The sequence below is a fragment of the Thunnus thynnus genome, chromosome 16 (genome assembly GCF_963924715.1).
Source record: "Thunnus thynnus chromosome 16, fThuThy2.1, whole genome shotgun sequence".
In the NCBI taxonomy this organism is placed as follows: Eukaryota; Metazoa; Chordata; class Actinopteri; order Scombriformes; family Scombridae; genus Thunnus; species Thunnus thynnus.
The window spans coordinates 1,291,196-1,579,553 of NC_089532.1; the positions used below are offsets into that span (position 1 = coordinate 1,291,196).

The following is a 288,358-nucleotide window of genomic DNA, read 5'->3' on the forward strand; positions in this document are numbered from 1 at the left end:
GCTCTCGGAGAGACAGACAGGTGGACGGTCAGATGGACAAACGGACCAGCAGACAGACAGACAGATGAAGTCTTGCAGGTCGACAGTTGATTTGTTGAAGTTGTAGTGTTTTTTCTCTGACGACGGATGACGGCGTGTTTCCTCTTTCTCTTTTCTTTATTCCCCATTTCAGTTGTTTCCTTAACTCACATCCATGGAAACACAGGACTCTCCTGCATAATATAACTATCATATAGGTTTATGAGTTCTGCACATCTGTTTCAATTATTTCAACTTTGTTTCACAGAAATCAGGTTTTTGTCATTTTGTCAAACGGCTCTAAATACTGAAACAGCTCTCGTCATGTGTAACTACACAGAGAGGTAGAAATACAGCCCCGGATCAGAACCGTCCTCAACAGTCCTGCAGCTCACGTCATATGTTTAGATAAGGACCATCTAATATCACTGTTTATTCCATATTTATGTCTTTTAGCGAACACCATTTCCCAGAAGCCCCAGACATTCACAGGCTAAATGTCACGGTTGTCGGGGGGGGGGGGCGGGGGGGTCACGGCGAGCTCAGAGACGTCTGTAATAACAGCAGGACAGATAAATACCGTAGAGAGAGTGTTGGTCAGTTTTATGAACCAAACCAAGTTACACTGGTGGGTTTGTAGTTTTTATTTTTTTCATCTTTGTTAAACTTAAAATCATAAATGTTTAAATGTCTGACAGCAGCTGCTGTAGCGGAGCATGAACTCCAGGAACAGGCTTCATTTTTTCACAGAGAGCGATGAAAGAAACGCTGAACGAGAGACTGAGTCGACTGAAGCAGCTAGACAGGAAGTGATGTCACGGTAGTGAAGTGCTTCATCGTAGCGGTTGAGAATAAAACGTGGCGCCATAGTTGATGAATTCTTCCACAAATGACCCGAAAGTTAAAAGTCAATTTGCAGATTGTGTTTTGTGATCTTTAGCAGCAAAACTGACCTCTGACCTCTGAGCTCTGTGATTGGATGTTTCTTGCTGAAATGCATCTTGGGAGTTGTAGTTTACTTTCTGCCTTTGACTTTTTATCAAAGAACCAGATATTTTCTAACACAGTTAATCATCTCGTGTATGCTGGTGACCTAACATGGTCTATGCTGTTTAGCCAATCAGAAGCCTCCGTCTCACATGGTTCAGTTATCAGAGTTATTGATCTGTTGATCATTTTTTGACCAACCGATAATGTGTAAAATGTCAGAAATAATGTCAAAAACACCAAATATATTGAGATTATCTGTGTTCCCACATCTTATGTCATCAGGATAAATTTGGCTTTTTTGCTGCAGAGTTTAAAAAGTTCAGTAAGTTTGAAAACAGACACCACAGAAGAAGAAGAAGCTCTGAATCCTCACACTGACGGATTTTAAATCCTAATTTGCAGTTGAATGAGTTTTTTTCTTCCCGGCCGGATTATTAAACCACTGAAATATCTTCAAAGGGGAGAAGTGATGCTGAACTCTGCTGCTGCTGCTTCTACACAGTCCTGCTCGAACAGGAGAAACAGGCCAATCACAGCCCAGCAAGCTGCACTTTCATATCCAATCAGGTTCATGCTGACGCCTGAGTGGAGGAGAGCGCCGTCAATCATCTGCTGTGCTGATAGGAAGGATGTGTGTCACTAACAAACACCTGCTGAGTCTGAACAGACCACACAGACGACATGAAACAGTTTCCTGATGGAAACAACACTTCATTAAACCACATTAAGTTGCTGCGTTCAGGCTCAGTCGGGCTGTTCAGTGCCAGCAGTTACATCTAATGTCACATCTGGGACTGTTTTATGACATTACTGGTTCACAGCAGGGCCGCCCTCTACCTCCTGCTGAGTCCATGCTGCAGTCGATGAGGCTGTGAGTTTGGTTTTTTTTAAAGCCACATCATTACACACACAGTAACACAGCGTGACAACATGACAGTCTATAAAGTTTTACACAGTCGTGTCTCTAAATGACGTAACTGTGATGGAAACGTTCTCAGCTCCATGTTGAAGTGTGACGGACTCTTCATCAGTAGAGACGCTCTGTGGTGTTAATAAGATTTTATAACTGAACTAAAACCAGGACTGGACTGTTGAGATGTGACACTTTCACACCAGAGATGATGAAGAACAGCAGGTGAAACATGAGACTCTTGTTGGCTGTTATGGGAGCTCAGACTGGGGAGCTGATTATACTGTAACTGGGAGAAGACGTGAATCATATTTCTCATAATCATACTGTAGTTCAGGTGTACTGATTAAAGAAACATCAGTTATAATGTTGAGTATAAGAACAAAAATATGTAAAGATAAGAAGCCATGCTGCATTAGCTCCAAGCACTTCCTGTTTGTACTATAACCATGGAAACTACTTCTGACTGGATTCTAAGCAGATGTATGGATGTTTGCCTGCAGTGGACAGACACTGTGTTTGGTTTGGAAGGTTTCTGACTGAGACTGTGTGATTGATGACAGATATTACATCAGTGGGGGTGAAAGGGTTAACGGATGTTTGATCTCACCTGGAGGATGACATCATGAATGAATCACCTGTCTGTTTGTGTGTCTCCAGGCGAGGATAGCGTTCCTGCAGGGCGAGAGGAAAGGTCAGGAGAACCTGAAGAACGACCTGGTCAGAAGAATAAAGATGTTAGAATACGCGTTAAAGCAGGAAAGGTGAGAAATGACTCTTATAAACATAAACATCAACATAAACATCAACATAAACACATCACTCATCACAACAAGATTACACCTTCATCACTGCTGCTTTCAGCTCATCTCTGCAGACTTGATGGATATAATAACTGGTTTAATAACTCATAATAACTGGTATAATAACTCATAATAACTGGTATAATAACTCATAATAACTGGTATAATAACTGGTATAATAACTCATAATAACTGGTATAATAACTGGTATAATAACTCATAATAACTGGTATAATAACTGGTATAATAACTCATAATAACTGGTATAATAACTGGTATAATAACTGGTATAATAACTCATAATAACTGGTATAATAACTGGTATAATAACTGGTATAATAACTCATAATAACTGGTATAATAACTGGTATAATAACTCATAATAACTGGTATAATAACTGGTATAATAACTGGTATAATAACTGGTATAATAACTCATAATAACTGGTATAATAACTGGTATAATAACTCATAATAACTGGTATAATAACTGGTATAATAACTCAATAACTGGTATAATAACTGGTATAATAACTCATAATAACTGGTATAATAACTGGTATAATAACTCATAATAACTGGTATAATAACTGGTATAATAACTGGTATAATAACTCAAAATAACTGGTATAATAACTGGTATAATAACTGGTATAATAACTGGTATAATAACTGGTATAATAACTCATAATAACTGGTATAATAACTGGTATAATAACTCAATAACTGGTATAATAACTGGTATAATAACTCATAATAACTGGTATAATAACTGGTATAATAACTCATAATAACTGGTATAATAACTGGTATAATAACTGGTATAATAACTCAAAATAACTGGTATAATAACTGGTATAATAACTGGTATAATAACTGGTACGACTGGTTATTAGAGATGTGCAGCAGTGATGCGTTTGTGTTCTGATGGGAAACGTGAACATTAAAATGATAATAACAACATTCCCATGGAAGGTTAAGCCCAGTTTGATCTCCAAGTGTCTGTTAACTGCAGCTAGCAGTGATTGGTTCATTCATTGATTAGTTATTCCCAGTTCTCTAAACTCAGTGACTTCATATGAAGATGTAACCAGCTAATCTGTGATCGATTTAAGAAGCCCAACCTTAAGGTCCATTTAGTAGCTGTTCTGGAGCTTTCTATCACATCACACAGTCTTCCTCCTGACCATGTTCAGGATGCAGTGATTTAAAGTCTTGTTTAAGCTGTTTGTTGTATTTTTCTGGTAATAGAAGTTAAAATGTATTTTCTGTTTCCTCCACAGAGCAAAATATCACAAGTTAAAATACGGAACAGAGTTAAACCAAGGAGAGATGAAGATGCCAAGCTTTGAATCAGGTCGGTGACGTGTGTCGGTCGGGACGTTTACACGCTGATCCGTCCTGGTAGAGTTCTTCCTCTCTGCAGGACCATGTGTTGAAGACGTTTCTTACTGCTCACATCTGAAACTCTGCAGAGTTTTACATCCACATCACACTCTGCTCCTCCTCCTCTTTAATCTCTTCTAATACTCAGCTTTATATCCTGCTTTTCTCTCCTCCTCCTCTTCCTCGCCTCACTTTTCCTCCTCTTCCGCGTGAATATAGTGTGAACATACTGTATGTGGATCAGTATATTGTGTGTATGAATGGATAGAAGAGTGTCAGTGCTGCAGGAATATAAGAGAAAAACATCTAATGTCATAAAAAGGTTAAACAGACACAGTTAGCTGTAGACTAGCTGGTGAACATAGTGGAGCATTTAGCAGCTGAAGAGCCTGATATTTCCCTCAGGAGCTGGTGGAGAGCAGAAACATTCACCAGGTGGACACAAACACGACTCCACATGAACGATAACGTCGCTGCGTAACTGCTGGATGTGGAAATAAGTTCAACATATCAACTTAAAGCTGATAATATGTCAGAGTTCATGTTCACATCATGTTTCTGATGAGTGGAAGTGCAGGTTTAATGTGATTTCCTGACCTGTTTAATGAGGTCAGTCTGGGGTCAGTATTGATCAGTGTATCAGATCAGTATTGATCTACAAGCGTCCAGCAGGATTTCTTTATTTTTATTTTTATTTTATAAGGACGATGCCATTCAACATATTTCCAATACAGAGCATGAAGCTGATGTGCTGCACAGAGTTTATAGCTGTCACTAATGTTCAGCTCCTGTCCCTGGTTATACAGTGTAATTAAAATATACAACTTTCATCATCATAGAAGCACAGCAGGCTACAGATATGGAAGTATTTATCAGTATTTCATTGTTGTCTATTTTTCGTGTGTTTGTCCTTTAGACACCAAAGACTCCGAGGTCTCTGCTGTTCCCGCCAACAGTCAGCTCACCTGGAAACAAGGAAGACAACTACTCAGACAGTAAGAATCAATCAATCAAACTTTATTATTCCCATAATAAAACCAAACAAGTTAACACTCAAACACTCTGAGATTAATGCACGCGAGAAATAAAAAATATCAAAACAAAAGGAAAAGAAGAAGAAATGGAAATACAAAAAACAACGACAAATAACATCAACTTAATAATAACAGATAAAATGTAATTTTACAACATGAATACAATAAGTGAATAAAATAAAGTAATCAAAAACTAGACTAGAGAGTTTTAAAGGGGATCTACGATGCTTTCCCTTATTTTCAGTCATGTATATATCATGTTATAATGTCAGATGTTCATATTAAATGTGGCTAAAGTGTTAAATAATGAGATGAACGTGTGTAGAATTATTCCCTGTCAGTAAAAAGCTCTGAACAGTTTCTAATGTTTTTACTGTTTCTACTTTCAGCTCAGTAGAAACATTTCTAGCTGCTAAAAACACCAGCGTGTTGGATCAGGATGTTATTCTGTTATCTGCTGCTAGTGCTGCTGGGACTCTAGGTATTGATCCGTGTGTGTGTGTGCGCGCGTGTGCGTGTGTTCAGGTACCTGCAGGAAGTAGGATACACAGACACCATCCTGGACGTTCGTACTCAGAGGGTTCGCTCTCTGCTCGGCCTGTCGGGCTCCGAGCAGAACGGATCTGTGGAGAACAAGAACCTGCAGCACCTGATCAACGGGACGGAGCGCCGCAAGGACAGCAAGAGGTCAACGCACGCACACACATACACACATACATACACACACACACACATACACTCACACACATACACACACAGGTGCTGAGGTCAGAGGTCACACAGAGGTCACGTATGACTGTGTGTGTTTTTATGGATTCAGGAATCCAGGTGACGTTCTGGAGACGTTCAACTTCCTGGAGAACGCAGAGGACAGCGACGAAGACGAGGATGAGGAGGGAGACCTGATGGATGACATCAGCACCGACAAACACCACCGAGCCAAGAAACACAAGACCAAGGTACACACACTCACACTCACACACACTCTCACACACACTCACACACACACACTCTCTCACACTCACACACACACACACACACACACACACACACACTCTCTCACACACACACTCACACACACTCACACACACACTCACTCTCACACACACACACACACTCTCACACACTCTCACACACTCTCACACACTCTCACACACTCACACACACACACACACTCTCACACACACACTCACACACACACTCACTCACTCTCACACACTCACACATACACACTCACACACACACTCTCACACACTCTCACACACACACTCTCACACACACTCAGTAACTATTTATACACTAGTCACAGCTGGGTTTAAATAAATACTTCCCTCCTGTTCTTCTCTAATCCATCTCTCCCTCCGTCATGTCTTTACTTCCTCACTCTTCATCCCTTTTCCTTGCTGGGTTTTCCCTCCTTTCCCTCTTCCTCTTTCATCTCCTCACCTTCTCCTCTACTCCTCATTCTTTCTCCTCTTCCTCCTCCTCACCACCTTCTCCTCTCTCGTCGTCCTCTCTCCTACTTTGTCTCCTCCTTCTCATTCTGTCTCTTCTACTGTTTTAACTCCTCCTCTGCCGTCTCCTCACCTGTTTTGTCTTCTTCTCCTCCTCCTCTGTTTCTACTCTTCCTCCTCTCCTCTGTCTCTACTCTTCCTCCTCCTCCTCCTCCTCTGTTTCTACTCTTCCTCCTCTCCTCTGTTTCTACTCCTCCTCCTCCTCCTCCAGGTGGGGAACGAGGGCTTGGCGTCGGAGGACGACGCTGACACAGAGGAAGCGTTGAAGGAGTTTGACTTCCTGGTGACGGCCGAGGATGGCGAGGGCGCAGGCGAGGCCCGGAGCTCCGGAGACGGGACGGAGTGGGGTGAGATATGTACGCCACATATCCCAGTTAGAGCTCCTCCCAGCCAATCACATGCTGGGCTTTAGATGGAGGACAGTCATCAGCCAATCAGATACAACCAGTATCAAGCTATAAAGTGTCAGAAACCGTTAATCAATAATCAACTAATTGATGAAACGGTTTCCTCTGGTGCTCTGCAGCGGAGCCTCTACCGTTTCCTACCGGCGGGGGGAAGTCCTTCCTGTTGGGGGGGTCTGACGACGTCCTGGAGAGCGTGCTGGGATTGGGCGACCTCGCTGACCTCACTGTCACCAACGACGAATCAGACTACAGCTACGATGTGAGTCTCACACACACACACACACACACACGGTGAGACTTTAAGACGTCTGATGATGAATCTTGATCAAATTTATCGTCCCGCCCCCCTCAGCTGCCGTCCAATAAGGAGTCTTCATTCAGGAAGACGTGGAATCCTAAGTACACGCTGCGGAGCCACTTTGACGGCGTGCGAGCGCTGGCCTTCCACCCCGTCGAGCCCTGCCTGGTCACTGTGTCCGAGGACCACACCCTCAAACTGTGGAACCTCACCAAGACCGTCCCCGCCAAAAAGTACGCCACGCCGCCATCACGACACGATAAACACACATCAACACTAACAGCAACACATCTGATGGGTTGTTTTAAATAAAAGTTTTACTGATCAATCAGCCTGATCATGACGTTCCTCATGTTCATACTGGCTGTTAAGATGCTTTTTAATTGATTATCTGAAGGTGATGTGAGGCTGCAGCCGTCTGAGTCGACAAATCAGTTATTGATTAGTGGATTGAAAGAACATTAATCAGACACTGTTTCCTTTTTCAAGCACAAATATTAAATATTTGATGCTTCCAGGTTCTCAAGTGTAGATATTTGCTGTTTTTTCTTGTCTTACGTCGTTATAACTGGAATATTTTTGAAGTTTTGACATTTCATGACGTCACATTAGACTCCAGGAAGTTGTGATGGACATTTTTCAGTTTTCTGATGTCACAGCGACTGAAGAATGAATCAATCGGAGGACTTTTATTGTGAAGCTGCTGCAGGAAACTGTTCAATTAAAACTATATTCTTACAGTATTTGATGCTTCTTCTCTTCAGGATCAAAACAAAAACAAAATGTTGAATGCAGAATATAATTATATGTCACATGACCTGAGGAAAGTCGATCAGGTTATTTCCTGCAGTTCCTGGAGTCTCTCTCCTTCAGAGGAAAATCCCTCCTCACACTGACACATCTCAAGTATTTGCATCTCATTTTCTCTCCCGCAGCATTTTCTGACTCTGCAAACAGACGCATCAGTGTCCCGCTCGCTCATAATCCCTGTAAAGAATCCCCCCCCCCCCCCCCCCCCTTCAGGATTTACTGCTGCAGCACATCATCACAGCTCAGCTTTGGCTTTTTAAACTTTAAACTACAGATAGTAGCAGATGATGGAGAGAAGGTGGTTTAATGATGCACATGATGTGTTCAATAACTCTTAAACTTGCCGTTTTTTTGACTTTGTGTTTTCCAGAAGTGCCTCTTTTGATGTGGAACCCATCTACACATTCAGAGCTCATGTGTACGTATCCACACACACACACACACACACACACACACACACACACACACACACACACACACACACACACACTCTCATAATAATAATAGCGAGTAGATTCTTATGTATTCAGGATGTTTTTAAAGGTGTCTCTGTCTCCCTCCAGTGGTCCGGTGCTGTCGTTGGCGATGACCTCCAGTGGTGAACAGTGTTTCAGTGGAGGCCTCGACTCCACCATCCAGTGGTGGAACATCCCCAGCTCTAACGTCGACCCCTACGACACCTACGGTACACACACACACACACACACACACACACACACACTCATATACCTGTCAGTAAAGGTGTGTATGATAATGTGTCTAGATTGATTCTGATTAAAATATATATATATACATGTACAGATGCATTTGTGACAGTATGATGCACTACGGCCCTGATCACACCTGGTATCAACATCGTCTCAGGTGATCTGATCACTAGTGAACAGCTGTAAATACAGGTGTAAACACACCCAAGAATCCGATCACTCAGACCACATTGGGAGGTGGTCTGGGCCGCATGTGACCACATTCATTCAGCAGTGTAAACGCAATGCATCCTGGGCCACGTTGAAGGACCGCCTACTCAGCTGACGTCCTCTATTTTCCTGCAGACCAGACACACGACCCTCCGTCCGAAGCTGCTCCACTGGTTTGATAACAGGATGAACTAATTATTTAGTTTTTCATGTGAATTAAAAACGTGTTTTCCTGTTTTTCTCCTGCTTTCCTTCTTCAAACCCACAGTTAGAATAGAAATTAAATCATTAATATTTCAGAAGCTGAACGTAGCTGGATAGTTTCCTCTGTCCTGTCAAATCACGACAGCTTTTAGTTTTGCTGCTGGACATGATGAGCTCAGGATTGATCATGACGGCTGCTTTACTCCAAACAGTTTGACTGTATGAACCTGGACTGTGTGTAACAGCTGATCTGTTGGATGTGAAGAAGAACACAGAACATTAACTAACATTAGATCTCTCTCTCTCTCTCTCTCTCTCTCTCTCTCTCTCTCTCTCTCTCTTATATTTTGAATATTTATCCTGTTATCAGACGAGTTGAGCAGCTTTGGACGAATACTGAATGAATTTGGTCTTGAGAAGGGAAATGGCGTGGGTGTTTATGTAGAGCGGGGAAGTGAGATCGATCACATCGCCAGCTGTAAACGGGGCCAACAACTCACAGATTTTATTACATTCAGCTGTGATTTAAATTGATTGAGTTTAGTTTCAGTTGTTCATAAATTGATCATCTTTAAGTTCTGATTAAGTAAAGAAAGTTAGAGACAGAGTCTGTCTGCTGTCACACCAACACTAGTTAACGAGGTGTGAGATCAGCTCCATCTGAATTTACTGTTTTCAGCTATTTTAAGGTGTTTCATACATTGTTCATGATAATACCAGTATACATCTGAATGTAGTAAAAAATGTTCACATCACAATATTGATGTTATTATGAGGTGTTGATGTTAGAACTGAGCAGAATCAGTTTGTTTGGGTTCATGTTGTCCAGTCAGTTGAAGGAGTGAGAAGCAGGTCATCATAGCAGCCTCTCTCTCTCTCTCTCGCTCTCTCTCTCTTAGAGGGCAGACATAGTGCTGCAAGCGGTTGTTCACGTGAAAAGTGAGAAATTTGTGTCAAGAATGAAAAGAGAAGCTGAGAGAAAAGTTTAAACTCTGGTGAAAGTCAGAACATCTGTTTAGAAAGTTACAGACGGAGTGAAATATAAACCACACAAAAACCAACACCTGAAACCCAACGTACACACACACACACACACACACACACACACACACACACACACACACACACACACACACACACACACACTGAGGGAGAAGTTCCTCTGTGAACATGTTCTGGTGTGAGGACGAAGGGATGAAACCACCTGACTGGTGTCATTAAACGCACCAGTGAGTGTGTTTTTTCACTCTGCCGCCATGTCTGACACAAAACATCATAACTGTACACATCTTCTACATGTTGTTGTTTCTGACAACTCATCAAATACAGGATACAGGACTCCAACAGTTCCTCATAAAAACATTCATGTAAGATTAATAGCCCTGCCCCTCTTTCCTCTTGTCCAATCAGATCCCAGCGTCCTGGCTGGGTCGTGGGCGGAGCATACAGACGCCGTGTGGGGATTGGCTTACAGCGGCATCAAGAACCGCCTGCTGTCCTGCTCGGCTGACGGAACGGTCAAACTGTGGAACCCGCAGGAGAAGAACCCCTGCATCAGCACTTTCAACTCAAACAAGGGTGAGGAGGCGCCGCCGCCGCTCGCAGGACGACGCCACGGTTACACATGAACACTGAGTCCAGCTTCTAACCACGTGTGTGTGTGTTTGTGTCTGCAGAGCACGGCGTCCCCACAGCGGTGGACTTCAACGGTTGTGACCCCGCCCACATGGTGGCGTCCTTTAACAGCGGCGACGTGGTGGTGTACGACCTGGAGACTTCCCAGCAGGCACTGGTGCTGAAGGGGCAGGGAGAAGGCAGTAAGAACACACACACACCATCAACAAGACGTCACCTGTCTAACATGTAGAAAAATCATTTATATTCCTCTTTTTTCTCTTTCATTTCTCATCTCTTCTCTCCTTCTTCTCCTCTTTTCTTCTTCTTCTCTTCATCTTCTCAACCTCTTTCCTCTTCTGTTTTCTTCTCCTCTTCCTCCTCTTCTTCTCCTCTTCTTTTCTTCTTCTCCTCTTCTTTTCTTCTTCTTCTCTTTTCTCTTTCTCTTCTTCTCTTCTGTTTTCTTCTCTTCTCTTCCTCCTCTTCTTCTCCTCTTCTTTTCTTCTTCTTCTCTTTTCTCTTTCTCTTCTTCTCTTCTGTTTTCTTCTCTTCCTCTTCTCTCTCCTCTTCTTTTCTCCTTTTCTGTTTTCTTCTCTCTTCTCTTCTTCTTCTCTCTTCCTCTTCTTTCCTCTTCTTCTTCTCTTCTTCTCCTCTTCTCTTCTTCTTCTCTCAGCCCTGCCGGGGTCCAATCATATCAATAAGGTGGTCAGTCATCCCACGCTGCCGGTCACCATCACCGCTCACGAAGACCGACACATCAAATTCTACGATAACAAGTCAGGTGGGTGTGTTCTCCCGTCTCCGTCTGTCAGACACATGAACCAGGTGAAGACCTGGTTCTGCTGTTCTACACCTGTCTGACCTCTCGTCTCTCTGTGTGTGTGTGTGTGTGTGTGTGCGTGTGTGTGCAGGTAAAGTGATCCATGCTATGGTGGCTCACCTGGACGCAGTGACCAGTCTGGCTGTGGATCCTAACGGGATCTACCTGATGTCCGGCAGTAAGTCTCCTTATATTTATATTTCCTGTTCTCCTTCATTTACAACAAAGACACAGTGAACATGTAGAGAATCATCATCTGAACACCGTCACCGTGTCCTCGTCCTCAGGTCACGACTGCTCGCTGCGTCTGTGGAACCTGGACAGTAAGACGTGCGTCCAGGAGATCACAGCTCACCGTAAGAAGAGCGAGGAGGCCATCTACGACGTGGCCTTCCACCCCTCCAAGGCTTTCATCGCCTCCGCCGGAGCCGACGCCCTCGCCAGGGTCTATGTGTAGACCAGGAGGAGCAGGAGGAGGAGGAGGAGGAGGAGGAGCAGCAAGATGGCCGCGGGGCGAGAGACACAGACAGACAAAGAGAGAGAGCGAGAGAGAGAGAGAGAGAGAGGCTGGTCTGTAAACACAAACAAACAGGATTCAGGTCTGTTCAGGTCTCTGAACAAAGAATATATATTAATGAAAGACTGGAGGTGAGCAGGACCTCCGCTGGACGACTACACACACACACACACACACACACACACACACACACTGTACGTGAAGAGGTGTGTCCTCCTCTCCCTGCCACTGACTGAAGACACTGAGAGACGTTCAGCAGCAGAAACACGGTAACGTTGTGGAAACGTTGTTTAAACCCTGCAGGTAGATCTGCATCACACAGAGCAGCTCACCTGTCCTGTGATGTCATCTCCCCCCGTCTGCAGAGTCCTGAACGACGTAGCTCTGATGACACTACATACCCCCCCCTCACCCCCCCACCCCCCCATCGTGTTAACACTAGCAGAGCAGACGACACACTTAAAGGAAAAATCCCCCAAATCAGCTCAGTGACGTTCTTGTTTCTGTCAGTGTTTCTTCTTCTTCTTGTGAAAAGCAGCAGTGACATCACAGCAGCTGTTTGATCCTGACTGTAAACATCAGGTTTGGGTTTCAGAGTCAGAATCAGCAAACAAACAGGAAGAAACAACAAACCCCACAGTATTGGATTTATGCTTCTTTTCTTTTTTTATTTCAGCTCTTAAACTGCAGCAGTTTAGTAAACTGACAGTAAATTAGTGTGTTGACAGAAGTAACGCTCAGTTTCACTGATAATTTAGGTGTTTTTTTTGCCGTTAAAGGAGAGTTTACAGTGTAGATACAGACAGAAACGATGAGCAGAAAGAGAAGAACCACCTGCGACTCAACAACTGGATCTGCACCGCGAGGCTGCAGGACACCCTGACGAATAAAATGTTCAATAACTGATGAAGCTTTAAAGTTATTCATCAAGCAAAGAAACTCTGCAACGTCTCAGATTTCACTGTAAACTGAATATTTTTTATTTTTGGACTGTTGGTCAAACAAAACAAGACGATTTCTCACATTTTTTTTAGTTTATAAACTACATGGTTGATCAGATAATTAAAACAATATCAGCAGATCAATTGACAATCATTAATATTCAGTAGAAGGCTGGAAAACCTCTCATTTAAATAATCAGAGTCGTCACGCAGCTCTGATGATGGTACGCTGTGACATCACAGCAGGGAGGTTTAACTCGACACCGGCCAATCAGAAGTGAACGCGCCACAGATTCTGCTGTAACGTGTTGAGACGTGTTTGGAAAAGTGTCGGTGAATGAATCTGTTTTTAATATCCGGAACAAACCTGAGCTGAGTGTCAGAGGACGAACGTCTGACGGGGATTTTTCCTTCAAAGCGTCGACTTCCAGCCGCAGCGGAGTCGAATAGAAACGAGAATCCGGCCGAAACCCGCAGCAGAACGGAAACCTGTCGATGATTTTAATCCACTGTGGTCTTTTAAGTTTTTAATCAAATCTGAACCAAAGCTTCAAGAAAACAGATTTGTTGGGTTTTAACCTTTTTACAGTTTTTAAAGATCGTGAATGAAGAAGCTGAAACATGTTGGAGAGAAAAACCGCGTCCGTCTGAAAATCAGATTTTCTGTTTCTGCTGCCGGTTTGAGCTGATTGGACGTCTGTCCTAACGGGAGCAGATGATTGGTTCGTACTAACCCCCCACCTCCCTCCACCTCAGCCCCTGGTGGGCCAATCAGGGCCCTGCATTTCAGCCACCGATGTAACGAGCGAAGGATCCGGACGCTTGGCGTTAAGTTACATGTGGAAGTTTTCTTTGTTTGTGTAAAATAAATCTAGTTTTTATAATCCTTTTTATATTCGTGGAAACGTCTCGTTAACGGCACCCGATGAGGATTCTGGTCCCTCATTTCCCGTCCAATCCTGCCATCATGACTCTCACAGACCCCGCCCACCCGCCTCCGCCTTCCTGTCACATGAGGATCGACCAACCTCCGTCTGATAACGTGGAGACGTCCGCTTTCTGGATCTCACTTAGATTCGATGAAACGTAGAAAGTAAAGGAGGCGAAGGAGCCGCTGAGGAGAGACGAGACCCGGCCCAGGAGGAAGAGGAGGAGGAGGAGGAAGAGGAGGGTGTTCATGTCGGTCGATTGATTGATTAGTTGATCAACAGAAAACTAATCATGAATTATTTTTATAACGGTTTTAGTCTCTAGTTTTCATCCTCTGATAATAAACTGAATCTTTAATTTACTGACATTTTACAAACCACACAAACAATCAATTAATCAATAAGAACATAATTAACTGCAGCCGTCAATACGTTTTTAGACAAATATTAAATATGAAGCTGACAGAATCATCAGTTATTATCATCCAGTTATAAAGAAAACCAGTTGATCTCTTCCAGTGGACAAACTGGTGCCACAATTATTCATAATTACTGTCATTATGGATTAATCTGTCCGTTATTTTCTCGATTAATCAATGAGCCGTTTGATTTATAAAATGGTAAAAAATATTTCCCAAAGTCCGAGATGAACATGAAATGTTTTATTCAGTTTATTGTCATAGAGACTAAATAAATATTCATATTTAATAAGCTGTACTCAGAGAATTTGGACTAATTGATTATCAAAATAGTTGGCGATTAATTGAGTTGGCAACTAATCAATTAATCGATTAACGGTTGCGTCTCCAGCACACAGACTGACTGCAGATGTTTAATGAATCTTATTTTTCACTGCAGGAACTTTTCTCTCTTCTTCATGTGAGTTTTTAAGAAGCTCCCGATTCTTCTTCTTCTGTTTCTATTTTACAACTCGAGATACAGAAAGAGTCACATGACGTGAACAGAAGCTACATGGAGACGTTCAGCTGCTGTTTGTTTGTTTGTTTGTTTCTCCTAGAAAAGAAAACTAGTCAACAGGAAGAAGAAACGTCATATTTTCAGAGTAAAGTGCAGGAAAGACGAGGATTCATCCAGAGGCGTCAGAACAGTCTCGTCTGTCTTGTTTTTGTCTTTTTTCTGGCAGAAATGTTCTTCTGTCGTCACGAAGTTTCCACTCAGAACTCAGTTCAACACTTTTATCAGTTTAAAAACGTTTAAAAAAGTTTAAACCACCTCCTTCAGTCGTCTTCGTCTCTTTTAGCACATGAAGGTTCCTGGAGTATCTGAGTCATGTGATCACACCTGAGCAGGTGTTCATACGGTTGAAAGCTCCACAGAAAGCTTGTAAGTGAACCTTGAGTTTAGAACGTTTGACTGTCAGAGAGCACCTGAACGCACCGTTAGTCTCACCTGGATCCTGACCCACCTGGTTCTCAGCCGAGGCCTCGCCGCTCCCAGCTCCTCCTCCTCCTCCTCCTCCTCCTCCTCTTCATCTTCATCATCGTCTTCATATCACTGTGTGATTTTTCTCCTCACTTTCATGACATATTTATATCACACGACGGTTTTTTTTAAGTCTCGTTTTGAACTCCAGGAGAAACCGTCCAATCGGAGGCCTCCTGGAGCAAAGATTGGAAAGCGAAAGCTGCCAGCTGATTGGCTGAACGTCCCGGCCTGCTCGGACTCACGGAGCGTTTTATCGTTGTGGTTTGTTTTTATTCCACAGATTCAGTTTTAATTTTATTTTTTTAACTTAATGGATTTGTAACGCGAGCGGCTCCCGATCGATCACGACTCCAAACAAAATCTTTTTTTTTTTTGTTTGTTTTTATTTTCACCCACGCTACAACTTACTGTGTAACTAAAGAGTTTTTTTGTTTGTGTAATGCATGATTAATACAATAAAAGTATTTTTTCTAGTCTTCCAAAAAATGGAAAAAAAAAAGTTCTGATCAGTTTGCGAGTTTTGATGAGTTTTGTAAGGTTTTTTTGATTTACAAACTATGAAACAGCAGATTTTAAAGATTGTACCACATAGCAGAATACAACTGTTGAAATGTATATAAAATGTCTATAATAACTATTAAATGGTGTACCTGTACAGAGGCTGCTGCTCTGCTCATCATTCTGTGTGAAAACTGTTAATGAAACTTCAACACACACCCAGACTGCTTTTATATGTTTGGCCAAAAGTATGTGGACGCTGCACACATTTAATCTGAAAACGTTGCTGCTTCCTTCCAGGCTCCCGTCCTGACTGTCAGATAAACGTGAGGGAATCTAAAACGTTCTCTGCTACACAAAACTCTTTTTTTTCTTTAATTTTTGTGAAATATGTGAGTTTGTGGCTGTAAGAATTATTCAAATTAAATGATCTGAATGCAGACAATCAATCAAAAGTAGCTTTGCTTTGTTTTAAAGCAACAGTTCATCATTATGGAAACGTGTTAGAAGTTCAGATTGACTCCTCATGTCTGAATGGTAAATATGAAGCTAAAGCTAGCTTAGCTTAGCATAAAGACTGGCTCTGTCTAAAGCTATAATATCCACCTACAAACACCTCTAAAGCTCAATAATTAACACGTGTTTTTCTCTTTCCATGATCACACATTTCAGTCATTAAAACAAACTCCAAACATGTGACCCAGAGCTCTGCAGGACCAACAAAGTTATCTGCAGTTTGTGAGTAACAATCTGCTGGAAAGAAACCCTGAAAAGCGTCCACATACTTTTGGCCACATCATGTGCATTTAAACTCAGTGTTTTCAGACTCAGCTGACCTTTGTTGAGTTTTTGATGAACTGACATTAAAAAATGGAATTTGAAGGACTTTTAAAACATTTTAGGGACACCTGAGCTTCACTGAAGAAGGCCATGGGAAACTGTCAAAAGCCCCAGGAAAAGGTAAGTAAGAGAAAACTTTGAGTTGAAATTATTTCACAGCAAAATCAGAGTTTATTTTAAACATTTCTTTCAAGAGAAAACAACTGTTAGAACAAAAAGACGCAGTAATTTCACCGCCGCGTCACACTGAGTGTTTGACAGCATGAACCGCCTCGATGACGGCGTAGCGTCTGTCGGTGTCCGCGGGCGCCGCGGAGCGAGGCGCGAGGCGCACGGTGAGCAGAGCGTGGCGTCCGTCCAGGGTGTCGTCGCTGACCGTCATGGCGTCCAGGTGCTGACGCAGCAGAAGCTTCAGCCGCTGGTTCTCTCGGCTCAGATCCTCTCGGTGTCTCCTCAGAGCGTGACGCTGCAGCAGAGCGGCGTTGCAGCGCCGCGTCACCGGCTGCAGCTCCGGAAACGCGGACGTCTCCTGCGGAATCACACGGATTCAGTTTAAACATGTAGGTTAAAGAATGTCATTCAACCACATTGTTTTACATTTCACGCAATATTGCAGCATCTTGCACATATTACACACATGTTGCTATGGTCACCACTGTATGACGTAATCTCTACTTTAACTCCTGTTAACTTCATCATCCTCCAGACAATTTATACTATTTATACAAGTTAAATTAACTATGAGTTCAGGGGGGGGGGGGGGGGGGGGGGGTGTTCCTGTTTATTGCAACTCTTGGGCTCTAGATTGAAATAATGTTATTTTATAGAGTCTCTTTGGGGTAAATCTTATTTAATTTATGTGTGATCTCTGATTGCAAAGGTTTAAATTTGTTCTTCTTCTTCTATCTTTCCTAGTAAATTAATACCTCAAATATTCTCTAGGTTTAAAGGTTCTTTTAAAGGTTTTCTCAACCTCTTCCTAAAAGGAGAATGTTTAATATTGGACATGAAGAGAATGTGTGTGTGTAATATTTACATACTTATAAGGTGAAATAAAATATCTTCTGCTGATATGTTCATCTCTTATTCTTTTTCTACAACGGTGAGCTTTTTGTAATATTTAACAGATATTTGAAAGATTTTTTTTTTTAGCTTCATTTCTATTTTGAATCAGGTATTAAATTATTTTTCCTATTCTAAATGTTTCATGAGATAATTTCTCACCTGTAAATACTGAAATGTTTTTTGGTCTGACTCATATTTGACGGTTATCATCTCATATGAATTTATTGTGTGTTTTTGTTCCCAACATGAGGAGGAAATCTTTATTTCTGTAATGTCACAGTGTTGGGAAATGTACTGTGCTAATATGAAGCTTCAGCGTCCAAAATGAGTCAAATCAAGTAGATATCTTTCAACGTTACAGTCTTTTTAGTGCCAAAGTTCCTCTTTTTGTTACTATACTTCCACCTGCAGCTCAACAGGGAAACACAAAGAGGGAATTTGATGCTAAAAAGACTGAATTTACCTCAACAGAAATTGAAGATTAAGGACTTGTTGTTTTCTATCTACCTTCGCTACTTCATCCCTCTCAGCCGCAGTCTTCTCCTGTCTGAGTTCATCTGTAGTTGATGATGATGATGATGTGAGGACGTTTTTCTGCTCGTTCTCCAGCTTGTTGCACATTTCAGCGACACGTAGAAGCCTCTCGCCCTGGAGAGAGAGAACACAAGAGTGAAAAGATGAATCAGAGCGATCACAGACAGCAGACAGACATCATGTGAGATGTCTCACCTTGGCGATCACTGCTTGCAGTTTCTTGACGGGGACGTCGCTGAGGACGGTGAGGTCGGTGAGCTGCTTCCTCGCCGCTGCCTGAGCTTGAGTCAGCTGGTCCCGGAGCTTGTGAGTCTTTCGGTTCATCTCGTTTTTGGTGACTGTCAGATCTTGTATCACAGACTTGTTTTCTGCCTTACTGGAGACCAGCAGCACCCGTTGGACACCGATTAAGTCCTGAAAGAGGAAGAAGACAATGAAGGCTTGGATTCAATCATCTCAATCAATCTCTGTTGTCCTTCATTGATCTTTGTGTACAGAGCTGTAGAGCTGTCAGACAGCAAGGAACAGAAGACTAATTGTCTAATTTCAAACTTTCTAAAAACAGATGTAGACAGACTTTTTCTCTGTGAGATTTGTTCCAACAAACTCTCTCTCTGTCCCCGACCTCCATGCGACACTGAAGAGATGTGCTCGCCATGACAGCCCAATAATGTCCAGAGCCTTCAGTACCTCAGGGCAAATCTCATCCATACCTGGCGCCTTACGACTGAGGAGCTTTTTGACTACCTCAGAGACGTCTGCCAGGCATATGAGAGAGGCTTCCCCCGAGTGGTCCAACTCCCTTTTGGCCTTTGGGTACCGATCAGCTGCTTCTGGAGACGCCTGGGCCAGCCAGACATGAAAGACCTCCTTCTTCAGTTTGACAGCCTCCTTCACTGCTGGTGTCCACCAACAGGTTCTTGGGTTGCCGCCCCGACAGGAACCGATGTCCTTCTGGCCACAATTCTGAGCAGCCGCCTCCACAACCTCCCACTCGGAGTCCATGTCTCCAACCTCCACAAGGATGTAGGAGAAAGTCCTTCAGAGGTGGGAGTTGAAGACCTAATGGACAGGGGCTTCTGCCAGTCATTCCCAGTCCACCCCCACTACTTGTTTGGGTCTGCCAGGCCTCCCTCACCACCTGATCCAACTCACCACCAGGTGGTGATCAGTTGACAGCTCTGCTCCTTTCTTGTCCAAGACATACAGCCACAGATCTGATGACACAACTACAAAGTGGATCGTTGATCTTTGGTTGAAGGTGTTCTGGTACCAGGTAACTTATGAACAACCTTATGCTGGAACGTGGTGTTTGTTATGGCCAGTCCACGGCTAGCACAGATTTCCAGTAACAATGCACCACTCAGGTTCAGATCAGGCAGGCTGTTCCTCCCAACCACCCCCTTCCAGGTCTCTCCGTCATGTCCACGTGAGCATTGAAGTCCCCCAGCAGAACTATAGACTCAATGGGCCTCGCCCCCTCCAAGGCCCCACCCAGAGACTCCAAGAAGGCCGGATACTCCAAACTGCTGTTTGGCACATACGTACACAGTCAAAGCCTTCCTCCCAGCAACACGTAGTCACAAGGAAGCGTTTTGCGGGGAGAACTCCAACACTGCAGCACTCAGCCAGGGACTCATGAGTATCTCTACAACCGCTCGGCGCCTCTCACCCTGGGCAACTCCGGGGAAGAGAGTCCAGCCCCTCTCCAGTAGTTTGGTTCCAGAGCCAGTAGTGTGATCAGCACGTCCAGGTCCCCGTCCATGCCTGCTGCTCATTTGGCAACGTACCTGACCCCCAGTCCCTGCAGCTTCAGGCTGTGCCTGACCGGGTCCCGTGGGTCAAGGCCCAGACGCTCACCAGTGAGCTCTCCTCCCAAGCCTGGCTCCAGCAGGGTGCCCTGGTGTCCCTCTTCTGGGCGAGATTCCCACACACCTGAAATGCCTCTTCACTGAGGACCCTCACCTGGGACCAATTTATCTTGGGAGACCCTACCAGGTGCTGTTGCCCGCAACAACACGGCTTCCAGGGTCACAGGGACACTCAAACGCCTCCACCACGATAAGGTGAAGATTCTCGGAGGAATTAACAAACTAACGTGACCAAACTGAACAACAACGGAGGTCTACGGCACAGAGGAATAAGATATATCAGGCTTTGGATACACACACAATACTTGTCAGTAGATCAGTTCAACGTTGGTTTGGTTCCAAACATGAGATTTGTTGACAATAAGAAAAATATAGAAAATCCAAAACCAAATCCTTTAAGAACAAATCTGTTCATACAAGTGCTTCTTGCATGAGGCTCACTGTTAGATTTGATGAAGATTTAATCATCGTTTGTTTGTCTGCACTGACCTTCATCCGCTTGATGTTCTTCTTGTCTGTCTCCAGCCATCGGACGGTGCATTGGTTTTTGCTCGTCAGTTTCTCCAGTTTCCGGATTTCAGTTTTGTAGCTCTGCAGAGCCTCCTGGTTCTGACGGGCCTTCTCGATCAGCTGTCTCTGGTTATTCATGAGCAGATTAGACGTCTGTCCAGAGAGAGAAAGAAGGAGACGGAAGACAAACCTCAGAGAGTCAAATATCTGACAGAGGAAAGTTGAAACAGAATCTGAGTGACTGAAGTGAGTCGTGGTTCTCTGATACCCTCTCCTCGTAGGCGTTCTCGTACAACGCCATGCTTTGATCGTACAGATTGTGGATTTCTGTCAGCGTGTCTTCGTGCTTCTCCTCCAAAGTGAAGGCTGCGTCCTCCAGCACAGCTTGCTGCTGCTGAGTTTGTGTCAACAGCTGTTTCCTGAAAAACAGACGCCGTTAAAACCATCATCATGGGGGATTAAATATCCTCGGTCACAGCAACTGCCGTAATTATTTCAAGGTGAGTTTCAGATTAAAATGTGTGAAATGTGATCATCTAAGATCTTAACATTTACAAATGTTTACATATATTCTGGTAGCCTCTCCACTGAACTGACATTCTTATGTGCATGCTTTCTTTTGTGATTATTATTACTTTTACATCTACTACCAAGAACAGCAAATCCAGGTTCAAGGAGATACTTTACCTTCTGTTGCATTAAAGCACTTTTTTTGTCAGATGGACACGACAAGCGTGCTGTTTTATGGGTCTGTGATCACCCGAATTAATATCATGGCTCAACACATTTGAGCACATTATTGTTGTGAAAAATCTGTGTCTAACTTTCTTGATGACGGTGTTCTAATGCGCTACTGGTCTCCCAGCTCTGGTTTTACGCATGAGTCTGTGTGCCAAATGGTTTTGCATCAGTTTGAGTGGGAACGTGTTGGTCACGTTGGGTCTGTAGTGAACACTGTTACCTGCAGGAGGTGCTGTGGCTCCTCACACTCACCTCTCAGAGCTGTAGGTGGAGCAGAGGTCCTGCAGGCAGCTCTCCCACTGCTGCTGCAGAAACATCATCCGTTTGTCCTGCTGAGTCCACAGACGCTCCATATGCTGCAGGTGGACGCGCCGCACCCGAGCCGACTGACGCTCCGCCTCCAGCAGGTCGCGCTCCAACGTCTGCGGTGCAAACAAACAGGAAGTGTTAAACTGAGAGTCAACAAGGTTGGCGAGCAGTCTGAACCCTGCAGGTGTTGGTTCACCTTGACGATGCTCTGCAGGCCGTCCAGCTGCCTCTCAAACGTCTGGCTGAGCACCGTGATGTCTTTACGCAGCTCAGCGGCTCGAGTCTGACGAAGAATCGCTCGCCAGCCTTCGTTGAGCTTCAGCAGGTTCACTGCGGTGTTCCTCTCCTCCTTCTGCAGCTTGTCCTGATGTCAAAGACAGAAAAATCAGAGGATGATGGAGAAGAAGTTGCACTGATTGGCTGTGAAATAAATAATAACTACGTAAAATAATCGGCTTTGTGCACATAGTCATGCTGAGATTCCTGACATCTTGATCTGTAAACATTTGAAATGTCTCAAACGACTTAAAATTAGAACTTTTTCAGATTTTGAAACATGACGACGCAAACAGGGTTGAGATCATTTAAACTGTGCAATCATGAGAGATTGAAGGAAAGTTACAGTTGAAGCTGAATCACTTCAGGCGATGAAGTGTCAGTTCAGGCCCTGAAAGAGTTTGAGAATCAGTGGAGCGTTGTGAAAGGAGTTCAAGTGTCAGCTGTTGGTAAATATCTTCAATTAGCTCAAGTTTCAGTTTTTGAGGTGTAACAGAAAGTTACAGAGAAGAGACGAAAGACTGTCGGTCGACGTGTTACTGTGTGAAAGCAGCTGAAGTGTCGGTTATTTATCACAACGGATAAAAGCAGATGAAGCGTGAGCTCTGAAAGTCAGTTGACGAGTAAAAGATAAGTAGACAGAAATAGTTGAAATGTATTTGTAATTGTTATGTAATGAGTGAAAACAGTCGAACTGTTAGTTGATGAATAAGAGATGAAAGCAGTTGAAGTTTAAATAAAGATACTTCACAATAATTTAGATAAAAAAACTGCACAAAATGTATTTTAGATCATAAAGTTCTCTTCATTATTTTGCTTTTTCAAAACTAATAAAAACAAACCACAACATTTTAGAAAACTGTAATTGTCTATAGCCTCATATGTTGGTGATATCACTATATTATAAAGAAAATATTCTCTTGTATTTCCAAAATTGATCCACATTACAAAAAATGAGTAAAGAAAACAGTCAATACTCAATAGATTCAATATTACATCTGTAAAACACTCATCTCATCCTAAAGTCAAACATTTAGCTCAGAGTTCATCACAGGGATAAATATAAAGAAATATAAAAATATAAAATATAAAGAATAAAGAGTCACCTTCAGAAACAGAGTGAGGATCTCCTCTTTCTTCCTCGCCATCTCCTCCTCTGCCTGAGCTCTCTGCTGCATGTACAACAGTCGCTCCTCCTCCGTCTTTCCTCCACCTTTACCTCCTCCGCCTTTCTTCGCTTTCTTCGGCATCTTCGGCCTCCTCCTCCTCCTCTTCTTCGTCACTCTGCTGCTGCTGATCTATTTAATACACAGAACACCTGACGGACGCAGAGAGGGATTCAAAACCAGGATTTACATGTTCCAGTTTCATTTTAACTCAATAAAAGTTGAACTTTTAAAGAGCTTGTAAGTCAGACATTCAGATTAGATATTTAAGATATTCAGTAGAGACTAAAAAAAACAGAAAATATTCACATTTAACAAGCTGGAATCAGAGAATTTGCACCTTTTTTTCCTTAAAAAATTACTCAAAACAATTAATCGTTAATCAAAATAGTTGGAGATTAATTAAATAGTCGGCAACTAATCGATTAATCGTTGCAGTTCTGTTTGAAATGTTTATACATCCAACTGTCAGATATGACGAAGAAAAACAGAAACTCGTCACATTTGAGAAACTGGATATTTACTGAAAAATGACTCAGAACGAGTAATCGATTATCAAAATAGTTGCTGATTAATTTTCTGGTGACCAACTAATCAACTAATCAACTAATCATTGCAGCTCTAATTTAAGCGAATACTTAGAAATATCTAACGTACAGATTTAAGCTAAATGTAAACATTGATTTATTTATTTTTTCTTCAAATAATCTGAATCTAATTTCTCAAATATTTTATTTAGAAATTATAGAAATGATAGATTACAATCAAATTAATTTTTTTTGGTTAAAAAGTGAGGTATTTATTTTTTAATCAATTATAGTGACAATGATTTTAAAAAAAGTTTTTACTGTCTTGTTTAAACACAGTAGAGTCAGTGGTGGAAAGTAACTAAGTACATTTACTCAAGTACTGAAGCCCAGTTTTGAGGTACTTGTACTTTCCTTGAGTATTTCCATGTGATGCTACTTTCTACATTTCAGAGGGAAATATTGTACTTTCTACTCCACTACATTTATTTGACAGCTTTAGTTACTTTTCAGATGAAGATTTGACACAATGGATAATATAACAAGCTTTTAAAATACAACACATTGTTAAAGATGAAACCAGTGGTTTCCAACCTTTTTGGCTTTTGACGTCTTACAAAAAGCAGTGTGTAGTCGGGGTCACATTTCACATGTCTATGAGTTGTTAACAGCTCCACCAAATAGTGATTTTTCCCTCTAAACTTCTCACATGCTTTCATTTCAATAAATGTTCAAATGATCCAATATTTCAGCAAAAATCAAAGATTAGAGAAAAAGAACTTTGTTTTTTCTTCTTTCCTCTCCCATTAATCATCTCACGACCCCTCAGATTTATCTGCTGACCCTTTGGAGGGGCCCGACCCCTAGGTTGGGAACCACTGGACTAAACTAGCTAACTGTATATAAAGTAGTGTAAACTAGCTCCACTTCCAGCACATTTTTTAGTGTTGTATTGGTACTTTTACTGCAGTAAAGTATATTTAAGAGTATTTGTTCCGCCGCTGTTTGATTTGTGCAGTGACGTCATCATTACTTCAAGGAGTTAATTTAATTAATGAGCTCAAACTGACGTCTGTTTGTAGTTAATGAGTTTGTTAATCAGCTGCTGTGTGAATGTTTCTGACTCACCTGTGAGGATCAAACAGCTGAAATGTGTCGGACTCGTTCAGGTGAACAGTCGGCGGTGTGTTTGTGTTCCGTCACCATGGCGACGGCTTTAATGACCGTCCGCCATGTTGGTCCAAACCAAATGACAAGCAGAGGAGGGGTCAACGGTCAATATTATATGGAAAACAATATGAGACCAAATTAAAGTAAATGACGACATTATTAGAAAAATAATCGTAAATAAATAAATATACTGTACATATACAGAAGGCTTCATAAAGCTTCCTGTGGGATCATCGATCAAAAAATAAATGTCAGAATTAGGCCTAATTAATGTTAATTATCTTCATAGGAGCATTTTACTATTTTTAATCTTTGGAGATAGAAACTGTGTAACCTTCAGTGTTACTGTAGTTATTATTAATTATATTCATTTTTGTCTATCAAACAGGCCTTTTCCAGGTAAATCCATCTATCTAAACTAATCTAATCCATATTTATTGATTTCCAAGCTGCTATTTTAATAATGATGAGTCATTTTTCACATTAAAACGCCAAACATTTGCTGGTTGTAGCTTTTCAAGTGTGATAAATTTGCTGTTTTTCTTTGTCATATATGATAGTAAATTAAATATATTTGGATTTTTAGATTGAAGAGCGATAATACAAACTGTCCAATGAGAGGAAATGAATATTTAAAGATGCATTAATTGATGATGGGAGATAAACTCTTCAACAAACCAAAAAGCACTAAAATCTTCAAAATGGTGAGTAAAATATGTAATTGTGTTATTTTTTTTGCTGTCTTTCCAGTGTCTGGAGTGTCTGTGTTAACATTTCCTTTATTTATATTAACACCACACTCTGTCTGTATGATGCATTTGTATGTTAAACTTTATTTCCACGTCTCTTTCAGCATGAATCAAACATCTCCTGTCATCTGCAGTTTGGACACCAGAGGGCCTCATATGTCTGTCTGATGGTTTAACTTCATGAACAAATGTCAGAGGACAAGATGTAAAAATAACTATTCTTTATTGAGAAACACAAGAAAAACAGGTAATAAATACAGAAAAAAGGACAGAAGCAACATTTGACATCCAAATCTCATCAGAGGTTTCATTTATAGACACAGAAAATTGATATTTTAATATTTTTTTTAATAATTTCTTATAGTCTGGACATCTTGTTGGCAACCACAACAGAACCAGATTTCCCTAAAGCAGAATCAAAGAACCATACAGGCAGCCTTTTAACTACAAATCCTGTATTCTGTCATTCCTGCTGATCATTTTCTGAATCATCCATCAGGTTTTAGATTGATTTCCTTCCAGGCTGAAATTGGTTTCAACTCATTTCTATGAAAACTTGCAACTTGCAGAGACAAGAAACATTTGAAAGATAGTAATTTAAGTTGTTTTCCAAAATTAAAAACACTTTTGAAGCCTGAAATCTGTGGAGCTCGGCATGTGTCATGGAGGAAAAACCTAATTAATGTGCATGAATTAATAAAACATGCTCTGGAATTAACAGAATTTTTGCAGGATTTGATAAACAGAATATAAAGTACAGTTTAAGGCAAATGTACATCAGGATAATTACAACATTAACAAGGATGGAGCTTCAAAATTTAAAACAAAATTTTCCTGTTAATAAGTTGTTTTGATATTACAAATAAAAAGAAAAAAATGAAATGCAAATAGGCAATTTGAGAATTGTCAGTGTATTTTTGTTCATTTTCTAGAATTTCTTCTTGTAGACGACAAATAAGTTCAAGAGTTTAAATTTTTTCTGAGCTTTCAAATGTATCTCACAGATACGACCACCTATCATCACATGACCTAAGTGCCTTACTTAAGTCATGTGATAACTGAGCAAGAAGGCCATGCACGGTCAAAAGCTCTGGAAAAAGCTAGTAAGTGAACCTTGAATTTAGAGTATTTTGTGTTGTCAAGAATGAACCTCTGTGCACCAGTTTTATTTTTCTTGTTTGTCTGAAGAGGATTCAGGAAATAAACTGAAAAACACTAAAATAAAAGTGATTTTCATCTCAGTCTGTCAGGTGGAGACAAAAAAAAAGAAAAGAAAAAGATTTTAAAAGAAACATGTAACATTTAAGGAAATCTCCTTGTTCTCTCTCCTCCAGAATCAGATGGAAGAAGATCAGAAGATGGATTTCCTAAAACATGAGGAGACGACTTTGCAGGTAAAACCTCCGTCTTTGTTTTAACAGACATGTTAAGCGTTTGAAGATAAACATTATGGCATCACTGTGAGTCTGAAATCAGTCACTCGTTCACTAATCACTCTTGCAGTGCGCTGATGTCAACAAAACCTTTTGTTTTCTAAACACTAAAATGGATGAAATGGAGTTGGATCATAAGAATAAAAGACACAAACTTGGATTTAAGAAATGAAGTCTTTTTTAAATTTCACTTATATTTTAACTCAGATAACTTTGCATTCAAAAAGAAAAAACAACTGAAGACATTTGCTCGTAGTTACAACTAGTAACTTATAATTATGACATGTATATCTCTTCAGTACGAACTTATGTCTCATAATTATGAGATAAAAATCTTGTATTTGTATAACACAAGATCACAAAGACACTCTGGATCTCATGATTGCAAGATGCAGATCAATTCTTGCAATTATGAAATAGTTTTCTCGCAATTATGAGCTGCATGTTTTAATTACAAGATACAAGATCTTGTAATTATTAGTCAAGAATTAAGCACCATAATCATAACACAGAAATCTGATAATAGGGAGAAAACTATTTTGTAATTACCAAATTTTAATTCTATAATTATGACATGATGTGATTATGACATACATATCTTGTAATTACAAGATATGTATCTTATAATTATGAAATTGTTTTCTTGTAATCGTGATGTAGGGACCATAAAATTCTGAGAAAACTATCAGTAATTTATTTTTTATTTTACAAGTCTGTTAATTTTATACTAATTTCTAGGAGATTTGCAGGTATTTAACGGTTAATATTTAGGACATTTTACATAGAAGTTGGTTTAATTTGGTACAAATTATTTAAAAAAGACTTTGGTTTAGTTGGTAAGTGTCAGTTCATTGTAATTGGATTCATAATTTGCAAAGCTTCTTAATAAATCAGATTCTTAACAATTCTTTAACTGACAGAAATTACTTCATTGTGTAGTTTTGTGTCAAACTACATATTAGTATATTAGGTTGTTTCCTAAAAACTCTATAATGAGCACATTTCCTGTATTCTACCAAATTACATAACCCTTTCAGAGAAATGTCCAAAGAATTAACAATTACACAGCAGCTACTTTTAGGAAACTATTGAAAAAAAACCTAATATGCTAATATATCATTTGATTAATGAAATTACACACTGAAAAGCATTTTTGCAAGTGAACAAGTACATATGAACCCAAATACAATGAGTGGGCACGCACCAAACTAAACTGCACCACTTTCTCTGTAAAATGTCCTAAATATTTACCATTAAATACCTGCAAATTACTCAGGAAAGTCAAATAAAATGAAGGGACCTGTAAAATAAAGCCTTACCAAACTAACTTATAATTTCAATACAATTATAATATCTTTATTTCATATTTATGAGATGCAAGATGTCTAATTATGAGATAAGGATAGAATTCTGAGAAAATTAATGATTTTGTAATTACAATATCTCTCAAATCATTTCATATTTACAAGATATGGCTTGCGTAATTGTGATGAAGTCAAGAATCTCATAAATGTTATTAACAATTATAAAATTGTTTTCTTATAATTATGATAGAGTGGTTGCATAAATACAAGAAAACTATCTTATAATTACAGTATCTTTATTTCATAATTACAAGAAAATGTCTCCAGGTTTTTTTGTTTGTTTGGTGAATGAAATGTGCTTCTGTACTTGACTCCGATTAATAGAAATTTAACACTCATTTAGAGCAGAGTTTTTTTTCCATAATTATTAAGCATCTATTTCATATAAATTAGCTTCTCTGCTTCAGCCAATTACATGAAAGCTGATTGTGATCCCCTTAATTAAAAAAAAAGAGCGTGCTGTTATGCAAGATAATGTGATCCAAGATTAACAAAACAATCCAAGGTAGCAGAGTTAGCATTAGTAAAAATCTATTTTGCTGGCTAACGTGATGTTAGCAATGTTTTTACAAGCTGTAACCTAGTTTTTGCACTTTAGGTATCTAGTACGTCATACTGTAATGATATAAGCTGTAATAAATCTGATAACAGAATCAGACACACTGTCAGTGGACTGCACAGTGAAGAGTGAGCGATTTTATTTTTACTGTTCTATGCTGATGATGATTGGTTGTATGGTGATTTCCCAACATCTCCCTCATTAAATAGAAAAATGGTTTGTGGTGTATATGTGTGACTTTCTATGTTGTTTGACTTTTATGTACATGTGTTTTCATGTGTATGTATCGGTGGGTACATGTGTACAGTATATATACAGAGTGTGTTCTCTTCCACTACTATGTGAGGACCTGTTGTTTTACCTGCAAACTGAGGACTTTTTGGAAAGTGAGGACATTTTGTCTGGTCCTAACATTTTCATAAGGTTGTTTAAGGGTTAAGACTTGGTTTGTATTATGTCAGTGAGGCTTCTCACATGTATATCTGTACAAACTCATACTTCTGTTACTGTGAGGACCTGTTTCTCTACCTTCAAAGTCAGGATAATTAGTCCAGTCCTCACATCTTCTGAGTGTTTGAGGGCTCAGACTTTGTTTTATAGGGAGGTTAAAGTTAGAGGCCAGGTAATGTCAACAAGGGTCCTCACAAGTGTAGAAGTACAAACTTGTGTGTGTTTGTGTTCTCAGTTGTTCTCGGTGAAATCTCGGCAGATGCCTCGGACCAGCTGCGGGATTAACTCGGCGAGGCCAGTGAACTCTCTGGTGAAGAAGGTGTGGTTGTCCTTCGGCTCCGATGACATAGATCTGAGGTCATCCATCGGTGCCCAGGCCACGCCCACCGAGTAGATGGTGATGCCTGGTGATTGGTGGCACAGGAGAAATGCGGGAGGGGTTAGAGGTCAGGTACACATACTGAACACCGACTGCTTGTATTCCATCTCTGTTTCAACACACACACACCTTGTTTCTGTGCAGCCATCGCCGGGCCTCTGACATCATCATATGATTGGCCGTCTGTCACCACGACGAGGAAGTTGCGGCCCGGTCCTGTCCGCCTAGAAAAACAAAAACATTTTATTTACTATTAATGTTGGTGAATAAATGCTTGTTTCCATCCACTGCTGTTGTGTAAATATTAGCAGATAAACAGCAGGTGGTGCTAATTCTCCAGTCGGTGCCATTAAACCGTTGCAGAAGAAGAAGACACGATGAGATGACGTCATTAAAAGAGCAACAGTCAAAGCTCAAATGATGGAAAACATGATGGAAATATGACATTTCTGTTAGTGTCATGTATTGATTTGAGGAAGGTTACAGTCTCCTCATCATCACTCTGCACAGATCTGATGTTTTCAGTGACGTTTAAGTCACATGATCCATGTATGTTATCATTTATTCACAAAGTCTGTTTGCATTTGATTTTTATCCACACAACTACTTTACACCTGAGACGAGGAAAATGCACTTATTTTATCATTAATTAATTTTAGGGGTTGGGAGATGACTAACATGATATTGTGTTCTTTGTTTCTTTTAAACAGACTTTTATCTTTGCTTTTTTTCTTGTAAAACATTGCAGAATTTGACCTCAAGCTTTTAAGAAATAATTTAGATAAATTACTCTGAGAAGGAAACTTTGCTCTTTGGGTAACTGGTCACAAATAGTAGACATACAAAACCTGTGACGAGCACCAGCAAGTTGACATTGCTAGCTTGTGTATCAATACTGTATGTACTATCAATAAATCCCATGAAAAGACCAAACAATGTGTTATTCTATCTCTTAATACTTCATTTACTTCCCTACTCTGTCTGTGGCTCTCTGCTCCAAGCCCATTGGTTCCTATTGAAGACTTTAAAAACAGCTCACATATATATTGTTTCATTTTTGATTTGAGATTGTAAATGTTAAGGAGCTAAAATAATGTGTACAATATTGTGGCTTAAGATAGATTGGGAATAATGCATTTTTGGAGACGTTAATCTTATAGCCTGATACTACTCCGAATCTTTGCAGGGTCCACATTATAACTGACATTGATTTTGTAGGGTCCGAAATGTACAATAATACATCGTCTGCGTATAACAACACCTTATGTTCGGTTAATTCCTGTGCACTCTTTTACGGCTTGATAGCGAGTGCGAATAGCAGAGGCGACAGAGGGCAGACCTGTCTAACGGAACAGCTAAGGTGGAAGTAACTAGAACTGATGTTGTCTGTATTGAGGCCTGAGGTTGAGCAATAACAATAACCTAACAAAGGAAGTAAATTTAGGACCAAATCCAAACTTTGACATTGTTGAAAAGAGATCATTCTATTTCACCCTGTCAAAGGCTTTCTGTCCTAAGACAGCTGATCACTGTAGTTTTTATTGCATTCGTTTGGGACTATTTTCAAATGAATTGATTCAACATTTAGTGCTCTAGTGAGTATTTCTGGCAACAGGACGGTGAATTTGGGATCACTTAATTTTCTGTTTGGGTTAAGAAAAACACAGAACATCCCCAGCCTTACCCTGTAACTATTAAAGACTAGTTGGGTGTTTTGTGAAGGAAATAACTGAGTAAAATACAACACTCCTCTATCAGCTGACTGCGTAGGCGTGGTCTTACCTGAACAGGTTCTGGGTGGTGTAGCTGATGGCGCCTCCGGTGGCTGTTCCTCCACTCATGTAGGGGATCCTCTTCAAAGCAGTGACGACATCCTCTTTGTTGGAGTATTCGGACAGACCGAACTCCAGCCTCTGGTCGTAGGTGAACTGCACCGCACCTGCAACACCAACGCACACAGTCTGTCAGCCAATTAGCTCATCAATCAATCAGGTAATCAATCAATGAATCATTTGTATCCAGAGAAGCTGACCAATGTGAGATCCCACATCTGAGATGTCGAAGCCTCTGGCGATTCCTGCCAGGAACTCCAGAACCAGCTGGAAGTTTCCCTCGCCGACGCTGGACGAACCGTCGATAAGGAACCCGATGTTGACTGAGTTATAGCAGGTTTTACCTAAAAACACACACATACACAAACACACACGTTTACCTTACACTTAAATATATCAGTGGGTCCAAGTTAAGCTCTGTGGGCTGTACTTTAAAACCAAAGTAAAAGTTTACTGAAATCTACTCAGCTCTGCAACGACTGATTTTACATTTAATTCTGTGGTCTTCTAATGAACACAGATATTCTTTTAATTGGAAAGTATTCATTAGTCATTCTAGCTGACATTGTGGTTATGGGTGATGTGCTATTGTGTGTAACTTCATGTTATCTATCCTGTAATTTTTTGTATCGTTTGTACTATATTTATTCTGTATTATTCTTTATCCTTTGTATTATGTTTTTTTTTGACTGGTACTGTTTGTCATTGTGCTGTAATATGTCAACTCTGGTACAATGCATCAAATGGCAACATTTATGTTTAAAACTGTACATGGTCCCTTTCAAATAAAATAAAGAAAAAAAATCATTATGGAATCTTTAATCTACAATCTCCCTTTTTTTTCCCCCACTGACATTTCAAAGACGCAATAACATATACGAACACACGCTAGCAACACAGACTGACTAAACATGGCGGACCTCCTTAAACGTTCCAAAGCGTGGATCCACTTCACCAAAGTCAATGAAACATCTGGAAAATTAGATATTTGCTTCTCAAGATACTCATGATGAAGAGGGGAACAACAAGTCCCTTTCTCAAACATTTATCTACCATCTATCATGTTAAGGTAAGAACTTGTGGTGTTTCTAATATCTTCAGAAAGATGTCATGTGCACTGTGTGGTCCAGTAACCTGGTAAAAGTGTCATAGCTGTTTTGTTGCTGCACATGACTTTTTAAAACTTACCTTACCAAACAAACTACCTAAAAAGATTTAAAAAGGAACATCTAGTCTGTGAAAACTGAACTGTTTCTCCAAAACATCAACTTTTCATGAGTTAATAAAAACAGGTTTTATGCTTTGTGACTTCGTGAACACATTTCCCAGATAATACGATGAGTTTTTAAATGGTTTATTTTTTAGTTGTTGAATTATGAGAATTTTCTGGATCCATATCTTTATGTAATCTTTCATTTTATCTTTATAAATTCAAAATAATCAAATTTGGAGTTACATAGTCAGGGTCATTCAAAATAATATTATATTATGTCTCTTATATGTATGTACAGTACACCTGCATGCTTCTAGATAATCTAATATCAGCTTTATTGATTGCATTACTCCTTCAGCCCCTGAAAGTCTGTGGAGTTTCATTTGTGTAAAAGTTTACAGTTAAAATATATTTTTAGTCTTTAGGTCATATTGAGATTTATGTCCTGTTGTGGACTGTTTGTATAGTAATTAAGTGACATAATGAGCTGAACTGAGTGTAGAGGATGACAGACAGACAGGTGTAGATGTGTCTTACTGCACAGCAGACTGTCCAGCGAGCAGAGTCTCTGACTGAGAGGTTTGACATGTTTGGTGGTGCTGAACCAGCTGGGGATCATATAACTGAAGAAACCGTTATCTTTACACACGGCCTGCAGGAGGAGAGACGACATGGTTTCATCTCAAAAACACTTCATAACTAAACCAGCAGCTGAGGTTCATCTTTACACATCCAGATATATGTAAAGAAAGTGGTCACCTTCTTCATGAAGTCTTTGTCTCGCACCATGGTGAGCTCCTCGGGCGCCGGCTTGGCCACAGACACCAGGAACACGTTGATGCCGGACTCTCTGGCCAACATGGCCGCCTGCTCCAGGTCGTCAGACGGCCAGCCGTCAATCAGCACCATCATCACCCGGGGGTGACCCCGCCTCCCCCCGTTCTCCTGGGTGAAGAAGGTCTCCGCCGTGTGCATGATGGCCTTACCTGAAGAGGCAGGGCGAGTTTATTTAAACAGCACACGTCAAACACTTAAAGGATCATTCTGACACTTTTCTATATTTTTCTTCTTGTAAACAATAAACTGATCTACTAACAAGTGTTGTGTGTTAAACATATAGATAAATAAATCCAGTGTTTTAAGAACCTGTGTGAGAGGTAATGAGAAACACACATTGTCTTATTAATCCCAATGCTGATTTAAACTTATGTTAACCAAGTATGTTTTATATGCCTTGTTCAATTGATAAGTGATATCGAAAGGTCATGTCCTTTGCTTGCCACTGTCGCTGTTAACAGGACGAGTTATGCAATAATAGGTAGAAGTAAAAGTTCACTGTTTTCTGAGTATTGTGTCTGCAGATGCATGAGCAAGGAGTAGAAGGCAAAAAGTTCAAAGCGCGCATAAGCGTGTCTGCAGGTGCATAAGCGCACCTGCCAAGGATGTGGTTAGATAGGTGGATTAAGAGCATATAGAAAACCAGATTGAACCAGACTACGGGAGACAAAAATAACTTTAAGCGTGGGGGGTGAATTGGGGTAAAAAGTGAAGAAGGAAGAAAGCTCCTTTTCTAAGAAATGATAGACAAAGAGCCAATTGGGGTCCAAACAATAGATACACTCAGAAAAGGGGGTGAAAACGAGGTATAAAATGCTCTGGCACGTAGACAAAAGCTCAGAACACAGGGCGCTTTGCCAAATGCAGGTTTTTCTGTAAAGTGTTCTCCGAAGATCTTCGATAAATAAATTCTGCTGCTACAAAGACATTACTCGACTGTGGTTTCGTTCTTCTCGCATCAACCAACTCGGGGAGGGTGCCTGAAAGGTTCCCTCAACACCTGCAACAAGACTGTTTATATTACATGTCATATTAACAGTTTTAACATTAAAAATCCTACATATCCCATGAGTCTTAGCCTGCTGTACTATCTTTGTGAGGACATTTTCTCTGGTCTTCACTTCTTTAACAGGCTGTTTGAAGGTTTTAGGGTTGAGGTTTGAAGCTCTGCTGTGCATTGTGAGAGTAAACAAGTACAATATAAAGTACAAACATGTGTGATTGTGTATATATATATATAATACCTGTGTTGGTGTTTCCTCCCAGGAACGCCAGCTCCTTGATGGCAAACAGCAGCTCTTTAGGCTGCGTGTAGTTGGTCAGTAAGAACTCTGTTCTGGGAGAATCACTGCAAACACAAAGTCATGTTTCAATCACTTCAAAGCACATAAATCTGACAAACATTGATTAATATTGACATTCATTGACATTAAACCTAAACCCAGTAATGGAAGAAGTATTAAGATACTTTACTGCAGTAAAAGTACCAATACAGCAAAGTAAAAATACTCCATTACAAGTAAAAGTCCTGCATGAAAAATCCTCCTACAGTAAAAGTACATAAGTATTATGAGCTTGATGTAGTTAAAGTATTGCAGTAAAAGTACATAAGTATTATGAGCTTGATGTAGTTAAAGTATTGCAGTAAAAGTACATAAGTATTATGAGCTTGATGTAGTTAAAGTGTTGCAGTAAAAGTACATAAGTATTATGAGCTTGATGTAGTTAAAGTATTGCAGTAAAAGTACATAAGTATTATGAGCTTGATGTAGTTAAAGTATTGCAGTAAAATCTTTGTGGTGACACTACAAAACAAAGAAATCCCACAGATACTTCACTTTTTAATTTTTTCTTCTCCTTTGTGAAAAACAAAAATACGTTTCAGAATTAAAGTCTAATTTCTTTCTTTTATGTTAAAGAATAAAAACAAGCCACATTTTTACTTTTGATACTTCAATAAAGCTCAAACAAAAAAACTTTTAAAGACTTTTACAAGCATTTCCCTTTACTTGAAACATTTTCCAACATGTTCTGTTTATTTTGACCTCATTAGCGATATTAAATAGTTAGTTAATTATTCATTAATTGTAAAGAAGCCATAGTGTGTGTGTGTGTGTGTGTGTGTGTGTGTGTGTGTGTGCGTGTGTGTGTGTCTGACCTGGACTGCACCAGGCCTATATGCGGTCCTGTTGGTCCGACTCTCAACATTGCCGTCAGTTTGGCAACAAAGTTCTTCTGCAGGTTGAAGCGTCGCTGCCCGATGTTGTTACTGCTGTCGATCACCATGGCGATGTCCATCTGACAGTCTGCACGCACACACACACACACACACACACACACACACACACACACACACACACACACACACACACACACACACACACACAGAGATGAACACATGATGAACTACTTTTTATATGAACTTATTTCTTTTAATCTGCACTTTCATCTGTTTGATGCTTCAGTGCTGTTTCATACACAATAGAAATAAAAGTATTATTATTATTATTATTGTTGTGTTGGGGGAGATAAAAAGGGAAGAAGAGAGAAAAAAAAGACAATAAATAATTATTTACTCCTGATTTTATTCAAGCATGAAAACAGTAAACGGTAATCAAAAACACACACAGAGCACCTTTATTTCCTCCTGTCAGAGCTTTCTTCACTGACGGCTTCTTCAGTGGTTTCTTTGCTGCAATAAAACACACACACACACACACACACACACACACACACACATGCACACACGCACACACACACGCACGCAGAGGTCAGCTGAGGTAACAGTCGTCACGCTCCGGTCGTGTCGGGAAGTTTGAAGTTTCAGGACAAACGCACATTAACATCCTGACAGCAACAGGAAGAGTCTGTTTACTTTCACCTTATTTACATTTTGAGCTAAAAATATGATTATTATTATTACAGTAACAGAACAACAGAACGACTGTATATCGTAGTTTCAGGTCATTCTGCAGGTCATCAGTCTCAGTCTGGTACAATAAACTGTGGAATGAATTGTTTCTCTTTTTTAAATTATCTTTAGTTTATAAATGTTTATGAGTGTTAAGTGTTAATCTGCTGTTTATTCTCTCAGTTGATTAATTGTTTAGTCTATGAAATGTTTAAAAATTGTGAGAAAATTGCATTCATAAATTCTCAGAAGTCTTCAGTTTGTTTTGTGTGACTGAGACGTTAAATTTACTGTCATATGTGACAAAGAGAAACAGCAAACATTCACTGGAACTGTACATTTTTGGCATTTTTGCTTGAAAAATGACTGAAACAATTTTTTGATTATGAAAATAGTTGCCAATTAATTTTCTGTCAATCAACTAATCGATGAATAGTTTCAGCGCTAATTATTATTATGTTTATTACCAGAGATGCACTGATACTGATATCAGTGACAACATTAGTTTAATAAATAGCAGCTCAGTAAATTTATATCTATGTTTCTGTTTGTTAGGAAATCAATGTTTGAGTCAATCCTGATGTTGTTATACAAAGACAGATGTTAAAATTAAATCAATAAATGACACATTATTCCCAGATGAGCAGAGAAAGCTGCAGATTTATGAGCAAAGATCCTCACAAGGTCTCATTAGTCTGGGAAATATAAAAACATTATGTTTCTTTTGTGACTTTTCTCTAATTTCAGCTTTATTTCATTGCAATTCTGTAAAGTTTTGCCTCCTCAGGCTGTTAAAAGACAGATATGACCTGGAAATATTTATTATAATATCACATTTGTGTCGGTAATAATGTGACTGCAGGTCTTCAGCAGGAAAGAGACGATATTTAACACCTCTGGACAGGAAGTTTAACACTTTTTAATTGCTTCAAAGAACTTTTTTTTTTTATAATTGAGGTGTGCAGTTACCTGGTTGTGCAGCTGCAGGCAGAGCTGTGGTGCTGATCTCACCAGTCAACTCCAGTGGAACATTAACTGGTTCTGGAAACACAAATACACACAGAGAGTCCAGTAATTAGTGACGAGACAGAATTTAAAAGTGTTTCAGCAGAATAATCCAGTGTGATAAATATTACAAAATGATCATACTGTCAGTCTTCTCTAGTATGTTTCTTTATTAGACGATATAAATATAATTTACACATTTCTGAAGATACAAATATACAAATATATACTTGATATAAGTTTGATGTCACTTGTTGATTTAAATTAAGATGTCTATCTTCATCTTCAACAATCTTTATGTTGTGTTACTGTGTGATGTTCTTTACAACTGTGTTATTATGAGTAACTACCTTTTTAAAACGTTGCCAGATTGTCTCTTTAATTAATTATATTATTTTTATATATAATTAAGATCATACAGTAAGAAAAGAAAATCATTTAAATGTAAAGCTGCATTAAGTGATGTTTGGCATCCAGGAACATATACAGAATATAACAGGTTCAGACTCCCACCACTATTTACTGCAAAACAACTGAGTAAGTGGACATTGAGTTGAGATTATTTTGTTTCTTCTTATTTTCTTCTTCTTCTTCTTTTAAGAAAACACTGACGACAAGAGTCTTAAAATCTGCTCAGAAAAAACAAAGTTTTAACGCCTGCAGAACCACGACGACTCAGCAAACTCCATCCACTGATGAAGACCATGTGATACTGATGAAAGCTCCGGGACAAGCTTACGTGGACATGGGTTGAATTTCTTTGTCAAAGAAACACATGTTGTTTCCTTTAGAACAACGTCTGTAACTTCTGAGATTAATCAGAGGTTGTGATTCGTTATTTTCATTTGTGGTTAATATCTTGATTTATTATTTTATCTATAAAACATCAGAAAATATTGAATTTTGTTCCACCAACAGTCCAGATAGAGAGAAAAAAAGGCAAATCCTCACATTAGAGAAGCAGAAACTAGAGAACTATCCATATTTTTGCTCATTAAATTACTTAAACGACTAATCAGTTTATTGACTAATTGTTCCAACACTTGATGAATCATTGAGATATTATAATGAACGGACTGGAACTGATCCACAGTCCTTCCTGTAATTTCACTGTCTGACAATAAAGAAAATAAATGAATCATCAAACCAGTCAGTAAATGCACCTACTGGTGAGGCTGAAGGAGGCGGTCCAGTGGGACAAGGCCTGTGATTGGATGCCGTTGGCGTAGGAGCTCATGTAGTTGTGTCGTCCCTGCAGCCTGTTGACCCTGACGGAGCCGCCGGAAGGTCCAACAAGCCCCCTGAAGAGACGAGACACTAAATTATTAAACTTTTCTTTAAAATTCAAGCAGGTTTAGCTACAATCGCAGATCTTCTTAGTTGCTCAACTCTGCAGCGAAGGAATGACTTTAACTCAGTTTAGCAACAAAAAAAATAGATTCTTGTTTGAACAAGAATCTTAATGTGCTGATTTGAATTAAAAACAGTTCTTAGATTTATGGCTGAATGTTTTAAGTTTTGGCCAAGTCTTGTAAAGAAATAATGTAGAGAGAAACGTCCTGGTTGAATAAAGGTCAAATAAAACTTAAAAAACAGTCAGTCGGTGGTCCAAAATGGGTGAAGAAGAGTTAATACTGTTATAAATATGATCAATACTTCAGTTATTCAGTATACAGTTGCAGGAAGATTACAGCTATACAGTATTTAATGGAAGTAAGGCAACAGTTCTGCCTTCAAGCTGTTAAAACTTTCAGGATTAAATTACAACTGAGTGTCATCAGCGTAAAGTTTCATACGTACAAATATCAGTGCACACTGTCAATCTCTCCTGGAAAACATTCATGATATTACAGTTGGTTGTTCAAATGAAAAGTAACATAAGTAGGTGCAATTGTGCAGTTGAAAAGGTGGTTTAAGATGCTGTTGGATCATCAGGAAAGCCGAATAAAAGTGGGCCAAATATTGAGCCTTGTGGGACACCACGCGTCATTATAGTCGAGATTTTCTCATCTGTTCTAAAGGTACAGCGGAAAGAAAACCACTTTAAAGCTGTAGTTTGTAGTAAAATGATATGATCAATTATAATAATATGAGAATATTGAGATTTCAAAGTCTGCAATCATTCAGATATAATTTGTTATTCAAAGCCGTTTCTGTTCTGTAGTCCTTTCAAAAGCCTGATTGAAAATGATTAAATATATTTCACCCTGACAACCACTTTATAACGAGTTAAATGTGAGAGTCAGACATCAGAGAAAAGTGTTTCAAACATAAACAGACTCAAGACAGACAGGAAGATGAGACAGAAAAAGGACTGAAGGAAGGATCCCGAGGGAGCCGAGTCGATGTCGTTCAGAGTTTTTCCTCTCGGGGCCCCGGAGGCCCTCTGCAGAGGGAGGACGAGGTCATTCAGGGTTGAGAGCTTAATCCTTCGGTCCTCCACATTCCTTCATGGTGTTGGTGTTTTGTTGAGGTTCAGCACACAGCAGGACTCATGCTGCTCATTATTAGGTCACATCTGCAGCTGCAGGCGGCAGCAGAACAGAGTGTTTGATTCCGACATGTCTCCAAATCTGCTGTTCACCAAACTCCACCCAACCTGCTCCAAACCTGCGTAACTCCGGACTGTGTATTATACTCCCAGTATTGTAGTATTGTAGTAGTACTGTATTACTGCACAGTGTGAGTAGTTGGCAGGTGGTCATGTAGGGAGCTGAGATGTCAATCAATAATCTATGTTAATCAATGACCTGATATCATGTGACCGAGGTTCCATACTTGATGACAGCTGATCCATCTACAGCTGAAACCGTGGAACGAAGCTGCTAACTGGAGATTATTGTGTCAGACTATTATCTCCAAAAATCTAATTTCACACTCAGCTGTTTATGTTTTAACTAACATGATGTCAAAGAACATTAAACTGAACTGAAATGCATCGTTTCTTTTTGCTTTTTTCATCTTACGTGTCTTATTTACATTATATTATTATATTTATATTATTCATATTATTTATATTACACATACATAACAGTATATACTTCATCATATTATTATTATGTATATTATACTTATTATTCATACCTGCACTAATGGACTTCCTTTGCATAATTCCCTTGTATAGCCAAAGGTGATGTAATGTATATATTGTATATAGATTTTTAATGTCACTGCTCTAATTTCTTTAATCTCTTATTTCTTATTAATTTCATTCTAGTTGGTTATCTGTATTTTTCTTTCTGTCTCTGTGCTGCTGCAAGTCAATTTATTTTGTTTTGTTCTGTCATAAAACAACCTCACAGGACTCACGGAGGTTAATCGAGGGCAACCGGACCTGTCTGTAGAAACCTGAAGACTTCAGTTCTAAGTTATTCTAACCAGAACTCAGATGACTGAGAATCTGCACATATTCACCAAGAAAACAAAGAAAAGAAGACAAATAATTCAAACCATTAATATAAAAAACGAACGTGCAGAAACACCAAAAACCCACTAAATAAAACAAACTTTAAATAGAATGTAACCCAAACAAAGTGTTCTGCATAAAACTGAAGAATGACAGGATAAAAACATTAAAAGTTCAAATAAATGATTTTCTTGGATTTCCACCTGCAGGATTAATAAAGTCTTATATCACATCTTATCTTGCGGGATACTGGCTGCTGACAGACAGGAAGGAAGCAAAGAAAATAAACAAAAAAAACATTTGGGAGGCGATGGCTTCAGTTTGGTGAAAACGTAGAGAGAAAAGTAAGGAATTGTTTGAATATACAAACAAAAGTCGTACCTGTGCAAAGCGGCTCCACAGACGGAGGAGACGGAGGCGTAGACACCCGTCCCGAACACCGACACCCTCCACTGGGTGCAGTCCGGAGGACATAACACCACCACGCCGTCCTCCATCAGGTCGGCTCCACGGGTCCCGCAGGTCACCGGGTAGGGCACTGATCAACGAGCACAACAGCGTTAATCTCTCTCTTCCTTCTTCTTTGACATTAGTTTTTAGTTTATTTGTGATTTTTCAGAGCTCATGATGTGGTTTTTGTTTTTCATTTATATGTTACAGCAAAATATTAAAGAGTTCGTACAACAAAATAATTCTATCAACTTTATAAGCTGCAGTGTTGCTTCATGTGACATAATTTCTGGTGATTTCTGCTGCCTCGATTTTATCACAAAAAAAACCCAATAAAAATATTCTTCTCAATATTTTGGGCTTTTGGGCAAAACTCTAATTAGCTGAATTAACTTAGACTGAAATGTCACAACAACTATTAGATGAGTTGTTGTGAAATTTGGTTCATAATGACTTTTCATCTAATGTCATCTATCCAATACTTTGGTTAATGCACAAAAGCCCACAGAGCGAGATCAATACTGTCCAATAGTCCACTGCGATCCACAAAAGTCAACCTGAAAGTCAGAGGATCACCAGAGTCAGTCGGAACATGAATGTGGGAACCAGATTTCACAACAATCCATCCAATAGTTACTGAGATATTTCAGTCTGGAGTTAAGTGTCGGACTCAGCACTCGACACCTCTGGAGCTAAACCGCTAACGTGGATAAAAAGCTAATGAATATGACGTGAAACTGAAATGAAGGTTTGTTATTGCCAACGTATCGCCATGGTGATAATGCTCTCAGATGGTCTTTAGCGCTGTTCATCTGTCATTGATATAATAAAATAACACACAGAGCACCTTTAAAGGATAAAAATGACTCAAAGAAACTGGGAGGAATCAACGAGATTGACGACAGGGAATAAAAAGGTTTTCTGTTACATAACTCTATTCATGAGAGAGCCGGTAATTTATTGAAATACAGTCAGAATAACAGATCTGCTCTTTGAAAAGAGTGACAGAGGATAAAAGGAGCTTTTCATCTGTTCCCTCTATTAGAGAAAGAGCAGCTGCTGCGTGCTTAGTTTAAAATTTCAGACATTTTTATGATTCAGGCTCAATATAAACACGGGGGGGGGGAGTTCTAAGGATCAACAACAAGTCAAACAGGGAGGTTTCCAGTTACCTCCACCGGTCCAGAGACACCGAGTGACGGCCTTTGAAAACCTCAGAAATAATTCATCAAAGAGAAGAAGAAGAAGAAGAAGAAGGAGCACACACAAAGCTCTTCACTGGCAGATTAGGTCACATTCACAGGGAGCTCAGCAGATACATCATTATTATTATTATTATTATCCTCATTTGTATCACAGTAACATATCAGTCATCAACACCGGCTAGTTTACCAGGAAATCACTGATTCTGACGCCCAAAGTGGAAAAATGATCCTATTATTATCTTATATTGTGTTGCAGAAATGCAGAAATGTTTTCTGATTTCATTTTTTCTCAGTTTGACAGACGGACGGGTGACATTCAGGACTCACCGCTGGATTCTGAGCCGAACGTTGAGGAGAGCAGAAAGAAAAGGCCTGCAGAGAGAAAGAGAGGGATCACATTAATCTGTCATCAAATATACAAGACTGACTGAAAGAAGGAAAGAAAGAAAGAAAAACAGAGAGAAATGAAAGTATTGGTTGACAAAGTCAGTAGACTGTCAGCAAACTGTAAAGCAGGTGATTCACACTGTCCTCCTAATAGAATAGAATAGAATAGAATAGAATAGAATAGAATAAAGCAGTGTACCTGTCACAGGCAGCAGGACGGACAGCTGAAACATTTCTGCACCTGAAAAACACAAACTGACCTCAGTTTACTGTGAAAAACACTAAATATTTAACATAAAGACGATCATACATGGACGTTATTTTTTATTCAGTTTATAATAAACTCAAGTGATTCATGACTGGATCTTTATCAATGTGAAAAAACAAAACAAAACACAGATATTGTGACAGAACTGAGTTTAAGATCAGAATAGTCTGGACGTGGACACATGAAGCTTCGTCTTTAACACTTTCTGTCTTGTTTCTGCCACCGCGAGTCTCCAGTGGTACACAGGAAGTCTCCAGTCACAGTCTGTTACAGTTTGGGGAAACATCACTATGAAAGCGATTAATCCTCTCAGTTGTATAATAATTTCTGTGAAGTTATTGTATTGAATTTTCTATTTCATAAACCTTTGGGTTTTTTTATAAATACAAAAGTAGGTCAGACTGATGTTTTCTGTCTTCCAGTGAAATCTAAGATCTGTCTCAGGTTGCTGTAAATCTTGTTTTTTACCATCAGAGGATCACAAGTTATTGAAATATGATTTGCAGCAACTGTTTTTGTGAGCAACAACTCTAATTTAGATCATTTTGTCCTCTCTACAGATCTTCCAAACTGTGATCAGATGAAATGTTGCAACTGTAAATATTTATAAGAGCGTGAGGGGAAAAGGTCTTAGTTTGACTGACTTGTGGTTGTTGTTGTTTGTGTAGTTTGTCATATTTTTAATATTAATGCAGTTCTGAACATTAGAAAGTTCTTTCAGATTTGGGGGATTCACGTCCTTCAAACCAGTAAAATAAAGTTTTCCATCTCAATTAGCAAATACATACTTAAAGTTTTTGCAGAGGAGGTGCAGTGTTTGGTTTATATAGATTATGAAGTTAATATCTGTTATAATACCAAAGTGTTTCATTTTAAACTCACTTATGAAACGGCAAATAGATTGAAGTATATCTAGTATTTATTTTCTTAAGATGTCAAAATTACCAGTGAGCTCTGTTAGGTGTTTTAAGTGAAGACTCTGGCTTGGTTAAATATAGATAAATATAAGTATATCATCAGCATATAGATATATATACATGCAACATGTTTTGTGTTGTTTTATCTGTAACTATTCCAGATGTTACTGTCTGATGTTATTGATGTTATTTTTGTGCAAGTAAAACTGACAAATGAAAGGAGACGAGGAGCATCTCTGCCTTGTTTCATGTCTAATGGGGAAAGTCACTAAACTGGTCAATAAATCTGTTTTTATACATTATACTGTGAATTCAGACAGTGAACCAGATAGTAAACTATTCATCAGCAAACAGGCAGTAAACCAGTAAATCCAGTCAATCAGCCAGAAAGCCAAATCATATCCATGAGACATGATCATAATATGAACCAGTCAGTACACATGATACAGGAATAATGGTACAAAACCAGTTTGTTAAGCAGACATGCAATGGGCGTCAACAGTTACTGTAATTCAGTAGACCAGTCAGCCACAAACTGCTAATCACTTAAATGGCCAGTCAATATGTAAACCAGTCAGTTAACAGGTTAACAGACACAGTAAACAATATAAACCAGTCAGTAAACAGGTTAACGGACAAAATAAACAATATAAACCAGTCGGTAAACAGGTTAACGAACGAAGTAAACAATATAAACCAGTCAATTAATTATTGGACAGCCAGTAAACAAATCAGCCAATTAGTGAACCAATAACAAAGCAGTCAGTAAATTAGTTCATACACATGATATAGGAATAATCTGTACGAAAACAGTCAGCAAGGTAGTAAACCTCTTATCCAGTTAGACAATTGCTCAAACAATGGGTAAACCAGGCAGTAAACAATTAAACTGGTCCTCCAACTCAACCATGAACTGCTGTTTGTCTGTTAAACCAGTAAACAGACAAACAGCCAGTCAGTAAACAATATGTAAACAAGTAATTGGACAGTCAGTAAACCAATCAGCCAGTTAGTGAATGCGTTATCATAATTCAACCAGTCAGTAAACAGTTAAACGAGACCAGGCGGCTAGTAAAGAGTCAACGCAGTAAACTGGTATAGTCACTGAAACAGTCAGTCAGCAGGTAAACCAGCTAACAGACAAGTAAATACACATAATACGGGAAGAAACTGTATGAGACCAGTTAGTTAACAAGCCAGCAAACCGTGCAAGGAATGGGTAAACCAGTCAGTAAACGGTTAAACGAGACCAGGCAGCTAGTAAAGAGTCAACGCAGTAAACTGGTATAGTCACTGAAGCAGTCAGTCAGCAGGTAACCCAGCTAACGGCCAATTAAATACGCATAATACGGGAACAAACTGTATGAGACCAGTAAACAAGCCTGCAAACCATGCAAGGAATGGGTAAACCAGTCAGTAAACCAGGCAGGAAATAGTCAACTAATAAAGAATGAGTCGAGTCATGAAGTCAACAGTTAACTCAGCAAACCAGTCAGTCATAAACTATCTGGGACTAAATCCGCCAGTCAACAGACAGAAAAAGTCAGTCAGTAAAAAATATGTAAACCAGTAATTGGACAGTCAGTAAACCAATCAACCAGTCTGTAAACACATTAATACACACGATACATGAATAAACCAGGCAGTAAACCAGGCAGGAAATAGTCAACTAATAAAGAATGAGTCGAGTCATGAGGTCAACAGTTAACTCATCAAACCAGTCAGTCATAAACTATCTGGAACTAAATCTGCCAGTCAACAGACAGACAGACTGACAAAGTCAGTCAGTAAACAGTCAACCAATCAATCCAATCAGCCAGTTAGTGAACAATCACAATCAGTGAAACAGCCCATCAGTAAACGAGTTGGCAGCAGGAGGACAGAAAACAACCATGAACAGCAGCTCCCTCTGCTCGAGTGTAATCAGTCAGTCAGTTAACCGTCTGTGATGAGAACATTCATTCAACCAGTCAACCAGTCAGTCAACCAGTCAGTCAGTGAACCGGTCAGTCAGTAAGCAGCTCTGTGCAAAGAAAGCAGTAAACTCAGTCTTACTGACTGTTTCTCTTCAGCAGACGTCTCTCTGGAAAACTGTTGAGAGTTTATTCCCTGGAAGCAGCAGGCGGTAAGCTGGTGATGCTGAGCTGGTGTCGATCGCCCAGCGAGAGAGAGTCAGCCCTTTAAATAAGCTCACGCTCGCACACACACACACACACACACACATACACACACACACCTTACAGCTCTGACATCAGAGGAAGAGGTGGGAGGGGCCTCAGTCACAGGTCAACCTGAGAGAGAGAGAGAGAGAGAGAGAGAGAGAGACAGAGAGAGAGAGACAGAGACAGAGACAGAGAGAGAGAGAGAGAGAGAGAGAGACAGAGAGACAGAGACAGAGAGAGAGACAGAGAGAGAGACAGAGAGAGAGAGAGACAGAGAGAGAGAGACAGAAAGAGAGAGACAGAGAGAGAGCAAGAGAGAGAGAGAGAGAGAGAGAGAGACAGAGAGAGAGAGAGAGACAGACAGAGAGAGAGAGAGAGAGAGAGAGAGAGAGAGAGAGAGAGAGAGAGAGAGAGAGAGACAGAGAGAGAGAGAGGAGAAGGGAACGAACACCAGAAGAAAAACTGATCACATCCACTGATTGTAACGATTGTACAATAGTCATTTTTTTATCATTTTTATTGTTTGTTAATAGTTAAGTCAGCATAATGAACACATGTGTTCATTTATTCCACTATAACTAAACATTCACAGTGTCACAACATTACAACTAAGCCAATAAAATACGTTTTATAGTACAACTGACAGTAAAACATAATAAAAATAATAATAAATCTAACTTTATTTGCACATCTATACTGCAAAGAAAGATCAATAATACTTCTTAATAATTATGGAGATATGAAGTATGTTAGACTAGTTCATTGAGAAAGATACGAGGTAGATAATCTATCCTCACCTGCCTTTGTCTGATAACTGTGGAAGTGAATAGAATAGAAAAGTCAATTTTGCTTATAAAGCACATTTAAAAATAACCCACGTCAGCCAAACTGCTGCGCAGACCAGAGCAGGAAGCTAAAATCACAAATACAAGAAGCACTGACACAAACAAGCAGGCTCACAGCTGGTGGCACAAACACACAACACATGGAAATCACAGAGACGAATAACAGCCACGTCACGACGATTCACACGCTAGTGAACAAAAGTCAGTTTTCAGCCTGGACTCAAAAGAGTGGATGGAGGAGGTAGATCTGATCTGATAGGGTCAGCTGATCTGAGGGACCTGGCTGCAGCGTTCTGGACCAGTTGCAGGCGGGACAGGGACGACTGACTAATCCCAGTATCCCAGTACGCAGGGAGCTGCAGTAGTCCAAGCAGGAGGACGTAAAGGTGTGGATCACCTTCTCGAGATCTTTGACAGAGATTAACGGATGAACTTTGTCAACAGCATTAACTTGATTCTTAAACTTAAAGGCAAATCAAATATCACACCGAGGTTTTTGACAAGCGTGGACAGAATAGAACAGAATAGAAATTAAAAGAGCGAAGTGAAAACACTTGTAATTTGTATCACAGCAGCAGTAACATGGTTGTGAATAAGGAGGGAGACCTGGATGATCTGTTATTTTCTATAAATATATTTGTAGTTGTGTATCTATTTTATATTATTCCCATTCTTGAGGATGGAAGGATGATTCTGTTTATTCAAAAATGAACAAAAAGCCAATAAACATACTTTTCGGGGAAAAAAAGGGCAAAGTGGAACAGAAATGAATATAAAACAGAAAATAAATGTTGATAAAACATTAGAATAAAATACAATATTTCGATATTGTATAGAATATGAAGGGGTCCTACTCATGTTCCATGTGGGTTCCCATCATCTTCACACTGAACAACCACTAAATCAAAGTCTGTTGCTCTTTAAAATCAGATTTGAATTGACAGTTTGAACAGTTTGAACAGTCGACAGTGTTGTACGAGTCCAACATTATGGACTTTGAGTTGTGGATATTAAAGTTAAAGTTGGAAACGTTCAAGAATTAATCAGAGAGCTGCTCACAGTTGGCAACGCTTGTTTCAGTCATTAATATTCGATTCGGATAAACAATATTTAAGTTAATTCATGTCGGGTGTGACAGTGGTCTCAGAGTTCAGACATGTAATATAGAAGCTTCAAGTCTCGCTCTACATTTCCTGTCTATCTCTCAACTGTAAAAAATTAATTTAAGTCAAATATGCTAAAAAATGTTAACTTTCGAGTCCGAGTCATCAGATAAACCTGTTACAGAGAAGCAGCTTTGCAGGTCGTGTTGCAGGATGTTTGAGCTCATTAACTTTTCATTCAGTTTATATTTATATTTATAAAAACATGATCAGATTTTATTGGATTATTGACTGATTACCTCTCAGAGAACATACAGACTTGAAGCTTCGATGTAAACGGGGTCGCACGTCGCCGTGAGGTGATGTTTTCATGGCTGTTTGTTCGGACAGCTCTGTAAACGAGACTCTACTCAACTGAAGGGAGAAAAATGAGAAAACAACAATGACACAAAAGGATGTGGAGGATCTGAGATGAGTTGACATATAAGTCACGTATATCATCTGCCGTCACTGAATCCTCCGGTCGTTTTGTTTCCTGATGATGATGTCATGGCGTCACGATGAAGCCTGAGGGTCGATCTGGAGGTCAAAACAGCGAATCTCCCATTTTATGTTTCTCCTACTGGGTCAGAGGTCACACTGACTAAATTTCTCCCTGATGAAGGCTCAAATGTGTCGAAATCCACACAACAACATTTACAAGTGAGATTTAATCTGACAGATATCTTCTCTATTGATCATTGAGTCTATAAAATGTCAGAAAACAGTGAAAAAGTCCCAGAGTTAAAGTTTACGTGTTTAAATGTCTTATTTTGTCTGGCAGTCAAAAACCCAAAGATATTCACTTTAAGTATGTTGAAGAAAAGTGTTAAATTATCACGTTTGAAAAGTTCTGGCTTTTTAAAATTTTTATAAAAACATGACTAAAATGATTCTTCAATTATGAAAATACTTGCTGATTAATTTTCTGTCGATCAACTAACTGATTAATTGACTAAATGTTGCAGCTCTTCTCTGATCTGAACTAGCTTATTCCTGAATGTAGCGTAACCAGCGGCTAACGTTAGCAAGCCAGCTAAGAACATGTAAATAAGAGAAGTTTGTAGTTATCTGGAGTCATTTGGGATTAAATTTGTGTCATAATTATTTCATAAACTTTCCCAAGAATCAAACAAAACATTTTTTATTGAAAGTGAATTAAAAAACAATTGAAACAAACAAAAAATCCACATCTCCAGCCCCGACACCAAGCTAGCATGTAGCGGACCAGTCTGTTTACACCTGGTTTTAAAATGTGTCGGCTGATCAGGTCACAAGTGAACATCACTAAACACAACTGTAAACGACCACCAAGACGCATTGTGATCCGATCACTCAAACCACTTGTCGAGGTGGTCTGGGAGGCGTTTGACCACGTATCTTTTGTAGTTTAAACGCTAATGCGTCATGACGCGTCCCCGCCAAGGACGTAAAATACATCATCGCTGCAGGATGTGGTGATTGTTTTAACGCCAACGCCAAATGACTTTGTCTTGCCAACCTCAACAGTTGGAATAGTCTGTACATGTAGATTAGCTCTTGAGACGTTTTTGTTTTATTAGCTCTGGCGTAACAAATCTGGCGACACACTGATGTAATAACGCTGGACTCTTTGACCTTCTAGCAGAAGTAACGAATCTGAACACAAGTGGTCAGCTGGACAGACACAGGTGTGAACAGCATCTCAGAGACCAAACTACAAGGCGGCTAACAAGTTGACCCCCGAACTGTCCAAGTAACAGAGTGTTACTGGGATTATAACTCTAATCTCAAACTGTAATCCCTTACATGAATCAGGATGCCTTCTTGACGCTTCTCTCTGAAGGTATTTTGGGTAAATCCAGATCTGGAGGCAGACCCAGAACACAGGAGGGAAAAGACTTGAGAACACATCAGGATCACCTGATAGAGTTGGAGGACGTCTGGGCTTCTTCACCACAGTCCAGACCCTGATAATTAAACTGCATTTTTACTGATTGTGTAGAAGCACGTGAGGTTGACAGACTTCAAAAAACAATTGGATTTTTGTTGGGTGCAGCCTTCAAAAACAGAAAAAAAAAAACAAGGAAATGGTTCAAAACCTTCAATCCACATCTTGGAAAACAAATATTCGATCTGGTTTGAGGTTTCGGTCACGTGTCGCCGTCTCAGCCTGCAGCCGCAGGACTCTTCACGTCAGCCTCCTTCTGTCACCTGCAAGGCTTCTGGTCATTGTGGCGGCCGGGCGGAGCTCAGGGTCGGCTCGGTAATGTTACCGCTGAGAGGAGCGTACCTGTGTGCAGGTACACAGGCCGACCGGGCGGCAGCCGCCAGGAATTCAAAGCTTGGCCGGCTCCCAGCATGCAGCTGGTAAAATAAGAAGGGTGAAGAAAATGTCTCGGGGAGGAATGTAACCGGAGCGAAGGAGAACATTTAGAGCAGGTTTTACATGTAGATACACAGATAAATAGATAGAAGGATAGATATGAAATATAAATGTAAACTGGACTCTAAGCTAAAGATAAATTGTGTCAGATGGAAAATCAACTCATTTTTTGGATTAACTGAAATAATCTCAGTTCTTGTTTTTTTTTTCTTGACTTGTGTCTCAGCTTCCATGTGATAATTATATTATATATATTATATATTTGACTGAAAGCTCTGTAGCTTTCCTGATCTGATTTGATGATTATTATTATTTCTGTCATTACAGGCTTTCATCTCTCAGAGGAAGAGAACACGTCATTTTTATTAAAAGCAGTAGTTGTTCTACTGTTGGAGTTTTCAGTAGACGTGAGGACAGAATTCAGAATCATGTTTATTGTAGGTTTGCACATACAAGGAATTTGCCTTGTTGTTGTCGTGCAGAACAGACAAATAAACACAAAATACTATAATCATAAATAATATAAAAAGAAAGAAATTTACAATATAAAATATTCTAATATATATTGTAAGTGAGAAGAGTTACTGCAGGTTTAAATATTAAATTGAAGCGAAACAAATGAAATGTACAAAATATTGATCAGGAATATGCAAATGTAAGTATATGCAGTGTGTAATTAATAATAATGTAAAAGCAATGTAAATACTTTAACATCCAACTTTCCTCCAAAAATACAGTTTTATATCCATCATGAATCTTCATACAAACAAAACTTCGAGTTGAAGTGACATTTATTTATGTTGTATTATCACAGAATTATACCAACTATCTAACTTTCCAAATGTAATGTTCATCAGTTGCTACTGAAATGTGTCCATTATGAATTTTTAAATAACAAAATAACATCATCAGAATGACAGTCAGTGAGTCTGAACACTGTTATTGTGATCAGCTGGCACTAAACTGTTCTCTGTAATTAGCACTAAACACAAAGTACAGCTGATGGGATGATATTAGTTTTGCAGGTATTTGCTCATAAATCAAAGTATTGGACACATTTTTCCAGATGTTGGCGCTCGATGAAAGATCAGGGAAACACTAAAGATAAAACAATTCATCCTCTGAGGAGCATGAATGTCTGAACAAAGTTTAATGAGATGAAATAGTTGTGGAGATATCTGGACTATCTCTGGACGGAGCAGCAGACATCTCCGTCCTTACAGGGATCAACTTACAACCATCACAACATCTTGAGCACAACAACACATTTTTGTGCTTGTTTGTGGGGTTTAAGTCTCCTTGGTTTGACTTTCTGTCAACACATCTCGCTCCTCTCAGCAGCCAGCTCATGAATTTTTGGGAGTCGGTGTCCTTGAGAGCGACGGAGAGCGTGTTCAGCTGCTCCATCACCAGAAGATAATGCAGCTTTGTCAAAAGAAAACAGACTTCATGTTGTGATGAAGTATCACAGAAAAGAACTGAAACCAATGTTTGCCTGAAGGGAAGAAAGTCAATCTAAAACCTGATTGAGTCCAGCAGTTTCTCAGCGTGAGACCTCGTGCACCCATATCATCTTCCACCTGGATTAGTGTAAATGCTCCAAATAACTTTCCCCTGGTATATATAAAAAAAAAAAACAACAAAAAAAACATGCTATCACCTGAGAAGCAGGTTTCAGATGGAGCTCAGCAGAGTAAAAGGCTGCAGACACCTGATCTATGTGTGTCAGCGAGTCCTCTCAGAACAAACAGGCCTTTGTGTGAAGCAGCAGAGCAGCAGCACCACGCTGTCTCTGCACAGACTCACATCCTAACGCTGCACGCCTGCATGCACACGACACCCAGGTTACCGACAACCAGATTAGGACGACAGATTCAAGTGTTTACACGGTGGAAGAAAACATCTGATGGTCAGCTGAGGTCACAGCAAGACAGGAACCAATCAGATCCTTTAAATATAACAGTGGAGCTGATCCAGGATGATATCAGCAGCTCACTCAGAGTGAAAATAATAAAATGTTTTGCACCTTAAAAACAGGTCAAAATGAGTCTGAAAGCAGCTTGTGGAAGAAAGTGCATCATGGGAAATGATGTGTTTCAAAATGTACAAACACCAAACCGCAGGAAGCTCAGCTGCTGCTCCAATTAAAAGTCCACATCTAACCAAGTTCAGTCCACATGACAGGAAGTTATATCGAGGAGACTGGGAGATGACTTGGATCTGTAGCCAAGTATCCCAGAATGCATTTCATGCCAACTGGAGGTGATGGAGGAGATTTAAAGCTGTTCATTTCATCCTAAAACTGCTGTTATGTCACTTTGTTAAACCTGCATTAACTGATGTTTAGTATCCATCAGAAACAAGTAGTGAACACGACTCTGACACATCATCAGCCTTAAGTTGATATGTTGAACCTGCTAACAAACAGTTGCTTATTTCAATGTCTATTTCCAAGCTAATATGAAGCTTCAGCGTCCAAATGAGTCAAATCAAGTAGATATCTTTCAACATTACAGTCTTTTTAGTGCCAAAGTTCCTCTTTTTGTTACTATACTTTCACCGCAGCTCAACAGGGAAACACTGTCCGAGGAAACACAAAGAGGGAATTTGATGCTAAAAAGACTATAAATGTGTCAGATATCCACTTAATGTGACTAACTCAGACTGCTGAAGCTGAATAGAAGCTTCACAGAGACTTTAAATGACTGTGTGGACACACTGTGGATTTTGGCCTCCATCACTTCCATTGAAAGCACATTTGATTCTTTATTGTAGATCTAATAAGTCTCAGTGTGTTTTCCTCCCTGTGTAGTTTAGTCTGGTTGAACTGGACTCCTTCGTATCGATTCATTTAGGAAAATGTGCAAAAGTTCACTTTAGATGTTTAGGTTCTTCTCCATAATGCAGCAGCATCAGGAGTAGGGATGTGCAGAGAGCCCAGTATTTGTATTTGTATCTGTATTTGTTGAGGCAGCAAAATTATTTGTATTCGAATAAAAGTGGAAAGAGTCTTAAAAATCCTGTTTTTGTTTTTATTACTCTTTTAATTTTCCAAAATTAAAGTGTTATAATAAGTGGTCATGAATAAACTATCTTATGAAGGAGGTCCCCACACCAGGTCTCGAACTGGAGTCTCCCAGATCAAAGACGACTGCGCTGATTACTGAGCTAAAACTTTACTCATCGCCTCATGTGTAACGTGTAGGGAAGAACTTCAAAGGTGATTATTGCCTATTTTTTACAACTTAACTTTGAGGAAAGGAGAAGAGGAACAACAGGTTATGGAGTGTGTCAGTACCTGAGCTGCTCACTGATGTCCATATTAGGAAATGTGCGTCATGTAGCAGGTGGATGTGACTCCCCTCGTTAATACCTGCTGATAGACGTCACAGCGAAGCAGAGGCGAGACACTGAGATAGAGATGTAACTGACCTGCATGCTGGTAATTGACATTGTTTATTTTTCTTCCTGAAAACAAATAATTTTAAAAAAATTTGTATGAAACAAATATTCGTAAAAAACCCACTATTTATGCTTTGCCGAATAACGTATTTGTATTCGGGCACACCTCTAGAGTGTCATTGTGCATTTTGGCCTCCATAACTTCCACATTTGAAGGATCTTTTATTATCCAGTATGAACAGGAGGAATGATTACAGCGAGGAAAACCTCTTTCACTGTTACTATGGACACCTGACTGCTGGTTTAACACACTGGAAACACTGGGAACTGGTCCTTTAAGATAAATCTGATATTCTCAGAATGGTTATCTTTGTATTTACATTCCCACATTTCCACTTCAGTCGCTTCTCTTATCAAAAGTGACTCGTAATACCAACATTAGAGTTCAATTACTGCTTTTACAACAAGCAGCGGTACAGAAGTTAGATTTATATCTCAGTCATGAGCTCAAAGAAGGTCGAGTGCAGCAGCAGAATCAGCCTCTCAGCTCACGTTACACCACATAATGAAGCAGAAACGCCATGAAAATATTCAGAGAGGTTATTAAATTTGTGACAGAGAAAGAGATGTTTGTTCTGTGTGAAGCCTCAACTCACAAAGAAAATAAAGGTTCATTTCACACTAAAAACAAGCTTCAATGACTGAAAACCAGGAATCAGGATGTGAATGTTTTGTCTACAGTAGAAGAAGAAAAACCAGGTATGTCAAAAGAATCTGTTTCCATCAGCTTTCATCACATCTTTCTTTAATCTTTTTTTTATATAACATTATCCTTATTACTGTTAGATGTTAATTCAATCGGAGCATGATAGTATTAAACGGTATTAAACAGTATTTGATGTTGTTCTCTGGCTTCATTAGCAGGTTTAACAGGCTGGAATAAGAACATTACACTCCGAGTGTTTCTGGATGTTTCCTCATCCAGCAGATAAAAAGTGAACTCCCACGTTAAGCAGCAGGGTGCTGACAGTCACGAGGAGATAACCTGCAATAATGTGTGTGTGTGTGTGTGTGTGTGTGTGTGTGTGTGTGTGTGTGTGTGTAAAACTGCTCATGTAAGCGTGGACGTACACGTGCAGCTATAAGTGTGTGTGTGTGTGTCAAGTGCTGAATGACCACACGTCCATGTGTTTCTCACTTTGTGTTATATGGACACAGAAGGTCCAGGACGTGGTTAGCGTAGCTTAGCACAAAGACTGGAAGCAGCGGGAAACTGCTAGCCTGGTTCCAAATGAAAATATAGTTGTGTTAGTGGCTAGCTTAGCGGCTATCTGTGTAGTTAAAGGTCAAAAAACAAACATCAAAAGCTTCAGTCTATAATCTTCTTTTTAATCCCACAAACTGGCAGCGGTATGTTCACCATCGCAGGTGCTCTTCCCTCTTTCCTGGCATCACCCGCAATACTTCAGAGGTAGAGAGAGATCAGATCAAGGCTCATAAATACTTCCTGTTAACCCAGCAGTCATTACCGAGCTCTGCTGCAGATTAAATCATTATTATATGATCGTGACATCGTTGGACAAAATGAACTAAACTCCAGGTTAATGACAGCAGCTGTACTCACATTTCAAATGATCAATCAGAGGGATGTCGCGTTCAGGTGCAGCCACACAGCTTATAAACAAGCTGAATATGTGGATTCAACATGCTGTAAAACAAGAAAAGACATTTAAACACGGACGTAATAATAACAACCAATGTTTTTATATGAAGACTGAATCTAATGACTGTCAACAACTCTGCAGCTCTACTACTTTTAGCCTCTTTTGGCTCCTACTTTTGGTTTTGTGGCACGTTTCCTGTCAGACCAGACTGGCTGGTGAAGAAAGTGGAACATCGAGCAGATAAAGAGACACATATGTTCCTCAGGAGCTGGTGGAGAACAAAACAGAGATAAAAAGAGAGAATATTGGACTTTTATTCATCAGCTGGACTCTCTAAATGAATGTTAATACTACTCTGTATTATAATACGTTATTCTGCAAATTATCATTTTTTACGAATATTTGTTTCATGCAAATATTTTTTTAAATAAAAAAACAAAACATGTCAAATACCAGTGAGCAGGTCAGTTATAGTCTCTCCTCTGCTCCGCTGTGACGTCTATCACATAGACTGTATAAAAACATGGACGTAGTTACCGTGACGTCACTCGTTGGTTTCTGAAGAGCGGTTTTGAAGCTCAAAGCGAGCCGCTCCGGCCGTCGCCATCTTGGCAGTGCATGACGCTGCCTAACTCCCAGCCAATCACAAATGGGCAAAGAGGCGGGGCCGAGCGGCTGAAACAAGCCACCTAGCGGCTGGTGGACCTGTCACTCAAAGCAGCCATGTCCTTCATTATGCAGAACTTTACGGCTTAATAAAATTTAAACGGGTGAGTTATAAAAAAATTCATCCCCCGTACAGTTGTCATGAAAGAGGAAATTAGCTACAGAGACCAAAACTGTTGTTTATACCAGGCTGTAAACATGTTTATTTCTGCTGTAAAGTTGGACATTTTAACATGGGGGTCTATGGGGGTCAAGTGGCCGTTCAAGGAACTGCAGTTTTTGGTTTCATTTTACAGCCCCGGAGGTTGCTGCTTGGTCTATCAGCAGGTCTCAACGAGGGGAGTCACATCCACCTGCTACATGACGCATATTTCTTAATTTGGACATCACTTTAACTTTCATCTTTAATTTACTAAAATCATAAGCGTAATAAAAACAAAAACAGGATTTTTAAGCCTCTTTCCACTTTTATTTGAAAACAAATAATTTTGCTGCCTCAACAAATACAGATACAAATACTGGGCCCTCTGCACATCCCTACTCTGTATGAGATCAACTTTATAAGCTGATAATATGTCAACATAAAGTTTGTTGCATTATAGCCAAGTAGCCAAAAATCAATTAGTGCAAGTTTAAAACGTCGGTTATCAGTTTCTCTGGACTCGAGCCGTCCTGCTGGACCTGCGCTGCACTCAGACCAGAGAGACTCTTTCTAGTAACTCAGCAGGAGGAAATTCTCCACTATTGTGATGATGAGAGAGCAGGAATCTCTTTCTTTCTTCTCTCACGCTCACATCCACCGGACACACAAACTGTTGTGAGCAGGACTGAAAGAGCACTGAAATGTCAAACTCAAGTTCATGTGATATGAGGTTACATGCCAGACAGTAAGGTCAAGACTCCAGGAAGTCAAGAATCATCTAGGACTGCAGCTGCAACAATGGTTTTCATTCATCAATGAATCTGTTGATTGTTTTCAGGATCAATTATTGGTCCATAAAATGTCAGAAAAAGGTGAAAAATGTTGATCACTGTTTCCTCAAATGTCTTGTTTTGTCCAGAACACAAAGTTTACTTCATAGAGGACTGAAGAAACCAGAAAATATTCACTTTTAAGAAGCTGGAATCATTTCTTAAAGAATGACTCAAAATGATTAATTGATTATCGACATAGTTGGCGATTCATTTAATAGCAGCTATAAAATAGTCCAGCACATATTTTATTTGTTTGCACATTAAAACAATATAAAAACTAAAGATTTGGTTTGTCTGTGAAGATTCAGTCATCAGGTCGTGGTTTTCCAAGGAGAGTTGAATTGAGGGAAACTGGATTTGTTTTGTAGATACTTGAAGACGTTTTCCCGTCTCATCCAACAGACGTCTTCAGTCTCAGCTATTGAACCTCTGTGGGGTCATTATCGAGGTAATTGATTCCACTCGGTTCATTAGCGCTCCTGGCTGTTGTAATGACATCGTTAGAGTCGTTGGGAATCACCTGAGGCCTCCTGAGAACTGATGAAAAGAACGTCTACGTATATAAAGACTCTTTTACCTGCATGAACTCAGCTATTCATGAGCTTAAAGTAAACAAACGCTCACGCAGGAGAGACAGGAAGCTGATAATTATTACAATAAATAAGAAGAAAGAGGGATGGAAATGCTGCTACAATATCAAAGAAAAAAACATAAAACCTGTAAAACTACAACTTTCTGTTTTTATACTTTTGTACAGATTAAACAAACAAGAAAGGCTTAACTGGTGAATTTTAAAAGGTGTTTTCAGAGGTGGATTTTTATATCTTTGGACAGAACCAGGCTAACTGTTTCCACCTGTTTCCAGTCTTAATGCTAAGCTAAGCTAACCGGCTTCATATTTAGTGAACATGTTTCTCTCTGCAATAAGCTTATTTCCCAAAATGTTTAACTTTTCCTTTAAATTTCAGCTTCTGTTAAAAATATCATTTTATGTAATTTGTTCTTTAAAAATAATAATAAAACTTCTAGAGCGACGGTAGGCAAATAGAGACCCGTGGGCCAAATCTGGCCCTCCAACGAAAACATTTGGACCCGTTTTTCCTTTTATAGACGACATCGAATCTTTTTCACGACTATTCATGAATCTACAGCAGATCACGATCTGAGCAGCTTCAGCACTCTGAAGTAGTGAAGCGGCTCACTTCCTGTGTGGATAAGTTAGCAGTTATTTATATTCTCGTAGTGAAACATAGAAGATATGTTGATGTTTATGAGTGATGAATATTAACAGCTGCTGTTGCCCTCAGATACAACCAACAAACTGGTTTATAAACTAATTATATTCTTGAATGAATTCAAAGAAAGAAACAAAACCTATTAACAACATATCAGGACGTGTTTTCACCTTTTCACTGCGTCTGTACAACATCTGCTGCCTGCTGGTCCAGACGCTGCAGCCACAATACGGACAATATGATGATTTATATATTTTCTCAACAGCAGTGGAGCTAAAAATGTAAAGTTTGTCCTGATGGTGGCGCTGGAGGAAAGGTCACGGGGTCATGAAAGTCTAAAAAAGGTTTCATGAGATCTGGTTTTCTGACTGCACCGTCCCTCTTTGTCTCTTTCCCACAGTGCCGTCTTTTCTCACCTCCTCCTTTCCTTCTTCATCTTCTCCTTTCTCATCTCACATACACTCAGTTTTCTTCCTCTTCCTCCTCACGATTGTCCTCATCTCTCAGCTCTCTCTATTCCTCTCATCCTCGCTTCCAGACATGTGCACACAGACTCCTTCCGCTTCCTTTTTTGGCCTCTGACTGCCCTTGTAGTTTTTAAAAGTTAACACACGTCTCCCTGACCTTCCTTCACTGGTGACAGACAGGTAACGACAGTCCTGATTACTATTAAAACATCTCAGTACAGCAGTCAGCCTAATTCACACCATTAAGCTAAACAACAAGCTAATCTGGCGTAAAATAGCGCCGTCAATGAAAACAAGTGAACTCCGGTAGGCGACTTACTTCCTTTGTCAACTGAAACAAATAAAAATGCTTTATGTGGTTGATAGTCTCTGCAGTCATATTTGGATGTCTCTCCTGTCCTCCTGTGTCAGACTCTAAGGGGTTTTGGGGGGAGACAGGCTTTAAGATGTCACACATCTCCCACCCTCTCCTCCCCCTTCATGTCCTGCACTTAAATCACACTCTGTCAGCCATCTTTAAGGCGGTATGACTCCCTCCTCTCCGTCTGCAGTTTCCTCTCCGGTCCGGCTGAAGCCGACAGCGAGACTGATAAGTTTTAATCTGTGAGGTTTCCGCTCTGAGGAAGACTCTGAATTTATTGGTGAAGATGACTCAAAGGTCGACCTGATGAACTTTTACTTCCTGAGTGTAAAAATGTGGATTTAGATCAAGTTCAGGTTGATTTTATTCTTAAAACATAGCAGGATTTGCTCTGATGAGACGCAGTTTGACCGATCGCCTTTTGATTGTAGAATTGATCAAAGTTGCTCTGGTGTGTGTGTGTGTGTGTCATGTATTTATCATCTTTCCCTGCTTCCTTCCTGTATCCGCCGTGTTTCTACCTACCAACCATCCTCCTCCTCCTCCTCTTCCTCCATTTTAACTTCTTCCAACACCTTTCTGTCCTCCATCTCCTCTGCTTCTTCTTCTTCCTCCCATCTTCCCCTTTGCTTCCTCCTCCTCATTATTTCAGCTCCTAGGTCATTAAGTCAACATAACAGAGTCGACATTGCTGACACTGAGCTGGGATTAGCTGTGTGTGTGTGTGTGTGTGTGTGTGTGTGATCGCACGCTGAAACCCCATGTGCTTCTGTTTTCATTATTTCATGTGCAGAGACCACCCGCCCTCTCCGCACTGGAACAGCATCACACTGAGATGAACTCTCTTTCTTTTTTCTTTTTTTTTCCTTCTGTGTGAGAAAGCAGCTCAGCTAACTCGAAAAATATTTGAAATATAAATTATGAATCTGTCACGTTCACATCAGTGAATAAATCAGGCTGGAAAATAGAACAACAAACTATTATTGTTCAAGATGTTTCTGCTGTTTGTTTTCAGTCGATCAGGAGTCTCAGATGCTCTGAACTCCATGTGATGCTACTTTATGCTTCCACTCACTCCGCAACATTTCACAGTGAAATATCGTACTTTTTACTGCTTTAGTTACTTTTCAGATCAACTCTTTAGATATGAAACAGATGATGTGTTTTTTGATGTTTTTTGTGTTTTTTTTCTATGTAGAATTAATTTCCCCCTGTAGAGATGTTTTCACTTCGTCGTTAAACGGTCCTTTTCTATTGATCAAAAAATCCACACGAAATCATCTTTGATTAAATGTTTCAAGACGACAAAACACGACAAATTCCACAGTGATGAAGACTTTTTACAGGATCCGTATATCTGTATACAGTAAATATAATAAAGACAATATTGACTGAATGAGTACTTTTACTTTTAATACTTTAAGTTTGCAAATAATGCTTTTTTTAATGCAGGTCTTTTACTTGTAAAGGAATATCTTCATACTGTGGTTTTGCCACTTTTACTTAAGTAAAAGATCTCAATAGTTCTTCCAGTACTGATGAAGGATCAGTCAGTCAGTGTTGGATGTTCACAGCTTCTTTTCATTGTAAAGTTAAAGCTCTAATTTGTAGAAACAGGAATACACAGATTTAGCATCATCAGTCTCTCAATGGACAGTTTTAAAAAAATATATAATATAAAATGAAATATTGGACTTACATTCACCGAGTGGACAGAAACACGACTCCAATGGGACGATCATGTTGCTCCGTGTCTGCTGGATGTGGAAATAAACAACTGTTTGCTAACATGTTGTGTTTACAGCTTGATTCGGCTTTAATAGTCCTAATTAAAGATTTAAAAGTGAGACTAATAAACTCTGTGGTCCACAGTTAGAAGAGGAGATAAACAGGAAACATATACATGAATCTATTTCAGGTTTTGTTATTTTTCACAAAGTGACAGAACACATTTTCTTTGCAATATTGCAGAAACTAGCTATGAAGCTAGAAACATTAGCTGGGTTGTTAGCATGCTCCTAACCCATTAATGCTGAAATGATTTGCACCTTATGTGAGATCATCAGACAAGATATTTTAAGAGACAAGAACAACTGGAATGAAGGTGATAACACTATTAATTTAGGGTCTTTAAAAACCTGCAAGAGTACAATAAATAAAAATGATTCTTCTGATATTTACAATATGATTTATTGTAATTTCTCAATTTCCCAGCCTGGTTACCAAACACACACACTGTCCTAGGTCAGTTTTGGGGACATTACATAGACTTTATTAATTACCTGGAGACCTATCATAACCTTAACCTTATACACTGACCCAAAAATCAGCTTTCTCCCCAATTGGTGACACGGCTTTTGTCCCCAATTGGATAAACCATCCCCAATTAACTGGTCTTAAGTCTGAAATTTGTCCCTGAAAGTAGCCTATGACACACACACACACAGACACACACAAACACACACACACACACAGATTAAAATGCCACAATGACATAATCCTCAGATTGATCTTGTTTTTGGTGCTGTGGTGTCGGAGGAACATGGCAACAGCAGAGTTGTACCACACTGTGCCAGGCTGCCTTTAAAGTGATGGGTGGTTGGTGTGTGTGTGTGTGTGTGAGAGATACCACACCGTTGTCCTTCTCCTCCTTTGAGCAGAGAAACTTTCCAGTCTGCTGAAAAAACAGTTAATGAATGTTAAATGAGTTGGACAGTTGGACTTGCTGGAGTGTGTTTATGAATACATATTTTATTCTCTCTCTGTACTTTCTCTACTTTCAGTAAAACCATTGTTCTCCAAACTTCAGTCAAAGTTACTTCAAAGTCAAGCTGAAATCTATTTAGTTATCCCTTTGTGTTTTCTATTTTTTATTGCTAATGTTTTTCATTATTAAAAAGGAAAAATAGAATCTTTGACAGAAACGCTCCTATTTGTCTCAACTGACTGACAGCAGCTGGAGGGACATGTTTGATGAGTTTGATTGACAGCAACTGGGAGGTGTGTGTCCATGCCTGTGTTTGATTGACAGCAGCTGGGGGGCGTGTCAGTGTCTGTGTTTGATTGACAGCAGCTGGGGGGGCGTGTCGGTGTCTGTGTTTGACTGACAGCAGCTGGAGGGGCGTGTCGGTGTCTGTGTTTGACTGACAGCAGGTGAGGGGTGTGTCGGTGTCTGGTTTTGATTGACAGCAGCTGGGGGGGTGTCAGTGTCTGTGTTTGATTGACAGCAGCTGGGGGGCATGTCGGTGTCCGTTTTCGATTGACAGCAGCTGAGGGGCGTGTCGGTGTCTGGTTTTGATTGACAGCGGCTGGGGGGGTGTCAGTGTCTGTGTTTGATTGACAGCAGCTGGGGGGCATGTCGGTGTCTGTGTTTGACTGACAGCAGGTGAGGGGTGTGTCGGTGTCTGGTTTTGATTGACAGAAGCTGGGGGGGTGTCAGTGTCTGTGTTTGATTGACAGCAGCTGGGGGGCATGTCGGTGTCCGTTTTCGATTGACAGCAGCTGAGGGGCGTGTCGGTGTCTGGTTTTGATTGACAGTGGCTGGGGGGGTGTCAGTGTCTGTGTTTGATTGACAGCAGCTGGGGGGCATGTCGGTGTCTGTGTTTGATTGACAGCAGGTGAGGGGTGTGTCGGTGTCTAGTTTTGATTGACGGCAGCTGGGGGGGTGTCAGTGTCTGTGTTTGATTGACAGCAGCTGGGGGGTGTCAGTGTCTGTGTTTGATTGACAGCAGGTGAGGGGTGTGTCGGTGTCCGTTTTCGATTGACAGCAGCTGGGGGGCGTGTCGGTGTCTGTCTGATTGACAGCAGCTGAGGGGTGTGTTGGTGACTGTTTTCGATTGACAGCAGCTGGGGGGCGTGTCGGTGTCTGTGTTTGATTGACAGCAGCTGGGGGGCGTGTCGGTGTCTGTGTTTGATTGACAGCAGTGGGGGGCGTGTCGGTGTCTGTGTTTGATTGACAGCAGTGGGGGGAGGTGTTGGTGTCTATTTCTAACAAATCTATCATGTTAATCAGAAAACTTGTACAGATATTCTACATTTGTTACAGTTGAACGTTGAACACTCAAACTGAGTAAAATAAGAAAGTGTGAGGCGGCGGCGAGTTTAAACTGTTAATCTTTATTAGTGCTGAGTGGGAGAAACAAATGACGATGAAGACTGACAAAGTTTAGTCCATTTACAATACAGAGTTTATATAAAAGAACTGGAATAAAGAGATCAGCTACGACCCCGAGAAAGAAACACAGAGATTCACATGTTGTTGGCTTCCACATCACTTTTGGCCGAGCTGGGAGAGCTGCGGAGAGGAAGAAGAGGTCAAAATGGTTTTGTCAGACACAATAAAGTTTAACATGAGTATTATACAACATGGTGGACCATTCCTTTGACTTTTAAGTGATTTTACGTCTGTTTTAACGAGCAGGTCGACGACTCACTTGTTTGATGAACTGAGCAGCGTTGAAGAGTTCACTGCAGCCGTAAACAATCTTCTTCCCCTGTTTAGACTGAACACACATCAACATCAACACCATGTTTACTACAACACAACCTGCCAACTAACTAATATATAACAGTAACAGCAGCAGTACTGGTGATAATGGGAGTAGTAGTGATGATGGTAGCAGTAGCAGTAATACTACTACTACAGTAGTATCACCATCTTCCTTTAAATCAATTCTTAAAACTAATTTTTATTGGTTAACCTATGAATTATTTTATGTTTTATACATATTCATATTCAGGTAAAGCACTTTGTAACATTGGTTTTGAATTGAATAGATTCTATACAAATAAACTTTATTATTAATACTGTTATTATTATTGTAGTAGTAGTAGTAGTAGCAGTACTGCAGTACCTTGGCGTAGTCCACCAGGTTTTGGTACTCGATGTAGTTTCCTCCTCCCACCACGAACACGATGGCCTGAAATACAACAAATAAACACACATCAGTAAAAAGATGAACCTGGTTTTTGCCTGCAGGGACAAACTCAGGGTTTAATCTCATGACTACACAGAAAGCTCTTAGATGAGCTGTTTTTATTGCTAAAAAACTAGATTTATAACCACTGGGACAAAGAGAAAGAAGCTGATTCTGTTTGTAGTGTTTTGTAGCTGCTTTGGGGCGTTTGTGGCTCAGAGGTGGAGCGGGTCGTCCACTAATCGGAAGATCGGCGGTTCGATCCCCGGCTCCTCCAGTCCGCGTGTCAAAGTGTCCCTGAGCGAAATACTGAACCTCAACTTGCTCCTGAAGGCTGCATCATCACTGTATGAATGTGTGTGAATGGCTGCCTCTGCTACCAGCAGCTTGATCATTAGCAAACATTGTGTAAATAAGCAACTGATGATTACTTTTCTTATTGATTCATCTGCTAATTATTTTCTAGATTAATCGCTTAGTTGTCGGGTCTATAAAACGTCATAAAACTGTGAAAACGCTCGTCAGAATACGATGAAGCACAACAAAATATTCCGTTCACTACAAACTCCTACATTTAATCACTTGGAACGATCAAATCTTTGGCATTTTTTGCTTAAAAAAATACAAATTATTTATAAATTATGAAGATAATTATCTTCTTTTTATTCACTATCTGATTAATCACTACTGTACTACAGGAGTGGAACAGGACTCTTTGCTGTAAACCAACACTACCTCAGCACACAACTGATGGTCCGAAATGCTTTAAGAAGGAAAGAAAGTCCACAAATGAACTTCTAACGAGGTAAACATGTTAACTGAAAACCATCCAGGTGTCGACCTCATGAAGCCGGTTCAGATATTATCAAAGCTGCCATCAAGATAAACAGCGGCGACTCTGAGGAATCTAAAATATGAAACATACTTTGGTTTAAATCTGTTTGTTCACTACATGATTCCATATGTGTTATTTTATAGTTTTGATGTGTTCAGTGTTTTTCTACAATGTAGAAAATAGTAAAAATAAAGAAAAACCTTTGAATGAGCAGATGTGTCCAAACCTTCGATGGTACTGGACGTTGTTTTCTATTTGTAATCACTTTGTAGAGCTCTTAAAGGATCATTAAAGGATCTTTTGCTGTTGATCAGATTGAATCTACTCAAACATTAAGGATTCAAAGTGTCACTAATACTCTTTAGACTCTGTGTCTCTCTCTATATATATAATATATATGATGAATATAACACTAAGTGTGGGGACATTCTGCATAATGAGTAAAGTAAATTCTGCAACTCATACTTTTATATTTTTGCTTCAGTTAGATTTTGTTAATATTTTTATTCTGTGGTATTTCTACTTGAGTCTTGAGAACTCAATACTTCCTCCACCACAGCTCGCTGTCTGTTAGTGATCAGAAACCTGAAGCCTCGTCCATGAATGGATGAAAAGCCAGATATTCTAAAAACTTGTAAACTTATAATTTAAATCAGAGTTGAGCAACAGTTCACTTTGGCTCAGGCAGGATATCTGATAAGCTGCTCAGCATCATTTCCAGTCTGTCTTGTGTTTGTCCTGGAAACAACTCGTACTGAAACAAATCAATCACACGATTGAACCGAAGTCCAGAGACTCTGCTCACCTCCTGAAACGGGTTCTTGTTCCTGGGAATGGAGCTGCAGAGGAGGAAGAAGAAGAGGATGAAGAGGAGTGAAGGTGATGAGACATTCCTGAGCTTTCTGTCAGTCGACAGCAGTCAGTGTTTTATTGACTGACGGTTACCAGCTCCACTAACTCTGACATCACACTGCAGGTAGAAGAGCTGATCAGAGCAGAGCCTCTGCTTTCACTGCCACTCACAAACTTAACAGTAACTATTTCTTACTACTTCAAAAGGATCTTCTGGTGATTTTCTATATTCTTCTTCATGTTTGGATCCAAACCAACAACGAACTGATCTACTAACAAGTATCGTGTGTGTATCAAAGCTGATATATCTGATTAAAAACCCGTCAGTGAGTCTCAGCGCTGCACTGGGCGACATGTTCCTTCATCATTTAGAAACGGCTCCGGAGACTAATAACAGCATCATGTTTTCAGTCTCTGGAGAGTAGTTCTGTGTCAGGAAGACGCTACTGAGCATGTGCAGGAACGCGGTTCTGTCTACACGGCTCTTATAGCTTGTTGTGCTACGGATCACAAAAGCTGTGTCTCAAATCACTTCTGTTAGTTCATGTAGTACACTGTGTACACTATGTACTTACTGGCGTAGTGCGCAAATTTGGACAGAGTAGTGTCGTCTCAAATCAAACACAGCCGTTGTGCACTTACTGGAAATTAGCATTAGCTACCGTTAGCATTCCCGTTATCGTTCACGCTACCAAATCATTACAGACTGCTAAATTAACCCATAAAACATACTGATGGCTTATATCCTACAACAGCATAGTGGTGCTTAATGCTAAAAAACACATGTATAACTTACATTTGTATAATGCGGTGATGTTCACCGTAGTTACAACGTACTCGGCCGCCATTTCCAGTTTGAAAAGTGGTCCCTCCCCTTCTGCTGCGTAGCCAAGATGGTGACCATTGAGGACGAGAAGCGTCCATAGTTCCACACTCAACTTTTTGACTGTTTTGAGTGCATTTTTCCATACTTCACAGTGTGAACGCACTTATGCACTCAAAACGTTAAGTGTAAGTAGAGAAATATGCGATTTGAGACACAGCAAAAGTCTTGACCTTGTACTAAACTTCTTTGAAAAATGTACAATTTCTGCGTCAGTCTGATCAATACGACGACAAAAAACTGATTATTTACTGTAAAGTGTGTTTTGGCCTTTAGGACAATAATGGAGGTCTACAGCACGGAGGAATCAGATACATCAGGCTTTAACACACACACAATACTTGTTAGTAGATCAGAATGTTGATTTTGGTTTGTTTTATCCAAACATGAGATTTATTGATAGTAAATCACCAGAATGATCTTTTAACTGTTATTCTTTGATAGTTTGATAAAAATGGGCCCAGAAGTGTGTGTGTTTGAGTCGTACCTCTCGCTGCCTCGCAGCATCTTGGGGTCAAAGTATCGATAGTCGTCTGTTTCCTGGAAGATCAGACAGAAAGAAAAACATCAGTCAGTCACTTCCACACTGATCATGTCTGTATTATTTGGATCTCGTTTGTATAAATGTAACATTCATTGAACCTCGTAAGTGCTTCACTGGCTGCTGACAGTTGTTTATGGCAGTCATCCATAAATAACTGAAAGCTGCTATAAAACTGACATTTAGGAGTTCTGTAAAAGTAACTATCCGCTTTTATGACTTAGTAAATTATATGTTCAGATACTTTATTGTGCTAAGCAGCTGATTCTGGACTCATGGTCTTTGATTTTTTTTTTTCCCAGAGGAAACCCAGTAGTCACCACAGGAGCTGCAACAGTTGTGAGTTATTGATAGTTAAAAGCTGACAGAGCTGCAGAGTTATGATCAGCTTCAGATCTGTCACCTCGTTAATATTTACAGGTCAGAGCGTTTGTCTTCTACCAGAAAACTTCTGCAGGTTCTGATCCGGTTCATCCGCATTCATGTTTGGTTTCTTTTCTTTCAAGGATGACTGAGGAGGAGTTACATGTTCCTTTTTAATACCACACAGAATGCAATTTAATAATATAATAATAATAATTTCATAAAATTACTGACAGTTAAAGAATGATGGAAACCAGCTGGGACAATAAGGCCTACAATTATTTATTAAGTACACAAATTTATTAACATTTTTCAGTTTTCTTCTAGTCCACAGTGAGTGGAGGAGCTTCCTGCAGGTCTGATGGTGCTGACTGAAACTCCACAAAATAAAGATTAAACTCCAACTGAAATCACAGTTAATCACCAATCTTTGCAGTAAAAAATAACGTCACCATGTGACATGCTGTTAACAGCATGTTGGCATGTCACTAACTGGGATTTTGAAGAGCAACAACCAAACCAGCATCTAACGGGTCTGAAGTGACATTTGCAGGTATGTTTACATGCTGTTTAATGTGCTGCAGCTGAGCAGCTAATTAGCTACCTAGCTGCTAACTGACATTAGCGGTGCACTTTTCCCCGGTGAACATTTGTTTGGTGGCTCGTTCATCAAGCTAAGCTGCAGGACGAGACGTGTGTTCATGTTTTTAAGTTAGATAAGAAGGAGACTTTAGCAGGAAGCTAATGTGTCTGTGTAGCAGGATGCAATCAGGCTCAGTGTGACCGACTGCTCTGCCGATGATGGAACGACACATTATCACTTTATGCAAAGATTTGATTTGCTGTACGGGAATAATTTCATGATGAAACAGTATTTAATTGAAATAATGCAAAACAAGGAGGCGCCATCATGAAATCAAAGAATTTGAAATATAAATTTCTGCCTTTTGGTTTCTGATTTTTTCTCGAAGCACAACACGTGAACATGGACGTGATTTACAGACAGAAAACAGCTTCCTGCAGCACGATCCACTGTCACACCGACAGCCGCAAACACACAGAAACACTTACAACTGATGTTACTGCAGGTCTACAGCAGGAAAAGAGACGATATTCAACACCTTCAGACAGGAAGTTTAACACTTTTTATTTCCTTTTTACCGATCTTTTGAGGAAACTGAACCTTTAAGACCTGCAGATGCCCTGATTTAACTCAACACGTCTCTTTCCCACACTGCAAAACATAACCTCAAAATACATGTAGAGGAACAACAACAGGAACATTTACACAACATGAACGCACGCACACACACACACACACACACACACACACACACACACACACACACACACACACACACACACACACACACACACTCTGAGGACAATCTGATAGAGGGAGAATGTGCTCTTCTGTTTCTTTCATCCTCATCCCAGTCCCGTCTCTCTCCCCCCTCCAGATTTACAACAACAGGATCTTTGTTAGTCGTCTGTAACTCCAGACGCTGAGAAACCCGAGTGTGTGTGTGTGTGTGTGTGTGTGTGTGTGTGTGTGTTTGTGTATATGTGTGTGTGTGTGTGTTTGCAGGGTCAAATGACTACATGAGTTGAGGAGCAAAATCAAAAATTTCACTGCATCACCTTCATCATCATCATTACAAGTGTGTGTGTGTGTGTGTGTGTGTGTGTGTGTGTTTGTGTGTGTGTATATATGTGTGTGTGTGTGTGTGTGTGTGCGCTTTAAACTGCGTGTTGAGAGTTTCACATGTCTGTAACATATTTTTGAATTAATTTATCACACAAACAAACAACAAACAAACTGACCGGGTGCGACTTCATCTCCATCAGGTTGTCCAGGATCCGAGTGACTGGAAGGTTCTGGAGGAGAAAATAAAATAAGTTTACTTTCAGAGCTGAAAGACGTGAGGTTATTGATCGATGATAGATGATAGAAAATTAACTGGAAACTATTCTGATAGCGTATTAATAGTTTTGGTCATTTTTAAAGCAAATATTCTGTTTCCAGTCCTGAAAGATGAAGATTTGATGCTTTTCAAGACAGTTAATTGAATATATTTAGATGAGTTATTGTAGTCCCTGAGAAATTATACTGTGCATTTTTCACTATTTTGGACATTTTATATAAAATGATCAATAGAGATAAGAGTCTGCAGATTAATTGATAGTGAGTTGCAACCATAAGTCCCCTCCACTCAATAACATCTTCTACTTCTTCACCTTCAATCTCAGTTTAACACGTGAACCTACCAGCAGGATTTGTGACATCACAACTAATTAAGAGCCAATTGTTGTCCAGTATTCAACGTACACAAGTGTGATGTGGAAGCTTGAAGCCTCCAGTGAACAAACAGTGAGAATGAACTTTACTTTGAAGGAGGAAACATCTGGTGTCCAGCAGGAAAACTTTAGGAATCAACAATATTTACACATTCAGGGATTCTGTCCTAAAACACGTCTGGAGGGGATCCTGAACCGTGACAGTAAGCAAGCGTGTTACATCTTCATTCACCAGTCTTCCTCACTAGAAAGTCTTCGTCATGTTGCCTTTGAACATTGTTTTTCTGAGTCAGTTGAAGGTTTTAGATGAACTGCAGTTTTGGTTTTCACAGCTTCAGTCTGCAGGAATCTTTGTTTTGTTTGGATTTAGTTTCTGTTGTGTCATTGTGAGAGTAGAAGAAGACAGTAAATATCAACATCTCCGTCCAGACTGACAGTAATGCTCCCTCAGAGGGTTTCAGTTCAGCTCCTGTATGAAGGAAACACACACCACCTCCCTGTCTGTCTGTCTGTGTGATGATTATAAATGACTTCAGGAGGTGTATTTATGCAACTTTCACCCAAAAACATCCATCATCATCATCCTCGTTGTCATCATCGCTGCTGCTCTGAGTCTGTCACATTCGGTGTGATTGATTTAACCTCCTGGCAGACGCAGACGGGTGGGGTGTGGTGTTCTGCTGGTGAGGAAGGTTAAATAAAGCGAGGATGTAGATGAGCTAATCTTCTCGAGTACAGACGTACAACGGAGGAATGTTTGGAGGCTGGTTGCCAACGGTTACGAGGCACATGCCGCCATGTTGGAGGAGTGACGACAGAAGGAAAGACATGATGAGGAAAGGAAAAAGGAAGAAAATGTCTAATCCATCATCGTTGCCTGATATCAGACGTGAACTCGTTACACTGAGTTTCCATCTTCAGTCTGACGTCGCCTCCAATCCAACTGATGTCTGCTGGTTGGTTTTCAACATGGCGGCCGGGTCACAGCTAAACAGTAAAAACTGAAACATGCTTCTGAAGACGTGTGAGGTGAGAAACAGGCCGTGTAGTAACTGAAGCTTGATTCATGTTTGGTCAGCGCTGCTGGTTCTGCCACACAGCTGGACAACAGCTTGACAATGTAATTAGTCCCAGCTGTGGCAGTGATTGGCTAATCGTTAGTCCCCCCCCCCCGCAGCGCTCAGTGGATCGATCGCTTTTCAGTGAGAAACCGCTGCTTCATGTCACCATGCCAGACCAACAGAATCAATCAATCACCCTGTAGAGACGAGGATTACAGCTCTCAGACGTGGCGGACGGAGTATCCTCTGAACAAACCAAAGCTTTTACCTTCTAAATTTAGATTTATTTTGCTTTTTTTGGGGCATTTTATGCTTTAATTAGGTACCGACAGCAGTGGAGAGAGATCAAAGATCCTCAGTCTGATTCCAACCAGCGTTTTAAACCCTTAAACCTGCGTCAGATCAGCAGTGAAGCGGGTCGAACCTTCGCTGTGGGTCTATCTGCAGGACGGAGGTTCATCTGTAAACTGCTGCAATTTAAATTCTTATTTAACTTTGTGCAGAGACTGAATAACACCAGAGACAAGGACGGCTTCATCACTCCATCCCTGAAAAAGTCTGATATGTTGTATTTAGAGCAGCAAAGATCAGTCAATTAATCAATTAGCTGATCAACAGAAATCAAATAATCACGTTAATCATTTTTTAAGCAAAAATACCAAATATTTAGCTTCTCATATGTGAGAATTTATAGCTTTTCTGTTTCATACATGATAATAAACTCAATATCTTTGGATTATGAACCTTTGATCAAACAAAAATGTGTGTTTAATCAAATTATCACAAAGTAACGACACAGTAAACTGAGGGCTGGGTGGGCTGGGTATACTGGTGCAGGGATACTGGTTGACAGAAAATGAATCGGTTAATCTTTAGATAATCCATTCAGAGTTTCACACATTCATTCTTTGTGGCGTCCGCCACAATATCACCACTGACCTCCACAACATCACCACTGACCTCCACAACATCACCACTGACCTCCACAATATCACCACTGACCTCCACAATTTATTTTACTATTTAAAATGAGTAAAATCTCCTCTCTCTCTTTCTACCTCACTCTCTCTCTCTACCTCTCTCTCCCTTCCTCTCTCTCTACCTCTCCCTCTCTCTCTCTCTCTACCTCTCCCTTCCTCTCTCTCTACCTCTCTCTCTCTCTACCTCTCTCTTTCTACCTCTCTCTCTCTCCCTCTCTCCATTCCTCTCTCTCTCTCCCTCTCTTTCTACCTCTCTCTCTCTTTCTACCTCTCTCTCTCTACCTGTCTCTCTCTTTCTACCTCTCTCTTTCTCTCTCTCTACCTCTCTCTCTCTACCTCTCTCTCCCTCTCTCTCTACCTCTCTCTCTACCTCTCTCTCTCTCTCTTTCTACCTCTCTCCCTCTCTTTCTACCTCTCTCTATCTCTCTACCTCTCTCTCTCTCTTTCTACCTCTCTCTCCCTCTCTCTCTACCTCTCCCTCTCTCTCTACCTCTCTCTCTACCTCTCTCTCTCTCTTTCTACCTCTCTCTCTCTTTCTACCTCTCTCTCCCTCTCTCTCTACCATTCTACCATTCTCTCTTTCTACCTCTCTCTCTCTCTCTCTCTCTCTACCTCTCTCTCTCTCTCTCTCTCTCATAAACACATTGACGACGGACCCGTTTGTGATCAGCTCCTCCTGTGCGTGTGCACTCTGAATCAGAACATGATCATGTGTGTGTGTGTGTGTGTGTGTGTGTGTGTGTGGGGGGGGGGGGGGGGGGGGGGGGATTGTTGTGTTATCAATACTGCAGTTATAAACTAAACTTTCTGCAGCAGAGTGAGACGTCTGTCCTCCCTCCCGCTCTCTGCCTGCTCTCGGTCAGTCTCTCCCCGGATGGCGGGCAGGTTGCTCGGGTTCTGGTTGTGAGCGGCGGTCGTCCTCTGACTCGTCGCTGCGTCCGTGTGCTCTGCAGATCAGTGTCGGCGCAGCCACACACACGCCGCCCCTCTCTCTCTCTCTCTCTCTCGACCGCACGCTCGCTACGCACTGATCTGTTCCTTAAAGCAGCCACGCTACTTGTATAACACATTTTAATTTAGAAAACCCTCCTTGATGCTATGTGATATGTTCTTAACATACAGCTGCTTGTCATGGTTTTCTGTACACAGCTGCGTGTTATTTGCAGTTTTTTGGTCATATAAAGATCATCAGACAGAGCAGCAAAAAATGCTACAGAGATACAAAGACGTCCTTGATTTAAGAATATTTTGTGGAACTTTTTTATAAATAACTACTAAGTATAACTAATATATGCAGGTGTGTTTGGATGCTGTGCGGATGCACTGCAGGTTATTTTCTGTTGGTTTCCAGCAGCAGAAAGAGTTTAACTCACATGCTGTTTGAGCACCAGGTTCTTCACTCCCTCCATGACGAACTGAGAGCCGGTATTCATCACTCTGGAAAACAGCCTGCAGAGGAGAGAGGAGAGAGGAGAGAGGAGAGAGGAGGGAGGAGGGGGGAGGGAGGAGGGAGGAGGGGGGAGGAAACATGGGAGGAAGAGGAGGACAGGGTTAGGCTGGTAGTCTGAACACATACTGAGTGAATAAAATATTACTGATACAACAAATACTGATACTAATCCTCTTCCTGTTGCCGCTGTTACTACAGTTACTACCAAAATACTGCAGCTACTATGACGACTGCTGCCACTGCTGTACAGTACTCTATGCATACGTCTGTTATGTTTAAAGACAATTTAAATGATTCATAAACTCAAACAGTTTGAAAATAAAAACTGAAAAAACCAAACATGAAAGCAACTGAAGTGAGTTCTGAGATGTGACTGAAATGATGATGATGATGATGATGAAGTACAGGCCTCAGTTCAGAATTTCAAGGAAATGAAGGCAGAGTTCAATAATGACATCATCTTAAACATGATTAACAGCTCAACATTAAACTCCATCATCTAGATTTAAATGATGAACGATGGCCTCAGTGTGCAGTAGTATAACCATCACTCTCTCACCAGTTCAACCACTTTACTCTTCATCTTCTTCTTCTTATTTCTTTCCCTGTATTTAACTGTATCAGCAGCCTCCTCTAGTTCAGCTAGTGTTTAGTGCCTTGCACAAGGACACCTCAACAACAGAGTCTGTCTAATACATCAGCATGGACGATATCACCGGCTGATTTTAGCTCTTCACAGATTCGTCAGTATCTGTATTTATAAGAGCTGAAGTTTGAGATCATTTAGAGAAAAAGTCTCCAGACAACAGTTTGTCCACCAGAGAACATTTATACTACAAATAAAACGTCCTGCTCACCACATAACTTTGTCACTGTTCCTTTAGAAATCACATTTAAGGATCCATGGCAAGTTTCCATGGTGATTTCCTCAGGTTACCAAGGTGATATACCCCCATTGATTGATTTGATGTATTCACTGGGACAGTGTACAGTTTTAAACATTAAAGATGCACTGCACCGGAGTTAGCTCCGAGCTAATTTACATCTGCAGTCGCCCACAATCAAAACACACAACAACACAACAACAAACAGTACAAAACAGAAAACACAGAACACAACATACAAAACACAAAGCTACACACAACAGCACATCACATACACCCACAATGTCAGTCATTACTATGATGAACTACCTGGTTACCATGGTGATTTACCCTGGTTACCGAGGTGATATACCCCCGCTACTATGGTGAACTACCCGGGTTACCATGGTGAATTACCTTAGTAACCACAGTGATTTACCCAGGTTACCATGGCTTTTACCCCATGATTATGAGTTACCATGGCAATCTTCCCTGGTTACCGTGGCGATTTACATTGTTTACTTTCTGAATCTGAATGTGACTAGTTAGGACATTAACGGCTCTCCTTCAGGTCTCAAATGATATTTTAATGGCTGCAGATGCTGGAGGTTGTTTTGGTTTTATTGGATCTTATCGCAGCGTTTCGATAATGTGGACGATCACATTCTAATCCACTAAATCACCTGGTGGACATGTCTGGGTTCTCCTCATATCTCACTGACAGGTCTTTATCAGTCTCTGTAGGTGAACACTGTGGATTTTATCATGTGGTGTCCCCCAGGGATCTGTCTTGGGACCCGTTTTATTCTCCTTTTAAGGGAGATGGTGTTCTCCGGTCGGCAGCTCCTGAGCTGTGGAATAGTTTCCCAACAAGCTTGAAGTCTTTGGATACTGTGGACTCTTTTTAAACCTCATCTGTTCAGACAGGCACTTGGGTAGCATGTGGTATTTATGTTTTAATTTATCTCTTATGTCTGTTCCCCTTTGTTTGCTTTATCTGATGTCTTTGTTTCTATTCATTTTGATTTGATTGTATTTGATTTTATTTCTTTGACTGCTGTCTGTGAAAGGTGCTTTATAAATAAACTTTGCTTGCTTGCTGTTTCACAGCTGATTGGACTCTGGTACCGCTGTCAGCTGCAGTCACACAGATGGGACTCGTCTGTTTAAACTCTCAGAGATCATTATCAGCATCGTCCTCAAAACATCCAGCGCCGGTCAGGCTCGACTCAACAGAGAAAGAAGACGGTAGTTTTTCTATTTATTGTCTGCAGTCGTATTTCTCCTCATACAGCGGAGAGAGATCTGCAGTTATTTTATGATGTAAGACGACATATTTCTGCTGAATCCAACAGGAAATGCTTCCAATAAACTGAACTGGATATCAGTCAGACTGCAGGTTCAAGTCTTTTAATCAGTGATTATAACTCATTCTAACAGCAGCGCTGCTTTCGTATCTTCAGTATAAAAGTAGATTATTGATTATTTTGTCTTTTTTATGTTTTAGCTTTGATTTGATGATTTAACCACTGTTTAAACCATTTTAACCAAAAAAATGCCACAAAAACATTTAAAAGTATTTATTACTATTATTAATATTATTAACTTACCCCATGGGTTTGACTCCACTGTTGCCATAGTTGGCTGGAGTGGCGGCCATCTTGGTAAACGCCCTGGAAAGACGGAGAAGAATCCAAAAATGACTCAACAGTTCTGGCTCTTCTGATAAACAGTGACTGAATTACACTCTGCACTGTCAGCTTTAATATCCAGACTATTCATCTCACTACTTTATTCTCCTTAAATCTTCAGAGCAACACCTTCCTGAGCTCATAAACTATAAGACAGTGTGTTTTAATACAGTATTTGCAGTGAACGGAGTGAAATTGGACCACTGGAGGATCAAATGATACAAAAAACCGGTTAAAAGTGAAGCTGTGGTTTGATGTTTGCTGCGGCTTTAATAAAACAACAGTCAGACTCACTTCCACTGTTTGATGTAGTTGAGAGGTGAAAGGTCACAGCCTGCGTCCATCAGAGCCGTCTTATACTGCTCCAAGTCCGACTGCAAAACACACAAAAACAAAAACATAGAAAACAGGAACAAGAGAGAAACAATGTGAGTCAGGATGTGTGTCTGTGGTTTGAGAGACTGTAAGAACACGACTGGATTAAAGCTCCATTAAAAACAAACTCTCATGTCTTGTAAAAATGTTTATTGTCATCATCAAACATCCTTCGCTTGGCGGCATCCGAGGCTGATGAAGTGCAAAAATTCAGAAAAAATATCACACAAACATAAAGTCAGCTCTGGACAAACTTCAAACTGACTGATATTTATTTGAGAGTGAGAGATTGTTTCAGGACAACAAATGATTGTGATTATTGAGATGCAACTATTAGAAAAATAATCTAATAATAACTGTTTTAATAATCGATGAATCCTTTAAGTCGTTTTTGAAGCTTCCTCAGTTCCAGCTCGTTATCTGTGAGGATTAACGACGACACCTTCAGCTCGTATGTTAACTGTAGTGTTAGCATGTGAACGTTAGCATGTCAGTGGTTCAAAGTGACGTCATCTTTTAATGGTTTCACTTTTCCCGTCAATATTTACGGTGAAAAGGCTCAACTGTGTCATGTGACTCTGGTGATATGGTTTAACTTGTGCTCGGTTCTGTTAACTTGGTGGATTCGATCTGACTGATCAGTTGATCAATAGAAAATTAATCAGAAGCCATTTTTCTAATTGATTAATAATATACAGGACAAATTATAAAATATCCCCTCGTTGCAGCTTCTCAATTGTGAAAATCTGCTTTTGTTTGTCTTTTGTGACTGTAATTTGAGCATATTTGAGTTTTTGGACTGTTGGTCAATTAAATTCAACTTTATTGATCCCTGTAAAGGCAGCGAGACGCAGCAGCTCACCGCTCAGATCAACAGATTTACACACAGCTGAAAATGATCTTTGATGGCAGCAATAAATCTGATGAAGAATGATGATCAGAAACACGACGAGGAGGAGGAGCTCACAGCGGACGGACGTCTTCACCTGAACGTCCTCTTTCAGGCCTGTAATCTGTGAATCTTTTGTTAATGTTTGGGGATCTGCAGTCGGTCCGTTCTTCATAACGAGGTAAATGTGACGGCTGCCACGCCACCCTGAAGAATTTCAATAATGTGGGTTTGATACTGTTGGTTCAGAGGCCTGTATATGAACGGCAGCATGAAAACATTCCACTCAGTTTCTATTTCCTCCATACTGCTGGTGAAGGTGACGTCGTTTGTATCATCTACACAGTTTCTCTTCAATAAGCTCCTGACTGGCAGCTCAGCAGGAGCCGCTGAAGGATTACACAACTGCTGAGCCACGTGAGTGTGAATGTGTGTGTGTGTGTGTGTGGTTGTTTTCGTACAACTGAAATCCCACCACATCAGTCAGAAACTCGAGCAAGAACCCCGGAGCCTCTGCAGCAGATAGAAGGAGCAGGAAGAAGAGGAGAAAAAGGGGTGAGGGAGAGGAGGTCTGAGAGGGATCAAAGGAGGGAGAGAGAGAGAGAAACAGGAGGGATGACCAGAGATGATGGAAAGAGAGAGAGAAGAAGAAGAAGAGCGGGTGGTGACGGAGGGTGAGGGGGGTAATCCCGGGGTGATCCGTCTCTCAGGTGGATGAAAGATGAAAAGAGGGATGAAAGAAAGAGTGAGGCTCATTTCTTGGCAGAGAGGAGAGCTGTCACGCCATCCGTCAGCGGAGGACACGAGGGACAGCGAGGCTGGAGAGCTCACGATCACAAGCAAAAAAAAAGAAAGAAAAAAAAGTGCATTTTAGGAATGTTGAACGGTCCCTAAAACTTCCATTCAGATGTGAAATGAGATGAGCTGCGTCCAGCTGTTACTGTAACCTCTCAAACAGACAATTAAACAATCAGTGACTGCTCGGCTGTGTGCAGATGTTATTTGATTCCACTTTAAATTCTCTTTTTTTATCCTTCATGCAACTATCTCTGTCACTTTTCATGAACGTCACGAGTCTTCAAGGAGAAACTGTCCTTGTACGACCTGGTTAGCATGAAGCATAATGAGCCATTTAAAGGACCATTCCACTGGTTTCCAGTACAGTACATCCTACATACTTACAACTTAACATGACTGACAGACATTCCCCAGACAGTGGCAGTCAACATTTTAGATTAGTTTTTCAGCTCAGTTTAGTTTACTATCACAATCAACCTGCAGAGATTTACACACAAACTAAACGTACAGTTACTCATATTTTTACACTTTTTGTAGACGTACAAAACACATCACAGTCATAACAATCATACATATCACATCATATCATCTGGATTCAGATCTAAGCAGCACACTGATTCTGGTTTAGCAACAGGATAGACTGATGTTTAACCCTTTCATGCATTAATTATGATAACCTCATAAATGTTTTTATTCCTCTTCAGGCATGAAAAAAAATATTTGAACTTTTTTTTTTAAACACGGATTTTTCAAGGAGTTTGTCCAACTTAATGGACAGATGATTAATTGTCATTTTCTCCCAACATAAAATCAATACTTGGAAATTTTAACAATTGTATTACTCCTTAGTTGTTACTTGATGTTACAAAATGTTATTTACCTGCAAGGGTCTGTTACTATAGAAGGGTTGTCAAGATGTTCCTGAGCTGAGGAGCATTTCCGGCCGGCAGGCGGCCATCTTGGTTTTGAGAAATTTGTGTTGCACTTACAAAAGCCGGCCAGTGGATGGCAGCGTATGGGACGACACACTAGAGTCCACTGTGTTGGCTGATGTGCAACTATACCATTAAAACCCCATGTATATATAAGAACAGCTGTCCGCTGTAGTGACCGCTACGCATGAAAGAGCTCCTGTTGCGTTTACATTGAGGGACTCTAAATCTCCTATTAGAGGGCAGAAGTTGGTGTTCTCTGTTTAAAACATGCGAGGAGTCAGAGGAGATACTGTTAGCAAGTCTCAGCATTAAAGGAGTGCGTTACTTAAAGGACTAGTGTGGAGAATTTATCAGCATCTAGCGGAACAGACTCAGCAGAAATGGAATATAATATTCATAAGTATGTTTTAATTAGTGTATAATCACCTGAAAATAAGAATCTTCATGTTTTTTTTTACCTCAGAATGAGCCTTTATATCTACAGAGCTAGCAGGTCCCCTTCCATGGAGGCCGCCATGTTTCTACAGTAGCCCAGAACGGACAAACCAAACACTGGCTCTAGAGAGGAGTATTCATTTGGTTTTATATTAACATTTACAAATTATTACTTAACACAAAGCACAGCTGACTGCTTCTATCTGCTATTGGCTGCTACACAGTTCTTTTTTTATCTGCCTGTAAATTAAAGCATTACATCATCTTTCTTTGGAGTTTTAACCTGGAGGTTTAAAAATGTTGTCTTGCAGCAGATGGATTCTGGTAATAACTGAAAAAACTGATAAAAGTTTAACATCCTCCTGGTTGTTTAAAAGCTCATCAGGGATTTATCTTTCAATGTAAACAATATACAACAAGCTTTACAATCTGTACGACATACAACATCCTCGATCCTTGAGACGAATGTTAGAAAGCATTAGAGGAGGGATGCCTCTCCCAGCACGGACACACAGACGGGAAACAGAGGTTGTGTTGTACAGAACAGACAAAGATAACAACATAGTAGTAACTCAGGATGGCAACACATTTGAAACAAAACTGTCTTTAACAGGTTTGTACCAAACTGAAGCGCTGCCTTTGGCTTCCACTGCTACAGAGCGTACCACTGCAGCAGATTAAAATACTTAATGTGATTAATTGCATTTTTGCACGCATGTCCTGTGGGAAAGTGTGTTTCTGGTTTCATCTTCCCCTCACAGCACCTCGTATGCTAATAAATCTGGTGTGGAAACAATTTTATCAACTCTGTCCACACAAGCAAGTATGCTGTTGATGAAAATAGCACTAACACCTCGGAGAAAACAGTAAATTTGATCAACTTTCACTTAAGATTGACAACAGTTACCATAAAGAAAAAGACTTTTGGCCTTGAATCACAGTTTATCACAAACTTTAACACATTTTTCTTTAGCTCTCTGACTCAACACTGATGTGACAACAGATACCAGCGTTATTGATTAACAGCCTCTAAATCTTGGCCTGCACTGTTTTACTGACTGAGTAATTGAGATAGATCATTAAAATGTTTTCTGCAGGTGTACCAGTAGCTCTCCGCCTGCAGCAGCTGCTCGGCGAGCTTCTGAAACGTTACTTCAGGTGTTCTCCGCTCTCGACTGATTGAAACACTCGACTGAGTTCAATAAGTTTTTCAAAAGCTGGAGACCTCTTCCTGGAAAAAGTGTGAACATTTACAAAATGTGAAGTCCGTTAGTTCTTTAACAGAAAACTAAAATGAATAACAATCACAGTCTCTTGTCATTTCATGACGGATGAGAGTCGGTTTCTGCCAAACTAAACCTGATCCAGCTGTGTTCCTTTTACAGTGACTTAAACCAGGACTCTGTTTTCTGAGAGGAACTTGGCGCTTCGGCTTACTGATTTTTGTTCTATCGCTGGCTCATGATGAAACAATAAATACCGAAGAGCCAAGAAGATGCTTCTAATAAAGCCTGCCCAAAATATGGCTATTGATCAGCATAATGTGCTTTTGAGGACATGAGGGCACAGCTGACTCGAAACCATCTGTCTAAACCATTTCTACTGTTTGCCAACCCGCGGTCGGTGATGTAAGCATCCCCTGTGCTGTTTCACTTTGAGAGTCGGTGAGGACGCCTGGCCGAGGCGATGGGAAGAACTGGAGGACCGTCATCTGGGACGTAAAGTGAACTTTTGTTTTGAGTAAGATGTTCAGATGAACAGAAATCTCAAGAGGAATTATTGCCAATCCCACAACTGAAGAGTCTCTCTACACCCACAGATGAAACCACCGGCCTAATGCTTCACAGGTCTTCAGTGCTATAACTGTGCTTGAGCTTGGCTTTAGCTGAGTTTATAAATTTAAAACATGGAGAAGACGCCTACATGCAATTCAAAATTTATCAAGGGTGACTCAAAACTCTAAAGACTTCCACAGGTCTCCTTGGTTGTAGAAAACAAGGAAAAACAATTACTTTCTGTGACTTGAATCGGACTCAAGAGACAAATCTGATGACTTTAAATACAACAAAGTAAAAAAAGTCTTGCAACGTGACTTTAACAAAGATGATTTGTTAAAGATGGAGTACGAGACTTCTGTCTCCCCCTTGTGGCAGTGAGAGTAAAGGCGGGCGCTCGGCTGGAGGACGTTTCTCTTTGTTTGATAACTTTAAAAGTAAAGTTGGACCTTGCTGTCGGCTTCCCGGCTCTTTTCAAAAAAGAGAGAGAGAGAGCAGCTGTGGTTGAGTGCGGTGCGCCACAAAGCCTGATTTGGTCTTAATACGGCCTGATACAGACATGCAGCAGCACACAGAGACGACCTGTAAAAACAGAGATGTTTAGACGGTCCACCGGCTCAGAAGCAGATTTTTTGACGGCCGCCGGCTCATTGGCATTTGTCAGATTGCCTTTAACCTACTGTTGTGGCTGTAAAACGGTGGATAAATTGTTTTGAGAGTCACACAACCCCCACGAAATGACTCGTTTCATTATCAGAATTTGATCCATTTGGTTCCGATGACATTTGGAAAGTGTAGAGGAGCCGCAGGATTAACGGCCACACGGCCAGCGCAGGACTGTCGCCCCTGATATGAGATTTAAAACCTCTGTAAACTGTGAAATACAGAAATTTATCTGGCGGTGAAAAGCTTAATCAGCATTATGTGAACTCATTTGAATGTAACGTTCGTTTATATGTAAAAGTTCCACACTGCAGGTTTAAAGTGAGACTATGTAACTTTTCAATGGAGAAACTGATTTTTCTTACAAATGAAAAGCTAAACCAATAAGCAATGAAACACAGACTTGTTCCTCTAGTCTCAGGGTGTTTTCCTGCGTAGTTCAGTCCGGTTGAACAGGACTCTGGTTGGTTTTCCTCCTCGGTATATTTCATCTGTGCAGATCTGAACGCAGCATCATCGCACTTGGACCAAAACAACCACAATTATTTCCTTTAGAGGACCACCTCCTCTAAAGGAAGTGGTTTTGATCCGGTCATAAACAGATTCCTGAGTGATTGTTTGTGGTGGGAACATGATCCGACCTCCATCCGACCAACTACAAGGCTGCACGTTTGAGCTAAACGGCTTCAGTAGCCAGGAGCGTGTTGCATGCTGGGATGTGGTTAGGTGAAATCAACAGCTGCTGGCAGCTAGCTGGAGAGGTCTGACCTTGATTAGCGTGAATGACAGGAGAGAATGTTCTCACCTGGCCTTTAGTGATGCACTTTGGTTCTCTTGGATTTTTCTCTGTGAGTAAAGAAACCGAACCAAGAGGAAAATGCACCAAGTTTACCAACCGATCCACCGATTCGGATCAAACAAACTATAGGTTTGAAAACGCCGTTACTTGGTCCATTATGGGGGGAGTGAAGGGGGGAAGCACTGAGCAACACTTGGGAGAGACTCAGCAGCCAAACATTTCTCTGTTAAGGAGCAGCTGAGATTGACACTAAAATAAGAATAGCTGGTCCACCTACAAGGTCAGTCCACCTTAAGTGAGTGTGGTCAGGTTAGGCTAACCCATTGTCGCTAACTTCGGAGCTAACGCCCTTCACTTTTCCAGCAGTTGGGGAACAACAGACGAGACTTTTCTTTGTCTAGAGAAGCTGCAGCATTTATTAACTTACACACTGCCGTCTGTGCTGAACATTTACTGCCAGACTGACGACTTCCTGTCAATCTTTTCTTGCTCCGCTAACATTCACCATCACTTTACTGACACTCGCTCGCTGTGCACACACATTACACGCTGCCCTCTACCTTAAAGCAGCGGTTCTCAAAGCGTGATCCGGGGACCCCCAGGGGTCCTTGAGGGGATTCCAGGGGGTCCCCAGCAAAGAGGAGGATAATTTAGTTTCACTATAATTCCATCAGTTTGTCAGTTTAGGGGTCCTTGACATGAACCACTACCTTAAAGGAGCTACGCTACCATGAGGCTCCCGGGCAACGACAGACAGGTGGACTCAGGTTTCAGAACAGCTGCACAGAAGCTCTCAATGCTATTTCCGAATGAATGGATATTTAGTGTTATTTTGGGATTAAAAAATATTTTCTTGGCCTGGCGGGGGGAACAATTATTGGGGAAACACTGAATTTAGTGCCAATATTCATGTTCCCCAGAGGATGAACATCTGACATTTCTTCTAGCACCACCAACGGGTTGGCAGCTTTGCTTTGGAATTAAACATTTTGACCAATGGACTATTGAAATATTGGATAAACTGGTACCAATATTCATGTTCCCCAGAGGATGACTGACTTTCCCTCTAGCGCCACCAGCGAGTCAAAGTTTTGACTGCGTGACTGATTGGCACAAACGTTGGTAGACATTCATGGTTCCCGGATGATAATTCCTGCTGACTTTGGTGATCCTCTGACTTTCCCTCTAGCGCCACCATGAGGTTGACATTTTACATCTTCAGTGAAATATCTCAACAAAAATCGGATGGATTGGCATGAAATTTGGTACAAATATTCATGTTCTCAAGAGGATAATTATAATAACTTTGGTGATCCGGTAAATTCTTGTCTAACTCTATTTTTGTGTTTAGAAATTACAGCACAAAAGAACATAACTTGCCCTTGAACTTATGTTGTCCTCATCATATCATGACAACATAACAAAAACACAAAAATGTGAATAAAAATGCAGCACAGACGCCACTCGCTGACCTTTATCCCTGAAGGTGACGCTGTTAAAGGTCTGTTTGGTTCAGAAAAAGCTGGAAAGCTGCTCCATCTCTTAACTCCAGAGGAGAATGAGGAGCATTATCCTGCTGTGGTTTTAATTTCCTCGTCCTTTCCTGTGTCCTTATTTTGTTCCTGAACGTAAACAGTGAACCGCAGGACGATCTCAGAGGGTTCAAGATGCTCCAGAGTCATTTCTCCCTTTTCAGAGTGAGGTTTTATTTTTGACAGAGCTGAACCACAACGGGACAACAAATTAAACCACAAACCCTCACGTCACCGTTTCACCGCTGAGTCATCCCCGCTCGCACACAGCTTCTTATTCATCTCTTAAAATACTCAATACTCACATCAGGGTTGTGACTATAAGGCTCGGGAATGCATGTCACAGTTCAAGGTTTGAGTTGTTTTCAGTGACTTGATGGGTTCTCCCTGCAGAGAGATGATCCATCACAATGTCCCGTTTTTCACCCCTTTTCTAAGGATCACTTATGACTTCCATTAGCATCATGTGTATCACAACATCCATGTTTGTCCCTTTGGTTTGATTTACTGACAGAAGCTTGACAACAAGAAACTTTTCACCAAGTCATTTTAAAATATTGGATGCATGACCACGCTTCAATGCACCCCCGAGGAAAGTTTCCTAAATGTCCACAAAGTTCAAGAAAGTTTCAAGATTTTATCCAAGTTTTATTTATTCTTGTCAACACTTTTATTCAGTTTGTTTTGATCTATGTCTCTGTGAAGCACATTTGTTTTTAAATGTGAAATAAATCTCTATATATTATCAGCGGTCGGCAACTCATCATTTCCAATTGTGGTGTTTGGATTAAAATGTAATTTGGTAATTTGCACCAATCAGAATTTAATTATCTTCTTAATCCACGACAGGTTACAGTTACGTTACTTAACGTAACACTTCCTGCTGCTACTGTTTTACATTAAAAGCTTTCCATTAGAGCAGCTCTGATGAAGCATACTGGCAGGTTAAACAACACATTTCCAGCTCTATATTTATATTCTGGGACTCTACTGGAATAAAAACTCCTTATTTATCTTCTACTGGTCCTTTATGCAGCCCCTCAGTTCAGCCTCTGTCTGAAACAGGCCGTTTTAGCTCTGTCTCTTTAAGGCCCCGCCTCCTGATGAGCCCACTCTGTTCTGATTGGTCAGCTTCAGGAAGCTTCCTCCGGCTCCGGAGGCTACGTAAACAAACTATAGTAGCAGGATTTCACTTCTTCTTCTCCTTCTTTACTCCAAATGTCAACGTCTCAGATCCATCCGTACATGTTGGAGCTGAACAACACATGGAAACACCTTAGCAACCACCTTAGCAACCAAGGCTACAGAACTGACGGCCATTTATGGAGATGAGCAATGAGCTGATGTCAGCTTGTCTGCAAGGTAGAAAAAATGTCACAAACGAAGCGCTCAGAGCAGGTTGATGCCCTGAGTTTTGACTTGCAGGCAGCGTTTCTACATACGTTCACCTCAAGTTTTGGAACTTTTAACATCTGACATTATATAACAGGATATAAATAACAGAAAACCACAAAAAGCAGAATACGTTGAGGTCATTCCCCTTCACAGACCCCGACATAAAGCACACTACAGTATGTAAACAGGGTCGTCCACATACTTTTGACTCTATAGTGTATATTTACTACAGCAGCTGAACGTTTTTAGAGTGACCCTACTGTGAACAAAGTGAACTCAAACCAACAATGATTTTTTTTCCTCTTTGCTGTGGGCTGATCTCTTCTTCAGTGGTGTTTTGTTTGTGTTCTTGCTGTACTTCTCCTGCGGCTCCTTCTGCACTGATGTGGCTAAACTTTAAGAGAAGAACTGCGGCCTCAGAGCCAAGTGGTGACGGTTGTGGTTAACCCGCTGCGGGGGGATTGGGGGGTGGGGGGGGGCGGTTTGACGGAGTTCACGATGCTCTGAATCAAATATGACGACAGGAATAACAACACAATCCTGACGACAGCCCGTCTGCTTCCATCAGAGCAGCAGTTTGGAAAAACTGTGATTTTGGTGAGTTTCTGGCGACGGCAGAGTCGCACCGGAGCGGATTGGAAGTGAAAATACTTTGTTTGACATGGAAAATATTTGAAGCTGTTTTCTCAAACAGCCAGACTTCACTCATGGTTATTATTAGTTACACTTTGTTGACAGATTATTTGCTATTTGCAGATTGCACAATATCAAAAACATTCTGCAAACCTTTTACTGAATATTTTGAATGTGGCATGAAATGCGTTATATAAAGGGAACAGATTTTTCTACATTATTTTATTTTTCAAGACTTGCTGTTGATAAAAGAAGCCCTCTGAGACTCTACAGTACATATTTATATTTTTAATGTGCTCCATGTTGTTGGTACGTTTGGATCCTTTGGTGCTACATTACCTCCAAAGTTCAGCTGGAGAAATTAAAAGCAAGAGAGGTGAGCTGACAGCAGTAGTGAGAGTTGAGAGATGACAGGAAATGAGGGTGAAAGAGACGCAGAATTAGATGCAACATAAATCTCTGGCCGGCAGCGAACTGGGGATGCATTAATGCACGTGTGTACTTTAAAAATGCTGATTAGAAACCCGGTGACGTGTACACATAACAGGGAAATCAACGTTCTCCAGGAGAAATCTCCTTCCCCGACTACAGAGACCAGACCTGTCGTTTACATGACCGAGGCCGACAGTGAGTCGGTCGGCGTCTTACCTCTGAAGGAGCCTGCTGAGCAGTGATGTAATAGATGAGGAACAGTCTCATTTTGTCTTCTGGGGTCCCAGCTGAGAAACACAAACATTTACACACAGTTTCAGACCTCAGCTTAGTCAATAAATCCATTAGTCCAAACATTTGATGGTTCCAGGTCCTTAAATATCAGAGTTTTCTGCTTTTCCTTGTCTTGCATTATAATAAACTGAATATATTTGAGTTTTAAACAGATGAAGACATTTGATGTCACCAGTTTGGGTTCTAGGAAAGCTTTTATAGACCAAACAGAAGATGTTGCAGCCCTACGTATAGCAGACACATATATAATATATATGTATGTGTGTGTTTGTACCATCGGGGTCACTGATGATGTCCAGCAGTGATTTGTCTAAAGTCGACTTGCTCATCAGTTTCTCTTCATACTCAAAGTAAACGTCCAGTTTACGACTCTGAAGGAACAAACAGCATCAAGTTAGAACCAAACATGTGTTTAAAACTAATACTAAACCTCACTACATGTCCTGTTTATACTAATCATCACGCATGCTAGCATATTAACACTGTCACTTTAACATTAACGTTAGCATTTATTAGCATATTTTGACTTTACAAAATCTTACAAACAGTCAACATTCATCTTGTTCAGTGACAACAACAACAAGAGTAAAGTGAAAAAAGCTAAATTCAACTTATATGAAAGATATTTTGTATCATAAATGTATTATATTCTATTTATGGACCAATCTCACAGCTGGAATGTAGAAATAAACCAGATGTTCAGACGTTGTCCTGTGTGTGTGGAGGCATCATTAACCTTTTATTTGAATTACATTACTAATTTGACAATTATTCATTTGTAAACAGTAATTATTAAATACTGCATAAATTAGTTTTCTTCCTTCATGACACCTCCTGGGCTCTGTTGCTCTGTACCGGTCAGTTATGACACAAAAAGTCTCATTTTATTGCATCGGACAGAATAAACTGTGTTTAAGTGTTTATTGTATAGAAAACAGTGAACAAGTGAAGGACGGAGTGATTTCTGTCTTTAAGCTCAAACTACAGCTGAGTCTAAAATGTCCTAAAACGGCCACCGTACGGAGGGAAAACCCTTCTGATTTATATAAAAACACGACTTCTCCTCTGGCAGCATCTTTTAGAACAAACTACATCTTTAGTCCTCCAGTAGTAAAGATCTAAGATCTTCTGCTGTTAAATTACAGTCTAGTTTATTTACAACTAAAAACAAAAGTATCTGAAATAAAATGAAACCTTGAGAACACAACTAGAACTGATCACATCAACTAAAGTGTTTCATTGTACTCTGATTCACTTCCATAGTATCACGAGCACAAAGAAACGATCCGAGTGTCTTGAGTTCAGACTCTGTTTACCTTGATGTGGTCGAGTACGGCTGTGGCCACGTTGGTGTGCAGGTCGATCAGTCTTTTCTTCTCCAGCAGCTCCGGCAAAGAGCTGCAACACACACACACACACACACAAAACAATACAAGATGTAAAAAAACCACCTCAATCTGCTGCGTATTCACTACTACACAGGAGTATCACATGTTTTAATTAGTGGAAACAGATGATAATTACATCCCTGTCAATCCCATTTATAAACTGACTCCTTGACGCAGTGAACAGGTTGTCGGGTCGGGAGGTCAGTTCCTCTGTTTCATGGTTACAGATTAATAAAAAAACAACAGTGTTTTAATAGAGCCAGATCATCATCAGAGATCCAGTCAGATGTTCCCTGGCTCAGGACTCATCTGTCCTCTCCAGTTCATCCAACGGGATATCAGGAACCGTGATGTCCTTTGTTTCACCGAAACTTGGCTAAATCCCGGAATACCGGACAGAGACTTTCAACCAGGTGACTCTTCTTCTGTAGACCGATCTAACAGAGCAGAGGACTGGCAAGAAAGAGGAGGAGACGTGTGATTTATGGTGAATAAGGACGTTATCCCGTTCCTGCTCACCTACCGGGGGGGTTACTGTCAATCAAATGCAGAAACGCACTCAGTTACATCAGTCATTATCACAGCGGTCGACATCCCACTGCAGGCGAGTCCAGAAGCTGATGAGTGATCCTGATGCTGCGCTCAGTGTCGCTGTCTATCATGCTAACCTTCCATCAACATACTGACTGCACCACACAGAGAATAAACACTCTAGATCTCTTCTACATGTCATTCAGAAACAGCTACAGAGAGGAAACTGAACCCAAAAACTACAGTTGAATCATTCCACAACCAGCAACGATGGTTTATACGGTTTACCAGAACCATCAGGATGCCACAAACACACACTGCAGCCCGGAAACATGGATAGTTATAAAGTAGCAGCCTGCAATGTAAGAAGAGCAGTAAAGGAGGCAAAAAGGGACAACGGGAAGGAAATGACAGATTACAACCAGTCCCAACCTGGCTCAGTCTGTCATATGCAGGTGATGAAGTGCTTTGAACAGCTGGTCAAGGATTACATCTGCTCCTCACTGCCCAGCACACTGGATCCACTACAGTTCACCTACCGTCCCGACCAATCAACGGAAGACGCCACACCACCCTATCTCACCTGGACAGGAAAGGGAACCATGTGAGATTACTGTTCATCGACCACAGACTCATCAGGAAGCTCAAGGACTTGGATTAAACATCTTCACTGTGCATGTGGATCCTTCAGACCTGCGGTGGTGACGGTAGGTGAACACACCTCTTCTACCCTCGTCCTTAACGCCGGAGGAGTACCCCAGGGCTGCGTGTTGAGCCCCCTGCTGTACAAGTTTTGTCACGTTTGCTGACGACGCAGCTGTGTTGGGTCTGATCACAGATAACGATGAGAAGACCTACAGGACAACAACCTTTCTCCTCAACGCCAGCAAAGGCAAAGGAGCCGATGGTGGACTTCAGGAAGGAACTACGCCCCCCTTAATATCAACGGGTCCTCGGTCTGACCTGCTCGCTGCGTACTGACTCAGTTAACTCTGTTATTACTGAATTTAATTAGGAAGCTAAATAACAGCGAACCAGGAGAGTAACTTTATTTCAACACAACATGTTCTGATGCTTATCGCTTGTTTACAGTGTTTACTCCTCTTCTTCTGTTAAATATTAACATTTTTTCTTATTATTTGCTACCGTAGAAACACGATTTCCTCCTCAGAATACAAAAACAAGTTTGTTTTCAATTTGTTAGTTTCCTGACAAAAATAAACCTTTTAGGATCCTTAAATGCAGCATTTAACCAGATTAAAGGCCATAAACTGTGATGTACAATATATTCATCTTTAATTGGCTAAAGCAAACAATTTAATAATGATCCTTATTATTAAAACTAGGGATGAAACTAAGAATTATTTCCATCATTAATGGATTAATTAGCGGATTATTTTCTTGATTAATCGTTTTGTCTAGAGTTTAAAGCCCAAAGTGACGTCTTCAAATGTTTATATTTGTAGGATCAACAGTCAAAAATCAAACAGATATTCAGTTTACTGTCATGTATGACACATAAAAGTTAAGTTATATTTTTTATGTCATGCCAAACGTCTGGCTCATCCCGCCTGAGGAAACAACACACAAATATTTTACAACACATGCATCTTCTGGTAAAACATATACAACAACAAAAACCCATAAGATTAAGAAGGTAATCAATCAAGACTCTTCTTCTGTGTAAAGTGTCGGATGAGTGGTGACTGTGTTCGGTACCTGACAGCAGACGTGAGCTTGGCTGTGTTGTCTGACAACATGCTGATGGCTCCTTCATCTTCTCCCTCTAAACCCTGCACACAAACACAACAACAATTAGAAGAAACACTTAACGGATTCAATCTTTCTCATCAGCGTCGGGAATCAAAACACTTTGACCAGTGCTGTAAATAAAACCCTCCTGCTGCACATGTCTTCTTCATCTTTCACCCTGCTGGTGACTCACACGTCTCACAGATTTTAGACGTTATATTAAAGACTCGTAATTTTAGTAAAACTTTGAAAAACCACAATGACCTTAATCAGATTCAGGTTTAGGGACTTTTAAAGTTTTACTTCGACGAGCAGGTCGAGCCACCAAACACATGTTCAGCAAATCTTTCTTGCTAAGTGCAAATGAGATGCTGAAGTTCTGATACACAAATCTGTTTTCAGTTTCTGGACTTTTTCTCTAATCTTTGATTTTTGCTGAAATATTGGATCATTTGAACATTTATTGAAATGAAAGCATGTGAGAAGTTTAGAGGGAAAAATCACTATTTGGTGGAGCTGTTAACAACTCCTACAATTCCTAACTTACAAAGCCCTTAATGGTCAGACACCATCATATCTTGAAGAGCTCATAATACCGTATTATCCCACTAGAACACTGCGCTCCCAGTATGCAGGCTTACTGGTGGTCCCTACAGTCTTTAAAAGTAGAATGGGAGGCTGAGCCTTCAGCTATCAGGCTCCTCTTCTATGGAACCATCTACCGGATTCAGTCCGGGGTGCAGACACCCTCTCTATGTTTAAGAGTAGGCTTAAAACTTTCCTTTTTGATAAAGCTTATAGTTAGGGCCGACCAGGCTCGCCTTGGATCAGCCCTTAGTGATGCTGCTATAGGCCTGGACTGCTGGGGGACTTCCCATGATGCACTGAGCTCCTCTCTCCTCCTCCTCCTCTCCATCTGTATGCATTCATGTGACATCAATGCATGTCACTAACTTTGCTTCTTCCCCGGAGTTTTTTGTGCTTTCTCATCTCACAGGAAAAACCTGAGTCCCGGGCCGAACCTTCGCGGTCCTTCACAGTCCTGATGGCATCCTTCCCTGGCTGTTGCTGCTTGTGCTTGTTGTTGTTGTTGTTGTCATTGTTTTTCTTCTGTCCCCCCTCCCCCTTTCCCTTTCCCTCTCTCTCTCTCTCTCTCAACCCAACCGGTCAAAGCAGATGGCCGCCCACCAAGAGCCGGGGTCTGCTTGAGGTTTCTACCCGTTAAAGGGGAGTTTTTCCTTACCGCTGTCACTAAGTGCTGCTCATGGGGGGAATTGTTGGGTCTCTGTATATTAAAGAGTACGGTCTTGACCTGCTCTATGTGAAAAGTGCCTTGAGATGACTTCTGTTGTGATATGGCGCTATATAAATAAAAAATGATTGATTGATTGATTGATTGAACTCATAGACATGTGAAATGTGACCCCGACTACACACTGCTTTTTGTAAAGACGTCAAAAAAGCCAAAAAAGGTTGGAAACCACTGGTTTCATCTTTAACAATGTGTTGTATTTTAAAAGCTTGTTATATTATCCATTGTGTCAAATCTTCATCTGAAAAGTAACTAAAGCTGTCAAATAAATGTAGTGGAGTAGAAAGTACAATATTTCCCTCTGGAACGTGTAAAGTAGCATCACATGGTGCTGTGATGCGTTTGCCTCTCACCATGATGCTCTTCAGACGTTTGACTTCGTCCTCCTGAGCTCTGTACGTGTCCAGCTCCTCCTGAACCGACTCCGCCACCTCTGGGAAAGGACTGAGACACACAAACCATCACAAACCTGCAAACTCCACATCTAAATCAGTGAATCTCAACACAACGTGTATTTCCTGGTAGAGAGATCCCTCCTCTGTTGCTCCCATTTATTCCCAGTAAAAGCTTTTATAGAGGGTCAACAGATAGAGGATGTTAATCTGTGATGTGTAATATTGTGGCTTATTGTTTCAGCTCTGAATGAGAGCGATGATGTCGTTTTCCTGACCTGCCCTTATGTTTCTGCCAGAACTTGTCGGCGGCGGTCAGGTCGTAGCTCTTCCTCGTCTTCTTCTTTGGTCTGGCGCCGGCGGGAGACGGATCCGCCCCCGCGCCCTCCTCCATCAGCACCCTGTTCAGATGGAAGTCCTGGTGGACACACACACACACACACACACACACACACACACACACACACACACACACACACACACACACACACACACACACACACACACACACACAAAACACACGTTTTTATTATATCTTCCATTAATTGTCCAGGTGCTGTGATCTGTGTCTACATAGTTTCATTTTTTAATTTGTTTAAATTATTGTTATTTTATTATCCTCACGCTGGTGTTTTCATCATATTTATTCAGTTAATTGACTGAAAAAATACCTGACGAATAAAAACATTTCACCACATTAATGCAAAAATCATATAAAAATCCAATATTGCCATAAATCAGTCCTGCTGATTGATCTGCAACATTATCATCCATTTACAGCTGCAACCAACAATTATTTTCTCTATTAATTGATTAGTTTTTTGGTCAATAAAGTGACAGAAAACATCCAGAGATGCTCATCATAGAGATGCTCAGAGGCCGACATAACCTCCTTTATTTAATAACTTTAATTGTTCTCGCTATAAATAATGTTTTTTTTTTATTTTATTTTCTGTGAAATGTGCTTTATAAATAAAGTTTTCTTGCCTCAGCAGCAGCTTGTTTTATATATTTTTCATTTATTACCTGTTAAATAACTCGTCATAAAACAGCGAGTGATGACATCATCTGTGATACAAATTGTTTTTCATGTATCGGATGATCTAAATCAGCCTTTAAGTCTTGTAACCACGAAGAAATACCCATCATCATCATCATCATCATCATCATCATCATCCTCACGGTTCTCAGCGTGCCTCTGAGACACCTCATGAATATAAAACCTGATCCAGGAGCAGCAGAGGAACCCTTGAAGACCTCCGCTGTGTTAAAGACATCTGGGACAAACTCCAGACCGCAGACAGCAAATCACCACTAACTACACCGCAGCGGATCACGACGGAGGCCCGACCGCACGCGGGTCCTCCACACAGCGGATCATAATACCGCGGTTGCCGCGGGAACCGTGGAGTGGGATGAGGAGGGGGAGATTTAGTGCTGGGATCTGGTCTCCTGCTGGGTGGCGACCGCTGTGTTTAGACATGTTTATAGCAGAGAGACGGAGAGTGTGCAGCCAGCGAGCGCCGACTCTGCCATCTGGACCGCCGCCGCGCAACAGAAACCAGATCAGAGTTTTTTGGATTGTGGATCTGGAAGACCAGAAGACATTAAAAAACATCTAAATATGAAGTGAAGCTATTTCACCTGCGTCCAGAACTAATTCTCTCTCAACTGTGCTGCTGTGACTGGTCTCATTCTGCCTTCTTTCAAGAGACTGACAGACAGTCCAGTGGTTCCCAACCTAGGGGTCGGGCCCCTCCAAAGGGTCAGCAGATAAATCTGAGGGGTGGTGAGATGATTAATGGGAGAGGAAAGAAGAAAAAACAAAGTTCTGATACACAAATCTGTTTTCAGTTTTTGGACTTTTTCTCTAATCTTTGATTTGTTGCTGAAATATTGGATCATTTGAACATTTATTGAAATGAAAGCATGTGAGAAGTTTAGAGGGAAAAATCACTGATGATGTTTACGTGCGTTTGCCCGACTCTCAATTTCATAAATACTGTTTACGTCAGATCACTTCACAGCTGTCAGCGCTCAGACCGGCTTCCTGCTGCAGGTTTTAACAACACAACGTTTGTTTTATTTTCTGTTAGAACATTGATTCTGTTGACAAGTTCTCATATTTCTTACTTTTCTTATTTCAGTTAACTGAATATCTTCAGGTTTTGGACTGTTGGTCGGACAAATCAAGACATATGAAGAGTCACTCTGGATGCAGTTAATCGAAAAAAAGCTCAGTAGATCAATCGATAATAAAGAAATAATAATAATGATTTTTTAACCTCTTAAACACTGGTAAAGTATTCAGCCTCAGTCAGATTATAGAATAAATTGGACACATCAGCTGAATTTTTACATTTTAAAGGAAAATGAGTCCTGAAGGTTGAAAATGAGACTAAAAAACGCATTAAGAGCGACTGTTCTGTGCTGCGTTTGCCAAATTTCAGTCTGAGGGCGTTTTCTGACAGCAAGTACGTGTGTGTGTGTGTGTGTGTGTTGATGTGTGTGTGTGTGTTGATGTGTGTGTGTGTTGATGTGTTACATAACACACCCATGTAACTCTACATTCCAGTGCTGTCAGTATTAACCTCAGCACCTCACCAGCTGACAGCACTCTGGCTCCGCATGAGTTAGAGTTGCGTGTGTGTGTGTGTGTGTGTGTGTGTGTGTGTGTGTGTGTGTCTGTGTATATGTGTGTGTGTGTGTGTAGCAGTATGTGGGGATCCCTGAGACACACGTTATACACATGTTGGTGTTCAGTGATGACAGACAGGAACAATGGATCATAAGTTCTTCTACACATCAAATACTAAAAGTTCTAACTTATGGAACTCTTCTTCCTCCTCGGATCAGTCTGCTGATGTTTCTTATTGTCAATAAATCCCATTAAACGTCAAAACAAACAATGTTTTATTCCGTCTCTCAATATTTTCTGAATTGAGACTTTTTATAGTTTCACAGCTGGTTTACTGCTGTTATATTTGAACAGAATCTGTCTACAGAAAATCATTTTGACAGATGATTGACAGCTCACCAGGACGTCATGGATCAGCGCCTGATAGGTCCAGGTGTGGTGGAGGGGCGTGGCCATGTCCACGTTACGATCTGCCAGGACGAACAGAGGCCTCTGAAAACTAAAAAGAGGAGAGAAGAAGAAGAACAAGAAGAAGAAGAAGAGAGGAGTCTAATTAAACACTGAAGTGATGATGTGACAGAGCACTGCATCATGGGAAGTGGAGTCCCACATCACCATCATCTCGCTCTCTCTGTTTCAGTTGATTCCTTCGTTACAGACCTGAACTGTCCGGCGGCCATGTTGTCTCCGGTGAACAGGCTGTTTCTGGCGTCTCGCAGGTTCTCACGGAGTTTCTTATCCAACTTCTACAACACACACACACACACACACACACACACACACACACACACACACACACACACACACACACACACACACACACACACAGAGTTCAGTAATAGTGGCAACAGCAACACGACCAGCAATAATTGATGATAATCTATATGTGAGCAGACAGGAACGTCTGTTTTGGGTTAATCAACTGAAAAAATGCTGCAAAAATCATATAAAAATCTAATATTGCCATAAATCAGTCCTGCTGAACAGCATCAATATTATCATTATCATCCGTTGACAGCTGCAACCAACCATTATTTTCATTATCAATCAATCTGCCAATTTTCTCAATTAATCGATCAGTTTTTCAGTCAATAAAGTGACAGGAAATAGTCAGAAATGTTCTTCATGGTCTCTCAGACGCCGACATCTCAGCAACAAAACCCAAAATGATTCAGTGATAAAGATATAAAAACTGCTGATGCTGGAAACATTTTGCTTGAAAACTGACTTAAACAATCAATCGATGATCAAACGAGTTGCAGGTTAATTTTCCGTCGTTGGACTAATTAATTCATTCATTCATTCAGTGAGTCAGAGTGAACTCACCACGGCGACCATCTCTGCTGCGTTTCCACGGGGACAGCGGATGATCGGCACGGCGCCTGGTCGAAAAAAAAAACACAACAAACACTTTGAGTTTTCATCGTCTCAAACATACAATCATCACCACACTGAAGAAAACTTCAATTCAATAAAAATAAAACCTTTCAACCTCTCATGTTTGGTATCACTGACTTTGTCCCATCTGATTAAGAGTCATAAATATTATGGTCTGTAATAGAAGAGTGTAAATCACTTTGTAAATCAGAGTGAACACTTCCATCTAGTGGACAGAAACAGAAACACATGATCTTAAATTATTGTCTATTTTCAGGCATTTTTTAATAGAAATGAATGTATTATTATCATTTAGTTATTGGTTATTGATCTGACCACACACACACACACACTGCTAACACACACACACCTAAAAAATAACTTAACGTCAATTCCCTCAACAATAATTGATATTAAAAGGTTCAATAAATGACATTCAGCCTCACTAGATGTCAGTTAACAGCTGTTTGCTATGTGAAGATATAGACGAGTAACGGCGTCCTGAGCAGAGAATGAAGTCACGCTCTCCCTCTGTTGTTGTTATCTGATCCGCTCTGTTCTGGCACGTGCATGTGAGCGTGCATGTGAGCGTGCATGTGAGCGTGCATGTGTGTCCCTCCGTGTCCTCCACATCCGTTTCCAACATGGCGGCCGCGTCACAAACTTTCTCAAATTACAGCCAAAGAGTTTGCTAAAATCTGTTTCTGAGAACATTTGAAGCAGAAATTGATCAACGCAGTAACAGAATATTGATCCATATTTGATCAGCTCTGCCTAGTTCGACACTTTGATATCTGAGTGTCGTCAGCTGTCAGTGTAAACGAGGTGCACGTTAGTTTTGGTGTGAGATGCTGCTGGTGTGACATCTAGCGGGGATGAAGGTCATCTATCGCACCTTTAAGCAGGTTTATTAAAGTATCTGATAAAACACAGACAGATTACCCTCAACTCTTTACAACTCATCAGGGATTTTCCTTAAAATGATACATATTTTTCATAAGGAACACAGGATAACGACTCATTAATCCATATTTATACAGAGAGGAGATTAAGATCTTTCCATATACTTTTACTGGATGCTGTTCTGCTCCTCTTAAAATGTTTTATTATCGGTCGGGGATTTAAATTTTTCCTGAAGGAAAACGAATTACTGTACTACAGTTCCAAAACGTAAGCATTAAAATTTCCAACTTCTAAATTTACATCTCAAACGTACTCAGGAGAAATAAAGAGTTCATGAAGTGACGTCATTTTCTCACATTTTAGTAAAAAAACCGATGAGCTCCTGTAGCGTCTGCGTCAGGATTTACAGCCTCACAGTGAAGCTGTGAATCTAATCAGAGCGGCTCCACTGATCAGGAGGTCGCTGGTTTGATTCCCGGTTTGTGGGCTAAATGCTGAACCCCAAATGACGCCATCGGTGTGAGTGAGTGAGTGAGTGAGTGAGTGAGTGAGTGAGTGAGTGAGTGAGTGAGTGAGTGAGTGAGTGAGTGAGTGAGTGAGTGAGTGTTGGTTTGTGTTTTAAAGTGCTTCAAGTGGTGGATGAGAGCAGACAGACGCTGTAGAAATGCATTTATACCATTTAAACAGAGACAAACTCACCCAGAGTGACAAAGAAACAGAAGAGACTGTCCACGATGGTGTCCATGATGGCCTCCATGTCTGTGTCCTGGATGTCTCCTCTGTTGATGGCTGCAGGTGAGACACACAGATAAGACACAGGTGAGACACAAAGGTAAGACACGCAGGTGAGACACACAGATGAGACACAAAGGTGAGACACGCAGGTGAGACACGCAGGTGAGACACGCAGGTGAGACACGCAGGTAAGACACGCAGGTGAGACACACAGGTGGGACACAAAGGTGGGACACGCAGGTGAGACACACAGGTGGGACATGAGGGTGAGACATGAGGGTGAGACACGCAGGTGAGACACACAGGTGAGACACAAAGGTGGGACATGAGGGTGAGACACGCAGGTGAGACACGCAGGTGAGACACACAGGTGGGACATGCAGGTGAGACACGGAGGTGAGACACGCAGATGAGACACACAGGTGAGACACGCAGGTAAGACAGAGACACAAACACTTTGATGAAATCATTTCTTTGGTCTGGACCAAAATGGAAAAAACCGACTATGTTGTATTTTTGTTTTTGGTTCATTGGGTTCAACTGACCAATCAGAAGCCATCCAGGGCTTGTAAAGTAAAGGTCACATGACTAAGAGACTCTTCACACTGTGATTTTGTCCGTCTGAGACGAACGTTGATGATGGTGAGAGAAACGTTACCGTGGTAGGAGATGAGCTCCTTGTTCTGGTGGCAGAGGATGAACATGTCGTCTTCCAGAGTGATGAAGTTCAGGTACTGATCATACACCTGAGACACACACACACACACACACACACACACACACACACACACACACACCTCTGATCAATATATCGCTAACACATTAAAGACAGCTGCTGGTCCTGATGGAGGTGTGGACACAATAACGTGAACACCTTCAGAATGAATCCAATAAGGAAAAAAACTCTTCCTACTGATCTGGAATAAGAAAGTGTAACCATGGTAACCTTGGTGACTTGGGTGACAGCGTTAGCAGCCAGAGCAGCGCTGGCGATGTCCTCCAGTTTACTTCTACTGATGGCGGAGATGAAGTTCAGGTAGTACGACTCATACAGCTGGTTCCTCAGATCCTACACACACACACACACACACACACACACACACACACACACACACACACACACACACACACACACACACACACAGAATACAATCAATCATTTAAAGTTTCTATTGATGGATTTGAGTCCAGCTGTTAGGATCTGTATGAAGAATAAATCTCAAGGATTTTATTCCCTCTGCTGTCCCCAAGTATTTTATTTTGTTTATGTATCATATTAGATTGTAGTTTAGGTATTTATAGTTATTTATGAATGTATTTATTAACAATCCCACATATAGTTTTAAAGTTTTCTTCTTGTTCCTTCAGTTGGATGCAGTTTGTTTTCATTCATCTGCTGAAGGAGGAAAGTTTCTCTGAGTTCACCTTAAATCTCAGTTTAACACGTATAAACCTATAAGCAGGATTTATGACATCACAACTAGTCTGGAGCCAATCATGGTCCAGTATGTAACTTACACGAGTGTGATGTGGAAGCTTGAAGCCTCCGGAGCACAAACACTGAGACTTTACAGTGAAGGAGGAGACGACTGGTGTCCAGCAGGAAAATCAACAACATTCATAGATTCTGGATTTTTAATGAGGGAAAATGAGGAGATGCTGTTTTATATATTTTTGTGTAAAAACGATATCAGACAGACGTTATTGTTGTCTGGAGGGAACCTTTAAGCTTATATCCACCTTACAGAGGAGAAACTTTCAGGTTAAGGTGACATCATGACCTTTCCTCTAGCGCCACCCTCAGGACAAACTTTACATGTTTACCCCACAGCTGCCTCTCTGTCGTAAATAATATGTAAACTACTGTTTACTGCTTTATTAACCAGGTCTGTCTGGTCAAAGAGATCATTTATCTCAGGAGACGAAGGTTAAATAAAGGTGATATTAATAAAATATGGATGAACTGAAGTGTGTTTCCAGATGTTCTTTGTGTAAAACGTAGTAGAAAGTCACTGCAGATCAGCAGGAACACAAAGATAGAAAACAACCTGACATATCCTGTCGATGTTCTCCTCTGTGGGCATGACGAAGTAGATGGCTGGAACATCTGGGATAGGATCTCTGTCTGAGTGAAGCAGGCTGAAAACACGCACGCACGCACGCACGCACGCACACACACACACACACACACACACACACACACACACACACACACACACACATTACATTTAACACACAGCTGTCAATAATTCAATGAAACTAGAAAGGTTAAGGACAGCGTGAGGTTCAGGGGGAATGATTGATGTCATTGAAGGTCCTCACAAGTGTAGAATTACAAATGTGTGTATATGTGTGTGTGTGTTTGTGTGTGTGTGTGTGTGTGTATATGTGTGTGTATGTGTGTCTTACAGGTGCAGGGTGATGCCCATGTCTCTCAGCTCTTTGACAGCCAGCAGCGGGGAGATGATGTCCTGCCCAAACCGGTCGTATATCAACACCTACACACACACAGAGGTCAAAGGTCACCAGAGAACACAGAGAAGCTGCTCCAGCTGCAACTATCAGCTGATTAATCAATCGACAGAAAATTTATCAGCAACTATTTTGATAATCAGTTTTAGTTTTAGTTATTTTTTAAGTATATTTGCTTGTTTCATGCTTTTGTTTGTCGTACATGATATAAACTGAATATCTTTCAGTTTAGTGCTGCAGACATTAAACGGGCCTTGTTTACCAATTTCAGACATTTTATGGACACAATTTGTTGAGAAATAATCAGCAGATGAATAATGAAATAATTGTGTGTGCCTGTGTGCGAGTGTGTGTATGAGTGTGTGTATGAGTGTGTGTGTGTGTGTGAGTATGTATGAGTGAGTGTGTGTGAGTGTGAGTGAGTGTGAGTGAGTGTGTGAGTGCGTGCGTGTGTGTGTGTGCATGTGTGTGTGTGCGTGTGTGTTACCTTCCATACTGGCTCAGCTGCTGTGTTCTTCAGAGGAGGAGCGTTGAAGTTCAGCATTCGCTTCAGAGCGACTGCAGGTACAAACACATTGAACCCAGTTAAACTTGGACCTGTTTCCCCACATAGTTTATTGTTTAATGGATGTTACTCAGTTTCATCACATCTGAGTTGGATGTTCAAGGAAAGAACTCAGAAAACACATTTTTACTTTTTACCTGAATTGAAAGGAAAATTCTGGGTTTTAAGTTTTAACTTTGATGACGTTTCATTAGTGAGTCACACCTGCAAACCTGAACCAACGACATGACGAGTTTAACGAGGTGAGACAGATAGTTCATCATTTAAAGTCAGTTTCAGATTGTTGCTTAAAACTCTGACGTGTTTCTCTCCAATGAAGCTGCTGAGAATATTTTTAATAAACAAAGATTTTCTATTAAGACTCAGTATAAAGTGATCGTATAAATCTAATGTCCAATACAAAATCAAACTTCAACCCAAAGTTATTCATCAAAATATATTTATTAAGGATCCTATGTTTAATAGATAATAACATGATTATAATCTTATGGTTGCAGCCGCAACACGACACATAAAACAACAGCAGGATAAAGTGAATGAGGTGTTTATTATAGTCACAGCTAAGATAAATAAATAAATACGTTTTTTCTCAAAGACATAATATGAAACTTTTCCGCATTAAAATGTCTGTTATGTACTTATTAGTATTTACATGATGTCAAATGTAACCTGTCAGTGACGTCATATCCTTTCTACGTGCTTTAACATCCATAGAAACACGGGAAAGGAAACCAAACATGTACTATCTCTTTATATCTTATTCCTCTGTGCTGTAGACCTCCACACACACTAATACTCACTACAGCACCAAATACGGGCTCAACAAGCATGAAATATTTTCACATTTATCAGATTTGAAGACAGAATTGTGTTCAGATATTCAGAGACATAATCAACGAGGACGAAGAGAAAAGTCAAAACATGTCAAATCAGAACAAACAGGAAGAAAACTTATAATATCTCACAATGTCAATATCTAGTCTCATATCATGATATCAGTATGATATCGATATATTTCCCAGTCTTCAAAAATGCCCTGTCTTCTTATTATGGGATGCGCTGTCCATAACAACACCTCTATAATTATGTTTTATAACTTTATTATTTACTGCTATCTGACGTTAATACTTTTTTGTGAATGAATGAACCGTTTGCTCTGCTTGCAGTATGATCTCCTGACATGTGTTTTATTATTTGTTTCTTCTGTCTGTCACATTTGGCATCATTTAATTATCTTGTAGTTATGTTTGTTTTATTAAATAATTTGTCTAATTGTGTTTATACTGTATAATTGTGATTTAAGATCACCTTGAAATCGAGATGGTCCATCTCAGGTTCTTATTCTTGATAAAGACTTTCCTTAAACTAAAAGAACCAGAACTAAAGTTTTTAAACTAGAAAACACTAAAGATATTCATCTATCGACGTGATGTGACGCATCGTTTCTCACATCTGAGACATTTTAAGAGAATAAAATCCTCCTTCAGCGTTAGCAGCATGCTAGCTCTCACCGGCTAACACCGGCCGTTAGAAACTAACAGCACCGTTAACTGACACGGTAACCGGCCGGTTAACGGGTTAGTTAACAGGTTAACAGGCTGGTTAGTATATTACTGAGTATGAGGAGGAGAATGAAAGTGATTTGTAGTGGAGCAGAAACAGTTTATCAGCTACTCCAGATGTTAGTTAGCAGGTTAAAAGCCTGACAGCCGTCAATAAATCTCCTCTGTCAGACTCAGGAGGGTTTAAACTCTCTGCGGCCCGTTAACGGAGCCGTCTGCCGCTGAAAAGAACCGTTAACGGAGGAAAAATCGGTTTCACAGACCTGTCTGCTTCTCCCGGACAGACGCCGCCATGTTTGATGTTGTTGGTGGTGACGGTGCGTCTGATGACGTGGCAGCAACCGTCCGTCAGAGAGGGGAGAGAAGAGGAAGAGGTCTCACTCTGCCGCTGTTTCCAGGAACCAATGAAAAAAAAAGCTGTCCGTCAGAGACGAAGCAAAAGAGGAAGAGGTCTCACTCCTTGGAGGACGAAATGTGACTTATTCATCAATAAATACATGTACCCTATATATAGAGATATACTAATTAAAGGACCAGTGTGTAGGATTTATCGGCATCTAGCGGTGAGGTTGCACCCAAATCCTCAGAACACTGTAATTTTACAGTAAATTTTAATAATTTGACTTTTGCAGGTGTTTTGGGGAGTTCAGGAAGCCATAGAGGCATATTCTGTTCTTTTTTTCACCTGACTAATAAACAAACAAGCACTGGGATCAGACTGAAGCAGATTTATTTGTGTTGCAGAGAAACATGTTCAGATATTTAGTTTGAGAAAACAGAATAATGCATTTATAAGCAACAAGGACAAAGAGGAAACAACAGGAACAAAACACAAAATAGATAAATAACAAGAAAAACAAGAAAAGGACAGAAATCAATAGACACTGAAAGTTATAATCCCTAACATTTTCATCAAATCAACCCACGTTTTTGAGATATTACTGATGTAATAATTTGCTAAAAAAAAAAAAAAGACTGATAACAACATATAATGATAACGACATGACAAACGAGGAAAAAAAAAACACAAACAGAAAATCTGGGCGACATCGAGCATCAATAAAAGATTAAAAAAAAAAAACTATGTACAATTAAAATATGACGATTAAAAGCAGCTTTTAAGGCAAAGTTATAAAAATAAGCACAAAAGTTTTTAAACTGGAAAAAAAACATAAAAGATATTCATCTATTTACATGATATGATGGAATCATCATGTCATCACATCTGGAACTGAACGCTGAAGGAAAGTTTCAAGGTTTCAAAAACCACAAATTTAAGACTTTTCACCCGACTTGCTGCCTGAATTAAAAAGGAAAAATCTGAGTTTTCAGGTCTTAACGTTTGATGACGTTTCACTGATCAGCTTCATCAGTGAATCACATCATACACCAACTGTTCGAACTGTTTAACGAAGGAGGAAAGTTATTGTTGTTTAAAACTTGTCTGACGTGTTTCTCTACAATAAAGCTGATGAGAAAACTTTAAAAAACGTAACTGTGTCAAACTCAATATTAGAGGTGATGATGAGGATAAAATCCTCAGTCATAGAACGTGTAACTTTATAGCACGATAGTGATTTTATTTCTTTCTGGATGAATTAATTGAGGAAACGTTTATAGACAAACATGAAGGATAAGTCTGGAAATATTCTATATTTTTCTTTATGCTTCACTTCAAACCAACAAATACTGTGTGTGACTCATCTGATTCCTCCGTTATTGTCTAAAAACTATTAAAAAGCCGTCAGTGAGCCGCATCACCATTAATACACACTGTAGTTTATAACAGCACCAAATGAAGATTCATCCGCCGCTGAAAATAGTCCCCTACAAACGCCCTATTAAACTAAAGTGTTTCAGGAAATTAATGATATATTTGTGAGCTGAGAAAAGTATCATTAGTTTGGGTCTCCTGGTAACAGCAAAAACACCAAGTTTATACTTTAAATTCAACTTCCAACTAAACTTTATGGAGAAATTATTTAAACTACCAGAAAAAAATCTATATAAAACAACAAATGCTTCCTTTCTGTGAGTTATTGAGCCTTTGATTCTGAGTCTCTGCTCAACCATCAGGTGTTTTATTTTGTATAAACTTCAGATCAAACCTAACAACCTTGATGAATATGGAGAAGTTTCTTCTTTCCTAGTAGAAGTTAGAGTTAAACACATTCTGTCAGATTAGATTTTCTGCCAGAGTGAAAAGCTGAAACACACCAGAGACTCTCCCTCTACTTTGGGAATTAGTGCGTCTAATTGATTATTTATTATTTCAGCTATTTTCACCTTTAGCTATATTGTTTGAAAGAATATCAAATACCGAAACGTCCATATTTCTTATAAAAGAAACTAAATATTTCATGAGGTGTTTTTAAAAGATTTCAGTCCTCAGTAGGAACCGATGAGCCGAGTGAGGAAGGAGGAAAGTATTGATGGACGGACCGTCACACTGTTGGTTTGAGTCTGTATGTGAAGATTTATAGAATAAAACCAGATTTATCCTGTAATTACCCGACATGTTCAGATGCTTCATTACACTGATAAAAAAAAAAAAGGAAAAAATCATATAAAAATCCAAGATGAGGAAGGAATAGCTGCTTTAGAATAACAGGAATTAAAAATCAAAAAATCAAATAATAGACAGATTCATAATGCTTCACCGTGTATATTCATCACCAATGCTACTTATTATGTAAAATAAACATTAGTTTGTATAGAAACATACGATAAACGGTTTTAAAATGACTTTTTTTTTTTAAAATAAACTCGATCAGTAGAGCTGCAATAACGGAGGAGGAGGAGCTGTCAATCATTGTGACATCAGTTTCTTGTTTTGAGTCATTCATCAAAGAAAAAATGTTTGATATGAATATTAATCGAGTATTTTTGGGGTTTTGGACGACTTGAGCTTTGGGAAACTGTCATTTCTGCCGTTTTATGACCAAAACGACTAATCAATAGATTATTCCATAGATTAGTCGACACTGAAAATAATAATTGTTTTTAAATGTGGGAGTTCATCTTTCTGCTCCTCTATCTCTCGGTGGGGAGGAGGTGCACACGGTGGCTGATGGCCTGCTCCATGGAGCTTTTGAAGGCCTGGTAGGAGGAGGTGACGGGCAGGAGGAGGTGTTTGGAGCCGGGCTGGCTCTGAGGGAAGAGCCCCTCGTCCCTCCACTCCTCCATCCCTGGTCTGCCCGCCTCCTTCTCTCCTCCCCCGTCCTCTTCCATTCCTGACGGAGAGGAGTTGAAGGGGTGGAGGAAGGAGATGGAGGGAGGAGGGCGGAGGCCGGCTGCTGGCAGCTCCTCAGCTCCTGTGGCGAAACAGAGGAGGTCCTGCAGGGAGATGGAGCTCCTCCCAACTGATGAGGAGAGGAGAGGAGAGGAGAGGAGAGGAGAGGAGAGGAGAGGAGAGGAGAGGAGAGGAGAAGAGAGGAGAGGAGAGGAGAGGAGAGAAGAGGAGAGAAGAGGAGAGGAGAGGAGAGGAGAGGAGAAGAGAGGAGAGGAGAGGAGAGGAGAGGAGAGGAGAGGAGAGGAGAGGAGAGGAGAGGAGAGGAGAGGAGAAGAGAGAAGAGAGAAGAGAAGAGAGGAGAGGAGAGGAGAGGAGAGGAGAGAAGAGGAGAGGAGAGGAGAAGAGAGGAGAAGAGAGGAGAGGAGAAGAGAGGAGAGGAGAGGAGAAGAGAGGAGAGGAGAGGAGAGAAGAGGAGAGGAGAGGAGAGGAGAGGAGAGGAGAGGAGAGGAGAGGAGAGGAGAAGAGAGGAGAGGAGAGGAGAGGAGAAGAGAGAAGAGAGAAGAGAGGAGAGGAGAGGAGAGGAGAGGAGAGAAGAGGAGAGGAGAGGAGAAGAGAGGAGAAGAGAGGAGAGGAGAGGAGAGGAGAGGAGAAGAGAGGAGAGGAGAGGAGAGGAGAAGAGAGGAGAGGAGATGAGAGGAGAAGAGAGGAGAAGAGAGGAGAGGAGAGGAGAGGATAGGAGAGAAGAGGAGAAGAGAGGAGAGGAGAGGAGAGGAGAGGAGAGGAGAGGAGAGGAGAAGAGAGGAGAAGAGAGGAGAGGAGAGGAGAGGAGAGGAGAGGAGAAGAGAGGAGAGGAGAGAAGAGGAGAGGAGAAGAGAGGAGAGGAGAGAAGAGGAGAGGAGAAGAGAGGAGAGGAGAGGAGAGGAGAAGAGAGGAGAAGAGAGAAGAGGAGAGGAGAGGAGAGGAGAGGAGAGGAGAAGAGAAGAGAAGAGAGAAGAGAGGAGAGGAGAGGAGAGGAGAGGAGAGGAGAGGAGACAAGGAAACAAGAGAGGAGATGAGGAAACGAGGGGAGATGAGAGGAAAAGGAGAGAAAAGGGAAACAAGAAAACATTTTATTATCAGCAGGAATGTAAACATATAATATTAAAAACATTGTTGTATTATTGACACGTTGTTCTCATGTCTGAATAAAGACCCGAATCACTTCTATATAAAACTCCTGATGGCTCTGATGATGTCAGACCAGGCTGATGATGTCATGACCAGGCTGATGATGTCAGACCAGGCTGATGATGTCATGACCTGGCTGATGACGTCATTACCAGGCTGCAGAACTGTGTTACCTTCGCTCTCCATCAGGAAGTGTCTCCAGAAGCTGATGACGCGCGTCTCTCTGTTCAGTCGCTCCTCCTGTTGGGAGAAGTTAACGGCGAACAGCTGACCGACCGTCTGAGCCGTGAGCCGATCCGCCGCCTCGCAGAAAACACCGCAGAACGCCGACGGGAAGAGCTGCACCTGGAGATCAGATCACATCAGGTGAACTCTTGATCGTAAACTTCCTGTTGAAGCTGGAGTGTCAAATTAAAATAATCCTCTGATGATTTAACGAAGCGCTGCAACTATTTTTATTATTGATTCATCAAGTATCAAGTATTTTCTCACATGTCAATAGTCTGTTTATTGTTGGTACGGCATTATAACACATGCACACTGGTATTGATTAAGCAGGATCATGTGATCAAATCCAAACTGTTTCAAAATAGAGGAACATTTTTGCCTGCAGGTGATACACCGGTCCTTCCTGTTGTTAGGGTCAGAGAAAGATCATAGTTTGGGTTAAAACAGTAAAATGCAGGAAAAACGTCATTAAAACGCCAGACGTGATGATGGTTAGTGGTCGACAAGAGGTCCAGAAACCCTCCCAGTACCAATAGAACAAACTAGCCTATGGATGACTGGTCCCAGTCAGTGTCAACAGTTGGTAAATTATTGCACCGGTTCGTAGTCGGAGCCTTTTCTCAATTACTCGTTTAGTCTTTGAAATGTTAAAAATGTGACGTAACGTCTGAAACCCAAATATATTCAATGTACAGTCACATGTCATGACGAAAGAAAACCAGCAAACCGTCACTTCTGAGAAGCTGGAAGCAGAAAATATTTTGCATTTCTGCTTGAAATACGACTGAAACGATTGATTGATTATCAAAATATTTGCATGGTGGATTATTTTTCTGTTCATTGATCATTGCAGCTGCAGCTCCAGATCCAAACTAAACCGCTCAGAAATAAAAATCAACACATTTGCAGAAACCAACAAAGATGCAGAGTAAAAAAATCACCTGATCGAAGACGCCCAAAGTCTGCAGACCTTCTCGAATCCTGCAGGACAGAAAACAGTCGATATATTAGAATTAGACGTAAATTTATATCGTCTTTTTTCTGTCTCTCGACCCTCTTTGTTCTTTCTGACACTTTTCTCTCACTTTAGGATAAAAGCTGCGCTACGTAAGCCGACCCGCTGCTAGCGTCCTCTTCACCAGCATCATCATCAGCACGTCTATCACACTGGTTCCCTGGATCAGCAGCAGCTTGACTACTTATTCTGTCTATAGAACTCATCAGGTGTGTGTTGGGAGCACTGGTCTAAACACAGTTATTTATAAGTATCGTTTGTCTTTCAGAACTTGAAGAAACCAAGTCAAGTCATTTAAAAACCAAAGTGATTAACAGACATTTAAAACACGATTAAATAATCACAATACAGCAACCAGTCTGCTGCTGAGAGGTTTATCTCTCTCTCTCTCTCTCTCTCTCCTTCTTTCCTGTGTCTCTCTACCTCTGTAGCGGCAGCTGCATCCTGGTGATCATGGTGAAGTTCACCAGATCTTCCACCAGAGCTTCTCTCTCCGCCAGGCTGCTGATTGGTCTGTTGCAGCCGGCGAGCTCCAGGAACTCCCAGCTCGCCGCTACAGCTTCTTTCAGGTTGTCTAAAGACTCCGCCTCCGCGATCTGTAATCAATCAATCAATCAATCAATCAATCAATCAATCAATCAAATCTCTGGTGCTGTTATCATTGTTGGCTGGAAGGTTCATGCGGTAAGAGTCCGTCCTGCTGCGCTCACCCTGCTGACTTGGCGGGTGAAGTGCGTGTCGGGCGTCATGTGTGTGACGGTGAGCGGGCGGTTGGCCGGGTAGTTGAACAGACACTGGTAGAGAGCGCCGGAGAAGAAGCCGACGGGTGGACCGCCGTGAACCAGAGAGATGGCGAGCAGGCAGCCGACGTCAAAGTACACGTCCTCACGCAGAGCTGAAGGACAAACAAAACATTTAGTGATTAGATTTCACCAACACAGACGTCCTTAAACCTGCAACAACTGTTTAGTCCTCATCAGAAACAAGTAGTGAACATTAACGCCGACATATTTCCACATCCATTAGTGGAGTCGTGTTTCTGTCCACCTGCTGAATGTTTCTGCTCTCCACCAGCTCCTGAGGGAAACATCTGGCTCTTTAGCTGCTAAATGCTCCACTATGTTCAGCAGCTAGTCTACAGCTAACTGTTAGCAGGTAGTGTTCAGCTGCTTTTTACAGCTTCTTCTCTCTGAAAACGACGCTATGAGACGCTGAGAGTGAACCAGAACAGTAAAGTTGCAGCCGGACAGATAAACAATGAGCTGAAACTCACTATAAAGCTCCGTAAAGCCGAGAGGAGCTGCAGAGTCTCTGATGATTCTCTGTAGGTTCATTACACACTGACACATCAGACAGAAAATTAATTGCCAAAATTCTCTGATTGCAGCTTCTTAACTGTGAATATTTTCTGGTTTCTTTAGTCTCTATGACAGTAAACTTTGGGTTGTGAACAAAACAAGACATTTGATGACGTCATCTTGGTCTTTGGGAAACATTGATCCACATTTTTCACTATTTTCTGACATTTTATAGACCAAACAACTAATAGATTGAGAAAATACTGGACAGATTAACCGATAACTAACTGATAACTGCAGCTCTACACACACGTCAGCCGCGTCAGTAAACTCTTCGTACCCTGCGAGTCCAGTGCCAGGTTTTTGGATCCGTCTGGACCTTCAAACACCACAGAGTCCTGGATCTGCTGCACCAGCAGCTTCAGGAAGTACTGCCTGGCCATGTCGCCGTCACAGAGGCTGCTGGGAAACGCGGTCTGCTGGTCGTCTTTGAACCTTTGAGTTCAGGAGAAAACACAAATAAAAAATGTGAAAGAAACGACTCGGCGACACTAACTAACAAACTGGAAGAATCTTCTTCTACAGACGCATCGGAGCTGTGGTGAGTTCATGCTGCACTGACCTGACACTCAGACTGTGTGTGGGGTCGAAGTCGGTCCTCCTCACCAGGTCCAGACCTGCAGACAGAGCCTGGTCCCCTCTCACCTCCACCTGGACCCCGACGGGACGCAGCTGAGGGGCCAAAGCCTGCAGGAGCTCCTCAGGTGAGCCAACAGGTAACGACGGTCTGACAGAGAGATTTAAACGCACAATATGTAATTTCAGCCGCTAGGGGTCTCAGTCAAAACAATAACAACAGACGGAGTGTGATGATGGTGTGAAGTAGCAAGGGATCATGGGAGTTGTTGTCTTTGTTGTTAAATAAGCAGCTTCAGCGGGATAGGATTACTCCAGTGTTCATCATCCGCAGAGGTCTCCTCCTCTCCAGAACAAACGGACCCGGAGATTACAGGTAAAAACACTGAATAAAACTGTTTCACCTAAAAAAATCAGTGTTTCTCCGACGATGTACGGCGACCACCGGACGTCCGGTACGGGCTGTTAGCCGAGCTGCTGCTAACGTTTGTTCGGTTTATTTCTCTTATAACTTTAGATCCAGACGTTCGGCCGGTTTCTTCCTCTCCAGAAACAAACGTACACACAGATTAAAATCGTTAAAATACTAATTAAAGCTGTTTCACCTAAAAAAATCAATATTTCTCTGACGATGTTTGGTGACCACCGGACTTCCTGGAGGGGCTGTTAGCCGAGCTGCTGCTAACGTTTGTCCAGTTTATTTCTCTGATAACTTAAGATCCAGACGTCCAATGACTAAAATCCTTCTTCCGGCTAAAAGATATAGTTAAAAACCACCTAAATTTATCATGAAAATGTGTCTTAAAACTGAATAAAAGTCCATTTATAACAGTTTGTGTGGAACAACCACAACGCCGATGTATTATCTTGTATGTGTGTAAGTTACTCTTTGGTAGACGCCATTGTAGCGGACAAACACAGCGCCGCCGTATGCATCTGGTGCGTGTTTACTCTTTGGTAGAGGAGGTATGACGCCATCGACAGGCGACCAAATAAAACGGTCCGTTACTTTGATTGAATTACAGATTTCTCTGGAACATTGTTGGAAACATTTGGGATAATGTAAGAACACAACTCAACAACATATATAACATAGGTCTAGTTGTTTTTAGACATTTTAATGTGGAATAATTACATATTATACCTTTAAGGGATTTTATATGTTTAAGTAATACAAAGTCCTTGCAGGTGCGTCGGATCATAATCTCTGACTGTAAAACGGCTAAAAAATCCTGCACGCTGTCGATCGCTTGTACTCACTTTACTAACGACGTTTCAGTCCTCAGACCTTCATCAGTCAAGATTCCTCATCAATCATTGTTAATAAAGTTAAGTACAAAGGATCAACAGCGTTTAGGATTTACAGTCGTATGTTTAAAGTTACGCTATGCAGGATTTGTTGGTTGCTGTTTGTAAGGAGGACAGGTGTGTTTCATTTGTCTACCTTTTACAGCTGACGGAGGGCAGGTGCGTTTCATTTGTCTACCTTTTACAGCTGACGGAGGGCAGGTGCGTTAGGTTTGTCTACCTTTTACAGCTGACGGAGGGCAGGTGCGTTAGGTTTGTCTACCTTTTACAGCTGACGGAGGACGGGTGCGTTAGGTTTGTCTACCTTTTACAGCTGATGGAGGACGGGTGCGTTTCATTTGTCTACCTTTTACAGCTGACGGAGGACAGGTGCGTTAGGTTTGTCTACCTTTTACAGCTGACGGAGGACAGGTGCGTTAGGTTTGTCTACCTTTTACAGCTGATGGAGGACAGGTACGTTAGGTTTGTCTACCTTTTACAGCTGACGGAGGACGGGTGCGTTAGGTTTGTCTACCTTTTACAGCTGATGGAGGACAGGTACGTTAGGTTTGTCTACCTTTTACAGCTGACGGAGGACGGGTGCGTTAGGTTTGTCTACCTTTTACAGCTGACGGAGGGCAGGTGCGTTAGGTTTGTCTACCTTTTACAGCTGATGGAGGACAGGTACGTTAGGTTTGTCTACCTTTTACAGCTGACGGAGGACGGGTGCGTTTCATTTGTCTACCTTTTACCGCTGACGGAGGGCAGGTGTGTTAGGTTTGTCTACCTTTTACAGCTGACGGAGGACAGGTGCGTTAGGTTTGTCTACCTTTTACAGCTGACAGAGGACAGGTGCGTTAGGTTTGTCTACCTTTTACAGCTGATGGAGGACGGGTGCGTTAGGTTTGTCTACCTTTTACAGCTGACGGAGGACGGGTGCGTTAGGTTTGTCTACCTTTTACAGCTGACGGAGGACGGGTGCGTTAGGTTTGTCTACCTTTTACAGCTGATGGAGGACGGGTGCGTTAGGTTTGTCTACCTTTTACAGCTGATGGAGGACAGGTGCGTTTCATTTGTCTACCTTTTACAGCTGATGGAGGAGTGGATGGAGGACAGGTGGCGTTTGGACAGCAGACTCCTCCTCGGACCCCCCTGAGGAGACGCGACCAGAGAAGCTGGAGAAGACAAATACATGTTACACGTACAGAAGCATCATCACAACGATTTCTACAACAACAGTAACAAAAATCAGAAATCTGTTTGCAGAGTTTGTTCTGAAGTGAGAACTCTTGTGATACTTCTTGTGCACGTGTATGACTGACTGCATGTTCAACGACTTCTTGTGGTTGCAGTGATTCACAATTGTTGAAAAACCTATTTTATAACATGTTTTAACTCACAATTGACTGCTGAATCATCTTAACTGGCCACAAGTGATAAACAACTGCTGCAAAAGGCCTTTCCAGCAATCAGCTAAAAACCAGTCTGTTTTTAGCCGAGGCCACATTCTGGTCTTTGTTGTGGCTCAAAAACTGACATCCATAGAAGAGTTTGGTCTCATCTTGAACCAGAGCATCTGCAGATCAATTCTGTACCCGATATGTTACGATCCACTAAAGTTAAGACACGATATGAGACGAATAAATCCCTGTTTATATTAACTTCACTGCCATCTTGTGACTGTACGGGGAGCCAGGAGGGACAATTGAAAAAAACCATCACACTGTTCTATGCATCTTAAAGAAAGCTGAGACTACAGCTGCCTCAGACACACCCGCTGGAGATCTGCACTCTTCTAGTTTAGTTTGTTTCAGATTCTGAGAGATATTTTAATTAAAGCTGAAACAATTAATTGACACTTTGATTGACAGCAACACTTTTGTTCATTAAATAATTGTTTTTAAAGTAAATTTTTTTTTAAAAATCCATGAATTCCAGTTTCTCTAATGTATAAATTTGCTGTTTTTCTCTGTTTTACATCATTGTAAAGTGAATATTTTGGGGTTTTGGACATGTGAAGACGTCAACGAGCATTCTGGGAAAATGTTTTCTGACAACCAGCGGATTAATAAATAATGAAAAGAAACAATAAAATCAGGCCGAAAAATACATCACAATAAAATATTTTATTTCAGTCAATATAAAAAATTATTGATAAGTTTTAATAACCTATTTTTAATAAAGATCAGGAGAAAAAAGGTTGAATTTAACTACATTACTTTGAACAATTTCCTCGCCGTCTGCACTCATTTTCTCACTGCACGCCGTTTCTGTTGTTGTGTCACATGACGATGATGCAACCGAACAACAACACCTGTTAAATGATTGGCCGCTGTTTGTGTGTCACTCGGAGCTCCATTATCAATGGATGTGATTGGCCGTTTATGAACCCGGGAGGGAGCGCGTCTGGCGTTTGTTCAGCAACCAAACTTTGCATATTCATTACGTGCTGTCATGGCGGTTTGCTTTTAAGTGAAACTATCAAACGTTATATTGAATAATGTTCTTATTGCTATTGATGAAGTGTTGATCATTGGTACGTATCGCTAGTGTTTGATCGCCCGGGCCTACAATAAAATGTGTATTTTTGCCCAGATTTCAACTGGCATCAATGATAATGATTTGATCCTTTTTCCACCACAGACAAACAAGCCACTTAGTATTAAAACATAATTGACCAGCAGTGAGTCAGTCTGTCAGTGACTCAGACCTTTCCCGTCAGTAGCCTGCGTGCAGTCGGTGCACGGCCAGTCTGTGGTGTACAACTTCAGCCCCGAGCATTTCCTGTGAGTCCCTCTGGATCCACACAGGCGGCAGCGGATCACCTCGAACCACCTGAAACAAACAACAACAACAACGTTATTATGGCAGCAGCAGCAGCAGCAGCAGCAGCAGCGGCAGCAGCAGCAGCAGCAGCAGGACGTGCTGCTCTACCAGCTGAGACACTGTTGACATACTGTTGCTTCTTGTGACATAAAGGTCGTACCCGGTCTTGGCGGAGTGCGTGCGTCCGTTGTCGCAGAGGCAGGTGAGAGCATCGCAGCGCGTGTAAACCTCCAGCAGCTCTGAATACGCATTTGCCTCCAACTCCCATGAGGCATCTCTGCAGGGAGACAGAGCAGGTGGTGAACGACAGTGATCGACTTCATTCTGTCCCTACTGTTAGTTTAATGTCACGTACAGAACTTTCCTGCTGTTATGTGGTCAAAATCAAAGAACAACAACACAGCCGTTACCTCTCTGGGATGTATATTCCCATCCTCAGCATCTCCTCCTGGAAGTTTTCCTTGTTGTTACAGAGAGTGCATCTGAAGAAGAACAGGCCTGCGCTGTGGGCCTGACGCTGACACACAAAAACACACATTTACAGGTAGACAGACAGGAAACAACTTATTAACACTCCTGTACTTCCTGATACAACCTTTAAACAAAGTCTACATGCTCTTCAAAACAGTTCTGTGAACAAACACGCTGGATTCTGGGCTGTCTGAGACGAAACGTGATGAAATCTGTGGTCGTCGATCCAAACGGTGTCCCAGATCTCACCGAGAGACTCGTCTGTACGCACAGCTATTCTAAAAAAAAAGAATATTAATGTGGCCGAGATGAACAAATGAAGGCTGGTCACTAATAAAGGATGGCTCAACATTAGTCAAGTTTCCATCCAAATTTAGCACAAATTTTAATTAACTTTCTAGAAAGTGATCAAAAGAAAATGTATTGAATGTTTGTTTTGCAGGGATCAATAATCAGGGAAATCTGTACCACCAGTTTCCCTCCTCCAGACCAGGTAACATTTCTGGGGGAAATGCCAGTATGGACGTGTTGTGAGAGTGGAGCGAACGAACCAATCACACGGGGTGCTCGGTTTCGGCTCGTCTATTTTCAACATGGCGGCCGCGTCACAAACTCTCTCATATCTGAGCTAAACAGTAAACACTAAAATATGTTTCTGGAAACATCTGAGAAGAGAAACAGACAACGTGACAGAATCTTGATTCATATTTGATCAGAACTGTCTAGATTGATCTGAGTTCTGTGAGTTTCACCTTCTTCTTCTTCTGTTGAGTTTATGGCGGTTTGCATCCATAAGTGTTGCATTACCGCCATCTGCTGGACTCTTCCTTGCATCATCATCATCTATTCCAGCTTTGCCATGTATGTGTGAGAAAGTGCAAGATGGAAATGTTCCTGACTGTAGCTGCATGTGTGAACAGTGAAAACCACTAACTGTGCCTGAAGGGTTATCTCAGTGATTTACACGAGACTTTTGATGTCTTAATGCTGAAAATGTTTATTGAAAGCACTCGGCCAAGTGGAGAACCGAAAACAGTAAACACCAGAGTGTTCTGCCCTCCGAGTCCTCGTCTTTATCAGCCTACAATATGAAAAATTAGTCTGATTGGTTCACTAGTTTCTAAACGAGTGACTGCACTTTACCCGTGACAGTTTAAGTCATGTTGCGTGTAATTTCAGCAGTTTTGGTTTGAGCGTCTGGGAAGCCTCCTCTGACCTTGGTAACCATGGAGATGCTGATAAACCCTCGCTCAGAGAGGTTTCTGCTTTCACCAAAACATCACAGACAGCTGACGTCTCGAGGAGAGATTAAGAATTACGGCGTGACCTCAAGGCTTCGTCTTGACCCCGATGTCACTCCGACCTGTAACCCCCTAAAGATGGAAAATCCCAGAACAGGAACTACGTGTGAAAGAGGCTTTTAGTTGTTTGTTACCTGCACACAGTCTCTGTGGAACCAGCTGGCGTGGCAGGACGGACACTTGAGGACGGAGTAGGACAGGATGGGATCGATGGAGTCCAAACAGATGGAGCAGGACTGAGGCAGACTGAGGTCGGAGCCCACACACAGAGACTGGAAGGGGCTGTGATCCGGACAGTAAGACCTGGACACACACACACACACAGGTTTGGACCACTTCATCCTTCTACTTCTAGAGTTTGTTGTGCTCACTTTGATGCAGGTGATTGATTAAAAAACTGCTGTTCACACATTGTTACTTTATGTATTGATTCACTGTCTGATGAATCGAGTCAAACTGTGCTTTTAGTTTCATGTCTGATCTTTTTTATTTTATGTAACACCAAACTGCAGCTTCAACAGAAGCAGCATGACTACAGTCTGTTGTTAGTGTGACATATTCTTTGTTTACTTGCTGTTTAAAGCTACAGTTTGGGTTTCACTTTGTGCTAAATCATCTTCATCTAAGTCTTCATGAAGTCTGGAGGTTGTGCAGCTTTATTTGCTACATTTAATATTATAAACTTGTCTCGATATTTGTTGAATAGTGACAAAAGGGGGTCAGAGGAATCTTGATATTACAATTTAATTTATTGCTCAAATATCTAATTTACATGGATTGTGTGGTGATTATTTGCAACAGAGTTTAAAAACTGTTATTATGAAAAATCTACACTTTGTTTCCCATCATTTATTAATGATTAACAAACTACTGACCGGTAACGTCCAATAACTGATGACATTTGTATCCCTCCACCAATCACACTGTTGAACTGGAGTCTAACCAGTCGTCATCCAGCTCTCATATGAAATTAAGTGTTTCATGTTTTTGTGGAACTCACGGGAAGCTGCCGGTAAACTGCGAGATGAACTTTTGTTTCCTCCCGCAGGGGAAGTGAACCATCTTCCTGCAACTCCTGACGTAACAGCCGACGCACGCTCCCTTCTTCTTACAGCCGTAACACCTCTGAAACACACACACAGTAGACACACAATAGACACACTGTTAACACACAGTAGACACACAATAGACACACTGTTAACACACAGTAGACACACAATAGACACACTGTTAACACACAGTAGACACACAACAGACACACTGTTAACACACAGTAGACACACAATAGACACACTGTTAACACACAATAGACACACAATAGACACACTGTTAACACACAGTAGACACACAGTAAACAGACAGTAAACAGACAGTAAAGACACAGTAAACAGACAGTAAAGACACAGTAAACAGACAGTAAACAGACAGTAAACAGACAGTAAAGACACAGTAAACAGACAGTAAACAGACAGTAAACAGACAGTAAAGACACAGTAAACAGACAGTAAACAGACAGTAAACAGACAGTAAAGACACAGTAAACAGACAGTAAACAGACAGTAAAGACACAGTAAACAGACAGTAAACAGACAGTAAACAGACAGTAAAGACACAGTAAACAGACAGTAAACAGACAGTAAACAGACAGTAAAGACACAGTAAACAGACAGTAAACAGACAGTAAACAGACAGTAAAGACACAGTAAACAGACAGTAAACAGACAGTAAACAGACAGTAAACAGACAGTAAAGACACAGTAAACAGACAGTAAACAGACAGTAAACAGACAGTAAAGACACAGTAAACAGACAGTAAACAGACAGTAAAGACACAGTAAACAGACAGTAAACAGACAGTAAACAGACAGTAAAGACACAGTAAACAGACAGTAAAGACACAGTAAACAGACAGTAAACAGACAGTAAAGACACAGTAAACAGACAGTAAAGACACAGTAAACAGACAGTAAACAGACAGTAAAGACACAGTAAACAGACAGTAAAGACACAGTAAACAGACAGTAAAGACACAGTAAACAGACAGTAAACAGACAGTAAAGACACAGTAAACAGACAGTAAACAGACAGTAAACACACAGTAAACACACAGTAAACAGACAGTAAACAGACAGTAAAGACACAGTAAACACACAGTAAACACACAGTAAACAGACAGTAAAGACACAGTAAACACACAGTAAACACACAGTAAACAGACAGTAAACACACAGTAAACACACAGTAAACAGACAGTAAAGACACAGTAAACACACAGTAAACACACAGTAAACAGACAGTAAACACACAGTAAACACACAGTAAACAGACAGTAAACACACAGTAAACACACAGTAAACAGACAGTAAAGACACAGTAAACACACAGTAAACACACAGTAAAGACACAGTAAACACACAGTAAACACACAGTAAACACACAGTAAACAGACAGTAAACACACAGTAAACACACAGTAAACACACAGTAAACACACAGTAAACACACAGTAAAGACACAGTAAACACACAGTAAACACACAGTAAACAGACAGTAAAGACACAGTAAACACACAGTAAACACACAGTAAACAGACAGTAAAGACACAGTAAACACACAGTAAACAGACAGTAAACACACAGTAAACACACAGTAAACAGACAGTAAACAGACAGTAAACAGACAGTAAACACACAGTAAACACACAGTAAACAGACAGTAAAGACACAGTAAACACACAGTAAAGACACAGTAAACACACAGTAAACACACAGTAAACACACAGTAAACAGACAGTAAAGACACAGTAAACACACAGTAAAGACACAGTAAACACACAGTAAACACACAGTAAACAGACAGTAAACACACAGTAAACACACAGTAAAGACACAGTAAACACACAGTAAACACACAGTAAACAGACAGTAAACACACAGTAAACACACAGTAAACAGACAGTAAAGACACAGTAAACACACAGTAAACACACAGTAAACAGACAGTAAACACACAGTAAACACACAGTAAACAGACAGTAAACAGACAGTAAACAGACAGTAAAGACACAGTAAACAGACAGTAAACAGACAGTAAAGACACAGTAAACAGACAGTAAACAGACAGTAAACAGACAGTAAAGACACAGTAAACAGACAGTAAACAGACAGTAAAGACACAGTAAACAGACAGTAAACAGACAGTAAACACACAGTAAACAGACAGTAAACAGACAGTAAAGACACAGTAAACACACAGTAAACAGACAGTAAAGACACAGTAGACACACAGTAAACACACAGTAAACAGACAGTAAACACACAGTAAACACACAGTAAACAGACAGTAAACACACAGTAAACACACAGTAAACAGACAGTAAACAGACAGTAAAGACACAGTAAACACACAGTAAACACACAGTAAACAGACAGTAAACACACAGTAAACAGACAGTAAACAGACAGTAAAGACACAGTAAACACACAGTAAACACACAGTAAACAGACAGTAAAGACACAGTAAACACACAGTAAACAGACAGTAAACACACAGTAAACACACAGTAAACACACAGTAAACAGACAGTAAAGACACAGTAAACACACAGTAAACAGACAGTAAACACACAGTAAACACACAGTAAACACACAGTAAACAGACAGTAAAGACACAGTAAACAGACAGTAAACAGACAGTTAACAGACAGTAAACAGACAGTAAACAGACAGTAAACAGACAGTAAAGACACAGTAAACAGACAGTAAACAGACAGTAAACAGACAGTAAACAGACAGTAAAGACACAGTAAACAGACAGTAAACAGACAGTAAACAGACAGTAAAGACACAGTAAACAGACAGTAAACAGACAGTAAAGACACAGTAAACAGACAGTAAACAGACAGTAAAGACACAGTAAACAGACAGTAAACAGACAGTAAAGACACAGTAAACAGACAGTAAACAGACAGTAAAGACAGGAAGAGGAAGTCATGGTGCAGCGAGCGTCTCGTGGTGTAAAGTCCTCGGTTTCATGTGTCACTGCTGCCTGATGCTGTTTGTCAGTCAGACGTCTTTTACATTAAAGTGAGTTAAACATGTTGTGATCTGGAGGAAGAAGATGATCTTTTGTTTCACGCTGGATTCTGAGCTGTCTGAGACTAAACTTTACTATCGTGAGAGAAACGTGGTGAAATTTGTGGTCGTCGATCCAAACTGTGTCCTGAGAGACTCGCCCGCCGACGGCAGATTTGGAGACTTTCAGACAGAAATTAGGAATCCGACCAATCAGAATACGACATGAAATGACACAGAACATACTGGTCGGTGTGACGTTGACTGCGTAAGTGCAGTTTTGTAATAATATTTAAGAGGAAAACACACTCGTTCTCCTTCATTTGTCCACGATACACAAAGAACAAACAGATGGAGGCAAAGGAAGAAGACGTTTATGTGTCTGCTGCAGACGGACGATCTGATGTCGTGTCTTTATCTTCATCACGGCGCTACGATTCACCAACGTTCATCTCACAATCTGACAAACTGATATCAGACGGTCTGACACAGATTTTTATAACATCTCCCACAATGTGTCATGTGATAAACGTACATAATCGTCGTTGTCACACCCTTCAGTTTGAGAATAAAACCGAATCACTCACCAGTCTGGCTGAACGGCGACTCTCCTGTTTGATGTCGTCCACCAGGAAACCAAACACGCCTTCGTTCTCTTCCCCTCGCTGGTAAACTCCACAAGACGTCAGCTGGAACACATTTATGATAAATAACGTCACAGTATCGCTCGTGTTCATGCTGGACGAGATTTGTTTTCAGGTAACTGTGGGCAGAATTCTTCATTACCATCAACAGATAATCAATCTGCAACTCATTTGATCATTTTTCCAGCAAAAATACCAAAATTTCACAGGTTCCCGCTTCTGACATGTGACTATTCAATGTTTTTATATGTCATATATGATAGTAAGATTAAGATTTTTAGACTTTTGGTATTTAAAAAAAAAAGATTTTAGAAAATTCTAACAGGTTTTTGTCATATCTTTCTCACATTCTTAGAAATAAAACGATTATTTGAGAAAATAACGGGCAGATTAATTGACAATAAAAATGATTTTATTGATATGAGATGAAACAGCGATAGAAAAAAAAACTCAATTTACTTAAATTGACTTTAAAAACTGTAGAAACATATAAATAAATGGACAAACAATAAGTAAATAATGTGCAACAGGCTACGGTTGTAAATAAGTGTAGAAATGATTATAAATGTGTTTGGTCTTTTCAACCGTGTTGCCTGAAATCACTGCATTCATACTGGGAGACACCAGTTACTAAACCACTGATTCACTGCACCTGTAAAACCAGTTTATCCCTTCAAACTAAAGTCACTGAACTCTGCAGGTTTTCACCGAGGTTTCCTTAAATCTTGAGGAAGCTGTTTGTTGTTATGTTTGTGTGACAAACGGAATATATTTACAGAACTGTGCAAAAAGTTTTATGCCCCTTTAGATGTTTAGATTCTTCTCCGTAATAAATAAACCATCAGGAGGCGTCTGATCATCTGCAGCAGGACAACAAACATCCAGCCACAGTCATAAAGATCTATCTTCAGTCTCTGATCTCAACATCATGGAGTCAGTCTGGGATGAACATGAAGACACAGAAGAAGAACTGTGGCGACTTCTCCGAGATGCAGGAACACTGAGGAGAACTGCTGCTGATTTAAAGACAAAGCTGCTCACAACAGATATTAATTTACTTTCAGTTTCTGCTGTTTATTCAACTTTGGATCAAGTTAACTGATCAATAAAAACTATTTATGGCTTCCTCACTTTACTATAAGTGCCTAAAACTTTTGCACAGCACTGAATATACAAGTATACAAGCACACACAGACTTACCAAACAGAAGTAGTGCACGGAGAGTTTATGCTCTTTGAGTGTGACTTTTTCCCCAAACATGGCCGGATCATCATCACTGAGTCTGCACAGAGCACAACCTGCACACGCACACACGCATACGCACACACACACACACACACACACACACACACTTTATTTCAACAAACAATTTAAAGCAGCTCAGAGTAAAACTTCTGCTCTTCATGTGACTATTTTCCCGACTTCATACTGTTTTGGCCTTTTTGGTGAAATCTCTCTGAATGTCACAATCATATTTATTAATTGGCATCTTCTATGTTCAAAATACATATTGTCCAGATTCCTTAGTTCATTTTTCCTTGTAAAATCTTTTCCCATATATATTTATGGGTACAAACAGAGCTGATCAACGTATAAATATTATAATCATATTTTAAAGTGATTCTTAATATCTTCTGATTTCTCTTCCTGTTGTTTGGTCATTATCAATAATAATTTCTTTTTTTTTTTCCTCAAAAATTTACAGGACTGAAAATATCTCCTTAAAGCACCAATAGTTGTGTAATCTGTCGTCACATTTGAGTTTTGAAGCAATTTGGTGCAAAAAAAATGGAGAAAAACCAACTAAAAACTAAAACTAAAACTAAACACCAACTGATAAATCCTGCGTAGTGAACCTTTAAACATGAATTATAGTAATAATGTGAAAAGCAGATATTGAATGCGTCTGTAGCTCCACTCACACTCCTCCAGGATGCTGCTGTCGGCGCCGGCGCCCTGTGACCCCTTCACCTTCTTCCTCATGTTGGTGTGAAGCGACCCTGCAGGACGTCAACCACCGGGGTCAGAGGTCAGATATACTGAGGCATCGCTTCAGTCTTCAGTTCATCACCAATATACATACATAACAAAGTGTATATAAAGTAGCTAATAAAAATCAAGAAAGCAGAAAACGGCTTCTCTTTGGACTTTATTAGTCAAATAAATAAATGTATATTAGTACATATTTTAGTATTATGGATCCCCATGAGCTGTGTCCTTAATAAAGTTTGAATTGAATATTTTATTTTTACCTTGCAGTGCTCTTATGTATTTTGATAATTTTCATGTTTTGTTTCGTTTATTGGTCTTTTTGTGTGTTTCTTTATATTTTTACTATTGTAATGTTAACAACATCATAACAACTGTTTCCTGATGTTATCTTTTATTTGTCAGTATTCCGTAATTATCTTTTGATTTACAGTAAAGTTAATTTACAGTTAGAGTTGAATATATAACTCTGGTTAATTAAAAAACTTCAGCAAATGTCTAATGTTCTTATTAATCTCTGAATATCATAAAGATGGCAAAGTAGAGATAAAATATGAACAAAATATGATCAACAGGTCGCCGGCCAAGAGACAAAAATATAGTATACATATATATTCATCTGCCATAGATCATATGTCAAATAAATAAAACAGAATACTGTGCAGAAAAATGAACGTTAACGTCATTTTTTGCTGCGTTTTCTGTCGGCTGATGAACTTCAAACGATTCTCTGCGTCAAACGTCACAGAAGAAAATATCAGTTAAATTTATCTTTAACAAACTTATAACACGAAAAAACATTTGTCAGAAAAATGTCAATAAACCTACTTTACATTCGGGTGTGAAGAGTGTCAGTTTGCGGTCATTTTCGTGTCGTTTTGTGAGCTTTTATTCCGCTTGTTTGTGTTTATTTTGGATTAACGTCGACGAGTTTTAAATTTCCCTCTTTGAAAACAAAAGAGCCTCATTTCCGCTTCCGCCACTTCTTCTTCGTGTGTTTGCGCCCAGTGTTCCGGTTTAGCGCCCCCTCGTGGACGACTGCTATTTAACTTCTAGGCGAGTCTGAACCACCAGACCAGACTCTGTTCAATTTTTCTCTATTTTAGTCTCCCAGTGGTGGAAGAAGTATTCAGATCCTTTACTGCAGTGAAAGTACGAATACAGCAATATAAAAATACCCCATTACAAGTATTATGAGCTCGATGTAGTTAAAGTATTGCAGTAAAAGTACATACGTATTATGAGCTTGATGTAGTTAAAGTATTGCAGTAAAAGTACATAAGTATTATGAGCTTGATGTAGTTAAAGTATTGCAGTAAAAGTACATAAGTATTATGAGCTTGATGTAGTTAAAGTATTGCAGTAAAAGTACATAAGTATTATGAGCTTGATGTAGTTAAAGTATTGCAGTAAAAGTACATTAGTATTATGAGCTTGATGTAGTTAAAGTATTGCAGTAAAAGTACATAAGTATTATGAGCTTGATGTAGTTAAAGTATTGCAGTAAAAGTACATAAGTATTATGAGCTTGATGTAGTTAAAGTATTGCAGTAAAAGTGGTGGTTTGGTCCCTCTGACTGATATATTATTATATATGACATCATTAGATTATTAATAGTGAAGCATCAGTGTTAGAGCAGCATGTTACTGTTGTAGCTGCTGGAGGTGGAGCTAGTTTACACTACTTTATATACAGTTAGCTAGTTTAGTCCAGTGGTTCCCAACCTAGGGGTCGGGCCCCTCCAAAGGGTCAGCAGATAAATCTGAGGGGTCGTGAGATGATTAATGGGAGAGGAAAGAAGAAAAAACAAAGTTCTGATACACAAATCTGTTTTCAGTTTTGAGACTTTTTCTCTAATCTTTGATTTTTGCTGAAATATTGGATCATTTGAACATTTATTGAAATGAAAGCATGTGAGAAAAATCACTATTTGGTGGAGCTGTTAACAACTCTATCTTAACAAGTGCTTAATATTAATTCAAAGAGTAGTGTGACACATGCTAAAACAGTGTGGGTTTTTTTTTTCTCCAATATATGCCAAGTAATAAACTGTTATAATTACTCAATTTAGGATCCAAAATGCAGGACACAGACTCAGACAGAAGCAGTTTAGGGAAGGGTTTATTACAAACAGTTTGGTTGATATCACCAGAGTCCAGGAGGAGCAGAGCAACGGTCGCTGAGGATCATGGGTAGGCTAATGTAGCCGCTTCTGCTATCGTACAAAACTGACAAAAATACTTGATTTCTAAACCAAAATTGCACGGTCTTTTGAATTTGGTTTTCTGGATTTTCATTGGGAAACAAAAAAGGAATAGATCACATGATTTCGTGTTTGGTTTCAAATGAAAAAAGGAAAAAACCATGTGACTTCCGTTTTTGGTTTCAAACGCAAAAACGAATTGGCTTGATATGCGCAGACCTGTTCGATATTCAATCCAAAAAGGAATAACGATAAAACGAATCGGCAAAAACCAAAAACGGGCCGGGTTTGATTGTTTTTTCATTATTTGATTCTGACACCAAAAACGTTTTTTGTTTTTTGTTTTGAAACAAATAACAGATTTACCGTTTTTGTGTTTTTGTATTACAAATGAATTACGAATTATCTGATGATACCTGGACCTTTTACACAGAAACTGTACAATTTATGGAAATGAACTGCTTTGGAGGTCAAACTGTAGAATATTAGTGCTTTATACAGATTATCCCAACACAGCCAACGACTATCACTACTATTATTATTAACATTATTATTAATAATAAACATTAGACAACAAGTGTTTCCAGAAATGGTGATTTATTTGAACGCATGCATTCAGGTTCTTTTCAGCATCAATAAAAAGCATCATTTCAATTTTAGTAACAGTTTAAAGTTAATACACATCACTTTAACCTGAAAACAAGCATGAAAGATCAATTAGTGACAACATAGAACTGACACAGATATGACAACTGTAAATTTCACCTAATACGTAGAATAAAAGCAAATCACCAGAAATGAAAATATTCTATTCTTAAGTTTGTATTTCACTATGCAGGCCAAAGACACACAGAGCTACTTTGTATGTAGATTCAGGGTCAAAAACTACATTTTAACTTGTCTCAGCATTATTTTCTGCAACACACACAATTTAGTCTTAACACCCAAGACTTAGGATATAATTTTCTCCTTTTCATTACAGTGACCCTCAACATTAAGCACAGCTGTAATGCTCTTTGGCACAAAGGGTCATCTTTGTGTCATTAACTATCCAAAACCCTGGAAAAAGAGCCTCTGTGAATTTTTCCTCAGATCGTGGTGCCTCATACAGGAGGGTCATGTCCTCCAGATCAGGGGTGACACTGAAGTACTGCAGGATACCTGCCTCGGTGTCTAGGTACACTCCTACTCTGTTATTGAAGGAGCAGATGGGGGTAGTAATCTTATCGTTGCGGACATTATCATGCATGAACTCACGCACCACAATGTCCTCTAAACTCCAGGAGTAAGTGTTACGGCCAAGTCTACACTCATCACCGTCAGTATCCCTCGGGATTATTTCATAGGAGACTGCTATTCCAACCCCCTGAGGTCCCTCCCATTTTATCTCCCAGTAGTTCTTCCCAGTCAGACCCTGTTCACACAGCAGCTCGGGGAAATGAAGGAATCTTTTGGGGTTCCCGTCTTTGTTTTGGGGAACATCGACCCGCTCCACTCCTTTTTTGTCTAAAGACACCTTGAGTTTGGAGTTAGCTGTGTCAGGGTCCAGAGTCAGATCCACCCAATCTGATGGGAGGAGAAAAACACAACGGGCAGATCAATCACACCAATCGTATAAAAGGTGATGTACAGTTCAATTATGCTCCATAAATGCAATTTGTTCCATTATTTGTCTCAGATGCACTTAACCAGGTGATGAAACATATCTTAGTGTGTGTGTGTGTGTGTGTGTGTGTGTGTGTGTTAGAGGTGACTTACATTGTAGGAAGGTGTCTCTGTTGAAGGAGGGGATGGAACAGTCCTTTTCTCCTGCCATCTGTAGAATGAAAAAGTGAGAAAAAGTGAGTGACATATATATCATAATCTATTCAATGTCCAGAGACACAGACCTGCTGTAGATCCTCTCTCTATCTTAACGTATCAATATTGTGATCATCTCTTTGCTGCCATGCATGACTGCAATATATAGTGACTTCCCCCTTTCTTACCTTTGCATTAACAGCCATTTTGCTCATCTTTCAACAGAGAAAATGTTGGTTTGTTCTTCAGCAAAACAACTTGAAACTCTCACTTCAAAGCTCTGTGATGCAGTGGATTCAGATCAAGGTTGACTCAAATATATACAGTAGGTGTTTCCTGTCCAACTGCTGAACTGAATTTCTTCATACTGTCACTGAGTCATGTTTAGGTTATATTTCCTCATTCACATCTCTCACACACCCACATTCACCAGGTGTTGTTTTTTGGGGGAGGGGGTTCCACTGAAGAAGGGATCGGTACATTTCCTGAACCTCTCTCAGATTTCTCAGATTTCCACACCTGTCTGTTTTGTCTTCACTTGGGTTAATGAAAAGTTGCACAATGTATTCTCATATGAACAGTATATTTCCTTGAGTTGACTAATACCAACTCTGGGTCAGTTAGCTGCTGAACTTCATGAAAGTCAGCTGCAGAAATGATGGTAATGAAATGTGACAGATGTAGTATGAGTATCTGTCCAAAAATATCAATGACAATAGAAAACAAACATGTCATTTGAGAGTTAAGGATGGTTTGGGTTTTCTCCGGGTAGGTTGCACTTCTGGAATATGGTGACACTGGAGGATGCTTTGATGACCTGGTAAAATTATGGCAATAAGTTCACAAACATAATGATCATTGTAGCTGGTCAGAGAGTGTGTTGTGTGTTTTGTTTGACAATACTAAGCCATAAATTGTACACAAAGTATTGTGGGTAACTGAGTTTTATGACAAACTACAGGTATGTATCTGCATTAACATACAGTATGTTTCAATACAGCTGGTGACAGCCAGGATGAATTCAGTTTCATTACATCTCCTTTATAACCACCTCCTGACTAAATAATCATTTGTAAAATGAAATAAAATACCATAAATGTTTGTTTTTCATGAAAATTATACATAATATTATTCAGTATATATTTTTGTGTTAGTGGACCATGAACCTCAACCGGCATTTGTAACTGAAGAGCAATTTACAGAAAAAGTGTTGAGTTGTACCTCGGTAGATAAACTCAGTCCTGCATGTATACAGCTGACACAAAGTCTTGCTGATAACCTTTCAAGCAAATATTCAATACAAGGCAGTAGCAGGTCCTGCAGTCAGAAATGATGAGAGAGCTGAGAGCTTCTATCTTTCTCCATGTGACTGGGGAAGAAAACAGAAGAGAAGAAAAAACTTTATCAATTCTGAAGGAAATTCTTATACCAGAGTTTGTATAGTTATTTTTTTGTTTACTGTCTTCTGTGTAGTGGCTGGTCCTTAAAACTAATTGCACTTATTTGAGTAAATATTGCTCAAATATAGCACATCCTAAAGACAAGGATATTGACATTGCACATCGTCGACACATGAGAAAAAAGATGAAACTGACATTTAAACCTGCTTTCAGCTTGATGAGACAAATTTGACCAAGTCAGAACATCATGTTTGAGGAGTTTAAATGCTTTACTTCTGATCAGAAACAGGCAATTAATGGATCACACCATCAACTGTATGCATTTTGAACATGTGTCATGTCAAGAACGCAGTTAGCATGAGACATCACCGATCCTGCATATGTCTGACCCTGCAAGGGAAAAACCTGCCCACCAAAACCTCCACAGCCATGAAGGCTGCAACAGTTACACACTCAAAGCTGTGAACTGTGACTTCAGTGCAAGGAGGACATTGTCTTTTTACCTTGCCTGTTCTGCAGAAAGCTGCAAATGACCAAACTGTTCCTGGCTTCCCTTCATTGAGCCTTTCAGGCTCAAAAATTGTAAAATGCCTTTCAGATGGATGCAACACTCTTGAAATAGCTAAACTATTGAGGCGTAACCACCGGACAATCAAACGTTTTGTTGCATATAGTTGACACAGGTTGCAAAAAACACATGGAGAAGAAAAGGCGCAAAGTAACTGTAAAAACTTGAGTAGAATTAAATGTGAAGATACCAGGAACTCATTATTCACCAGTGCCACCATATTCCAGTAGTGCAACCTACCCGGAGTGTCCAGAGGCACAAAGTGTGAAGTGCTCAGAGACATGGCCAACAAGGTAAAGAAGGCTGAAACACGACCACTACTGAATAAGATTCACAAGTTGAAGTGTCAAGATTGAGGCAAGAAATACCTGAAGACAGATTTTTCAAAGGTCTTATGGACAGATGAAATGAGAGACTCTTGATGGACCAGACGGAGGGGCCTGGGGGTGGATCACTAATGGACATGGAGGGGTACTGGTATGGGCTGCTATCATTACGGATGAGTTAGTTGGACCTTTTCGGATTGAAGATGGACTGAAAATCAACGTATCAACAGAGTACTATTGTCACTCTGTGAAATTTAGATTACACAACTGTTTTTTACTCCCTTTGCCGTTAGACCAGCAGTCGGCTTGGCAACATGGTGACTGACAGCTCACCTCCAGATTTATTAGTGCAAGCAGGGACACAAACATGGCCCCAAGTTTATTCAGTTTATATCAGTTTCTACAAAATCTACACAAACTGATTCATTTTGTTCTGATATGTGTAGCTAGCTTTGAATTACAGACAGTCCGTGTTTCTTATTTGTCTGAGCAACTTATTTGAAATGTGTTGCAGCGTGTTTAACTAAGACTGTTATTCTGTAGATCTTTGGAAAAAAGGATTTTTAACGCAAGGATCAAAGTTGACTCAAATATATACAGTAGGTGTTTCCTGTCCAACTGCTGAACTGAATTTCTTCATACTGTCACTGAGTCATGTTTAGGTTATATGTCCTCAGGTGTTGTTTGATGGTTTCTACTGAAAAAGGGATCGGTACATTTTCTGAACCTCTCCCAGATTTCCACACCTGTCTGTTTTGATTGATCACCAGCAGCTGTTGAAGCTGTCAGATGACATATATGTTTTCTATTGTAATTGATATTTTTGGACAATTTTACTGAATAATAGCCCAGAAACGTGACCACTCAAACACTGGCCTTTTGTCAAACTAAGCAGTGAGCCAACAGCAGCATTATAGGCTTATATTTATACTTATATACGTATATTTATACTTATCCAAAAATATCAATTACAATAGAAAACATATATGTCATTTTTAAGCTTCAATATTTTACATTTCGTTGCTCAATTTGTTCTTAAGCTGCTGAGGCCTGGTTGGGCCCCGTCCCCTTACTTGTAGCAGGAGCATCGTTGGGTTTACGGTGCATGGGGGCTCTAATACACCAGTAAATATGAGGGCTTTCCCTTCTTGTCTATGACCCGCGAGGAGCGTACAAAAATATGCATGTACAGGTATGAAACCAAACCATCCTTAGCTCTCAAATGAGGTTCAGGAAATGTACTGATCCCTTCTTCAGTGGACCTCCCTCCCCAAAAAACAACACCTGGTGAATGTGGGTACGTGAGAGATGTGAATGAGGAAATATAACCTAAACATGACTCAGTGACAGTATGAATAAATTCAGTTCAGCAGTTGGACAGGAGACACCTACTGTATATATTTGAGTCAACTTTGATCCTTGCATTAAAAATCCTTATATTTCCTCATTCACATCTCTCACGTACCCACATTCATCAGGTGTTGTTTTTTGGGGGAGGGGGTTCCACTGAAGAAGGGATTGGTACATTTCCTGAACCTCTCTCAGATTTCTCAGATTTCCACACCTGTCTGTTTTGTCTTCACTTGGGTTAATGAAAAGTTGCACAATGTATTCTCATATGAACAGTATATTTCCTTGAGTTGCCTAATACCAACTCTGGGTCAATTTGCTGCTGAACTTCATGAAAGTCAGCTGCAGAAATGATGGTAATGAAATGTGACAGATGTAGTATGAGTATCTGTCCAAAAATATCAATGACAATAGAAAACAAACATGTCATTTGAGAGTTAAGGATGGTTTGGTTTCACTCCGGGTAGGTTGCACTTCTGGAATATGGTGACACTGGAGGATGCTTTGATGACCTGGTAAAATTATGGCAATAAGTTCACAAACATAATGATCATTGTAGCTAGTCAGAGAGTGTGTTGTGTGTTTTGTTTGACAATGCTAAGCCATAAATTGTACACAAAGTATTGTGGGTAACTGAGTTTTATGACAAACTACAGGTATGTATCTGCATTAACATACAGTATGTTTCAATACAGCTGGTGACAGCCAGGATGAATTCAGTTTCATTACATCTCCTTTATAACCACCTCCTGACTAAATAATCATTTGTAAAATGAAATAAAATACCATAAATGTTTGTTTTTCATGAAAATTATACATAATATTATTCAGTATATATTTTTGTGTTAGTGGACCATGAACCTCAACCTGCATTTGTAACTGAAGAGCAATTTACAGAAAAAGTGTTGAGTTGTACCTCGGTAGATAATCTCAGTCCTGCATCTATACAGCTGACATGAAGTCTTGCTGATAACCTTTCAAGCAAATATTCAATACAAGGCAGCAGCAGGTCCTGCAGTCAGAAATGATGAGAGAGCTGAGAGCTTCTATCTTTCTCCATGTGACTGGGGAAGAAAACAGAAGAGAAGAAAAAACTTTATCAATTCTGAAGGAAATTCTTATACCAGAGTTTGTATAGTTATTTTTTTGTTTACTGTCTTCTGTGTAGTGGCTGGTCCTTAAAACTAATTGCACTTATTTGAGTAAATATTGCACAAATATAGCACATCCTAAAGACAAGGATATTGATATTGCACATCGTCGACACATGAGAAAAAAGATGAAACTGACATTTAAACCTGCTTTCAGCTTGATGGGACAAATTTGACCAAGTCAGAACATCACGTTTGAGGAGTTTAAATGCTTTACTTCTGATCAGAAACAGGCAATTAATGGATCACACCATCAACTGTATGCATTTTGAACATGTGTCATGTCAAGAACGCAGTTAGCATGAGACATCACCGATCCTGCATATGTCTGACCCTGCAAGGGAAAAACCTGCCCACCAAAACCTCCACAGCCATGAAGGCTGCAACAGTTACACACTCAAAGCTGTGAACTGTGACTTCAGTGCAAGGAGGACATTGTCTTTTTACCTTGCCTGTTCTGCAGAAAGCTGCAAATGACCAAACTGTTCCTGGCTTCCCTTCATTGAGCCTTTCAGGCTCAAAAATTGTAAAATGCCTTTCAGATGGATGCAACACTCTTGAAATAGCTAAACTATTGAGGCGTAACCACCGGACAATCAAACGTTTTGTTGCATATAGTTGACACAGGTTGCAAAAAACACATGGAGAAGAAAAGGCGCAAAGTAACTGTAAAAACTTGAGTAGAATTAAATGTGAAGATACCAGGAACTCATTATTCACCAGTGCCACCATATTCCAGTAGTGCAACCTACCCGGAGTGTCCAGAGGCACAAAGTGTGAAGTGCTCAGAGACATGGCCAACAAGGTAAAGAAGGCTGAAACACGACCACTACTGAATAAGATTCACAAGTTGAAGTGTCAAGATTGAGGCAAGAAATACCTGAAGACAGATTTTTCAAAGGTCTTATGGACAGATGAAATGAGAGACTCTTGATGGACCAGACAGAGGGGCCTGGGGCTGGATCACTAATGGACATGGAGGGGTACTGGTATGGGCTGCTATCATTACGGATGAGTTAGTTGGACCTTTTCGGATTGAAGATGGACTGAAAATCAACGTATCAACAAAGTACTATTGTCTCTCTGTGAAATTTAGATTACACAACTGTTTTTTACTCCCTTTGCCGTTAGACCAGCAGTCGGCTTGGCAACATGGTGACTGACAGCTCACCTCCAGATTTATTAGTGCAAGCAGGGACACAAACATGGCCCCAAGTTTATTCAGTTTATATCAGTTTCTACAAAATCTACACAAACTGATTCATTTTGTTCTGATATGTGTAGCTAGCTTTGAATTACAGACAGTCCGTGTTTCTTATTTGTCTGAGCAACTTATTTGAAATGTGTTGCAGCGTGTTTAACTAAGACTGTTATTCTGTAGATCTTTGGAAAAAAGGATTTTTAATGCAAGGATCAAAGTTGACTCAAATATATACAGTAGGTGTTTCCTGTCCAACTGCTGAACTGAATTTCTTCATACTGTCACTGAGTCATGTTTAGGTTATATGTCCTCAGGTGTTGTTTGATGGTTTCTACTGAAAAAGGGATCGGTACATTTTCTGAACCTCTCCCAGATTTCCACACCTGTCTGTTTTGATTGATCACCAGCAGCTGTTGAAGCTGTCAGATGACATATATGTTTTCTATTGTAATTGATATTTTTGGACAATTTTACTGAATAATAGCCCAGAAACGTGACCACTCAAACACTGGCCTTTTGTCAAACTAAGCAGTGAGCCAACAGCAGCATTATAGGCTTATATTTATACTTATATACGTATATTTATACTTATCCAAAAATATCAATTACAATAGAAAACATATATGTCATTTTTAAGCTTCAATATTTTACATTTCGTTGCTTAATTTGTTCTTAAGCTGCTGAGGCCTGGTTGGGCCCCGTCCCCTTACTTGTAGCAGGAGCATCGTTGGGTTTACGGTGCATGGGGGCTCTAATACACCAGTAAATATGAGGGCTTTCCCTTCTTGTCTATGACCCGCGAGGAGCGTACAAAAATATGCATGTACAGGTATGAAACCAAACCATCCTTAGCTCTCAAATGAGGTTCAGGAAATGTACTGATCCCTTCTTCAGTGTACCCCCCTCCCCCAAAAAACAACACCTGATGAATGTGGGTGTGTGAGAGATGTGAATGAGGAAATATAACCTAAACATGACTCAGTGACAGTATGAAGAAATTCAGTCCAGCAGTTGGACAGGAAACACCTACTGTATATATTTGAGTCAACCTTGATCTGAATCCACTGCATCACAGACATTTGAAGTGAGAGCTTCAAGTTGTTTTGCTGAAGAACAAACCAACATTTTCTCTGTTGAAAGATGAGCAAAATGGCTGTTAATGCAAAGGTAAGAAAGGGGGAAGTCACTATATATTGCAGTCATGCATGGCAGCATAGAGATGATCACGATATTGATACGTTAAGTTGACTTTCATGGCACGATTTGTAACCAAATGAGGTTGGAAGATATTTCAATGTATTTTTTCAGCTAAATATGACATTTGTAACTGTGAGACTAGATGAGCAGATAGAGAGAGGATCTACAGCAGGTCTGTGTCTCTGGACATTGAATAGATTATGATGTATGTCTCATGTTGCTGTGTGTGACAGTGTGTGTAATGAAGTGTGGAAGCACTTTGGTTTGTTTTATTCAGGACTTGACCTCACAAATCATTCACTTTTTCATTCTACAGGTGGCAGCAGAAAAGAAAGACAGGTCCATCCCTTCCTATAACAGAGAGTGGTACCTACAATGTAAGTCACCTCAACACACACACACACACACACACACACACACACACACACACACACACACACACACACACACACAAAATACAGACAACGGGAGAGAATTCCAATAGCTTTGAACTAAAAATGTAGAAAACAAGGTAAAACTGATAAGCTGAACGCCCGACTTAATTGCTATGGCGTATATTATTATTACTTTATATAAACTGCATCTGACATTTGTTCATCCCTGCTTTCATTGACATTTTTATTCATTTTTATTGTACTTTTTTGTGACGCAGTATTTCCTTTACTGTTTTATTGTCATTGTGTCTACTATGGTTGTTATCATTCCTTGTTACAATCCGAATCTTCCCTTGTGGGACAATAAAATGAACAATGGAAAGATTGTGCACGGAACTAAATTAAATATTGTTTTTACCAATTATGAAGTGAATCTGAGACAAATATTAAATTATAGATGTCATGTATGGAACGTGATAAACTGTACATTAACTTCTATAAGAGTGGTGTGATTGATCTGCTCGTTGTGCTTCTCTCCTCCCATCAGATTGGGTAGATCTGACTCTGGACCCTGACACAGCTTACTCCAAACTCAAGCTGTCTGAGAAGAACAAAAAAGTGGAGTTGACTGATGTTACCCAAACCCATGATGAGAGCCTCAAAAGATTCCGCTATGTACCCCAGGTGCTGTGTAAAGAGGGTCTGACTACTGGGAGGAGCTACTGGGAGATAGACTGGGTTGGGGCTAAGGGGGCTGGAATTGCAGTCTCCTATGACACAATCCGCAGGGACACTGCTGGTGATGAGTGTAGATTTGGATGCAACCCTCAATCCTGGAGGTTTCAGGATGGTGTGCAGCGTGATTTCTTGTACAATGATTGGAAGACCCCCATTTCCTCCTACAACAACATAATAGGAGTGTACCTAGATGTTGAGGCAGGTACCCTGCAGTACTACGGTGTCACCCCTGATAGGGAGGAGATGGTCCTCCTGTATGAGGCACCACAATTTAATGCCAAAGATGTTCCTCTTTATCCAGGGTTTTGGTTGTGTGAAGGGACCAAGCTGACGATCTGCCCTAAACAGCAGTGCAAGAAGTCCCAGAGGACCTGAGACTTCTTGGAGGAAAGTTTAGGGAATTTTGGCATTACAGTGGAATTACAGAAAGTATTTGGACAAATGAAAACATATTTTTGCACTGTTACATAAAACAATGTACACAGATGTAACTTTAAATTACGTCTTTTTCTGAATAAAACCGTAAATTTAAGAAACTAAACAAATTGTACCGCTCATAACTTAATTCTACTGATCATCATATTCAACATTTTTTTTGTGATTTGAGGTTTTTGTATCTGTTTCAGCTCTATGGATTCAATAAATGTCTTTTCCTGTTTTACTGTTACAGCTTCAAGGCGTTCATGTCTTAAACTGTACCACTCTTTACCAATACAATCTCATTTCACATTAGCATTGCTGTCTTGTGGGTCTGTGGGAATTGAAAGCTATATGTTTTCACTTTTTGTATCCATTAAAGTCACTCCTGAAAATAGAACTGTAGTTTGTATTGCTGTAAATGTTTGTATGACAGAAAATGAATGTTAGTGTTCACATAAAACACAAGAGTGATGAGAGCAGTTTGCAGTCTCCACCTTCAAGTCCTTGATCTGTATAATATATATAATATATATATATACTGTATAATATATATAATATACTTGATCTGGTAGTATCAAAAGGGTTAACCATTGACAATGTTTCCATGTCTCATATCCCTGTCTCTGATCACTACTGTGTGTCTTATCTGTAACTACAACCACAAAAGATTTCACGGTGCAAAAGCGGTTCTTAGATGATGCTGCAGAAAATGAGTTTGCCGAGCTTGTAAGTACTTTTGATCCATATAGTGTGAACTGCTTGCCTGACAAAAATGATTGCTGCCCATAACCAAAAGATCTAAAATTCCCTAAATAAGGTGGCACCACTCAAGGTCAAAAGGAAGCCTTGTGTAAAGACATCATCATGGATAGACAGCACTATCAGCAAGCTGAGGAGGTCTTGTAGAGCAGTGGAAAGGAGATGGAGAAATTCCTCATCCCTACCTGTAATAACATTGTACGCACTATGAGAAGGGCTTATTTTTCCAAGATCATCTCAGAAAACAACAGAAATCCCAGAATACTGTTATCTACCATCAATAGATTGTTGAACCCTGCCCCTGCCTCTGATCTTCTTACCCAAGCCTCCTGGTGACCTCTGCAGGCAACCTTGTGAACAGCAGGCAACAATGAGAACATTTTCTAACATCTCAAACTCAGAAGTTTGAAGGATTGTAGCTACAAGTAAATCTTCCAGCTGTTGCCTTGACCCAGTTCCATCTGCACTCATTAAGAAGGTCTTCAATAGTATTTCAAACACAGTCATGAATGTCATTAATACATCCCTTGATCCTGATCATTTCAGAACTGCTGTTGTGAAACCTCTACTGAAGAAACCTAACTTAGATTGTGGAGTTCTAAGCAATTACTGACCCATATCAAACCTCCCCTTTCTAAGCAAGATACTAGAAAAAGTTGTCTTCAACCAACTAAACAATTTTCTAAATGAGAACAATGTCCCGGAGAAATTTTAATCTGGTTTCAGAGCCAATCACAGCACAGAAACTGCTCTCAAGTTAGTGATCTGAGAATTAGCACTGATGCTAATAAAGTATCTGCTCTGTTCTTCTTGATTTAAGTGTAGCATTTGATACACGAAATCCGAAAGGTTTTATGTCTGTTTCTCCAGCCTGCCCCCAACATGTGATGCAATAAGACATCTGGGAAAGAATCATAGCTGCATAAATATCTTGGCTGCGTCCAAAGAGAGACAGTTTCTAACATGTCTCAAATTTGCTAAGTTGTATTTTATGGTTTTAACTGTTTTTTAAACATGTTTCTTAAAGTTTAAATTTGGATCCAGTGTCACACCAAGATATTTCAAATCAGTAACTATGTCAATCTTTTCACCTTTGATGAGAATATCAGCGTTAGGAGGTTGTACCATAGTTTTAGAGAAAAACATACCTTTTGTCTTGTTTACATTTAGACTCAGACATGATTGATCTCGCCAATGTGTGATCCTTTCCAATGCAATTGTTAGATTAGCAGCAGCTAACTCAGCTGTTTTTGCATGTGTGTACACAACAGTGTCAGCTACATTACATAAGCCTCTAAATACACCTGCTGCCAAACTAAATGTGGAACTGCCAACAACTCTCTCTCTCTCTCTCTCTCTCTCTCTCTCTCTACCTCCACCGCCTGACTGTCACAGCGGGCAGGGCGGTGTTGAGTTCAGGGTCAAAAAAAAAAAAAAAAAAAAGCAGCCAACACGTTCTGCTGTACCCAGAAGTGACAGACACAAATTCAATTTGTGGAACCATGGAGAAATCGATTAATATTATTATTATTAACATTATTATTATTCATAAAAAATATTAGACAACAAGTGTTTCCAGAAAAGGTGATTTATTTGAACGCATGCATTCAGATTCTTTTCAGCATCAATAAAAAGCATCATTTCAATTTGAGTAACAGTTTAAAGTTAATACACATCACTTTAACCTGAAAACAAGCATGAAAGATCATTTAGTGACAACATAGAACTGACACAGATATGACAACTGTAAATTTCACCTAATACGTAGAATAAAAGCAAATCACCAGAAATGAAAATATTCTGTTCTTAAGTTTGTATTTCACTATGCAGGCCAAAGACACACAGAGCTACTTTGTATGTAGATTCAGGGTCAAAAACTACATTTTAACTTGTCTCAGCATCATTTTCTGCAACACACACAATTTAGTCTTAACACCCAAGACTTAGGATATGATTTCCTCTTTTTCATTACAGTGACCCTCAACATTAAGCACAGTTGTAATGCTCTTTGGGGCAAAGGGTCATCTTTGTGTCATTAACTATCCAAAACCCTGGAAAAAGAGCCTCTGTGAATTTTTCCTCAGATCGTGGTGCCTCATACAGGAGGGTCATGTCCTCCAGATCAGGGGTGACACTGAAGTACTGCAGGATGCCTGCCTCGGTGTCTAGGTACACTCCTACTCTGTTATTGAAGGAGCAGATGGGGGTAGTAATCTTATCGTTGCGGACATTGTCATGCATGAACTCACGCACCACAATGTCCTCTAAACTCCAGGAGTAAGTGTTACGGCCAAGTCTACACTCATCACCGTCAGTATCCCTCGGGATTATTTCATAGGAGACTGCTATTCCAACCCCCTGAGGTCCCTCCCATATTATCTCCCAGTAGTTCTTCCCAGTCAGACCCTGTTCACACAACAGCTCGGGGAAATTAACAAATCTTTTGGGGTTCCTGTCTTTGTTTAGGGGATTATTGACCCGCTCCACTCCTTTTTTGTTCTCAAACACCTTGAGTTTGGAGTTAGCTGTGTCAGGGTCCAGAGTCAGATCCACCCAATCTGATGGGAGGAGAAAAACACAACGGGCAGATCAATCACACCAATCGTATAAAAGTTAATGTACAGTTCAATTACGCTCCATAAATGCAATTTGTTCCATTATTTGTCTCAGATGCACTTAACCAGGTGATGAAACATATCTTAGTGTGTGTGTGTGTGTGTGTGTGTGTGTGTGTGTTAGAGGTGACTTACATTGTAGGAAGGTGTTTCTGTTGAAGGAGGGGATGGAACAGTCCTTTTCTCCTGCCATCTGTAGAATGAAAAAGTGAGAAAAAGTGAGTGACATATATATCATAATCTATTCAATGTCCAGAGACACAGACCTGCTGTAGATCCTCTCTCTATCTGCTCATCTAGTCTCACAGTTACAAATGTCATATTTAGCTGAAAAAATACATTGAAATATCTTCCAACCTCATTTGGTTACAAATCGTCCCATGAAAGTCAACTTAACGTATCAATATTGTGATCATCTCTATGCTGCCATGCATGACTGCAATATATAGTGACTTCCCCCTTTCTTACCTTTGCATTAACAGCCATTTTGCTCATCTTTCAACAGAGAAAATGTTGGTTTGTTCTTCAGCAAAACAACTTGAAGCTCTCACTTCAAATGTCTGTGATGCAGTGGATTCAGATCAAGGTTGACTCAAATATATACAGTAGGTGTCTCCTGTCCAACTGCTGAACTGAATTTCTTCATACTGTCACTGAGTAATGTTTCAGTAATATTGCCTCATTCACATCTCTCACACACCCACATTCATCTGATATCTGATGTTGTTGGGGGGGCGGGGGGGGGGTTGTGTAATATAAATGTCACACAGTGTTGTAGACCAATCGTTCTACACTGATAAGTTGATTTCAGTCCAACTAGCTCATCCTTAATGATAGCAGCCCATACCAGTACCCCTCCATGTCTGTTAGTGATCCAGCCCCAGGCCCCTCCATCTGGTCCATCAAGAGTCTCTCATTTCATCTGTCCATAAAACCTTTGAGAAATCTGTCTTCAGGTATTTATTGTCCCAATCTTGACACTTCAACTTGTGAATCTTATTCAGTGGTGGTCGTGTTTGTGAATATTGTCCTAACATTTACAATTTTGGAACAGGAATTTGTGATTCCAGTTTTTTTATATGTGAATCCAGAAGGTATGGATCTCAGTTCTACACTTGTGGATTTGCATTTCACACACACAGAGTTTTGAGACAAACTTTCCACCAGTCCAAACGAAAGTCCACCTGTATCACTCAGATAGCATGTGATCGCCTGCTGATGATGTCATTTCAAAGTAAGAGCATGCAGTCTTTTTATGAGCTGTTTCTATTTTTTTTTTTTTAAACAACTAGTGCAGCGCCTGTTCAAAACATGCCTGTTCGGATTGGGCTGATTTCTCAATACCTAGAGTTGTGCCCGTCCCCAAGACGCCTCTCATGCAGACTATTGGTAGACACAACAATTTACCAATGTTCCCTAAACACCTCATATGCAGAATATCTGGAGACTAAAATTTTGAGTTGAGTTGAAGTTGATTGGATAAACGGTAGTGCCCGTTCAAAACGTGCCTGAGACATCCTGTAATATGTCTTGAACATACATACAAAGTTCCTGCGTGTGAGGAACAGGAATAGAGCTTAACTCTCTAAACTTTTTTAATTCATTCTCTATGATAGTTCTTATCGCTACATATGTAATCTCACCTCCGACCACAATGTGGGTTGCAATAGCAGGGTGGCGCTGTCCGTATTTCTGCTCGTTGAATATTCATGCAGAAGAAGAGGCAACGTTGCATATGAGGTATTTTTTATCTATTTCTGAGTGTGCCTGAGACATTCAGCACTAAGTCTTGAATGTACATGCCAAGTTGTGTTCACAACACACAATTCAATAGTAGAGCTTAAGTCTCTTAAACTTTTTCAAGTCATTATCACTACAGATGTTTATTTGTTAATATCAAGTCACTAAAGTTACATATTGCATCTTACCTTGTGTTGTGTACTTCATTTATGGTTATTACAGTCTATGTCCCTTAGCTCCTTACGAACCTAGAGTAGCAGTGTATTTACCAGGAGTGGGTTACATGGGTTATACATACATACATACATACATACATACATACATACATACGGACATACATACATACGGACATACATACAGACAGGCAGAGATTTTTTGCTTTACTAGTGCAGTGCCCCTCCCATAAACACCTCTCATGCAGACTATCAGTAGATGCTACAATTTACTGATGCTCCCTAAACAACTCACATGCAGAATATCTGGAGACAACAATTTTGAGTTGAGTTTAAATTGATGGGATGAAATGTAGTGCCCGTTCAAAACGTGCCTGAGACATCCAGCACTAAGTCTTGAACATATATACAGAGTTCTCATGTGTGGGGAACAGGAATAGAGCTTAACTCTCTAAACTTTTTCAATTCATTCTGTATGGTAGTTCTTATCACTACGGATGTAATCCCACCTCCAACCACAATGTGGGTTGCAATGGCAGAGTGGCGCTGTCCATATTTCTGCTTGTTGAATCCATGTGCAGAGGAAGAAGCAGAAGCAACATTGTTTATGAGGTATTTTTATATATTTTTGAACGTGCCTGAGACATCAAGCACTAAGTCTTGCAGGTACAGCCAAGTTTCATTCACAGTAACGTTACACAGTTCAATAGTAGAGTTTAAGTCTCAAACTTTTTCGAGTCATTATTACTATAGATGTAATATCACCTCCGACCACAATGTTGGTTGCAATGGCAGAGTCCGTATTTCTGCTCATTGACTCCATGGGCAGAGGAAGGAGCAAATCAACGTTATCAATGTAATTTATGATGTATTTTATATATTTCTCAAGAACTGCTCATCCAAAACATGGATGTATAAAGAGAACTGGATACAAGAAGAGTGTAATGGAGGATGATAGCTCAAACTGTAACTGTAGCTAGTTAGGGGGTAGGTGACCACTGTGGTGCACCGGCACGAATGCAGGGATGCTGGGATGCTCTCTTCAATGGTTCATTAATACCAACAGCTAGGTATATACAGGTGTGCGTGTTGTTCTACAAACAAGAATAAATGGACAACATTAGCTCACAGGCAGCAACAGTGCTGACAGGAATTATTAAGCAGTGCAGTATTAAGCAGTATTTAATCAAACCCCACTGTATGTAAGGTAATACCTCATGTTGATCTACAGAAAACCCTAGCATCTCACATTATTTTGGAATGAAAGAAATCAATGACAATTGGGGGGGGGGGGGGGGGGTTGTGTAATCTAAATGTCACACAGTCCTGTCCAACTGCTGAACTGAATTTCTTCATACTGTCACTGAGTAATGTTTCAGTAATATTGCCTCATTCACATCTCTCACACACCCACATTCATCTGATATCTGATGTTGTTGGGGGGGCGGGGGGCGGGGGGGGTTGTGTAATCTAAATGTCACACAGTGTTGTAGACCAATCGTTCTACACTGATAAGTTGATTTCAGTCCAACTAGCTCATCCTTAATGATAGCAGCCCATACCAGTACCCCTCCATGTCTGTTAGTGATCCAATCAATGACAAGTGGTACCAATGATGACACTGTGATTAAAGCATCTGTAGCAAGGTAACTATTGGTGAATTAAGCTTACCTCTGACTCCGGCTTTTAACCCTCAGGTCTTTAAGCTTCTGAGCCATGCAGGCCTTTATGTCTGCCGCTGCAGTGCCTGGAAAGTGCCCTTACACTTGAGCTGACAAAATAGAAAGACAAATATTGTAAGAAAGAAAATAAGATTCATATCACACGAGGAAAGCACTGTTAATGGTTTCAGGATAATGTTGATGCAGAGGTTTTGTAAAAATACAAAGACTATTTCAATTTCAACCCCTACCTGAGACATGCCAGATTAGAGGAAAAAAAAATCAAAATTTGGAAACACAATGAACATTGAAAGATTACATACACGGAATAACAAATAAATTGTGCACCATTACATGGAAATGGAATATAGATCAAACTGTGTGCTGATGAATCTTTGTCCTTTCAGCAAGTAACATTGCTTATATCATAGCTCTGAGAAGGCTGAACTCTCAACAAACAGACAAAAAGCTTCTCAGTGAGATTATATTATTGTTAGGATGGACACACATCACCACAAATCTGCAGCCATAGGCAGACACTGAGCTTAGTTATTTAGTACAATGACAACAGAAAAAAAAGAAAACAAAAATACTTTGTTAAAACCATATATATGATTTTTATCAATCCCACCCTATTTCAATCATAACTCAACTGTATCTCACGTCGTAAACGATCACGTTTGCGATCATGCACTTAAAAACTATAACTACATACAGCAGCAGCGAGAAGAAACCTCAAGCAGAACCGGACTCTAGGTGGACGCCATCTGCCTCGACCGGTTGGGTTGAGACGTTATTATATTTATATACGAGAGAGAAAGAGAGAGAGAGAGAGAGAGAGAGAGAGAGAGAGAGAGAGAGAGAGAGAGAGAGTGTGTGTATGCTGAAGTTGAAGAAATAATTTCTACTGCTGGATAACAGGTGGATTAAGTTAAAAAGTGCCTTTTGATTTTCCTTCTGAGGTTCTTCAATGGTACGTAACTGCTCGTTAATTATAACGTTGTGCGAATCACGGAGTAACTTTAAATTAACGTCGACGTAACGTTACTCCGTGCTAAATTCACAGATGAAGCTATGCAACGAATGATTTCACATAACAAGTAATTAAACGTGGCAAATAAAAAAAAACTAATTTATGTACTTGTAAAAGCATAAGACTTAACGTTACAACTATTAGCATCTAACTAGCTCGCTGGTATGGCGTCAAAGTAGCGTTAGCGTTAAACTTGTTTTAAGTTAACGGTTACTCACCACTCACTGCCAGTAATTTACCGTTGCTGGGTATTTTCGCCATCCTCCCCTTGTCAGCTTACTGGCGGAGCTGTGCTGCACCAGCCCGATCATGTCAGGGTCGTTCAGTATTTTCTTCTTTGATACACATTTTTCTTTAAATATACTAATTTGGTCGTCGTCGAACCGATAAATCACCGCGTCCCGATCCATTTCTCTGTCTTCGCCTGGGACGTTAATCTGCTTCCAACGGTCAAAGATGAGGATGCATTCAAGTGCACCATCCAAGATTCGTCCTCATCAAAAGCTTGTCTTACGTTTACTTACAGAGGATAATAGACATGTTATGTAAAGTAATTTTTTGGTGCAGATTTTACTAACTTAATACGGATTAAATGAAATGAATTAATGAGATAAAAAAATAGGTCAGACATGTAATTGATCGAATAATAAACTACGGAATATATAAACGGTATTACAAAAATAAACCTACCCTATTGCTCCTTAGTGAACATCAGAAACAGACATGGGATACATTATTTACAGCCTATAAATGCGTATTATAGTAATATATGAGTTTTTGAAACCGTTGTTGTTCACGTTTATGATCATTTATGTATTACACTCGTTAATTGTAATATTTCCGTGAAGTCCCGAAGGCAGCATGGGGAACCCAGAGTGTATGGGCGGGAAGCGCGAGCTCTGTGGCTCAATACTTTTATTAATACACTCAATACACTTAGGTGGCGGTTGCCACATTTTACAAAGAGCACCTTTTCAATCCAAAAATCAAAATTCCTCTTCGAAATTTGAAACATTTCTTTTATAACATGCTAAATCATGTCACATGTGAAATGTCTCAGTATATACGGAAGGAAAAGCTCTTGAGTTTACATGTGAAATCAATCTGTGAGATGTGTCAGTTCACATAGGAAATGTTGATTTTCACATATAAAAGTTTGCATTCAAAACATGTCTTTTATCACATGTGAAATCACAACATCACATGTGAATGTTTCATTTCACGTGTGACTTTATCCCTTTCTCATGTTAAGTTTGCATTCACATATAAAACTAAAAACTTTTTTTTCACATGTGAATTTAAGATACACATGTGATTTCCAAATGTGAAACTTAGGTTCACATGTGAAACCACAACATCATGTGAAATGTTTCACTTCACATGTGACATTATCTTTTTCACATGTGAATTTTAAGATACACATGTGATTTTCCAAATGTGAAACTTAGGTTCACATGTGAAATATTTCACTTTACATGTGACACTATCCTTTTCACATATAAAGTTTGCATTCACATGTAAAGCTAAAAACATGTTGTCTTTTTTCACATGTGAATTTTAAGATATACATGTGATTTCCAAATGTGAATTTTAAGTTCACATGTGAAATCACAACATCACATGTGAAATGTCTCAGTTCACATGTGAAAGACTGAATTTCACATGTGCTTTTTTCATAAGGAAATGGAGTGAGGGTGACTGTTAAGTGATAAAGTGCAGTAGGAAAATAAAATCATAACTAAATTTTGTAGCTCTGTACTGCAGTTTTTCCTTTATTGAGACCCAAGCACGTAGAAGTTCACTCACACTCTCCTTTCAAATACATGTGTATTTTTCTGTGACCAGTTGCAGTTATTGTCTCTACACACCTGACAGTACACATGTCAATCAAACTTCGACCAGGTCATGTGGGTTAAAAGTCTTTACTTTTCTAAAAATAGACTTGATGAAAATTAGGAAGTGAATTTCTTTTACACACAAACTCATCAAAAGTTTTCAAATTATTTATTGAAATTAAAGTGAATGGGCCTAAAACTTGCATAATTTTGATAACACAGGAGTGAGCAAGACAGACTTGTGTTACCTTGCAGAAAATTGTCATCTTCACACCGTTGAGATTTGATGTTTCGCCATGACAGAGGAAATTGCTATAACTTTATTGCACATGCTCTGGTCACACCAAACTTCGCATGTTTGTAAAGTCAGACCTGTCAGCCCAGGTCTGGAGACATCTACATGCCTGTGACAGAAGCCCTTGGACTGCACCACACCCGACGTGCGCAAGGGTGCGAAGGCCCATTCAACGCTGCTTGCAGCTTTAATTGAGAACAGACTTTAGTGTCCACAGTACATCCTGAGGAAAACTTACTACAGTGCTTTCATTTACAAAATAGACATAATGTGTTATGGTCACTCAGCTGCACATGAACCGGTAATATGATAAAACGCTGTTGCATTTCTTTATGCACAAACTGAATATTTGAAAATGAAAGACAGTGTGTTCATTCGATATGAAAAACATTTTATTGTTATTGTAGGTCATAATAAATTATTACTCAACTATAATCAATTATTAAAGGCTAAATGTCTGTCTGTCTGTCTATATATTTTGTGTTGACAGTGGCACTTTTGTGGGCAAAGAAGTGGAACCTTTATTATGAAGAGTAGAGTGCAAACATAACTGATAGAGCACACTGGCCAATCAGAAACAAAGGGGCGCTGAAGGCCCGCCCACCAATGAAAATGAGACATTGAGTGGTAAATTTGTTCTGTCAGTAAGAACAGAAAAACAAGAAATCGAGCTGAATTAGTGCTTTTTGCTTTTTGCCCGGTTCAAACGTACCTTGGTCGTAAATGCGCAGAGCATCTGTCTTGATGGAGAAACACATTTATCGTTTCTGCTGTGGGGTGGGGGTTTGATTGCTGCAGGTATTTAATAATCCTTCCACTGTAGCTCAACCAGGAAACACTGTCAATTAACATTAATTAATATTAGATCCTAACAGGTCCTGACGGCGTGTCTGGAGATTTGAATAATCAATGAAGTTACGCTGCTTTCCACTTTTTCTTTCCCTGTACAGTGTTTCCCTGTTGAGCTGCAGTGGAAGGATCATAACAAAATGGGGGAATTTGGCACTAAAACAAATGTAATGTTGCTTGAGTTTATTAAATACTTGCAGGGGTCATCCACATTAAGAAAGACGCTGTGCGCTTTTACACACCTGGCACAGCAGCGTAACTTCATTATTTAAATCACCAGACACGTCGTTTCTTCACACACAGCCTGTATCAACCATAACAACTTTAAAGCACAATCAAGTCAACTTTTCATGGTGTTTGGGTTGTGTGTGGTGGTTCTTAAGCTGTTATATGCACAGGCTAATAACAGATCATAATCGGCATATTAACCATAACGCAGAAGTCTGTCTTTCAAGAGAAAGGGATATGAGAAGTTTTTAGTCAGATGATGTTTTTAATTCATCATGTTTGAAACTTAAGAATGATGATATGTACAGTAGTAACATGTTCTGCCTATCTTTCATACATTTAACTTTTATTTTCACACAATAATTGGGATTCAGGAGGGTGAGCGTGAGCAAACATTCTCGTTTCAGTTTTGTGGCTATATTCCTTTTTTTAATTCAATTCTGACCTTGGTAATGAAGTGATATTTGTCACTGTGTTGTGCACGTTTATATATCCTGCATGAAACAACATGGTAAGAACGACCGGAGCGAAGTATTCAGCTTTTTGTAGTCCGTCTTCAGAACATTGTAGTTTCACCACGGCAGACTCACATCAATAACATCCACTGTCGCATAATTACGTAGCCCAGTGTAAGTGCAGTCGGATTCTCTCAGCACTGCAGCTGTCTTTTCTTAAGTCCTTATGAATTCTCCTTCACATCTTTGTGGTTAGGAAAAGACGATAGGAGGGACTTTTTGACCACAGCCTTGCTCTATGGGCTGCACAAATGCGGAAGCAATGTGGAAGAAGTTGAATTCTTTTGGTTTTATGCGCCACTGAGCAACTTTCATAGGAATGAACGAGGCCCTGCCTCTGACGCTGTATCCAGTTCTCTTTATACATCCATGATCCAAACAACTTCACACATCGACATTGCATTTCATTTCCCCAACATTCTCCTGTATAGCCAGTGAGGGCCAGCCAACTCATCCCTTTTGTTTTTCATTTATTCTTTCAGAATAAACAGCTTTTCTAAAATATGACACTGAGTCTAACTCTCAATTCATGAGTGTAACATTAACCAAATACCTACAAACACCTGAAGACAGATTTTTCAAAGGTTTTATGGACAGATGAAATGAGAGACTCTTGATGGACCAGATGGAGGGGCCTGGGGCTGGATCACTAACAGACATGGAGGGGTACTGGTATGGGCTGCTATCATTAAGGATGAGCTAGTTGGACTGAAATCAACTTATCAGTGTAGAACGATTGGTCTACAACACTGTGTGACATTTAGATTACACAACCCCCCCCGCCCCCCGCCCCCCCAACAACATCAGATATCAGATGAATGTGGGTGTGTGAGAGATGTGAATGAGGCAATATTACTGAAACATTACTCAGTGACAGTATGAAGAAATTCAGTTCAGCAGTTGGACAGGACTGTGTGACATTTAGATTACACAACCCCCCCCCCCCCCCCCAATTGTCATTGATTTCTTTCATTCCAAAATAATGTGAGATGCTAGGGTTTTCTGTAGATCAACATGAGGTATTACCTTACATACAGTGGGGTTTGATTAAATACTGCTTAATACTGCACTGCTTAATAATTCCTGTCAGCACTGTTGCTGCCTGTGAGCTAATGTTGTCCATTTATTCTTGTTTGTAGAACAACACGCACACCTGTATATACCTAGCTGTTGGTATTAATGAACCATTGAAGAGAGCATCCCAGCATCCCTGCATTCGTGCCGGTGCACCACAGTGGTCACCTACCCCCTAACTAGCTACAGTTACAGTTTGAGCTATCATCCTCCATTACACTCTTCTTGTATCCAGTTCTCTTTATACATCCATGTTTTGGATGAGCAGTTCTTGAGAAATATATAAAATACATCATAAATTACATTGATAACGTTGATTTGCTCCTTCCTCTGCCCATGGAGTCAATGAGCAGAAATACGGACTCTGCCATTGCAACCAACATTGTGGTCGGAGGTGATATTACATCTATAGTAATAATGACTCGAAAAAGTTTGAGACTTAAACTCTACTATTGAACTGTGTAACGTTACTGTGAATGAAACTTGGCTGTACCTGCAAGACTTAGTGCTTGATGTCTCAGGCACGTTCAAAAATATATAAAAATACCTCATAAACAATGTTGCTTCTGCTTCTTCCTCTGCACATGGATTCAACAAGCAGAAATATGGACAGCGCCACTCTGCCATTGCAACCCACATTGTGGTTGGAGGTGGGATTACATCCGTAGTGATAAGAACTACCATACAGAATGAATTGAAAAAGTTTAGAGAGTTAAGCTCTATTCCTGTTCCCCACACATGAGAACTCTGTATATATGTTCAAGACTTAGTGCTGGATGTCTCAGGCACGTTTTGAACGGGCACTACATTTCATCCCATCAATTTAAACTCAACTCAAAATTGTTGTCTCCAGATATTCTGCATGTGAGTTGTTTAGGGAGCATCAGTAAATTGTAGCATCTACTGATAGTCTGCATGAGAGGTGTTTATGGGAGGGGCACTGCACTAGTAAAGCAAAAAATCTCTGCCTGTCTGTATGTATGTCCGTATGTATGTATGTATGTATGTATGTATGTATGTGTAACCCATGTAACCCACTCCTGGTAAATACACTGCTACTCTAGGTTCGTAAGGAGCTAAGGGACATAGACTGTAATAACCATAAATGAAGTACACAACACAAGGTAAGATGCAATATGTAACTTTAGTGACTTGATATTAACAAATAAACATCTGTAGTGATAATGACTTGAAAAAGTTTAAGAGACTTAAGCTCTACTATTGAATTGTGTGTTGTGAACACAACTTGGCATGTACATTCAAGACTTAGTGCTGAATGTCTCAGGCACACTCAGAAATAGATAAAAAATACCTCATATGCAACGTTGCCTCTTCTTCTGCATGAATATTCAACGAGCAGAAATACGGACAGCGCCACCCTGCTATTGCAACCCACATTGTGGTCGGAGGTGAGATTACATATGTAGCGATAAGAACTATCATAGAGAATGAATTAAAAAAGTTTAGAGAGTTAAGCTCTATTCCTGTTCCTCACACGCAGGAACTTTGTATGTATGTTCAAGACATATTACAGGATGTCTCAGGCACGTTTTGAACGGGCACTACCGTTTATCCAATCAACTTCAACTCAACTCAAAATTTTAGTCTCCAGATATTCTGCATATGAGGTGTTTAGGGAACATTGGTAAATTGTTGTGTCTACCAATAGTCTGCATGAGAGGCGTCTTGGGGACGGGCACAACTCTAGGTATTGAGAAATCAGCCCAATCCGAACAGGCATGTTTTGAACAGGCGCTGCACTAGTTGTTTAAAAAAAAAAAATAGAAACAGCTCATAAAAAGACTGCATGCTCTTACTTTGAAATGACATCATCAGCAGGCGATCACATGCTATCTGAGTGATACAGGTGGACTTTCGTTTGGACTGGTGGAAAGTTTGTCTCAAAACTCTGTGTGTGTGAAATGCAAATCCACAAGTGTAGAACTGAGATCCATACCTTCTGGATTCACATATAAAAAAACTGGAATCACAAATTCCTGTTCCAAAATTGTAAATGTTAGGACAATATTCACAAACACGACCACCACTGAATAAGATTCACAAGTTGAAGTGTCAAGATTGGGACAATAAATACCTGAAGACAGATTTTTCAAAGGTTTTATGGACAGATGAAATGAGAGACTCTTGATGGACCAGATGGAGGGGCCTGGGGCTGGATCACTAACAGACATGGAGGGGTACTGGTATGGGCTGCTATCATTAAGGATGAGCTAGTTGGACTGAAATCAACTTATCAGTGTAGAACGATTGGTCTACAACACTGTGTGACATTTATATTACACAACCCCCCCCCCGCCCCCCCAACAACATCAGATATCAGATGAATGTGGGTGTGTGAGAGATGTGAATGAGGCAATATTACTGAAACATTACTCAGTGACAGTATGAAGAAATTCAGTTCAGCAGTTGGACAGGAGACACCTACTGTATATATTTGAGTCAACCTTGATCTGAATCCACTGCATCACAGACATTTGAAGTGAGAGCTTCAAGTTGTTTTGCTGAAGAACAAACCAACATTTTCTCTGTTGAAAGATGAGCAAAATGGCTGTTAATGCAAAGGTAAGAAAGGGGGAAGTCACTATATATTGCAGTCATGCATGGCAGCATAGAGATGATCACAATATTGATACGTTAAGATAGAGAGAGGATCTACAGCAGGTCTGTGTCTCTGGACATTGAATAGATTATGATGTATATGTCACTCACTTTTTCTCACTTTTTCATTCTACAGATGGCAGGAGAAAAGGACTGTTCCATCCCCTCCTTCAACAGAAACACCTTCCTACAATGTAAGTCACCTCTAACACACACACACACACACACACACACACACACACACAATTCAGCATGAAGTCTCATGCTAAAGATTCTAAAGACTTCACACACCGCTGTCAAAGCTGCAGAGTGGAAAGTGTTAACAACTAAAAGTGTCTTGGCTCTATTTTTGACAAGTTGAATTGAATAGATGCAATTTGTTGCAGTTGATGGGACTATTTAATTAATCTTTAATAGAGTCAGTCCTATCCAGTCCTATACCCTGCACTAGGACTGTCACTTTTTCCAAACATCAAGTTCGAACAAAGTGACTCTCCACCAAAGCAGTGGGTTACTGTCTGCAAGGAGAGCTTGCGTCTCATGAATGGTGTCCCCTATTTCTAGAGCGCCCTCTGCCGGATCACAAGGCAAACTACTTCAGACGGTCTGTTGCATTTATATATAAATTTTGAATTCGAACATGTCATTACAGTTTGAATATTAAATTCTTTCCCATTTTTGAAGGAATGTTTGAATTTCAAATAAAAAGTGACAGCCCCACTTTGCACTGGTTTGTTGGTATAAAAGCCCAAATGTACAAAACAAAAAATGGCTGAGCGACATTGTTCATGTGGCCAGTAAAATGCGCCCTGTCGGACATTTTTAATCACTAGATCAGTTTTAGAAAACCCAGAGCACCCCGGCTTTATAGAGCTGAACCTCCTCTATACCTTCAGGCCAGAGCTCCGGCTGACCAAGAGCAAAATGCAACAGATACGAGTTACCATTTATTCTGCAGGCATTAAACAAGGTTAATTTGCACACAATATGTTTGCACCGCTGGTTGTTATCGTTCCCTTGCTGCAAGCTGAATTTTCCCCTGCGGGACAATAAGATGAACAATGGAAAGAATGTGCACGGAACTAAATTAAATATTGTTTTTACCAATTATTAAGTGAATCTGAGACAAATAATTAAATTATAAATTTCATGCATGGAACTTGATAAACTGTACATTATCTTTTATAAGAGTGGTGTGATTGATCTGCTCGTTGTGCTTCTCTCCTCCCATCAGCATGGGTAGATCTGACTCTGGACCCTGACACAGCTTACTCCAAACTCAAGCTGTCTGAGAAGAACAAAAAAGTGGAGTTGACCGATGTTACCCAAACCCATGATGAGAGCCCCAAAAGATTCCGCTATGTACCCCAGGTGCTGTGTAAAGAGGGTCTGACTAGGAAGAGCTACTGGGAAATAGAATGGGTTGGGGCTAAGGGGGCTGGAATTGCAGTCTCCTATGACACAATCCGCAGGGACACTGCTGGTGATGAGTGTAGATTTGGATGCAACCCTCAATCCTGGAGGTTTCAGGATGGTGTGCAGCGTGATTTCTTGTACAATGATTGGAAGACCCCCATCTTCTCCTGCTACAACATAATAGGAGTGTACCTAGATGTTGAGGCAGGTACCCTGCAGTACTACGGTGTCACCCCTGATAGGGAGGAGATGGTCCTCCTGTATGAGGCACCACAATTTAATGCCAAAGATGTTCCTCTTTATCCAGGGTTTTGGTTGTGTGAAGGGACCAAGCTGACGATCTGCCCTAAACAGCAGTGCAAGAAGTCCCAGAGGACCTGAGACTTCTTGGAGGAAAGTTTAGGGAATTGTGGCATTAAAGTGGAATTACAGAAAGTATTTGGACAAATGAAAACATATTTTTGCACTGTTACATAAAAAACAATGTACACAGATGTATAACTTTAAATTACTTCTTTTTCTGAGTAAAACCGTAAATTTAAGAAACTAAACAAATTGTACCGCTCATAACTTAATTCTACTGATCATCATATTCAACATTTTTTTTGTGATTTGAGGTTTTTGTATCTGTTTCAGCTCTATGGATTCAATAAATGTCTTTTCCTGTTTTACTGTTACAGCTTCAAGGCGTTCATGTCTTAAACTGTACCACTCTTTACCAATACAATCTCATTTCACATTAGCATTGCTGTCTTGTGGGTCTGTGGGAATTGAAAGCTATATGTTTTCACTTTTTGTATCCATTAAAGTCACACCTGAAAATAGAACTGTAGTTTGTATTGCTGTAAATGTTTGTATGACAGAAAATGAATGTTAGTGTTCACATAAAACACAAGAGTGATGAGAACAGTTTGCAGTCTCCACCTTCAAGTCCTTGATCTGTATAATATATATAATATATATATATACTGTATAATATATATAATATACTTGATCTGGTACTATCAAAAGGGTTAACCATTGACAATGTGTCTCATATCCCTGTCTCTGATCACTACTGTGTGTCTTATCTGTAACTACAACCACAAAAGATTTCAAAAGCGGTTCTTAGATGATGCTGCAGAAAATGAGTTTGCTGAGCTTGTAAGTACTTTTGATCCATATAGTGTGAACTGCTCGCCTGACAAAAATGATTGCTGCCCATAACCAAAAGATCAAAAATTCCCTAAATAAGGTGGCACCACTCAAGGTCAAAAGGAAGCCTTGTGTAAAGACATCATCATGGATAGACAGCACTATCAGCAAGCTGAGGAGGTCTTGTAGAGCAGTGGAAAGGAGATGGAGAAATTCCTCATCCCTACCTATAATAACATTGTACGCACTATGAGAAGGGCTTATTTTTCCAAGATCATCTCAGAAAACAACAGAAATCCCAGAATACTGTTATCTACCATCAATAGATTGTTGCACCCTGCCCCTGCCTCTGATCTTCTTACCCAAGCCTCCTGGTGACCTCTGCAGGCAACCTTGTGAACAGCAGGCAACAATGAGAACATTTTCTAACATCTCAAACTCAGAAGTTTGAAGGATTGTAGCTACAAGTAAATCTTCCAGCTGTTGCCTTGACCCAGTTCCATCTGCACTCATTAAGAAGGTCTTCAATAGTATTTCAAACACAGTCATGAATGTCATTAATACATCCCTTGATCCTGATCATTTCAGAACTGCTGTTGTGAAACCTCTACTGAAGAAACCTAACTTAGATTGTGGAGTTCTAAGCAATTACTGACCCATATCAAACCTCCCCTTTCTAAGCAAGATACTAGAAAAAGTTGTCTTCAACCAACTAAACAATTTTCTAAATGAGAACAGTGTCCCGGAGAACTTTCAATCTGGTTTCAGAGCCAATCACAGCACAGAAACTGCTCTCAAGTTAGTGATCTGAGAATTAGCACTGATGCTAATAAAGTATCTGCTCTGTTCTTCTTGATTTAAGTGTAGCATTTGATACACGAAATCCGAAAGGTTTTATGTCTGTTTCTCCAGCCTGCCCCCAACATGTGATGCAATAAGACATCTGGGAAAGAATCATAGCTGCATAAATATCTTGGCTGCGTCCAAAGAGAGACAGTTTCTAACATGTCTCAAATTTGCTAGGTTGTATTTTATGGTTTTAACTGTTTTTTAAACATGTTTCTTAAAGTTTAAATGTACAGCACATCATATCTTTTAATGTACCAATATAATACAATTAACAACTTTCTCCATCTATTCAAAGAACAGAGCAAAAGCACAATACCCTCCTCAGTTTACTGATATACACTAACAGTTACCCATCAAAGGTTAAAAAAGCCCTTTAACCAACACAAACATTAAATAACAGATCTTTAAGTTTCAACAAATGACAGCAGCCTGAATAGTGACAGAAGACGTTGTGTTGTCTCAATAATTTTAAATTATGAGCTTAAAGTATGAACTGACTGAGATTTTCACCAAAACAAATCAATTTTCCAATAATATTCATCCCATTAACTAGATATGCCAATTATGCCATCGATGTTTTTGAGGAAATTAGAAAGGGAACAACCACTTTTATTATTGATTGTCCAGTTTCTTTGCTGCTTTAGCACTGACAAAGGATAATGATGACACATCAGTAACATTAGTTACGTTCATCTTTGCGGCATCTCCTGCAAGCGCCTTTCTTTTTTTCTCTCTCTCCCTCTCTGCTCCACTCTTCCTCTTTTTTCCACCATCCATCTTGCTGCTCAGTCATTTAGCCTCTAAATACACCTGCTGCCAAACTAAATGTGGAACTGCCAACAACTCTCTCTCTCTCTCTCTCTCTCTCTCTCTCTCTCTCTCTACCTCCACCGCCTGACTGTCACAGCGGGCAGGGCGGTGTTGAGTTCAGGGTCAAAAAAAAAAAAAAAAAAAAGCAGCCAACACGTTCTACTGTACCCAGAAGTGACAGACACAAATTCAATTTGTGGAACCATGGAGAAATCGATTAATATTATTATTATTAACATTATTATTATTAATAAAAAACATTAGACAACAAGTGTTTCCAGAAAAGGTGATTTATTTGAACACATGCATTCAGATTCTTTTCCACAGCAATAAAAAGCATCATTTCAATTTGAGTAACAGTTTAAAGTTAATACACATCACTTTAACCTGAAAACAAGCATGAAAGATCAATTAGTGACAACATAGAACTGACACAGATATGACAACTGTAAATTTCACCTAATACGTAGAATAAAAGCAAATCACCAGAAATGAAAATATTCTGTTCTTAAGTTTGTATTTCACTATGCAGGCCAAAGACACACAGAGCTACTTTGTATGTAGATTCAGGGTCAAAAACTACATTTTAACTTGTCTCAGCATCATTTTCTGCAACACACACAATTTAGTCTTAACACCCAAGACTTAGGATATGATTTCCTCTTTTTCATTACAGTGACCCTCAACATTAAGCACAGTTGTAATGCTCTTTGGGGCAAAGGGTCATCTTTGTGTCATTAACTATCCAAAACCCTGGAAAAAGAGCCTCTGTGAATTTTTCCTCAGATCGTGGTGCCTCATGCAGGAGGGTCATGTCCTCCAGATCAGGGGTGACACTGAAGTACTGCAGGATGCCTGCCTCGGTGTCTAGGTACACTCCTACTCTGTTATTGAAGGAGCAGATGGGGGTAGTAATCTTATCGTTGCAGACGTTATCATGCATGAACTCACGCACCACAATGTCCTCTAAACTCCAGGAGTAAGTGTTACGGCCAAGTCTACACTCATCACCGTCAGTATCCCTCGGGATTATTTCATAGGAGACTGCTATTCCAACCCCCTGAGGTCCCTCCCATTTTATCTCCCAGTAGTTCTTCCCAGTCAGACCCTGTTCACACAGCAGCTCGGGGAAATGAAGGAATCTTTTGGGGTTCCCGTCTTTGTTTTGGGGAACATCGACCCGCTCCACTCCTTTTTTGTCTAAAGACACCTTGAGTTTGGAGTTAGCTGTGTCAGGGTCCAGAGTCAGATCCACCCAATCTGATGGGAGGAGAAAAACACAACGGGCAGATCAATCACACCAATCGTATAAAAGTTAATGTACAGTTCAATTACGCTCCATAAATGCAATTTGTTCCATTATTTGTCTCAGATGCACTTAACCAGGTGATGAAACATATCTTAGTGTGTGTGTGTGTGTGTGTGTGTGTGTGTGTGTGTGTGTGTTAGAGGTGACTTACATTGTAGGAAGGTGTCTCTGTTGAAGGAGGGGATGGAACAGTCCTTTTCTCCTGCCATCTGTAGGATGAAAAAGTGAGAAAAAGTGAGTGACATATATATCATAATCTATTCAATGTCCAGAGACACAGACCTGCTGTAGATCCTCTCTCTATCTTAACGTATCAATATCGGGATCATCTCTATGCTGCCATGCATGACTGCAATATATAGTGACTTCCCCCTTTCTTACCTTTGCATTAACAGCCATTTTGCTCATCTTTCAACAGAGAAAATGTTGGTTTGTTCTTCAGCAAAACAACTTGAAGCTCTCACTTCAAATGTCTGTGATGCAGTGGATTCAGATCAAGGTTGACTCAAATATATACAGTAGGTGTTTCCTGTCCAACTGCTGAACTGAATTTCTTCATACTGTCACTGAGTCATGTTTAGGTTATATGTCCTCAGGTGTTGTTTGATGGTTTCTACTGAAAAAGGGATCGGTACATTTTCTGAACCTCTCCCAGATTTCCACACCTGTCTGTTTTGATTGATCACCAGCAGCTGTTGAAGCTTTCAGATGACATATATGTTTTCTATTGTAATTGATATTTTTGGACAATTTTACTGAATGATAGCCCAGAAACGTGACCACTCAAACACTGGCCTTTTGTCAAACTAAGCAGTGAGCCAACAGCAGCATTATAGGTTTATATTTATACTTATATACGTATATTTATACTTATCCAAAAATATCAATTACAATAGAAAACATATATGTCATTTTTAAGCTTCAATATTTAACATTTCGTTGCTTAATTTGTTCTTAATCTGCTGAGGCCTGGTTGGGCCCCGTCCCCTTACTTGTAGCAGGAGCATCGTTGGGTTTACGGTGCATGGGGGCTCTAATACACCAGTAAATATGAGGGCTTTCCCTTCTTGTCTATGACCCGCGAGGAGCGTATAAAAATATGCATGTACAGGTATGAAACCAAACCATCCTTAGCTCTCAAATGAGGTTCAGGAAATGTACTGATCCCTTCTTCAGTGGACCTCCCTCCCCAAAAAACAACACCTGGTGAATGTGGGTGTGTGAGAGATGTGAATGAGGAAATATAACCTAAACATGACTCAGTGACAGTATGAAGAAATTCAGTTCAGCAGTTGGACAGGAGACACCTACTGTATATATTTGAGTCAACTTTGATCCTTGCATTAAAAATCCTTATATTTCCTCATTCACATCTCTCCCACACCCACATTCATCAGGTGTTGTTTTTTGGGGGAGGGGGTTCCACTGAAGAAGGGATCGGTACATTTCCTGAACCTCTCTCAGATTTCTCAGATTTCCACACCTGTCTGTTTTGTCTTCACTTGGATTAATTAAAAGTTGCACAATGTATTCTCATATGAACAGTATATTTCCTTGAGTTGCCTAATACCAACTCTGGGTCAGTTTGCTGCTGAACTTCATGAAAGTCAGCTGCAGAAATGATGGTAATGAAATGTGACAGATGTAGTATGAGTATCTGTCCAAAAATATCAATGACAATAGAAAACAAACATGTCATTTGAGAGTTAAGGATGGTTTGGTTTCACTCCGGGTAGGTTGCACTTCTGGAATATGGTGACACTGGAGGATGCTTTGATGAACTGGTAAAATTATGGCAATAAGTTCACAAACATAATGATCATTGTAGCTAGTCAGAGAGTGTGTTGTGTGTTTTGTTTGACAATACTAAGCCATAAATTGTACACAAAGTATTGTGGGTAACTGAGTTTTATGACAAACTACAGGTATGTATCTGCAGTAACATACAGTATGTTTCAATACAGCTGGTGAAAGCCAGGATGAATTCAGTTTCATTACATCTCCTTTATAACCACCTCCTGACTAAATAATCATTTGTAAAACGAAATAAAATACCTTAAATGTTTGTTTTTCATGAAAATTATACATAATATAATTCAGTATATATTTTTGTGTTAGTGGACCATGAACCTCAACCGGCATTTGTAACTGAAGAGCAATTTACAGAAAAAGTGTTGAGTTGTACCTCGGTAGATAAACTCGGTCCTGCATCTATACAGCTGACATGAAGTCTTGCTGATAACCTTTCAAGCAAATATTCAATACAAGGCAGCAGCAGGTCCTGCAGTCAGAAATGATGAGAGAGCTGAGAGCTTCTATCTTTCTCCATGTGACTGGGGAAGAAAACAGAAGAGAAGAAAAAACTTTATGAATTCTGAAGGAAATTCTTATACCAGAGTTTGTATAGTTATTTTTTTGTTTACTGTCTTCTGTGTAGTGGCTGGTCCTTAAAACTAATTGCACTTATTTGAGTAAATATTGCTCAAATATAGCACATCCTAAAGACAAGGATATTGATATTGCACATCATTGACACATGAGAAAAAAGATGAAACTGACATTTAAACCTGCTTTCAGCTTGATGAGACAAATTTGACCAAGTCAGAACATCACGTTTGAGGAGTTTAAATGCTTTACTTCTGATCAGAAACAGGCAATTAATGGATCACACCATCAACTGTATGCATTTTGAACATGTGTCATGTCAAGAACGCAGTTAGCATGAGACATCACTGATCCTGCATATGTCTGACCCTGCAAGGGAAAAACCTGCCCACCAAAACCTCCACAGCCATGAAGGCTGCAACAGTTACACACTCAAAGCTGTGAACAGTGACTTCAGTGCAAGGAGGACATTGTCTTTTTACCTTGCCTGTTCTGCAGAAAGCTGCAAATGACCAAACTGTTCCTGGCTTTTGAGGCGTAACCACCGGACAATCAAACGTTTTGTTGCATATAGTTGACACAGGTTGCAAAAAACACATGGAGAAGAAAAGGCGCAAAGTAACTGTAAAAAACTTGAGTAGAATTAAATGTGAAGATACCAGGAACTCATTATTCACCAGTGCCACCATATTCCAGTAGTGCAACCTACCCGGAGTGTCCAGAGGCACAAAGTGTGAAGTGCTCAGAGACATGGCCAACAAGGTAAAGAAGGCTGAAACACGACCACTACTGAATAAGATTCACAAGTTGAAGTGTCAAGATTGAGGCAAGAAATACCTGAAGACAGATTTTTCAAAGGTCTTATGGACAGATGAAATGAGAGACTCTTGATGGACCAGACGGAGGGGCCTGGGGCTGGATCACTAATGGACATGGAGGGGTACTGGTATGGGCTGCTATCATTACGGATGAGTTAGTTGGACCTTTTCGGATTGAAGATGAACTGAAAATCAACGTATGAACAGAGTACTATTGTCACTCTGTGAAATTTAGATTACACAACTGTTTTTTACTCCCTTTGCTGTTAGACCAGCAGTCGGCTTGGCAACATGGTGACTGACAGCTCACCTCCAGATTTATTAGTGCAAGCAGGGACACAAACATGGCCCCAAGTTTATTCAGTTTATATCAGTTTCTACAAAATCTACACAAACTGATTCATTTTGTTCTAATGTGTGTAGCTAGCTTTGAATTACAGACAGTCCATGTTTTCTTATTTGTCTGTTGCAGTGTGTTTAACTAAGACTGTTATTCTGTAGATCTTTGGAAAAAAGGATTTTTAACGCAAGGATCAAAGTTGACTTTACTGAATAATAGCCCAGAAACGTGACCACTCAAACACTGGCCTTTTGTCAAACTAAGCAGTGAGCCAACACTGGGCTATTATTCAGTAAAATTATCCAAAAATATCAATTACAATAGAAAACATATATGTCATCTGACAGCTTCAACAGCTGCTGGTGATCAATCAAAACAGACAGGTGTAGAAATCTGGGAGAGGTTCAGAAAATGTACCGATCCCTTTTTCAGTAGAAACCATCAAACAACACCTGAGGACATATAACCTAAACATGACTCAGTGACAGTATGAAGAAATTCAGTTCAGCAGTTGGACAGGAAACACCTACTGTATATATTTGAGTCAACCTTGATCTGAATCCACTGCATCACAGACGTTTGAAGTGAGAGCTTCAAGTTGTTTTGCTTAAGAACAAACCAACATTTTCTCTGTTGAAAGATGAGCAAAATGGCTGTTAATGCAAAGGTAAGAAAGGGGGAAGTCACTATATATTGCAGTCATGCATGGCAGCATAGAGATGATCACAATATTGATACGTTAAGTTGACCTTCATGGGACGATTTGTAACCAAATGAGGTTGGAAGATATTTCAATGTATTTTTTCAGCTAAATATGACATTTGTAACTGTGAGACTAGATGAGCAGATAGAGAGAGGATCTACAGCAGGTCTGTGTCTCTGGACATTGAATAGATTATGATGTATGTCTCATGTTGCTGTGTGTGACAGTGTGTGTAATGAAGTGTGGAAGCACTTTGGTTTGTTTTATTCAGGACTTGACCTCACAAATCATTCACTTTTTCATTCTACAGGTGGCAGCAGAAAAGAAAGACAGGTCCACCCCTTCCCATGACAGAGAGTGGTACCTACAATGTAAGTCACCTCTAACACACACACACACACACACACACACACACACAATTCAGCATGAAGTCTCATGCTAAAGATTCTAAAGACTTCACACACCGCTGTCAAAGCTGCAGAGTGGAAAGTGTTAACAACTAAAAGTGTCTTGGCTCTATTTTTGACAAGTTGAATTGAATAGATGCAATTTGTTGCAGTTGATGGGACTATTTAATTAATCTTTAATAGAGTCAGTCCTATCCAGTCCTATACCCTGCACTAGGACTGTCACTTTTTCCAAACATCAAGTTCGAACAAAGTGACTCTCCACCAAAGCAGTGGGTTACTGTCTGCAAGGAGAGCTTGCGTCTCATGAATGGTGTCCCCTATTTCTAGAGCGCCCTCTGCCGGATCACAAGGCAAACTACTTCAGACGGTCTGTTGCATTTATATATAAATTTTGAATTCGAACATGTCATTACAGTTTGAATATTAAATTCTTTCCCATTTTTGAAGGAATGTTTGAATTTCAAATAAAAAGTGACAGCCCCACTTTGCACTGGTTTGTTGGTATAAAAGCCCAAATGTACAAAACAAAAAATGGCTGAGCAACATTGTTCATGTGGCCAGTAAAATGCGCCCTGTCGGACATTTTTAATCACTAGATCAGTTTTAGAAAACCCAGAGCACCCCGGCTTTATAGAGCTGAACCTCCTCTATACCTTCAGGCCAGAGCTCCGGCTGACCAAGAGCAAAATGCAACAGATACGAGTTACCATTTATTCTGCAGGCATTAAACAAGGTTAATTTGCACACAATATGTTTGCACCGCTGGTTGTTATCGTTCCCTTGCTGCAAGCTGAATTTTCCCCTGCGGGACAATAAGATGAACAATGGAAAGAATGTGCACGGAACTAAATTAAATATTGTTTTTACCAATTATTAAGTGAATCTGAGACAAATAATTAAATTATAAATTTCATGCATGGAACTTGATAAACTGTACATTATCTTTTATAAGAATGGTGTGATTGATCTGCTCGTTGTGCTTCTCTCCTCCCATCAGATTGGGTAGATCTGACTCTGGACCCTGACACAGCTTACTCCAAACTCAAGCTGTCTGAGAAGAACAAAAAAGTGGAGTTGACCGATGTTACCCAAACCCATGATGAGAGCCCCAAAAGATTCCGCTATGTACCCCAGGTGCTGTGTAAAGAGGGTCTGACTAGGAAGAGCTACTGGGAAATAGAATGGGTTGGGGCTAAGGGGGCTGGAATTGCAGTCTCCTATGACACAATCCGCAGGGACACTGCTGGTGATGAGTGTAGATTTGGATGCAACCCTCAATCCTGGAGGTTTCAGGATGGTGTGCAGCGTGATTTCTTGTACAATGATTGGAAGACCCCCATCTTCTCCTACAACAACATAATAGGAGTGTACCTAGATGTTGAGGCAGGTACCCTGCAGTACTACGGTGTCACCCCTGATAGGGAGGAGATGGTCCTCCTGTATGAGGCACCACAATTTAAGCCCAGTGCGCCTCTTTATCCAGGGTTTTGGTTGTGTGAAGGGACCAAGCTGACGATCTGCCCCAAACAGCAGTGCAAGAAGTCCCAGAGGACCTGAGACTTCTTGGAGGAAAGTTTAGGGAATTTTGGCATTAAAGTGGAATTACAGAAAGTATTTGGACAAATGAAAACATATTTTTGCACTGTTACATAAAAAACAATGTACACAGATGTATAACTTTAAATTACTTCTTTTTCTGAATAAAACCGTAAATTTAAGAACCTAAACAAATTGTACCGCTCATAACTTAATTCTACTGATCATCATATTCAACATTTTTTTGTGATTTGAGGTTTTTGTATCTGTTTCAGCTCTATGGATTCAATAAATGTCTTTTCCTGTTTTACTGTTACAGCTTCAAGGCGTTCATGTCTTAAACTGTACCACTCTTTACCAATACAATCTCATTTCACATTAGCATTGCTGTCTTGTGGGTCTGTGGGAATTGAAAGCTATATGTTTTCACTTTTTGTATCCATTAAAGTCACTCCTGAAAATAGAACTGTAGTTTGTATTGCTGTAAATGTTTGTATGACAGAAAATGAATGTTAGTGTTCACATAAAACACAAGAGTGATGAGAGCAGTTTGCAGTCTCCACCTTCAAGTCCTTGATCTGTATAATATATATAATATATAATATATACTGTATAATATATATAATATACTTGATCTGGTAGTATCAAAAGGGTTAACCATTGACAATGTGTCTCATATCCCTGTCTCTGATCACTACTGTGTGTCTTATCTGTAACTACAACCACAAAAGATTTCAAAAGCGGTTCTTAGATGATGCTGCAGAAAATGAGTTTGCTGAGCTTGTAAGTACTTTTGATCCATATAGTGTGAACTGCTCGCCTGACAAAAATGATTGCTGCCCATAACCAAAAGATCTAAAATTCCCTAAATAAGGTGGCACCACTCAAGGTCAAAAGGAAGCCTTGTGTAAAGACATCATCATGGATAGACAGCACTATCAGCAAGCTGAGGAGGTCTTGTAGAGCAGTGGAAAGGAGATGGAGAAATTCCTCATCCCTACCTGTAATAACATTGTACGCACTATGAGAAGGGCTTATTTTTCCAAGATCATCTCAGAAAACAACAGAAATCCCAGAATACTGTTATCTACCATCAATAGATTGTTGAACCCTGCCCCTGCCTCTGATCTTCTTACCCAAGCCTCCTGGTGACCTCTGCAGGCAACCTTGTGAACAGCAGGCAACAATGAGAACATTTTCTAACATCTCAAACTCAGAAGTTTGAAGGATTGTAGCTACAAGTAAATCTTCCAGCTGTTGCCTTGACCCAGTTCCATCTGCACTCATTAAGAAGGTCTTCAATAGTATTTCAAACACAGTCATGAATGTCATTAATACATCCCTTGATCCTGATCATTTCAGAACTGCTGTTGTGAAACCTCTACTGAAGAAACCTAACTTAGATTGTGGAGTTCTAAGCAATTACTGACCCATATCAAACCTCCCCTTTCTAAGCAAGATACTAGAAAAAGTTGTCTTCAACCAACTAAACAATTTTCTAAATGAGAACAGTGTCCCGGAGAACTTTCAATCTGGTTTCAGAGCCAATCACAGCACAGAAACTGCTCTCAAGTTAGTGATCTGAGAATTAGCACTGATGCTAATAAAGTATCTGCTCTGTTCTTCTTGATTTAAGTGTAGCATTTGATACACGAAATCCGAAAGGTTTTATGTCTGTTTCTCCAGCCTGCCCCCAACATGTGATGCAATAAGACATCTGGGAAAGAATCATAGCTGCATAAATATCTTGGCTGCGTCCAAAGAGAGACAGTTTCTAACATGTCTCAAATTTGCTAAGTTGTATTTTATGGTTTTAACTGTTTTTTAAACACGTTTCTTAAAGTTTAAATTTGGATCCAGTGTCACACCAAGATATTTCAAATCAGTAACTATGTCAATCTTTTCACCTTTGATGAGAATATCAGCGTTAGGAGGTTGTACCATAGTTTTAGAGAAAAACATACCTTTTGTCTTGTTTACATTTAGACTCAGACATGATTGATCTCGCCAATGTGTGATCCTTTCCAATGCAATTGTTAGCTTAGCAGCAGCTAACTCAGCTGTTTTTGCATGTGTGTACACAACAGTGTCAGCTACATTACATAATAAATAGCTAAATAAACAACTAATACACTAACAATATAGAAAATGTCTTGTAGCTGCAGGTTGCTCTGTAGTAGAGGACTTCTGTGCTACTGTGGCACCAATGCTACTCTCTCCACCTTCAAAAAGAAAAAAAGCAATAATACAGCACATCATATCTTTTAATGTACCAATATAATACAATTAACAACTTTCTCCATCTATTCAAAGAACAGAGCAAAAGCACAATACCCTCCTCAGTTTACTGATATACACTAACAGTTACCCATCAAAGGTTAAAAAAGCCCTTTAACCAACACAAACATTAAATAACAGATCTTTAAGTTTCAACAAATGACAGCAGCCTGAATAGTGACAGAAGACGTTGTGTTGTCTCAATAATTTTAAATTATGAGCTTAAAGTACTGACTGAGATTTTCACCAAAACAAATCAATTTTCCAATAATATTCATCCCATTAACTAGATATGCCAATTATGCCATCGATGTTTTTGAGGAAATTAGAAAGGGAACAACCACTTTTATTATTGATTGTCCAGTTTCTTTGCTGCTTTAGCACTGACAAAGGATAATGATGACACATCAGTAACATTAGTTACGTTCATCTTTGCGGCATCTCCTGCAAGCGCCTTTCTTTTTTTCTCTCTCTCCCTCTCTGCTCCACTCTTCCTCTTTTTTCCACCATCCATCTTGCTGCTCAGTCATTTAGCCTCTAAATACACCTGCTGCCAAACTAAATGTGTAACTGCCAACAACTCTCTCTCTCTCTCTCTCTCTCTCTCTCTACCTCCACCGCCTGACTGTCACAGCGGGCAGGGCGGTGTTGAGTTCAGGGTCAAAAAAAAAAAAAACAAAAAAAGCAGCCAACACGTTCTACTGTACCCAGAAGTGACAGACACAAATTCAATTTGTGGAACCATGGAGAAATCGATTAATATTATTATTATTAACATTATTATTATTAATAAAAAACATTAGACAACAAGTGTTTCCAGAAAAGGTGATTTATTTGAACACATGCATTCAGATTCTTTTCCACAGCAATAAAAAGCATCATTTCAATTTGAGTAACAGTTTAAAGTTAATACACATCACTTTAACCTGAAAACAAGCATGAAAGATCATTTAGTGACAACATAGAACTGACACAGATATGACAACTGTAAATTTCACCTAATACGTAGAATAAAAGCAAATCACCAGAAATGAAAATATTCTGTTCTTAAGTTTGTATTTCACTATGCAGGCCAAAGACACACAGAGCTACTTTGTATGTAGATTCAGGGTCAAAAACTACATTTTAACTTGTCTCAGCATCATTTTCTGCAACACACACAATTTAGTCTTAACACCCAAGACTTAGGATATGATTTCCTCTTTTTCATTACAGTGACCCTCAACATTAAGCACAGTTGTAATGCTCTTTGGGGCAAAGGGTCATCTTTGTGTCATTAACTATCCAAAACCCTGGAAAAAGAGCCTCTGTGAATTTTTCCTCAGATCGTGGTGCCTCATGCAGGAGGGTCATGTCCTCCAGATCAGGGGTGACACTGAAGTACTGCAGGATGCCTGCCTCGGTGTCTAGGTACACTCCTACTCTGTTATTGAAGGAGCAGATGGGGGTAGTAATCTTATCGTTGCGGACATTATCATGCATGAACTCACGCTCCACAATGTCCTCTAAACTCCAGGAGTAAGTGTTACGGCCAAGTCTACACTCATCACCGTCAGTATCCCTCGGGATTATTTCATAGGAGACTGCTATTCCAACCCCCTGAGGTCCCTCCCATATTATCTCCCAGTAGTTCTTCCCAGTCAGACCCTGTTCACACAACAGCTCGGGGAAATTAACAAATCTTTTGGGGTTCCTGTCTTTGTTTAGGGGATTATTGACCCGCTCCACTCCTTTTTTGTTCTCAAACACCTTGAGTTTGGAGTTAGCTGTGTCAGGGTCCAGAGTCAGATCCACCCAATCTGATGGGAGGAGAAAAACACAACGGGCAGATCAATCACACCAATCGTATAAAAGTTAATGTACAGTTCAATTACGCTCCATAAATGCAATTTGTTCCATTATTTGTCTCAGATGCACTTAACCAGGTGATGAAACATATCTTAGTGTGTGTGTGTGTGTGTGTGTGTGTGTGTTAGAGGTGACTTACATTGTAGGAAGGTGTTTCTGTTGAAGGAGGGGATGGAACAGTCCTTTTCTCCTGCCATCTGTAGAATGAAAAAGTGAGAAAAAGTGAGTGACATATATATCATAATCTATTCAATGTCCAGAGACACAGACCTGCTGTAGATCCTCTCTCTATCTTAACGTATCAATATTGTGATCATCTCTATGCTGCCATGCATGACTGCAATATATAGTGACTTCCCCCTTTCTTACCTTTGCATTAACAGCCATTTTGCTCATCTTTCAACAGAGAAAATGTTGGTTTGTTCTTCAGCAAAACAACTTGAAGCTCTCACTTCAAATGTCTGTGATGCAGTGGATTCAGATCAAAGTTGACTCAAATATATACAGTAGGTGCCTCCTCTCCAACTGCTGAACTGAATTTATTCATACTGTCACTGAGTCATGTTTCAGTTATATGTCCTCAGGTGTTGTTTGATGGTTTCTACTGAAAAAGGGATCGGTACATTTTCTGAACCTCTCCCAGATTTCTACACCTGTCTGTTTTGATTGATCACCAGCAGCTGTTGAAGCTTTCAGATGACATATATGTTTTCTATTGTAATTGATATTTTTGGACAATTTTACTGAATAATAGCCCAGAAACGTGACCACTCAAACACTGGCCTTTTGTCAAACTAAGCAGTGAGCCAACAGCAGCATTATAGGCTTATATTTATACTTATATACGTATATTTATACTTATCCAAAAATATCAATTACAATAGAAAACATATATGTCATTTTTAAGCTTCAATATTTTACATTTCGTTGCTTAATTTGTTCTTAATCTGCTGAGGCCTGGTTGGGCCCCGTCCCCTTACTTGTAGCAGGAGCATCGTTGGGTTTACGGTGCATGGGGGCTCTAATACACCAGTAAATATGAGGGCTTTCCCTTCTTGTCTATGACCCGCGAGGAGCGTACAAAAATATGCATGTACAGGTATGAAACCAAACCATCCTTAGCTCTCAAATGAGGTTCAGGAAATGTACTGATCCCTTCTTCAGTGGCCCCCCCTCCCCAAAAAACAACACCTGGTGAATGTGGGTGTGTGAGAGATGTGAATGAGGAAATATAACCTAAACATGACTCAGTGACAGTATGAAGAAATTCAGTTCAGCAGTTGGACAGGAAACACCTACTGTATATATTTGAGTCAACTTTGATCCTTGCATTAAAAATCCTTATATTTCCTCATTCACATCTCTCACACACCCACATTCATCAGGTGTTGTTTTTTGGAGGGGGTTCCACTGAAGAAGGGATCGGTACATTTCCTGAACCTCTCTCAGATTTCTCAGACCACACCTGTCTGTTTTGTCTTCACTTGGATTAATTAAAAGTTGCACAATGTATTCTCATATGAACAGTATATTTCCTTGAGTTGCCTAATACCAACTCTGGGTCAGTTAGCTGCTGAACTTCATGAAAGTCAGCTGCAGAAATGATGGTAATGAAATGTGACAGATGTAGTATGAGTATCTGTCCAAAAATATCAATGACAATAGAAAACAAACATGTCATTTGAGAGTTAAGGATGGTTTGGTTTCACTCCGGGTAGGTTGCACTTCTGGAATATGGTGACACTGGAGGATGCTTTGATGAACTGGTAAATTATGGCAATAAGTTCACAAACATAATGATCATTGTAGCTAGTCAGAGAGTGTGTTGTGTGTTTTGTTTGACAATACTAAGCCATAAATTGTACACAAAGTATTGTGGGTAACTGAGTTTTATGACAAACTACAGGTATGTATCTGCAGTAACATACAGTATGTTTCAATACAGCTGGTGACAGCCAGGATGAATTCAGTTTCATTACATCTCCTTTATAACCACCTCCTGACTAAATAATCATTTGTAAAACGAAATAAAATACCATAAATGTTTGTTTTTCATGAAAATTATACATAATATAATTCAGTATATTCTTTTGCGTTAGTGGACCATGAACCTCAACCGGCATTTGTAACTGAAGAGCAATTTACAGAAAAAGTGTTGAGTTGTACCTCGGTAGATAAACTCAGTCCTGCATCTATACAGCTGACATGAAGTCTTGCTGATAACCTTTCAAGCAAATATTCAATACAAGGCAGCAGCAGGTCCTGCAGTCAGAAATGATGAGAGAGCTGAGAGCTTCTATCTTTCTCCATGTGACTGGGGAAGAAAACAGAAGAGAAGAAAAAACTTTATGAATTCTGAAGGAAATTCTTATACCAGAGTTTGTATAGTTATTTTTTTGTTTACTGTCTTCTGTGTAGTGGCTGGTCCTTAAAACTAATTGCACTTATTTGAGTAAATATTGCTCAAATATAGCACATCCTAGAGACAAGGATATTGACATTGCACATCATTGACACATGAGAAAAAAGATGAAACTGACATTTAAACCTGCTTTCAGCTTGATGAGACAAATTTGACCAAGTCAGAACATCATGTTTGAGGGGTTTAAATGCTTTACTTCTGATCAGAGACAGGCAATTAATGGATCACACCATCAACTGTATGCATTTTGAACATGTGTCATGTCAAGAACGCAGTTAGCATGAGACATCACCGATCCTGCATATGTCTGACCCTGCAAGGGAAAAACCTGCCCACCAAAACCTCCACAGCCATGAAGGCTGCAACAGTTACACACTCAAAGCTGTGAACAGTGACTTCAGTGCAAGGAGGACATTGTCTTTTTACCTTGCCTGTTCTGCAGAAAGCTGCAAATGACCAAACTGTTCCTGGCTTCCCTTCATTGAGCCTTTCAGGCTCAAAAATTGTAAAATGCCTTTCAGATGGATGCAACACTCTTGAAATAGCTAAACTATTGAGGCGTAACCACCGGACAATCAAACGTTTTGTTGCATATAGTTGACACAGGTTGCAAAAAACACATGGAGAAGAAAAGGCGCAAAGTAACTGTAAAAACTTGAGTAGAATTAAATGTGAAGATACCAGGAACTCATTATTCACCAGTGCCACCATATTCCAGTAGTGCAACCTACCCGGAGTGTCCAGAGGCACAAAGTGTGAGGTGCTCAGAGACATGGCCAACAAGGTAAAGAAGGCTGAAACACGACCACTACTGAATAAGATTCACAAGTTGAAGTGTCAAGATTGAGGCAAGAAATACCTGAAGACAGATTTTTCAAAGGTCTTATGGACAGATGAAATGAGAGACTCTTGATGGACCAGACGGAGGGGCCTGGGGCTGGATCACGAATGGACATGGAGGGGTACTGGTATGGGCTGCTATCATTACGGATGAGTTAGTTGGACCTTTTCGGATTGAAGATGAACTGAAAATCAACGTATCAACAGAGTACTATTGTCACTCTGTGAAATTTAGATTACACAACTGTTTTTTACTCCCTTTGCTGTTAGACCAGCAGTCGGCTTGGCAACATGGTGACTGACAGCTCACCTCCAGATTTATTAGTGCAAGCAGGGACACAAACATGGCCCCAAGTTTATTCAGTTTATATCAGTTTCTACAAAATCTACACAAACTGATTCATTTTGTTCTGATGTGTGTAGCTAGCTTTGAATTACAGACAGTCCATGTTTCTTATTTGTCTGAGCAACTTATTTGAAATGTGTTGCAGCGTGTTTAACTAAGACTGTTATTCTGTAGATCTTTGGAAAAAAGGATTTTTAACGCAAGGATCAAAGTTGACTCAAATATATACAGTAGGTGTCTCCTGTCCAACTGCTGAACTGAATTTATTCATACTGTCACTGAGTCATGTTTCAGTTATATTTCCTCATTCACATCTCTCACGTACCCACATTCATCAGGTGTTGTTTTTTGGGGGAGGGGGGTTCCACTGAAGAAGGGATCGGTACATTTCCTGAATCTCTCTCAGATTTCTCAGATTTCCACACCTGTCTGTTTTGTCTTCACTTGGATTAATTAAAAGTTGCACAATGTATTCTCATATGAACAGTATATTTCCTTGAGTTGCCTAATACCAACTTTGGGTCAGTTAGCTGCTGAACTTCATGAAAGTCAGCTGCAGAAATGATGGTAATGAAATGTGACAGATGTAGTATGAGTATCTGTCCAAAAATATCAATGACAATAGAAAACAAACATGTCATTTGAGAGTTAAGGATGGTTTGGGTTCACTCCGGGTAGGTTGCACTTCTGGAATATGGTGACACTGGAGGATGCTTTGATGACCTGGTAAAATTATGGCAATAAGTTCACAAACATAATGATCATTGTAGCTAGTCAGAGAGTGTGTTGTGTGTTTTGTTTGACAATACTAAGCCATAAATTGTACACAAAGTATTGTGGGTAACTGAGTTTTATGACAAACTACAGGTATGTATCTGCAGTAACATACAGTATGTTTCAATACAGCTGGTGACAGCCAGGAATATTCTCATATTAACAGTATATTTCCTTGAGTTGCCTAATACCAACTCTGGGTCAGTTAGCTGCTGAACTTCATGAAAGTCAGCTGCAGAAATGATGGTCATGAAATGTGACAGATGTATTTATTCATTTAGTCGGGAATCAGAGAGTATCTGTCCAAAAATATCAGTGACAATAGAAAACAAACATGTCATTTGAGAGCTAAGGATGGTTTGGTTTCATACCTGTACATGCATATTTTTGTACGCTCCTCGCGGGTCATAGACAAGAAGGGAAAGCCCTCATATTTACTGGTGTATTAGAGCCCCCATGCACCGTAAACCCAACGATGCTCCTGCTACAAGTAAGGGGACAGGGCCCAACCAGGCCTCAGCAGCTTAAGAACAAATTAAGCAAAGAAATGTAAAATATTGAAGCTTAAAAATGACATATATGTTTTCTATTGTAATTGATATTTTTGGATAAGTATAAATATAAGTATATAAGTGTAAATATAATGTTATTCAGTAAAATTATCCAAAAATATCAATTACAATAGAAAACATATATGTCATCTGACAGCTTCAACAGCTGCTGGTGATCAATCAAAACAGACAAGTGTGGAAATCTGGGAGAGGTTCAGAAAATGTACCGATCCCTTTTTCAGTAGAAACCATCAAACAACACCTGAGGACATATAACCTAAACATGACTCAGTGACAGTATGAATAAATTCAGTTCAGCAGTTGGACAGGAAACACCTACTGTATATATTTGAGTCAACTTTGATCTGAATCCACTGCATCACAGACATTTGAAGTGAGAGCTTCAAGTTGTTTTGCTGAAGAACAAACCAACATTTTCTCTGTTGAAAGATGAGCAAAATGGCTGTTAATGCAAAGGTAAGAAAGGGGGAAGTCACTATATATTGCAGTCATGCATGGCAGCATAGAGATGATCACAATGTTGATACGTTAAGTTGACCTTCATGGGACGATTTGTAACCAAATGAGGTTGGAAGATATTTCAATGTATTTTTTCAGCTAAATATGACATTTGTAACTGTGAAACTAGATGAACAGATAGAGAGAGGATCTACAGCAGGTCTGTGTCTCTGGACATTGAATAGATTATGATGTATGTCTCATGTTGCTGTGTGTGACAGTGTGTGTAATGAAGTGTAGAAGCACTTTGGTTTGTTTTATTCAGGACTTGACCTCACAAATCATTCACTTTTTCATTCTACAGGTGGCAGCAGAAAAGAAAGACAGGTCCACCCCTTCCCATGACAGAGAGTGGTACCTACAATGTAAGTCACCTCTAACACACACACACACACACACACACACACACACACACACACACACACAAAATACAGACAACGGGAGAGAATTCCAATAGCTTTGAACTAAAAATGTAGAAAACAAGGTAGAACTGATAAGCTGAACGCCCGACTTAATTGCTATGGCGTATATTATTATTACTTTATATAAACTGCATCTGACATTTGTTCATCCCTGCTTTCATTGACATTTTTATTCATTTTTATTGTACTTTTTTGTGACGCAGTATTTCCTTTACTGTTTTTATCGTCATTGTGTCTACTATGGTTGTTATCATTCCTTGTTACAATCCGAATCTTCCCTTGTGGGACAATAAAATGAACAATGGAAAGAATGTGCAAGGAACTAAATTAAATATTGTTTTTACCAATTATTAAGTGAATCTGAGACAAATATTAAATTATAGATGTCATGTATGGAAGGTGATAAACTGTACATTAACTTCTATAAGAGTGGTGTGATTGATCTGCTCGTTGTGCTTCTCTCCTCCCATCAGATTGGGTAGATCTGACTCTGGACCCTGACACAGCTTACTCCAAACTCAAGCTGTCTGAGAAGAACAAAAAAGTGGAGTTGACCGATGTTACCCAAACCCATGATGAGAGCCCCAAAAGATTCCGCTATGTACCCCAGGTGCTGTGTAAAGAGGATCTGACTACTGGGAGGAGCTACTGGGAGTTAGACTGGGTTGGGGCTAAGGGGGCTGGAATTGCAGTCTCCTATGACACAATCCGCAGGGACACTGCTGGTGATGAGTGTAGATTTGGATGCAACCCTCAATCCTGGAGGTTTCAGGATGGTGTGCAGCGTGATTTCTTGTACAATGATTGGAAGACCCCCATCTTCTCCTGCTACAACATAATAGGAGTGTACCTAGATGCTGAGGCAGGTACCCTGCAGTACTACGGTGTCACCCCTGATAGGGAGGACATGGTCCTCCTGTATGAGGCACCACAATTTAAGCCCAATGCGCCTCTTTATCCAGGGTTTTGGTTGTGTGAAGGGACCAAGCTGACGATCTGCCCCAAACAGCAGTGCAAGAAGTCCCAGAGGACCTGAGACTTCTTGGAGGAAAGTTTAGGGAATTTTGGCATTAAAGTGGAATTACAGAAAGTATTTGGACAAATGAAAACATATTTTTGCACTGTTACATAAAAAACAATGTACACAGATGTATAACTTTAAATTACTTCTTTTTCTGAATAAAACCGTAAATTTAAGAACCTAAACAAATTGTACCGCTCATAACTTAATTCTACTGATCATCATATTCAACATTTTTTTTGTGATTTGAGGTTTTTGTATCTGTTTCAGCTCTATGGATTCAATAAATGTCTTTTCCTGTTTTACTGTTACAGCTTCAAGGCGTTCATGTCTTAAACTGTACCACTCTTTACCAATACAATCTCATTTCACATTAGCATTGCTGTCTTGTGGGTCTGTGGGAATTGAAAGCTATATGTTTTCACTTTTTGTATCCATTAAAGTCACTCCTGAAAATAGAACTGTAGTTTGTATTGCTGTAAATGTCTGTATGACAGAAAATGAATGTTAGTGTTCACATAAAACACAAGAGTGATGAGAACAGTTTGCAGTCTCCACCTTCAAGTCCTTGATCTGAGGCTGTTTATAAAATTAACAAAGAATATCACAGCAAAACCAATATAAAAATACACAGAAGCTACTGGGAATTACCTCTGCCTCTGATTTACAATCTGGGAATCGACTCCTTGACTCCATAATTTACGTCATGCAGGAAGTGCTTTTGTGTCAGTGATATGCAGCATGAAACCTGTAATGTTTTGTCCCAAACCATTATCACCTACTGGTATTTCAAACTCTAAAATGATCTGTGGTCAGTAACAGAGACCATTAAAAAGATAAGTCAGGACCATGAAGTTGATTTTTCAGCAATGAAAACAATATGGCAGGAATAAAACCTTTGTAACTTACCCCAGTTCATTAAGTGATTGATACCTTTAAGATTAATTTTGCTTCATCCCTCAGCTGCTTTTACTCCAGCGCAACAAAACACTTTATCACAAAATGCGGCTGTTATTCCATCATGTGTTGTTATTACATAATGTTTCGTTACGCAATTCAAAGAGCTTTTCTCTTCAGGGTCTTGACACATTTGACAAAAGAGGGGATGGAATTGCCACCATCTACTCAAAAAGGTTCAGCTGTACAAAGGTCGACCTGGTTAAGTTCTCATCCTTTGAATATCTTGCTCTTGTGCTTAAAACTGAACCAGCTGTTCTCATTATTACAATATACAGGCCTCCGAGACACATATCACTATTTCTCCCAGAATTCTCTGAGCTGACTGCTCTTATTATCACCACATACAACAGAATCATTTTAAATGGAGATTTCAACATTCAGATTAATAACACTGCTGACTCCAAGGCTCTGGAATTCTTGAATCTACTTGAAAACTTAGAACTTACTCAACATATAACTGAAGCCACTCATCAGCAGGGCAATATACTTGATCTGGTAGAATCAAAAGGGTTAACCATTGACAATGTTTCCGTGTCTCATATCCCTGTCTCTGATCACTACTGTGTTTCTTATCTGTAATTACAACCACAAAAGAGAAGCAGAACCTAAGACCAGAGCTGGATTCTTAACATATTCATGTGAAATCACACTGGATCCAAACACAGCAAACACACATCTGTTATTATCTGATGGGGACAGAAAAGCAGAACAAACGAGTCAACGACAGTCTTATTCTAGTCACCCAGACAGATTCACTAATTATATGCAGGTCCTAAATGGAGAGAGTCTGACTGGACGTTGTTACTGGGAGGTGGAGTGGAGAGGGAGAAGAGTTGGTGTAGCAGTCACATACAAGAATATCAGCAGAGACGGAGACTTGTATGAATGTGGATTTGGGTTCAATAACAAATCTTGGATGTTTTCTCGTGACACTGACAGTTCTACATTTTGGTTCAACCATATCTCAACTCCCGTCTCAGGTCCTGTTTCCTCCAGAGTAGGAGTGTACCTGGATCACAGAGGAGGTATTCTGTCCTTCTACAGCGTCTCTGAAACCATGACTCTCCTCCACAGAGTCCAGACCACATTCACTCAGCCTCTCTATGCTGGACTTTATCTTTATAATGATGGAACCACAGCTGAGTTGTGTAAACTCAAATAGACAGAAGTCATTTCAGACTTCATGTGTCAGATTCTGTTGTAATTCTTCATGTTTTTGTCTCCATTGTTTCTGAGAGCTCGTTGCTGTGGTGTTTCTGAACTGCACAGAGATCAGCTGTCAATCAAACTGGGATTATCAACACTTTCTTCTTTTCATTTCTTGTTCTGTTGATGTTTTCAGTTTCTTTAAATGTCACTTTTTGCTGTGTGTTTTTATCCATGGAGGCTATCGCTGCTCATGATGACGTCTTTTACCTTCACTGACGCTTCTTGAGTATTGCAAGCCTTATTCTGAAATATATAATTTTATTTGGCTTTTTCTTCATTTTATACTTTTATATTTAGTGTTTTGTACTCTTTATTTTCCTTGTTTTTATAAATTGTCTTCTCTGTCTTTTATCGTCCTCTTTCTCTTTTCTTCCTCCTGAAAAACACTGTGTAACATCTCATTTTAAAGGTGTTATATCAGTAAAGTTTGCTTGTTTTGTTGCTTTGTTTTAATCTTTTACAGCACAGTAACTTATTTTGATTTTATGTTTTTGCCTGCTGTTAATATTTAATGTATTAATTGTTGTTGGTATTTTACTTTAATTTTCACCTTTAGAAAATATTAAATCCTGTATAATTTTATAATATGTTGCTTTTCTTCATTTGATTCCTTTCACTTTCCTTTTGGTTTTGGTTGATGGTAAACAATCCTGTCTGTGTTTAGAGGAATCATCTCTGACAGCCCAACCTTTACTCACACTTGAGGGTTGCATCTTTTAAATAACAAAAAATGAAATTAAAGCCTTTATTATTGATTATTTGACTTTAGTTTTCACTGCGTTCTGGTTTATTTTGCAGTAATTTTAGTTTGTGTTAACAGCTGCTGAAGTTCAAGTTGAACACGGTGTGTTTGAAGCAGCTTTTATTTCTCGTTGATGCTTTAATGTGAATCATTTTCTTCACAATGATCAATAAAGCTTTAATACTGTACTGATAGGATGAAAATAAAACGCTGGAGTGTGATGTCTGTTGATTAATCAAATGTAAAAGACAAAAGTACATCCACTTTCTAGATTCATCAATTCATACTAATCAACAAATGTACTTCATCAGCTGATCTGCTTCATTCATGTCCTTTGGGATGATGTTCAAAGAAGTTTATTAAATATGTGAGAAAATGATGATACAGCCATTAAATGATTTTATCTCATTTTAGTGTAATAACTCCCTGTTTCCAATCAGCTGTTTATAACCAATAAATAGAAATTGATCTGATTTTAAGGAAGATTTAGAGAAATATGGAGGCATCACCAAACCCTGACAAATATTTTACAGCTAAACGTAAACATGTTTTCAGATGGTGAGCAGCTTTTAACTGAGACTTCACTGTAAATGAGGAAACACAGTTTTAATTCACAGTGCTGCTCCTCGTCTTGATAAACTTCCCTGTTCTTTCAACACAACATGCTCCACTCTGTGCTCATACTTCCTGGTTCCCTCCCCTTCAGATCTACAGTTTATAGATGGGTGTAACCAACATGTCAGGCTGCATTCACTGCAGAGACACATGTTGTTCAGATCAGAGCTCAAACTTGTTTAACTTTCTCAGAAAGTGAAACTCAGACAGTCGTTGCCACTGAGAGCTGAAATGGAGCCGAAAGGAGTTCAGCTGGGCCGAGAAACAATCAGTTGTTCGATCTGTCTGGATCTACTGAAGGATCCGGTGACTATTCCCTGTGGACACAGCTACTGCATGAGCTGTATTAAAAGCTTCTGGGATGGAGAGGATCAGAGGAAGATCTACAACTGTCCTCAGTGCAGACAGGCCTTCACACCGAGGCCTGTCCTGGTGAAAAACACCATGTTAGCAGATTTGGTGGAGCAGCTGAAGAAGACTGGACTCCAAGCTGCTCCTGCTGATCACTGCTATGCTGGACCTGAAGATGTGGCCTGTGATTTCTGCACTGGGAGGAAGCTGAAAGCCTTCAAGTCCTGTCTGCAGTGTCTGGCCTCTTACTGTGAGAAACACCTCCAGCCTCACTTTGAGTCAACTACATTTAAAAAACACAAGCTGGTCGACCCCTCGGAGAAGCTCCAGGAGAACATCTGCTCTCGTCATGATGAGGTGATGAAGATGTTCTGCCGTACTGATCAGCAGAGTATCTGTTATCTCTGCTCTGTGGATGAACATAAAGGCCACGACACAGTCTCAGCTGCAGCAGAAAGGACTGAGAGGCAGAGAGAGCTCGAGGTGAGTCGACAACAAATCCAGCAGAGAATCCAGGACAGAGAGAAAGATGTGAAGCTGCTTCAACAGGAGGTGGAGGCCGTCAGTCGCTCTGCTGATAAAGCAGTGGAGGACAGTGAGAAGATCTTCACTGAGCTGATCCGTCTCATCCAGAAAAGAAGCTCTGATGTGAAGCAGCAGATCAGATCCCAGCAGGAAACTGAAGTGAGTCGAGTCAAAGAGCTTCAGGAGAAGCTGGAGCAGGAGATCACTGAGCTGAAGAGGAAAGACGCTGAACTGAAGCAGCTCTCACACACAGAGGATCACACCCAGTTTCTACTCAACTACCCCTCACTGTCACAACTCAGTGCACCTACAGACTCATCCAGCATCGATATCCGTCCTCTGAGATACTTTGAGGATGTGACAGCAGCTGTGTCAGAGCTCAGAGATCAACTACAGGACATCCTGAGGGAGAAATGGACAAACATCTCACTGACAGTGACTGACGTGGACGTTTTACTGCCAGAACCAGAACCCAAGACCAGAGCTGGATTCTTAAGATATTCACATGAAATCACTCTGGATCCAAACACAGCACACATGAATCTGTTATTATCTGATGGGAACAGAAAAGCAGAACGAACGAGTCAACGACAGTCTTATTCTCGTCACCCAGACAGATTCACTGGATGGTATCAGGTCCTGAGTAGAAAGAGTCTGACTGGACGTTGTTACTGGGAGGTGGAGTGGAGAGGGAGAGAAGTTCGTGTAGCAGTCTCATACAAGAATATCAGCAGAGCAGGAATCTCATATGAATGTGCATTTGGATTCAATGAGAAATCTTGGATGTTAATTTGTGACACTGACAGTTATACATTTTTGTTCAACAAAATCTCAACTCCCGTCTCAGGTCCTGGTTCCTCCAGAGTAGGAGTGTACCTGGATCACAGAGCAGGTATTCTGTCCTTCTACAGCGTCTCTGAGACCATGACTCTCCTCCACAGAGTCCAGACCACATTCACTCAGCCTCTCTATGCTGGACTTTATCTTTATAATGATGGAACCACAGCTGAAATGTGTAAACTCAAATAGACAGAAGTCATTTCAGACTTCATGTGTCAGATTCTGTTGTAATTCTTCATGTTTTTGTCTCCATTGTTTCTGAGAGCTCGTTGCTGTGGTGTTTCTGAACTGCACAGAGATCAGCTGTCAATCAAACTGGGATTATCAACACTTTCTTCTTTTCATTTGTTGTTCTGTTAATGTTTTCAGTTTCTTTAAATGTCACTTTTTGCTGTGTGTTTTTATCCATGGAGGCTATCGCTGCTCATGATGACGTCTTTTACCTTCACTGACGCTTCTTCAGATGAAAATATAAACTTCTCTTTGTTCTAAATGTTAGTTTCATGTTTGTATTGATGTATTTGTGTTCTGTTGTTTCTTAAACAGAGAAAACAGCAGAACTTCCTTCATCATAGATATTTTGTTCTCATCACTTTATAAATTCATAGAGAAACGTCCAATCAAACTGTAATTATCATGATAATAATCATTTATTATGTTCTTGTACATTCTGGGTTAAACTAACTGATTGTGTGGATGAAGTGAATCTGAACATGAAATCATTGAACAAGAGTCATTTAACAGACTTTACTGATTGGATGTGTGAACAATCTGAAGCTTTACATAATCAATAAAGATGTTTTTTCAACAGTGAGCAAAGTATTTTCTTCTGTCTTCATCTCAGGATCTCATTCAAAGCTTCTGGAGAAAATGTGAAACTAAAATGAGAGTTTATTTGAGGCAGTTTTCCTCCTGAAACACCACAAAGTCCAGAGTTCATGTTCAGAGCAGACAAACGTTTGTCAGTCAGTCAGTAAATCCAGATTTGATTAAAACTGCTTGTGACTGATTTTCTTCCACAAACTGCTGCTGTGCTGAAGAGTTTTTGTCATTTATATTAATCAGCAACAAAGAAATGCATCTAAAACAGTGGTGATTAGTTTCCTGACAGCTGTGATTGATTTATTGAACCATCACAGGTAACGTTACTCCACCTTTTCTACTGCAAAAGTCATTCAGGAATCATTTGATCAAAACTCTGCACATATGAGACGCTGAGTTCAGTTCAATCGTAATAAACATCAGAAGGAAACAACATGTTGACTCCGGTTTGAAGCCGTGAAGACGCCGTAATAGATGTTTGCTGAAGTTCACAGTGTTACAGTTTTTACTAAAAAACTCATATTTGAACATCAACACTAAATTAAACACATGTGGACTCCATCAAATCCAGTCATAATATGATTAAACTATAAACTGTCCATATAATTATTCACATCTGGTCACAGAAGTCAGAGAAATCACAGCCTGCAGCATCAAATCTCACATTCACAAGTTCTGTTTACAACCTGAAAGCTGATGTGAATAATATTTGCAGACTGGAAACTCTTCTCTCCCATCTTTCCCATGTGACCTGAATGCAGCGTCAGTGTTACAGGATGTGACTTCTGTCAACAAACTGACACAGTGTGATATTACAGATATTAAAATCCGTCTTTACTGATGTTGTTTGAAGCTGCCAAAGGCTCAGTGGAGTTTTTACACGTCTTCCTGCAGTGAACATCACAACAGGTCAACAACTGAAATCTGAAAACTGATGCAGGACACAAGAGGGCGCCTTCATCCTGCTAACCAGGGATGTAGTGGAGGTTAAAGCTCCTCCACTCGGTCTGTCTGCAGTTTTAGTCAAAAACATGTTTTTAAACCAATTAAAACACACCATGATAATAAGAATGCATCCTGTCATTCATCATGGTAAATGGTGTCAAAGTGCTTTAAGTCATTAATTAGTTATTTACTTAGTTAGTGAGATTGTGGAAACGTCTTTGGCTTCACCACATAGTGTTAAAAACAACACAGGACAGCTGATGAGGACAAACAGCATCAACATGATTTAAAAAAAAAAAAAACAGTAAAAATGAAATAAAACGGTAGACGGTTTGATGTTTGTCAAATTGGTTTCCAACCTTTTTGGCTTTTGACGTCTTACAAAAAGCAGTGTGTAGTCGGGGTCACATTTCACATGTCTATGAGTTGTTAACAGCTCCACCAAATAGTGATTTTTCCCTCTAAACTTCTCACATGCTTTCATTTCAATAAATGTTCAAATGATCCAATATTTCAGCAAAAATCAAAGATTAGAGAAAAAGTCCAAAAACTGAAAACAGATTTGTGTATCAGAACTTTGTTTTTTCTTCTTTCCTCTCCCATTAATCATCTCACCACCCCTCAGATTTATCTGCTGACCCTTTGGAGGGGCCCCACCCCTAGGTTGGGAACCACTGGACTAAACTAGCTAACTGTATATAAAGTAGTGTAAACTAGCTCCACCTCCAGCAGCTACAACAGTAACATGCTGCTCTAACACTGATGCTTCACTATTAATAATCTAATGATGTCATATATAATAATATATCAGTCAGAGGGACCAAACCACTACTTTTACTGCAATACTTTAACTACATCAAGCTCATAATACTTATGTACTTTTACTGCAATACTTTAACTACATCAAGCTCATAATACTCATGTACTTTTACTGCAATACTTTAACTACATCAAGCTCATAATACCTATGTACGTTTACTGCAATACTTTAACTACATCAAGCTCATAATACTTATGTACTTTTACTGTAAGAGGATTTTTCATGCAGGACTTTTACTTGTAATGGAGTATTTTTACTTTGCTGTATTGGTACTTTTACTGCAGTAAAGGATCTGAATATTTCTTCCACTCCTGCTGCTGACAGTTTCTACAGAGGATCATGTGACTGTCAAAGGTCGACATTCATCAGCAGAGTGTTGCTGGATAAGATGAACTCTCTGGTTTTATCTGCCTTTACTTCAAACACAGTGAAAATGCTCCAGAGAAGTTTATTAATTATGTGAGAAAATGATGATACAGCCATTAAATGATTTTATCACACTTTAGTGTAATAACTCCCTGTTTCCAATCAGCTGTTTTTAACCACTAAATAGAAATTGATCTGATTTTAAGGAAGAGTTAGAGAAATATGGAGGCATCACCAAACCCTGAGAAGCCATTAACATCATACTTCCTGGTTCCCTCCCCTTCAGATCTACAGTTTATAGATGGGCGTAACCAACATGTGATGAGCTGTAAAACATGTTCAACTTATCAGGAAGTGAAACTCAGACAGTCGTTGCCACTGAGAGCTGAAATGGCGCAGAAAGGAGTTCAGCTGGACCGAGAAACAATCAGCTGTTCGATCTGTCTGGATCTACTGAAGGATCCGGTGACTATTCCCTGTGGACACAGCTACTGCATGAGCTGTATTAAAAGCTTCTGGGAAGGAGAGGATCAGAGGAAGATCTACAGCTGCCCTCAGTGTAGACAGACCTTCACACCAAGGCCTGTCCTGGTGAAAAACACCATGTTAGCAGATTTAGTGGAACAGCTGAAGAAGACTGGACTCCAAGCTGCTCCTGCTGATCACTGCTATGCTGGACCTGAAGATGTGGCCTGTGATGTCTGCACTGGGAGGAAGCTGAAAGCCCTCAAGTCCTGTCTGCAGTGTCTGGCCTCTTACTGTGAGAATCACCTTCAGCCTCACTTTGAGTCAACTACATTTAAAAAACACAAGCTGGTCGACCCCTCGGAGAAGCTCCAGGAGAACATCTGCTCTCGTCATGATGAGGTGATGAAGATGTTCTGCCGTACTGATCAGCAGAGTATCTGTTATCTCTGCTCTGTGGATGAACATAAAGGCCACGACACAGTCTCAGCTGCAGCAGAAAGGACTGAGAGGCAGAGAGAGCTCGAGGTGAGTCAACAAAACATCCAGCAGAGAATCCAGGACAGAGAGAAAGATGTGAAGCTGCTTCAACAGGAGGTGGAGGCCGTCAGTCGCTCTGCTGATAAAGCAGTGGAGGACAGTGAGAAGATCTTCACTGAGCTGATCCGTCTCATCCAGAAAAGAAGCTCTGATGTGAAGCAGCAGATCAGATCCCAGCAGGAAACTGAAGTGAGTCGAGTCAAAGAGCTTCAGGAGAAGCTGGAGCAGGAGATCACTGAGCTGAAGAGGAAGGACGCTGAACTGAAGCAGCTCTCACACACAGAGGATCACAACCAGTTTCTACTCAACTACCCCTCACTGTCACAACTCAGTGCATCTACAGACTCATCCAGCATCAATATCCGTCCTCTGAGATACTTTGAGGATGTGACAGCAGCTGTGTCAGAGCTCAGAGATCAACTACAGGACATTCTGATGGAGAAAAGGACAAACATCTCACTGACAGGGACTGAAGTGGACGTTTTACTGCCAGAACCAGAACCCAAGACCAGAACTGGATTCTTAAGATATTCACGTGAAATCACTCTGGATCCAAACACAGCACACATGAATCTGTTATTATCTGATGGGAACAGAAAAGCAGAACGAACGAGTCAACAACAGTCTTATTCTCGTCACCCAGACAGATTCACTGGATGGTATCAGGTCCTGAGTAGAGAGAGTCTGACTGGACGTTGTTACTGGGAGGTGGAGTGGAGAGGGGAAGGAGTTTATGTAGCAGTCGCATACAAGAATATCAGCAGAGCAGGAACCTCGTATGAATGTGGATTTGGATTCAATGACAAATCTTGGATGTTAATTTGTGGCACTAACAGTTATACATTTTTGTTCAACAAAATCTCAACTCCCGTCTCAGGTCCTGTTTCCTCCAGAGTAGGAGTGTACCTGGATCACAGAGCAGGTATTCTGTCCTTCTACAGCGTCTCTGAAACCATGACTCTCCTCCACAGAGTCCAGACCACATTCACTCAGCCTCTCTATGCTGGACTTTATCTTTATGATGATGGAACCACAGCTGAGTTGTGTAAACTCAAATAGACAGAAGTCATTTCAGACTTCATGTGTCAGATTCTGTTGTAATTCTTCATGTTTTTGTCTCCATTGTTTCTGAGAGCTCGTTGCTGTGGTGTTTCTGAACTGCAGAGATCAGCTGTCAATCAAACTGGGATTATCAACACTTTCTTCTTTTCATTTCTTGTTCTGTTGATGTTTTCAGTTTCTTTAAATGTCACTTTTTGCTGTGTGTTTTTATCCATGGAGGCTATCGCTGCTCATGATGACGTCTTTTACCTTCACTGACGCTTCTTCAGATGAAAATATAAACTTCTCTTTGTTCTAAATGTTAGTTTCATGTTTGTATTGATGTATTTGTGTTCTGTTGTTTCTTAAACAGAGAAAACAGCAGAACTTCCTTCATCATAGATATTTTGTTCTCATCACTTTGTAAATTCATAGAGAAATGTCCAATCAAACTGTAATTATCATGATAATAATCATTTATTATGTTCTTGTACATTCTGGGTTAAACTAACTGATTGTGTGGATGAAGTGAATCTGAACATGAAATCATTGAACAAGAGTCATTTAACAGACTTTACTGATTGGATGTGTGAACAATCTGAAGCTTTACATAATCAAGAAAGATGTTTTTTCCAACAGTGAGCAAAGTATTTTCTTCTGTCTTCATCTCAGGATCTCATTCAAAGCTTCTGGAGAAAATGTGAAACTAAAATGAGAGTTTATTTGAGGCAGTTTTCCTCCTGAAACACCACAAAGTCCAGAGTTCATGTTCAGAGCAGACAAACGTTTGTCAGTCAGTCAGTAAATCCAGACTTGATTAAAACTTCTTGTGACTGATTTTCTTCCACAAACTGCTGCTGTGCTGAAGAGTTTTTGTCATTTATATTAATCAGCAACAAAGAAATGCATCTAAAACAGTGGTGATTAGTTTCCTGACAGCTGTGATTGATTTATTGAACCATCACAGGTAACGTTACTCCACCTTTTCTACTGCAGAAGTCATTCACGAATCATTTGATCAAAACTCTGCACATATGAGACGCTGAGTTCAGTTCAATCGTAATAAACATCAGAAGGAAACAACATGTTGACTCCAGTTTGAAGCTGTGAAGACGCCGTAATAGATGTTTGCTGAAGTTTTCTCAGTCGTCACTCAAACACTGAGTGTTACAGTTTTTACTAAAAAACTTATATTTGAACATCAACACTAAATTAAACACATGTGGACTCCATCAAATCCAGTCATAATATGATTAAACTATAAACTGAACATATAATTATTCACATCTGGTCACAGAAGTCAGAGAAATCACAGCCTGCAGCATCAAATCTCACTTTCACAAGTTTTGTTTACAACCTGAAAGCTGATGTGAATAATATTTGCAGACTGGAAACTCTTCTCTCCCATCTTTCCCATGTGACTGGAATGCAGCGTCAGTGTTACAGGAAGTGACTTCTGTCAACAAACTGACACAGTGTGATATTACAGATATTAAAATCTGTCTTTACTGATGTTGTTTGAAGCTGTTAAAGGCTCAGTGGAGTTTTTACACGTCTTCCTGCAGTGAACATCACAGCAGGTCAACAACTGAAATCTGAAAACTGATGCAGGACACAAGAGGGCGCCTTCATCCTGCTAACCAGGGATGTAGTGGAGGTTAAAGCTCCTCCACTCGGTCTGTCTGCAGTTTTAGACAAAAACATGTTTTTAAACCAATTAAAACACACCATGATAATAAGAATGCATCCTGTCATTCATCATGGTAAATGGTGTCAAAGTGCTTTAAGTCATTAATTAGTTATTTAGTTAGTTAGTGAGATTGTGGAAACGTCTTTGGCTTCACCACATAGTGTTAAAAACAAGCTGATGAGGATAAACAGCATCAACAAACAACATGATTTAAAAATAAATAAATAAATACAGTAAAAATGAAATAAAACGGTAGACGGTTCGATGTTTGTCAAATTGGTTTCCAACCTTTTTGGCTTTTGACGTCTTACAAAAAGCAGTGTGTAGTCGGGGTCACATTTCACATGTCTATGAGTTGTTAACAGCTCCACCAAATAGTGATTTTTCCCTCTAAACTTCTCACATGCTTTCATTTCAATAAATGTTCAAATGATCCAATATTTCAGCAAAAATCAAAGATTAGAGAAAAAGTCCAAAAACTGAAAACAGATTTGTGTATCAGAACTTTGTTTTTTCTTCTTTCCTCTCCCATTAATCATCTCACCACCCCTCAGATTTATCTGCTGACCCTTTGGAGGGGCCCGACCCCTAGGTTGGGAACCACTGGACTAAACTAGCTAACTGTATATAAAGTAGTGTAAACTAGCTCCACCTCCAGCAGCTACAACAGTAACATGCTGCTCTAACACTGATGCTTCACTATTAATAATCTAATGATGTCATATATAATAATATATCAGTCAGAGGGACCAAACCACTACTTTTACTGCAATACTTTAACTACATCAAGCTCATAATACTTATGTACTTTTACTGCAATACTTTAACTACATCAAGCTCATAATACTCATGTACTTTTACTGCAATACTTTAACTACATCAAGCTCATAATACCTATGTACGTTTACTGCAATACTTTAACTACATCAAGCTCATAATACTTATGTACTTTTACTGTAAGAGGATTTTTCATGCAGGACTTTTACTTGTAATGGAGTATTTTTACTTTGCTGTATTGGTACTTTTACTGCAGTAAAGGATCTGAATATTTCTTCCACTCCTGCTGCTGACAGTTTCTACAGAGGATCATGTGATTGTCAAAGGTCGACATTCATCAGCAGAGTGTTGCTGGATAAGATGAACTCTCTGGTTTTACCTGCTTTTATTTCAAACACAGCACTGCTGCAGAGAAACAACATGATAAAAACATGTGAAATCTGTTGCAGTGTGGAAGCATCACCAAACCCTGACACACCAACAAGTATTTTACAGCTAAATGTAAAAATGTTTTCATGGTGAGCAGGTTTCAACTGAGACCTCACTGTAAATCAGTTTTAATTCACAGTGCTGCTCCTCGTCCTGATAAACTTCCCTGCTCTTTCAACACAACAAGCTCCACTCTGTGCTCATACTTCCTGGTTCCCTCCCCTTCAGATCTACAGTTTGAGGATGGGTCTAACCAACATGTCAGGCTGCATTCACTGCAGAGACACATGTTGTTCAGATCAGAGCTCAAACTTCTTTCACTTTCTAAGAAAGTGAAACTCAGACAGTCGTTGCTACTGAGAGCTGAAATGGCGCAGAAAGGACTTCAACTGGGCCGAGAAACAATCAGCTGTTCGATCTGTCTGGATCTACTGAAGGATCCGGTGACTATTCCCTGTGGACACAGCTACTGCATGAGCTGTATTAAAAGCTTCTGGGATGGAGAGGATCAGAGGAAGATCTACAGCTGCCCTCAGTGCAGACAGGTCTTCGCACCGAGGCCTGTCCTGGTGAAAAACACCATGTTAGCACATTTAGTGGAGCAGCTGAGGAAGACTGGACTCCAAGCTGCTCCTGCTGATCACTGCTATGCTGGACCTGAAGATGTGGCCTGTGATGTCTGCACTGGGAGGAAGCTGAAAGCCCTCAAGTCCTGCTTGACTTGTTCGGCCTCTTACTGTAAGAATCACCTCCAGCCTCATTATGATGCAGCTCCGTTAAAGAAACACAAGCTGGTCGACCCCTTGGAGAAGCTCCAGAAGAACATCTGCTCTCGTCATGATGAGGTGATGAAGATGTTCTGCCGTACTGATCAGCAGAGTATCTGTTATCTCTGCTCTGTGGATGAACATAAAGGCCACGACACAGTCTCAGCTGCAGCAGAAAGGACTGAGAGGCAGAGAGAGCTCGAGGTGAGTCGACAAAACATCCAGCAGAGAATCCAGGACAGAGAGAAAGATGTGAAGCTGCTTCAACAGGAGGTGGAGGCCGTCAGTCGCTCCGCTGATAAAGCAGTGGAGGACAGTGAGAAGATCTTCACTGAGCTGATCCGTCTCATCCAGAAAAGAAGCTCTGATGTGAAGCAGCAGATCAGATCCCAGCAGGAAACTGAAGTGAGTCGAGTCAAAGAGCTTCAGGAGAAGCTGGAGCAGGAGATCACTGAGCTGAAGAGGAAGGACGCTGAACTGAAGCAGCTCTCACACACAGAGGATCACAACCAGTTTCTACTCAACTACCCCTCACTGTCACAACTCAGTGCATCTACAGACTCATCCAGCATCAATATCCGTCCTCTGAGATACTTTGAGGATGTGACAGCAGCTGTGTCAGAGCTCAGAGATCAACTACAGGACATCCTGATGGAGAAATGGACAAACATCTCACTGACAGGGACTGAAGTGGACGTTTTACTGCCAGAACCAGAACCCAAGACCAGAGCTGGATTCTTAAGATATTCACGTGAAATCACTCTGGATCCAAACACAGCACACATGAATCTGTTATTATCTGATGGGAGCAGAAAAGCAGAACTAACGAGTCAACAACAGTCTTATTCTCGTCACTCAGGCAGATTCACTGGATGGTGTCAGGTCCTGAGTAGAGAGAGTCTGACTGGACGTTGTTACTGGGAGGTGGAATGGAGAGGGAAAGGAGTTTATGTAGCAGTCGCATACAAGAATATCAGCAGAGCAGGAAGCTCGTATGAATGTGGATTTGGATTCAATGAGAAATCTTGGATGTTAATTTGTGGCACTAACAGTTATACATTTTTGTTCAACAAAATCTCAACTCCCGTCTCAGGTCCTGGTTCCTCCAGAGTAGGAGTGTACCTGGATCACAGAGCAGGTATTCTGTCCTTCTACAGAGTCTCTGAAACCATGACTCTCCTCCACAGAGTCCAGACCACATTCACTCAGCCTCTCTATGCTGGACTTTATCTTTATGATGATGGAACCACAGCTGAGTTGTGTGAACTGAAATAGACAGAAGTCATTTCAGACTTCATGTGTCAGATTCTGTTGTAATTCTTCATGTTTTTGTCTCCATTGTTTCTGAGAGCTCGTTGCTGTGGTGTTTCTGAACTGCAGAGATCAGCTGTCAATCAAACTGGGATTATCAACACTTTCTTCTTTTCATTTGTTGTTCTGTTAATGTTTTCAGTTTCTTTAAATGTCACTTTTTGCTGTGTGTTTTTATCCATGGAGGCTATCGCTGCTCATGATGACGTCTTTTACCTTCACTGACGTTTCTTCAGATGAAAATATAAACTTCTCTTTGTTCTAAATGTTAGTTTCATGTTTGTATTGATGTATTTGTGTGCTGTTGTTTCTTAAACAGAGAAAACAGCAGAACTTCCTTCATCATAGATATTTTGTTCTCATCACTTTGTAAATTCATAGAGAAATGTCCAATCAAACTGTAATTATCATGATAATAATCATTTATTATGTTCTTGTACATTCTGGGTTAAACTAACTGATTGTGTGGATGAAGTGAATCTGAACATGAAATCATTGAACAAGAGTCATTTAACAGACTTTACTGATTGGATGTGTGAACAATCTGAAGCTTTACATAATCAAGAAAGATGTTTTTTCCAACAGTGAGCAAAGTATTTTCTTCTGTCTTCATCTCAGGATCTCATTCAAAGCTTCTGGAGAAAATGTGAAACTAAAATGAGAGTTTATTTGAGGCAGTTTTCCTCCTGAAACACCACAAAGTCCAGAGTTCATGTTCAGAGCAGACAAACGTTTGTTAGTCAGTCAGTAAATCCAGACTTGATTAAAACTTCTTGTGACTGATTTTCTTCCACAAACTGTTGCTGTGCTGAAGAGTTTTTGTCATTTATATTAATCAGCAACAAAGAAATGCATCTAAAACAGTGGTGATTAGTTTCCTGACAGCTGTGATTGATTTATTGAACCATCACAGGTAACGTTACTCCACCTTTTCTACTGCAGAAGTCATTCAGGAATCATTTGATCAAAACTCTGCACATATGAGACGTTGAGTTCAGTTCAATCGTAATAAACATCAGAAGGAAATAACATGTTGACTCCAGTTTGAAGCCGTGAAGACGCCGTAATAGATGTTTGCTGAAGTTTTCTCAGTCGTCACTCAAACACTGAGTGTTACAGTTTTTACTAAAAAACTCATATTTGAACATCAACACTAAATTAAACACATGTGGACTCCATCAAATCCAGTCATAATATGATTAAACTATAAACTGAACATATAATTATTCACATCTGGTCACAGAAGTCAGAGAAATCACAGCCTGCAGCATCAAATCTCACTTTCACAAGTTCTGTTTACAACCTGAAAGCTGATGTGAATAATATTTGCAGACTGGAAACTCTTCTCTCCCATCTTTCCCATGTGACTGGAATGCAGCGTCAGTGTTACAGGAAGTGACTTCTGTCAACAAACTGACACAGTGTGATATTACAGATATTAAAATCCGTCTTTACTGATGTTGTTTGAAGCTGTTAAAGGCTCAGTGGAGTTTTTACACGTCTTCCTGCAGTGAACATCACAGCAGGTCAACAACTGAAATCTGAAAACTGATGCAGGACACAAGAGGGCGCCTTCATCCTGCTAACCAGGGATGTAGTGGAGGTTAAAGCTCCTCCACTCGGTCTGTCTGCAGTTTTAGTCAAAAACATGTTTTTAAACCAATTAAAACACAACATGATAATAAGAATGCATCCTGTCATTCATCGTGGTAAATGGTGTCAAAGTGCTTTAAGTCATTAATTAGTTATTTAGTTAGTTAGTGAGATTGTGGAAACGTCTTTGGCTTCACCACATAGTGTTAAAAACAACACAGGACAGCTGATGAGGACAAACAGCATCGACATGATTTAAAAATAAATAAATAAATAAATACAGTAAAAATGAAATAAAACGGTAGACGGTTTGATGTTTGTCAAATTGGTCACTTTTTGCTGTGTGTTTTTATCCATGGAGGCTATCACTGCTCATGATGACGTCTTTTACCTTCACTGACGCTTCTTCAGATGAAAATATAAACTTCTCTTTGTTCTAAATGTTAGTTTCATGTTTGTATTGATGTATTTGTGTTCTGTTGTTTCTTAAAGAGAGAAAACAGTAGAACTTCCTTCATCATAGATATTTTGATCTCATCACTTTGTAAATTCATAGAGAAACATCCAATCAAACTGTAATTATCATGATAATAATCATTTATTATGTTCTTGTACATTCTGGGTTAAACTAACTGATTGTGTGGATGAAGTGAATCTGAACATGAAATCATTGAACAAGAGTCATTTAACAGACTTTACTGATTGGATGTGTGAACAATCTGAAGCTTTACATAATCAATAAAGATGTTTTTTCAACAGCGAGCAAAGTATTTTCTTCTTTCTTCATCTCAGGATCTCATTCAAAGCTTCTGGAGAAAATGTGAAACTAAAATGAGAGTTTATTTGAGGCAGTTTTCCTCCTGAAACACCACAAAGTCCAGAGTTCATGTTCAGAGCAGACAAACGTTTGTCAATCAGTCTCTGAACTTTCAGCTTTCTTCACTAAAGCAGCTTTGTCACAGAGGAAAGAGCAGAGTTTTCTATCACTTGTTGCTTTTAAAAAACAAGATTTTCTTTGTGCATTTAGTTGATAAAGTCTTTGTTATACAGGCCTAAAAGACTGGAAAATAGTAAGAATTCATTTGATCAAGTTTAGTGTGAAGAAGTTTTGTTGAGTCCTGACAAACATAAAACAACAGATATCGTGTCGTGGTGAACTTGAGGTCATTTCATTTATTTTTCTGTTGATTTTCATGCAGATGAAAGTTGAGAATGAGGCTGTCATGTTGGTTCAGTGTTTAACTCTGTCACCTCACAGAGAGATATTACATTCTGTTTTATTTTGGTGTTTCCTGTTTGTTTGACAGGCACCTGTGCTGATTAGTGGGGCTGAGTCCTCTTTGTTCAGCTCTCTCTCTCCATCCTGCTGCAGTAGCACCTTTTTTGGTGTTAGGTATCCGGCCTTCCTTTATTCATTCATGTTTCTGTAATAAATTCACATGTAGCACTTTACTACTGGTGTAGTCTCCATTATTATGTTCGGTGTTTGAGCCAGCCGTAATATAATATGGGGGCTTGTCTGGGATTTGAACCCAGGACCTCTCACACCCCAAGTGAGAATCATACCCCTAGACCATTTGGCATGTATAACACCCTTGCCACTTTTCAGCGACTCATGTGGACAGTGTTGTCTGGCGTAACTAACTGTGAGACCTATTTAGACGATGTTGTAGTGTATTCACCTGACTGGGAGAGTCACATGAATACTCTCCTGACTGTTTTCCAGCGCTTTGAAAATGCCTCACTGACCCTGATCCTGAGTAAGTGTGAGTTTGCAAAAGCCACCATCACCTATCTCGGCAAGGAAGTAGGTCAGGGATAGGTTCGCCCCCTTGCAGCTAAGATCAGTGCTGTTGCTGAATATCCAGCTCCCATGACCAAGCGCCAGTTATGGCGTTTCCTAGGATTCCTAGGTTACTATAGGGCTTTTTGTCCTAACTTTGCTACCATTGTTTCTCCCCTGACTGACCTTGTCAGTCCTGCTAGGGAGTTGGTGTGGGATTCCAGATGTGAGCAGGCCTTCCAAGCTGTGAAAGCTGTCCTGTGTAATTCACCAGTTCTTGCTGCAGAGACGGTCCTGGACTGCAATTTATCAAACTGCTAACAGGAACATTTTGGACTTTAGTGAAAGATAAAAGTAAAAATCCTTCACTTTCACTCACAAACAGAAGAATAAAAACTATTGATCAGTCTGGGTTTGCCATTTACTATTCTCTGTTATTTCAGTTTGTTTGTCAGATTTACAGACAATATGAGCAAGTTGAAAAATAAAATACTTTCCACCAGATTCAGATTGCAGGACTCCTTGTTCTCCTTGTTGCTGAAGATAGTTCTTTATGACTCTGGCTGGATGTCCTGCTGCAGAATACATTTGGGACGATCAGATGCCTCTCTGATAGTATGATGGATAAAGGTCTCTGTAAATTAAAGAGTACAGTCTAGACCTGCTCTATGTGAAAAGTGACCTGAGATAACTTCTGTTGTGATTTGGTGTTATATAAATAAAATTGAATTAACTTGATATTAAAGCGCAGTCTTGCTATTACAACTTAAAACTCCAATCTTGAATCTCAACTAGCAGATTTATATCATAAAGAAACAGTGACATATTTGAAACTTACAAAATATAGTTTTGAATTACAAATGGATCCAACGGATCGATCATCTCCAGAGACTGATGGTAGATATTTAGACATTATTAAAGATTTTGCACACAAACACAGTTGTTTCCACTTATTCTAATGACATTTTATCATAGTAGAAAGAATATAGGTGTTACTAACAACATTAATGATGGTTTTGTTCTATTCAAGTATTCCAGTAATGACATTTTATATCATTTTTATATTGTTTTTTTTTATTATTTACACCTGTGATTTTCCTAATGTGACATGTCAAACTGTCTTCCAGGAACAAGGCTGATGTGTGACACAAATTCAAAGCTTCACGTCTCAGAAGTCCATCAGATGTGTGTAAGGTCCGTTGGTGTCGAGTTTCAGCACTTGTCTGTTTCCATACGTTCCGTGTTTCACCGTCACCTCGGCTCCGGTCCCGGCTGAAGCGGCGGCTGCCGTCATCTCCTTCTCGCACAGAGAGACGAAGGCGCTGTAGAGCCGCAGTCCGTCCTCTTTGCCGATGTTGTTGTGGTACTGCATGGCCTTGCCTTTGGCCTTCCCGCCCAGCGTGGCCTGAGGGACGATCAGCAGGCTGCCGGGAAGCTCCAACACCGAAACCATCTTCCCCGAGTCGGACTCACACAGCCGCAGGTTCAACAGTGTGGACACTGAACGGCAGAGACACACAGACGAAGGATGCTTTACCTTTACATCTCATACTGAGTGGGTTTACAATGCAAAGAAGGAAAACATCTGTATCAAAAGGTTAACAAAGGTCACTCACCCATCTTGGGCAGTATGTCGTCTGTCGCTCCTTTAAAGAAGCAGACGTAGATCACCATTCCTCTGTCGATCTGAGAGCAGAAACACAACAACATCAGTAAAAGCAACAGGATCTCTTTCAATTCTTGGTCCAGTTCTGTTACATCTACACACTTTCAGACATGTGGCTCATTGATGTGTTTCTAATAGTTTTTAGACAACAACGGAGGAATCAGATATATCAGGCTTTAGATACACACACAATACTTGTTAGTAGATCAATTCATTGCTGGTTTGAGTCTTTCATGATGATATACTGATAGAAGGAAAAATATATAGAGTATTGCAAGCCTTATTCTGAAATATATAATTATTTTATTTGGCTTTTTCTTCATTTTATACTTTTATATTTAGTGTTTTGTACTCTTTATTTTCCTTGTGTTTTTATAAATTGTCTTCTCTGTCTTTTATCGTCCTCTTTCTCTTTTCTTCCTCCTGAAAAACACTGTGTAACATCTCATTTTAAAGGTGTTATATCAGTAAAGTTTGATTGTTTTGTTGCTTTGTTTTAATCTTTTACAGCACAGTAACTTATTTTGATTTTATGTTTTTACCTGCTGTTAATATTTAATGTATTAATTGTTGTTGGTATTTTACTTTAATTTTCACCTTTAGAAAATATTAAATCCTGTATAATTTTATAATATGTTGCTTTTCCTCATTTGATTCCTTTCACTTTCCTTTTGGTTTTGGTTGATAGTAAACAATCCTGTCTGTGTTTAGAGGAATCATCTCTGACAGCCCAACCTTTACACACACTTGAAGGTTGCATCTTTTAAATAACAAAAAAAAATGAAATTAAAGCCTTTATTATTGATTATTTGACTTTAGTTTTCACTGCGTTCTGGTTTATTTTGCAGTAATTTTAGTTTGTGTTAACAGCTGCTGAAGTTCAAGTTGAACACGGTGTGTTTGAAGCAGCTTTTATTTCTCGTTGATGCTTTAATGTGAATCATTTTCTTCACAATGATCAATAAAGCTTTAATACTGTAGTGACAGGATGAAAATAAAACGCTGGAGTGTGATGTCTGTTGATTAATCAAATGTAAAAGACAAAAGTACATCCACTTTCTAGATTCATCAATTCATACTAATCAACAAATGTACTCCATCAGCTGATCTGCTTCATTCATGTCCTTTGGGATGATATTCAAAGAAGTTTATTAAATATGTGAGAAAATGATGATATGGCCATTAAATGATTTTATCTCATTTTAGTGTAATAACTCCCTGTTTCCAATCAGCTGTTTATAACCAATGAATAGAAATTGATCTGATTTTAAGGAAGATTTAGAGAAATATGGAGGCATCACCAAACCCTGACAAATATTTTACAGCTAAATGTAAACATGTTTTCAGATGGTGAGCAGCTTTTAACTGAGACTTCACTGTAAATGAGGAAACACAGTTTTAATTCACAGTGCTGCTCCTCGTCCTGATAAACTTCCCTGTTCTTTCAAACACAACAAGCTCCACTCTGTGCTCATACTTCCTGGTTCCCTCCCCTTCAGATCTACAGTTTATAGATGGGTCTAACCAACATGTCAGGCTGCATTCACTGCAGAGACACATGTTGTTCAGATCAGAGCTCAGACTTGTTTCACTTCTCAGTAAGTGAAACTCAGACTGTCGTTGCCACTGAGAGCTGAAATGGCGCAGAAAGGAGTTCAGCTGGACCGAGAAACAATCAGCTGTTTGATCTGTCTGGATCTACTGAAGGATCCGGTGACTATTCCCTGTGGACACAGCTACTGCATGAGCTGTATTAAAAGCTTCTGGGATGGAGAGGATCAGAGGAAGATCTACAACTGTCCTCAGTGCAGACAGACCTTCACACCGAGGCCTGTCCTGGTGAAAAACACCATGTTAGCAGATTTAGTGGAGCAGCTGAAGAAGACTGGACTCCAAGCTGCTCCTGCTGATCACTGCTATGCTGGACCTGAAGATGTGGCCTGTGATGTCTGCACTGGGAGGAAGCTGAAAGCCCTCAAGTCCTGTCTGCAGTGTCTGGCCTCTTACTGTGAGAAACACCTTCAGCCTCACTTTGAGTCAACCACATTTAAAAAACACAAGCTGGTCGACCCCTCAGAGAAGCTCCAGGAGAACATCTGCTCTCGTCATGATGAGGTGATGAAGATGTTCTGCCGTACTGATCAGCAGAGTATCTGTTATCTCTGCTCTGTGGATGAACATAAAGGCCACGACACAGTCTCAGCTGCAGCAGAAAGGACTGAGAGGCAGAGAGAGCTCGAGGTGAGTCGACAAAACATCCAGCAGAGAATCCAGGACAGAGAGAAAGATGTGAAGCTGCTTCAACAGGAGGTGGAGGCCGTCAACCGCTCTGCTGATAAAGCAGTGGAGGACAGTGAGAAGATCTTCACTGAGCTGATCCGTCTCCTCCAGAAAAGAAGCTCTGATGTGAAGCAGCAGATCAGATCCCAGCAGGAAACTGAAGTGAGTCGAGTCAAAGAGCTTCAGGAGAAGCTGGAGCAGGAGATCACTGAGCTGAAGAGGAAAGACGCTGAACTGAAGAAGCTCTCACACACAGAGGATCACACCCAGTTTCTACTCAACTACCCCTCACTGTCACAACTCAGTGCATCTACAGACTCATCCAGCATCAATATCCGTCCTCTGAGATACTTTGAGGATGTGACAGCAGCTGTGTCAGAGCTCAGAGATCAACTACAGGACATCCTGAGGGAGAAAAGGACAAACATCTCACTGACAGTGACTAGAGTGGACGTTTTACTGCCAGAACCAGAACCCAAGACCAGAGCTGGATTCTTAAAATATTCACGCGAAATCACTCTGGATCCAAACACAGCACACACACAGCTGTTATTATCTGATGGGAGCAGAAAAGCAACATTCATGAGTCAAATACACCCATATCCTAGTCAGCCAGACAGGTTCACTAATTATATGCAGGTCCTGAGTAGAGAGAGTCTGACTGGACGTTGTTACTGGGAGGTGGAGAGGAGAGGGGGAGGAGTTGATGTAGCAGTCGCATACAAGAATATCAGCAGAGCAGGAAACTCGTATGACTGTATATTTGGATTCAATGACAAATCTTGGATGTTAATGTGTGGCACTGACAGTTATACATTTTGGTTCAACAAAACCTTCACTCGCGTCTCAGGTCCTGGTTCCTCCAGAGTAGGAGTGTACCTGGATCACAGAGCAGGTATTCTGTCCTTCTACAGCGTCTCTGAAACCATGACTCTCCTCCACAGAGTCCAGACCACATTCACTCAGCCTCTCTATGCTGGACTTTGTCTTGGTTCTGGAGTCACAGCTGAGTTGTGTAAACTCAAATAGACAGAAGTCATTTCAGACTTCATGTGTCAGATTCTGTTGTAATTCTTCATGTTTTTGTCTCCATTGTTTCTGAGAGCTCGTTGCTGTGGTGTTTCTGAACTGCACAGAGATCAACTGTCAATCAAACTGGGATTATCAACACTTTCTTCTTTTCATTTGTTGTTCTGTTGATGTTTTCAGTTTCTTTAAATGTCACTTTTTGCTGTGTGTTTTTATCCATGGAGGCTATCGCTGCTCATGATGACGTCTTTTACCTTCACTGACGTTTCTTCAGATGAAAATATAAACTTCTCTTTGTTCTAAATGTTAGTTTCATGTTTGTATTGATGTATTTGTGTGCTGTTGTTCCTTAAACAGAGAAAACAGCAGAACTTCCTTCATCATAGATATTTTGTTCTCATCACTTTGTAAATTCATAGAGAAATGTCCAATCAAACTGTAATTATCATGATAATAATCATTTATTATGTTCTTGTACATTCTGGGTTAAACTAACTGATTGTGTGGATGAAGTGAATCTGAACATGAAATCATTGAACAAGAGTCATTTAACAGACTTTACTGATTGGATGTGTGAACAATCTGAAGCTTTACATAATCAATAAAGATGTTTTTTCAACAGCGAGCAAAATATTTTCTTCTGTCTTCATCTCAGGATCTCATTCAAAGCTTCTGGAGAAAATGTGAAACTAAAATGAGAGTTTATTTGAGGCAGTTTTCCTCCTGAAACACCACAAAGTCCAGAGTTCATGTTCAGAGCAGACAAACGTTTGTTAGTCAGTCAGTAAATCCAGACTTGATTAAAACTTCTTGTGACTGATTTTGTTGCTGTGCTGAAGAGTTTTTGTCATTTATATTAATCAGCAACAAAGAAATGCATCTAAAACAGTGGTGATTAGTTTCCTGACAGCTGTGATTGATTTATTGAACCATCACAGGTAACGTTACTCCACCTTTTCTACTGCAGAAGTCATTCAGGAATCATTTGATCAAAACTCTGCACATATAAGACGCTGAGTTCAGTTCAATCGTAATAAACATCAGAAGGAAATAACATGTTGACTCCAGTTTGAAGCCGTGAAGACGCCGTAATAGATGTTTGCTGAAGTTTACAGTGTTACAGTTTTTACTAAAAAACTCATATTTGAACATCAACACTAAATTAAACATGTGTGGACTCCATCAAGTCCAGTCATAATATGATTAAACTATAAACTGAACATATAATTATTCACATCTGGTCACAGAAGTCAGAGAAATCACAGCCTGCAGCATCAAATCTCACTTTCACAAGGTCTGTTTACAACCTGAAAGCTGATGTGAATAATATTTGCAGACTGGAAACTCTTCTCTCCCATCTTTCCCATGTGACCTGAATGCAGCGTCAGTGTTACAGGATGTGACTTCTGTCAACAAACTGACACAGTGTGATATTACAGATATTAAAATCTGTCTTTACTGATATTGTTTGAAGCTGCCAAAGGCTCAGTGGAGTTTTTTACACGTCTTCCTGCAGTGAACATCACAGCAGGTCAACAACTGAAATCTGAAAACTGATGCAGGACACAAGAGGGCGCCTTCATCCTGCTAACCAGGGATGTAGTGGAGGTTAAAGCTCCTCCACTCGGTCTGTCTGCAGTTTTAGTCAAAAACATGTTTTTAAACCAATTAAAACACACCATGATAATAAGAATGCATCCTGTCATTCATCATGGTAAATGGTGTCAAAGTGCTTTAAGTCATTAATTAGTTATTTAGTTAGTTAGTGAGATTGTGGAAACGTCTTTGGCTTCACCACATAGTGTTAAAAACAACACAGGATAGCTGATGAGGACAAACAGCATCAACAAACAACATGATTTACAAAAAAATAATAAATACAGTAAAAATGAAATAAAACGGTAGACGGTTCGATGTTTGTCAAATTGGTTTCCAACCTTTTTGGCTTTTGACGTCTTACAAAAAGCAGTGTGTAGTCGGGGTCACATTTCACATGTCTATGAGTTGTTAACAGCTCCACCAAATAGTGATTTTTCCCTCTAAACTTCTCACATGCTTTCATTTCAATAAATGTTCAAATGATCCAATATTTCAGCAAAAATCAAAGATTAGAGAAAAAGTCCAAAAACTGAAAACAGATTTGTGTATCAGAACTTTGTTTTTTCTTCTTTCCTCTCCCATTAATCATCTCACCACCCCTCAGATTTATCTGCTGACCCTTTGGAGGGGCCCGACCCCTAGGTTGGGAACCACTGGACTAAACTAGCTAACTGTATATAAAGTAGTGTAAACTAGCTCCACCTCCAGCAGCTACAACAGTAACATGCTGCTCTAACACTGATGCTTCACTATTAATAATCTAATGATGTCATATATAATAATATATCAGTCAGAGGGACCAAACCACTACTTTTACTGCAATACTTTAACTACATCAATCTCATAATACTTGTAATGGAGTATTTTTACTTTGCTGTATTGGTACTTTTACTGCAGTAAAGGATCTGAATATTTCTTCCTACGCTGCTGCTGACAGTTTCTACAGAGGATCATGTGACTGTCAAAGGTCGACATTTATCAGCAGAGTGTTGCTGGATAAGATGAACTCTCTGGTTTTATCTGCCTTTATTTCAAACACAGTCAAAATGCTCCAGAGAAGTTTATTAATTATGTGAGAAAATGATGATACGGCCATTAAATGATTTTATCACACTTTAGTGTAATAACTCCCTGTTTCCGATCAGCTGTTTTTAACCAATAAATAGAAACTGATCTGATTTTAAGGAAGAGTCAGAGAAATATGGAGGCATCACCAAACCCTGACAAGCCATTAACATCATACTTCCTGGTTCCCTCCCCTTCAGATCTACAGTTTATAGATGGGTGTAACCAACATGTGATGAGCTGTAAAACATGTTCAACTTGTCAGGAAGTGAAACTCAGACAGTCGTTGCTACTGAGAGCTGAAATGGCGCAGAAAGGAGTTCAGCTGGACCAAGAAACAATCAGCTGTTCGATCTGTCTGGATCTACTGAAGGATCCGGTGACTATTCCCTGTGGACACAGCTACTGCATGAGCTGTATTAAAAGCTTCTGGGATGGAGAGGATCAGAGGAAGATCTACAGCTGCCCTCAGTGCAGACAGGCCTTCATACCGAGGCCTGTCCTGGTGAAAAACACCATGTTAGCAGATTTAGTGGAACAGCTGAAGAAGACTGGACTCCAAGCTGCTCCTGCTGATCACTGCTATGCTGGACCTGAAGATGTGGCCTGTGATGTCTGCACTGGGAGGAAGCTGAAAGCCCTCAAGTCCTGTCTGCAGTGTCTGATCTCTTACTGTGAGAATCACCTTCAGCCTCACTTTGAGTCAACTACATTTAAAAAACACAAGCTGGTCGACCCCTCGGAGAAGCTCCAGGAGAACATCTGCTCTCGTCATGATGAGGTGATGAAGATGTTCTGCCGTACTGATCAGCAGAGTATCTGTTATCTCTGCTCTGTGGATGAACATAAAGGCCACGACACAGTCTCAGCTGCAGCAGAAAGGACTGAGAGGCAGAGAGAGCTCGAGGTGAGTCGACAACAAATCCAGCAGAGAATCCAGGACAGAGAGAGAGATGTGAAGCTGCTTCAGCAGGAGGTGGAGGCCGTCAGTCGCTCTGCTGATAAAGCAGTGGAGGACAGTGAGAAGATCTTCACTGAGCTGATCCGTCTCCTCCAGAAAAGAAGCTCTGATGTGAAGCAGCAGATCAGATCCCAGCAGGAAACTGAAGTGAGTCGAGTCAAAGAGCTTCAGGAGAAGCTGGAGCAGGAGATCACTGAGCTGAAGAGGAAAGACGCTGAACTGAAGCAGCTCTCACACACAGAGGATCACAACCAGTTTCTACTCAACTACCCCTCACTGTCACAACTCAGTGCACCTACAGACTCATCCAGCATCAATATCCGTCCTCTGAGATACTTTGAGGATGTGACAGCAGCTGTGTCAGAGCTCAGAGATCTACTACAGGACATTCTGATGGAGAAAAGGACAAACATCTCACTGACAGGGACTGAAGTGGACGTTTTACTGCCAGAACCAGAACCAAAGACCAGAGCTGGATTCTTAAGATATTCATGTGAAATCACTCTGGATCCAAACACAGCACACATACAGCTGTTATTATCTGAGGGGAACAGAAAAGCAGAACGAACGAGTCAACAACAGTCTTATTCTCGTCACCCAGACAGATTCACTGGATGGTGTCAGGTCCTGAGTAGAGAGAGTCTGACTGGACGTTGTTACTGGGAGGTGGAGTGGAGAGGGGAAGGAGTTTATGTAGCAGTCGCATACAAGAATATCAGCAGAGCAGGAACCTCGTATGAATGTGGATTTGGATTCAATGACAAATCTTGGATGTTAATTTGTGGCACTAACAGTTATACATTTTTGTTTAACAATCTCAAATCGCGTCTCAGGTCCTGGTTCCTCCAGAGTAGGAGTGTACCTGGATCACAGAGCAGGTATTCTGTCCTTCTACAGCGTCTCTGAAACCATGACTCTCCTCCACAGAGTCCAGACCACATTCACTCAGCCTCTCTATGCTGGACTTTATCTTTATAATGATGGAACCACAGCTGAAATGTGTAAACTCAAATAGACAGAAGTCATTTCAGACTTCATGTGTCAGATTCTGTTGTAATTCTTCATGTTTTTGTCTCCATTGTTTCTGAGAGCTCGTTGCTGTGGTGTTTCTGAACTGCACAGAGATCAGCTGTCAATCAAACTGGGATTATCAACACTTTCTTCTTTTCATTTGTTGTTCTGTTGATGTTTTCAGTTTCTTTAAATGTCACTTTTTGCTGTGTGTTTTTATCCATGGAGGCTATCGCTGCTCATGATGACGTCTTTTACCTTCACTGACGTTTCTTCAGATGAAAATATAAACTTCTCTTTGTTCTAAATGTTAGTTTCATGTTTGTATTGATGTATTTGTGTGCTGTTGTTCCTTAAACAGAGAAAACAGCAGAACTTCCTTCAATCATGTGATCAGTTTAGTAAAACTGACTTTTACATGTTGCTGTGAGTGGGAGGACATCACTTGATAAAAGTGTCTTTTTGTTCACACTCAGCCAGAAACTCTTTCACTCTGAACTTTGTACTTGAGAGTTTTCTTAAGTGTCGTTCAGAGTTTGATGAAGACGAGTTTGTAAAGTTTAAATCCAGACTTGATTAAAACTTCTTGTGACTGATTTTGTTCTACAAACTGCTGCTGTGCTGAAGAGTTTTTGTCATTTATATTAATCAGCAACAAAGAAATGCATCTAAAACAGTGGTGATTAGTTTCCTGACAGCTGTGATTGATTTATTGAACCATCACAGGTAACGTTACTCCACCTTTTCTACTGCAGAAGTCATTCACGAATCATTTGATCAAAACTCTGCACATATGAGACGCTGAGTTCAGTTCAATCGTAATAAACATCAGAAGGAAACAACATGTTGACTCCAGTTTGAAGCTGTGAAGACGCCGTAATAGATGTTTGCTGAAGTTTACAGTGTTACAGTTTTTACTAAAAAACTTATTTGAACATCAACACTAAATTAAACATGTGTGGAATCCATCAAGTCCAGTCATAATATGATTAAACTATAAACTGAACATATAATTATTCACATCTGGTCACAGAAGTCAGACCTTTTTGACTTTTTTGACGTCTTACAAAAAGCAGTGTGTAGTCGGGGTCACATTTCACATGTCTATGAGTTGTTAACAGCTCCACCAAATAGTGATTTTTCCCTCTAAACTTCTCACATGCTTTCATTTCAATAAATGTTCAAATGATCCAATATTTCAGCAAAAATCAAAGATTAGAGAAAAAGTCCAAAAACTGAAAACAGATTTGTGTATCAGAACTTTGTTTTTTCTTCTTTCCTCTCCCATTAATCATCTCACCACCCCTCAGATTTATCTGCTGACCCTTTGGAGGGGCCCGACCCCTAGGTTGGGAACCACTGGACTAAACTAGCTAACTGTATATAAAGTAGTGTAAACTAGCTCCACCTCCAGCAGCTACAACAGTAACATGCTGCTTACCAGTGTTGGGTGTAATGCGTTACAAAATAAAAAGACAAAAATGGCGGAGCGGTCTACAACCTTTGAGGGGTGGAGGTCTGCACATTACTTTGAATTTGTTACTGTCACATAAAAATGTGCACTTTACCGTCACATAAAAATGTGACGGTAAAGTGCAAACTGTGTCGAGGCCACAAACAACTATCCACTGCTGTGAACACAACATCAAATCTCTCCAAGAACCTGCAAAGGCGACATGCTAACACAAAGCTATTAGCCAAGACCCCCGGACCCAGAGTACTGCTCAAGCTGAACGTATGCCGACCTCGACTTTTTCAGGGAATTTGGCCGCGATGTTTTTCAGATCTACTCACTCGCACCACCACACTGGCTTCCTTTACTTTGTTCACCTGTCACAGGCTGGCAAGACGTACCAGCACTCAGGGGCACTCAGAGGTATGTGTAGTAAAAGTTTACGTTAACAGAGTCACACTGAATTTACTTAATTTATTTAAGACATCTGTTTTAAACTTAACAAAACATTTTCTTTTCTTACAGAGTTTCCAGAGGACCAGAGTAGAGAGATCGTAAAACACAAGGGAAGACATCTGTGGACGGAGTGTCTTTTGCTGCGGTTTCATGTCTGCTGTGTGAGCCCCTAACTATTGATTTATATGACAAACGTCAAGTTGGTTTCAAGTTCTATGTAAATGTGGGAAACATTAGGCCAGTTGTATGATACCGGCCCCTTCTTGTTGATCCTCTGTAGGGCAGTGGAGATGAGGAAGAATTCATTAGAAAAGGAGGGATGTTTGCAAATAATTTTGTCAAACCAACATTCTAAAAATGTTTTCAGAACTTATTTTATAAAACGTTCCTTTAATGGGATTATATTTTAACAAAAGTAGAACGTTTTGTCTGCAACATTCTGAAGATGTTTTGTTGATGTTGTTGAGGTAACAGATTATAGAAAGTTATTTTATAAAACATCCCAACAATGTTACATGATAACAAACAAACAATGTTCTCAATGCAACATTCTAAACACGTAAGACAACATAAGACAACGTAAGACAACGTAAGACAACGTTATCCTAGAAAATTCTGGGAACCAAAATAAGACGTCTTGCTGAAAACATTTTAGGGAACATGTGGGTATAATGTTCCAACAATGTTATAACTAAACATTTTATAAAGGTTGTCACCAAACATTCTAAGAATATTTTTAGACAACGTTATCCTAGAACATTCCAGGAACCAAAAGAAAACTTCCCACTGAAAACATTATTGGAACATTACATGAAACATTCTCAGAACGTTTGTAGAACAAAAATTTCTAGCTGGGAAGAAACTGCAAAATCCTGAAGTGACTGCTGATTTACAAGCAAACTGATACAGTTTGCAGTAACAAACTCCTTCAGGAAAATAAAATATTGCTTATTACACAGTGATGCATTTAAGCACCTTTAGTAAACTGCTGAAACACTGAACAACTCAGCAATTTGCAAATTGTTGGTTTCAACCTGATATTTTATCAAGATATAGCCCTCATTCATTACTTAATTAAACAATTCATAAGGGATCAATATTTTTTGTAGTAATGTCAACTTTACTGGGCTATTGTGCAGTAAAAAGAGAAAAGCCGTTATGCATATGTGCATGCAGAGTAGAAAATAACTTGTTTATTTAAAGGACGGGTTCACAGATGTTCAAAACTGTCTTAAACCAACAGTCAGGAGCCCAGATGAACATTAAAGCTGTTTTTCTTGCTGTAATCATTCCTCCTGTTCATACTGACCGTTAGAAGATCCCTTCATAATGACCTTACAATGGAATGGTCTGTGCTAAAATGTATTTCAAAGTTTATCTGAAGCTAATATGAAGCTTCAGCGTCCAAATGAGTCAAATCAAGTAGATATCTTTCAACGTTACAGTCTTTTTAGTGCCAAAGTTCCTCTTTTTGTTACTATACTTCCACCTGCAGCTCAACAGGGAAACACTGTCCGAGGAAACACAAAGAGGGAATTTGATGCTAAAAAGACTGTAAATGTGTCAGATATCCACTTGATATGACTAACTCAGACTGCTGAAGCTGAATAGAAGCTTCACACAGACTTTTAAATGACTGTGTGGACACACTGTGGATTTTGGCCTCCATCACTTCCATTGAAAGCACATTTGAAGGATCTTTTTAATATCCAGTATGAACAGGAGGAATGATTACAGCAAGGAAAACCTCTTCTAGTGAAACCTTGTAAAACCTCTATCCTTTAAGGGAAGTAGCAGTTTCAAGAGATGAACTAATTTATTCAGTGTTCAGTTCAGTCGAGTTGTGTTGAGTTAAGTAGAGTCTCATCCTAAACTGTACATTAATGGTTACAGATGTGTGATGTGCCAACTCACCTCCATGATCACATCTACTGGAGGAGAGAGCCCAGCAGTAGCCAGACGAGCACCAATGAGGTAAAAACCGGTATATATTTGATCATTTTGTGACACTTGGTATTAGTGCAGGGTAACCTATACGTGTTGCGTCCCACAGGTTGCGTCGATTGCTGCCTTTCAGTGGTGTGAGACTTTAAAAACTCACGTCTAAAGCTCAGAGGAAAGATGCAACAAACTGGACAGTAGCTTAGATGTTCAGAGCAACATCTAAACATCTCACTGTCTAAATAGTTTCTAACATGCAACTAAAGGTCTCCATTAACAGTTTATTTTTGAGTCCTGATTCAAAAGTTTCAAGGATTTCAAGGCTACTTTTAAGATCAACAGGGAGTCTGTTTCAGAGACGAGCAGCATAATGACTAAAGGTCACCCAGTTTAGCCCTGGTGCTGGGAACGACCAGCAGCCCAGCAGCAGGAGTGTCCTTCAACATGCAGCTCAAAGTGTTTTTTCCTCTTCAGGTTCTTGATATATTTAACATAAGCCAAAAGAAACAAGTAAGTAATATATTTTATATGTTATTGTGAAATAACTTTGGGGGTAAAAGGACACTTTGAAATAAAAAAAACAACTGTAATAAAATGAAAATGACCTGTGATTAACATTTCATAGTAATAAAATGATATTTGATTATTTTACAATGTTATGGTTATATTACACATTTTATTTGTAGCCTACTTATTCATATGATTATTTTCTTAAAATGTCTTTTTTCTTAATTTAATATTGAACGCTTTGGGACTCCATAGAATTTATCCCCAAACAATTTGCACAATAAATAATAATAATTATCAGCGTAATGTCCCTTTACTGTGACTGAAAGTGTTTGCAGGTTGTAGAAGCAGCTGTATTCAGTGTTTGAGGTGTGACGTCAGACTCCCACCAGCAGGCGGAGCTACAGGACACAGAGTGATGATGATGATGATGATGATGATGATGATGATGATGATGATGATGATGATGATGATGATGATGTCAGCAGCTCAGAATGACCTGCAGCCACTTACACAAGTTTATTTATTTAAGAAAGCTTTAAAGAGAACAGATTTCTGTCTTCTATCTCTGACTGTCTTAGCTCTTCTGGAGCTTTCAATCACATCTCACAGTCTTCATCAGCAAATCAAAAACAGTCGAAAGCTCTGGAAAAAGTCAGTAATGAACCTTGAGTTAAGATTATTTGATCAAATGTGTATTTTTTAAAAATTTTTTATTGTATTCTGTAATATTTAGTTTGTTGGCATTTGCTGATGAAGACCTTGAGATGCGGTTAAAGCTCAGAAAAAACTAGTATGGGGACCTTGAGTTAGGATTATTTAATCAAAAATGTATTTTATTATTTTTATCTTATTTTATATTATTTCATTACTGTATTTTGTCACGTGATGACACTTGAGCTAAAGACTGTGAGATGTGGTTGAAAAAAACTAGTAAGTGATATTTGAGTTTAAATTACTTGGTCAAATTAATATTTTATTAATATTATTTTGATTTATCACATGACATCACCTGAGCAAGCGTCTCACTTCTCTTGACTCCACTGCAAAGAAGACCATGAGATACAGTCAAAAGCTCTGGAAAAAGCTAGTAAGTAGACTTTGAGATGAGATTATTTCGTTACAGCAACTCCATATGCCGATGAGGGCCATGAAATGTGGTTGAAAGCCCCTGTAAAAACCTGCCGCTCTTGACTCCAATCATGAAGAAGACCATGAGACGCAGTCGAAAGCTCTGGAAACTGCTGTAAATAGACCTTGAGTTGAGATAATTGTTGTATCAAAATAATTATTATTATTGCTGAAAAAATAAATGTTTTAGAAACTCCATCCAGCCGAGGAAGACCATGAGATGTAGTTGAAAATGTCAGAGAAAGCTAGTAAGTTAACCTAAAAATTCATTTTATTATAATTTATTTTATTTTTATTGTATATTATATTATTACTTCATCTTGTCATGTGATGACACTTGAGCTAATTCAACTCATCAAAGAAAAACTGGACCAATACTAACTTGATTACTTATATATAACTTATATTACTTATATATAACTTATATTGCTTATATATAACTTATATTACTCATATATAAGTTTTATATATGTATGTGTGTATATAGGATAGTGAGACAATACATTGTCTTTCATAATCATAACTGTGCTTTGGCAACACTTGTCAAATGTCTATTGAATTGAACTGAATTGATTAATTGTGTGTGAGCTCCTTGCTGCGTCACAGGGGAAAGGGCGGTGCCCTCAGGTAGGCTAACCACACACACACACACACACACACACACACAGAGGAGGCAGTGTGTTCAGAGCAGCGGAGACTCCCAGGTGCCAAACACACAGTGACGCACACCAACACAGAGACACACTTTCCTCCGCTCAGCCTGAAGGACGAACTGAGCGAACAGGAGCCGAAAACCGCCGGAGGATTTGGAAATATCGAAACAGGGAAGTTGGATCTGAGCGCGTCGCTGTCAGCGGAGGAACAGTCCGGTCATCAGCATGTTCAGCTGGGTGAAACAGGAGCAAGGTGGACGCAACAAGGAAGGAGAGATGTACCAGACGGTGACGGAGGGGCTGCAGACCCTTTACACCAAGAAGCTGCTGCCGCTGGAGGAGACCTACCTCTTCCATGACTTCCACTCTCCGGCCCTGGAGGCCGCCGACTTCCAGAGCAAGCCCATGGTGCTGCTGGTCGGCCAGTACTCCACCGGGAAAACCACCTTCATCAGGTACTAACCACCGCCGGGGTCCCGGGGCCGCGGAGGCCCGCAGTGCGTGCGCGTAGAAACACCAATATTAGCTGTAAAATGAGCAGAAGAAGAAGAAGAGCACCTTTACCAGGTGTTAAAACAGTTTACACCTCCTACAAGCTCTGTGGAGGAACCTCATGCCAGACTTCATATGAAAATCCGACTATTTAAAGCTTTCTTGCTTAGCGTCAAAGATACTCAAGCATAAAGCATAATTTAAGATGTCAATCAAATTATTTGATTCTTATGTTGAGTTCGGCTTATATAACATCCACCAACGCAATCTGTATTTTAAGGAATTTACACGTTTTAGATGCGGTTCCTCGGTTGTCGCTACGCCCCTCAGTGCAGTCTGGTAGGAAGCGGCGGTGGAAGCCAGCAAGCCTCTTACAAAATAACTAACGAGATGTCATGAAAAAACCTTCTGCTTGATGGATCAGATGCATCCCGAACTCAAACCTGGACGTTTTCTAACAGAGAAACGTCTCCAGTCTTTCTCTACAATGTGTGATTAGTTAGTAAATAGCAAGAAAATCTTAAATAGGACGATTTTTCAATGGAGTTTGGTATATTTTTCTCTGCATAGTTTTTTTCATTATTTAACTTTAGTGAACTGATGTTTGAGTTGAAATTAAAAGCCTGTGATGCATCCTGTGGATGTTAGTTTCCACCTGCATTCAGATAAAACTTGAATCTTAGTCTATTGTGGAAGTTTCAGATCAGCCTGTAGGACAACAGACAGTTTCAGATCATAGTGGCTGTTGTTGAATTTACTTATGATGCTTGTGTGCTTTTTACAAACACGCTCAAACAGTCTGTGAGTCCTGAATCATTTGGATCCTCTGTAGGTTTCTAACCAGCAACCCTGCGGTCCCGGTCCTGCAGCTGGGACCTCTGGGCTGCATCGTGTTTGACCCTTGATGTTGGTACTGAAATTTATCTGTTACTCAGTTTAATGAGTTTACAAAGCCTGAATACAAGAGCTGATATCTCCAGTACTGGTCTCAGCAGCAGATACTGTGGCTCATGGGTAATGTAGTACTCATGAAAACATTTATAATCAGTCTGTTGACATAGTGGCCTGTACGGAGCTGTAAGGTGTGGATGTTTGTCTGTCTCTGGATCATCAGTCCTGTGTAACTGATCTTCCATTGTTCTGTGTATTTACGCGGTCTGAGCCTTTATTCTAAAGCTCCGGCACACTGTTGTGATATTTCCGGCGTTTTTGTTGTTGTTGAGTCAGATCTGAAGCAGAGAGGACGGACGCCGGGATGTAATTTATCTGCTGAATATTACAACAAGAACAGTGAAAGTTCTGAAACATGGTGGTCTGATCCTGATCCTGATCCTGATCCTGATCCTGATCTGATCTGATCCTGATCCTGATCCTCTGTCCACATGATGTGTATATGTGGGAGAAATGTACGTCACTGTGGACAAAAACATGTAATTTAAGGCAAATAAACTCTATTAATATAACATGACACACACACAGCAGGTCCAAAGTAAAAGTTATTAAAACCAAACTTATTATTATTGTTAGAATTAAAGAAAATGTGGACATGTGTGCAGATCTAGACCTGAAACATAGAGGAGCAATAAACACGACATCAGGAGGCAGCAGAGAAGAATAAAACTTTATTGATCCTGAAGGAGGAATTCATGTCCCAGCAGCACCGAGACTGAAATAAATAAACTATAAAGTTAGAAATCAAAGAAATTAGAGAGGTGACATTAAAACAAGCTAAATACAACATTCACACTGCAGCAGCTGTATTTACAGAAAACTTTTGGCAATTTTACTTAAAACATGATTTAAACAATTAATCGATTATCAAAATAGTTGCCGGTTAATTTTCTGGCCATCAATTAACTGACTAGTCGTTTCAGCTGCTGTTGTTTACAGTTAAAAGTCCGTCAGAGTTGAATTTTCTGGTCATTTCTTCTACAAATGTGTCGCTTTGTAATGAAATAAATCTTCATCTGTCTTTGTTTTCATTCTCGGAACAGAAACACGTTCTCTGTTGCTTTCTGGCTGTAAAAATATCAAACCACTTCCTACATTTTAATCTGACCTGCTACACACACACACACACACACGCACACACACGCACACACACACACACACACACACACACACACACACACACACACACAGGGGTCTCCGCCTGCAGGCTGGCATGTGGTCACGAGTTAAAGAGCTGATCAACACGCTGCTGCTCCTCACTGTTAAAGCAGCTCACACACACACACACACACACACACACACACACACACTCTATACATGTATGTGAATGCACTCCAAGAAATCTGCATCTGTGCATCCGACCAAATCTTTGATGAAAAGGAAACGTGATGCCAGACTTCATGAGATCATCTCTGTGTTTCAAGCAGCGAAGAGAAACACGTGGTCGAGAATATTCTCAGTTATCAAACAAACGGATCCGTTATTAAGATCAATTCTGGCTTCATAAAATCCTCCGAGCAGGTTCCTGGTGTGTTTCTCAGTGCAGCTACTCTGAGCTGAACGTTAGTTTGAAGAGTTTAGTCTCACCTGGACGTCTGACGGCAGAGACGAGCTGCGACTTGCACAGACTCTCAGCTAGATTACACAACATATGTGGTTATTCAAGTAGAGCCAGATCATCTGTGCATCTGAGTATTGATTATTAAAGCTCTAGACTTGTTGAATATATATGTGTCTGTACAGTCAAATGTTTGTTATAAGTTAATAATCTGATTCTTCCTGGTATTAATGTGTTTTATTAGTTCTTGTGGCTGTAGTGCTGCTTTGTTAAAGGGGAACTCTGACCATTTAGTATCTAAAGTAGATATGAATTGTTTGGTCTATAAAATGTCAGACAATAGTAAAAAAAAAAATGTCCATCACAAGTCTCAACAGTTCCAACACAAACATATTCATGTTTCTATCACATAAGACAAAGAAAAGCTGCAAATTCTTACAACTGGGCAGCTAAAATTACACAACGTCGCCTGAAAAATGACACAAACTTTAAATGTGAACTGTCTGAGGACCGACGATGACGAGTAAACTGATCCTTTACTTGAAAAATGGTTTAAAACAGGCTTATTTCCCTCCAGAGGCGTCGTTCTGGCAACAGTATCCAGACTTCATTATCAGCTGTGTACATGATAGACAATAATAACAAATATGATCAGTCTCCATTTCTGCTGAATATTTTCCAAATCATACCTTCCGCCTGTAGTTTGGCCTCAGTGGAAAGGATCATGTGACTTGATGATGTTTTTATTTAATCTTTATTTATACAGCGCAGGTTGGCTGCTGACAGGAAAGTAACGAGGAAGAAGAAACACATTAATACATAGAAATTAGACCATTTACAATGTGCAGCCTGAATGAAAGCAGTAGGGATGCACCATATCGGATTTTTTGCCGATATCCGATATGCCGATATTTCCAACTCATTGTGGCCGATTGATGCTGATAAAGATATATGCACAGATTTTTTCCAGCTGGCTGAGGAGACTATTATACATGCAAGCATAGATTATACTAAATATGTTCAAGAAAGACAATATATGAAGGAAGAACTGAGGAAGACTGGAGTTCAGGAGCTCTGCATTAAAACTTTAATGAAGCTGCCAAGTGGGAGCAGCAGTAGAGTTTTCATTGAGTTTATTAGACAGACAGGATTAATGTGTAGGATTTAATCTCAGATGCTGATATTTCATTTTAGAGCTTATATCAGCCGATACCGATGACGTGCCGATAATATCATGCATCCCTAGAAAGCAGCTTCTTGAAGTTACAGAGAGGTCAAAGTGTTTTAATTCTTCTGAGACATTGCAGATTATTCTATGAGTTAACTGCTCCACTAACAAAGATCAGCTCTGCAGTGTGTTTAAATATGAAGCAGAGCAGCAGGGATGAGATATGAAGTGATAATTTCCCACTAATGGCTTTGCAGATTAATAAATACCAACAGTTATAAAGGTCAGTCAGCGGTATCAGAATGTGGTGGTGAGTGTTATAATGACCTGCAGATAATGAGGAACGCTGCTTCATTCACTCTGTCAGCCTGCAGCTCAGAGGGAAGCTGAGATAGTTTCTGAGATATTTGAGTGTAAGTTTCCCATCAAGACGTCTGAATATTAAAACCAGTCAGAGTGGAAATGTTTGACTGTGTTTTACTTGAAGCGAGATGATCGTTGAGATGATGATGAGAGCTGATTTAAGATGAACGAGTGCATTAAAACAGTTGCTGTTCAGTCTGAAAGTCTGAATGTCGGAGTGTCCTTGAACGCAGCGTTTTCAGTGTCGTCTCTGCCTCCGACCGTTGCACCACATGATGATAACGTAACTGACAAAAATATTAAAGAAGGCGACTAAATATTGACTGTGATGGATTATTGATCCGCAGCGAGTTTCAGGCGTCTGCAAGTTTATATTTTTAATAAACTGAATTGAATTCAGGACGTTAAAACTGCAACGATTAGTCGATTAATCGGTTTGTTTACAACTATTACATTAAATGCATATAATATAATCGATTTATTATTTTTAGTCATTTTTGAAGAAGTATGAAGACGTCGTCTTTGGCTTCTGGAAACACTGATCGACCATTTTCTGACATTTTATAGACCAAACAAGTAATCGATTAATTGAGAAAATAATCGATAATGAAAATAATCACTAGCTGCAGCCCTGAAGGACGTTAATGTAGAAGTTGGTGTGACTGAGAGCTGAGTGATGTCATCATGCTGCAGTTACAGTTAACTGAGCTTATCACACATCTGCAGGCAGAGAGAGAGAGTGTGTGTGTGTGTGTGTGTGTGTGTGTGTGTGTGTGTTTGTGTGTGTGTGTGTTTGTGTGTGTGTGTGTGTGTGTGTGTGTGTGTGTGTGTGTGTTTGTGTACATATCAGACACATTTTGACATCAAACCAGACCTGCAGAACTGACCTGCAATCACTTTAAGTCTGTTTGTGTCCAACACACAGTCTGCAGAGAGACTGTAGCTGCTGCTACAGTGTGTATGTGTGTGTGTGTGTGTGTGTGTGTGTGTGTGTGTGTCCCACTACTGCGGCCCCACCCTGCCCTGAGGAATGCTATGAATCATGGGAACTGAAAAGAATGCAATGAATCATGGGAACATGTTGCCAGTAAATTGCAGAGTCAACATATTTTCTTCTTCTTCTTCTTCTTCTTCTTCTTCTCTGAACTGCTGGAATCAATGAGTGGTTCGTGGACCATAAACAGGTCACATCGTGGCCTCTGATTGGGCCGCACATGTTTCCCAGCAGGAACATGAAGCGTGAAGGAGAGTTTAGAGTCTGTTGTTGTCGGAGTTTTTCACACTTTTGTTTTAGTTTATTTAAGTTTCTTCTTCATGTATTTTACTGTATACTCAGTAAAGTGTGTAGTTATTACTGAGCGGTAACACTGGCTGACTTTCTGTCGCTGGTGAATGAGAAATGTTCTCCCAGCACTCCCAGTTAATGGGCCCGCCAGCTGCTGCAGTGAACACTTGTGGTTTTTTACTGGGAAGCTTTGACTTCATCTCCTCACGGAGGTGGAAAAACACAAACTGGTTGAGGGTTGAGGTTCCATTCTATTAAATCCTGAGTGAGTATCGAATCCACTCGGTCAAATCTGAATCACAGAAACTTGAATCACGTCTGCGTCAGTTTAGTTTTCAACCTTTCCAACATTAATCATCTGTAATCACGGTTCGATGTGTGAGAAGTCAGAAACAGTTTCAGTCTAATGAATGTTGAAAAGCTGCAGCTCCAACCTTGTTTTTGCATGAAACGTCTCAATGTTGGAAATGTAGTTTATTTATTTAAAGTATCGTAGATGTTAGCTGCTCCGTGAGTCCTGTAAACTGTGACAGAATTAGTTTCTGCTGCACTTCACAGGCCTGCAGTGACTCAGTCAGTGATGATCTGCGGCTCAATTAAACGTGTGAAGCATCATAAGGCTGTCTGTGGTTTTCTTCTTCTTTGATGTCGGTGTCGGTCAGAAAAGCAGCGACAACAGGAAGTGAGAGGACAGAGCCTCGCTGCAGCCATCTTACATCTCTTCCTTCCTTTCTCACTTTTCTTTTAACAAGGAAAACAGTGCGAGAGGTCGAGGAGGTCAATGTTGAGATGAAAGAACCCGCCGCTTTTTTTAAAGTCAGCTTTTCTCTCTTACTGAATTCACTGATACGTTCTGAGTCTGGATGAACTTAAACGTTAAACCGTTTGAAGGTTTCTTCAGATTTCAGTCAGACTTCATGCAGGACAAAGTCGTCCAGAAGACTATTATTATTATTGTATTATTGTATTAAGAATATATATGTTTTTTTGGGGTCATTTTTAATTTTTTATTCCTTTTATCAGACTGTGACAGTAGAGAGATGACAGGAACCCTGATTTTGCTCATTTTTAGACTCTAGTTCTTGTGCGGCTGCTTGCATTTGAGAAAGTTTGCATGATTTCCTCAATATTTCTGTAGAAAAACACGTTTATACTCCTCAAAGTGAGACACAGAAGAAAACATCATTTTGAATTATAAAGGAATGATGTCTCACTGTTATTTACGCTCTTATACTCATTTTTTGGACATGTTTGGGATGAAATTTGTGTCATAATAATAATAATATTAGTTGTGAATTTTTCAGTTCTGACACACAGCGCTCATGTGGGCGGGTGTTACAGCGCTGCGTCCCCATTGGTCAGTTACTTTTGTGGGGACAGGAAGTGCAACAAGTAGTACAATTTCAATGACCCCCCCCCAACAACTTTGTTCCTCGCAACTGCCAATCTTAATAAAAAGTACATTTTTCTGAGGTTATTATCAGTAATTATAAATAACCATACAGATCTGTTTGCTGCTGAATATATATGAATATAAAGAATGTGAAGCGTTATGTTAGTTGTTTGTTTTGGCTTTAATCATCAACAGTAAGCTAGCTAAAGTTAGCTTTAGCTTGCAGCTGATTAAGGCCAAAACAAAGAACAAAGGAACATTATCACTTCACACTCGTTAAATTCATATCCTGTATATTCAGCGGCCGACGTCTCTGTTGTTATTTAAAATTACTAATAAGAACAATTAAGAAAACTCTGACCTTCTGTCAGGATCACCAGTCATGAGAAACAGAACAAGTCGGTGGGGGGAAATAATTAAAGTCGCACCACTTGTTGCTCTACAGACCATTAATGTCCCTCTCAAAGTAACTGACCAATGGGGACGCAGCGCTGTAACACCCGCCCACATGAGCGCTGTGTGTCAGAACTGAAAAACACAGAAGAAAAATTCTGATCAATGAAAGAAAAGTCAGAATATTTTCATCAAATGTTTCACATCTTATAGTTTTGTTGTTAGTTTTGCTTTTTGAGATCTTTTTTTTTTTTTGGTTTCAATTCATTTTTATTCACTTTTTGTTTGTTTGTTTGTTTGATTCTTGGGAGGTTTTGTTCAATTGTTATGACACAAATTTAATCACATACACATGAAATATGCAAAAATCAGTTTGAAGCTTCACATGTGTATTTCTCTTGGTCTTCTGTGCAGAATAGTTAAATGAACCATCAGTAAGATAAAGAACTAATGTATGTAATGAATGAATAAACAATAAAGTGTTTAGAGGCGGTTTGGTGACGTCCAACCATCGTCTTTACAGCAACTCACAAACAAACACAGACATCAGATTCTCACATTCGGGAAACTTTGACTGAAATGATGAACTGATCTATTGAAATGTTCCAGGTATCTGTTGGAGCATGATTTTCCGGGGATGCGGATCGGTCCGGAGCCGACCACAGACGGCTTCATCGCGGTGATGTACGGCGAGAACGAGGGCGTCGTCCCTGGCAACGCCCTGGTGGTCGACCCCAAGAAGCCCTTCAGGAAGCTGAATGCGTTCGGAAACTCCTTCCTCAACAGGTAAACACACACACACGTTATAATATAGTCATCAAAATGCTGTTGGAACAATGGTTATATGTCCTCTACCTGTTTCTTCACACCAAATCACCAAACGAAGTGATCTGTTATCAGCTGCTTCATCAATAAACGTCTGTGTGGAAGTTCTTCTCTCTCAGCTCCCTCCATCCAGTGAAAGCAGCGCCGACATGAATCCTTCAGGTTTCTTTGCACTTTTCTTCGTCTTTCTCTCACTTCTTTGTGGTTATACCGTCTCAGCTAACGCAGGAACTGAGACGTGTGACGTCTGACGCTCGCTTCATGCTGGTAGGAGTCGACCAGAAGCAGCTTCACGAAGCCCTTGACAACATCTCTAAACATTAAGATATGAAAAAAGTATCATAATGTAGCTTTAATGATGATGTTTGCAGGTCAGTTTCACCCAGAGACTCACGTTACCTCCAGCATCCTCACAAGAAACACGACAGTATCGATCTAAAATTCAGACCGACAATAACAACTTATAGTTACATCTACGCCATCTAGCTGCCGTTATAATTATGACCCGTTCAGATGATGTCAATATGATGTCAAAGGCTGCAGGAGACCACTGTTTACCACCTGCTTCCAAATGTGAGCTGGAGTGTATCTTGACTGGTGCATGAGTGTCCAAACCATGATTGATCTTTCCCCCTAAACCTGACCAGACCTTATCCACATAAACATAAACCATCATTATGTTATAAAACAGTCCTGTGGATCGTTCTTCTGGTCCTCGTCCGTCCTCTAGAAGGCTGTAAACACTCATATATGTTGTTTTGTGTGAGGACTCTCTGCAGAACTTTACTGAACTTCAGCCTGTGAAGAGAAGCAGCGTGATGTCCTGATGTCCTGCAGCCGAAGGCGTCTTAGTCTGAATCAAATTATGAGATTCTCACCGTGACAAAATCCACAAACATCTTCTCATTTACATTTAAAAAAAAAAAAAAAAAGATTTTGGAAGAGTGGGATTAAACAGTAAAACTAAATCCTGGACTGTGCTGCGGCAGTAACGGAGACGTTTCTAGAGACGGAGACGGATCTCCAGGATCGTTAATCAACTCGGTCTCTTATCATTAAGTTTCATCTTATCTGTCATCGCGCTGAATTAAAACCGTATCATGTAACAAATCCTTAAATCTAGCTCTGACGTCTGAATGATCCTCGACTCCCCGAGCAGCAGAGTGAGATAGAAGCTGTTTTTAAAAGCTGGATAAATAAGAGCAGACAGATGTGACACAACGACCTCACAGCTCCACCCGACTCTTTACACTCAATCCTTTAAAGAATAATTAATATTTTCCACCTCGCTCTTGTTTTCTTAGTATTTCTGCCGTTATGATGATTGATTTGCGGTCAGAACCTCGTCGCTTTCTCCACCACAGAGCTTCACATGTCTCTGCTATCACACAACAGTCAAAACAGAGATTTACACTTTATTTTCTGAAAGCTGCACCAGTTTTCTCTGAAGCTGTTTTTATCTCGTGCATGTAGACGCTGATGTTGCATTCATGTTTACTCTGTAAATATGAGCCACTGACCAGGAGGATTGTTGTAGGCTGTAATTATGGATGTATGTTATACCCAGGAGAAAAAACACAATGAAGATTAATGAGAGAAGAAAGAAGAAGAAGAGATAAGAGGAAGAATAGAGAGAGGAAAAAATATTAATAATGATAATGGTAATAAAACAGTAAAATAATGATAATAGAAGAATAAAGGAAGTTTTACAAGTAGATTGTTCACTTACAGAGGATGTGTTGCTCATTATTGAACAACAGAAAAAAAGAAAAGTTTTAAGACAGTTTTTAAAAGATATGAGAGACTGAGTGCATCTCAGCATGTAGGAGCATAAAACTAAAGGCAGTAACAGTAAAAAAACACTCACACATCATACACACTTTGCTACAACGTGACAAAGTGGGTGAGAATACACCATTCGTCACTATTTTCACCATCAATGCCACATAGCTTACGAATTTAACCATGCTTGTTAATTGTTTGTGTAGCCATAGGTCCAGCATTAATCTGTAACTTGCAGACATACTATCCCGGGTTTGTTTGTGGTTTGCATTATGTTTGGTTACAGTTCACATACCAGCAACATTTTTGGTTAAAGTAAAACACAGATAAGTATCGTTAAGTTTAGTGATTGTTTATTGGTTAAGTTCTGCATTTCATAAGTTAATCATTTACTTTGTTACTTACCGTACCCACCATGTGCTCCACAAACAAAAGGCACCCAACTACTTCCTCTATTTATACACTGGGTTATGTCATCAGTGATGTCACCGGGTTAGACCAAGTATTTGGGGGGATTTATGTTCCAAACATTAAATGTTTGGTTTAGTATCGATATGATTTGTACTTGTTTTGGCTCAGGTTGAGGTTTGATGTCGTGGATGTCTTTTGTATAAACAATGTTGACTGATACAAGTAGCTTTGTTATATACCAGGTGGCATAAGGGAAAGGACACCCCTGCAATAAATATGGTTCTGCCTGATAGATTGGAGGGCCTATTTAAGACGGTAGGTTTAGGGGAAGCAGAAATTAGAGGATGACAGTGTAGCTGTGTGCACGTGATCATGCCTTAGTTTGCTTTATCCTGAGTTAAGTTAGTTAACTTTGATTTTGCTTGTGTGATTTTCATTTTTTGAGACACCTTTTTGGTTTGTTTTTTTGGTACACTGGACTGAATGAATCAGTTTTTACTCATTCAACAAGAGTCTGCCTCCTACCACCTTCCTAGCCTCTATGGTCAGGTTTCCTCACATACAAGCACATGAATTCACTCTTTCCACTAGTGTCAGGATCTCCGATGTACATCAAGGCTAAACGTCCATAGATCAGTTTTAAAAATCATATGAAAAGGCTCCATCTAACTTCAGATCTTGTCTCATAAACTGAAAATCAGACTTTTCTAAAATAATCTGTGTGACTGTTGTCTGTACAGTCAGAACAAGAACTTCTAGCAGCCAAAGCAGCAGGACTTTTTTATGATGCAGATGTGCCAGAATGTAAACAAACAGGCTAAAAACATGTCGGTTTACGCTCATTCTCAGTCACTTTTCATCAGTTTTCACCAGATTATCGCTCCTGAAGACAGTGGTTACTGTAGCTTGTTTAGAAACAGCTTCAAAGAGAAAAATAGCGATAAGCTAGTAACACGCCGTTCCTTTACAGAGCTTTGCTAGCTTGTTGTGCTGTTGTGCATCAAAACCTCTTGACTTTGTACATTATAAATTTCTTCACAACTTCAGAACTAAGTTAAGAGGTTGTGATATTTAGCACAACAAGCTAGCAAAGCTCTGCAAAGACACTTACACAGAACTACTCTCCAGAGACTGAAAACGTGATGCTGTTATTAGTCTTTGGAGCCGTTTCTAAACAAGCTAACGTGACCAAACTCTTCATGAGTTAGCTTCAAGCTAACCCCGGTGCAGTGCATCATTTATGCTTAATACTGCACACTGTCCTGTTCAATAAATCAAATCAAATCAAATGACGAAGGAACATGTCACCCAGTGCAGTGGTGTGACTCACTGACGTGTTTTTAATAGTTTCTGGAACAACAGCGGAGGAATAAGATATATCAGGCTTTGATACACACACACAATACTTGTTAGTAGATCAGTTCATTGTTGGTTTGGATCCAAACATGAGACAAGGAGAAAAATGTAGAAGATCTCCAGAATTAATTCAATAATCGTTTAATTCAGGTATGTTTAGAGCATCTTGTTATTTTGTTGGTGGCTAAACTAACAGATATTTATAAGTATAAATGGCTTCTCTACACATTCCTGTCACCACTCTCTTCAAAACATTCGTGACCTCGGAAGTGACCTCTTCACCCCTGACACACACACACACACACACACACTGCTGCCTGTCAGACTCCACAAACCTGACAGTTTGTAGCGGAGTTTAATTTTAGCTGAAAACACTCCAGTCCGAACGTATTTCCTCTGTCCAGAAATATTTCTAAGAGCGGCGTTGAGGAAGTGGGAGGACGGTCGACCCTCGAGCTGTGTGTGAGTGTTGACGTCTCCCCGCAGAATTCCTTTAACCAGGAATCTCCTCTTGCCCCGGTGCGACGGAGGAACCTTCCACAATAACTTATTGTTTCCAGGGGGGAAGTGTGTTTGCGTCACCACGTGTCAGCGCAACGGTTTTGTTTTTTCCCGCTGCCAGCTCGACGCTCGGACGCACCGAGACGATTTATAGCTGCTGAAGTCTGTCGGCTAAATTTAACTAAAGATACTATCATCAATGTGAGCCAAGAGTCAACACACCTTGTCAGATAGACATGAATCAAGGGAAGTTGGTAAGAAACAAAAGAGAATTAAAAACCCATAAATGATAAACAAGAGCACTCTCTGATTGAGTTGATAGGAAGTAGCTTTGGTCGCAGGACATCACATGACCACACTGACAACAAAACATCACATTACCACGGTCACACAATAAAACCATGAAAAAGAATAAAATAAATAAATAAAACAAGTATGTACTGTTGTGTACAGTATCATCATCTTAACACCTTTGCTGTTTATGAGTGAAGAAGGTGAACAGCCTGTTGGATAAATGCCGTTCTGCTTCTGAAACTCCTCAGTCTTCTTAAAGGAAGGAAATTAAAAAGATGACTCACTGGGTGAGAAGAGGCTCCTTTCCTGTAGCCTGATGGTGTAAATGTCAGTAATGGATGGAAGCTCCTGGCTGAGGATTTTTAATGCACCACTTTGTCCAGATATTAACTGTCTTGGCTTGAAGTGCTGCCACAACACACAGTTAATGTAAAGGTTGAGGAATCAATACCAGCACAATGAAGTGATTTCAATCAGGAGAGACAAGTGATTGAAGCAAAGATAAGTGTTTATTATACAGATATTGATGATTGAGTCTGTGGTGTTTAGGGAGATTTTGTAATCGAGGGACATCAGGGGCCGGTTTCACAAAGGTAGACTGACTAATTTTAAGCCAAAAAATTAGACACCTTACCTCCAGGTTAACTCAGGCTAAGCAGCAACCTCCGGGGCTGTAAAATGAAGCCAATGTGGAAGTGCCAAAAACTGCAGTTCCTTGAACGACCACTTGAGGCTCCAAAAGCGAGTCAATCCCCATAGACCCCCATGTTAACATGTCCAACTTTACAGCAGAAATAAACATGTTTACAGCCTGGTACAAACAACGGTTTTGGTTTCTAAAGCTAATTTCCTCTTTCATGACAACTGTACGGGGGGGGGGGATTTTTTTATAACTCACCCATTTAAATTTTATTAAACCGTAAAGTTATGCATAATGAAGGACATGGCTGCTTTGAGTGACAGGTCCGCCAGCCAGTAGGTGGCTTGTTTCAGCCATTCCGCCCCGCCTCTTTGCCCATTTTTGATTGGCTGGGAGTTACAACGCTTCAAAACCGCTCTTCAGAAACCAACGGGTGACGTCACGGTAACTACGTCCATATTTTTATACAGTCTATGACTCAGGCTTAAGACCCATGTTGCCATGGTAACAATCAGTGACACCAACTGACCAGTAGCACCCAACAAAAAAAAAGAGGAAAACATTTCTTTCTTTGCAACTTGTGCCATGTTTTTATATCTTTTTTGAACATCTTTGACGCTCCTCTCAACTATGGGATTAACATCGTTCCTGTTAAATTCCTCCAAAAGACACATACTTTCTGTTGGGGTAAACGGAGCTGAGTGGTTGCATGCGGCCGCTCGGTCGGCCATTCTTTTTGTTTTGAAAAAGGTCTTAATTTACTCAGAATTCATTGTACTGTAGTCCTACTTAAGATGGTCAAGAACTAAACTGCTTTGTGCAACGGATGTTTTTAGATCTGAAGTCTGACTATCTGTTATATCTAAGCCATAGTCAAAGTCTATCTTTGTGAAACCGACCCCAGTCCTGAGCAGCAGCAGCAGCAGCAGCAGCAGCAACATAAATCCCCTCGTGGAGTCCAGATACTGGTGGCTGATGACCTCTGCTGAGGCTGATGAGGCTGATGAACCTGTGAAGATTGGTGGTGGAGGGACGTGCATAATGCAGCATGAAAACATATTTAAAAAGACAGTCGCAGGATGATTGGCCGACAAGAAGATGTGTCACCTTGTTATTGGATAGATGTGACCAGCTGACGTCTCGGTTGACGCCCGGCGATCACAGCAAGGAAATGATGAATGAGCCTACATTGTCTTCCTGACTGAACTTTCACTAAAGCTCCATATTAAACCTTCCTGTGATATGAAAAACTCTTTCAGCCATCTTAAAAAATAGTTTTTTTTCCGAGCCTTCATCAGTACTATTATAGCAACTGTTGGCCTCACACATTTAAGAACAGGAGACTGTTTCACCCGGGAGTTTGTGTTTCTACATCTGTTAAATTTATTGGTCACTTCTGGCCAGACGCAGACGTCCACCACTACTTCCTTTATTTTGGAAGCATGTTAACTTCAGTCCACCAGGGATGAAACTATTACAGTACTAGAAATCAAGCCAACTAATGTGTATCATCAGCAAACTGACACACTAGAATAAAATAGAAACTGACTGAAGTATTTATGTACTAAAACAAAACTAGGACAAGAGTTTCTCAGTCAGCGGGGAGTTTTGAGTTCTGGCTGCATCGAGGAAACAGATCGAGCTTTATTGGCCTTATTTTCATTAACAATTCCATTTCATTTAATTTCCATTAATTGTCAAAAAATGGTAAAAAATGTCAAATACAATTTCCTAAAACCCAAGAAAACGTCGTCAGATGTTTTGTTTTTTTCAACCAACAGTTCAAAACGTAAAGAGACTCAGTTTAAAACTCACAGTTACAATCTGGATTCAGGGAACGTTTGTTATTTTTACTTGAAAAAAGTAGTTTTTGAACTTTTAGGATGAACTGTCTTTAACCCATTTTTATATGTGTGATAATATTTTTATGCTGCCTCCAACAGCTTGAAATGTGCCATACAAATAGAAATTATTATTATTATTATTGTTAAATTTTGGGGATCCTCAAAATGTCCATTTTTCTAACAGTCAGATGAAGAGTTTTCACACCTATTGACTCTCTGATCAAACCCAGTTGGTTATGAACCACGTCAGCGTGTCAGCGTGTCCGTCCTCTAAATGCTTCCTGACTGAAACAATAGTGTTTGCAGACCTGGATATTAAATCACTGCAGCTCTTGTGATCTGTGCAGGAACTGTCACAACACACTGGACCATGATGTAATAACTGCTGTTCAGAGTGCAGGATGATGATGATGATGATGATGATGATGATGATGATGATGATTAGTTGTAACATTTTAAATTTGTGGATAAACTTCTTGAGATGCAGCATCTCATCATTGAGGACATTAATACACAATATAAATAAATTGATGAATAAAAATGATAAACAATCAATATAAAATAGCATCAAACACAAAGAAGCTGTTTATTCCTTATTTTAAACTAACTCAGATCTCTTTTACTGCACTTATGTTAATTTATGCACCTTTGTTTCTTTGTTTTTGCATCTTACACACTAAAACTCACTGAGTTTAAATTTGACCCAGTTTGGGTCCATAAAGCACCAACAAAACATCTGGTTAACAGCAGTCATCTGTTATTCTGAACCAGTGTTACACACAACAAGCTGCAACTAAAAACTGTCACAATGTTTGGTTTCTTGTACAAAACGATGAACAGATGACATTTAAAAGATACACAAGTTATTAATAATCAATAACAAACTGTGACATGTCAGTTTAAACAGAGCAGATTGTAACAAGCTTTAGTTTGAGTAAATAACCCAACAGTAAAATAACAAATAACACTAAAACTGGCTTTAGTGGTTTTCTGAGTTACATTAAACCGTATTGTGTTGGTGCTTTATTGACCTAAACTGAGTCATATTTGAACCCAGTGAGTTTCAGAGTGTATGTTTTTAATTTTTTTGTAATTACCTGGTCATGTGAGGAGCAACATCTCATTCTGCTGACTGTGTATTTTTATGTGGATATTCTTATTTGGTTTGAATGATAATTAAATAAACTTGAACTTGAACAGCCATGCCAAATAAAAAATATATCAGCACTGAAAAATGAAATGTAAAGACTACAAATGTTAGAAAAAATACTAATTAGAATAAAATAATAACGAAACATAAAAGCAAATACAGTAAAACAAGAAGAAGTGTTTGAGATAAACAAGCAAAAGAGTCTTGAAGTCATAAAAAGAAGTAATAAATATTAATGTGTGTGTGTGTGTGTGTGTGTGTGTGTGTGTGTGTGTGTGTGTGTGTGTGTGTTCAGGTTTATCTGCTCTCAGATGCCCAATCAGGTTCTTCAGAGCATCAGCATCATCGACACTCCCGGCATCCTCTCCGGAGAGAAACAACGAATCAGCAGAGGTATGAGCTCTGTGTGTGTGTGTGCATGTTTTTGTTACCTTGTGGGGACCGTTTCTGGTATGAACGCTGACCTTAGTGGGACCAGTACTCCTCATGGGGACCTGTGTGTGTGTGTCTGTGTGTGTGTCTGTGTGTCTGTTAGCTGACTAAGCTATCAGTAACGCCCTGCTGTTGGTGTTTTGTGTTGTTGCATAATGATCCTTCAGATTCTTTCACTTCCTCATATTGTATGAAGTCACAGCAGTCGACCTGCTGGGATGCAGAAACCTCATTCAGTCATCACTCAGTGTTTCTGACTCAAACACACTTTGTTCCTTATTAATCTTGTCCGTTGTGTTAACTCACACTGCAGGTTTTAGGCCTTATTCAGACCAAATCAGGTGGTGCAGCGAAAACGCCAGTCCTCCCATTCATTTGTATGGGGGTAGTGCACTTCGTCTGCAGGCATTTTGGCTGCTGTGGCACCGGACTACGGCTGGAAAGTTTAGCCACAGTCGACGTTACTGCGGCTGAAGGCTGCGGTGACCAATCACATCTGGAGATCAGACTGATCAGAGAGTGTAAACTCTGCCATGAAGGAGCACAAAGATGTTACTAGGAGGAGGGGAGGACATTTCTCCTTGTTTGACAACATTAAAAGTAAAGTAGACTTTGCTGTCGGCTTCCCGACTCTTTATAAAAAAGACGAGAGAGAGAGAGAGAGCAGCTGTGGTCGAGCGAGCTGGAGAATGAATGAAGAGAGAGTGCTCTGGTCGTGAGAAAGCCGATGAATCAGATCAATAAAACTTTATTTTCTGATTGTTTCACAGCATTTAAGTTGTAGAGCACAAATAAACACACCCACACCTCCACTCGACGCTGCGGCAGTGGGTCGCACCGCCTGATCTGGTCTGAATACGACCTTAATCTTCCTTTCTGCAGAAACAGAACCTGTGACTTTCATGCTCGCACTGTTCAAATCAACAAACAATTAATTCAAACAAGTTGTTTCTCGTCCTCGACAGTATTGACATAAAGAGAGAAAGACGGCGTTATTGTGCAATAATACTATGAACAGAGAGTTCATGATACATTGTCATGGGAGCTGTATGTGCTCACTAAGTTATTGTGTAACGTCTGACAGCAGCTGCTGTAGTGGAGCCGACCGCTCTGACAATATGTAAAGTAAACTCCAGGAACTCGCTTCATGTTTTCACAAAGACCTATGAAAGAAACGCGAATGAAAACGTTCATACGGGCACCTGACTAACTGTGAACCCGTCCTTTAAGGTTATTTCTGTTTTATTGAACTGAATCACAATCATGGAACATATAACACGTGGATTGATGAGTTAAGAGGACATCTCAACATTTCTCAGCTGATTTTCATTAAATCTGCTGTTTATATTCTTGTTAACTTTTCCTTCAGCACCACAGTCCAGACAAAGTTTCTACATGTTCCCAAGAAATGTTTGGATCTGATTCCTGCTCCTTAGAGGATGAACTGTTTAGTTTTTAATGACACTCAAGACAAACATTTCATTTTAATCTGTGTTACTTATAAGACTAAGAGCAGATTAATCATCAGGATGTTGTTTGTTGTGTCCAACTCCTCTATTGTGTAATGAACTACGGGACACTACTCTCGTTAATTAACATTTTTAGTTGATTGTTTGTATTAACGGTTGTCCAGATGTATCAGAGGGGGTTTCACACGTTTCTTAGGAACAGCAAAACTTCTTCTTATGAAATCGATCCCTCTTTTCTGTCTCACTTCCTGTTTTATCTCACAGTCTGTTTCCTGTGATGAATCACAGCACTTTCATCCGCTGCTGCTGCTGCTGGTCTAAAACCACAGAGTCTATAAAAGCAGATCTGAAACCAGAGAAACTGATTGACTAATTGATCAACAGTTACAGATCTGTAGCCACTGTGGAAGTTGTGAGTTCTGTTTCCTCTCTGTCATTTTAACGCCAACATCCTTTTTGTTAATTTGGTATAAATAAGACAGGAGGTGATTAAAGGTTTATGGTATTTGTGGGAAATGTTTTAAAGAGTTTGGATGGTGTAGTGTCTGAAGCTTTGCTCCAAAGAGTTTATCCATATTAAAAACAGAACTTTCTCAGTTATTTTCAGTTTTATTTTTCAGGAAAACATCTGAGTGACAGCTGCTGAAACTGCAGATTTTCTATTGTTTTTATATGGAAAAGCAACACAAGTATAAATAGGATACAGCAGAAAACAGATTTTTCCTGTTTACATTTTTTTTTTACCCATTTAGAGCCATAGATGTGTACACATAGATACCACATCTGTGTCTTCTGGCTGCTCTACAGTAGAAAATATCAGATGTTTGTGCTTCTAAAGAAATAAGGAATAATTATAATTTCATGGACGAGTAGTTATTACACAACATTCTACTGTCAGTAATATGTTGAATTTAACGTTATCACTGTAAACAACGTTAAGCGGCTGCAGTCGGACTCTTTAATGTGAGTCCAAGCACCGTCCTGAAATCTCCCTCAAAGAATAAATAAACGCTTCCTTCACGCTGACTAAACTGATAAAGATCACGTCTCTCAGACACGAACATGCAGCACATTAACTCATTTTCATTTTCCTGCTTTTAGTTTTGTTTCTACTGAACAGCTGATCGAGCAGAACGTGTCACTGTTACCCTGGAACTGATGAGATAACTGACTTTCTGCATCGTTTATGTAAATAGAGTGAAAATATATATAACATTAAAACAGAATTATAAAGCATGTTGCAAATGTATTTAGTCTCTATTCTCTATGATTTAGATCCAAGACAAAGAAAAAACAAATGTACTGTTTTTGTTATATACTCTGATACGCACATGTACACTATATGCGCATATGACACAGAAACAAACTGACGTCGCCGTTGGCGTCCAGTTCAGCGTCCGACTGAACTGAACTCACCAGAGACTCTGCTTCTCTCTCGTTTTCCCGCTCAGCTCTGTACGTTTATAAAACTGATTCATAAAGCCGTGAACTTTTTGTTCAGGTTGAAACAACTCAAGTAAATTCTCTTTGAATCACGTCTTCCAGGTGACTTTATATGCGAACGACCTCTAAAATATACTTCACTTTCCTCATGAACACACAGTTACACACATCTTTTTTGTATCTCATAGACAGGTGTGTGTGTGGAATCATTTTTACCTTTCTTAGACAAGTTAGAAACTATCAGAGTTGATAAATGTGCCTGCGGGAGTCCTATCAGCTCACAAACAATCGTTGCCTGAGTACAGACACAGACGTGTAACAACCACATTAACCAGAGATCAGCTTCAGTTTAGTTATGTCAGCATTAACGTCAGTTATCAACAGCTGACGGAGAGAAACACACTGAAAAAGAGAGAACAAAGATAGAAGTTTATCATTCAATCTACCAATTATTTTCTTGGTTAATTGATTAATTGTTTTGTCTATGAAATATCAGAAAGTAATGAAGAATGCCTCCTATAATTTTAGAGTTCATGGGGACGTCTTCAAATGTCCTGTTTTGTCTGCTCAACAGTCCAAAATTAAAAAAAATATTCAGTTTACTTTCATGTATGACGATAAAAGCTTCAAGTCCTCACATTTGAGGAGCTGAAACCAGCAATTGTCCTTTAAAAACGACTAAAATGTTTTCTGTCTAATCAATTAATCGATTAATCTAAACCAACCATCTCTGAACGAAATCCTGCTGCTTTCTCTTCTTGATGGATATTAAAGATTAAAAAAAAGACTTGATATTTGTGGAGAACATTTTCCATCTGACCAACATTTATCAGTATCAGCATCTAGTGACCAAGAAGAAGAAATCTTCAAATGTTTTTGTTTTTTCTGATAAATGGTTCAAAACTCAGATCTTCAGTTTATATTGACATAGAGCTGCAACGATTAGTCGATTAATTGACGAGTTGCCAACTATTAAATTAATTGCCAGCTATTTTGATAATCGATTCATTGTTTTGCCATTTTTTTAAGAAGACAAAGTCCAAATTCTCTGATTCCAGCTTCATAAATGTGACAAATGTGGACAAAACAAGATATTTGAAGACGTCACCTTTTGGCTTTTTGAAACAAATAATCGATAATGAAAACAATAGTCAGTTGCAGCCCTACAGAGATATAAACAGAGAAAAGCAGCAAATCGTCCCTCTGGAGAAGCTGGAATCTGCAATTTCTGAGAAGTTTTACTTGAAATGATTAATTGATTATCAAAATAATTGCTCAGATTAACCGACAGATCATTTCAGCTCTAAAATAAAACATAAACAGCAAAATCCTCAGTTTGACTCTGGTTAAAGAAAAGCTTTTGCCGTGATGTGATCCAACATGCTGCAGCCTGGATGATGATGATGACAGCATCAGTTAAAGCCTCAGCTGGGTGGATGCAGGGAGGGGGAGGATTAGAGGGAGGGACGGAGGGCTGCAGGAAGCGGCGTTGGGGCGTTCCCTCCATCTGGAAGCGGTTAGAGCTGCTCAGCTGAGGCTGAATTCCTCCTGAATATGTCCAACAGGCCAACTGTGACTCAACACACACACACACACACACACACACACACACACACACACACACACACACACACACACAGAGGCAGGTTGACGTCAGCTGCATGTCTGACACATTAAACTCCAGCGTTACAGACGCTGAAGGTTCAGTCAGATCACAGCTCCCAATGTTTTTATCATGTTTATTAACACTCAGGACAGACTGAACATGAATATCTGGTTAAAACACTGAAGCACACGCGTGTTCTACACGTGTAACCTGTTGTGAAGACGTGTCGTCAAACCGCACGTGTGATTTGTTGATTTGTTTTAATTATCGATTCATCTGCAGATTACTTTCTCAATTAACCGATTAATCGTTTGGTCTATAAAATGTCAGGAAACGGGTAAAAATGGCCGTTATAATTTCATTAGAGTCAGAAGTGACGTCTTCAGATGTCTTGTTTTGTCCAACCAACAGTCCAAAACACAAATATATTCAGTATGACAAAGAAAAGCATGAAATCATCACAACTGAGAAGCTGGAACAAGCAAATATTTGGCATTTTTGCTTGAAAAACAACTAAAATGATTATTCGATTATCAAAATAGTTGCTAATTAACTCTCTGTCTGTCGACTAATTTAGATAAGGAACTATTTTATTGAAGTACATGCATGTTAGACGTGCGAATCACTGACTTTGTTCAGTTTGATTCACAATTCACTAGTTTGGCAATTAAGTCACATGAGGCTTCTGGCAAACAATAATAGATGTGATGTCCTGACGTTTTATATTTTTTATTAAAAATCATTAACAGATTAACCAGAATTAGACTTAATTCATCAAGTACATGCTGTAGTCCAGCTGGTTTCTGCTCAGTCAAAGATTGTTTGTGAAGTTTTTTTTTTTGTTTCCATTAACTCCCACAGAGTGAGACATCCTCCTCGCTTCACCTTCTCCTATTAAACGTCTGCTAAACTGAGGTGAACGTATGTAAAACTGCTGCCTGTAAGACAAAGCCCAGGTTTCAGCCGCCCTGAATTCTTCTTTTGCAATGTGTTTTAACTTTTCCGATGACATGATGTCATATAAATATTTAGTCACCACTCAGCTAAATAAATGATCAGATTGGATCAGACTCTGTATCTGCAGCCATAAGAACTTGATCAGAACATCTTTAGTTTACTGTATTTAAAGTCTGGTGTTTCACAGTCGACGTGTTGAGCTCTGTGTGTGTTTCACGGAGACGTTACAGTTGCATGTTTGGCTGTAGATCCTTCAGGGTGGAGCTGCTGTTTGCCCTCTTGGCTGTGGTCAGAAATGCTCACTGATCAGCTGCCATCAGCGGGCGGAGACTGACTGGAGACTGAAGCTTCACAGTTTCTGCCGGACGAAACTTCACGTGTCTTTATTTGTATTTCATGCATTTTGTCTCCTCAGTTGGTGACGACAGTTGTTGCTCGTACATCTTGTTTTCCATTTGTGTCCAGTGGTGACGAAGAAGTACTCAGATACTTTACTGCAGTAAAAATACCAATACAGCAATGTAAAAATACTCCAGTAAAAGTCCTGTATGAAAAATCCTCATACAGTAAAAGTACATAAGTATTATGAGCTTGATGTAGTTAAAGTATTGCAGTAAAAGTACATAAGTATTATGAGCTTGATGTAGTTAAAGTATTGCAGTAAAAGTACATAAGTATTATGAGCTTGATGTAGTTAAAGTATTGCAGTAAAAGTACATAAGTATTATGAGCTTGATGTAGTTAAAGTATTGCAGTAAAAGTACATAAGTATTATGAGCTTGATGTAGTTAAAGTATTGCAGTAAAAGTACATAAGTATTATGAGCTTGATGTAGTTAAAGTATTGCAGTAAAAGTACATAAGTATTATGAACTTGATGTAGTTAAGTATTGCAGTAAAAGTAGTGGTTTGGTCCCTCTGACTGATATATTATTATATATGACATCATTAGATTATTAATAGTGAAGCATCAGTGTTAGAGCAGCATGTTACTGTTGTAGCTGCTGGAGGTGGAGCTAGTTTACACTACTTTATATACAGTTAGCTAGTTTAGTCCAGTGGTTCCCAACCTAGGGGTGGGGCCCCTCCAAAGGGTCAGCAGATAAATCTGAGGGGTGGTGAGATGATTAATGGGAGAGGAAAGAAGAAAAAACAAAGTTCTGATACACAAATCTGTTTTCAGTTTTTGGACTTTTTCTCTAATCTTTGACTTTTGCTGAAATATTGGATCATTTGAACATTTATTGAAATGAAAGCATGTGAGAAGTTTAGAGGGAAAAATCACTATTTGGTGGAGCTGTTAACAACTCATAGACATGTGAAATGTGACCCCGACTACACACTGCTTTTTGTAAGACGTCAAAAGACAAAAAGGTTGGAAACCACTGGTTTCATCTTTAACAATGTGTTGTATTTTAAAAGCTTGTTATATTATCCATTGTGTCAAATCTTCATCTGAAAAGTAACTAAAGCTGTCAAATAAATGTAGTGGAGTAGAAAGAACAATATTTCCCTCTGAAATGTAGAAAGTAGCATCACATGGAAATACTCAAGTAAAGTACAAGTACCTCAAAACTGGACTTAAGTGCAGTACTTGAGTAAATGTACTTAGTTACTTTCCTCCGCTGGTTTTGTTGTTTGAATTCATCAGAAACAAAAGACAAATAACTACAAACTTCTGCAGAGTTTCATTCTGATTAAGTTTTGATTCTCTTCTCTTCTTGTCTTCACTTCCATGTCTCATATTTTTTACTTTACTTCTCTTCAGTTTTTTGTCTTTTATCGTCTTATTTTCATTTCCTTACTCCTCACTTTTCTTTTCTTCACTTCTTTGCTTCATCACTTTATTTGTCTTCACATCACATCACTTCCTTTTATTTCTCTCCTCAGCTTTCTTTTCTCCTTCCTTCATTTCATTCTGTTCGGTTTTCCTCTTGTTTCCTCTTCTCTTCTGTTTCTTCTGTGATTTAAAGTATTTCAGTATTTCAATGAGCCTCTTCTGGATCGGAGCCTTTATGTAAATTCTTAAACCTAACTGGTCCTGCGGGGCTTTCAGGCAGTAATCCCTCCCTTGTGCTGCAGCTGGCTCAGTCCAGTCCTGGTTTCTGGTTTCTCTGATCCGCTTTGTCACTGTTCAGTCCTGATCCAGTAAATGAACTCAGTGACTTCTGGACGACGTTACATCACTGCTCATCAGGAAAACTGTCACGTCATATTTATCTTGAGAAACACTGTAAATCCGTCACTAAACTAGGAGACATATTTATAATTAAAAAGCTTTATTAATACAACATTTCCGGAGCTTTTAGTGCCATCTCTTGGTCTTCATCAGTGGTTGTCATGGAGCTGGCTGTGCTGTCATCACATGACCTGAATATGGAGTCGCGGTCATGTGATAACAGGTGGTTGTATATGGGTGGAGGCTGTAATTGTCTCCATGGCAACTGAGCAAACTCTGAAACCGATGAAGGCCATGAGATGCAGCTGAAAGCTCAGGAAAATCTTCATCAGGTGAACCTTTAATTCAAAGTCAATAATGAATCTTCAAACTCAACTTTATTAACAAAAGTTCCAAAGTCACAGGAGTGTTGATGTCATGTTTGGGGCTGCAAATAAGGATTATTTCCAGTATTGATTATTGTATTGATTTGTTTTCTTGTGTCTGTGACTCGAATATCTCAACAGCTGTTTGATGGATTGTTGTTTCATTTGGTTCAGACATTGATGAATTGACCTTTGATCCTCTGACTTTTCATCTAGCGCCATCATCTGGTCAAAATGTCATTTTGTCCCGTGACCTTCCCATCAGCCTCGGCTGCACTTTGTGTTTCGTGCTAATTAGCAAATGTTAGCATCAGCAGCTAACACGCTAATCTAAGATAGTAAACAAGGTAAACATCAACATGGCTGCCGGCTGCAGTGATTCATCATTTTCCAGTAAAAACAGCAAAACGTTCTCTGTTTCCAGCTTCTCAGATGAGATCATTTGCTGTTTGTCTTGTGACAGTAAATTGAATATTTATGGTTTTGGATTATTAGTCAAAACAAACTGAAGACGTTACTTCGGCCTCTGAGAAACTGTTAATTCCATTTCTTTCACTATTTCATCGAATAAACTGTTAATTAATGAATCGAGAGAATAATCAGCAGATGTTCAACTTCATACAGTTTCTAAGACGACTGTAGACTCTTATTTAACTGTAAATTAAATTCACATTTTCAGATGTGGTGTTTTGTCCGACAAACAGCCCCAAACTCAAAGATATTCAGTTTACAATGATATAAAACACACAAAAGCTCTAAATGATCACATTAGAGAAGCTGCAACCAGAGATAAATATCAGCAAAAAAATACAGCAATTAAAAAAATAATGAAGCCTTGAACCAGGTATGAACGGGCCTGTAGCACAGGAGCCGCTCCCTGGACCTGAGCCTGCTCTCACCATGTACAAGTACAGATGAACTACATGACCACGTTTGAATGGGCACAAGTCAGGCACAGCCTGCACTCGTCTCACATTCATCACCATTCACTCTCACAGGTCAAATATAAACTATATCTCTGTTAACATGTTAACATCAACACTAAAAATATACCTCTAAATCCCATTCTAGCATGGCCACATAGTGCGGAGGGGTTGTACAGGTGGACATGATAAAGATAAATCATCGTGATAAATGATAAAAACAAACATTAATTATCAAAATAGTTTTTAATTAATTATGTGTCAGTTGATCAGTCTGTTAATCAACTGATTTTCTCTGTTTTATATCTTTATCAACTTAATATTTTAATTGAAACATTGTTGGACAAAACAAGACATATCAAGAAGTAATGTGATCTTAATGTAATAATGAAGCTTTTTTATAGACTAAACACAAAATACATTAATTGGAAAAAATGATCAACAGATTCATTGATGATGAAAATAATCCTTAGTTACATTCCAAGTGAAGAAAAGCAGGAAAAACAGGAGACAGAGATTCAAATCCAGACTGTGTTTAACCGCCTGAATCAATAAAACCTAAATGGAATTTAAAAAAAAAAACAATTGTTGTGAAAATATCTCAAGGTTTCTTTGTTGAACTCTGCACACAGTTTTTCCAGATTAGGACATAAATATAATACGTTATGGTACTGAAGAGGAAGCAGTATTGTTAGACTGAAGGCATTTCCTTTTAAAGGGGAAATGGAACATGTGAAGTAATCCGTCGTCCTGTAATAGAAGCAGCAGTGACACCACATATTAAACCCTGCAGGAGCTCGTTGCTTCAACAGAAACCTGGATGAAAAATATTCATTGATGACCTTTTATTACCAACTTATTCTTCACACAGAATCACATAAAAACACACAAGGATGAAAGAATAAAGGTGCTAAAAGAACAACATAAAATAAATAAAGCAGAATAAAACTAAAATCAGGGAAGGTGGGGCAATAAAACTAATAAACGTTACCATTAAAAGAGTTTAACTAACTGAAAATCAGCAGCTAAAGTGAAGACTGATGTGTCAGGTGTGTTGCTGTCGGTCTACCTGGCCGGAGTTCAGCTGTAATGAGTGTTGCAGGTGCTCACAGGAAGTGACCCTGCGGCTGCTGCTGACTGTGTTTACTGCGCACAGCCTGAACCTGCAGCTGCAACCTGAAGCGACTCTTCTGCTCTCAGTTCTGACACCTTCACACATCAGTTATTCATGACGGGACGCGTCCAGGCTGGAACACCTGCACAGGACAGGCCTGCTCGCATCAATATTTGATGATCTGATCAACACCCAAAAAGGTTAATACGCTGCATTTTTCAGTCAAAACATTTTTTTTTGTTGTTCCTTAATTGAATTTTTTTGTCCTGTATCTGCACACAACTACGTCTTTGTTTGTTCACAACAGTATTTATAACAGCAGCGTCTTTAGTGGACTTCAATTAATTTCAGTGGAGTCAAAGTTTCAGCAAATTTGGTGATGTTTGATATTTAAATTCACGCAGTCAACCGATAAATAAACTGCCTTAAACATTTGAGAAAATGATTCTGGCTCAAGGTTCACTGAAGGCTCGTTTATGCTCAACATTATATGTAGTTTTCCACCTCATGGTGTGTTTATTATAGGTGTGCAAAAAGCTTTTTGTTGATGTCACTGATTTTCACAGCGTCGATTTGGGGCTGAAGACAAGTTTGAAAAGGCAAGCCAAGTTTATTTGTGTAGCACATTTCAACAACAAGGCAATTCAAAGTGCTTTATATAAAGCATAAAAGGCATTAAAACAATTAAAAAGTGTTACATTTGGAGATAAAAAAGAAGCTAAAAAGGGAATAAAACAGATAAAACAAGAGAATAAAACCCTTAATGTGGTTTAATGACAGGCTGCAAACAGAAAAGTCTTCAGCTGTGATTTAAAGAACTGAGAGTCGCAGCAGACCTGCAGGTTTCTGGGAGTTTGTTCAGATATATGGAGCATAAAAACTGAACGCTGCTTCTCCAGGTTTAGTTTTGACTCTGGAGACAGAAAGCAGACCTGATCCAGACCTCATCCAGACCTGATCCAGACCTGATCCAGACCACCTGAGAGGTCTGGATGGTCCATAATGTAGCAGCAGATCAGAAACCATTCATTGCTTTATAAACCAACAGCAATATCTTAAAATCAATTCTTTGACAGACAGGAAGCCAGTGTAAAGATCTGAGAACTGGACTGATTTGATCCTCTTTCTTGGTCTTAGTGAGGACTCGAGCAGCAGCGTCTGAATCAGCTGCGGCTGTCTGATCGACCTGTGAAGACGGCGTTACAGTAGTCGAGTCTACTGAAGATAAATGCAGGACAAGTTTTTCCAAATCCTGCAGAGACAGAAGTCCTTTAATCCTTGATATATTCTTCAGGTGATAGTAGGCTGACTTTGTAATTGTTTTAATGTGGCTGTTGAAATTCAGGTCTGAGTCCATGACTACACCAGGATTTCTGGCTTGGTTTGTGGTTTTTAACATTATTGATTGAAGCTGAGTGCTGACTTTTAATCGTTCATCCTTGGCTTCAAAAACAATTACTTCAGTTTTGTCTTTAACTGAAGAAAATTCTGGCACATCCAATCATTGATTTGTTAAATGCATTTACTCAGTTTGAAGCAGAGTCCCCTGGTGATACGGTGATGTAAATTCGTGTGTCATCTGCATAACTGTGGTAACATATTTTATTGTTTCTCATAATCTGAGCTAAGGTTATCAGACCTCTGTAGCTCCTCGTCTCTGCTGGATGCTAGCAGCGCCAGGCTACATTAGCTGCTACTAGCATAACACGCCACAATCTCCAGCTGCATTGTGGGTGATGTAGGCGCCAGGAATGTGTGGAATAAAAAAGACGATATCTCTGGACCTCTGCATCGATTTTCATCATTGTTTTAAAAAAATGTCCATACTGCGTCTGATGATGTTTTTAGGAGTGAAATGATGAATCTGTGATGGACTTCTTCTCTGGATGGACTATCTCTGTAATCAGTCTCTTTTTTAACATAGACTCTAAAAACTTTCCACATGTTTTAACTTTTTACATCATGCTCTCTTTGGAACTCTAAAAAACTGTGAAACCCTCCTCATCACCCAGCTGAATCATTTTTTATCAATTATTAACAACGTTGGAATGTTTACTGTTCGTCGGCTCCGAATGTTTTAAAGCTCAGATTACATCAGAGGGTCCATGTGTTGTGTTTACTGCCGCGGGAGAGACATAAATCTTTTGTTATGATGGCGTCTCCGCAGACATCTGTTAACACTTGTTAAAAAAGCGACTCGAACCTGATGAATATGAAAAACACCAAATATTAAACCGGTAAAGTCACTGGAAACATCTCCACCGGTCTTATTTAAAGCTGCATGATGGTGGTTAAACCTGCAGGAAGAAGCAGTGACATGATACACTCAGCAAAGACTCAGTGTGCCAACAACTGCATCCTGCTGCACTCTCCTGTGAGTGTGTGTGTGTGTGTGTGTGTGTGTGTGTGTGTGTGTGTGTGTGTGTGTGTGTGTGTGTGTGTGTGTGTGTGTGTGTTGTGTCCACAAACACTCAGACGTGTGTGTTGCCCTGCAGTGATGTTGTGAGTGTGGACAGCAGTGTCGGTGTTAAATGTCGCAGGGGGATGCTGGTACAATTACACACACACACACACACACACACACACACACACACACACACACACACAGCAGCATTATAGACAGATATATATATCATATAGAATGCTTAATTAATAGATTGATTGATTGATTGATTGATTGATGCAGGTGTTGTCATGAATAATTTTGTTCATCAAACTTGACATTTTTAGCTCCTTTCTGCTGTTTCAGCCTTAAAAACAGATAAATAATCCAGATGTTCAGTCAAACTGTTTCATATTTCATGTTGTTGAAATCTGCATTCTGTTCAGGACTTTTGCTTTAATTGAAAGATTACATGATTAAAATGTTGATTAAACAAAACTCAGATATGTTCACCGTGTTGGTTTAGCGTGTTAGCATGCTAACATTTGCAAAGGCTGATGGGAATGTTCTTAGTTTTGCAGCTTTTTAGTCATAAAATAATTAAAACATTTTGACCAGATGGTGGCGCTAGATGAAAAGTCAGAGGATCAAAGTTATTATAATTCATCATGAGGGGAACACGAATGTTTGAAACCAAATTTCACAGCGAACCATCTTATAGATGTTTAAATATTTCAATAAAGAAGTAAAAAGTCTCCTCATGGTGGCGCTACAGGAAAAGTCACCAGAGTCAGTAGGATTCATCCTCTGAGGAGCATCAATGTTGGAACAAAGTGTCATAGAAACGTCTTTAATAGTTGTTGAGATGTTTCAGTCTGACATTTGATGCTGACGAATAAAATCCTGGATGGTGAAGAGTTTACTGAAGGAGTTTCTGTGTGTGTGTGTGTGTGTGTGTGTGTGTGTGTGTGTGTGTGTGTGTGTGTGTGTGTGTGTGTGTGTGTGTACAGTTCAGCTGTGTGTGTGTGTGTGTGTGTGTACAGTTCAGCTGTGTGTGTGTGTGTGTGTGTGTGTGTGTGTGTGTGTGTGTGTGTGTGTGTGTGTGTGTTGTGTAAACTAGATTTGAAAGGTGACTTTAAAGACGAGGACAAACACAAAACGACGTAACACATGTAGAGCCGAGGCTGATGGGAATATAAGTCATTTCCTGTTGGCAGGTGAGAGTTTGACCTGATGTAAGTCCATCACATTCTCTCACAGTCCTCGGTGTCCTCTGATCAAATGTCTGGATTTGTTTAAAGCTGCAGCGATTAATCGATTCGATGCCAACTGTTAACTGTTTTTGATAATCGATTAATATCTGAATTAACTGAATATCTTTGGCTTGTGGACAAAAACAAGACATTTGAGGACGTTTTGGGAAACATTGATCCATATTTTTCACCCTTTTTTCACATTTTTAAAGATCAAACAAATAATCAGATAATCAAGAGAATACTCGTTAGTTTCAGCTCAGACTGACATAAAACAGAGAAAAACAGCAAATGATCATTTTAGAGAAGATATGACAACTAATTGATTATTTCCTCACTTCCTTCTGGTGTTCTCAGATCTTTTACTTCTACTAAAAGTAGAAGTGGCTCCTCATTATGTAGAATGGTGATATGAAACTTTGGTCACATGATAAGAGGTGGTTGTATATGTGGGCAGATGGTAACTAACTCTGTCTCTGTTTTAAGTGTCCCATAATAAAATAATGTTTCCCATTCAAATCTCTGTAAGTAAAAACTGTATTTGAGTCACTGCTGGAAGATGCAGTGACGTCCTGCAGCTACAAATACTACAAAACAAGTAAAAGTTCACGTTACTAAAGTATTATTAGCAATTAAATATGCTGGGAGTGAAAGTTCACTCTTAACAAAAACAACTCAGGGTTCACATACTAGCTTTCCCCCCCTGAACTTTCAGCTGCATGTCACGGCCTTCATCAGGTTATGAAGTTTACTCAGCTGAGTCATGTGACCACGTCGTAATTATAGCTGTTAGTGGATTTAAACTGTAAAGTAGCACAAAGTCTGGTGAAACTGTTCTTTCTGGTCAAACTGCTTGTTAGATCTCTGAAAATATCCTGTTTCTGTTTCCAGTATCAGGATATTTTCCGCTTACGCAGTAAAGACGAGTAGAACACAGATTTCTATCTGTAGCGTAGCTCTTTCTTCTCTTAAAGTGTAAAAGCTTTTTGTCTCTGTTTTAGTTTCCAGTTCAGAGCTCAGTGTCACCCAGTTTCAGAGGAACCACACCCTGACGGTCACAGATCACTTTACACACACTCACACACAGAGTCGTGTTTCCATCATATCAGAGGGCATTACAATGAGCCTCATGCAAGAAGAACTCATATAAACACATTTGTTCTTAAAGGACCAGTTCACAATGTTTCCCCTTCAGATGTGCTTTCAATGTAAGTGATGGAGGCCGAAATCCACAGTGTGTCCACACAGTGATTTAAAAGTCTGTGTGAAGCTTCTATTCAGCTTCAGCAGTCTGAGTTAGTCATATCAAGTGGATATCTGACACATTTACAGTCTTTTTAGCATCAAATTCCCTCTTTGTGTTTCCTCGGACAGTGTTTCCCTGTTGAGCTGCAGGTGGAAGTATAGTAACAAAAAGAGGAACTTTGGCACTAAAAAGACTGTAACGTTGAAAGATATCTACTGGATTTGACTCATTTGGACGCTGAAGCTTCATATTAGCTTCAGATAAACTTTTAAATACGTTTTTGCACAGACTGGATTTTGTCAGAATGTCCAGACGGTGTTTCAGAGGTTGCTTTGACTGTAGATGAAGCGTGTGACTAATAATCCTCCTGTGTGTGTCTGCAGGTTATGACTTTGCGGAGGTCCTGCGGTGGTTCGGCGAGCGGGTCGATCGCATCATTCTACTGTTCGACGCTCACAAACTGGACATTTCTGACGAGTTCTCTGAGGCCATCAGAGCCTTCAAAGGTCAAGACGACAAGATCCGAGTCGTCCTCAACAAGGCTGACCAGGTGGGGGGTGTTCCTCACCTGTTCCTCACCTGTTCCTCACCTGTTCCTCACCTGTTCTTCACCTGTTCCTCACCTGTTCCTCACCTGTTCCTCACCTGTTCTTCACCTGTTCTTCACCTGTTCCTCACCTGTTCCTCACCTGTTCCTCTCCTGTTCCTCACCTGTTCCTCACCTGTTCCACACCTGTTCTTCACCTGTTCCTCACCTGTTCCTCACCTGTTCCTCACCTGTTCCACACCTGTTCCTCTTCTGTTCCTCACCTGTTCCTCACCTGTTCCTCACCTGTTCCTCTTCTGTTCCTCACCTGTTCTTAACCTGTTCCTCTTCTGTTCCTCACCTGTTCCTCACCTCTTCCTCACCTCTTCCTCACCTGTTCCTCTCCTGTTCTCACCTGTTCCTCTCCTGTTCTTCACCTGTTCCTCACCTGGTCTCACCTGTTCCTCTTTTGTTCCTCACCTGTTCTTCACCTGTTCTTCACCTGTTCCTCTTTTGTTCTTCACCTGTTCCTCTTTTGTTCCTCACCTGTTCCTTACCTGTTCTTCACCTGTTCCTCACCTGTTCCTCACCTGTTCCTCACCTGTTCTTCACCTGTTCCTCACCTGTTCCTCACCTGTTCCTCTTCTGTTCCACACCTGTTCCTCTTCTGTTCCTCACCTGTTCCTCACCTGTTCTCACCTGTTCTTCACCTGTTCTTCTCCTGTTCCTCTTCTGTTCCTCACCTGTTCTTAACCTGTTCCTCACCTGTTCCTCTTCTGTTCCTCACCTGTTCCTCTCCTGTTCTTCACCTGTTCTTCACCTGTTCCTCTTCTGTTCCTCACCTCTTCCTCACCTGTTCTCACCTGTTCTTCTCCTGTTCCTCACCTCTTCCTCACCTCTTCCTCACCTCTTCCTCTCCTGTTCTCACCTGTTCTCACCTGTTCCTCACCTGTTCTTCATCTGTTCCTCACCTCTTCCTCACCTCTTCCTCTCCTGTTCTCACCTGTTCCTCTCCTGTTCTTCACCTGTTCCTCACCTGGTCTCACCTGTTCCTCTTTTGTTCCTCACCTGTTCCTCTTTTGTTCCTCACCTGTTCTTCACCTGTTCCTCACCTGTTCTTCACCTGTTCTTCACCTGTTCCTCACCTGTTCTTCACCTGTTCCTCTTTTGTTCCTCACCTGTTCCTCACCTGTTCTTCACCTGTTCCTCACCTGTTCCTCACCTGTTCCTCACCTGTTCCTCACCTGTTCTTCACCTGTTCCTCACCTGTTCCTCACCTGTTCCTCTTCTGTTCCTCACCTCTTCCTCACCTCTTCCTCTCCTGTTCTCACCTGTTCCTCTCCTGTTCTTCACCTGTTCCTCACCTGGTCTCACCTGTTCCTCTTTTGTTCCTCACCTGTTCCTCTTTTGTTCCTCACCTGTTCTTCACCTGTTCCTCACCTGTTCTTCACCTGTTCTTCACCTGTTCCTCACCTGTTCTTCACCTGTTCCTCTTTTGTTCCTCACCTGTTCCTCACCTGTTCTTCACCTGTTCCTCACCTGTTCCTCACCTGTTCCTCACCTGTTCCTCACCTGTTCCTCACCTGTTCTTCACCTGTTCCTCTTCTGTTCCTCACCTGTTCCTCTTCTGTTCCTCACCTGTTCCTCACCTGTTCTTCTCCTGTTCCTCACCTGTTCTTCACCTGTTCTTCATCTGTTCCTCACCTCTTCCTCACCTCTTCCTCTCCTGTTCTCACCTGTTCCTCTCCTGTTCTTCACCTGTTCCTCACCTGTTCCTCTTCTGTTCCTCTCCTGGTCTCACCTGTTCCTCACCTTTTCTTCACCTGTTCCTCTTTTGTTCCTCACCTGTTCTTCACCTGTTCCTCACCTGTTCCTCACCTGTTCCTCTCCTGTTCCTCTCCTGTTCCACACCTGTTCCTCACCTGTTCCTCACCTGTTCCTCACCTGTTCCTCACCTGTTCCTCCCCTGTTCCTCACCTGTTCCTCACCTGGTCTCACCTGTTCTTCTCCTGTTCCTCACCTGTTCCTCACCTGTTCCTCACCTCTTCCTCACCTCTTCCTCTCCTGTTCTCACCTGTTCTCACCTGTTCCTCACCTGTTCTTCATCTGTTCCTCACCTCTTCCTCACCTCTTCCTCACCTCTTCCTCACCTCTTCCTCACCTCTTCCTCTCCTGTTCTCACCTGTTCCTCTCCTGTTCTTCACCTGTTCCTCACCTGGTCTCACCTGTTCCTCTCCTGTTCCTCTTCTGTTCCTCTCCTGGTCTCACCTGTTCCTCACCTGGTCTCACCTGTTCCTCTCCTGTTTCTCTTCTGTTCCTCACCTGTTCTTCATCTGTTCCTCACCTCTTCCTCACCTCTTCCTCACCTCTTCCTCTCCTGTTCTCACCTGTTCCTCTCCTGTTTTTCACCTGTTCCTCACCTGGTCTCACCTGTTCCTCACCTGTTCCTCACCTGTTCCTCTTTTGTTCCTCACCTGTTCCTCACCTGTTCCTCACCTGTTCTTCACCTGTTCCTCACCTGTTCCTCACCTGTTCTTCACCTGTTCCTCACCTGTTCCTCACCTGTTCTTCACCTGTTCCTCTTTTGTTCCTCACCTGTTCCTCACCTGTTCCTCACCTGTTCTTCACCTGTTCCTCACCTGTTCCTCACCTGTTCCTCACCTGTTCTTCACCTGTTCCTCACCTGTTCCTCACCTGTTCCTCACCTGTTCCTCTTTTGTTCCTCACCTGTTCCTCACCTGTTCCTCATCTGTTCCTCACCTGTTCCTCACCTGTTCTTCACCTGTTCTTCACCTGTTCTTCACCTGTTCCTCACCTGTTCTTCACCTGTTCTTCACCTGTTCCTCACCTGTTCTTCACCTGTTCTTCACCTGTTCCTCACCTGTTCCTCACCTGTTCCTCATCTGTTCCTCTTTTGTTTCTCACCTGTTCCTCACCTGTTCCTCGCCTGTTCCTCACTTGTTCCTCACCTGTTCTTCACCTGTTCTTCACCTGTTCCTCACCTGTTCCTCACCTGTTCCTCATCTGTTCCTCTTCTGTTCCTCACCTGTTCCTCACCTGTTCCTCACCTGTTCCTCACCTGTTCCTCTTTTGTTCCTCACCTGTTCCTCACCTGTTCCTCACCTGTTCCTCACCTGTTCTTCACCTGTGCTCTCAGGTGGACACGCAGCAGCTGATGCGGGTGTACGGCGCCCTCATGTGGTCACTGGGGAAGGTGATCAACACTCCAGAGGTGGTGAGAGTTTACCTGGGCTCCTTCTGGGCCAAACCGCTGCAGAACACTGAGAACAGGTCAGAGAGCAAGTTCATCCATTCATTCATTCATTCATTCATTTAGTCATTCATTCATTCACTTAGTAAAGTAAAGTAATTAATTCATTTAGCAAGCCTTGATGAGTACCCTCCATTCATTCATTCATTCATCCATTCATTCAGCAAGCCAGGATACAATACCATTCATTAATTCAGTCATTCGTACATTCTGATTCAGCCATTAAACCACGACATCATAACTTTTCTTTCTTTATTTCTTTCATCCATTCCTTCATTCATTCATTCAGTTATTACTCATTTAGTCATTCATTCAGCAGGTCATTAATTCATTCATTCATGCGTTCATGTCCCTCCTCAGGCGTCTGTTTGAGGCGGAGTCTCAGGATCTGTTCAGGGACATTCAGAGTCTTCCGAGGAACGCGGCGCTCCGTAAACTGAACGACCTCATCAAGAGGGCGAGGCTGGCCAAGGTGAGACAGGAAATGACACGTTGACGTTGGAATTAACACCGAGACCTGCAGGTCAATCCCGCCAGTGTCCCAACGTCTGTTTTGTTTATGGAATCATGGGAAAATTGTGGAATGCTTGGTTGTGTATCCCAGACAGAAAAAGTCGAAGACATTTGATCTTCCTCAAACTTCAGACAGGAAGAACATCACAGGAGCAGGAACCTTTCAGAACCTGCCTGAGAATCTGCTCATAGTGACGGTTTCCTGTACATCATGTTACACTGCAAACAGCTGATTCACATGACTTTAATGGAGCCTATTTGACAAAATGTGAACTAATATGGGCCATCAGAGAAGGACGAACCCATAAAACCTCATCCAATGAAGGTACTGTGATTCTCTTCATAGCCGATATTTGTGTACATGTTGGCAAACTTACGACATTAAAATTCTGCTGAATCAGCTGTTAGCGGCTCCTGTTTGCAGTGTATTCATGGATGTACAGACAACTGTTGCTGGATTACTCTGATACTGACGAAAATGACGAGAATTTGATGATTCTCTGTCAGGTTAGATTGAATATCTGTGTCTGTTTGTAACCACAGAGAACGAAAGCTATTCTAAAGTTTCATTTTTAAGAGGACAATGAAGGAATTGAAACACATGACATTTCTTCTTCTTCCTCTTCTTGAGAAAATAGAAAGTAGACGTGAAACTAAATTTAAAGCCTCTGTAAAAATGAACTCAGACTGCTGTCATGAAGAGACCTGGACCTTTGTTTAGACTGACCACCTGATCCGACCACGTCATTAACCGGCCCGGGACTTCTGCGTTTGTGTTGGGGAAGGAAGCTTCCTGCCAGGGTTCACATGATAAATATCACCATGTGTTTCTTTGTGAGACCTGAAGGGGCTCCATCAGTCTCAGAGTGTTTGAAGTTCACAGGGTGGAGGTACTGTAGTTGTTGTTTTCTGTTGTTCCTGAAGAGAACGACTTCCTGCAGGAAGTCATGTTTCTGTTCACAGCATCAGGAGAGCTGATGGTTTTCAGCTCTGAAACTTCACCTCTTCACCTCTTAATGATGTCATATATAATAATATATCAGTCAGAGGGACCGAACCACTACTTTTACTGCAATACTTGAACTACATCAAGCTCATAATACTTATGTAATTCTACTGTAGAAGGATTTTTCATGCAGGACTTTTACTTGTTATGTAGTATTTGAACTTTGCTGTATCTGCTGTCACTGATGAGGAGCTCAAACAGACACACTGATCAGTGACAGGTGAGAGTGAAATTGTGAGTTCTGCTCTAACGGAAGCATGAGGACTCTCTTCTTCTTGGATTAACAGTATCTCAGGGAAACAACAGGACTATCTTCAAAAAGACTTTTTACAAAAACATCAGTTGGTTGTCTTATAATCATAAATAGCTCATATGACATGAAGAACTTAAAGGACTGAACTATATAAGCTGATAGTATGTTTGTTTAAATTACATCTGGTACTTCAGGATTGTTTGTTGTTTTTATTTGTCATGAAGGACTTCTTGTTTTCTTCCTCTCCTGGGTGGAGAACTGCTAATGAGAGCACTGAGAGTGTTTTTTTGTCTGCAGATTCAGGAGGGTCATCGGCCTCGAGCGCTGTTACTTTTCACTTGGATTTGATCAGTAAATGTGCTGAAGGCGCCACACCAAAACACAGATGTGTGGGATAAAGTCCTGAGTCATATGAGGTCCTGCAGACCACTGAGATCTGACTTTACAATTAATAATATGAAAGAGCCTGAAAACCAAACTAACATTGTCACCTCACACCAGCCGCAGAATGTCCTTCAATATAACAAACCTTAAATTAATGGATATAATGTCATTCTGTCTTTTAAACCCTTATACGACCTTCATCAGTTGTCAGATGACGTGAACACTCACAAGTCCTTAACACGAGAATCTTTCTGATCCGTCCGACGTTACATGAACGCCACGTAAACCTAAACAAAACGTAACCACAACGTTGTCAAGTTATGAAACATATTTATTTTCCAACTGTGTTGTGTAATGGTTTTGGAAAGTACAGACAGAGGACGTAATCCTGCTGATCAGGGCGTCGGATCAGAAAACACTTCTGTGTGTCGTTCTGGAGTTCACGGACCGACCACAGAGTTTGTTCTGGTTGTTCTGGTTGTTCTGGTTGTTCTGGTTGTTCTGGTTGTTCTGGTTGTGTAATGGGACATTCCTGCAGTGCGTGTACAGTAGGAGCTTTACTGAAGATGTTAATGATTAATTGTTGCTGAAAGACTTCTAGTCAACAAATGTGTTGAGAACCAGTTAAATCCAGTTTATTTTTACTCTTCCTCCCTCCTGTTAACTACTGGTTAATGGTCCTGATGTTCTCTGGCTCTTTGCCCTCAGAGATGACCTCACTCCCTCCTTTTATTTACGCTACCTCCCTCCCTCCCCTCCTTCCTTCCTTCCACCTCCCATAATGCAGGGGGGGGGTCGGTACGAAGGACCGACGGGGCTCTCTGCCCTCATACCTACATTCCTCCTCTTCCTCCTCCTGGTGTTAATTCATTCATCAGCAGCGGTGTAGTTTACTCTCTCTCCCGGCGCCGCTCAGTCGCCTGTTTTTCTGCTCCGTCTTTCATTGATATCATTCAGATTTCAGGATGTATTTCTAATCAAACAAGAGGTGATTTCATCTGGCCCGAGAGCTGCTTCCTTTTCTCTTTAAACAACGGGTTCACAAGTTTTCAAGCAGGTCAGGTGCACATACGGTATGAACATTTTACAGATGTTTTCCTGGCTGTAATCATTCCTCCAGCCTGTTCTCACTCACAGCTCCTTCCACATAAGGAAGCAGGGTAGTCCGATAGACAACGTCTGAAACAGACTCCATGACACCGGTGACATCTGTATAAGATGACAAAGTTCCTAATTGGAAGGTGGCGGGTTGGATGGACGGCTAGATAGCTGAACGCTTTTCGCCTCCCGTTTCCAACTGCGAGTCGGGTTTTTAGAAAATAAAAATGGTGAACCTGTCCTTTAATGTGTCGTCTAGTTTATGTCCCCCTGTTTGTACATTTGGCCCAAAAAAGTAAAACATTTCATATCCTAAAGACGACTTTTGCAGGGTTGTCTGAACTCCTACTTTGTTCCTTTAGATGAATGTATGTAAACAAAAAATAAACTATCACACTTTTAGAAAGAAATTGTGGCTTATATGAAGGTTTGAAACTCATGTTGCTTGTTATTTTGTAAATAAATCTTATATAATCTTATGTAATTTTTTTTCTTGATGTTTGATTTGGAGTGATTGTACTGTGGATGATACTGATGTTGTCTTTATATCATTTATAAAGTCTTGGACTTTATTTGAACCGAGACATTTTGTAGATATGAAAGTTGTTTGGTCCAACACTTTGGTCCAGAGTGAGACATCTCAACATCTCGTCTCACGTTTGAGTGAAACTGAGACCTTTGTTTTATTTATACGGAGCCTCATTTCCACCAGAAAGAAACGTGTGAAAAGTCTAGTGACAAAAAAAAAAATACTGAGGCGTTAAGTCATTTTTTGGACTATTTAAATCAAACATTAGAAGTCAAAACTATGAGCTTATTATATTTAATCTCTCCTACCTGTCCTCTGTGTCTGTCTCAGGACAGCAGCCTTCCTGTCTCAGCTCTGTGATTGAGGAAACTGTTGTATAAACAGTGTTGTTGTTGAACGGAGCTCAACCGAGGCCTGACAGCAGGCTGTGTGTGTGTGTGTGTGTGTGTGTGTGTGTGTGTGTGTGTGTTCGCCTTCCCCTTTGAGTAACTGTCAAGTTCATCTTTCTGAAGGCGGGTGATAAAAACAAAGCGTTCTATGATGTCAACAGAACTTCTGCACCATGAGGGACGTCTCAGTGTCGTCGTTTGATAAATAACATTCATTAAATTGATTAAACATGACATTATTGTAAGATGTTTTTCATCATTTTAATTGTGTTTAAACACCGCTGCTGTCGTCCTTTGCAGGTGCACGCTTACATCATCAGCTACCTGAAGAAGGAGATGCCGTCTCTGTTCGGGCGGGAGAAGAAGAAGGAGGAGCTGATCATGAGGCTGCCGGAGATCTACACCATCCTGCAGAGAGAGCATCACATCAGCCCCGGAGACTTCCCCAACGTCGCCAAGATGCAGGTACAAAAAAAACAACAACAACAACAAAAACGTGACATCACAGAAGAATTTCTGATCTTAACGTGATGATAAACGCTCTGTTCTCGAAACTGAACGCTGTCGTCATGTGAAAACACTTTGCAGCTGGTGTGTGAGGCCTTTAGAGAGATGCTACGCTGCAGGTGTGTGTTTCCCTCACTACATTATATTTATTAGATTATTGAAGAGAGAGGATGTTGATGTTATAGTTCTTCAGTTCCCCGGTGACAGCAGACCTAAACACACACACACACACACTCTCTCTCTCTGACACGTGTTGTGTAGTATTTTGATCCTCCTGCAGGTTTGCACGCTGTGTTCTTGCTCAGAGGTCAGAGGTCATCAGAGGACACAGTGTCCAGCTGCAGAGTCCCTGTTGGGAAAGCAGGAGATTTGATTCTCAGCGAGTCGAAGTGAAACCAGAACTTCAGGTTCTGTTCCAGAAGTTAGAAAGTCTCATCCCAAAACTCTGTTATATTTATGCGTAAATAACAAAAATATCCATCCTGGATCAGAACCTTCTGTTTTTTAGTGGCGTTTAAAGGGGACGTATTCTGCTTTTTGGCATTTTCTGTTATTTATTTCCTGTCCTGATGTCGGATGTTAAACATGGTCAAAGTTACAAAACTTGAGGTGAATGTATGTAGAAACGCTGCCTGCAAGTCAAAAGTCAGGGCTTCAACCTGCTCTAGACGCTTTATTTGCAGCGTAACCTCTACTTCCTCCTCATGATGACATCAGATTGTTCACATGACCACAAACAGCTGTTAGTTCTGTTGTTCACTCTCATATTTCAGATCAGAAGTTGACATTTAGAGTAAAGAAGGAGAAGAAGAAGTGAAATCCTGCTACTATAGTTTGTTTACGTAGCCTCCGGAGCCGGAGGAAGCTTCCTGAAGCTGACCAATCAGAACAGAGTAGGCTCATCAGGAGGCGGGGCCTTAAAGAGACAGGAGCCTGTTTCAGACAGAGGCTGAACTGAGGGGCTGCATAAAGGACCAGTAGAAGATAAATAAGGAGTTTTTATTCCAGTAGAGTCCCAGAATATAAATATAGAGCTGACCCACAGACCTTCAGGTTAAATGTCGCTGCTAAACAAACGAAGCGAATCGAGCGTCAGATGTTAGTTCATGTCTGTAACAGTTTAATGTTGACGTCTCTCCTCCTCCTCCAGGACATGCTGCAGCACTACGACTTCAGTAAGTTCCCGTCTCTGAAGATGAAGCTGATCGAGTCGGTGGATAAGATGTTGGCCACTAAGATCGCCGTGCTGATGGCCATGATCCGGGAGGAGGAGTCCAAGCAGCCGCCGGCCATGGTGTCGGGCGGCGCCTTCGAGGGCTCCCAGGACGGGCCCTTCGGTCAGGGCTACGGCGAGGGCATCAGCGCCGGGGCCGACGCCGAGGACTGGATCGTCAGCCGGGACAAGCACCGCTACGACGAGATCTTCTACACGCTGATGCCCGTCAACGGCAAGATCACCGGCGTCAACGCCAAGAAGGAGATGATGAACTCGCGGCTGCCCAACACCGTGCTGGGGAAGATCTGGAAGCTGGCCGACTGCGACAAGGACGGCATGCTGGACGACGAGGAGTTCGCCCTCGCTCAGCACCTCATCAAGATCAAACTGGAGGGCTACGAGCTGCCCACCGAGCTGCCCGACCACCTGGTGCCTCCGATCCACCGCAAAAACCCCACCGCGGACGCCCTGTACAACCACAGCGAGGACTAGAGCCGACGGTGCGCCGAGACTGACGCCAAAGAGACCGACTGAGCAGAGGAGATATCATCAACGTGTCTGCTGCTGATGTTCAGACTGACAGAGAAACACATCAGCAAACTGCCTGCTCCAGGAGGTCAAAGGTCAAAAATATAACTGTCCAGCAAACACACAAGCAAAGTGACTGAGGAAATATTACACTTTTATTTGATAAGGTTTTATGTAAAGTGCATTTCAGCTGATTTCAAGACACCAAAAGATGACTTCCTGCATAATGTAGCCTCGTATTTTACTAATTCTGGTTTAATTTGGACTTTTAATCATGAAAGAAGAAAGTATCCTGATATTAACCAACTTCCTGCCTTCAGTTGTCTTTATTTTCTGCCTCCATATGTTTAAAAGCCACAGTGATGTGATGAGCCACTTTGAAATATTTCACTCCCCCTCCTTCCTCCTGGTTGTCGATCCTCGTCATCATCACTGTAAAATATTTAATAAGAAGAAGAACTTTATTTCTGTAGCTGAACGAATGCTCAAGTGCTTAAAACCAAAGAATCACAACAGTTACAATAAAATAAGAGATAAAAAAATAACACTTCCTGTCTTGAAGTCTCCACACAGACCAGACCTCTCTGTGATAAACACAGAAATCAGCTTTCAAGTCTTTTCATGCAGTTTACAGTTTTAAACCTTCAGATTTCAGTCCTGGTTGCTATAGCGACACCTGTGGTCACTGCTGGTAACTGCAGATGTGTTTTTAAAGGCTGACTCTGTTTATTTAGTCTGTTCAATCCTCTTCTTCTGACCCACAGAGACGTCTTCACCTCGGTGGCTCTAAATAAATCCAGTCTGTGTTTCAGCAGCAGGTTAATGACACACCTGTTCTCATTATCAATTACTCTGACTTTAATTAATCATCTAGTTGATAAAATGTTAAAAACAAATTACGAAAAAATGGAATTTACAGTTTCTTAGAGGCCACAGTTTCATCTGAACAACAGTTCAAAACATTAAGATTTTCAATTTAAGGCTGCAATTAACTTAATCTGTCAATTATGTCCTCGATTAATTGGTTAGTTGTTTGTTCTATAAAATGTCAAAAGTCTAAGACGACGTCCTCAAACGTCTTGTTTTGTCCACAACACAAAGATTTTCAGTTTACTGTCAAAGAGACTAAAGAAAACAGAAAATATTCACATTTAACAAGCTGCAATCAGAGAATTTGGACATTTTTTTCTTAAAAAATGACTCAAAATGATCAAAATGTTTTCTGCTTAATATAAAAGACTAATTGTTGCAGCTCTAATTCAAAGACAGAACAGCAAATCGACACTTTTGAGAATTTGGAACAAAAAAACGTTTTGCTTGAAACAATTCATCAATAATCAAAATAGTTTCTGATTGATTTTCTTTCTGTTGACTCATCAGCTGTAGTTCAGTATAATCTGAATCCAGCAGGTGAATGTGAGGAAGCTTCATATAAAGAGATAATTACACAACATCAGTACATCAGATGGTTATTACTGCTGAAAAATGCCAAATGTAAATTATATAAAAAGTTTGATTTGATTTAATGAAAATATTTCACTTTAAACTCCTGAAACAAACGAAGCTTCGAGGTTTTTGTTTCCGTCCACAGTGAAGAAAAACTCGTCATCAGCTGATTAAACCGAAGGTTCAAACTCACTGGGCTGCTCAAACTGGTTTCACTTGTGGAAGAGATTTATTTTAATTTTCAAAATAAGACGGAGGAAAAGTCTTGAAATAAAGTCCTTCACCTTCAAATATTTTATCTCTTTTTTTTTAAATATCCACTGAAGACTTTTGCAAAATGTTTGTTTTTTCATTATTAACAGAATCTATGAATATTTTCTTGATTCATCTTTTACTCTAAAAAGTCAAAAATAATGAAAAAGCTGAAGGTTTTATTTAATCTGAGAACACAATCCAAACATACAGAAACTTTAACCAGCAAATATTTTGGATTTTATCTCCATAAATGATTAAAAAGCATCAATCGATCATCAATCGATTATCAATCGATCGTCAGAACGTGAACGAGTTCAGTTTCCTGTTTGAGGATAAAACGTCGTCATGGCAGCAGGTTTCCATCCTCCATGTTTTTATTCACAGTTTCAATCTGAGTGCAAACGATGGAAGATGAATCATGTGACTTGTGTGGAGCGATGATGATGAGGAGGCTGTAACCTTCCTCACATCAACACATGAAACTAACAGAAACGTCATATTTCCATCATGTTTTCCATCGTCTGAGCTTTGACTGTCGCTCTTTTAACGACGTCGTCTCGTCGTTTTCTCTTCTTCTGCGATGGTTTAACAGCACTGACTGGAGGATTAGCGCCACCTGCTGTTTATCTGCTGATGTTCAGATGGAAACAAACATTCAGGACATTTTATTCTGACAGTTTTTCTGGAAATCTGCTGAAAGTTTGCTCAACGTTTGGATGGAAACCTGACTAACAAGACTTACTGTAGATAAAAGTGTAAAAATGTAAAGTATAGTATTTGAAGGTGATTTAACAAACAGCAAGGGTGAGGTCACAGAGGTCACAGAGGTCACGACCCCGACAGGATCACACAGATTCAATATTCAGTCGTCACATGTTTAGTTCCTGACCCGTCTTCATGTTTCCAGCAGGAAGCTGTTATTTAGCGTCTCGAGTGCAGAATTAGTCTCAAACCAGGACGCGGGGTCCGCAGGGTTGCCCGAGGTCAAAGGTCAGAGTCTGTGGTGTTTGAACAGCAGGTGATAATGGAAGTGACCGCCGTTGCTCGCCATTAACACGTTCCTGCGGGACGGACGCGACGTCCTGTAACGCGTCGCAGTGGACGGTTCGTCCGCTGGCTGCAGCTTCCTCACATTGTAAGCAGCGGCAGAGAGGAGGCTCGGTGGCGGTGACCTCTGACCTCTCATGACTGCAGACTTTCCTCCTTAAAGAGTCCACAGACGATGACGACGACAGCGAAACAGCAGCGTGTATGTGTTTGTGAACATTTTTCCAACCTGCAGAAAACGACTGAAACGAGTCGAAGCAGCAACAAACGCAGCAGTAACGTTAATATTTCCCACAGAAATTAAATGTAGCTTCATTATGAACAGTGACAACCTGCCGCCAAACTGAGACTCTGCACAAAACAACGTATATATCATAACTGTCTGCTGGTTTAATGTTTCATATCTGACATCTGTGTGCACGGTGACATCACTAAAAAGCTCCTCTAATGTATATTTCTATATATAAATGTCAGTGTGTAATGTGTTTGGCTCGTAGTGATGAACCTACAGAGAATCATCTGCAGCTCCTCTCGGCTTTACGGAGCTTTATAGTGAGTTTCAGCTCATTGTTTATCTGTCCGGCTGCAACTTTTACTGTTCTGCTTCACTCTCAGCGTCTCTCATAGCGTCGTTTTCAGAGAAGAAGCTGTAAAAAGCCGCCGTATACTACCTGCTCAACACCAAACAGATGCGTTCACAGATCACAGATATTAATCTAGTGAATATAATGTTGTTAAAGATGCACAAGAATCCCAAGAATCATCCTTCAGTATCAGCTCAGATCTTAAAGCTACGTTTGCACATTTCCCCAGCAGTGCCTGCTCGTTTCAGCGGCTTCATATTGAACTCTCGTGCCTTTTCAGTTCAACACGCTTCAGTCAGACGTGTTTTTAAAGCCTTTTTTTGTTCCTATGACGAGACTGAAGTCGTCTTTGAGGAATCAGCAGCTTTGCGGCTTCTTTTCAGTGCCTTAAAACACAAAGAAAGACTCATTTTAAATAAAGAGCAAAGCTTCTAGTATATAACCAGATGTATTCTGATCAGACACTGTCAGTGCATTGTATCTTTCCATAAGGGAACGTCTCTACAGTCTTCTGTCTCTGATTTAAGGTTCATAAAATAAAGGTTTTAAGTGAATATTTAAGTCAAACCTGCAAAACTTTTCATTCTTTCTTTTGATGTTCCTTCTCTGTAAAAACACTCAGTCGGACGATGAATGAAAAAAATCTAATCTTCAGTTATCTGAATGTAAAAGTTTTATTTTTGTTTGATTTTGATGTGTTTTGTATTCTTGATGTTGGGAAACAGTCTGTTACTCTGTTCTGATGTTTTACTGATGATGCAGCTCCACCTCTCGTCCTGTCAGCAGAGCTGGAGACTAATAAAGTTTATTCAAGACATTAACGCAGCTGTTTTCATGTCCTGCTGGTTAAAGTGCTACATTTATCTGTTAGTTGTTACTTTGCAGATTCAAATCTTACATGAAAAACATACAGTTTATTTATAAAATACATTGTGTTAAAGAATCCAACATTACTGATTAAACTCAACTCTTCAGTCTGTTAATGAGAAAAACGTTTGGATGTCAGATAGTCTGAGCCTCAAAAACTACAAGCAAAGAAGAAGAACTTGTTGTTTATCTGTATGTAAAGATGTCAGTAACAAATAGAAAACATCGTTAATTATTACTGCCACAAAAACAAACCATATTTATATCTTGTTATCAGGATGTGTTTCACAGTATTCACATATTTACTCATCGTTACCACCAAATTATTAAGTTTTTACAAGAAATTTTAGTGCTGAGACACACTGTAACCTGTAGCGATGTAGTTTTTAATCAATATAAAAACATATTTATGATCATAATCAATCTAAAAAGAGACTAATGAGAGTTTAACTGAAGTGTCTGTATGTAACGTAGCTGTAACATCAGGTGTGTGACCTTTGACCTGCCACATGGATGGATGATACATCGTCATGTCTCATCCCAATAATCAATTAAAACTTAATTAAATCATATAAACCTTCATTTTCACTGTTTCTAGTCAGTGCAGAACAAAGTTTGGTCTCTTTAAACTCTGACTGATCAGAAGTTTCTTGTCATAAAAACTTATAACGTTGTTTGTTGAAATAACGAGAACGTTTTGTGATATAACGATAAAATGATATGTTATTATTATAAGAAAGCTTCCTTGTAAAAATTTAATAATTTGTTTTCTAGTAACAACATGAAATATCAGTTTTAACAAGAAACTGAGTAAATATTTTTTTATCATTGTGGCAGCAGTGAAGATTAATATAATTAATATTTGTTATATTTCAGGCCTCAAAGTGGTCCAGACATGTAAAGATAATGAAGAAAAGAGGAGATCTGAAACCTTATATAGCTTTAAACTCCTTCATTTTAAAGTAGTTCAGCTCCAGTTTGACTGAATATAAAAAGAGAATTTTACAACCAAAGTGACCAAATGAGACATCAGGAGATGTGAATCTCAACTATTAATCCAGGAAGTTCCATTATGTGCTGTTTGTTGTTGCTCTTTTTAATAATCTTAACTGTAACACAAACAGCAGCAGATTTACAGTTTGTCTTTGTCTCTTTCAGACAAACATTGGATGGAGACAGTCGTTGCATAACGTCCTGTTTCTCCACAGAGCCGCAGTCAGGATGTGTTGGCAGGATGAGAGATGGACGTGTGTCATTAATTATACTTCTGAAAGGAAAAGGAGGGTTAGCGCGCGCACACACACAAACATACACACACACACACACACAAACACAAACACACACACACACAAACTCTACTTTTACTGTACTTCGAACAGTTTCTACCTCCTTTTTCCTCTCCAGCTTTGTTTTTTTTTAATCATACAATATCCAGTTTCATATACAGTAAACAACTCAGCAGTATTCCAGTATTGTGTAAATAACAGTATCTGACTCTGATGTAGGTGCAGTAATGCAGGATGGAACCAAAGCAGAACTGATTCTCTGCACCGGAGCTGATTTTTCCTGCAACAAGTGAACTACACACGTTCACTAATTAGACATAAATGACACGATTATGCTTCTGATTCTTGTACAGTCGACCATAAACCTCTCTTTCAGCTGATCGCGTGTGTGTGTGTGTGTGTGTGTGTGTGTGTGTGTTATACTGTCAGTGTGAACTTTGAAGCCATTGGATTTACAGCATGAGCAGATCCACTCACCTGACAGCAGCTGACACCTGGAGGTCAAAGTTCACACATACACACACATGAAAACACACTCATCCCTGATGGAAACATTTGGCTCAAACAGTAACATCAGATCAGACTGTTTGTCGGAGCAGAAGGTGTCTTTTAATTTTTTATTCCGACGCGTCTTTGGATGTCCCACTCTGTCTGAGATTCCTGAGCTGAAGGAAGAACAATAAGCAGGCGACCAGAGTGAAAAGTAAGAAAAGTAACAGTTTCCTCTCTAAGTGTTTGTGTGTGCAGCACCGTGCATCTTTAAGTGTCTCTTACTGTCTGTTTTTGTGTCTTTTGTTCTTCATAAGTATGTAGTCGGAGTGTATTTCTGCAGGATTTATTATCTGCAGGTTATTTTAGTCCTGTGTGATTGTGCTTCTCTCTGTTTCCTGCTGCCAAACGTCTCTGACGGCAGAACTGTGACGACAGAAGTAAAAAAGTACAGGATGCTCTGTGATTTATGTGCATGTGACAGGAAGAATATTTTATAATTAGTTAAATTATGTAATTATATTATATAACATTCAGTCACAAAGCAGAGTTAAAGGTGCTTCAGGTTTAGATTTGTATGTTTGTATTTAACTCCAGATGATTGATCTAATGTCTCCTGACGTGTCCTGTTCATGGAGCAGTTTTCATCTGTAATATTGTAAATATTTTTTAAATCTTCTACAAGTTCAGACGGCTTTTTGAACACAGCTATGTAAATGCAAACCCCCTAAAATGTCTGATAAATATCGGGATACAAAGTTTTCTGTTGAACTGTCAACTGTTTGTTTGAGCCTCATAATAAAAAAAAGATTTATTTATTGATAACATGGCTGGATTAACCTCCTATAGGATAAATGTGTGTCGTTGGGCCCTTGTTGATGCCCAAACAGCAGCTTCTCACATGTGAATATTTGCTACTTTAGCAGTTTTGATGAATATGTTCACCTGGGCTTCAGAGAATAATGATCGACTTTTTACACTGAACAATCAATACATTATTCAATATAATAATAGTTGCTTGCAGCCTTACGGCACTATGATGGAATAATACGACCTGTCACTCAGTTTTTAACTTTAACAACAGATGAGCTCAATATAAACTAAAACTAAATCTTCAAACAGAGTCTTTCTCACTTTAGTGATGCAAATTTAGAGCCAATTAGAGATTAATCAGATTACGTAGACAGACGTACATGATGTAGAATAAACTGTGGCAGAAGTTGTCTGGTTGTTAATCCAGCTTTGGTTGATATATCTCCTTCAGGAACTGAGAAATGCAAAAAAAATGATGTCCCCGTTGCTTTTTACTGGTTGAAAAGTGGTTAATCATTGTGCTCTTCAGGTCAATCAGTAACGTTACAGCTGTCCTGTATATACACGAGTCCAAATATATATACATGTTAGTCTCTCAGCTCTACTGGTTCCTACTGAAGACTGAGACATTCACATATTAAAAAACACTTTTAGCTACATATACTCAACTATACATGAATTTAAAGTGAACTAACACTTGTGCAGGAAGCTAAAAACTTATCTAAAGAGCTCTCTGAAAAACTAAGACAAGATAAACAGAATTAAATATGTTACAATAAAATAACGAGGGATGGAAAGACTCCTATAAAATAAAGACAAAAACATATAGTTTCATGTAGTTTTTAACAAACAGGAGGAAATAGTTCATTTGTTGAGGACTATTTTCAGCAGCGGATGAATAAAAACGTGTCACCCAGTGCAGCGATGTGGCTCACCGACATGTTTTTAATGTTTTTAACGTGTTTTTTTTGGGACAACAGCAGAGTTTACAGCACAGAGGAATCAGATATTCCTGTAACCCTATAAACTTTGGGTGGGTGACAGACTTTAGAGCTGAATGTCTGAGTTTTGGTGACTCTCCAAGAAATCAAAGATCAACGAGTTATGACACACACACACACACACACACACACACACACACACACACACACACACACACGTGGAATCTTTACAGCAGTGTTGTTAGTAGGGGCGTAACTGCTTCTGTCAGCATAAATAAAAATAAAATCTTTAACTGACACTGACTCAGTGAAAGTCTTGACCAACCAGAGGAAACGTTACATCAGAATCCACCCTCGATAAGCAAAAGACAGTCATTTTGTTTGACCTTGTTGTATTTCTGTAATTTGTTCTATTCTGAACACACGACATCTATTTCCAGTCTGTCCGTCCTGGGAGAGGAATCCTCCGCTGCTGCTGATCTTTCGTCCATTTTTTCCCCATCAAAGGAATTTTTTAGGGAGTTTTTCCTTATTTGACTCAAGGCTCTAAGTATAGAGGATGTTGTATCACTGTGTTGATTGTAAAGCTCCCTGAAGCATTTGACATTTGTGATGTCGGGCTTTATAAATAAAAACTGTCTTGACTTGCTGGCAGGGAGACTTCGTTCAATACGCCACCAGTCAACCTGCTGGTGGCGCTATAGAGGGAAAGTCAGATGATCATTAAAGTGGAGATCATTCCTCCTCTGGGGAACATGAATGTCTGAACCAAGTTTCATAGAAATCCATCCAATCATTCTCGAGATATCACAGCCTGACCGACGTTTCCACCCGTAGCGCCGTGCTGTTAGAACGACTAAAAATGTTTCCTCATCATCCGTCCGTCCGTTTTTTTGTTTACCGCTGATCCTCTAGAGGCTCGTGGAGGAGCTGGAGAAGATCTCAGCTGACATTAGGCAAGATGTGTGGGGAGTCAATCACAGGGCTGACAGACAACCATCCACACTCACATTCACTCCAGTGAATGTGGGATGAAGCTCATGTTCATCACGCAGACACGGAGAGAACATGTATTTGCTGTTGCAGATTTGCTGTATATAAATTTGTAGGAGACAACGCTGCATGAGGACATTAAGACTGAGAGACTTTTGTACATCAGTTGCACAGAATGGAAATCAGAATCGTCCTAAATCATCAAACTTGCAGCAGATTTTTATATAAAAGGTTTCATGTCAAGATTTCAGACCTAAAAATATGAAACCAGAAACCTGCTTCCTCTACGTAAGACTCTTACATTTTGAAAGAAGCATCTCCGGAGGAAAATATTAGTGTTTATAAGCAGTTTGCAGGCTGTACAGGTGTTGTTAATAAAAGGCCACTGATAACGGGGTTAAAATAGTCTCTTTTCAGTCTCTGAAGGTGTTTACCTGAGGAAACATTAATGCTGTGTTTTGTCCCTTTTTAACAGCCAATCAGGATGGAGGGGGACGAGGACGGGGCGGGGCGGGTCCGAGAGCTGCAGGAGCAGAGGATGGCGGTCCAGAAGAAAACCTTCACCAAGTGGATGAACAGCGTCTTCTCCAAGAACGGGGTGAGAGACGGGAAGAGATGAAGAACCTAAAATCTTCAGAACACAATAATTTACTACAGATGTGTTTAAGAATTAATCTTTTACATAAAATATTCAGATCATTTGGACCAAGTCCAGTTTCTATTAAAGCTGCTCTGGTTAAAGGGTCTCAGAGAATTTCCAGAAAATCTGCAAACATGTGAATGAATCATAGACTGTATAAAAATATGGACGAAGGTTTCTGAAGACATTCTTAGACATTTAATCGTCTAAATAATTGTCACATTAAAGTTACATTAAAATCATCTGACAGGACACATCTGAACAGCGTAGCAACAGGCAGCTGCTGTGTTTCCATGCCGGCTGCTGTCTGTCTGTGTTTGTGTGTTTGCTGTTGCATCATCTGCAGACTCATGCAGGCTGATTCATCATGATTATTATTATTATTAGTGTAACCACCATTAATCCAGGAACTGACTCAGCGCATCTCTGTTTCCCTGCTGCACCCAGACTCAGTCAGTCCTGGATCTAATAGAGTTACTGGTGTATTTGGCTGTTTCAAGCATGATTTTTGACCCAGTTTTTGTGTATTTACTGAAAATTTTGGCATGTTTAACTTCACATCCTGCCTTGTCAGGCATCATCTCCAGTCCCATCTCACTCCAAAGCAAGATTTTGGAAACTGGCAGCAGTTTCATTACTGATGTATGGAAGTACAGTACATTTTCTCTCACTAAATTCTAAATTTTACAACAAGTCCTTTAAATGAAACGAGCAGATCTGTGGTTTGATCATGTGACTCCATCCACCCTCCTCTATGGCGTCTGGATTAATATGTCAAATTAATACGTCTTAAGACGACAGAAAATACCTTGTTAACACGTCCATGTTGAACGTCTTAAGGCGTTTGGACTATTGAGGCTTCCAAACTATTGGTTGGCGTCAACATACTTTATTGTCGAAGGGGCCGTACGTATGTCTGCGTTGTGGTCATGTGGGCTCTTGCTAATGGGTTCGTTTGGGCTAATTATCTTATTATTAATCATTTTGGACTCTGGTGGCTGAAGATTCAGATGTTAATAATGTTGCTGTAAATCAATATAATTTCTTAACCTCTATTCATACGAGGTAGGTTGAGTGGGGGGTTATGTAAGGTTTCCCCTCAGAAACTGGTGAAGTCGTAGCTCCCAATTTTAAACGCCTTAAGACGTTCAAAACGGACGTGTTAACGGTATTTTCTGTTGTCTTAAGACGTACAAATTTGACGTATTAATGCAAACGTCAAACTGGACGTTTTGGTCCAATCTGTGCTCCATACTCCTGCTCTGAATGATGAAATCTGTCCACATACATGTACGTCATCTGTTCGGGGTCATAATCACTACAGCTGCCAGACGGCATCTTTTACTCAAAGGTAACTACAGGTCACTGTTGGGCGACTGACATTACAACGGTCTCTAAATTGAACTTCTATCAGTTTAAATAAGACCCATATTAATCAAACTTCTACAATTTACACTTAAGAAGGCTCTAAAGTTCTGTCATTATATTGAGAAAGTAACACGTCATAAGATTCTCTTATTATAATGTCAGAGTTCATGTGTTATAACGAGATAATGTTTCTCATTATATCAAGAAAAAGAACACGTTTATTCACATAAAAATAAGTACATTTTGTTGTTATAATGAGAATAAATACTAGTTATAACAAGCACAGTGTTTGAAATATAAGACTATATCTGTATCTCAGGCAGTGTTATTCAGCCTGTGAATGTTGAGTGAGTTGATTTATTGATGAACTGAATGAATCGATCAAGTCTTACTTTCTTTTAGGGTGAACACGTGATGATACGATGCTCTTTAAGGAATCTAGACGAGTTTCTATCAGAGAAAGAGTCAAAGTGAGGTTTCTGGATTATGTTTGTCACAAGAAAAACACCCAAGAAAACATCATCATCGTCAAAGTCTTATCTCATAATAAGGAAATACATTTTCTCATTATACTGAGAGAAATTTATGGCATATTTTTTACAACTTAAGAGTAAAACAGTTGTTGGCTGAATGTGAACAATAAGACATATTTATCAAGTAACTTCCTCCTGATTGATCACATGATGGAATAGCTTATCAGAGACCCTACATCTGTCATATTTAAAAAAAAAAAATCCTTTCAGTTTATTCAGCAGTATGTTACCAAAGGTCTTAAATAAAGCAGGACTTTGTGATCAGAGATCAATATGTATCGCAGGTAAATCCTGGATGCTCATTTTTTGATTTTCATTTTCCTTTCTGACTTTAAATCTCTCATTTCGATCAAACCGAAACCAAGGATATAAAACTCACAGGTTTCCTCCTCAGCTGTTTGTGTCGGGGTCACTGCGGTGATGTCAGTGTTGTTCCTCCTGGTATCTGTCGGAGAAACGTTCCTGCCGGATAACCTGATATTAACTGCAGTCTGTCAGCTGATAACACGAACACTCATCAATCATCAGTCCTGATAACTGCAGATGTTTCTTTAAATACACCTGCTGAACTCAGCCTCCACATGCTGTCAGAAATGTTAAAATAACACAAACCTTAAAGAAACAACACCAGTTTGTCATGTTTTGACACATTCCTCTCGGCCCTCGTATATGTCTGCGTATGAATTCGTGTTTTCCTTTCTGATAACCGGACGCCAGCTGCAGGCTGAACACCGAGGCCTCCTGCTGCTCGTCATTCCCAGAATTCCTCTGGGATTTCTGCAGGATGGCGGCTGGAAGGGAGAAATGCAGAGCTCTCACTCTGCTGCTGTTTCCGTCCACACATTTACTGTCCTAAAGCAGCGATGGAAGACGCACTCAGATCCTTTACTGCAGTAAAAGTATCAATACAGCAGAATAAAAGTACTCCATGTACTCAGCAGTGCAGAACATTTACTCTAGTACTGAACTAGAGTACAGTTTTGAGGTACTTTACTTTTACTTTACTTGAGTATTTCCATGTGATGCTACTTTCTACATTTCAGAGGGAAATATTGTACTTTCTACTCCACTACATTTATTTGACAGCTTTACTTACTTTTCAGATGAAGATTTTACATAAAATAATAGATTTGAATATTCTAACTGTTGTTTAAATTGTCTTTTTTGCATGTCAAACATGTGTCATGCACTTATTAATTATAAATATTATTATTATTATTATTATTATTATAATCCATTTTTTAAAGTAAAAGCAGAAAATACTGTAGTCTGAAAATACTCACATACAGGTAAAAGTCCTGAATTCAAAATGTTGCTTATATACTTATTATTTAGTATATTTTATTCTTTGTTTTTATCACTAACAAATACATGCAAGAATATTTTAATGTTGTTCATCAACATGGAGCCATTTCTACATACTTTGGGTAGATTAATAGTAACAATACAGCATCATATTATATCCACACCACTGAATCTAATCCAGTACTCCACCACCGCCCACTACGACCTCAATAATAAACAGAAATCACCTTTCTGACCACCTTTTTATAAGCGTCATAAAAGTAGAATCCATGGATTATATCAGAGTGCACAGGTGTAGAGCTGCAACAATTGGTCAATCAATCAATTAGCTGCTAACAAATTAACTATTTTGATAACAATAAATGTCCAAATTCTCTGTTTCCAGCTTCTAAAATGTGAATATTTTCTGGTTTCTTTAGTCTCTATGACAGTAACTCAAATATCTTTGGGTTGTGGACAAAACAAGACATTTGAGGACGTCATCTTTGGGAAACACTGATCCACATTTTTCACCATTTTCTGACATTTCATAGACCAAACGACTAATCAATTAATCGAGAAAACAATTGACTGACGTCCCAGATGTAAGAACTCAGGGGTGGGAGGAGTTCTTGGAGGTCATGGTGGAGTTTAGGTTTGGACCTCGACCCGTCTGAGTGCTGAGATCCTTTAGGAATTATTCTTAGTCCAAAATCTAAAGTGGAGACAGACACTGCCTTTATTTGTAGGCGTTTCTCCTGCAGTAAATCTGCCTCGAGCTCCTTTTAGCTGTAAGAAGTTGAGTGAACTGGGCGTCTGACCTGCAGATAACCAGGATGTCCTGACCCAGCTGGACCCAGCTCTTACGTAACACACTTCAGGGGAAGCAGCACTTGACTCGGAGGATGATTGAGAAGAAATTTCACGTTAAAACTTCCTGCCAGCTCACGGAGCTGTAAACATGTTTCCTTACGAGATAACTGCTCGTTTACTAGAGCTGCAACGATTCGTCAATTAATCACTGCAGCTATTTAGATAATTGATTAATTGTCTTGAGGCACTTATTACTATAAAAAGTCCAAATTCTCTGATTCCAGCTTCTTAAATGTGAATATTTTCTGGTTTCTTTAGTCTCTATGACAGTAAACTGAAGATCTTTGAGTTGTGGACAAAACAAGACATTTGAGGAAACACTGATCTACATTTCTCCCCGTTTTCTGGACCAAACAACTAATCGATTTATCAAGAAAACAATGAACAGATTAATTGATAATGAATAATAATCATTAGTTGCAGCTCTAGTTGAGTTTGAACCATCACTGTAACTCAGAAACATTATTTGACACTGAAACTATAAACACCTGTGTAAGTGATTTATGTGTTTCTGTGTATTAGAGCTGCAACAATTAGCCAATTTATTGATTAGTCAATGGAAAGAAGAAACTATTTTGACAATTTATTAATTGTCTTTGTCTTTTTTCAAGTAAAAATGCCAAATATTTGCTGGCTCAAGATTCTGAAATATGAGGATTTGCTGCTTGTTTTTATCATACATGATAGACACTTGTGTGAAGGAATGACCATTTATAGTAAACGGTTAGTAAGATTTGGCAGAAAAGGCTTTACTGTTTGAAGGAGATGATTCAGGTATTTCCTACGTACTTGTCTACTTCCAGTCATTTCTCACTTTAATTATAATGTCAAAAAAACTTCTGTCTAGAGCTCTTTACTATACTTTTATACTAACAGTATCCAGATGTGTAAAATGTTCCTAACCAATGTGAAGCAAGAGCATGTTGCAATTCCTGTTGAATGCAGGCAAAGCCCTTCTGGTCTGAGATGTAACTCATTATTGATTACCCTCAGATGAGCATATGGCACGATAGTAACAGTATCTTGAGACAGGGGAAATATTCTACAACTGAAATGACCTTGGACGATAAAAAGAAACATGTGTTGTACTTATGCAGCCAGACCTGCCATCTCTTAAAGCTAAACATATTAGCGATGAGCAGGAGATCAGCTAGGCCCAAATGGACAACCACAAACCAATTGGAGCGAAGTGTCCTCTGTGATCAGCTAAATAGCATACATGAGCTGGTAGAAAACCCCCAAAATAACTGCAGCTGCCAGGAAGAATGTGCCTAAAACCAATTCAGCCAATACAGTATTCATAATTTATCACTTGTACATTAGCAATAAGGCGAGCACGAGCCAGCCTCAACTGCTACATGACTTTGATTTGTTTAATACTTGCAAATGAATTCACATGCACATGAATACACACACATTGCATATTATTGCAACAGAGTTTCATAATAGCAAACTGGAAACATGTGGAAGCCATTAACACCAATAATTCATATTCCTCACATATGATCTGAACAGAAACAGCAGCGAAGCTTAAGAGAGAACATGCTAACACCATTCAGTCTCATAGTTTACTGGCATATGACAACACAGCCTGTACTGAAGCAGAACACATGATACCACTGGCCATGATTGAAGACAGATCATTTTAGTGTTTTAATTCAGTTATTCAGTGTCATGCTGTGCTGCAGTACCGCCTGGTTCAGGGTTAGGGGGATTAGGCATGTAATGAAATCTGAATTTGTTGGAAGATTATTGGCACACTCCTTTCAAGTAGCTCACAACAACAACAACAGTATCTCTTCTGACTCCTTGCATGTTTTAAATGGAGAATACCAACTTCTAATAGGCCATTTAGAGTCAACTGAAACTCTTTTATACATCAGTCTATACTGTTGTTTAACCAGGATCGTTGTGCTGCTCATTGAATCCAGAGGATATGATGTGATATATGTATGATTGTCATAATTAGAGCTGCAACTTTTACATTATTTTATCTATTAATCGATTAACCCAAAGATATTCAGTTCATTGTCACTTTTAAGAAGCTGGAATCAGAGAATTTTAGTATTTTCTCTTAAATATGACTAAAAACAATGAATCAATTATCAAAATGGTTATCCGACGGTTGCAGCTCTAGTAAACAATGAGCAGTAACCTCCGTTTTATTCAAAACAGGAAGTTCCGGGTCTGAAAAGTGAAGCCAATGCGGAAGTGCCTTAAACCTGCATTCTCTCTACTGGCCAGCAGGGGGCGACTCAACTGGCTGCAAAAAGAAGTCTGATTGTATGGAAGTCTATGATTTAATACCTCAGTAAACTGTTTCCTGACGAGTTTATGGTCTCAGTCACTAGTTTCAAGTCTTCTTCAATACAGCATGATGTTTATTTTGTAAATTATGGTCCCATTTAATTTAAATTTGACTATAAAGCAGCGTATGAAGCAGCTACATTGTGATCGACAAGTCGCTACCACGCCGACAATGTTGATTACGTAACGTAACCATAGACTGTATAAAAAGATGAACTATCATGACAGCTCCCCAAAAGTGAAGCCAAAACATCTCGATCGCCCCCTGGTGGCTGGCTGCAGTATAGGTCATAAGTCCCGCCCCCTCCATGTTAGTGGATGGGACATGAGCCAAACTAAAACATCAAAGTATACATCAAATACATTTTTCTCAAAGATGGTTTCTGTCATTTCAGGTAGTTCTTATCATGCTGATGTTTGTTCAAGTGCTCATTTTTCTTGTAAGTCTGTTTTTAATTAGTTATTTGACGATATAGAAAGGGGTGGGGGGGTTAAGTCATGATTGACAGCTGTGACAGCCGCTCTCAAACCTCCGTCAGGCAGCGGGACGGCTGAGGGGGCGTGTTCCGTGGGCCGTTATCCCGCCGCCCGACTCTACTGCGCGCTCTCTTGCTCCAAATGACGTCACACAAGCAAGATGGCAGCTCCCGGAAAAGAGATATTTTGGCTTCACTTTTGCACAGCGGTAGGAAGCGGCGACGCGTCGTCCATGTTTATATACAGTCTATGAACGTAACCATGAAGTAACTCCAGATTCACAGAGTATAGGCGTAGCATGGATGTATTATAAGAGCACTCTTATACATTCATGAGGCGTAGCCGTCGTTATTTCAGTGTGTTTTCAGCTCATGAACGTTAATTGTAACATTTTGGTTGTCTGAAAAGTCTTGTCCAGTGTTTGGTTGTACTAAAAGACCCTCTGAGGGGTCAGATGTTCTGTTTTTCCCGGTGAGTACATTTTCTTTTAATGGTCTTAAGCCCGTTTCTCGCTAGCGAAAATTATCACACTTAAGATAGACTGTGAATGCACTGTTCTAACCAGGCTTGCTAGCAGCTAGCGTTAGCGTCAGCTCCACCCTCACTTCCGGCTCCAAAAATCCAAGATGACGATGGTCAAAATGCCAAACTGAGGCTTCAAAACATGGATGTATAAAGAGAACAAAGAATGTAGAAAGTTCTCTTTATACATCCATGCTTCACAATGGGAGTCCACAAACCAACGGGCGATGTCGCGGTGGCTTCGTATATTACTTTTATACAGTCTATGATTTTATTAAATGAGATTTATGACAGCAGAAGTTGGACAGAGTTCTGTGGTTAAAAGACTGGTTTGGGGTGATGAGCTGTCTGTCCTAAACTGTCCTGGTGTCCTGCAGGAGAAGCTGGATCTGACTGACGTCTACACGGAGCTGAAGACCGGGGTTGTTCTGATCCGTCTGCTGGAGCTCATCTCCAACCACACGCTGCCGCCGCCCAGCCGACGAAAGCTGAGGGTCCACTGCCTGGAGAACAACAGCATCGCCATCAGCTTCCTCAAAACCAAGGTAACCTCCTGTCTCAGAGAGTCCAGTCAGCTGTTATCTCATAACAGTTTATTGAGCTGCAGGTGTGTCAGGGCCAACACCCTGATAACTGTTATCAGACATGTGCGGCTAAATAAACTCCTGATAAAGGAGGAGTGTCTGTATTTAATAGACTGTATATGGCTCCATCTTGTGTTGACATCTGTGTGTTACATCTTTCTATCTGCTGCTCGTGTTTCCTCTTGTTCCTTCAGTTGGATGTTTGTTCTCTTCTCTGTACAGAATGATGTACGTGCAGAGTTTGTTTTCACATTAATCTGTTGAAAGCGGAAAGTTTCTCTGAGTTAATTTTAAATCTTAGTTTAACACCTGGATGTACCAGCAGCAGGATTTGTGACATCACAAATAGTTTGGAGCCAATTGTGGTCCAGTATTCAACTTACACTGTTCATATGGACACCTGACTGCTGGTTTAAGACAGACTTTAAAGACTGTGAACCATCCTTTACTGGCAGGTCACAGTTTAAACACACACTAACATGAATATAAGACGATGTCTGGCAGGTTTTCTTTTCTCTGTTGAGTTTTTTAGTGGAGTGATGTTCAGAGTCGACTAACCAATCACTGCTCACTGCTCTACCCCGTCAGATTCGGGTGGATCTGATTGGTCCAGAGAATGTGGTGGACGGGGACCGGACGCTGATTCTGGGTCTGCTGTGGATCATCATCCTCAGGTTCCAGATCGGACCCATCAACCTGGAAGAGGTCGAGAATCAAACCCACAACCTGCACAAATATTAAGATTTTAATCTTACTGTTGTCTTTATGTGATTAAAAAACATGTGAACTGAAATTAAATGACAAATGTAAATTTTATTTAATGAAATGAATCCAACATCATGTTCACCTCTCTTCTTTCTTTCCTCTTTCTTTGCTGGTCGTCTGTTCCTCCTCTTCTTGTCTTCTTTCCCTCTTTCTGTCTTCTCTTCATTTCCCCTTCCTTCCTTCCTCACTCTGCTTTTATTCTGCTCACTTTTCTTTCTTTCCAACCTTTTTGTTTTCTTTTCTGTCCTCTTGTCTCCTCTCCTGTCTTCTCCTCCTCTTCTCTGTCCTTTCCCTCTCTCCTTTCCTTATTTTTCAACTTCTTTCTGATTCTTTCCTTTCCTTTCATTTTCTCTTCTTTCCTTTCCTTTCCTCTTCTTTCCTTTCCTTTCCTTTCCTCTCCTCTCAATTCCTTTCATTTTCTCTTCTTTCCTTTTCTTTCCTTTTCTTTCCTTTCCTTTCCTTTCCTCTCCTCCTCTCCTCTTTCCTTTCCTTTTCTTTCCTTTCCTCTCCTCTCCCCTCCTCCTCTCCTCTTTCCTTTCCTTTTCTTTCCTTTTCTTTCCTTTCCTTTCCTTTCCTTTCCTTTCCTTTCCTTTCCTTTCCTTTCCTTTCCTCTTCTTTCCTTTCCTCTCCTCTCCTCCTCTCCTCTTTCCTTTCCTCTTCTTTCCTTTCCTTTCCTTTCCTTTCCTTTCCTTTCCTTTCCTTTCCTTTCCTTTCCTCTCCTCTCTTTATCTGTTCCTTTTTCTGCTCCTTTTCCTTTCTTCTGATTTGTTTGTTACTTCTTCACCTTCTCTTGTCTCCTTCCCCGTCTCCTCCTGTTTCTCTCCTCCTCTTCCTCCTCCTTCCTCTCAGGCTGGCGGAGGCAGCGTGGCTCATCGCTCGGCGAAGGAAGCTCTGCTGATCTGGTGTCAGAGGAAAACGGCGGGCTACGACGGCGTCAGTGTGCAGGACTTCTCCTCCAGCTGGAGGGACGGACTGGCCTTCAACGCCCTCATCCACGCACACCGGTAACACACACACACACACACTCACACACACACTTATTCCTATCCTTTATCCAATCCTCTCCATCCTCTGCATCCTCTGCCTCACTCTTCTCTCCATCCCAGCCCCGACCTGTTTGACTACCGCCGTCTCCATGGCGACGAGCCCGGGCGTAACCTGGAGCACGCCTTCCAGCTGGCGGAGCGGGAGTTCGGCATCATGCAGCTGCTGGAGGTGGAGGACATGGTGGTCCCTCACCCGGACGAGAAGTCCATCATGACCTACGTGTCGCTGTACTACCACTACTTCTCCAAGATGAAGCAGGGACAGACGGTCCAGAAGAGGATCGCCAAGGTCTGAGACACTCAGTTACACCCCTCAGATACTCCTCCACAACGACACATTAGTGCTCAAATACAGTTCAATTACTTCACAACATGATCACTGTGGATTTTATTGACTGAACTTTGGTTTGTATGTTGCAGTTTTGTTGGACGCTGCATCAGAAATAACTTTAAAAATAGTTTAAACTCTGAAAACAAAAGCAGGTTGTTCAAAGTTTAAGCCGGTGACTGCAAATCAGTTTAAATGCAGCTCAGATTCTACAAAACACATTCATAGTCTGGAAGTTCCTGATCTTTTTATTGATGAAATTGATCAGTTGATTTCTGGAGTGCAAGAACTTTGTAGTAAATATTATCTGCTGGCTGTTAACAGTTAAATTCATCTTTAAAAGGCAACATATATATTAAGTAAGACAATATTATATGGGGCTCTTACAGGCCTCTTGTGGCTAAACAGAAGAGCTGTTCTGTGTTCACGGTGATGAACAGAAAGTTTCACCGTGGTGTGTAGCTGGTAGAAACAGTGTACCAGCACTTCTCTAAAGCTGAGACAATTAATCAATTAGTTGATTAACAGAAAATAGACGGCTTCAAACCTCGTTCCTGGTGTCATATTTGAATATTTACTGTCTTCTATGATAGTAAACTATTCACCTTTATTCGGGTTTTGAACTGGTCAGACAAAATTGGTCACTATTTTATTACAATTTATAGACTGAAAATGTCATTAATGTGTTATATTTCATATTATATTTCCTGTTTATATATCACACATTAAAAAACAGGTTATAATATGCTGCACAGACACATAAGAAGGAGAAACTTAACAACTTAAACCTGTGTTAACTGGTGTTTTGTCCACTAGTTTTCATCAGAAACAGTGAATAGTGATCTCTACCAACTCCTGAGGGAAATATCTGGCTCTTTAGCTGCTAAATGCTCCACTATGTTCACCAGCTAGTCTACAGCTAACTGTGTCTGTTTGCTGCTGAGCAGGTAGTGTACAACGGCTATGAGACGCTGAGAGTGAACCAGAACAGTAAAGTCGCAGCCGGACAGATAAACAATGAACTGAAACTCACTATAAAGCTCCGTAAAGCTGAGAGGAGCTGCATGGATGCTTTAAACATTATTATATTTTGTAATTGGCCAATCAATCCATCCATCTATCTGCTGCTTATCTGGGTCAAGATCACATTAATTGATTAATTACTTAAGGAATTATTGTTATATAGAGCTGAGAAGTGCTGACAAAATGTCAATACATGTACTTATTAAATAATTGTTGCTCCTGCTGGTTTTCCATCATTCTTTGGCGATAATGAAAAAGATATTAAAGTGCATCCAATCTTATAATACAACTAATTTATTAACTGTAAAATCAAGTTTTAACACTTCAACAACCCTTTGAAAAGACAAATGTCCCTGATCCCAGAGTCTAAGATTGAATTTGGTCGACTTTAAAATAGAAATGCACAAACTCACATTTCATTTTAATCCAAACTGTGGACTGTTCTGCCCCCTGCAGGCCTGAGTGAGAAGTGCAGCAACAGCCTGCTGTTAGTGTTTACATTTCCTCATCCACAGACAGTTCACACTAACAGATGACTGAAGAGGAGTCTCCTCTCTGATGATTGGCTCTTTGCTGTCCATCTGTTGGTCTATATAGTTTAATCCAGCAGCCTCTGCCCTTTCTGTCAGTCAGTCAGTCAGTCAGTCAGCTGGATTACACTGACAGGAAGTCACCTGCTCACAGTTACAACACACACAACTGCGGGGGACTTTACTTATAAGCAAGTTGAAATAACTGCCTTAAAAAGTGTTTATATTCATATCATGGATACTTAAACACAAGATAAAAGAAAAACAAAGCAACATGTATAAAAAGACAATATAAAAAATGAATCAACATTTATTAAAAGTTTATATACGGCATATAAATGCTAAATATGGGGAAGTGTTATATATATATATATGTGTGTGTATGTATATATAGTGTGTGTGTGTAGTATTAACAGTAGTGAGCTGCACAGTATCGAGGCAGCAGAATAATGCAGAATTTTTCTCTCTGTTTTCCACATTGTCTCCTCAGATTGTCGGGATGCTGAAGGAGCTGGATGACATGAAAGTCCAGTATGACAGAATGGTCTCAGATCTGCTTCACTGGATCAAAACCAAGGTTATAAAAACAACAAACAAAGTCCTGATCTGATGTCATCAGTGAAATAAAGTTTAAACTCATTGATTATTGACTGACTCATGATTGATTGATTGATTGAAGGTGGTGCAGCTGAATGACAGAAGATTCCCAAACTCTCTGAGGGAGATGCAGACGCTGGTTACGGCTTTCAAGACCTACAGAACTGTGGAGAAACCTCCCAAATACCAGGTGAGACGTCACTTATTTATTCAACTTGATTGATCTCCCAGGACTCAGGTTAAACCTTGTTTTTGAAGCACTCTTGCTGTGTGGCTAAAATAACCTGACAGATTTCTGCTCATGGAGATGTCAGCGTCTCTCTCTTTCTCTCCGTTTCTTTCCAGGAGCGTGGGGCGATCGAAGCTCACCTGTTCAGTCTGAAGACTCAGCTGGCAGCCAACAACCAATGGGCTTACAATCCTCCAGAAGGTAGAGAACACAATTTAATCAATCACAATCTAACAGAAAAAAAACTCTTTTTACTCTCACATTGCTTTTTTCCCTCTATGTGGTCATTTATGGGTTTGACTTGTGTAAAATTTAACTTAATAATTATAATGATATGATAATAAACGTTATTTTTTATAGAAGCTTTCATACAAAAGTTGCTCAAAGACAGAAAAAAGCAGACGATTTAAACAAACCTCTTACCAGGCATCATGTTTTTGTGCACAAGCACAAAAATAAGAGGGTTACTGTTCTTCAACCCTTTGGATTAGAGTCATAACCCTCATCTCATTTGAAAGATAAATCTTTCAATGTTACAACCAAAAAGTCAGAATAAGTATAAGTGGTCCTGAAAATAATGCATCCAAGGCTGAAGTGTCCCACAGGTGGGAAAGTGTCACTGAACAGGTGAAAGTAAAACACTAATAATGAATATGTATGAATACATTTGTATATATAACAACAACAACAGTCATCAATATCAAATAAACCCTCTGAGTCAAATTTAGGATTGGTCATACTGGGCTATACAAATAAAAATTGACTTGACCATTTTCACCATCGTCATCATCACCAACATCCTCCATGAGAGTGATGTGACTGACGCTCGTAAGATTTAAAAAAGAACTTTCAAAATAATACATCTGCTAATACATGTACATGAGGACAGCATGAATCAGATGTTTTTAAAAGGCTAATTTTCTATAATCATAGAAAGTGACTTTGGGATCACAGGAGAACTTCTGTTGCCTTCTGTAATAACTAGGGATGCATGATATTGGATTTTTTGCCGATATCCGATATGCCAATATTTCCAACTCATTGTGGCCGATTAATGCCGATACCAATATATGCGCATATTTTTTCCAGCTGGCTGTGGAGACTATTATGCAAGCATAGATTATACTAAGTATGATCAAGAAAGACAATATATGAAGGAAGAACTGAGGAAGACTGGAGTTCAGGAGCTCAGTGTTAAAACTTTAATGAACCTGCCAAGTGGGAGCAGCAGTAGAGTTTTCATTGAGTTTATTAGACAGACAGGATTAATGTGTAGGATTTAATCTCTGGTCCACACTCCGGAGCAGAAGGTGGCGCTAATGCACCTAATACACTGGTTGCCAACCGCCGTTATAAACCAAAAAGAAGAAGTTTTTCTTCCAAACAGAGTGGTACATCCTGTCAGCCGAGGTGTTTCCTATCTGTGCAGCTGAACACAGCAGCACCTCGATGGACTGTTTCACCCTGATGGTCCCGGTGTTTCCTCCGTAGGCTCCACTTCACTCAGCTGCCCGTCAGACCCGCTGCTTCTTCCCACTTTAACTTGAATAACAACCCGGGGCTCGGTGCTCCGGTTGGATCCACACGAAGAGCCGGGGCTAACATTAGCTGGGAGGCTAGCAGAGCATTAGCCGCAGAATGACCGGAGGGAATCGCAGCCAGCTAGCCTCTGCGGGCAGCTTGAGTGAAGTGGAGCTTGCGGAGGAATCACCGGGACCGTCGGGATGATACCGTCCATCGAGGGAAGCGCAGTCAGCCGGCGGAGCAGATTGGCGACATATCGGCCTCTCATAATCGGCAGAATTTGCCGATGCCGATATTTCATTTTAGAGCTTTTATTGATACCGATGACGTGCCAATAATATTGTGCATCCTTAATAATAACACATTTTCTACATTTTGTAACGTGGTGTTTTGTGTGTTTTTGTGAAGGTAAAACTCTCAGCGACATAGAGAAGAGTTGGGTTTTGCTGGAGAGAGCCGAACACGAGCGAGAACGAGCCCTGCAGGAGGCGCTGCTTCGCCTGGAGAACCTGGAGCAGCTCGCCCAGAAGTTTGGGAGAAAGGTAACCACATCAAACACTTCAAAAACAGAGGCAGAGATTGTATTTCCTGTGTCCAGAATTCAATCAACTTTGCTCCGGGTTTCCCAGGCCGCCCTGAGGGAGGGGTATCTGGAGGACACGCTGCGTCTGATCCGGAGGCAGGACGTCAGAGGTCTGTCCACGCTGGAGGAAGCTCAGGCTGCCGGCCGGCGTCTGGAGGCCCTGGCCACCGACGCTCTGGCCAGAGAGCCGCGCTTCTCCGCTCTCAGAGACATGGCCAAGACCATCGAAAGAGGAAACTACCACAGCAAACAGCAGGTCATCAGGAGGTGAGAGAGCGCCTTCAGAATGAGCCGCTATGACCTCCATGAGCTGGAGAAGTAAAGGCGTGGGACCTGGAGGTGTGACCTGGGTTAGAGTCAGTCAGCAGGAACTATAGGAGGCAACTGTAGTAGTTTGAAGATGATAGATAAATAAATTATGATAATAATATTCTGCGTCTGACTTTTTGCTGATGATACAGTGTGATATTCCACAAATTATCGGTTAAGGCCGGGGCTTTTTTTTACTGGAACTGCTTATAAAACCCTGTTCTTTAAGGGTTTATTTTTTAGTAAGGAGCCTCCCAGATTTCTGATTTACTCCTGTATTAATCTGCTGTTGATGCAAACTCAACACTTCCTGTTGACCTGTTTTCTTGATGAATTCAGTATAATGTCCATTTCTACAGCACTAATTTAATCAGTACAACAACAGAGTCATTTCATACTCAACCACTAATCCTGTTCTCATTTACTGATTATTTCTAGTTGTTGCACTTTGAAATTTTTCAACATAGACCTACCGTCAATAAAACTCTGGCACTTTGAGAATTGATGGCAGTGGTTGCTGTGTAGTTCTGAATATGTCTAACTCTCTATAATGAGCTCTTTTCAAATCCAAACTTGTTTCAAACAAAGACACAACTAAATATATTAGGGCTGTAGTCAACCAAAGAAAATCTTGGTCGACTAAAATTGTACATAATCTTCAACTAATCGATTAATCGGGGGGGTTGCTAACTCTGGAGCTAACCCCCTTCACTTTTCCAGCATTTGGGGAAACAACAGACGTGACTTTTTAGCATTTATTAACTGACACACTGTAGTCTGTACTGTACATTTACTGCCAAACTGACAACTTACTACTGACCTTTTCCTCTGCTCCGCTCACATCCACCGTCACTTCTCTGCCCCTCGCTCTTTCCCGCTCGCTACGCAAACATCCTCCTTAACGGAGCCGCGCGACCAGTTCCCGTTGTTATGGAGAAACACAGATTCAGTAACCGTTCAGTAAACGTTGAGTACAGTTAGACCCAGCAGGCTCCGTTAGGTTGGGCGAGTTCAAAGTTGTGAAAACAACAGGGGTGTTTTGAATACACCCCCGTTGTTTTCACAGGTAATTTGTTAGTCTGTCCCCCCCGCCGCAGGAAATAATGGATTAATCCTGGAAAGCTGTTGATGTAGCACTTTTCTCCTTATGAAAATAACACGGAGATTATTCGACCAATGAGAGTTTAGTCGGACGAGAGCATATCGACCAACTAATCGACCAGCAGACTACAGCCCTAAAATGTATGTTGAAGATTGTATGAAGATTGTAGTTCACTATAAATACTGGTATATATTTGTGTGTTTATGTGTGTTTTGTGTGTTGAAGGGAGGAGAGTATTAGCCAGCGATGGAAAGACGTGCTGCACCAGCTGCAGGAGCAGAGGGGGCTGCTGGGAAATGTAGTTGAAACTCTCAGTATCCTCCGAGACATTGAGCTTGTTTCCCAGGAACTGAAGGAACTACAGGTGAGTTTACACCTGTGTGTTTACACTGAAACTCTGATTAAACGTTCAGATCTGTGTGCAGAGCGATGATGATGAGGAGACTGTAACCTTCCTCAAATGAATACATGAGACAAACGGAAACGTCATATTTCCATCATGTTTTCCATCGTTTGAACTTTGACTGCTGCTCTTTTAATGACGTCGTCTCGTCGTATCTCTTCTTCTTCTGCAACGGTTTAATGGCACCAACTGGAGAATTAGCGCCACCTGCTGTTTATCTGCTGATATTCACACAACAGCAGTGGATGGAAACAAACATTCACTACATTTTCTTTTGATGATTTTCTTGAAGTTTGGTTAATATTTGTGCTACATGTGAATGGAAACCTGGCTTATGTCCACAAAAAAGGGGAAATTATATTAAAATGCATTCTATGTGGTGTTAAAAAGGTCTGAAATTTAATCCTGGACCCTGCAGAGACCCTCTTAAGGTTATGATGCGTGTGCTCATCCTGTACATTAGTTTTCAGCACTTGCAATACAACGATAATTCATCTTACTAGCTGTCCTCTATCCTTCCATCTGCCTGCCCCCCCTCGCTCTGTCTCCAGTCCCAGGCCGGTGCTTCTGAGCTGGGGAAACAGCTGGCCGAGGTGGAGTCTCTCCTCCAGAAACAGGATCTCCTGGAAGCTCAGATCTCAGCTCACGGTGAAACGATCAACACCATCAGCAGCACAGCGCTGAAGGTACGATATTTAGTAATGATCGTCCCACAGGGGAATTTAAGATATACATCATGGGTGAGCTGACTCTCTCTCTCTCTCTCTCTCTCTCTCTCTCTCTCTCTCTCTCTCTCTCTCTCTCTCTCTCTCTCTCTCTCTCTCTCTCTCTCTCTCTCTCTCTCTCTCTCTCTCTCTCTCTCTCTCTCTCTCTCTCTCTCTCTCTCTCTCTCTCTCTCTCTCTGTCCTCTGTCAGGGAAAAGTGAGGGACGGTCAGCAGATTCAGAGCAGAGTGAGAGCTCTCGACGCTCAGTACAAATCTCTGGTGTCCCTCAGCAGCAGCAGGTGAGCTTCTGTTTTCACCTTTTTATAGCTGCTGATGGAAGTTATTTACCAAACAACAGATATGAATATATAACTCCTTTACACCTCCATCTTTCTCCTTCCCATCTTTCTTTCCATTTTTTTAATTCTACCTCTCTCTACTTTACCACCTCTGCCCGTTCTCCTTTCATCGTCTCCTCCTCCATTTCTCTTCTTTTATCATCTCTGTTTCTCTGTCTTACTCCCTCTCTCCTCGTCACTGTCTCTCTAACTCCTTCTCTCTTTCTTTCTTTGTTGTGCTCTTCTTCTCATCTCCTTCTTCTCCTTCTCCGTCACTCTCACTCGTTCTCTTTACTGTTCTCTCCCTCCTTGTTTCCATCAATTTATCATCTTCTCCTTATCTTCATCTCCTCTCTTATTTCCTCGTCTCTCATCTCCTCTCTTGTTTTCTCGTCTCTCCTCTCCTCTCCTCTTCTGTTTCTTCTTCTCCTCTCCTCTCCTCTTCTCTTCTGTTTCTTCTTCTCCTCTCCTCTCCTCTCCTGTTTCTTCTTCTCCTCTCTTCTTCTGTTTCTTCTTCTCCTTTCCTCTCCTCTTCTCTTCTGTTTTTTCTTCTCCTCTCCTCTCCTGTTTCTTCTTCTCCTCTCCTCTCCTGTTTCTTCTTCTCCTCTCCTCTCCTCTCCTCTCCTGTTTCTTCTTCTCCTCTCCTCTCCTCTCCTGTTTCTTCCTCTCCTTTCCTCTCCTGTTTCTTCTTCTCCTCTCCTCTCCTGTTTCTTCTTCTCCTTTCCTCTCCTCTTCTCTCCTGTTTCTTCTTCTCCTCTCCTCTCCTCTCCTCTCCTCTCCTCTCCTCTCCTCTCCTCTCCTCTCCTCTCCTCTCGTTTCTTCTTCTCCTCTCCTCTCCTCTCCTGTTTCTTCCTCTCCTCTCTTCTCCTTTCCTCTCCTGTTTCTTCTTCTCCTTTCCTCTCCTGTTTCTTCTTCTCCTCTCCTCTCCTCTCTTCTTCTGTTTCTTCTTCTCCTCTCCTCTCCTGTTTCTTCTTCTCCTCTCCTCTCCTCTCCTCTCCTGTTTCTTCTTCTCCTCTCCTGTTTCTTCTTCTCCTCTCCTCTCCTGTTTCTTCTTCTCCTCTCCTCTCCTCTCCTCTCCTCTCCTCTCCTCTCCTGTTTCTTCTTCTCCTCTCCTCTCCTCTCCTCTCCTCTCCTGTTTCTTCCTCTCCTCTCTTCTCCTTTCCTCTCCTGTTTCTTCTTCTCCTTTCCTCTCCTGTTTCTTCTTCTCCTCTCCTCTCCTCTCTTCTTCTGTTTCTTCTTCTCCTCTCCTCTCCTGTTTCTTCTTCTCCTCTCCTCTCCTCTCCTCTCCTCTTTCTTCTTCTCCTCTCTTCTTCTGTTTCTTCTTCTCCTCTCGTTTCTTCTTCTCCTCTCCTCTCCTCTCCTCTCCTGTTTCTTCTTCTCCTCTCCTCTCCTGTCCTCTCCTCTCCTGTTTCTCCTCCTCTCCTCTCCTCTCCTCTCCTCTCTTCTCCTCTCCTCTCCTCTCCTGTTTCTCCTCCTCCTCTCCTCTCCTCTCCTGTTTCTCCTCCTCCTCTCCTCTCCTCTCCTGTTTCTTCTTCTCCTCTCCTCTCCTGTTTCTTCTTCTCCTCTCCTCTCCTCTCCTCTCCTCTCCTCTCCTCTCCTGTTTCTCCTCCTCTCCTCTCCTCTCCTCTCCTGGTTCTTCTTCTCCTCTCCTCTCCTCTCCTGTTTCTCCTCCTCTCCTCTCCTCTCCTCTCCTCTCCTCTCCTGTTTCTTCTTCTCCTCTCCTCTCCTCTCCTGTTTCTCCTCCTCCTCTCCTCTGTCAGGAGGAGACAGCTGGAGTCTCAGTTGAGGCTGTTTGAGTTCTTCCATGACTGTGAGGAGTTGGAGGCCTGGCTGTATGAACGCTGGCTGAGGCTGCAGACGGCCGGACTGGGACGAGACCTCAATCACATCCAGCTGGCTCAACACAAACACAAGGTGAACCTCACAAGTACACACACACACACACACACACACACACACACACACACACACACACACACACACACACACACACACACACACACACATACACACACACACACACACACACACACACACACACGCTGTGGAGGCCATGTTGATAAATCAAAAAAATGATTTATTGCTTTAAAGAACCAGTGTGTAAGATTTAGGGGGATCTAGTGGCAGAAATATTAGAAGAAATGAAATATAATATATATAATATATAAAGTATGTTTTAATTAGTCTATAATTAATTGAAAATAAGAATCATTGTGTTTTCGTTACCTTAGAATGAACCCTTTATATCTACATAAAGAGCAGGTCCTCTCTCATGTTTCTACAGTAGCCTAGAATGGACAAACCAAACACTGGCTTTAAATAGTTTTAATGTTCGTGAGTTTCACGGCCACCGTAGGTTCTCCTACACGCTTGGAAGGGGAGAGTGCTGGATGTCACAAAATCTTACACACTGGTCCTTTAAACTATAAAACGTCTTCAGGAAAAAATGAGGCAAAGATGATATACGGTAAGCTCAGATAAGTTTAATTAAAGATAAATCAAGACAATTAATTTTACTGTAAGTTAAGATGGAACAAGTTAAGATGAGGTAAAAGAAGTAGTTAAGACAAAAAAACAGATAAAGGAGACTTAATGTAAGTCAAGACATGTTTAGAAAAGATACATTTATATAAGTTCAGATATGACAAATTTAGTTTGACATTAAGTAAATACACTTAGTTTAGTAGTTGGATGTTTCGATTGACGCCATTCATTTACAGTAAATATGAAGCTACGTGAAGGAGGTGATATTTCATGTTAACAGGACAAATTAAGGAATTCAAGAGTACAAATGACTAAATTGAGGTATTATAAACACACAAATTAGTATCTGAAATTAATGATTTATCATTTAAAGGCCTGAATTACTAATTAGAGGAAATAATGTATCAGAAATGTCCCGTGATAACTAACAGGATCCACACACATGCAGATGGATGCTGTGAAATTACTGTAGAAACCTTTAAAGTTAATGAATGAGTCTGATTGCAGGCGCTGGAGGCGGAGCTCCAGGCCCAGGAGTCTCTGTACCGGGGAGTTCTGGGTCGAGGTCAGGATCTGCTGTCGAAGCAGAGTCAGGTCGACCAGCGAGCCGTCAACAAGTGGATCAGAACCCTGAAGAAGCAGTGGAACCACCTGACCGAGCAGGTGACGGGACGCCGCGACAGACTGCAGGCTGCCGCCGCCATCAAACAGGTAAACAATGAGACAATACCCAACAGGTAAACAATATCAAACAGGTAAACAATACCCAACGGGTAAACAACGAGACAATACCCAACAGGTAAACAATACCCAACAGGTAAACAATATCAAACAGGTAAACAAGGACAAATGCCAAGTACAAGCAGATCCTTAAAGAGCAACAAAACAGGAAGGAAAGAGGAACCAAAGAAGAAGAAACAAACGGGTCTTTCTGATTATACAGTGAATTTTGTCTGTTTCTTCGTGCCAGTCGATACTTAATATTAACTGTAATTTACTGTAATTAAAACCTTGTTGACTATAGTTCCCTTAATATTTTACTACAGTAACAATACAATAACTCCAGTTTAATTAGAAAATTAAAGCATTGGGATCAATAGCTTATCATTGTAGCTAAACTATTGATCTCAACTTCTTCGACAGAAAAACAAAAAGTTTAGTGTTTCACTTCCTTTCAGAAATATTCTTACGAAATAAACACATTGATCAGAACTTCCGTTGGCTCAGTGAGGATTTATTCTGTCATGTTTTATTAGGAAAGTGTCTTCAATGATTATACTAATGTTTTTCTCCATGTTTCTTCCATAAATCACATCCACACTCAGGTCTTTGTTGTGGTTTCTTCAGATCTTAGTTTGAGACAGTTTAGACGACTCGGTAACGACGTTTCCTCTTCCAGTACTTTGCAGATGTGGCGGAGGCCAACTCCTGGCTGGGCGACAGGAAGCCGCTGCTGACCAGCGAGGATCATGGGAAGAACGAGTCGAGCACGGCGGCGCTGCTGCAGCGCCACCTGCGGTTGGAGAAAGAGATGGCGGCCTACGCCTCCGAGATAAAGAGACTGTCGGAGCAGGCGAGGAGCGCGGCGCAGCTAACAGCTCTGACGGTGAGTACAGACTTTACATCCTGTTTATTCTTTATCAAGACATCATCAGGGATCTTTAATATCCAGTATGAACAGGAGGAATGATTACAGCGAGGAAAACCTCTTTCACTGTTCATATGGACACCTGACTGCTGGTTTAACACACTGGGAACACTGGGAACTATCCTTCAAGGTTTAAAGTCACGTGTTTGTTTCTTCTTTTGAAACTCTGGACTGATTCTGTGAGCATTCAAGCGATAACAAAACTCAAACTCGGCTGTTGTTTCCTCTTCCTGTGTAGGCGGAGCCTCAGCAGGGTAATATGATCCAGTACAGCGACTCATCTGGCGAGGAGGAGGGACCGGGGGCGATGACATCACCACCCAGCGCCAGGGGTGGGAGGGGCCTTGTGAGCCCTCCCCCCAAGAGTGACGAGAAGAAGGCCAAGATCCGCTTCAGATACAGCCGAGGTACTAACGGAGGTCTGCTCTGTGTCACTTTTGATGCAGCAGCAGAGGATGATGGGAAATACTGCAGCTGTGTTCAAAGGCTGATTCTCATTTGTCTTCAATGTGTCCTTGTTTCCTTCCTTGTTATCTTCACGTCGTAGTCCCTCCCACGTATCTTCACGTCGTAGTCCCTCCCACGTATCTTCACGTCGTAGTCCCTCCCACGGAGGACGCGAGGGAAATTTAGGAAATATGGTTTTAGTGAGATGAGGCGTCCTTTCCTCTGAAGCGAGGTCACGTCTTTCGAAGCCTTTGAGTTTGTATTTGATGATCTGTCCACATAATAATAAGGGCGCACAGTTACCACTGACAGCACAGCGCGTCCTCCGACATGACAAAACACAATATGAAATGTCAGTAAACGCTCGTTCCTCCATGTGGAGAGCAGAGATAACCAGCCGCTAGCAGCAGGGCTGGATATAACAACAGTGATAATATGAACATAAGTTAAATTTATGTCTATCTAACAATAACTAAGTTTATGACATTATACCTACAACAATTATTTGATTAATCGATTAGTTTATTGACAAAATTAATCTGCAACTATTTTGATAATCAAAAATGCTGAATATTTGCTGGTTCAAGGCTCTCGAATGCAAGAATTTGTTGAATTTGTTGCTTTTCTTAGTTTGACATGATTGTAAATTTAGTATTTGGGGGTTTTGGACTATTGGATAAAATATTAAATAAGATTTGATGACATCCAGGATATTATAATGATAATGTTTTATAGACCATGTGATTGATTAATCGAGAAAATAATCAGCAGATCGATCGATAATGAAAATAATCCTTATTTTGGGCCCTACATGAGATTTCCTTTGATGTCTTGGCTCATGTTTTTAATGGATTTAGACAATTTTTTGATTGAGAATGTTGAAATTTATTTAGTTCAGTAAGAGAACTACTCTAACCTCAGGTAGAGAAAATTAATTAAAGTATCAGGAATATCCTTAAAATAAAAAATGTTAATTGTGATTTTTAACTGATTTCAGGTCAGTTTCCATGGGATCGTCATGAGATTGTAACCATCATCAGCACTGACCCCGACGGCGACCAAGTTCAGGCCAGAGACAACCGAGGAAACCAGCAGCTCATCCCCAAGACCTACCTGACCCTGCTGCCAGCCACCGCACCATCAGTAATCAATAACCTTTGGATTAGATCAATGATACATACATCTTTAAATTCAACAGTCATTTTAGATCAATAATAAATCTAATCACTAAAACAACCCCTCATGTAGACTCCTCCCACCTCGCCTGCCTCGACCAATGGCGTGCCAGAAAGCCCGAGCAGGAAGGTGAGTCGTCCGAGGCGAAGCCACTCGATGCGTCGCAGCACGACTGAGATCCAGACAACATCGCTGCCGGACCCGCAGTACCAGAGGGACACTGTGGAGAACACGCAGGCCAGCCTGGACCAGGACTACAACTCCCTGTACAACCTGGTGAAGGTGAGAGGGGCAGCATGGGAAATGTAGTCTGATAATACTGGAGTCTGTGTGATGATGAAGATGGACTTCAACCAGCTTCTATAACAAATAAAAAGCTTCTGTCTGAGATTCATGTCAGGTTTGTGTTTGTAGTCGAAGTCGAGGAGCCTGGAGGAGACGCTGCGTCTGCATCGATTCTACAACAGCTGCCAGGAGTTCGAGTCGTGGATGGAGGACAAGGAGAACGTCCTGAACACCTTCAACACCGACAACGACAACCTGGGAGTAGTGCAGGCTAAATACGAGGTGAAAACTTCATCCAGTTATTGATATTGGATTTATATATGACGGTTACATTATGGGGTGTTTTGTTTCATTTACATTATATGATGAAATTAACTTTTATCATGGAGAGCACATGCATGGATGAAATATGTCAACAAATAAAATTATATAAAAAAGAAAACTTCATCCAGCATGATACATGAAACACCTCATGTATTAAAGTCTGAAAAACTGAAATTAAACTTTTTTTTGTCTGCTACAGCAACATATCTGCTCTGTACACTGACACGCCCCCCCCAGCTGCTGTCAATCAAACACAGACACCGACACGCCCCCCCAGCTGCTGTCAATCAAACACAGACACTGACACGCCCCCCCAGCTACTGTCAATCAAACACAGACACCGACACGCCCCCCCAGCTACTGTCAATCAAACACAGACATCAACATGCCCTCTAGTTGCTGTCAATCAAACACAGACACCGACACGCCCCCCCCAAAGCCAGCTGAGACAAAAAGGAACATATATGTAATTTTTGAAAAGACCTTTTTTCTTCATCTTTAATAATAAAAAAATGCAAAAAAGACTAAATTTGATTTCAGTTGGACTCAGAGGAAAGTTTCTGAGTTCACCTTAAATCTCAGTTCAACACGTGTACCTACGAACAGGATTGGTGACATCACAGCTAGTTTGTAGCCAGTTTGTAACTTACATGAGTGTGACGTGGAAACTTGAAAGACGGACTATAACACGTTGATGATTTAGGTCTTTTTATGGGAAACCTTGTACAGTCAGGATGTTGTATTTATCCTTTACTGACTTTGACTTCCTGATCCAGAACTTCCTAACTGAGTTGGCGAGTGGGCGTGGCCAGTTGGATGACATCATCCGAATGGCGGAGGAGTTGGTGAAGAGCCGTCACAGTAAACAGAGAGAGATCCAGGCCAGACAGAAGAAGGTCTCCAACAGGTACAAACAGAACCAGATAACAATATATCAAAATAAATCATCAAAACCTACGAGATTAAAACGTCTTTGATGAATTCAGCGAGAATCCACCGGTCTGTTCATGCCTCCTGTTCTCGTGTCCGCAGGTGGGATCGGATACAGCAGTTGAAGGATGAGAAGGGCCACGAGCTGCTGAGTACGGCAGACGTGCAGTCTTTCCTGCAGAGCTGCGAGGAGGCCAAAGCGCAGCTGCAGGGTCAGCTGTCCCAGTTAGACACGGTGGACGTCGGCTGCAGCTCCTTCACCCTGCTGGCCGAGGAGAAGAACCAGGCTCAGGCCCTCAGAGACATCCACACCCTGGAGGGCAAGATCGCCTACCTGAAGAGCGTCGCCAAGATGTAGGCGTCCGATTTAAACTGTAGAAACAATGTTTATTAGTTGTTGTAAAAGTTCGCACCAAGAGGAGGAAACTGAAGAGTGTTGTGAAAGTATAAAAGTTAAATGCAAGAACTTTATGTCATAGGAAGTTTAGAAATATTGTTTGTGCCTTCTGAAAATGTTTTATTTGTTACTTCAGGACCACCAAGGTTCACTGAGAAAACTGTAAATATTTTCTCTTGTAAATATTATGACATCAATTTCTCAGTGTGAGTTTAAAAATTTCACTGTTTTGGGCCAAAAACAGATAAACAGCAAAAGTTTTAGAAGAATTATAAAATTCAAAGCAGCAGACTTGTTTGGCTTCTTTGATGATTCGACTCTGAAATAAACATATTTATTATTTTCACCATACGAAGTGACGACAGAGTAATATAGTCGTCAATCATAGTCAGTCTTGTCACTTCCTGCGTTACAGGAAGCAGGACTGCAGTCCAGCGGAGAGCGCAGCCATCATGGAGGAGGTTCGGGGTCTGGAGGCTCTGTTGAAGCAGGTGAGGATTCACTTCACCATCACAGACTGAGTCACTGTAGTGCTTTCTTATACATATTTCTACCAATGAAACTAAAATCCTGAAGGCAATTAGCCTGCCTCGACTCCAGGACCCTGTATACATGCTCTGTTTACCGTTGTGTTCCCATTAGAGCTCAACATGTCCTGAGCTGCATCATTTAAGGCTAAATTTGGCCTTAAAGCTATAATATGTAATTATTCCACATTAAAATGTCTAAAAACAACTAGACCTATGTTATATATGTTGTTGAGTTGTGTACTTACATTTTCCCAAATGTTTCCAACAATGTTCAAACTCAGAGAAATCTGTAATTTAATCAAAGTAACGGACCGTTTCATTTGGTCGCCTGTCGATGGCGTCATACCTCCTCTACCAAAGAGTAAACACGCACCAGATGCATACGGCGGCGCTGTGTTTGTCCGCTACAATGGCGTCTACCAAAGAGTAACTTACACACATACAAGATAATACATCGGCGTTGTGGTTGTTCCACAGAAACTGTTATAAATTGACTTTTATTCAGTTTTAAGCCACATTTTCATGATAAATTTAGGTGGTTTTTAACTATATCTTTTAGCCAGAAGAAGGATTTTAGTCATTGGACGTCTGGATCTTAAGTTATCAGAGAAATAAACTGGACAAACGTTAGCAGCAGCTCGGCTAACAGCCCCTCCAGGAAGTCCGGTGGTCACCAAACATCGTCAGAGGAATATTGATTTTTTTTTTAGGTGAAACAGCTTTAATTAGAATTTTAACGATTTTAATCTGCGTGTACGTTTGTTTCTGGAGAGGAGGAGAACTCTGCGGATAATTCGGCTCCCGGGAGAAACTGGCAGAACGTCTGGATCTAAAGTTATAAGAGAAATAAACCGAACAAGTGTTAGCAGCAGCTCGGCTAACAGCCCGTACCGGACGTCCGGTGGTCGCCGTACATCGTCGGAGAAACACTGATTTTTTAGGTGAAACAGCTTTAATTAGTATTTTAAGGATTTTAATCTCCGGGTCTGTTTGTTCTGGAGAGGAGGAGACCTCTGCGGGTAAAAACATCCTGAATGATGAACACTGGAGTAATCCTATCCCGGTGAACCTGGTTATTTAACAACAAAGACAACAACTCCCATGATCCCTTGCTACTTCACACCGTCATCACACTCCGTCTGTTGTTATTGTTTTGATTGAGACGCCTAGCGGCTGAAATTACATATTGTGTGTTTAAAATGTCTAAAATGTCAAATAACTTAAATAATAATAATAATAGTACTTTTAATAATTTAATTTATAGAGCACGTTTCAAGATACTTAAAGGAATTTATTTACACAAGTTAAAAGGATCTTAAAATACAGAACAAACTAGTTTAGTCACTGTTGTCACAAGTTTTGGACATTTAGATATTATTTGAAAACAAAATACAGTAAAGGACAAACTGTCAGACTGTCCTCCTGTTCTGTTGTCACTCAGGTGAAGCATCAGGCTGCAGAGAGACAGCGCCTCCTGGAGGAGGCCCGCAGGCTGCAGAGTTTCCAGCAGCAGGCCAAGGAGCTGCAGCGCTGGGCGGGTTCGGTCCAGGACCGTCTCCTGCAGGAGGAGGCGGCCACTGACGTGGCCTCCGCCGTCGCCCTGCTGGAGCAACACCAGGAGCTCCGGCTGGAGATGGAGGAGCAGAGGAGCAGGTAAACAGGAGGTGACAGGAGGTGCTGCTCACATGTTATGATACAACACTGGGTTTTCAGCTATAGACTGAATGTTTGGTAGATACAGAAAATATTATGAATTTTATTTTTTTCTCAAGATATCTGTTACTCTTCTGTACTAGAAAGAACATGTTTGTGAATAAGTGACTTTGTAAGATATAAAACTAAAAGTTGAAGCAAATTTGGCCAATTTCTTAGGTGATATGGAAGTCTATAGCTGCCAATATTAAATTGGAATCATTTAATCAATCTTAAATTTGTTTTTGGTGTTTTATATATATATATATATATATATATATATATATATATATATATATATATATATATATGTATATATGTATGTATGTATGAAAATGAAAAGTCCATTTCACATCTACCTCAGCAGTGCTTCAGTGTTCAGGAGTACACTGCAAAATAATAACTTGTTAATGAAGTTTTCAAACTTTAATTTTGTCAAATGTCTTTAAATTTCAGTATTGGCAGCCATGGACTTCCATAACGTGAAGCTAAAAGAGCCAAATATGATGTTCAAGCTCAATATCATAATAATTAAGATTGAGCTTTAATGAGGGCTGCAACCAATGATTATTTTCATTATTGATTAATCTGATGATTGTTTCCACGATTAATTGTTTTGTCTATAAAATGCAGTAAATGGTGCTGTTATAATTTACCACCCAAAGTTACATCTTTAAATGTCTTGTTTTGTCCGATCAACAGTCCAAAACCCAAAGATATTCACTTTACCTTCATGTATGACCAAGAAAAGGATTAAAATCTCACATTTGAGAAGCTGGAACCAGTAAATGTTTGGTATTTTTGCTTAAAAAACACTAAAACAGTTATTTAGTTCTGTCTAATCATTGCAGCTTTAACTGTAATTGTTATTGTAATTGATATAATTACCATTATTTCATTACTCCTATAAATTAAAAGTATAAAGTAATGATCACAGTGTGAATGACCTGTACAGGCTGAATATGTCCATATGTGTGTTTCCTCAGACTGAAGGAGATGGAGACGTTGGGGAAATCTCTTCAGCAGGGCTCCTCCAATGGCAAGGCAGGAGTCATCGACATCCAACGAACCCTGGACAATCTCAATGCTGATTGGTCCAAGCTGGACAGGATGTGGGCCAGTAGGAAGCAGCATTTGGAGCAGGAGGTGGAGCTCCAGAAACTGAACCAGGAGGGAGACCGGATCGAGGCGGCGGTGTCCGGACACGAAGCCCGACTGAGGGTCAAAGACGTCGGGGTGAGGACGTCTCACTCTGATATGTTTCCT

General features: G+C 40.2%; 18 protein-coding genes, 2 long non-coding RNA genes and 1 pseudogene across 27 annotated transcripts in view; 10 read left to right on the top strand and 11 right to left on the bottom strand.

Annotated features, from left to right (window-relative positions):
- strn3 (striatin, calmodulin binding protein 3) overlaps positions 1-16,218 on the top strand; it is a 30,105-nt gene extending 13,887 nt beyond the window's left edge. Inside the window, exons 2-16 of one of the 2 annotated variants that reach the window (XM_067615113.1) lie at positions 2,579-2,682; positions 4,005-4,078; positions 5,024-5,102; positions 5,667-5,828; positions 5,962-6,100; positions 6,867-7,011; positions 7,182-7,321; positions 7,415-7,593; positions 8,541-8,588; positions 8,734-8,855; positions 10,702-10,869; positions 10,968-11,108; positions 11,579-11,686; positions 11,817-11,903; positions 12,013-16,218. In XM_067615113.1, the coding sequence (XP_067471214.1) occupies positions 2,579-2,682; positions 4,005-4,078; positions 5,024-5,102; positions 5,667-5,828; positions 5,962-6,100; positions 6,867-7,011; positions 7,182-7,321; positions 7,415-7,593; positions 8,541-8,588; positions 8,734-8,855; positions 10,702-10,869; positions 10,968-11,108; positions 11,579-11,686; positions 11,817-11,903; positions 12,013-12,182 (1,866 nt within the window). In that variant the 3' untranslated portion in view covers positions 12,183-16,218. The remainder of the gene's footprint in view (positions 1-2,578; positions 2,683-4,004; positions 4,079-5,023; positions 5,103-5,666; positions 5,829-5,961; positions 6,101-6,866; positions 7,012-7,181; positions 7,322-7,414; positions 7,594-8,540; positions 8,589-8,733; positions 8,856-10,701; positions 10,870-10,967; positions 11,109-11,578; positions 11,687-11,816; positions 11,904-12,012) is intronic. The other variant, XM_067615114.1, reaches the window with a different exon arrangement.
- Positions 16,219-17,044: 826 nt separating this feature from the next.
- ccdc65 (coiled-coil domain containing 65) lies at positions 17,045-25,146 on the bottom strand. Its single transcript, XM_067615117.1, has 9 exons — positions 25,024-25,146; positions 23,309-23,520; positions 22,123-22,290; positions 21,870-22,039; positions 21,145-21,295; positions 20,856-21,029; positions 18,691-18,909; positions 18,469-18,609; positions 17,045-17,425 (listed from the first exon to the last, which is right to left on the bottom strand). The coding sequence occupies exons 2-9, from the start codon at positions 23,450-23,452 to the stop codon at positions 17,138-17,140; spliced, it is 1,455 nt and encodes a 484-aa protein (XP_067471218.1). The 5' UTR covers positions 23,453-23,520; positions 25,024-25,146; the 3' UTR covers positions 17,045-17,137.
- Positions 25,147-26,020: 874 nt separating this feature from the next.
- On the bottom strand, positions 26,021-47,281 carry coch (coagulation factor C homolog, cochlin (Limulus polyphemus)). Of its 2 annotated transcripts, none has more exons than XM_067615115.1 (15): positions 46,490-47,281; positions 43,445-43,486; positions 43,186-43,230; positions 41,585-41,741; positions 38,965-39,098; positions 37,762-37,833; positions 36,517-36,573; positions 36,040-36,187; positions 35,126-35,229; positions 33,804-34,030; positions 33,582-33,696; positions 32,032-32,175; positions 31,782-31,938; positions 30,129-30,223; positions 26,021-30,024 (listed from the first exon to the last, which is right to left on the bottom strand). In XM_067615115.1, the coding sequence occupies exons 2-15, from the start codon at positions 43,476-43,478 to the stop codon at positions 29,852-29,854; spliced, it is 1,662 nt and encodes a 553-aa protein (XP_067471216.1). In that variant the 5' UTR covers positions 43,479-43,486; positions 46,490-47,281; the 3' UTR covers positions 26,021-29,851. The 2 variants fall into 2 exon arrangements, with proteins under 2 accessions (XP_067471216.1, XP_067471217.1); XM_067615116.1 differs by having other exon boundaries at positions 46,486-47,281.
- A 16,528-nt stretch (positions 47,282-63,809) lies between these two features.
- On the bottom strand, positions 63,810-103,402 carry scfd1 (sec1 family domain containing 1). Of its 2 annotated transcripts, none has more exons than XM_067613471.1 (25): positions 103,293-103,402; positions 101,390-101,460; positions 100,840-100,928; positions 100,479-100,569; positions 99,377-99,499; positions 99,089-99,176; positions 98,395-98,484; positions 96,742-96,797; positions 96,076-96,161; positions 95,815-95,914; positions 93,056-93,195; positions 92,739-92,829; positions 91,041-91,114; positions 88,719-88,800; positions 87,677-87,773; positions 87,325-87,395; positions 76,742-76,821; positions 76,367-76,429; positions 73,817-73,892; positions 69,929-69,982; positions 67,688-67,740; positions 66,271-66,304; positions 64,568-64,633; positions 64,148-64,216; positions 63,810-64,008 (listed from the first exon to the last, which is right to left on the bottom strand). In XM_067613471.1, the coding sequence occupies exons 1-25, from the start codon at positions 103,321-103,323 to the stop codon at positions 63,985-63,987; spliced, it is 1,899 nt and encodes a 632-aa protein (XP_067469572.1). In that variant the 5' UTR covers positions 103,324-103,402; the 3' UTR covers positions 63,810-63,984. The 2 variants fall into 2 exon arrangements, with proteins under 2 accessions (XP_067469572.1, XP_067469573.1); XM_067613472.1 differs by lacking the exon at positions 103,293-103,402 and adding an exon at positions 101,605-101,673.
- A 340-nt stretch (positions 103,403-103,742) lies between these two features.
- Positions 103,743-124,158, bottom strand: g2e3 (G2/M-phase specific E3 ubiquitin protein ligase). 2 transcript variants are annotated; one of them, XM_067613468.1, is made up of 17 exons: positions 124,024-124,158; positions 123,129-123,206; positions 122,407-122,504; positions 121,150-121,251; positions 117,491-117,615; positions 116,625-116,793; positions 115,129-115,235; positions 114,879-114,995; positions 114,603-114,727; positions 112,974-113,067; positions 110,592-110,756; positions 110,310-110,464; positions 109,382-109,566; positions 109,095-109,267; positions 108,598-108,637; positions 107,602-107,773; positions 103,743-106,391 (listed from the first exon to the last, which is right to left on the bottom strand). In XM_067613468.1, the coding sequence occupies exons 2-17, from the start codon at positions 123,187-123,189 to the stop codon at positions 106,063-106,065; spliced, it is 2,217 nt and encodes a 738-aa protein (XP_067469569.1). In that variant the 5' UTR covers positions 123,190-123,206; positions 124,024-124,158; the 3' UTR covers positions 103,743-106,062. The 2 variants fall into 2 exon arrangements, with proteins under 2 accessions (XP_067469569.1, XP_067469570.1); XM_067613469.1 differs by having other exon boundaries at positions 124,029-124,157.
- Positions 124,159-125,986: 1,828 nt separating this feature from the next.
- On the bottom strand, positions 125,987-127,899 carry LOC137199602 (cytolytic toxin-beta-like). Its single transcript, XM_067613986.1, has 3 exons — positions 127,388-127,899; positions 127,158-127,215; positions 125,987-126,965 (listed from the first exon to the last, which is right to left on the bottom strand). The coding sequence occupies exons 1-3, from the start codon at positions 127,412-127,414 to the stop codon at positions 126,394-126,396; spliced, it is 657 nt and encodes a 218-aa protein (XP_067470087.1). The 5' UTR covers positions 127,415-127,899; the 3' UTR covers positions 125,987-126,393.
- A 113-nt stretch (positions 127,900-128,012) lies between these two features.
- On the bottom strand, positions 128,013-137,981 carry LOC137200027 (uncharacterized). The gene is made up of 3 exons (XR_010931901.1): positions 137,832-137,981; positions 131,760-131,907; positions 128,013-128,568 (listed from the first exon to the last, which is right to left on the bottom strand). It is a non-coding gene; the product is annotated as an uncharacterized lncRNA (long non-coding RNA).
- Positions 134,199-136,321, top strand: LOC137199715 (stonustoxin subunit beta-like). Its single transcript, XM_067614205.1, has 3 exons — positions 134,199-134,362; positions 134,709-134,769; positions 135,314-136,321. Exons 1-3 carry the CDS (start codon positions 134,336-134,338, stop codon positions 135,877-135,879), a joined length of 654 nt encoding a protein of 217 aa, XP_067470306.1. The 5' UTR covers positions 134,199-134,335; the 3' UTR covers positions 135,880-136,321.
- A 274-nt stretch (positions 137,982-138,255) lies between the features above and the next one.
- LOC137199476 (stonustoxin subunit alpha-like) lies at positions 138,256-139,956 on the bottom strand. Its single transcript, XM_067613800.1, has 3 exons — positions 139,767-139,956; positions 139,434-139,491; positions 138,256-139,241 (listed from the first exon to the last, which is right to left on the bottom strand). The coding sequence occupies exons 1-3, from the start codon at positions 139,791-139,793 to the stop codon at positions 138,670-138,672; spliced, it is 657 nt and encodes a 218-aa protein (XP_067469901.1). The 5' UTR covers positions 139,794-139,956; the 3' UTR covers positions 138,256-138,669.
- An 11,114-nt stretch (positions 139,957-151,070) lies between these two features.
- On the top strand, positions 151,071-163,496 carry LOC137200180 (stonustoxin subunit beta-like). Of its 2 annotated transcripts, none has more exons than XM_067614830.1 (3): positions 151,071-151,284; positions 151,457-151,514; positions 162,492-163,496. In XM_067614830.1, the coding sequence occupies exons 1-3, from the start codon at positions 151,258-151,260 to the stop codon at positions 163,049-163,051; spliced, it is 645 nt and encodes a 214-aa protein (XP_067470931.1). In that variant the 5' UTR covers positions 151,071-151,257; the 3' UTR covers positions 163,052-163,496. The 2 variants fall into 2 exon arrangements, with proteins under 2 accessions (XP_067470931.1, XP_067470930.1); XM_067614829.1 differs by lacking the exon at positions 162,492-163,496 and adding an exon at positions 152,555-153,563 and having other exon boundaries at positions 151,102-151,284.
- On the bottom strand, positions 156,193-157,388 carry LOC137199579 (cytolytic toxin-beta-like). Its single transcript, XM_067613963.1, has 3 exons — positions 157,220-157,388; positions 156,990-157,047; positions 156,193-156,789 (listed from the first exon to the last, which is right to left on the bottom strand). Exons 1-3 carry the CDS (start codon positions 157,244-157,246, stop codon positions 156,218-156,220), a joined length of 657 nt encoding a protein of 218 aa, XP_067470064.1. The 5' UTR covers positions 157,247-157,388; the 3' UTR covers positions 156,193-156,217.
- A 3,013-nt stretch (positions 163,497-166,509) lies between the features above and the next one.
- Positions 166,510-167,668, bottom strand: LOC137199551 (stonustoxin subunit alpha-like). Its single transcript, XM_067613910.1, has 3 exons — positions 167,525-167,668; positions 167,295-167,352; positions 166,510-167,106 (listed from the first exon to the last, which is right to left on the bottom strand). The coding sequence occupies exons 1-3, from the start codon at positions 167,549-167,551 to the stop codon at positions 166,535-166,537; spliced, it is 657 nt and encodes a 218-aa protein (XP_067470011.1). The 5' UTR covers positions 167,552-167,668; the 3' UTR covers positions 166,510-166,534.
- Positions 167,669-177,612: 9,944 nt separating this feature from the next.
- LOC137199648 (tripartite motif-containing protein 16-like) lies at positions 177,613-180,278 on the top strand. The gene has a single exon (XM_067614083.1). It carries the CDS (start codon positions 177,808-177,810, stop codon positions 179,479-179,481), a length of 1,674 nt encoding a protein of 557 aa, XP_067470184.1. The 5' UTR covers positions 177,613-177,807; the 3' UTR covers positions 179,482-180,278.
- A 2,183-nt stretch (positions 180,279-182,461) lies between these two features.
- On the top strand, positions 182,462-185,093 carry LOC137199646 (tripartite motif-containing protein 16-like). The gene has a single exon (XM_067614081.1). The coding sequence runs from the start codon at positions 182,468-182,470 to the stop codon at positions 184,307-184,309; it is 1,842 nt and encodes a 613-aa protein (XP_067470182.1). The 5' UTR covers positions 182,462-182,467; the 3' UTR covers positions 184,310-185,093.
- A 2,365-nt stretch (positions 185,094-187,458) lies between these two features.
- LOC137199647 (tripartite motif-containing protein 16-like) lies at positions 187,459-189,838 on the top strand. Its single transcript, XM_067614082.1, has one exon. It carries the CDS (start codon positions 187,475-187,477, stop codon positions 189,227-189,229), a length of 1,755 nt encoding a protein of 584 aa, XP_067470183.1. The 5' UTR covers positions 187,459-187,474; the 3' UTR covers positions 189,230-189,838.
- Positions 189,839-193,286: 3,448 nt separating this feature from the next.
- Positions 193,287-194,519, bottom strand: LOC137199650 (D-aminoacyl-tRNA deacylase 2-like). The gene is made up of 3 exons (XM_067614085.1): positions 194,496-194,519; positions 194,258-194,327; positions 193,287-194,141 (listed from the first exon to the last, which is right to left on the bottom strand). Exons 2-3 carry the CDS (start codon positions 194,313-194,315, stop codon positions 193,810-193,812), a joined length of 390 nt encoding a protein of 129 aa, XP_067470186.1. The 5' UTR covers positions 194,316-194,327; positions 194,496-194,519; the 3' UTR covers positions 193,287-193,809.
- A 1,300-nt stretch (positions 194,520-195,819) lies between these two features.
- On the top strand, positions 195,820-198,227 carry LOC137199649 (tripartite motif-containing protein 16-like). Its single transcript, XM_067614084.1, has one exon. It carries the CDS (start codon positions 195,946-195,948, stop codon positions 197,614-197,616), a length of 1,671 nt encoding a protein of 556 aa, XP_067470185.1. The 5' UTR covers positions 195,820-195,945; the 3' UTR covers positions 197,617-198,227.
- Positions 198,228-200,381: 2,154 nt separating this feature from the next.
- LOC137199215 (tripartite motif-containing protein 16-like) lies at positions 200,382-203,011 on the top strand (annotated as a pseudogene).
- Positions 203,012-208,385: 5,374 nt separating this feature from the next.
- Positions 208,386-254,541, top strand: ehd4 (EH-domain containing 4). The gene is made up of 8 exons (XM_067613348.1): positions 208,386-208,848; positions 216,606-216,782; positions 225,095-225,192; positions 240,552-240,718; positions 243,852-243,985; positions 244,326-244,437; positions 248,438-248,602; positions 249,795-254,541. Exons 1-8 carry the CDS (start codon positions 208,619-208,621, stop codon positions 250,350-250,352), a joined length of 1,641 nt encoding a protein of 546 aa, XP_067469449.1. The 5' UTR covers positions 208,386-208,618; the 3' UTR covers positions 250,353-254,541.
- Positions 216,687-219,127, bottom strand: LOC137199217 (uncharacterized). Its single transcript, XR_010931751.1, has 3 exons — positions 219,009-219,127; positions 216,852-217,134; positions 216,687-216,774 (listed from the first exon to the last, which is right to left on the bottom strand). It is a non-coding gene; the product is annotated as an uncharacterized lncRNA (long non-coding RNA).
- A 1,881-nt stretch (positions 254,542-256,422) lies between the features above and the next one.
- Positions 256,423-288,358, top strand: part of sptbn5 (spectrin, beta, non-erythrocytic 5) — a 71,580-nt gene continuing 39,644 nt past the window's right edge. The window contains exons 1-26 of one of the 3 annotated variants that reach the window (XM_067613489.1): positions 256,423-256,576; positions 259,593-259,707; positions 267,491-267,658; positions 268,286-268,402; positions 269,312-269,466; positions 269,569-269,797; positions 271,880-271,966; positions 272,069-272,176; positions 272,332-272,416; positions 274,148-274,281; positions 274,369-274,589; positions 275,959-276,097; positions 276,688-276,822; positions 277,052-277,140; positions 278,940-279,093; positions 280,171-280,374; positions 281,063-281,269; positions 281,550-281,718; positions 282,756-282,901; positions 283,007-283,216; positions 283,349-283,501; positions 284,320-284,450; positions 284,576-284,827; positions 285,286-285,361; positions 286,842-287,053; positions 288,079-288,328. In XM_067613489.1, coding sequence (XP_067469590.1) covers positions 259,594-259,707; positions 267,491-267,658; positions 268,286-268,402; positions 269,312-269,466; positions 269,569-269,797; positions 271,880-271,966; positions 272,069-272,176; positions 272,332-272,416; positions 274,148-274,281; positions 274,369-274,589; positions 275,959-276,097; positions 276,688-276,822; positions 277,052-277,140; positions 278,940-279,093; positions 280,171-280,374; positions 281,063-281,269; positions 281,550-281,718; positions 282,756-282,901; positions 283,007-283,216; positions 283,349-283,501; positions 284,320-284,450; positions 284,576-284,827; positions 285,286-285,361; positions 286,842-287,053; positions 288,079-288,328 — 3,945 coding nt within the window. In that variant the 5' untranslated portion in view covers positions 256,423-256,576; position 259,593. Of the gene's footprint in view, positions 256,577-259,578; positions 259,708-266,715; positions 266,800-267,490; positions 267,659-268,285; positions 268,403-269,311; positions 269,467-269,568; positions 269,798-271,879; positions 271,967-272,068; positions 272,177-272,331; positions 272,417-274,147; positions 274,282-274,368; positions 274,590-275,958; positions 276,098-276,687; positions 276,823-277,051; positions 277,141-278,939; positions 279,094-280,170; positions 280,375-281,062; positions 281,270-281,549; positions 281,719-282,755; positions 282,902-283,006; positions 283,217-283,348; positions 283,502-284,319; positions 284,451-284,575; positions 284,828-285,285; positions 285,362-286,841; positions 287,054-288,078; positions 288,329-288,358 lie in introns of those variants that run through there. The other 2 variants (XM_067613490.1, XM_067613491.1) reach the window with 2 other exon arrangements.

Bases quoted from the DNA above. Each gene is read 5' to 3' on its own strand.
- ccdc65 (XM_067615117.1), bottom strand. From the start codon at position 23,452: ATGCCGAAGAAAGCGAAGAAAGGCGGAGGAGGTAAAGGTGGAGGAAAG. The intron at 22,291-23,308 runs GTGACTCTTTAT...CTTTGACATCAG, and splicing joins TCCTCACTCTGTTTCTGAAG to GACAAGCTGCAGAAGGAGGA. The intron at 21,296-21,869 runs GTGAGTGTGAGG...TCTGTTTTTCAG, and splicing joins TCCACCTACAGCTCTGAGAG to GAAACAGCTGTTGACACAAA.
- coch (XM_067615115.1), bottom strand. From the start codon at position 43,478: ATGTTTCAGCTGTCCGTCCTGCTGCCTGTGACAG. The intron at 36,574-37,761 runs GTAACTGCACAC...GTTTTATTGCAG, and splicing joins GCCTGCAGCTGCACAACCAG to CAAAGAAACCACTGAAGAAG. The intron at 35,230-36,039 runs GTCAGACACACA...TTGTGTTTGCAG, and splicing joins ATAGGCCTGGTGCAGTCCAG to TGATTCTCCCAGAACAGAGT.
- scfd1 (XM_067613471.1), bottom strand. From the start codon at position 103,323: ATGGCGGCGTCTGTCCGGGAGAAGCAGACAG. The intron at 99,500-100,478 runs GTTGTTTTCTAT...GTGTGTGTGTAG, and splicing joins ACATCGACAGGATATGTCAG to GATCTGAGGAACCAGCTGTA. The intron at 96,162-96,741 runs GTGAGTTCACTC...TGTGTGTTGTAG, and splicing joins CAGCAGAGATGGTCGCCGTG to AAGTTGGATAAGAAACTCCG.
- g2e3 (XM_067613468.1), bottom strand. From the start codon at position 123,189: ATGAGGAAGAAGGTGAAGGGGTCACAGGGCGCCGGCGCCGACAGCAGC. The intron at 109,567-110,309 runs GTACGAAGAGTT...TTTGTCCTTCAG, and splicing joins CCTGGCACTGGACTCGCAGG to CTCTGCGTGAGGACGTGTAC. The intron at 106,392-107,601 runs GTAACACAGTTC...TCTCCTCATCAG, and splicing joins CTTCCTGATGGAGAGCGAAG to TTGGGAGGAGCTCCATCTCC.
- LOC137199602 (XM_067613986.1), bottom strand. From the start codon at position 127,414: ATGAGCAAAATGGCTGTTAATGCAAAG. The intron at 127,216-127,387 runs GTAAGAAAGGGG...TTCATTCTACAG, and splicing joins AAATGGCTGTTAATGCAAAG to ATGGCAGGAGAAAAGGACTG. The intron at 126,966-127,157 runs GTAAGTCACCTC...TCCTCCCATCAG, and splicing joins CAGAGACACCTTCCTACAAT to ATTGGGTGGATCTGACTCTG.
- LOC137199715 (XM_067614205.1), top strand. From the start codon at position 134,336: ATGAGCAAAATGGCTGTTAATGCAAAG. The intron at 134,363-134,708 runs GTAAGAAAGGGG...TTCATTCTACAG, and splicing joins AAATGGCTGTTAATGCAAAG to GTGGCAGCAGAAAAGAAAGA. The intron at 134,770-135,313 runs GTAAGTCACCTC...TCCTCCCATCAG, and splicing joins CAGAGAGTGGTACCTACAAT to ATTGGGTAGATCTGACTCTG.
- LOC137199476 (XM_067613800.1), bottom strand. From the start codon at position 139,793: ATGAGCAAAATGGCTGTTAATGCAAAG. The intron at 139,492-139,766 runs GTAAGAAAGGGG...TTCATTCTACAG, and splicing joins AAATGGCTGTTAATGCAAAG to ATGGCAGGAGAAAAGGACTG. The intron at 139,242-139,433 runs GTAAGTCACCTC...TCCTCCCATCAG, and splicing joins CAGAAACACCTTCCTACAAT to ATTGGGTGGATCTGACTCTG.
- LOC137200180 (XM_067614829.1), top strand. From the start codon at position 151,258: ATGAGCAAAATGGCTGTTAATGCAAAG. The intron at 151,285-151,456 runs GTAAGAAAGGGG...TTCATTCTACAG, and splicing joins AAATGGCTGTTAATGCAAAG to ATGGCAGGAGAAAAGGACTG. The intron at 151,515-152,554 runs GTAAGTCACCTC...TCCTCCCATCAG, and splicing joins CAGAAACACCTTCCTACAAT to CATGGGTAGATCTGACTCTG.
- LOC137199579 (XM_067613963.1), bottom strand. From the start codon at position 157,246: ATGAGCAAAATGGCTGTTAATGCAAAG. The intron at 157,048-157,219 runs GTAAGAAAGGGG...TTCATCCTACAG, and splicing joins AAATGGCTGTTAATGCAAAG to ATGGCAGGAGAAAAGGACTG. The intron at 156,790-156,989 runs GTAAGTCACCTC...TCCTCCCATCAG, and splicing joins CAGAGACACCTTCCTACAAT to ATTGGGTGGATCTGACTCTG.
- LOC137199551 (XM_067613910.1), bottom strand. From the start codon at position 167,551: ATGAGCAAAATGGCTGTTAATGCAAAG. The intron at 167,353-167,524 runs GTAAGAAAGGGG...TTCATTCTACAG, and splicing joins AAATGGCTGTTAATGCAAAG to ATGGCAGGAGAAAAGGACTG. The intron at 167,107-167,294 runs GTAAGTCACCTC...TCCTCCCATCAG, and splicing joins CAGAAACACCTTCCTACAAT to ATTGGGTGGATCTGACTCTG.
- LOC137199648 (XM_067614083.1), top strand. From the start codon at position 177,808: ATGGAGCCGAAAGGAGTTCAGCTGGGCCGAGAAACAATCAGTTGTTCG.
- LOC137199646 (XM_067614081.1), top strand. From the start codon at position 182,468: ATGGAGGCATCACCAAACCCTGAGAAGCCATTAACATCATACTTCCTG.
- LOC137199647 (XM_067614082.1), top strand. From the start codon at position 187,475: ATGTTGTTCAGATCAGAGCTCAAACTTCTTTCACTTTCTAAGAAAGTG.
- LOC137199650 (XM_067614085.1), bottom strand. From the start codon at position 194,315: ATGGTGATCTACGTCTGCTTCTTTAAAGGAGCGACAGACGACATACTG. The intron at 194,142-194,257 runs GTGAGTGACCTT...TCTGCCGTTCAG, and splicing joins CGACATACTGCCCAAGATGG to TGTCCACACTGTTGAACCTG.
- LOC137199649 (XM_067614084.1), top strand. From the start codon at position 195,946: ATGGCGCAGAAAGGAGTTCAGCTGGACCGAGAAACAATCAGCTGTTTG.
- ehd4 (XM_067613348.1), top strand. From the start codon at position 208,619: ATGTTCAGCTGGGTGAAACAGGAGCAAGGTGGACGCAACAAGGAAGGA. The intron at 225,193-240,551 runs GTATGAGCTCTG...GTGTGTCTGCAG, and splicing joins GAAACAACGAATCAGCAGAG to GTTATGACTTTGCGGAGGTC. The intron at 244,438-248,437 runs GTGAGACAGGAA...CGTCCTTTGCAG, and splicing joins AGAGGGCGAGGCTGGCCAAG to GTGCACGCTTACATCATCAG.